At 44.6% G+C, this 288,358-nt stretch overlaps 2 protein-coding genes across 5 annotated transcripts; both read right to left on the reverse strand.

Moving 5' to 3' along the window:
• Positions 1 to 10,188: 10,188 nt before the first annotated feature.
• Positions 10,189 to 166,495, reverse strand: HIVEP3 (HIVEP zinc finger 3). 4 transcript variants are annotated; one of them, XM_040424314.1, is made up of 8 exons: positions 165,911 to 166,495; positions 137,122 to 137,166; positions 73,189 to 78,319; positions 67,548 to 67,681; positions 44,369 to 44,544; positions 44,158 to 44,256; positions 30,959 to 31,773; positions 10,189 to 11,855 (listed from the first exon to the last, which is right to left on the reverse strand). In XM_040424314.1, the coding sequence occupies exons 3-8, from the start codon at positions 77,935 to 77,937 to the stop codon at positions 11,403 to 11,405; spliced, it is 6,426 nt and encodes a 2,141-aa protein (XP_040280248.1). In that variant the 5' UTR covers positions 77,938 to 78,319; positions 137,122 to 137,166; positions 165,911 to 166,495; the 3' UTR covers positions 10,189 to 11,402. The 4 variants fall into 4 exon arrangements, with proteins under 4 accessions (XP_040280248.1, XP_040280245.1, XP_040280246.1 ...); XM_040424311.1 differs by having other exon boundaries at positions 67,548 to 67,684; XM_040424312.1 differs by lacking the exon at positions 137,122 to 137,166 and having other exon boundaries at positions 67,548 to 67,684.
• A 6,035-nt stretch (positions 166,496 to 172,530) lies between these two features.
• On the reverse strand, positions 172,531 to 223,999 carry SERINC2 (serine incorporator 2). The gene is made up of 10 exons (XM_040424315.1): positions 223,871 to 223,999; positions 208,011 to 208,172; positions 191,519 to 191,697; positions 189,328 to 189,407; positions 187,919 to 188,056; positions 186,942 to 187,111; positions 185,311 to 185,401; positions 183,278 to 183,413; positions 182,558 to 182,764; positions 172,531 to 173,965 (listed from the first exon to the last, which is right to left on the reverse strand). The coding sequence occupies exons 1-10, from the start codon at positions 223,907 to 223,909 to the stop codon at positions 173,827 to 173,829; spliced, it is 1,341 nt and encodes a 446-aa protein (XP_040280249.1). The 5' UTR covers positions 223,910 to 223,999; the 3' UTR covers positions 172,531 to 173,826.
• Between the last annotated feature and the right edge of the window lie 64,359 nt (positions 224,000 to 288,358).

Below are 288,358 nucleotides of genomic sequence, written 5' to 3' on the forward strand. Positions count from 1 at the left end.
AGTCACTGTCAGGCGTTTTGGCCGGACATAATACCGCAGCATGCTGCGGTATTATGTCCGTCCAAAATGCCTGATCGGTCGCCGGATCCGGCATTAATTCCCATTGACTTGCATTAGTGCAAAACAACTGAAGGACGGATCAGCCCGGGAAAACTGTGAAAAAGACTGCAAAACGGATCCGTCATCCGCATGACAAGCGGAGAGACGGATCCGTTCTTGCAATGCATTTGTAGACAGATCCGCCTACAAATGCTGTCAGTTGTCACACTGATCGGCGGATCCGGCAGGCAGCTCCGACGACGGAACTGCCTGCCGGATTACACTAACGCTAGTGTGAAAGTACCCTTAGGCTACTTTCACACTTGCGGCAGAGTGATCCGGCAATCTGCATGCAAACGGACAGCATTATAGACGGATCCATCTTACAAATGCATTGCAAGAACGGATTCGTCTCTTCGCATGTCACCTGGAGAAACAGATCTGTTATATATTTTTTCACATTTTTACTGGCATTCCGGCAACTGATCCGGAATTTTGGACGGAGATAGTACCAATTTTCTCCGTCCAAAACTCTGTTCAGTGACTGAACTGAAGACATCCTGAACGGATTTCTCTCCATTCAGAATGCATTGGGATGAAACTGATCAGTTCTTTTCCGGTATTGAGCCCCTATGACGGAACTCAGTGCCGGAAAAGAAAGACGCTAGTGAGAAAGTACCCTAAGGAAGCTGGCCGCTCAGAGTCCTGTATCTAAGCATATAAATGGAAAGTTGGTGGAAGGAAAAAGAGTGGTAGAAACAAATTCAACAGGGATAACGGCAGTCTTGAAAGGATTTAGAGAATTTAGGGGAGATTCACAAGGAGTGGACTGCGGCTGGAGTCAGTACTTCAAGAGCCTTCACACACAGACATATGCAGGACATGGGCTACAACTGTCGCATTTCTTGTGTCAAGCCACTCATGACCCAGAGAAGTCATAAGCATCTTACCTAGGCTAAGGAGAAAAAGGAATGGACTTGCTAAGCGGTCCAAAGTCAAAGTAAATTTTACATTTTATTTGGAAATCAAGGTCCCAGAGTCTGGAGGAAGAGTGGAGAGGCACACAATCCAAGTTGCTTAAGGTCCAGTGTGAAGTCTCCAAAGTCAGTGATGGTTTGGGGAGCCATTTCAACTGCTGGTGTTGGTCCACTGTGTTACATCATGTCTAAAGTCGGCACAGCCATCTACCAGGAAATTTTAGAGCACTTCATGCTTCCCTCTGCTGACAAGCTTTATGGAGATGCTGATTTTATTTTTCAGCAGGACTTGGCACCTGCCCACACTGCCAAAAGTACCGATACTCGGTCTAATAACCAGTGAATACCATGCAGGCAAGCTAAAGGCTGCTATCAAAGCAACTTGGGCTTCCATAACACCTCAGCACTGCCACAGGATGATTGTCTCTATGCCATACTGCATTGATGCAGTAATTCATGCAAAAGGAGCCCCGACCGCATTGCATATACTGTACATACTTTTCAGTAGGCCAAGATTTCTGTATTAAAATCAATTTTTTTTAATTGGTGTTATATAATATTCTAATTTTCTCAGATACTGACTTTGGGGATTTAATTAGCTGTAAGCCATATTCATCAACATTAAAAGAAATAAACGCCCGAAATAGATCAGTCTGTGTGTAATCAATCTATATATGAGTTTCACAGTTTCAATGATATTCTAATTTATTGAGATGTACCTGTACATTATTTTAGCAATGTGTGGATATGAATCGACCGTGCCATGAGTAAGGACACAAAGTAGATGGCCGAAATACATAGAAATTTGTGTGACCCATCTGCATGCAATCTTTTTTTTTTATCTGATGGATTGAGAAATTGTTTTTCCTGGAGAAAAGTACAATTTGTTTGAATATTCCTGACTAGTGATAAGACAATGGATTCTTACTAATCGATTTGTCTCAGCAATCAGAAGTCTACACCTTCAGGGAGCTGTTCCTGCAGTTGAAGATGCTCCCCCTGCCACTTGATTGGCAGGACTGGATATCTCTGCCAGCCATAACAATCTTGCGCTTGAACCACTGTTTTGAGTATTACTGGAATCGCAGAGACTCTGCTTCCACTTACAGTGCAGCGACTGTTAATGCACCGCGACCCAGAACTGTAGCAACATAGTTATTGCTCCATTAGAAGCAGAGCCTCTGCACTTGTACCACTACTCGGAACAACGGCAAAGAAGCAATGGTGTAGATGTCCATACCTGTCAATCAAGCAACAGAGCGAGAGTCTTCAGCTGCGGCAACAGCCACCTGCAAGGGTAGAACTCTGGCTGATAAGATGAACAAATTCACTCATATCTACTCCTGACACATATATCTGATGGAAGGCCAAGATGTCATGTAAAGAGAGGCAATTCTAGTGAGTCAGTGACATTGTATTTTTTTACATTAACAATCAACCATTCATTTTACCCAATGTGTACGCTACTACTGTATGCATACAATATGTCATAAGTATACCTACTGTCCTTGATTTCTTCCAGCACAGTAGTATTGTTATGTGTAGACACAAACACACATACGCACACATACATTATATACAATAGACAGACTGCATTATTTGGGAATGTAAAAATTTATTTCCACATGCTCAGTTTTTTTTCTTAGTATTTTTTCTTTTCTCTTTAATATTAAAAATGTTCCCATGCCAGTTTCCCTGGCTGGGTTAATATATGTATATATAAAGAGGAATATTGTACAGAGAGAAAGATCTTTACTCATGGAGCAGGTCATTTACAGAAATGGTGGTTTTCTTGCATTAAAATACTGCAATAAACACGATACTATTGTCCATCGTATCATCGTTTACAACTAGCTGACATTCTGTGCTTCACATCTCTCCCACCATTTTATATCCTGCAAAAACCCCTGATGCATTTCCCTCCCAATCCATTAAACCCACCCTCAACCCTCTGCATGTATATACAACTTTACAGCACCTTAGCTCGTGCACATAGGAATGTATTGCCATTTCATATTAGGAAAAAGGTAAAAATACCCCTTTCCCCAAATAGGGAAAGGGGAGGAACTTGGCTTGTTACCCTATGTGTCACAGATGGGCAAAGTATGGCCAAGTAAGTGCAGAAATATTAATGAGAACAAAAAGGAGTGGGCGTAAAAAGTGAAAATAAGGAATGAACACATCTGAATAGGAAATAAGTATCTGAAATTAAAGGAATTATTAACATTACGACAATACAGATATACCAAAAAGTTCTGACTTCTTAACAAATCGGCTTGAAATTCTTTACACTTAAGTGAAAAACCTTCTTCAGTGTGTTTACTTTCCTCGCTTATTAATTTGTTTCTGGATAAACCATTATAGATTGTTGGAGGTACTAAATTGAGGAAGAACATTCATTCATACGTGTTTATATTATGTCATGCAAATAAAAGGCAAAATGTTTCCCTCATCTGTAAAATGGTTGAAATTCATGTTAAGACCAACATGCATGTTCAATTTTGGAGATCTGTAGAGGAAGAAATCATTTTCAAGGTTAAGGTGCAGAACATGACTTCCTCATATTGTACAAGAGTTGGATGAGCCTTCTGACATGTAACAGCTGGAGTATAATAAATATACAAGGGTAGGAGCTTCATCAGTCCTCATCAGCTCAGGAAGCAACATGGGACCCAGTATAAGAATTAACAAGATGGGCAAAAAATTATTTTGTCTGCCAAATACGGTAAGTCTGAGGAAAACACAGTTGGTACTAATAACCTTGAGAATGAGGCTAGTTATAATTTCACTTTTTTACATATACATCTGGTTGTAGAAAGAGAAAAGTAAAAAATTATATAGAAATTTTTTATAAAATTATACATAACACTGTGCTTACACCTGAAGTCTCATCATCAATGAAAGTGATGATGTTTTCTTTCCATCTAGGTTTTTCTGAAGAACACTTTCATCCCCTCCCAGTAGATGTGGTTTAACTGGAAGGCACCTGAATTCAGTGGTTCTCATCAAGTACCGCTTATATTTACTACTGTTCCAATAAACTACAGTATATGGGTTCACCCAATGCCCAGTTATCTCTATAAACCAAACAAGCACCCCTGTTTATGTTTCCTAGAGACCTAAAAAATAAAGGGATTCAGGATTTCCTGAGTCACAGGATACTACAAGGCTTTAGCAAATTAAAGGATATGGACACCTTTGATATGGGAAACAATTATCCTCCTAGTGATATTTGCTGGATTTGTCTATACAGGAAGCTGTCTACCCTCCACAAACTGCCTTGTGTGTGCTTTCCCCCCTGTCTACAGCCTATGTGAGCTGCCCTCCTTGGACACTTCTCCTTTCTTCACACTCTGATCTGTCATGTACAACCTCCTCCCCATCCCTTCTGCTATCTCTAACACTGAGATAAGAGAGAACAGAGAGAGCCAACTGAAGCAGAGTTTTTATGAATTTATGTTAGATTCTGCAGCATCACCAATTAAAAAAGCTTACAGAACCAAAAAATAGGACATTTTTAATGAAGACTATTTATAAAGTTGCTTCATTTTGCATTTAGGAAGTAAATGAACAATAAGAAAACAATGCAAAGGTGTCCAGAACCTTTAAGTTGTTTTCCTATCACGTAACATCTTGAGCTAAAAAACAAATTACAAATTAGGTAGTATAATATAGATGATGACATTCATATTTTAAAGTTCATAAACATAAAAAATAAAAAGTTTGGCTGCGGAAACAATGCAGCTAAAAATCATAAGGCTTCATGTTTATCTCCCTGTGCCTCCATATGGCACTGTATTATAGAGGTATTCTTCCTTAGAAGCAGTAATCTAGGGAAAAATACTTCAATAACATAGCATTAAGTGTAACAATGGCACAACTGTACTTACGTCGCACTCTTACAGAAGTCTCCTTATGCTTCTGTATGAAATGAGAAGACCCCAGAGACTTTCATAGGTGACATATTACGGTTCAGTAAGTACTACCATAAGTAAGTCCAAACACTCAGGATATGATTTATTCCTTTGCATGGTTTGTATCTTTCATTAATTTGTCAGACTATCAGATTTGAAACTTTTTAGAAACATGGTATACCAAACTCCATAATATTTCTGTTAAGGATTAAAATCCCAAGTATGAAACCTGTTTCCTCACATATCAGTCTGTGAGAAGATAATCAGCAAGGTGTTGCTATATTGCGTTCAATCATACGCGACTAAGACTGCACAATAATGGGACTGTTTCATTGTCATATCTAATACTAAGGCCTCCTGCACACGAACATGTGCTTCCCGTTGCCGTATTGCGGACCACATTACACGGGCGCCGTTCCGTGGCCATTCTGCATCACGGATGCGGACCCATTCACTTCAATGGGTACGCAAATGCAGAGATGCGGAACGGAACCCTACGGGAGCAATACGGAGTGCTTCTGTGGGGTTTCGTCCCGTACTTCCGTTCCGCAAAAAGATAAAACATGTTCTATCTTTTTGCGGAACGGCCGGATCGCGGACCCATTAAAGTGAATGGGTCCGCGACCCGCTGCCCCACGGACGGTGTTCGTGCATTGCTGCCCGCAGCACGACCACAGGGCGCACATGTTCGTGTGCAGGAGGCCTAAAGTGTATCATTTACATAGTTGCAACCATAGCTCATTTATCTTGAAATTACCTGAACCAGGTAGCAGTGCCACTAGAAGGATCAAACATTTATTTCTCCTTCCAACTTGTCACAAAATTCTGTGCCTATCCTGTAAATCTGGACACATTGTGCCAACTGCAATTGAGCTGTCAGGACATATTTTACCAGCTTTATAAATAAACTTTCATCAAAGTCACAAACTATAAACTGTAGTTGGTAGGAAGTCTGTCTGATAAGAGCAAAATAAGACCAAGACATTGCAGTACATCTAAATACTGGATTATCTGTCAACTACCCAAGAGACCACTAACCCAAACATACCTTGTCTTCTACAAGAAAGGATCTATAAATATAATATGTATTCCACACACACCAAAAGTATCCATTGAAGGATTACAATTGTTTGCATATATTTTTGTATTGGAATAATTTGTATTTTAGGTTTAATCATTTTACTGATTTAACTGAATTCATTGCTTTGCTACATGAAAAGGTGCATCTCATGTGATTATTAGTTCAGTTTGACAGTAAAACCCATTCCTGTGACTGCTATAAGTTGAGGATTTCCATATTTATGTGCTGATTGATTAAAGGGAATGTGTTGGCATTTTTTTTTCTGCCAGTTAAAACAAAAGAGCAAAACATATCTTTTTTTTATTTTTTGATTTTATCAATTCTATTTCCTGAACATGATTTTGGGGGGCTGCCATCTCCCCTGAGCTGTTCTTAATAGATGTGCTTCACAAGAATCACCATAAGCCATAGACACCATGGACAGGAGGGGACCTCATTGACTTCTATGGGAGAACTTTCTTGGCATGCTCTGTGATCTGTGCAGAGGTCAGGAGGGAGTAGATAAGCCGTGATATCACCTATTGTGAATGGTGGATCCTGTGTTATCTATGTATATAGGTGATATCTTTTTAAGAAGTGGTGTCTATTATTAGGCTTAGTGGCCAGTGCAAAAAACACAGAATTATATGTTTTTTTTTATATATTGACAAGGAAAAAAATAAATCACTAATATTCTTTAAAAGTATATGTAACATAAAATACCACTCAGGCAATAAGTAATTTTCTGATGACACATTCCCTTTAAGTGACTTTTCAAAGATCGATACATGGAAGATTCAGAATGAGTGCAGTAAACAGCAGAATAAGTACAGTGAACAGCACAAGGCTTCTTTCTGAATGACACATCAGTCATCTGTACATAATTGTTTTACAATGTATCCATTTAGAATCGTGTGACATGTGCTAATCTTCTTGGCAAATGTAGGAACCCAACAGTTACAACATTTAGGGTTTTTTATGCTAAAAAAAAAAGCCTTGCATTCTCAATTGACTCAATTTCTAAAAGTTACCATTTTGCCTTAAAAGAGAACACAAAAAAAAACAGCCCCCCGTCATCATCATTGATATAAATACTACTTCAGTTGAGGTAGCATGTAGAAATAACCTACTTTCTTTTAAACAGGTAATTCCTCATATATTCCTAACAAAATGGATCACTTTAAGTGAGACTAAAAAAGAAAAATCACAAAAACAATGTTACGGATAATGTTGCTTTAAACGTATGTCTTACAAATGCTTGTGTGTTTCATTACTATATATACACAAGTTACATACTATTAGCCTAAGGGCACTAAAACATTTCACTTAGGTATTATTATAGGTAAAGAAATATGGTAGCTACCATATGCCACTAATCAAGAAAAGAAATGCCATAGAAATCCCCTAAATCCTGATGTCTCCATAGTGCAAGCTCCTGTCAAACAGCAGTAAGTGTGACTTTTCTAAGCACCAGTTAAACAAGCAGTCATGCAAGAAAGAGTCCTCTTGGCTCAGAGTTGTGGCAGTCAGCGTCAGTTGTCAGGTCATACAATTCTAAGCATGTATACACATACTGAAAGCGACTAAATTGAGGAAGATATATGGTGCATATGAGGAATGCGGTCCTGGGACAACCAATGTTAGTAAGATGATCGTAAAAAAAAAGCAGGAGAATAATTAGAAAATAAGGTACTTGTTGATTTTCTTACTAAATAAAAGTGCTTAAACTATCATTCTTAAGAATAATCTGGTTTGGGTTAGGGACCATAAGTTTCTATTCTAAATATGGCTCAGTTAATAAGACTGACCAAAAAGTGTACCTAAGCCTTCAAAACAGAAGCTTCAAAAGTGCAAAAATCACTGTCGCAACAGAAAAAGTACCGTCAATTTCATGTACTTAAGAATGGTAGGCAAAGGAATTGGAACAAAGGAATGTCAAGGGAAATAAGGTGCTAGGTGAGGACATTTTCCATAAGTGCTTAGTCAGAGATTGAACTCAAACTTGAATAAGTGATTGGAATAAACCCTACTGTACATGGAACATGTAGATTCACGGGCAGTTCCCATGCAGATGACAATGCAGATAAGTTATCTAAAAATCACTACCATAATACAAGTGTCAAATTAAATACTACCGCTTCCCTAACCGACCTTCAAGGAGTCCCGTGAAGGCACCCCTGTGTAATGCATTCTACACCATGCATGGTGGCGCAGTGCAGTTTAGTGCTCTCATTAAGAGAAACAAAATAAGATTATTGCAGGTTTGATACCTTTTAATGGCTAACAAAAATAGAAGTAATGATGTTACATAGTGAGCTTTCGAGACATCACCAGTCCCTTCATCAGGCGTACTACAAGAATATATGAAGAAACAGCAATATATACACTCACCTAAAGAATTATTAGGAACACCTGTTCTATTTCTCATTAATGCAATTATTTAGTCAACCAATCACATGGCAGTTGCTTCAATGCATTTAGTGGTGTGGTCCTGGTCAAGACAATCTCCTGAACTCCAAACTGAATGTCAGAATGGGAAAGAAAGGTGATTTAAGCAATTTTGAGCGTGGCATGGTTGTTGGTGCCAGACAGGCCGGTCTGAGTATTTCACAATCTGATCAGTCAGGATTTTCACGCACAACCATTTCTAGGGTTTACCAAGAATGGTGTGAAAAGGGAAAAACATCCAGTATGCGGCAGTCCTGTGGGCAAAAATGCCTTGTGGATGCTAGAGGTCAGAGGAGAATGGGCTAACTGATTCAAGCTGATAGAAGAGCAACGTTGACTGAAATAACCACTCATTATTTCAGGTATGCAGCAAAGCATTTGTGAAGCCACAACACGCACAACCTTGAGGCGGATGGGCTACAACAGCAGAAGACCCCACCGGGTACCACTCATCTCCACTACAAATAGGAAAAAGAGGCTACAATTTGCACGAGCTCACCAAAATTGGACTGTTGAAGACTGGAAAAATGTTGCCTGGTCTGATGAGTCTCGATTTCTGTTGAGACATTCAAATGGTAGAGTCCGAATTTGGCATAAACAGAATGAGAACATGTATCCATCCTCTGATGGCTACTTCCAGCAGGATAATGCACCATGTCACAAAGCTCTAATCATTTCAAATTGGTTTCTTGAACATGACAATGAGTTCACTGTACTAAAATGGCCCCCACAGTCACCAGATCTCAACCCAATAGAGCATCTTTGGGATGTGGTGGAACGGGAGCTTCGTGCCCTGGATGTGCATCCCTCAAATCTCCATCAACTGCAAGATGCTATCGTATTAATATGGGCCAACATTTCTAAAGAATGCTATCAGCACCTTGTTGAATCAATGCCACGTCGAATTAAGGCAGTTCTGAAGGCAAAAGGGGGTCCAACACCGTATTAGTATGGTGTTCCTAATAATTCTTTAGGTGAGTGTATATACAAAAAGAACAGAGACATGGGGGAATGAATAGACATTTGTAAATTAATAGAACAACATATCAAAGATCTTGAGAATGAGTCCTTAATTATCTTACAGATAAGGGGTGTGAAAGTTTTATGGTCTCTAAATTGATGTTATCTCAGAGACCTGGTTCCCCAACTATGTCTATAGAAGACTTTCTAGATCTTGTAGTGTGTCATAAATCCCGGGGACAAATTCAGTTCAGTATTCAAAGTGTCAAGCAGTGTTATAAATTAGCATTCCCAAATTCTTCTAGCTCTTTACCTTTTAATATGAGAACTTTCATGTGTTCTTCATTGTTTCCTGGGCTACAGATATGCTTAGCCACAGGAAAGTGTAGCTTCTTCTCTTTAATTGTGTGGTGGTGGGACCTCATCCTTGCATTGAGTTTCTGTCCTGTTTTTCCAACGTAGAGGCCTTCAACAGGACATTTAGTGCAGAGAATCAGAAAAACAACATTAGATGTAGAACATGTGAATGTCCCAGGGATCTTATAGTCCTGCTGTGTGTAGAGACCATAAAACTTTCACACCCCTTATCTGTAAGATAATTAAGGACTCATTATCAAGATCTTTGATATTTTGTTCTGTTAGTTTTCAAATGTCCATTCATCCCCCCATGTCTCTGTTCTTATTGTATATGCTGTTTCTTCATATATTCTTGTAGTACGCCTGATGAAGGGACTAGTGATGTCTCAAAACCTCGCTATGTAACATCATTACTTTTATTTTTGTTAGCCATTAAAAGTTATCAAACCTGAAATACTCTTATTTTGTTTCTCTTATTGATAGAACTAAACTAGTTTTCTATTGGCTAACACGGTACCAGACTTTTCCTTTTTCTTTTGAGCAGTGCAGTTTAGCACGGTAACTGACAATACACAGTTCTCAGTTCTCTCACATCCAGAATGAGTGCTCCCCAACATTATACAGTGCAGTTACTGCAGTTCCACATCATTCAGCATTGCTCCACAGCACATCAAGTGCTGTACCACTTTCATCACATTGGAGAAGTGCTGGGTTTAGTGACAACATAAAATAAAGCTTTCATTTCTTTTGTACCCAAAACCCTTAAAGCAAAAACAGAAAAAGACAATACAATTCTAATTAAATAAATTTGTATAAATATATCTGTACACCACTGTAGACACCTATCCCATTTCAATATATATAGATAGATATTCAGATATATATAGACTAAAAAAACAACAAAAACAACTTTTTCAGTGCATTTCCTTCCAACATCTCAGGATCACATTATAAGGGGGAGCACAGCCAAAACAGATTCTTAGAAATCTGGCTTTCCCCAATAAAATATTTATAGAAGCAGGTGCACATTGGAAAAGATTCACATTTTTCACAGCGTAGAAAGTTCCTTTTTTATATATTTTTTGTTTTTCATCTTAAAAGAAAATTGTGTATAAAAAGGCACAGATAAACTGCATATGGGATGACATTGATGGGACAAAATGGAATGAAATGAAGTTGTTCCCTTTAGCCCTGAACTGGAGGGAAAGGATGTCTATTGTGTATCTTAAAATATATATATGTATGTATCATTCTATATTATAGATGTGGATGCAACTGATCCTAACGTTTACGGTAATTGTAAGTGTCTTTCAGTACCAGAGCAGAAAAGAACGTGAACGCTTAAAGGGTTAGTCATACCCTGGATGCTTAACTCTAACTGAAGATTACCAATTCTTAAACTTTGTAAAGATTCCACGATTATTCTCAATCGTACAAAGGTTTCTTTCTTCAACTCCACGCAATTCTAACCCTGTACCCTTAAGGGATCCAAACAAATCTCACATTGCTATATTTGGATTTTCAACACCTTGGACTGTTATCCTTAAAAGGATTCCTTTTCACAGTTAGCCTCATGCTGTCACCTATATGGAGAGATCATAGAAAGAAGGAACTGAAAATGGGAGCACCCTTTTTGGTAGAGCCAAGTCACCCTTCCCCTTCCACATGCTCTTCTTTAAGACAGTCAACGCTGGAGTGAGGTGTTCCAGGTGGTGGAGATGGAGTGCAAGCGGTTTGGCAGTAAGTGCTTGGAGTTGGTGAATGCTGTGGGGCTGTGCTGGGGGTTGACATTGCCCTGTCTTCCTCTCTCCTGTTAGTCCTGAGTGGCTGCTCATTTCTTTCTTGTGGTGCCTCCTTATCAGGGCCTTCTACATGTAGTTCAGAAAGTATGGGTCCTACTAGAGAGGGTTGAGGGCTGGGTCGGGCCTGTACCATTTGAATGCCCCCAATAGGGATCATTGGATAGGGTGTCCGCTGAAGATGCTGCGAATGCAGAGGCAGATGGGTATATAAGTTTTCTCCACTCCTTGGCAATGTATGAGGTGTAAGAGGTGAGCAAAAGGTTCTTGGTACAGCAGGGAAAACGGATGGTCGTGGTTTCTGCAATATAATAGAATTCTGCATTAATAATGTAATCTGGATAAAGCTTTGCATTTACTGCATTTCATATTCCATTCACAGTTTATATAACACACCTAAAAAAAAAGTTAAAAATTTCTCCCCACTATTATATCCCAAGGTCCTGCCCTCCGCTTCCTACAGGTTCATTTAGAAAAATGTCCCATAACCAGAAAAGCTGTGTATGCAGAGAATCAAGACGTTTGGATGACAAAAATGAATTAATATAAGTAAATAAAGCAGACCAGCCACAATTTCTAAGTGCTGTTCACATGCATTAAAGAATTCTGTCATATATATACATTGATAGTACTGACCACAACATAGACATTCAGTGGCATATAATGTCACCCACAAAAAAATGTCTACCGCACTACAAAAAATTTTTTGGGGGAAAATACCTCTGCACAGAAAAGCATAGTCAACTAGAATTTCTATACAGTTAAAAAAGGTACACTGACGTACAATGGCCTTGCAGAATTTTCCCTGGCCTATATGCCAAAGGTAGGACTCCAGCATGATGGGAAAAAAAAGAGTCTAAAAAGGGTTGAGTTAGGACTACGCTACAATGATTGGATACATCTGTACCTGTAAACCAAAGACAAAATAATCTTTTTATATCAGAGTTGTAAGATGTGCTTTAAAAAATGGTGTTCATACTGTTTCTAAGCTATCAAACAAAGAAGCCATGATAAACTGTAGGGCACCAAGTCATTCCCAAGCATTGCTGAGAACCATCAGTGACACTGAGCCATGAGAGACTCCATTCGGTAAGACACTATGGTGGCAGCCATTTGTGGTCAATAGTTTACAATATATTGGTGTCAGCCTTTTTAATAAGCAGTGACTGAGGTGACCAATACCCCCTAATTAGCCACCAAAATTTGAAATTACAGCACTCAGCAATGTAATGTGAAGACAACAGAAGTGAAATTTCAGCCATGATTCCAACAGTAAACATTACAGTCTTTATCAAAGCATCTATTTAAATGCATAGAAGCGTGCTTGGAAAGGAATGATACTATGTATCATACTGGATGTGAGGTCTGAGTGCCTAGGATGCTGCGGTCTTTATTAGCTGTCATGTATTAGTATTGCTTCATTACTGTACTGATGTCATCACTTTCTACAGCTCATAAGGGATCTCCACTGAACTGTCCCAACATAGGCACCGATGATACCAGTCTGTATGCATGTGTATGATTCTTACCCCTGAAAAGATTCTGCATGGGTTCTCTCCTCTCTCTACAAGAATCCTGCCTGTGCGATCTTCTCTTTCCCTGCAGACTTTCTAATACCGTGTGGCTTCATATGCTGTATACAACCTCCTCCCCTCCCAACTTGTATCTCTAACACTTTACTAGTGTCAACAGAGGGAGAGCAGACAGCGCACAGTTGACAACGACCCTGACTGACAGCAGTCAGCAGCAAATAGTACTATACCTCAAAAATTCCCCTGTAAACTTAAAGGGGTCGTCCCACAAAAAATATTCAGCTGTTTTCAAACCAGTACCTGGCTCTGCATACTTTTGCAACTTCATGTAACCTGAGTGTAATTGAAAACTTAGTATAGCCACTGAATTATTCAATAAAATGTACCTGTATAGCGCCACCTGCTGTTTGTATCTTTTCATATTTCTCTGTCCACCTCACTGAGGTGGACACATATGTTTAGTTCATGGATCTTCACTAGTGTTGATCGAGCACCAAAGTGCTCGTGTAGAACACTTTGCGATGCTTGGGTGTTCTACCGAGCACCCGAGCACAATGGAAGTCAATGGGAGAACCCCAGGCACCCCATGCTCTAAAGAGGGGAGGGTGTCGGGACTCTAGTTTGGCTTAGGAGTCCCTGCTCTGACTCCATATATAGCTATATCCATATATTAAGGCGAGTGCCTGGGGCAACCAGGTGCTATAAATTGAACCACTTACACTCTTCAGAGCCTGCTCTTTCTGAGGCTGCTCTACTAAGTGGCTTCTTATTAAGTGGAGTTAAAAAACCAGGAGTTCTAGAGCTGTGTGTGGTTTTGTGGGAGTGATTGCAGGTGGCTGAGTGTGGATTGCAGCAGAGATCATTGAAAGTTAAGTGTTTGTATTCTCGTACTTGCATTTAAACTTGATTTTTTTTTATTTTATTTTTTTCTCTCTGCTTAATTAAGGCGAGTGCCTGGGGCAACCAGGTGCTATAAATTGAACCACTTACACTCTTCAGAGCCTGCTCTTTCTGAGGCTGCTCTACTAAGTGGCTTCTTATTAAGTGGAGTTAAAAAACCAGGAGTTTAAGAAAAGGAGTTTGGGAACTAAGGTTGGATATAATTTCCTTGTGTGTTGTTGGCTTAATTTTACGTGGTCCTTCGACTACAGCAGACAGGATCTAAATAATTTATACTGTTTTACTTTTTTACTGTTGTAATCCCCATTTAGTATGTGTTGCACAATTTACAACGCAGTCCAGTGCACATCTTGCATGATGTATGCAGTCCTGGAACAGGAGTTCAAGGGTGTATATCTTTGTTCTAGATGTGAGCAAATTACCCGTTTGGAATCGCAGATCGAGTCTCTAAATGGGCAAGTTGCAACACTGAGAGGCATTGATAATTTGCAAAAGAGTTTGCTTCTCACCGAGCAAGCACTCTTTGGGGTAGATGAGGGGGAGGATGACAGAGAGGAGGCTGAGGAAAGTGAGGTAGCTAGCTGGGTAAAAGTTAGAAAGCGTGGTAGAGGGAAGAGTTCCAGGGAGGCTAGCCCTGATCTGACACACCCCAACAAGTTTGCACGTTTGGCAGATGAGGGGGATGTCAGTCCGGGGACGGCACTGCTGCAGCCAGACACTTCCTCTGCCAGTCAGGGGAATGTCAGCTCCAGTAAGCAGGGAACCAGGAGAGCAGGGCAGGCCAGACAGGTGCTGGTAGTGGGAGACTCCATTATTAGGGGAACAGATAGGGAAATCTGTCACAAAGACCGTGATCGCCGAACAGTGTGCTGTCTTCCTGGCGCTAGAGTTCGACACATCGCGGATCGGGTTGACAGATTACTGGGAGGGGCTGGAGATGATCCAGCGGTCATGGTCCATATCGGAACCAATGACAAAGTTAGAGGTAGGTGGAGAGTCCTTAAAAATGATTTCAGGGATTTAGGTCAAAAGCTGAGGGCAAGGACCTCAAAGGTAGTATTTTTCGAAATACTGCCTGTACCACGAGCCACACAAGAAAGGCAATGGGAGATTAGGGAGATTAACAAGTGGCTCAAAAACTGGTGTAGGAAGGAGGGGTTTGGGTTCCTGGAGAACTGGGCCGATTTTTCTATCGGCTACAGGCTCTATCGTAGGGACGGGCTGCACCTCAATGGGGAAGGGGCAGCTGTGCTGGGGAGAAAGATGGCTAGAAGGTTGGAGGAGTGTTTAAACTAGGGACTGGGGGGGAGGGTAATTACGTTATAGGAGGGGAAGATAGTGCAGATAGAGACCGGGGGCAAGGTAATAAGAATGGGGGAGGAATGGAAGGAGGGACTAGAACAGTACAGAAGGAAAGGTGTAGGGTAAAAAATATACATAAACCTCTCAAATGTATGTATACTAATGCCAGAAGCCTGACTAATAAAACTAGTGAACTGGAATTAGTGATGTGTGAGGAGGACTATGACATAGTGGGAATAACTGAGACATGGCTGGATGAAAGCTATGACTGGGCAGTTAATGTACAAGGTTACAGTCTGTTTAGAAAGGATCGTCAAAACCGGAGAGGGGGAGGGGTCTGCCTTTATATAAAGTCCTGTCTAAAGCCCACAGTCCGAGAAAATATAAGTGAGGGACATGAACATGTGGAGTCACTGTGGGTAGAGATACATGGAGCTAAAAACAACAATAAATTACTAATAGGAGTTTACTATAAACCACCGAATATACCAGAGTCCACAGAAAATCTACTACTAAACGAGATAGACGAGGCGGCAAATCATAATGAGGTGGTTATTATGGGGGACTTCAACTACCCAGATATAGACTGGGAAACTGAAACTTGTATATCTCATAAGGGAAACAGGTTCGTGGCAATAACCAAAGACAATTACCTCTCCCAACTGGTTCAGGACCCGACTAGAGGGACGGCCATACTGGACTTAGTATTAACCAATAGACCTGACAGAACAACAGACGTGCAGGTTGGGGGACACCTGGGAAATAGTGACCATAAAGTAATAACCTTCCAATTATCATTCAAAAGAGCGTTTCTACAGGGAGGAACAAAAATACCAAACTTCAAAAAAGCTAAATTTAGCCAACTAAGAGAGGCCATAGGCCAAACTAACTGGGACAAAGTCCTCACAAATACAGACACAAAATGGGATATCTTTAAAAACATCCTAAAAACTCATTGTGAGAGGTACATACCGTATGGTAATAAAAGGTTAAGGAACAAAAAGAAACCAATGTGGATAAATAGAACTGTAAAGAAAGCAATAAATGACAAAAAGAAAGCATATAAAACACTAAAACAGGAGGGTAGCACGGAAGCACTGAAAAACTATAAGGAAAAAAATAGAACATGTAAAAAACAAATAAAAGCGGCCAAACTAGAGACCGAGAGATTAATTGCCAAAGAGAGTAAAACTAACCCTAAAATGTTCTTCAATTATATAAATGTTAAAAAGTATAAATCTGAAGGTGTTGGCCCTTTAAAGAGTAATGAGGGGGGAGTCGCAGAGAGCGACGAGGAGAAAGCAAAGCTGTTAAATATTTTTTTCTCCAATATATTCACTGAGGAAAATAAACTGTCAGATGACATGCAGAATGTAAAAATAAATTCCCCATTAAAAGTGTCCTGTCTGACCCAGGAAGAAGTACATCAGCGACTTAAAAAGATTAAAATAGACAAATCGCCAGGACCGGATGACATACACCCCCGTATCCTAAAGGAATTAAGTAATGTCATAGCCAGACCCTTATTTCTGATATTTGCAGACTCTATACTGACAGGGAATGTCCCACAGGATTGGCGCGTGGCATATGTGGTGCCAATATTCAAAAAGGGGCCAAAAACAGAGCCTGGAAACTATAGGCCGGTAAGTTTAACATCTGTTGTGGGTAAACTGTTTGAAGGTTTTCTGAGAGATGCTATATTAGAGCATCTCAACGGAAATAAGCAAATAACGCCATATCAGCATGGCTTCGTGAGGGATCGGTCATGTCAGACTAATTTAATCAGTTTCTATGAGGAGGTAAGTTCTAGACTTGACAGCGGCGAATCAATGGATGTCGTATATCTGGACTTCTCCAAAGCATTTGACACTGTACCACATAAAAGGTTAGTATATAAAATGAGAATGCTCGGACTGGGAGAAAACATCTGTATGTGGGTAAGTAACTGGCTGAGTGATAGAAAACAGAGGGTGGTTATTAACGGTACACACTCAGATTGGGTCACTGTCACTAGTGGAGTACCTCAGGGGTCAGTCTTGGGCCCTATTCTCTTCAATATATTTATTAATGATCTTGTAGAAGGCTTGCATAGTAAAGTATCAATTTTCGCAGATGACACTAAACTGTGTAAAGTAATTTACACTGATGAGGACAGTATACTACTACAGAGGGATCTGGATAGATTGGAGGCTTGGGCAGATAAGTGGCAGATGAGGTTTAACACTGATAAATGTAAGGTTATGCACATGGGAAGGAAAAATGCAAGTCACCCGTACATACTAAATGGTAAAACACTCGGTAACACTGACATGGAAAAGGATCTAGGAATTTTAATAAACAGCAAACTAAGCAGCAAAAACCAGTGTCAGGCAGCTGCTGCCAAGGCCAACAAGATAATGGGTTGCATCAGAAGGGGCATAGATTCCCGTGATAGGAACATAGTCCTACGACTTTACAAATCGCTAGTCAGACCACACATGGAGTACTGTGTACAGTTCTGGGCTCCTGTAAACAAGGCAGACATAGCAGAGCTGGAGAGGGTTCAGAGGAGGGCAACTAAAGTAATAACTGGAATGGGGCAACTACAGTACCCTGAAAGATTATCAAAATTAGGGTTATTCACTTTAGAAAAAAGACGACTGAGGGGAGATCTAATTAATATGTATAAATATATCAGGGGTCAGTACAGAGATCTATCCCATTAGCTATTTATCCCCAGGACTGTGACTGTGACGAGGGGACATCCTCTGCGTCTGGAGGAAAGAAGGTTTGTACACAAACATAGAAGAGGATTCTTTACGGTAAGAGCAGTGAGACTATGGAACTCTCTGCCTGAGGAGGTGGTGATGGTGAGTACAATAAAGGAATTCAAGAGGGGCCTGGACGTATTTCTGGAGCTTAATAATATTACAGGCTATAGCTACTAGAGAGGGGTCGTTGATCCAGGGAGTTATTCTGATTGCCTGATTGGAGTCGGGAAGGAATTTTTTATTCCCCTAAAGTGGAGAAAATTGGCTTCTACCTCACAGGGTTTTTGGCCTTCCTCTGGATCAACTTGCAGGATAACAGGCCGAACTGGATGGACAAATGTCTTTTTTCGGCCTTATGTACTATGTTACTATGTTACTAATGCTTGGGGACACCCCAGTGTATTTAAATCTAATTTCTGAAAAGTTTCTGCTGGGATTTGAACTCCCAACGATGTACATTAGAGGCAAGGACCTTATCCACTCAGCTATAAAGCTGAATGCTAAACTGTGTCAGAAAAACCTCATAGTGGTTTCTGATGTAGTAAGTATTCCTATTCAGCAGAAGACTTATTTTATATGTCTGTGCAGGTTAACATGTAGTGTAGTGGTTAACGTCCTTGCTTCTAATGTACAAGGCTGGAAGTTCGAATCCCGGCAGAACATTTTTATATAAGTTTTTAGCCATAATATAGTTACATATATTTAAATATATTATGGTTAAAAACATCAGTAGTAGTTTCCCACATATTATGCATTCATATACAGTACAGACCAAAAGTCTGGACACACCTTCTCATTCAAAGAGTTTTCTTTATTTTCATGACTATGAAAATTGTAGATTCACACTGAAGGCATCAAAACTATGAATTAACACATGTGGAATTACAGGGAGTGCAGAATTATTAGGCAAATGAGTATTTTGACCACATCATCCTCTTTATGCATGTTGTCTTACTCCAAGCTGTATAGGCTCGAAAGCCTACTACCAATTAAGCATATTAGGTGATGTGCATCTCTGTAATGAGAAGGGGTGTGGTCTAATGACATCAACACCCTATATTAGGTGTGCATAATTATTAGGCAACTTCCTTTCCTTTGGCAAAATGGGTCAAAAGAAGGACTTGACAGGCTCAGAAAAGTCAAAAATAGTGAGATATCTTGCAGAGGGATGCAGCACTCTTAAAATTGCAAAGCTTCTGAAGCGTGATCATCGAACAATCAAGCGTTTCATTCAAAATAGTCAACAGGGTCGCAAGAAGCGTGTGGAAAAACCAAGGCGCAAAATAACTGCCCATGAACTGAGAAAAGTCAAGCGTGCAGCTGCCAAGATGCCACTTGTCACCAGTTTGGCCATATTTCAGAGCTGCAACATCACTGAAGTGCCCAAAAGCACAAGGTGTGCAATACTCAGAGACATGGCCAAGGTAAGAAAGGCTGAAAGACGACCACCACTGAACAAGACACACAAGCTGAAACGTCAAGACTGGGCCAAGAAATATCTCAAGACTGATTTTTCTAAGGTTTTATGGACTGATGAAATGAGAGTGAGTCTTGATGGGCCAGACGGATGGGCCCGTGGCTGGATTGGTAAAGGGCAGAGAGCTCCAGTCCGACTCAGACGCCAGCAAGGTGGAGGTGGAGTACTGGTTTGGGCTGGTATCATCAAAGATGAGCTTGTGGGGCCTTTTCGGGTTGAGGATGGAGTCAAGCTCAACTCCCAGTCCTACTGCCAGTTTCTGGAAGACACCTTCTTCAAGAAGTGGTACAGGAAGAAGTCTGCATCCTTCAAGAAAAACATGATTTTCATGCAGGACAATGCTCCATCACACGCGTCCAAGTACTCCACAGCGTGGCTGGCAAGAAAGGGTATAAAAGAAGAAAATCTAATGACATGGCCTCCTTGTTCACCTGATCTGAACCCCATTGAGAACCTGTGGTCCATCATCAAATGTGAGATTTACAAGGAGGGAAAACAGTACACCTCTCTGAACAGTGTCTGGGAGGCTGTGGTTGCTGCTGCACGCAATGTTGATGGTGAACAGATCAAAACACTGACAGAATCCATGGATGGCAGGCTTTTGAGTGTCCTTGCAAAGAAAGGTGGCTATATTGGTCACTGATTTGTTTTTGTTTTGTTTTTGAATGTCAGAAATGTATATTTGTGAATGTTGAGATGTTATATTGGTTTCACTGGTAAAAATAAATAATTGAAATGGGTATATATTTGTTTTTTGTTAAGTTGCCTAATAATTATGCACAGTAATAGTCACCTGCACACACAGATATCCCCCTAAAATAGCTAAAACTAAAAACAAACTAAAAACTACTTCCAAAAATATTCAGCTTTGATATTAATGAGTTTTTTGGGTTCATTGAGAACATGGTTGATGTTCAATAATAAATGTAATCCTCAAAAGTACAACTTGCCTAATAATTCTGCACTCCCTGTATATACATAACAAACAAGTGTGAAACAACTGAAAATATGTGATATTCTAGGTTCTTCAAAGTAGCCACCTTTTGCTTTGATTACTGCTTTGCATACTCTTGGCATTCTCTTGATGAGCTTCAAGAGGTAGTCCCCTGAAATGGTTTTCACTTCATAGGTGTGCCCTGTCAGGTTTAATAAGTGGGATTTCTTGCCTTATAAATGGGGTTGGGACCATCAGTTTCGTTGAGGAGAAGTCAGGTGGATACACAGCTGATAGTCCTACTGAATAGACTGTAAGAATTTGTATTATGGCAAGAAAAAAGCAGCTAAGTAAAGAAAAACGAGTGGCCATCATTACTTTAAGAAATAAAGGTCAGTCAGTCAGCCGAAAAATTGGGAAAACTTTGAAAGTAAGGGCTATTTGACCATGAAGGAGAGTGATGGGGTGCTGCGCCAGAGGACCTGGTGTCACGGAACCATGAACCAGACGTACAACAAGAGATAAGTGAAAATAAGAAGGCTTTATTGAAAATAAAGCTGTAAAGCAAAAGTCCAAACGAATGGTGAAACCGAAGCAGAGTCTTTGAGAGGCCAGAGATCAGGAACCAGCAGGGTAGTCAGACGAAGCCAGGATCAGGAACCAGCAGGGTAGTCAGACGAAGCCAGGATCAGGAACCAGCAGGGTAGTCAGACGAAGCCAGGATCAGGAACCAGAAGCAGCAGCAGTCTTAGAAGCATGTGAACACAGGAGGACCAAGCAAGGAACTGAAGCCACAGACCTCCTATATATATGAGCTAGGCATCCAGCTCCTCCCAGTGAGAAGGAGGAGCCGCAGGGTGGAAGGCTACAAGAAACCCAGAAACCAAGATGGCCGCCAGCACATGTCAAACGAAGGAGAACAGCAAGAAGGTAAGACCATGACAGTACCTCCCCCTCAAGGGCCCCTCCTCCGCGGAGCAAAAAACGGTTTCTGAGGGAAGCGTGCGTGGAAGGCTCGGAGCAAGGCAGGAGCATGGACATCTGCGGAGGGAACCCAGGAACGCTCCTCTGGACCATAACCACGCCAATGGACCAAAAACTGCACCCGACCGCGGACCAGGCGTGAGTCCAGGATATTGCTCACCTCATACTCCTCATGATTGCCCACTCGGACCGGACGAGGCCGAGGAACCGAGGAAGTGAAACGATTACACACCAGTGGCTTCAACAGGGAGACATGAAACACGTTAGAGATCTGCATGCCAGGAGGAAGCGCAAGGGCATAGGCTACCGGGTTTACCCTGCGAAGCACTCGGAAGGGACCAACAAAGCGAGGCGCCAGCTTGGGAGTGGGCACTCGAAGGTTGAGGTTGCGGGTGGACAACCATACACGGTCTCCGACCTGGTAGGAAGGAGCAGGCGCTCGTCTGCAATCAGCCTGGAGTCTCTGGCGCTGCGCAGAGGCCTCAAGGGACTTCTGGATCTGTACCCAAGAAGCACGTAGGACGGAAAGGTGATCCTCCACAGCCGGAATATCCTGGGGAGAGAATACCTCCGGTAACACGGCAGGTTGGAACCCATAATTGGCCATGAAGGGAGACGTCCCAGAGGAAGAGTTCACCGCCGTGTTCCTGGCAAACTCAGCCCAAGGCAGAAGGTCAACCCAATTGTCTTGGTGATCGGAGACATAGCAACGAAGGAATTGCTCCAAGGCCTGATTGGATCGTTCTGCGGCCCCATTGGACTGAGGGTGGTAGGCCGAGGAGAAGGAGAGATGAATCCCCAACTGGGAGCAAAAGGCGCACCAGAACCTGGACACAAACTGACTCCCCCGATCCGACACAATCTCCTTGGGCAAACCGTGCAACCGGAAGACCTCCCTGGCAAAAATCGTGGCTAACTCTTGTGCAGAGGGTAACTTCTTGAGAGGAACACAGTGGCACATTTTGGAAAACCGATCCACAATCATGAGAATGACCGTATGGCCTCGGGATGCAGGGAGGTCCACAATGAAATCCATCCCCAGGTGTGACCATGGGTGCTCCCCGGTGGCTATGGGTTGCAGAAGGCCCAACGGAAGGTGCCGAGGGGACTTACTCTGGGCACAAACGGAGCATGCCGCTACATATGCGGCGATGTCGGAACGTAGGGAAGGCCACCAGAACAGACGTGAAACAGCCCAGGACAGCTGATTCTTTCCAGGATGCCCCGCGGTCTTGGAGTTATGGTAGGTTCGCAACAACCGAGTGCGCAACTCCTCAGGCACAAAACATCTGCCGTTGGGTCTCCCAGAGGGAGCACCAGATTGAGCCGCCAAAATCTGCTCACCCAGGGGAGAGGTCAGGCTGGTGCGAATGGCGGCCAGGATCTGATTCGGAGGTATGACCGAAGTCGGAATCGACTCCTCCCTGGACAGCTCGGAGTACTGCCGTGATAGGGCATCCGCCCTGATGTTCTTGGAACCGGGTAGGTAGGAGACCACGTAATTAAAACGTGACAAGAACAGAGCCCATCTGGCCTGACGTGGTGTCAATCTCTTGGCCTCAGAAAGGTAGGTCAGATTCTTATGGTCCGTCAGGATGAGAACCGGAACCACCGAACCCTCGAGCAAGTGCCTCCATTCTTTAAGGGCCTGCACGATGGCCAATAACTCCCTGTCACCAATCTGATAGTTGCACTCCGCGGAAGACAGTTTCCGGGAGTAAAACCCACAAGGAAGCAGAGGACCCTCTGGTGTTCTACGCTGAGACAGAAGGGCGCCTACTCCCGTCTCAGACGCGTCCACCTCGAGGACAAAGGGCAACCCAGGGTTGGGATGCGACAGAATCGGAGCCGACACAAAAGCGGACTTTAGGGCCTCAAAAGCTCGGATGGCCTCGAGCGGCCAGACCTGGGAATTACTGCCCTTCCTGGTCAGATCCGTGAGAGGCTTGGCCAGCATGGAAAAGTCCCTGATGAACTTCCGATAATAATTGGCGAAGCCCAAAAAGCGCTGCAGGGAACGAAGACCACTGGGCTGGGGCCACTGTAAGACAGCCGAAACCTTCTCAGGATCCATGGAGAACCCCTCAGCGGAAATGATGTAACCTAAGAAGGTTACCTGGGATCGGTGAAATTCGCATTTCTCAAGCTTACCGAACAGCTTGTTCTCTCGTAACCGTTGCAACACTCGTCTGACATCCAGAATGTGGGCCTCCATGGATTCAGAATATACCAAGATGTCATCCAAATAGACCACCACACACTGCTGCAACAGGTCACGGAAAACATCGTTGATGAATTCCTGAAAGACTGCGGGCGCATTGCACAACCCAAAGGGCATAACCAAGGATTCATAATGACCGGTCCTGGTGTTAAACGCGGTCTTCCACTCATCGCCCGCCTTGATCCTTACCAGGTTATATGCCGCCCTCAGGTCGAGTTTGGTAAAGACCGTGGCCCCTTTAAGGCGATCGAACAGCTCGGAAATCAAGGGTATCGGGTAAGCGTTCTTGATCGTGATGCGATTGAGACCCCTGTAATCGATGCAAGGCCTCAACTCACCGCCCTTCTTTTTCACAAAGAAAAATCCAGCCCCTGCCGGGGACGAGGATTTGCGAATGTGTCCGCGTGAAAGCGCCTCCCTCACGTACTCCTCCATGGCCTCATTCTCCGCTACCGACAGTGGATAGACTTTGCCACGAGGAGGAACGGCACCAGGTTGTAACTCTATGGCACAATCGTATGGGCGGTGCGGAGGTAGGGCAACCGCGCGCACCTTATCGAATACATCCCGGTACTCCTCGTATTCAGGAGGCAACAGAGAGTCCGAGGAAGTACACAGCAACTTGACAGACCCATGGATGCAAATAGCCCCACACTGCGGTGACCACGAGAGGATCTCGGCCGATCTCCAATCGAAAGTCGGATTATGCTTCTGGAGCCAGGGGTACCCCAAGACCACCGAGTAGTGTGGAGACGAAATAACCTGGAGGCAGACCGACTCTCTGTGAACGGCACCAATGGCTATCCCCACTGGAAGGGTCTCATGAGTCACGTGTGACGACAGAAGGGGTCTGCCGTCTATCGCCTCAAGAGCCAGTGGGGAACCTCGAGCCTGCAGAGGAATGGAATTGGCGGCAGCGAACACACTATCAATGAACAAACCACCAGCACCAGAGTCCACCAACGCCTGGGTCGTCACCGAGCCCCCGACCCAGGAGAGGACAACAGTGATCAGTGGTTTGTCAACACGGGAAACCGGGGACGAGGAGACTCCACCCAAGATCTGCCCCCGACAGGATCTCAGGTACGAGCGTTTCCCGGACGGTTCGGACATGCCAACCGAAAATGCCCACCGAGACCACAGTACATGCATCGACCCTCGCGTCTCCGGAGTACCCTCTCCCCCTCGGACAGGCGAGTAAACCCCAGCTGCATGGGTTCACCCCCAGACAAGTCATCCCCAGGAGGCGTGGGAGGAGAGGGAGGCACGGGTGGGACAGCAAACGTAGGCGCCAATCTGTTAGAAGACCTCCGCAGGCTCTCCTTAAAGGAAGGTCTCTCCCTGAGTCTGGTGTCAATCAAAATCAGGAAAGAAATAAGAGACTCGAGCTCCACTGGTAGGTCCTTAGCTGCAACCTCATCCTTCAAGGCATCCGAGAGACCATGAGAGAAAGCAGCGACCAGAGCCTCATTATTCCAGCCCACCTCTGCTGCCAGGGTACGAAACTCAATGGCGTATTCAGCTACGGATCGTGAACCCTGTCTGATGGACATAAGGAGCTTCGCAGCAGAGGCAGCACGAGCCGGCACATCGAATACCTTCCGAAGAGAAGCAACAAAACCGGAAAACTCGGCAACCACCGGATTGTTGTTCTCCCATAAAGGGCTGGCCCAGGCCAAGGCCTTGTCCGAGAGCAGCGAGATCAAGAAGCCCACCTTTGATCTCTCAGTAGGAAAGGCATGTGGCAGCAACTCGAAATAAATGCCCACCTGGTTAAGGAAACCTCGGCACTGAGTTGGCTCTCCCCCAAAGCGCTGTGGAAGAGGGGCAGAACCGGTCATACCCCGAAACACCGCAGGCGCAACAACAGGTGTCGGGGTAGACTCTGGCGCAACAACCGGAGCGGCAGTAGGAGCGACAACCGACCCATCGGCAACGGGAGCGAAATGAGCCGTGCGTTCAAGCAGGGTTTGCAACGCCACAGCGAACCGACCCAACAGGTGATCCTGCTGATCAAGTCTGGCAACCAGCATGGGTAGCGAGGATGGCCCTGTACCGTCAGAACTCATGGCTTGGTCCTAATGTCACGGAACCATGAACCAGACGTACAACAAGAGATAAGTGAAAATAAGAAGGCTTTATTGAAAATAAAGCTGTAAAGCAAAAGTCCAAACGAATGGTGAAACCGAAGCAGAGTCTTTGAGAGGCCAGAGATCAGGAACCAGAAGGGTAGTCAGACGAAGCCAGGATCAGGAACCAGCAGGGTAGTCAGACGAAGCCAGGATCAGGAACCAGCAGGGTAGTCAGACGAAGCCAGGATCAGGAACCAGAAGCAGCAGCAGTCTTAGAAGCATGTGAACACAGGAGGACCAAGCAAGGAACTGAAGCCACAGACCTCCTATATATATGAGCTAGGCATCCAGCTCCTCCCAGTGAGAAGGAGGAGCCGCAGGGTGGAAGGCTACAAGAAACCCAGAAACCAAGATGGCCGCCAGCACATGTCAAACGAAGGAGAACAGCAAGAAGGTAAGACCATGACACCTGGCCTCCACAGTCACCGGACCTGAACCCAATCGAGATGGTTTGGGGTGAGCTGGACCACAGAGTGAAGGCAAAAGGGCCAACAAGTGCTAAGCATCTCTGGGAACTCCTTCAAGACTGTTGGAAGACCATTTCAGGGGACTACCTCTTAAAGCTCATCAAGAGAATGCCAAGAGTGTGCAAAGCAGTAATCAAAGCAAAAGGTGGCTACTTTGAAGAACCTAGAATATGACATATTTTCAGTTGTTTCACACTTGTTTGTTATGTATATAATTCCACATGTGTTAATTCATAGTTTTGATGCCTTCATAGTCATGAAAAAAAAAGAAAACTCTTTGAATGAGGTGTGTCCAAACTTTTGGTCTGTACTGTATATCAGAAGTTGATATATATACACTCACCTAAAGAATTATTAGGAACACCTGTTCTATTTCTCATTAATGCAATTATCTAGTCAACCAATCACATGGCAGTTGCTTCAATGCATTTAGGGGTGTGGTCCTGGTCAAGACCATCTCCTGAACTCCAACTGAATGTCAGAATGGGAAAGAAAGGTGATTTAAGCAATTTTGAGCGTGGCATGGTTGTTGGTGCCAGAGGGGCCGGTCTGAGTATTTCACAATCTGCTCAGTTACTTGGATTTTCACGCACAACCATTTCTAGGGTTTACAAAGAATGGTGTGAAAAGGGAAAAACATCCAGTATGCGGCAGTCCTGTGGGCAAAAATGCCTTGTGGATGCTAGAGGTCAGAGGAGAATGGGCCAACTGATTCAAGCTGATAGAAGAGCAACGTTGACTGAAATAACCACTCGTTACAACCGAGGTATGCAGCAAAGCATTTGTGAAGCCACAACACGCACCACCTTGAAGCGGATGGGCTACAATAGCAGAAGACCCCACCGGGTACCACTCATCTCCACTACAAATAGGAAAAAGAGGCTACAATTTGCACGAGCTCACCAAAACTGGACTGGAAAAATGTTGCCTGGTCTGATGAGTCTCGATTTCTGTTGAGACATTCAAATGGTAGAGTCCGAATTTGGCGTAAACAGAATGAGAACATGTATCCATCCTCTGATGGCTACTTCCAGCAGGATAATGCACCATGTCACAAAGCTCGAATCATTTCAAATTGGTTTCTTGAACATGACAATGAGTTCACTGTACTAAAATGGCCCCCACAGTCACCAGATCTCAACCCAATAGAGCATCTTTGGGATGTGGTGGAACGGGAGCTTCGTGACCTGGATGTGCATCCCTCAAATCTCCATCAACTGCAAGATGCTATCCTATCGATATGGGCCAACATTTCTAAAGAATGCTATCAGCACCTTGTTGAATCAATGCCACGTAGAATTAAGGCAGTACTAAAGGCAAAAGGGGTCCAACACCGTATTAGTATGGTGTTCCTAATAATTCTTTAGGTGAGTGTATATATATATATATATTTTTTTTTGTAATTACACATTTATTTTGTGCCATACATTTTTTACAATTACTAAAAAAATATAAAATATATAAATTTAATCTCTATTTCTGAAATGTTTCTGCCAGGCTTTGATCTCCCAACCTTGTACATTAGAGGCAAGGACCTTATCTACTCTATAAAGCTGAATGCTAAACTGTGTCAGAAAAACCTCATACTAGTTTCTGATGTAGTGAGTATTCCTATTCAGCAGAAGACTTATTTTATATTTCTGGGCAGGTTAACATGTAGTTCTATAGTGTAGTGTTTAACATCCTTGCCTCTAATGTACAAGGTTGGGAGTCAGAAACTACTATGATGTTTTTCTGACACAGTTTAGCATTCAGCTTTATAGCTGAGTGGATAAGGTCCTTGCCTCTAATGTACAAGGGGTTGGGAGTTCAAATCCCAGCAGAAATTTTTCAGAAATAGATGCTAAATTACATTTAAATACACTGACTCGAGCACAAGTGGTCGTTCGGCGAGCATAGCGATGCTCGAGCCAAACTGGTCTTCAACCGAGCATGCACAATCAACACTAATCTTCACTAAGGTGTTTGTCATGGATCTTCACTATAATGTGTGTGCCTCATGGATCTTTCCTATGGTGTGGGTATATGTGTCACGGATCTGCACTACGGTGCATTGTGGCCACACATCTGTGGCACAGGAGCCAGGGGAAAGTGCAGGAGCTGAGAAAGCTGCATGTGTGAGAGCTGGGGGAGACTGCAGCGATCAAGGTGGCTACAGGGGTGGTATCGTTTTTGTATCATGATAATGCACCTGGTATCAGTATTGAAGTCCAAATTCTGGTACTGTGACAACCCTACCCTGGATCCATGTAGTTTAAAAAAAAAAGAGAGATTGCCATGTACTATATGTCCGATTTTAATTTTTTACATTAAAGGGCATCTGTCAGCAGATTGTACCTATGAAACTGGATGACCTGTTGCATGTGCACTTGGTAGCTGAAGGCATCTGTGTTGGTCCCATGTTCTTATGTGCCCACATTGCTGAGAAAAACTGAAGTTGCTGTTACACCTAGAGGCTCTGCTCTTTCTGTAACTGCTGCGTCCTCTGCACTTTGACAGGGCCAGGCAGTGTAAATGTGGCCCTGACCTCTCCTAAAGTCAATCAAAGTGCAGAGGACGCAGCAATGTCAGAGAGAGAGCAGAGCCTCTAGGTGTAATGACAACGCCCCCGTTGCTCCTAGAGGCTCACTTGCATGTATTAAAACATCATTTTTCTCAGCAATGTGGGCACATATGAACATGGAACCAACACAGATGCCTTCAGCTGCCAAGTGCACATGTAACAGGTCAGTCAGTGTCATAGGTACAAATCTGCTAACAGATGTCCTTTAATCATGGGGTAACCTCTTTAATTCTACTTCTGTTTGGAAATATACATGCTGGAAAAAAGGAAACTCATCTAGCCTGCTGTAATTTCCAGACCACTGCTGTTTTCATTTTTTAACTAAAATATAACTTGCTTACTTTGCAAATTATTTGTTGGTAAGCCAAAAGTGTTTATTATACTGGATGCAAACTGCTTCAAGGGAAATTCGGTATTCAGCAAATATATATATACTGTATGTATATATATATATATATATATATATATATATATATAGTGCAATATACTATATAGGTTTTCAAGATCTCTGCTTGCTGCCAATAGAAACCTTTACAGTTTCCTTATAAATGTGTCCACAGTCATGTGATGATCACAAAGGTGCAGGACAGATCACAGTTACAGTACAGCTATCAGATGTGTCTTGTAATGAGTTGTGCACAATGTGATCATCACATGACCAGAACTGGTTTTTATTCCCTGGGTGGAGAGATCTTGAGATTCTTCATGAATTGGTACGAAAAGTGCTGTATATTGGAAAATTCTATACCTCTTCATTATACATTTATTAGCTGAAACCCCTTTGCTGACATCATCCACTATCATCATTGGGTCTATTTTACTGTTTGGAGGTATGCTGCAGGCTGGAGCTTTCCTACATAGAACTCCTTTGGATCTATAACACAGAACAACTGCTACATGTATAAGCAAGTGCAAGGGAATGGGAAGAACACACCGCTCATCAGAACCGCATAGCAATATCATTCACTAAATATATCAGACAGCTGTGGAATTCAGGTTAGCATCTAACCCTCCATGCTCCCCTTAAGGCAGGGGTGCACAACGTTTCCTGGTTGGGGGCCACATTGCCAGACTGAACCAATGACGAGGGCCGAAATAAAAATTTAAAGGTGTATTAACAACTGAAATATTGTACTTATGGCATATTGAACACACATTATATACCATTAATGTCTAGTTACACTTCCAGGACTCCCATCTAATGGGAGAAATACATGAAAAATACATCTGAGCAGCCACAAGACATAGGCATACATGTCTGTTACTAGATGGTTGGGGGCCACACAGAATGGTATCAAGGGCCGCATGTTGCCCCCGGGCCGCAGGTTGTGCACCCCTGCCTTAAGGGCTCATTCAAACGGCCATATGAATGGGTCCACAACTCTGCATCCATTCCACAATTGTGCGGAACGGGTGCTAACCTATTCATTTCAATGGGGCCGCAAAAGATGAGGACAGCACATTGTGTGCTGTCCGCATCGGTAGTTCCATTCCACTGCCCCGCAAAAAAGATAGAACATGTCCTATTCTTGTCTGCAATCCAGCATAGTGCCGTCCATTTGCGGTCTATGAAATGCGGAATGCACACGGCCGGTGACCATGTTTTGCGCAATTTGTGGACTGCAAAACACTACGGCCGTCTGCATGAGCCCTAAGATTCACTTCCCTCAATATATGTATGCAAATTATCTGATAATCTCATTCTCACTGATGATTTAGTGATCTGTACTTTATAATTATTCTGCCCTTATTAGAAATACCCTCTTCATGCACTGACCTCCTAGTGAGCCTGTGATAAACTTATGCTTTTACACAACAGCCAATCAGAGGGGGGCAGAGCAGCAGGGGGAGGGAGGGAACAGGAGCCTGAACCAATGATGAGACAGGAGGTGCGTCTCAGACTACCTCAGACTCCTTGGAAAACACTTTAGCCAAACTGTAGTCAAAGATCTGCCTTAATGGAGATGAGCTAAAATACAGCTAAGCAGCAAGATCTGAGGAAAAAAAGATAATCTTCCCTGTCACTAGTAAATCTCTTGTGTATACTGATGTTGGTGACTTTATGCAATTTTAGTCTTTGTGTTTCACATTATACAAATAATACAACTAACTGTTCTAAATTTCCTATCTTCTTTTCCTTACCTTGATCCCTGAAGACTCCAGAGGTTCAGAAGTCCCATGAGGTTGAGCTCTAGATGGAAGTACTCCATGCTGAGCTTTTAAGTGGATCTGAGCATCTGACCTTGTATGATGGGGCTCTTCTCTCCCAAGAGATGGATACCTGGGTGGTGAAGCTAGTCCACCTCTAAAAGCTGCATAACGCAGACTTGTGACTTCACTGCTGGGGGATAAATGTCGGACTGGTGGTGAAGAACCCCTCTCTGGTGACATATATGCCCTTGGTGAAAGATTACGATGAGGAGACAGTTGCTGAGGAGAAACACATCGTAAAGGAGACACTTCCCTAGCTGATGGCAAGCGCTGGCATGGTGACATTCCCCTACGGGGTGAGGTACAGCCTGTCGGTGAAAAACATTTTGGGGAGCTTTCTCTCTTCTGGAGAACATGTCTCCTGGATGGACCTGCCCGACTACTGCCTATATCTTTGCCTGGAGACCACGGTCTACTGGGGATTAGCTCTTGAGACACTGACTGATCAGATAGCAGCAGTGTTTGGGAATCTTTTCCAGAAGACTCTGAAGTCTGTAATTGCCGAGAAGAGAATTGGCAAGCAGAAGTGTTATCTGCACTGTCTGGGTTTTGTCTTGGCTCATTAGGTGAATAAGAAGTGACAGTACTTGGTGAGATATCTGGATTTTTTTCTTCCTGACTTTCATCTTCATCATCATCGTCCTCCTCTTCTCCATCAGAATCTTCATCGTCATCTGTATCTTCTAAGTCAGAGAACTGATGCTCTTCCACCACATCACTCTCTGGCCATCGCTCTTCACTTGTCCCTGTAAAATAAATATATAATAATACATAAATTTGAAATAATTATAATTTCTTTATACAGAAAACTTCAGTCCATTATATATTCAGCGATATAAAGATCAAATTAGATGTTATAGTAGTAATTATATCACAGTCTGAATTTACTGGGACTCCAAAACATGTTAAATGCAGGAATTTTGTCTGTCCATCCTGTTCTTGATTTTTAGAGTCAGCACACTTAACCCCTTATGGACCAGGCTCATTTTCAACTTAAGGACCAGGCCATTTTTTGCAAATCTGACCAGTGTCACTTTATGTGTGAATAACTTTAAAACGCTTTTACTTGTCCAGGCCATTCTGAGATTGTTTTTTCATCACATATTTCTTCATGACACTGGTAAAATGGAGTAAAAAAAAATTCATTTTTATTTATAAAAAAATACCAAAATTTACCAAAAATTTGGAACAATTTGCAAATTTCCAAGTTTCAATTTCTCTACTTCTATAATACATAGTAATACCTCCAAAAATAGTTATTACTTTACATTCCCCATATGTCTATTTCATGTTTGGATCATTTTGGGAATGCCATTTTATTTTTTGGGGATGTTACAAGGCTTTGAATTTTAAAAGCAAATCTTTCAAAAACCCATATTTTAAGGACCAGTTCAGGTCTGAAGTCACTTTGTGAGGCTTACATAATAGAAACCACCCAAAAATTACCCCATTCTAGAAATTACACCCCTCGTTTACCCTTTAGGTGTTGCACAAGAGTTATTGGCAAATGGAGATGAAATTTAAGAATTTCAATTTTTGGGCAAATTTTCCATTTGAATCCATTTTTTCCAGTAACAAAGCAAAGGTTAACAGCCAAACAAAACTCAAAATTTATTGCCCTGATTCTGTAGTTTCCAGAAACACCCCATATGTGGTCGCAAACTACTGTACAGGCACACGGTAGGGCGTAGAGGGAAAGGAGCGCCGTGTGGTTTTTGGAAGGCAGATTTCCCCCCTGATGCACCCCTAGAGTAGAAACTCCATAAAAGTGACCATTTTGGAAACTACGGGATAAGGTGGCAGTTTTATTGGGACTATTTTTAGGGTACATATGATTTTTGGTTGCTCTATATTTTTGTGAGGCAAGGTTACCAAAAATAGAAATTCTGAAATTTCATCTCCATTTGCCATTAACTGTTGAGGAACACCTAAAGGGTTAATAAAGTTAGTAAAATCTGTTTTGAATACCTTGAGGGGTGTAGTTTCTTAGATGTGGTCACTTTTATGGAGTTTCTACTCTAGGGGTGCATCAGGGGTTCTTCAAATGGGACATGGTGCCAAAAAAAAAGGCCATCAAAATCTGCCTTCCAGAAACAATATGGCGTTCCTTTCCTTCTGCGCCCTGCTGTTTGGTCATACAGCAGTTTACGACCACATATGGGGTGTTTCTGTAAACTGCAGAATCAGGGTAATAAATATTAAGTTTTGTTTGGCTGTTAACCCTTGCTTTGTTACTGTAAAAAACTGATTAAAATGGAAAATTTGCCAAAAAATAGCTGTTTTGGCACGGTTTTTATTTTAGTTTTTTGACCGTGTTCATCTGAGGGGTTAGGTCATGGGGTATTTTTATAGAGCAGATTCTTACGGACGCGGCGATACCTAATATGTCTACTTTTTAAATTTATACTATATTATCCTTTTTTAAACAAAAAAAAACATTTTAGTATCTCCATAGTCTAAGAGTCAGTTTTTTTTTGTTTAGTTTTTTTGTTTTAGTGTCTCAAGTCTGAGAACCATAGTTTTTTTTTCGATTGTCAGTGGCTAAATGGAATTAAAATTGGGGAAGGGGATTCTAAATTTAGTACTCCATGGAAGTGTGGTACTTCCTGAAGCAACCAATAATGCAGAGGCCCGGATGATCGGGGCACGTGTCACACTGAGTGGTGGTGTCCTTCCGTATCCCCCTCCTGTGACACACTCTGCACCTTTTTTGGGTCCGTCCCTTCTTTCCTGTATGGGGGACCACACCTGGAAAGTGTTGGCCAGGGACGATCCGGGCGCCTCCAGTTCCCGAGGTACTTCAGCCTGCTCTTTCCCAGTCAGAAAAGATCAGGGCCTTGAGGACTGCCTCCTAGAACTGGAGGAATTTCCCTGTGTTGCCAGCGCTCTGGGACAGTACAAAAGAGTTGTTAAAGGCAACCTGTACCAAGTAGACCGCAACTTTTTTGTACCATGCCCGGGTTTTGCGCATGGCGTTATATGGCTTGAGGACTTGATCAGAGAGATCAACTCCTCCTATATACCGATTGTAGTCGACGATACAATCGGGCTTGAGGACCGTTGCCGCGGTACCTTGCACAGGGACAGGGGTGATGCCGTTACCGTGAATTGTGGACAGTACAAGGACATCCCTCTTGTCCTTATATCTGACCAGAAACAGGTTTCCACTGGTAAGGGCACGGATCTCACCCCTGGGGATAGGTACCTGGAGGGGGTGGGTAGGGAGGTCGTGCTGATTTTTCCGCACGGTCCCACAAGCGGACGTGGATCTGGCGGCGAGGGACTGGAACAAGGGGATACTAGTATAAAAGTTATCCACGTACAGGTGGTAACCCTTATCTAGCAGTGGGTGCATAAGGTCCCACACAAGTTTCCCGCTAACACCCAGAGTGGCGGGACATTCTGGGGGTTCAATACGGGAATCTCGCCCCTTGTACACACGAAACTTGTAAGTGTACCCTAAGGTACTCTCACAAAGTTTGTACAGCTTCACGCCATACCTCGCCCGCTTAGAGGGAATATACTGGCGGAAAATGAGTCTCCCCTTGAAAACAATGAGAGACTCATCAACCGCGACCTCCCTTCCAGGTACATAGGCCTCCAAAAATTTGGTCCCAAAGTGATTGATGACCGGCCTGATTTTGTACAGGCGGTCATAGGCAGGATCACCTTGGGGGGGGACATGCTGCATTATCTGCCTAATGCAGGCATTTCCGAATGGCCTCAAAACGGGAACGTGTCATGGCTGTACTGTAAAGTGGGGTCTGGTAGAGGACGTCCCCACTCTAGTAATGCCTGACACTGAGTTTCTTGACTAGGCCCATGTGCAGCACGAGGCCCCAAAACGTCCTCATCTCGGCTGCACTGACCGGAGTCCAGCCACCGGCCCTAGCCAAAAAGGAGCCCAGGTGTTGAGCAATGGACTGTTGGGCGTACAAGTTTGTTTGCTCCACCATCAGATTCACAAAGTGGTCACTGAAAAAAAAGACTAAAATAGTCATATTCAGTGAAGCCCACTGTGGGAATCTGGATTCCTGGTTGGCCAACAAAATTAGGAAACACAGGCTCAAAATCCTCTGGGGTACACCATGCAATTTCACCGGTAGGGGGCTCAGGTGGAATTATCTGGTGGGCCGGAAAACTAGTACGAGCCCCAGAGCTGCTCGTACTAGTGTGGGCCACAGGGTCCCTGGCATGGCGATCCTCTTGCTCCTCCTGGCGGCCTTGGGGGCTCATCATCGCTGGATGATGAGGAGGACGCAGATGACATCGTCCTCACTGGGGCTCTCGGAGTCGGAGGCAAGCTGGGCGTAGGCCTCCTCGGCCGAGAACATCCGGCGGGACCATAGGGGAGTGTGTGTGTGTGCGTGGAAAACTTTATTTAGTGTGCGTGTGTTTGGGGGCACGGGTGTTCGTGGACTTTGCCCTAAACCTAACAGAAAAAAAAAAAGAGAAAACCCCAAAAAAGGCAAAAAAAAAAAAAAAGATTCAAACTCGCTGATCAGCCGCCCGAAGCTGATCAGTTGTGGGATGGGCGATGCGCTAAGAGTGCCGGCCACAGTCAGCGTACGCAAAAAAAAATAAACCGCTTGCGCCCCAAAAAATTTGTGTAGGGGTGAGGGGTGGGCAGGGTGGCAAGCTGCAGCACCCCTGGGGGGTTTAGGGTCACACAGCTGTGCTGTGGACCACAGACACCCGATCAGGGTGATGCAACAGTTAAAACTTTTTTTTTTTTTACCTAAACTTTCCCTGAATATCCTTGCCTAACCTAACCTTTCCCTAACCTGTCCCTATGTACCTTTTAGTACCAGATGGCACTGTGGAAGGTAAGAAGGGGGGTGCTGGGCACAGATCCGACGCTGGAGTAGGCATGACAGAAATACCAAGTGTCTAAAATTTGCAGCTCTCGAACACATTCCAATTCCAGCCCTAGGTGGAGATAGACACCGCCTCCTCCTTCAGAAGGAGGCGGAGTGGATCATCCGTACTGCCGCTATGGGCCCTTTAGGATTAAATGATCAAAACGATTTAAGTGTCTTTCTATAATAGCTAGAGGTCTATGCCATAGATGAGGTGCATTGCTAGTGTCAGGGAATAGTTTGTTCTTACCCCTCTCGTCCTGGTTGGGATGAGGATATCTTTAGCGTCCTGAGTTGCCTAGGCAACATGGACGCATTAAAAGGAGCACAGAGCAAGCGCGATGAGGTCAGAGGCCAGAAGAAGCACAAGTGCGCAAAATGGCCGTCGCCAGCTGATCACTCAGTAGCTCAACGATGTATGTCCGCCCTAGTCCGTGTAACTTACTTCGATTGTGCGAATAAAGAAGTTTACCACTACTGCAATTGGTGAGTGCCGCTGTTGTTTCTTATCTTTGGATCACATCACACTAAGGCTAATGGATGATGGGGAGGGTCTGATGGGGGGGGGGGGGTGATCTGAGCCTGGGGGGCCTATTGGGGGTCTGATCTGAAGTTGGGGGTTCTGATGGGGGCTGATCTGAGGTTTGGGAGGGTCTGATGGGGGTCTGATCTGAAGCTGGGGGGGGGGTGATCTGAGGCTGGGGGTCAGGGGCTAGGGAGGGTTTGATGGGGGTGTGATCTGAGGTTGGGGGTCTGATCTAAGGCTTGGGAGAGTCTGGTCTGAGGCTGGGGGTCTGATCTGAGACTGGGGGGTCTGATGGGAGTCTGATCTGAAGGTCATCTGTAGGTCATCAGTATCTGATCGGTGGGGGTCCGACACCCTGCAACCCTGCTGATCAGCTGTTTGAGAAGGCACCAGCGCTCACAGTAGTGCTGTAGCGTTCTCGCAGCTTTGCCTAGTCCATGTTACGTCACGTCCATCTATCACATGACCTACACAAAGCTCAGCCACATTGAAGTGAATGGGGCTGAGCTACGATACCAAGCATGGTCGCTATACTATGTACTGTGCTGTGCTTGGTGAACTGAGAGAAAGCTGGGGCGCCACTGCAAGAGCAAGTGTCTTCTAAAACAGACCCCCACCTAGGGTTGTCTCAGGTATCAAATTATCGATACCCAATCGATACTTTTGTCCTGGTATCGGTTCTATACCGGGATTTGCCATTTACCGATACTAGGTAGCGCAGCCTAGTATCAGAGAAAATGGAGCACGCTGCTATCAGCGCACGCCATGTTCCCTCAGCAGCACAGGGGAGAAGGAAGCAGTCTCTCCCTCCCCCTGTGCCGCCAGTGAGAGGAGAGAGGGTAAGAGTAGAGGAGGGGCTGAGGCCACTGAGCCACCAATGAAGTTAACTCACTCATTAAAGGGAACCTGTCACCTCTACTATGCTACCCTCACTGAGCGTTTCTAAATGTTCATTGTGTTACCCTAAACATATAAATTACACTTTTAATTTCATTTGCAGACGAATTCAATAAGTATTATGCATTTTTGTACTTCCCGCCTTTTATGCAAATTAACATAAAAGAGTGATATCTTACTTGTGTGACCAGAGAAGAGTCATATTTTCAAGCTGTGACTAGTCTCAGGTTAATTTGCATATGTATAAAATCGTTATTTTTACACAATAAAAGCACACAGAGCTATGGGGACTGGGTATTGCGGATGTGCTAGCGGCCATCTAGCAACCCATGTCCTCAGCTCTATACCCAAAATCCAGGTGACAGGTTCCCTTTAATTCAAATACAGGAGACGGGTACTGGCTGCAGAATCATATAGCCGGCACCTGACCTCTATGGGAGGTAGCTGCAATCCACGGCAGTAAACCCCTCAGGTGCCCCAACCCCAGTATTAAAAACATTGGTGGCGCAGTGTGCCCTCCCCCCCAACCCCAGTATTTTTTTGTTTCAATCGTTTTTATTGGCATTTCAAAGTAATATAAATCACAATAAAGGTGCATTACAATCTTATTTTTGTCAGTCGAGTTATTTATAACAACTAACAATACAATAACATAACCATTGTCACATAATAATTTCACTGAATCCTATGGACATCATCCATGTCTGGTGCATATTTACTAATGCTTCCAAGAATAAAGCCTTATCTCTCTGAAAAGCATGTCAATTAATTAACCACCCCCTCCCACTTAACAATGATAGACCTATTCCCGCATATTTGTTTATTGGTAATCCAACGCGCACATATGTATGTACCTATTTAAAGGACAAATCAAATCACATAAGTTCTTCCCACTTTCCTTTTACCCCATTTTACAATGTGGAGATGCTATCCAAGCTTGCCACTGTTTTGTAAATTTTTGGTAGGAACCATTCCCTAGTGCTATTATTCTTTCATAAGCATAGGTGGTATTGATAGCTGATACCAGATCTCTCAATTGCGGTACATCTCGAGACTTCCACCTCTGCAATAACAGCAATTTGGCCAGGACACAGAGAACGTATACCAGTTTTCTGTTTTCCACAGGGAAATCCGTCACTCCAATCAAAAGTAGGGCAAGTTGCGGTGTCCACCCAAACCTCTGCGGGAGCAATAGGGTCAACAATTCCTCACATCCTTTCCAGTACCTTGTAATCAATGGGCACTGCCAAAGGATGTGAAGAAGTGTACCCCCACCTCCACAGCCCCTCCAACATTCCCCCGACACTCCCACGTACATATGTTGCAACCTTTCGGGAGTATAATACCAGTGTAGAATAGTTTTTAAAGCCGATTCCACGTGAGTAGAACAGTGTAAGTGAGAGTGGATCATTTTGATTGTTTTCTGCCACTCTCTTTCGGTTATCTTACCTATTTGAGTGAGCTACCTATTTGAGTGTAGCTCAAATTTGAAGGGCTTAGTGTTAGTAACAAGTGCCGAATTTGTAGATATTTTAAAAAATCTGACTTGGGTAGCAGCAGTTGCTCCTGCAAGGATTGGAAGGATTTCAGCGTCCCATTTTCATATAACCATTCTATAGTACTTTTATTCTCTAGGTTCCATTTACAGAGATCTGCGTGCGGGAGGCTCTAATAAGAGAAAATGGCAATGAGACCAAAGTTGGCTTGCACCCCTCATTATTTATGCTATTAAATAGTTTCCATGCCATGACAGATGTCAATATTATTGGATTCAAGTTTTTAGGGGTCTGAATATTCCAGAAAGGTAGAAGTATTAAGTTTGGCAAGGTAAAAGGCGCTGCCTGCGCTTGTTCCACTTGAACCCAGGGAATCCCCAATTTTTCTTTCTTCCAATTTCTGAGCATAGATACTAACGTGGCGAGATAGTACAGTTTCATGTCTGGAACTGCCAGACCTCCCATTGCTCGGGGTCTTTGAATGATTTTACTAGCCACCCTCGGCTTCTTATTTCGCAAAATATATTTGGACAGTATAAGTTGCACCTTACTAAAAAACCTTTTTGGCAACAGGATTGGGACCGTGCGGTATAGAAATAAGAAACAAGGGAGAATAAACATTTTAAAGGCTGCAATCCTGCCTAACCATGAAGTTTCATGTTTATGGAAGTCTTCCAGATCTTTACCCACCTCTGTTATCAGGGATTCGTAGTTAAGACTATATAATTTTGACATTGAAGGGGTCATGTTAGTACCCAGGTATTTGATGCTGTCAGTGCACCAGTCAAAGTCCCATTGTTCCTTAAAAGACTTTATCAGAATTTCCGGGACGTGAATCGGCAATGCTTGTGTTTTGGAGGAATTAAGGTGATAATATGAAATGCTGCCATATAGTTCTATTTGGTTCCGGGTTTGATAGTGACAGTAAAACGTCATCTGCGTAAAGCGAAATTACATGATCCTGCCCTCCAATCTTAACCCCCGAGATTAAGGGATCTAATCTGATAGCTTGAGCTAATGGTTCCATGGCTATAATGAAGATCAGAGGGGACAGCGGACAGCCTTGTCTGGTGCCATTGGTTAAACCAAATGTCCTTGACAAGGCCCCATTGACATAAACATTAGCCGTGGGGTTGCTATATAGGGCCTCAATTGCAGACATGATGGGGCCACTGAATCCCATAACCGAGAGCACCGAGAAGGCAAATGACCATCTAATTCGGTCAAATGCCTTCTCGGCATCCAAGGTCAGAACCAATAGGTGGCTTTTCTGTTGCCTGACTTGATGGAATATGCCCAGCATTCTCCTTGTGTTGAAATAGGACTGGCGAGTCGAGACAAAACCTGTCTGGTCATTATGAATTAAGGAAGGGAGTATTGTAGTTAACCTAAGAGCTAAAAGTTTGGCATAAATTTTTATATCCTGATTCAATAAAGATATGGGCCTGAAGTTCTGAGGTCTATCAGATGTCTTACCTGGTTTAGGTAAAGTAATAATAATAGCTTGTAAGTTTTCTTTAGGGAAACTTCCAGATGATAGGGCAGATTGACAGAAGTCCCGTAGGAAGGGGCTTAAGATATGTGGGAACTTTTTTATAATAATGGCTTGCAAAACCGTCCGGGCCGGGAGCCTTATCCTGGGGCAAGGATGATATTACTTTCTCAACCTCTTCAGATGTTATTGGGGTATTAAAGGGCTTCTGTCAGCCCACTAAACCGTTTTTCTTTTTTTGTTTACTAATAATCCCTATACTGCGAGCTCTGCATACATAAGTTAAATAATCATTTTGGTTCCGTAGAATTTGATAAAAAGCTATTTTTAAAATATGCAAATTACCCTTTAAGGGTTTGGAGTTGTGTGTTTGTTAGAGTAGGTAGATTTAGGGAACTGAGATAAGTACTCATCGTGTTCGCTAAGTTTGGGGAAGAAGGTATTGAATCCCTTAAATTATATAATTCATGATAATATGTCTGGAAGCCCTCTGCTATATCCAGTGGGGAATACAGTTTAGCTTGTGTTTTAGGATGTAGGAGGTAATGTATTTACCTTTTGTTCGTTCCGCCAAAAGTTTCCCCGCTTTATTCCCTTGGGAATAGTATCGTGCTTTGGTTTTCCGAAGCCCCTTCCCAACCCCAGTATTAAACTCATTGGTGGCAGTGGCCACAGGGTCCCCTCTCCTCCTTCTCATTGTGCTACCTGCCTCCTGTATTTGAATTAATGGGCGATATATCTTCATTGGTGGTGCAGTGCGCCCCCCCCCCCCCCCAGTATTCAAAACATTGGTGATTGGTGGCGCAGTGCACCCTCTGCCCCCCCAACCCCAGTATTAAAGTCATTGGTGGCAGTGGCCACAGGGTCCCCTCCCCTCCTCCTCATTGGTGGTGCAGTGGCAGCTTCTGATCGGAGCCCCAGCAGTGTAACCCTGGGACTCCGATCGGTTACCATGAAGCCCTGGCTGCCATGGTAAGTTCCCTACTGCCATGTGCACTATGCACAGGGCAGTAGGGAGAGTGTGGGATCCTATTCACCCTAATAGAGCTCTATTAGGTGGAATAGGACAAGGGTTCTAGCCTTCTAGCCCCTAAGGGGGCTAATACTTAGTAAATAAAAAGTTAAAAAAAAAAAAGTAAAAAAAACATTAGGTATAAATCACCTCCTTTCCCAATTTTACATATAAAATATTTAAACAATAAATAAATAAACATATTACAAATCGCAATGTCCAAAAAGTCCAAACTATTAAAAAATATCTCCTATGTGGTGAACGTCGTAAAAAAAAAAGAAAAGAAAGAAAAAACGCGCGATTCGCCATTTTTAGCCACCTTGTTCCCCCAAAAAAATGGTATAGGATTGTTCTCTTATGGGCCGGACGTTCCATAAAATGCAGAATACACGCAGCTTTTTTTTTTGCATGGTATCGAGTATTGCAATACTTTTTTATAGTATCGAAACCGAATCAAAATTTTGGTATTGATACAACCCTACCCCCACCAATCACATATTACGTTAAAATATTTCGGAAAACACCTTTAAAGGGGTTGTCCGAGTTAAATAAAAACTGTAAACCTAAAAAAGCATCTAAATATATTGGCTGCACTGTAACCTGTGTGCATGGAACCTGGCGCTGCAGACAGGAAGATAATGCTGGCGGTGGGACTGGAGTACTGGAGGCAGCAGGAGAAAAAAAATATTAAATATGGTAAATATTAAAATATGGTAAATATTGCTTCTGTTGTTATTTTTGACTACATACAACGGCTACCACAGTTTTTATTTAACTTGGACAACCACTTTATCCCACTGCAGACAAGGCACGACAGCAAGGCTGTTGCTCAAGCCAGATGCGTGTTCATACAGACTCATATATTTCTCCATTGGAAAAATCATCTGTGACTGTCCCTCGGATTTCTGCCCTGGAATTGCAATGGATCCACAAACAGATTTAGCCCCATTCAGTGGTTCACATGTCCGTTCTATGGCACAGATTCCCAATGGGAATCAATAGGGGGCAGAATACACATAGACGTTAGACGAAACGGAGCCAAACGGATCCGTTCTGACACACAATGTAAGTCAAAGGGGACGCATCCGTTTTCTATGACATAATCTGGCACAATAGAAAACGGATCCGTCCTCCATTGACTTTCAATGGTGTTCAAGACTGATCCGCCTTGGCTATGTTAAAGATAATACAAACGGATCCGTTCTGAACGGATGCAGACGGTTGTATCATCTGAATGGATCCGTCTGTGCAGATCCATGACGGATCCGCACCAAACGCGAGTGTGAAAGTAGCCTTAATGAGTTTCACTCGATTTATTGTTAACATTTTTTTAATAAGGCACAAAAAAAAAAAAGTAGCAATCTCACTCTAGTAAGAGGATGGAGTAGGAAAACTGGAGTAGATTTTCTAGACAAAAGTGTTAAGTCTAAGGATAAGACAAATTCATCAAACATGTGACATAAAGTACACCAACGCAGACTCAAGCAAAACTGACTTCAAATAATCCCCTAAAGATAAATTCCCCTCCCCCCTAGTTTTTCTGCAGATTTTTCTGCAGAAAAATACACAGACTCTAGATGAAAACTGTGCCATGTGAACACAACTTTACAGCCAAACACAGGACAGTGAGGAGGAAGAACATAACTGAGCTGAGCTGAGTGAGAGGATTTCTCAAAAATGTTTTACTTTTAAGTGTGAGACGAAATAGGACCAAGAGAAAGAGTGGAAGGAATGCTGGGGAATTTTGATTTATTTTTGTGCAGTTTTTATGTTTTTTTTTTATTTTTTACACTTTTTTATAGTTCCCATACTATGCAGCAGCCTCCTGTCACACAGGAGGACAGGGGCTGCTGCTAACAAGCTCCGGCTATTCCGATCTCCACAGGGAGGAGCCGGTGCACACCTGGAAGCGCACGCTTCTGGGTTTTCATGCGCTCAGATGCCGTGATCAGGTTTTTTTTTTTTGGCTTTACTACTTCTGCACAATAAAACCACCTTTTTTAAGTAAGAAAATGTTCTTGCATTGTCGCATCCCAAGACCCATAACCTTTTTATTTTTCTTTCTATGGTATCATTTTGGGGTACATAAAACTTTTTTAACACTTTTTATTCAGTTTTTTTGTGGCGAATAAGCAAAAAGAAGCGATTCTGGCATCGCCTTTTTTGGTGTTGTTTTTACGGCGCTCACCATGTGGGATAAGTTTCATGATAAATGTGTAATGTGGTTATTACTGATGCAGCGCTACAAAATATGTGGAGGGAATTCGATTTTTGCAATATTTTCATTGAAAAGCATTTTTTTTTCCAATGGAAAAAAGGTGTATTTTTAACTTGGAAATTTGATTTAATAAAACTTTTTTTTACTTTGTTTTGTAACCATTTAACAATCCCTCAAGAGGACTTTAATAAGCAATATGTAGTACAAGAGAATTATACTGTCAGAGCTATACAGTCACCACCAGGCTGCGCCAGAGAGGCATGCTTGCTAGGATACACTGCAGACAGTGCTGGAGCCTTCACAAGGCTTCAGACTGCCACGCAGAGACAACGGCTTCCCACAATCTTATTTGCGGGATGCTGATGGGAGACAGTGTGAGCCTATTCCCTCTGTATACCGCTCAGATGCTGCAGGCGCTATTGATCACGGCATCTAAGTGGTTAAAAGGCTCTGACGGATGCAGACCCATTCAACTTGAATGGGTCCGCGATCCATCTGCACCGTAAAAAAATAGAGCATGCTCTATTTTTTTGCGGGGCGGAGGCACGGACCGAGATGCCACGGAAGCACTCTGGTGCCTGTATATTGCTTTTGTGTGCATGAGCCCTTAAGTTAAATAAAATACATTACCTTCCTCTGCATCCAGGTCAGCAAAAGACGGTGGCACTAAACCTAGTTCCTGGCACTTTTTGCTGTGTGCTTTGGATTTCATGTGTTTAGTTAAATTCCCTGAAAAATAGAAAAAAATTCTTGATGTTGTGCAGTTCTGAGGCTGGTGAAAGCAGCTGATAATGGCTATAAGGACAGATTCCTTAGCAATTTTAGCAGGAAAGAAAGTCACCTTTGGTTTTGAAGGCAAAATTGCAGTGCTTGCACACATATGGCCGGTGATCTGTGTGTGTGCGAATATGCTTCTTTAACATGCTTGGTTTCTTGCAACGAATCCCACACTCCTCACACACATACTTTCCCCGGCCGCGGCCTCGCACATAAACATACTCCTCATTTGATTTGTACCTAGAGAAATGGAAATTGAGTTGAAAAAAATAGAATATGAACTGTCAACTCTGACACTTAAAAAACATTACACAAAATACACCTGAGTACTGGATTTAATAAAGTGAAGTCCTCTGTCCACTTTCATATGCCATTTTAGCTTACATATATCTAGAAGTCATCTACATAAAAAGTTGAATAAAGGCTTTGCAGTATCTCAAACTGGTCCTGAGTTACAGATTGTATTAAAGTCTACAGAAGAATTCACAATTCCAGAGGCTCCAGAGAAGAAATCTCACAGCAATCCCTGCTAGTTTAAGGCCTCATGCACACGACTGTTGTTTTATTCCGTGTCCGTTTTTCGTGATTTTCTGCGGACCCATTGACTTTCAAGGCACACAAGATTGTCATCCGTGTCCGCGCGTCCTCGTCGGTTTTTTTCCTATCATTTGCATGGCAAACTTGACTTAGACTTTTTTTTAACTTTCCTTCATGTCTGGTGATCCTCCAAAATAAAGGAAGACACACGAAAACAAAAACGGAAACGGATCACGGAACAATGGAACCCATTTTGCGGAACAGAACACAACAACGGTCGTGTGCATGAGGCCTCAATGGGATGTTCAGCATAAGAAGAGTATGGCTGTTTTCTTCCCAGAACAGCACCATACCTTTCCATGGGTTGTCTCGTATTGTATATCAGCTATACTGAAGTGAAAGGGGCTGAGCAGCAATGACACATCCAGCTGGAGATGTGTAGAGCTGGTTTGGGGAGAAAGCAGCCAGAATATTTGTAATCCTGGACAACCCATTTTGGATACGGCCACACAGGGTGGACATTTCCACAGCAAAATTTCCAATAAAAATTTCTGAAAACCTCATCCACACTGCTGGTACTGTAAAACACAAGAAAAGGACAATCTCAGTGTCTGCACAGCCGTGGCATACCTACAAGGGAGCCACCACAAGACTGCTATGTGGCCCAGGGGGAGGGGGGCTACAGCTAAACTGCTTCTCATGTTCCTGACATAAATTCACTGGAATTTCCAACAGCCACCACTAGGGGAGCTCAGTGCAAAGAGATTATTTACAGTTTCCATTTATATAAATCGTAACTGTGCTCCCCCTAGTGGTGGTTTTGAGCAGTTTTATAATATACTGTATGAAGGGAAGTGGGAGATTTATCCGTGTATTGATGGCAGTTGTCTGGTTTACAAGAAACATGTGATATATCATGTGATATATGATTCTTGGCTAGAATTTACTCAGAAACTCTAAAATGGTGAATTCTACAGGGCTGTGAAGAAGTATCACCTCCAGTTCTTCAGCTGGATTAAACGTATGGCTGGATTAAGCGTATAAGCATGTGCATCCTACAGACTGGTGGGCATGATAGAACATGTCACTTTAGGAAAATCTGACCTTGCTTAACTGATAACCAGGTAAAGATAGGTCGAAACTGACACCTCCAGTGTGTTTCTATGTTGTAGCATATTCCAAATGACACCGAAGACACAAATAATGCAGCCTCCATCCCAATTTATACTTTCACACATTACAAATTACACACGTTTAAAGGGTGTGTCCAGACTTTTGTCTCACCCTGTATAGAAGTTACATCTAAACTGCAAACTTTTAGGTTACAGATCTTATTCATCTTATAAGAGCAATTTTCTGAAAGATACAAGCAATGGATTTCTAGAATACAATGGTAAACTACAGCAAGTGGGAAAACACTGACTCATTTACAACTACATTAATGCATGTCAAGTGTTAATGTTTTTAGTGAGTTAAGAAACAGCAAGTGGGTAGGAACATGCAAGAGAGATGGATCAGTAAGAATAAAGGAGAGGTCAAGAACAGATAAGGGACAAGAGAGGAGGGATGTAATAAGAGACACATGATATATGGAGAGAGTAGAGGACATGGAGAGAATCTAAGAGACATAGAGGAGGGCACAACAAAAGCAAGGCCAAAATGTTCAGGAAAAATAAAGGGTATTGAAGAAAGAAAGCAAGCATGTACAAATGTAACAATGTAATATTAGTGAAAGCAACAACGAGAGGGGTCAGTAAAGAAAGGGGTAGGATTAGAGAGATGCCCAAAAATACTGCCATGCTGATATACACGTAGTTACTGCCTGAAAGTGGTAATATATTACCGAGCAAAAATACCAATAAAATGCACAAAGTAAGGCCTCTTGCACACGACCGTATGGCTTTTTCAGTATTTTGTGGTCCGTTTTTCACGGATCCGTTTTTTTGTTTCAGTAGTGTTTCCGCTTCCGTTCCGCCGTTCCGTTTGTGATCTGTTTTTTGCGGATTGTAAACGGAAATGGAAGCATACAATAATGTTTAAACAGTAAGTACAGAAAAAAATTGGGCTGGGCATAAAATTTTCAATAGATGGTTCTGCAAAAATGGAACGGATACGGAAGACATACGGATGCATTCCGTATGCATTACGTTTTTTTTTTTGCGGACCCACTGACCTGAATGGAGCCACGGATCGTTATTTGCGGGCAATAATAGGACATGTTCTATGTTTGAACGGAACGGAAATGGAAGGCATACGGAGTACCTTCCGTTTTTTTTTGCGGATCCATTGAAATGAATGGTTCCGTATACGGTGCGCAAAAATCAGAACGTAAACGGAAAAAAAAAACGTTTGTGTGCAGGAGGCCTAATCATAATACCAAGTCACATCTTTATTATATAGTCAGTCTGAATAAAACATACAATACAAAAATAGATAAAAGCAGATGCACACCAAGGACACTGGGGTCTAGTAGGGGGGACCACCCTCTATGACAAATATTAGGCAATGTCTAACAGTGGACAATAGCATACAGCATGTGTAACATGAACCTGGTTAGCTATTCATTTGTAGTACCACATTTCTCTAGTAGCTACTGCTACCAGGGAAATATATGGCCGCCCGCCGAACAACCTGCGGTGTTATCAACTATCACAACAATTTGCTTTAGGAGCCTGTAAGAAGACGATGCTCTACAATTCCACAGCTGGACACTCGTGACAAAAGACAGAGGCAGTTATCAATCATTTTTGACTTCTCAAATGTAACAATGGTGAGAGAGTATACAATACGGAAACCATATGTCCAGTCTATATGACCTATTCTTTTTTTTTTTTTTTTTACATTAGATAACTTTATTGCAATTTTCATAATATAAAAGCAGACAGAAATTCAAAGTCAATGCAATACCCATCCCCTGCCCATACAAGCAGACATAGCAAGAAAATACCATATATACTTAAAGGCAAAAATACAGAATCAGAATAGCAAATTTGTCACCAAAAATCTCCCCCTCGTGTGACCACCCCACACCCACTATCCCCTTCTCCCACAGGTGGACACAAATTAGATTCCAAAAACCTCTCCATTCAAAAGACTCCTGATATCCCTTAGTTCTGCAGAAGGATTCCTGTTACCAATCCCAAGCACCCCAGACACTTCCCCCACTGTTTATCAAATTTAGTTGGGACCTTCAGTTAAAGCTCTGAACCCGGACATATCTCGTTTTCACCTCTCCGGCCTCTCTGATATGAGCATCGGACCATTTCATACTCCAATGCTCTCCCTTGCCTTGGGCTGTATCGTGCAGGGCAAGGGCTTTTTTGTTTACATCTTCACACTGCTAGGTGGAGGCTTCCACCTAGCAGTGTTCCCGGTGACGTCACCAGCACTGATGGGTGGGCTTTAGGGCTAGGGCAGAGCTTTAGCCGTCCATTAGTGTCGGTGACGTCACCAGGCTCACTGCTAGGCGGAATCCTCCACCTACCGGTAGCAGTGTGAAGATGTAAACAAAAAAGCCTTTGCCCTGAGGGGCTGAGTAGGAAAAGATGGGGATATGTCCGAGTTCAACTCTGAACCGGACAACCCCTTTAAAGTAAAGCTTCTTTTCCATCACTTTTTTTTTCCATTTTCAATTAAATCCCATTTAAAACTTCAATGAGTTCCACTCCTGTTGGGGCAAGCAGTATCCAATCCACTACTTGGCTATTAATTTTCTGGTCGCATATAATATTTTTTCCCCGAATCTTTTATCTCTGCTTCTACTAATCCAACAGACACACCCCATACACCATGTATACTAAATCCTGTACCTCAACCAAATATGGACAAATATGGACGAACGCCACACAGTCCCAAAACATATGTTTAAGATCCGCCCTATCCTCATAACATCTTGGGCACTTAGCTTCAGTCCTCAATCCTATCTGCCATAGCTAATTTGGAGTCCGATATACTCAATGTATGAAAAACAACTGTGACCTACGTTGAGTCATATTCAGAGATAATGCCCTGGCAAAGTGCAGAGGGTGTGGCAGTTGCAGAGAGAGCTGAGCCTCTAGGTGTAAGGGCAACACCCCTGTTTCTCCTAGAGGCTCATTTGCATGTATTAAAAGTTAATTTCTCTCAGCAATGCAGGCACATATGAACAGAGGACCAACACAGATGCCTTCAGCTGCCAAGTGCACATGTAACAGGTCAGCCAGTGTCATAGGTGCAAATCTGCTGACAGATACTCTTTAAAGGACTCTAACATCTCCAATAATGCAGTGCCATGCCCCAAATAATATACCAATTTCTCAAAATCCATAACCTTCCATCCACATAAATGCTAAATTTGGGAAGCCAAAAAAAAAAAAACAACATGCTTTCGGAAGGGCCAATCCCCCTCCTGCTCAAAAAGCTTCAGTTTCCCCAATTTAATAAGCGGAATACCAAATCTGTAAAAATGTTATGTATCCTCAGAAACCCCATTATGTATCCCCATAAACCATTTTGGAATCCAAAATGGCACACTGTGTATTATATATAGCACCTGGGGCATAAGTGCCATTTTATTCAAGTTTGTCTTCCCTAATGCAGAGAAAGGCAACTTAGTTCATCCCTCCACCCGTTCAAGTACAACAAGAACATTCAAAGCAATATAGTCCCTGATCTGACTGATAACCCGAACCCCCCGAAATATTTAAATTCCTGCACGCGTGGGATCCCTATGTCACCTACTACCACAAGCATATCCACTGGTGGCACTGTTAAGAGTGCTGACTATGACCAGTTTATGGTCAACACAGAGAACTGACCAAACCATTTAATAACTGAAATGGCCAGAGACAACGAAATCTCCACCTTCCCTAAAAGTCCATATGATCTATTCAGGTATATAGATTTTATAGGGGAGGGAATCCTCTATGAACTTGATCAAGCTAGTACGGCACTGTACCTAAGCTTTACACTGACCTATGAAAGGCTACGTTACATTATATTTTTTTCACATCCGATACGCATTTTTTTTGCAGATTGGATGAAGACTCATTATGGGCCCTGTGGGGTTTCACTCTGGAAGACAGGATTAGCGGACGCAGTATAGAGGCAACAAGTTCTTTGGATCAAACAGTTCACTGTTTTAGTCACGCTTTAGGCAAGTGATAAAATAAGCAGTCATAATAAAAACAAAAAGTCACCTTGCGGTGTTGGTGTTAATTCACACAATGCGTCAATTCTGCCGCAAAGAGTCATTGACCATAGCAGCACCAACCTGTTTTCATGCCTAACAGGTAGCAAGCCTTCATCCAGACAAAAGGCTCCCAGATACCAACACAGAGACCTCGCTTCTGAGCCCAGCTGCCTATTTAAAGACAGCCAGGTGCTGCCAAAACCCGGATCGGCACATGCTTGGAGGAAAATACCTGTTTTCCCAGACAAAACCTCTCACTGTGTCACATCCCCTCCTCCTCTTTGTTCAATCCTGAGGGGGTGAACACACGCCAGACAGTGTACCCGGGACAGGGCATCCGCGTTTCCCTGTAACCGGCCTGCCCTGTGTTCCACCGAAAACGTAAAAGTTTTGTAGGAAGAGAAACCATCGGGTGACCCGGGCATTTCTGTCCTTGGCCTGACTCATCCACTTGAGAGGGGAGTGGTCAGTCACCAGGCGGAATTTTATCGCCAATAAATAATAGTGGAGAGATTCTAGTGCCCACTATACTATACTATACCGGGTCTCGGCTGGGGTGAGCTTACAGCTGAGGAAGACAACGGGATGCTCCTCCCCGTTGACTTCCTGAGACAGTACAGCACCGAGGCCTACTTCGGAGGCATCGGTCTGTACTATAAACTCCCTTTTGAAGTCGGGTGTCACCAAAACCGGGGACCCGCACAGGGCCGACTTCAAAGCAGAGAAAGCCTCTTCCGCCGATCATCCCAGCGAACCATCATTGACTTGTGTCCCTTCAAGAGTCCTGTCAAGGGCGCGGCTAAAGTAGCAAAGTGGGGAACAAACCTCATGTAATAGCCCACCATTCCCAGGAATGACTTTATTTGCCCAGTGGTGACAGGTCGGGGCCAATTCTGTATTGCCTCTATTTTGTTCACTTGGGGTTTAATGACTCCGCACCCAATGACATACCCCAGGTACTTAGTCTCTTCTAACACTATCGCACATTTTTTGGGCTTAGCGGTTAGGCCAGCTTTCCGAAGGGAGTCCACTACAGCCTGCACTTTGTATAAGTGACTTTCTCAGTCGGTACTGTGGATAACAATATCGTTCAAGTAAGCAGAAGCGTACCGACGATGTGGACGAAGCACAATGTCCTTTAGTCGCTGAAAAGTGGAGGGGGCGCCATGCAGACAAAAGGGTAAGACCTTATATTGATACAGCACCTCAGGCATGATGAAGGCAGTTTTCTCTTTGGCAGCCTCCGTTAAGGGCACCTACCAGTACCCTTTCGTGAGGTCCAAAACAGAAAAATACCAGGCTTGTATTAACCTCTCGATGAGCTCATCCACCCGGGGCATGGGATACGCATCGAATTTGGAAAACCTAAGTTTTCGAAAGTCGTTACGAAACCGCAACGTCCCGTCCTGCTTGGGTATCAATACTATAGGACTGGCCCACTCACTTTTTGACTCCTCAATGACGTTTAGCTGCAACATTAGCGCCACCTCCTCCGATATAGCTTGTCACCGAGCCTCGGGTACCCGGTATGGTTTTAATCGGACTTTTGCCTGAGGCTCAGTGACAATGTCATGCTAGATTTTGGAAGTGCGTCCAGGGAGGTCCGAGAACACATCCGTGTTCCAACTAACAAACTCCCTGGCCTCCTGAGTCTGTTTAGGAGAGGCTGTCAGCAATTTTTACTGTGGCAGCCGCCTCTCTTGCATGAGACAGAGTACCTCTTCTCCTAGAAAACTCGGCCGCGGGCTGTCTTCTGTACAGGTTTCCCTATCTTTCCACGGTCAGAGTAAATTCACATGGTAAACCTGCTCTGGCTTTTGCCGCCCTTGCTGGTGTACCTTCTAGTTTACATCTCCAATTTTCTCGAGTACCTCGTAGGGCCCCTGCCACCTAGCCAGGAACTTACTGTCCACGGTCGGCACCACAACCAAAACCCGATCACCTGGGTTAAAGATCCGGACCCGAACCTGCTGATTATATACCCAACTATGGGCTCGCTGAGCTGCCTCCATATGCTCCCTAACAAGAGGCAACACTGTCTCTATCCAATCTTGCATCTGGGTAACGCACTCAATGACACTTTTATGTGGAGTGGGTTGCTGTTCCAACGCCTCTTTGGCCACGTCCAAGAGACCGCGAAGGTGTCTGCCATATAGCAGTTCGAAGGGCGAGAACCCAGTAGAGGCCTGGGGTACCTCTCGTACAGTGAACATGAGATAGGGCAGAAGGAGGTCCCAGTCCTTCCCATCTTTCTCCTTTTCAAAATATTTTTTAATGTTTGGTTAAACCTTTCTACCAGGCCGTCCGTTTGCAGATGGTAAACGGATGTCCGTAGCTGTTTTATGTGCAGCAACTTACAGAGTTCCCTCATCACCTTGGACATAAAAGGGGTCCCCTGGTCGGTCAGAACCTCTTTAGGTAGTCCTACTCGGGAAAACATCTCCATTAATTCCTTAGCTATGAGTTTGGCCGAGGTATGTCGCAGTGGAACTGCCTCCGGGTACTGAGTGGCAAAGTCTAGAATGACTAAGATGTGTTGATGCCCTCTGGCGGACTTCGGTACTGGGCCTATGAGGTCCATAGCTATTCGGTCAAACGGTACTTCGATAATTGGGAGAGGTACTAGGGGACTACGGAAATGTGACTGTAGGCTAGTTATCTAGCAGGTTGGGCAAGACTTACAAAACTCTTCCACTTCTTTGAATATGCTGGGCCAGTACAACCGCTGTAGAATACGATCCAGAGTTTTCTGCAGCCCCAGGTGACCGCCGAGAATGTTTTGGTTGGCTAGATCTAACAAGCTTGTGATAAGCCTTGGGGACCACCAACTGTTCAATAGGCTGACAATTCAGGACCCGGCAGCAAGTCCTCCATGTGGGGTAGTCTTTTAAGTCCCCGTGGATGAACATCACCCCGACTTTCCGGCCAGTATACTCAGGGGACCGCACCAGGGTAGCCCTTTCTAGGGTCACCAGACTCCCTGAGTCTAGCAGAGCCTCCGCCGGAGTGTCTCCCACTTCCACCTGGCACAAATGTTCTAGAGACTCTGGGGTACCTGTTGCACACAGCCTCCTGGCATATAGCGATTGACGGTAGTCATAGCTAGTGTCCATGGGCTCAACCCGATGGGGACAGTCAGACTTTACATGGCCAGGCTCCTGACACCGCCAGAAGACTATCGGAGCCAGGTCTGCCATGGGTACATCCCGGGCGGGTTTTATCGGCTCAAATCTCCGGGCCTGGGGTGGAGATTTCCAGGGTTTGCCGACCCCCCTCCCGACAGAACCCTCCTTTAGATTCCTGGTAGCTTCATAGCGTTCCACCAGGTCCACCATCTCAAGGGCATTGCCAGGAGACACCTGACCGATCCAGTGCTGGAGAGGGTATGGCAAAGCCCTCCAGAACATATCGGCTAACATACGATTCAGCATAGCAGTCGGACTCAGCATGTCAGGCTGTAGCCATTTTTGCAAGAGGTGAAGTAAGTTATAATACTGGGTTCTTGCAGGCTCAGCCGGGTTGAACCCCCACTGATGCACCCGCTGGGCCCAGACCAACACATTCACCCCCAGTCTTGCCAGAATCTCACCCTTTACTTTCTGGTAGTCGGCCGCTTGATCGTCCGGCAAGTCGAAATACACCCGCTGGGAATCGGATGCCAGCAACAGAGCGACGACCTCAGCCTACTGGTCACGGGGTAGCTTTTCCCTAATGGCCACTTTCTCGTACATCGCCAGGTATGTTTCAATGTCGCCAGGTATGTTTCGAGGAATCGCGGCACGGACTGCTTTCCGGGCATCATGGACGCTCGGGGTTGCTCCTGCTGTCTGCAAAGCCATCACGTGTTGTAGCAGAAACTGGTTAGTCTTCTGCTGCTGCTTATTAGCCTCGCATTGCTGCAGGTTTGTCTCCATGAGGGCCTTCACAACAGCCTCCAGTTTGTCGTGGGGCACTGGTTGTAATACAGCTGGTTTAATGTACGACATACAAACATGCCTGAAAAATGCAGAAACCCAAAAAATTGGCGTTCACGCCAGCCTCACTGCTTTTGCACGCATCCTCCACCAATTGTGGGGTTTCGCTCTGGTAGTCAGGATTAGCAGACGCAGTATAGAGGCAACAACAAGTTCTTTGGATCAAACAGTTCAGTGTTTTATTCACACTTTAGGCAAGTGACAAAACAAGCAGTCATAATCAAACAAAAAGTCACCTTGTGGTGTTGGTGTTAATTCACACCATGCGGCAATACTGCCTCAAAGAGTCCCTTGACCATAGCAGCACCAACCTGTTTTCATAGCAGGCCCTTTTTTACAAATCGGCACTCCACAACTTTAGCGGTTTATTGCTCGGTCATGCAACTTACCACCCAAATGAATTTTACCTCCTTTTCTTCTCACTAATAGAGCTTTCATTTGGTGGTATTTCATTGCTGCTGACATTTTTACTTTTTTTGTTATTAATCGAAATTCAATGATTTTTTTGCAAAAAAATGACATTTTTCACTTTCAGCTCCAAAATTTTGCAAAAAAAACAACATCCATATATAAATTTTTCTCTAAATTTATTGTTCTACATGTCTTTGATAAAAAAAAAATGTTTGGGTAAAAAAAAAAATGGTTTGGGTAAAAGTTATAGCGTTTACAAACTATGGTACAAAAATGTGAATTTCCGCTTTTCGAAGCAGCTCTGACTTTCTGAGCACCTGTCATGTTTCCTGAGGTTCTGCAATGCCCAGACAGTACAAACACCCCACAAATGACCCCATTTCGGAAAGTAGACACCCTAAGGTATTCGCTGATGGGCATAGTGAGTTCATAGAACTTTTTATTTTTTGTCACAAGTTAGTGGAAAATGATGATTTTTTTTTTTTCTTACAAAGTCTCATATTCCACTAACTTGTGACAAAAAATAAAAACTTCTATGAACTCACTATGCCCATCAGCGAATACCTTGGGGTGTCTTCTTTCCAAAATGGGGTCACTTGTGGGGTAGTTATACTGCCCTGGCATTCTAGGGGCCCAAATGTGTGGTAAGTAGTTTGAAATCAAAATGTGTAAAAAATGACCGGTGAAATCCGAAAGGTGCTCTTTGGAATGTGGGCCCCTTTGCCCACCTAGGCTGCAAAAAAGTGCCACACATGTGGTATCGCCGTACTCAGGAGAAGTTGGGGAATATGTTTTGGGGTGTCATTTTACATATACCCATGCTGGGTGAGAGAAATATCTTGGTCAAATGCCAACTTTGTATAAAAAAATGGGAAAAGTTGTCTTTTGCCAAGATATTTCTCTCACCCAGCATGGGTATATGTAAAATGACACCCCAAAACACATTCCCCAACTTCTCCTGAATACGGAGATACCAGATGTGTGACACTTTTTTGCAGCCTAGGTGGGCAAAGGGGCCCATATTCCAAAGAGCACCTTTCGGATTTCACTGGTCATTTTTTACAGAATTTGATTTCAAACTTCTTACCACACATTTGGGCCCCTAGAATGCCAGGGCAGTATAACTACCCCACAAGTGACCCCATTTTGGAAAGAAGACACCCCCAGGTATTTCGTGATGGGCATAGTGAGTTCATGGAAGTTTTTTTTTTTTGTCACAAGTTAGTGGAATATGAGACTTTGTAAGGAAAAAATAAATAAATAAAAAATCATCATTTTCCGCTAACTTGTGACAAAAAATATAAAATTCTAGGAACTCGCCATGCCCCTCACGGAATACCTTGGGGTGTCTTCTTTCCAAAATGGGGTCACTTGTGGGGTAGTTATACTGCCCTGGCATTTTCCAGGGGCCCTAATGTGTGGTAAGTAGGTAAATGACCTGTGAAATCCTAAAGGTGCTCTTTGGAATGTGGGCCCCTTTGCCCACCTAGGCTGCAAAAAAGTGCCATACATGTGGTATCGCCGTACTCAGGAGAAGTTGGGGAATATGTTTTGGGGTGTCATTTTACATATACCCATGCTGGGTGAGAGAAATATCTTGGTCAAATGCCAACTTTGTATAAAAAAATGGGAAAAGTTGTCTTTTGCCAAGATATTTCTCTCACCCAGCATGGGTATATGTAAAATGACACCCCAAAACACATTCCCCAACTTCTCCTGAATACGGAGATACCAGATGTGTGACACTTTTTTGCAGCCTAGGTGGGCAAAGGGGCCCATATTCCAAAGAGCACCTTTCGGATTTCACTGGTCATTTTTTACAGAATTTGATTTCAAACTTCTTACCACACATTTGGGCCCCTAGAATGCCAGGGCAGTATAACTACCCCACAAGTGACCCCATTTTGGAAAGAAGACACCCCCAGGTATTTCGTGATGGGCATAGTGAGTTCATGGAAGTTTTTATTTTTTGTCACAAGTTAGTGGAATATGAGACTTTGTATGGGAAAAAAAAAAAATCAAAAAAAAAAAAATCATCATTTTCCGCTAACTTGTGACAAAAAATATAAAATTCTAGGAACTCGCCATGCCCCTCACGGAATACCTTGGGGTGTCTTCTTTCCAAAATGGGGTCACTTGTGGGGTAGTTATACTGCCCTGGCATTTTCCAGGGGCCCTAATGTGTGGTAAGTAGGTAAATGACCTGTGAAATCCTAAAGGTGCTCTTTGGAATGTGGGCCCCTTTGCCCACCTAGGCTGCAAAAAAGTGCCATACATGTGGTATCGCCGTACTCAGGAGAAGTTGGGGAATATGTTTTGGGGTGTCATTTTACATATACCCATGCTGGGTGAGAGAAATATCTTGGTTAAATGCCAACTTTGTATAAAAAAATGGGAAAAGTTGTCGTTGCCAAGATATTTCTCTCACCCAGCATGGGTATATGTAAAATGACACCCCAAAACACATTCCCCAACTTCTCCTGAATACGGAGATACCAGATGTGTGACACTTTTTTGCAGCCTAGGTGGGCAAAGGGGCCCATATTCCAAAGAGCACCTTTCGGATTTCACTGGTCATTTTTTACAGAATTTGATTTCAAACTTCTTACCACACATTTGGGCCCCTAGAATGCCAGGGCAGTATAACTACCCCACAAGTGACCCCATTTTGGAAAGAAGACACCCCCAGGTATTTCGTGATGGGCAAAGTGAGTTCATGGAAGTTTTTATTTTTTGTCACAAGTTAGTGGAATATGAGACTTTGTAAGGAAAAAATAAATAAATAAAAAATCATCATTTTCCGCTAACTTGTGACAAAAAATATAAAATTCTAGGAACTCGCCATGCCCCTCACGGAATACCTTGGGGAGTCTTCTTTCCAAAATGGGGTCACTTGTGGGGTAGTTATACCAAAACTCTTCCACTTCTTTGAATATGCTGGGCCAGTACAACCGCTGTAGAATACGATCCAGAGTTTTCTGCAGCCCCAGGTGACCGCCGAGAATGTTTTGGTTGGCTAGATCTAACAAGCTTGTGATAAGCCTTGGGGACCACCAACTGTTCAATAGGCTGACAATTCAGGACCCGGCAGCAAGTCCTCCATGTGGGGTAGTCTTTTAAGTCCCCGTGGATGAACATCACCCCGACTTTCCGGCCAGTATACTCAGGGGACCGCACCAGGGTAGCCCTTTCTAGGGTCACCAGACTCCCTGAGTCTAGCAGAGCCTCCGCCGGAGTGTCTCCCACTTCCACCTGGCACAAATGTTCTAGAGACTCTGGGGTACCTGTTGCACACAGCCTCCTGGCATATAGCGATTGACGGTAGTCATAGCTAGTGTCCATGGGCTCAACCCGATAGGGACAGTCAGACTTTACATGGCCAGGCTCCTGACACCGCCAGAAGACTATCGGAGCCAGGTCTGCCATGGGTACATCCCGGGCGGGTTTTATCGGCTCAAATCTCCGGGCCTGGGGTGGAGATTTCCAGGGTTTGCCGACCCCCCTCCCGACAGAACCCTCCTTTAGATTCCTGGTAGCTTCATAGCGTTCCACCAGGTCCACCATCTCAAGGGCATTGCCAGGAGACACCTGACCGATCCAGTGCTGGAGAGGGTATGGCAAAGCCCTCCAGAACATATCGGCTAACATACGATTCAGCATAGCAGTCGGACTCAGCATGTCAGGCTGTAGCCATTTTTGCAAGAGGTGAAGTAAGTTATAATACTGGGTTCTTGCAGGCTCAGCCGGGTTGAACCCCCACTGATGCACCCGCTGGGCCCAGACCAACACATTCACCCCCAGTCTTGCCAGAATCTCACCCTTTACTTTCTGGTAGTCGGCCGCTTGATCGTCCGGCAAGTCGAAATACACCCGCTGGGAATCGGATGCCAGCAACAGAGCGACGACCTCAGCCTACTGGTCACGGGGTAGCTTTTCCCTAATGGCCACTTTCTCGTACATCGCCAGGTATGTTTCAATGTCGCCAGGTATGTTTCGAGGAATCGCGGCACGGACTGCTTTCCGGGCATCATGGACGCTCGGGGTTGCTCCTGCTGTCTGCAAAGCCATCACGTGTTGTAGCAGAAACTGGTTAGTCTTCTGCTGCTGCTTATTAGCCTCGCATTGCTGCAGGTTTGTCTCCATGAGGGCCTTCACAACAGCCTCCAGTTTGTCGTGGGGCACTGGTTGTAATACAGCTGGTTTAATGTACGACATACAAACATGCCTGAAAAATGCAGAAACCCAAAAAATTGGCGTTCACGCCAGCCTCACTGCTTTTGCACGCATCCTCCACCAATTGTGGGGTTTCGCTCTGGTAGTCAGGATTAGCAGACGCAGTATAGAGGCAACAACAAGTTCTTTGGATCAAACAGTTCAGTGTTTTATTCACACTTTAGGCAAGTGACAAAACAAGCAGTCATAATCAAACAAAAAGTCACCTTGTGGTGTTGGTGTTAATTCACACCATGCGGCAATACTGCCTCAAAGAGTCCCTTGACCATAGCAGCACCAACCTGTTTTCATAGCAGGCCCTTTTTTACAAATCGGCACTCCACAACTTTAGCGGTTTATTGCTCGGTCATGCAACTTACCACCCAAATGAATTTTACCTCCTTTTCTTCTCACTAATAGAGCTTTCATTTGGTGGTATTTCATTGCTGCTGACATTTTTACTTTTTTTGTTATTAATCGAAATTCAATGATTTTTTTGCAAAAAAATGACATTTTTCACTTTCAGCTCCAAAATTTTGCAAAAAAAAACGACATCCATATATAAATTTTTCTCTAAATTTATTGTTCTACATGTCTTTGATAAAAAAAAAATGTTTGGGTAAAAAAAAAATGGTTTGGGTAAAAGTTATAGCGTTTACAAACTATGGTACAAAAATGTGAATTTCCGCTTTTTGAAGCAGCTCTGACTTTCTGAGCACCTGTCATGTTTCCTGAGGTTCTGCAATGCCCAGACAGTACAAACACCCCACAAATGACCCCATTTCGGAAAGTAGACACCCTAAGGTATTCGCTGATGGGCATAGTGAGTTCATAGAACTTTTTATTTTTTGTCACAAGTTAGTGGAAAATGATGATTTTTTTTTTTTCTTACAAAGTCTCATATTCCACTAACTTGTGACAAAAAATAAAAACTTCTATGAACTCACTATGCCCATCAGCGAATACCTTGGGGTGTCTTCTTTCCAAAATGGGGTCACTTGTGGGGTAGTTATACTGCCCTGGCATTCTAGGGGCCCAAATGTGTGGTAAGTAGTTTGAAATCAAAATGTGTAAAAAATGACCGGTGAAATCCGAAAGGTGCTCTTTGGAATGTGGGCCCCTTTGCCCACCTAGGCTGCGAAAAAGTGCCACACATGTGGTATCACCGTACTCAGGAGAAGTTGGGGAATGTGTTTTGGGGTGTCATTTTACATATACCCATGCTGGGTGAGAGAAATATCTTGGTCAAATGCCAACTTTGTATAAAAAAATGGGAAAAGTTGTCTTTTGCCAAGATATTTCTCTCACCCAGCATGGGTATATGTAAAATGACACCCCAAAACACATTCCCCAACTTCTCCTGAATACGGAGATACCAGATGTGTGACACTTTTTTGCAGCCTAGGTGGGCAAAGGGGCCCATATTCCAAAGAGCACCTTTCGGATTTCACTGGTCATTTTTTACAGAATTTGATTTCAAACTTCTTACCACACATTTGGGCCCCTAGAATGCCAGGGCAGTATAACTACCCCACAAGTGACCCCATTTTGGAAAGAAGACACCCCCAGGTATTTCGTGATGGGCATAGTGAGTTCATGGAAGTTTTTATTTTTTGTCACAAGTTAGTGGAATATGAGACTTTGTATGGGAAAAAAAAAAAATCAAAAAAAAAATCATCATTTTCCGCTAACTTGTGACAAAAAATATAAAATTCTAGGAACTCGCCATGCCCCTCACGGAATACCTTGGGGTGTCTTCTTTCCAAAATGGGGTCACTTGTGGGGTAGTTATACTGCCCTGGCATTTTCCAGGGGCCCTAATGTGTGGTAAGTAGGTAAATGACCTGTGAAATCCTAAAGGTGCTCTTTGGAATGTGGGCCCCTTTGCCCACCTAGGCTGCAAAAAAGTGCCACACATGTGGTATCGCCGTACTCAGGAGAAGTTGGGGAATATGTTTTGGGGTGTCATTTTACATATACCCATGCTGGGTGAGAGAAATATCTTGGTCAAATGCCAACTTTGTATAAAAAAATGGGAAAAGTTGTCTTTTGCCAAGATATTTCTCTCACCCAGCATGGGTATATGTAAAATGACACCCCAAAACACATTCCCCAACTTCTCCTGAATACGGAGATACCAGATGTGTGACACTTTTTTGCAGCCTAGGTGGGCAAAGGGGCCCATATTCCAAAGAGCACCTTTCGGATTTCACTGGTCATTTTTTACAGAATTTGATTTCAAACTTCTTACCACACATTTGGGCCCCTAGAATGCCAGGGCAGTATAACTACCCCACAAGTGACCCCATTTTGGAAAGAAGACATCCCCAGGTATTTCGTGATGGGCATAGTGAGTTCATGGAAGTTTTTATTTTTTGTCACAAGTTAGTGGAATATGAGACTTTGTAAGGAAAAAATAAATAAATAAAAAATCATCATTTTCCGCTAACTTGTGACAAAATATATAAAATTCTAGGAACTCGCCATGCCCCTCACGGAATACCTTGGGGTGTCTTCTTTCCAAAATGGGGTCACTTGTGGGGTAGTTATACTGCCCTGGCATTTTCCAGGGGCCCTAATGTGTGGTAAGTAGGTAAATGACCTGTGAAATCCTAAAGGTGCTCTTTGGAATGTGGGCCCCTTTGCCCACCTAGGCTGCAAAAAAGTGTCACACATGTGGTATCGCCGTATTCAGGAGAAGTTGGGCAATGTGTTTTGGGGTGTCTTTTTACATATACTCATGCTGGGTGAGAGAAATATCTCGGCAAAAGACAACTTTTCCCATTTTTTTATACAAAGTTGGCATTTGACCAAGATATTTATCTCACCCAGCATGGGTATATGTAAAATGACACCCCAAAACACATTGCCCAACTTCTCCTGAGTACGGCGATACCAGATGTGTGACACTTTTTTGCAGCCTAGATGCGCAAAGGGGCCCACATTCCTTTTATGAGGGCATTTTTAGACATTTGGATCCCAGACTTCTTCTCACGCTTTAGGGCCCCTAAAATGCCAGGGCAGTATAAATACCCCACATGTGACCCCATTTTGGAAAGAAGACACCCCAAGGTATTCAATGAGGGGCATGGTGAGTTCATAGAAATTTTTTTTTTTTGGCACAAGTTAGCGGAAATTGATTTTATTTTTTTTTTTCTCACAAAGTCTCCCTTTCCGCTAACTTGGGACAAAAATTTCAATCTTTCATGGACTCAATATGCCCCTCACAGAATACCTGGGGGTGTCTTCTTTCCGAAATGGGGTCACATGTGGGGTATTTATACTGCCCTGGCATTCTAGGGGCCCTAAAGCGTGAGAAGAAGTCTGGAATATAAATGTCTAAAAAATTTTCCGCATTTGGATTCCGTGAGGGGTATGGTGAGTTCATGTGAAATTTCATTTTTTGACACAAGTTAGTGGAATATGAGACTTTGTAAGAAAAAAATAATAATTTCCGCTAACTTGGGCCAAAAAAATGTCTGAATGGACAGAGGGGTGAAAATGTAAGGACAGAGTGGTGATCAATGACAGGGGGGTGATCAATGACAGGGGGGTGATCAGGGAGTCTATATGGGGTGATCACCCCCCTGTCATTGATCACCCCCCCTATAAGGCTCCATTCAGATGTCCGTATGTGTTTTGCGGATCCGATCCATGTATCCGTGGATCCGTAAAAATCATACGGACATCTGAATGCAGCCTGACAGGGGGGGTGATCAATGACGGGGGGGGTGATCAATGACAGGGGGGTGATCAGGGAGTCTATATGGGGTGATCACCCCCCCTGGAAGGCTCCAGGGAGACGCCTGTATGTGTTTTGCGGATCCGATCCGTCTATCAGTGGATCCGTAAAAATCATGCGGACGTCTGAATGGAGCTTTACAGGGGGGTGATCAATGACAGGGGGGTAATCAATGACAGGGGGGTGATCAGGGAGTCTATATGGGGTGATCACCACAGTCATTGATCACGCCCCTGTAAGGCTCCATTCAGACGTCCGTATGCGTTTTGCGGATCCGATCCATCTATCAGTGGATCCGTAAAAATCATGCGGACGTCTGAATGGAGCTTTACAGGGGGGTGATCAATGACAGGGGGGTAATCAATGACAGGGGGGTGATCAGGGAGTCTATATGGGGTGATCACCACAGTCATTGATCACGCCCCTGTAAGGCTCCATTCAGACGTCCGTATGCGTTTTGCGGATCCGATCCATCTATCAGTGGATCCGTAAAAATCATGCGGACGTCTGAATGGAGCTTTACAGGGGGGTGATCAATGACAGGGGGGTAATCAATGACAGGGGGGTGATCAGGGAGTCTATATGGGGTGATCACCACAGTCATTGATCACGCCCCTGTAAGGCTCCATTCAGACGTCCGTATGCGTTTTGCGGATCCGATCCATCTATCAGTGGATCCGTAAAAATCATGCGGACGTCTGAATGGAGCTTTACAGGGGGGTAATCAATGACAGGGGGGTAATCAGGGAGTCTATATGGGGTGATCACCACAGTCATTGATCACGCCCCTGTAAGGCTCCATTCAGACGTCCGTATGCGTTTGGGGATCCGATCCATCTATCAGTGGATCCGTAAAAATCATGCGGACATCTGAATGGAGCTTTACAGGGGGGTGATCAATGACAGGGGGGTAATCAATGACAGGGGGGTGATCAGGGAGTCTATATGGGGTGATCAGGGGTGATCAAGGGTGAATAAGGGGTTAATAAGTGACAGGGGGGGGGGGTGTAGTGTAGTGGTGCTTGGTGCAACATATTACTGAGCTACCTGTGTCCTCTGGTGGTCGATCCAAACAAAGGGGACCACCAGAGGACCAGGTAGCAGGTATATTAGACGCTGTTATCAAAACAGCGTCTAATATACCTGTTAGGTGTTAAAAAAAACACATCTCCAGCCTGCCAGCGAACGATCGCCGCTGGCAGGCTGGAGATCCACTCTCTTACCTTCCGTTCTTGTGAGCGCGCGTGCCTGTGTGCGCGCGTTCACAGGAAATCTCGGCTCACGCGAGATGACGCCAATCGGCGTTAGCGTAGCCTGGGGGAGCCGCCGCGATGACGCCTTTCGGCGTTACAGTTGCGGCAAGAGGTTAATGGAGGAGTTAATTTTGCTTCCCTAGTAGTCTAGAGTAATAGAATTTCTGCTTCCATGATGGTCTTGGATGATGAAGAGGTTAAAGAGGACCTCACAGTGCTTGTAACGGGTCCTCTTTAATGCCTGCTTTCCAGCTGGTTTAAGGTAGGGGAGGGGTTAAAACATGCATTATTAAAAGTCCAAGGTCAGGAAGATGTTAATGCTTGCTATCCTGATGATCTAGGATAATGTATGTACAATACATACTGGTTTATTCACAAAAAGCCACCTGTTTTAAAAGCAGACATATCTGTTCTCTTTTGGTCCCAAATTCCTTTTGAAAACTAAGAGGTCAGTTTAGATACAGATTTCTCTCTGACTTCTTGTAGGAAGAGGCAGACGAACCCACTGTAATATTGAATAGGTATGAACTAGCCCCAAGGGTTCAGGGGATCTGTCACCACTTCTGACATGTCAGCTTTAGTAACTTCTTGTATTCCACATCTATTCTTATGACTCTGTGTTATGCCATTCCTGTATTATTCCTGCTAGATGCTTACAAATAAATTGCCTGCTGTCTGCAGTAAAGGTACTGCTGGATGTTACCAGTAGCAGGTGTGTCTGACTTTGTCCAATCAGTGATGCTGGTGTCACCCATCTGTACCTTTACGGCAAGCTGCTAGCAATTCATTCATAATCCTCTAGTTGAAATAACAGAGGAATAGCACCTCATAGAGCCATAAGAATTGATGCTCCAAAATTGGTGTTACATGGGGAATGCAAGTAGTTACTAAAACAGGCATGTCAGGAGAGGTGAAAGGTCTCTTTAAGCACACCAGTGTATTTGGGATCTGTGCTGTAGGGATCCCATATAAGCAATACCCTGTTATATGAGAACATATATCAGGTCATTTTCCTCATACAGCATTTCTCAGCATACAGAAAAGATAGGGGACTCTTGCACGATCCTCATAAAATGGTGATATGTACAGTAATCTCCCAGGTTTGGGAATCACCTGTCCCACTGCTGTCACTACTGTAATACCAGCTGCCTGCATGCATACTGTAGACAGGAAAGAGACGGTGGAAGGACTGTTAAGTGGAACTGGTTTAACACTTTAATGGGTGGGAACCACTTGTACAGTAGATCGCAGTTTACATTCAAGCTATAGAACCTTATACAAACACCATGAGTTAAATATTAACCTTTGTAGGTGATTAATTTATAATGTTAAAAACCTTCATTTTTGTTACTTATCTCCATGCCCTATGAGTCGCATGTGCGCTGAAAAAGACAATCTGGAAAGTCAGAGAAAACACTTGTATAGACAGCACCAGGTATGTAAAATACTCCGAAAAGAGAGCGTATGGATGTTTAGAGGAGAAGGTGTTGACAGGCAAAGGGGTTAGGAAAGTAAGGGTGGGTACCTGGGAAGTAGGGTAGTAGAATGGCAGATCTAGGAAAGGTCAGGAAGACAGCAGATGACATCTGGGGGATGTGGTCAGGGAATCATGGATGAGTCCTGGGGAAAAGGTCAGAAAATTGGAAATCAGTCCTGGGGAAGAGCTTGAACAAAGTGAACATTGGTTGTGACACGGCCATCATAACTGACACCAATGGACAGTTTTCAGATATCATTTTGAGAAAAAGGCGTACAAATATGTAGCACATAGGGGGGTATTTTTGAGGTTTCAAAGCATAACATCAAATGATGGACAAGTGACTTGGGGCAACTGCATTTAGAATAATGAAGAACATTCACATACAACCACAGATCGTGCCCTATCACAATGTCTGGCTCCCATCCGAAAAGATAGAACTGCAGGAATAGGAGCCTGTGTTCATGCTGTCAGCCTTGTTAATACGAAACAATCACCTTGAGGACACAGAACAGACTCTGGTGGGTAAGTGGATGTGGGGGAGGGTTGGCGGTGAGATCATCGCAAAGAGATCCAGTCTGAGTTAATATTTGTCTGCGGTCGTATGATGTAAGATTTGAGAATGCAGCTTCCTCTACCTCTCACAGAAACAGAAAAAGGAGGGAGCAGAAAAGGAAAGGAAAAGGGAAACAAGGAGCGTGGTAGAGGTAGGAGGGAGAGAGACAGAAAGAATGGGAGAGGTGGGGGAGTTACAAGAATCGACTGTGTAAGGCCAGTAGGTGGTAAAAAGTGCAGAAAAGGAGTACATAAAGAGGCTGAAGGTTTCCAAGTAATTCGTTTAACATTCAGGCTTGGGCATTTTATTACAAGATCTTTAAATGAGACACATATACTAAAGCAAAAGAAAAGCAGCATACATTACAGACACTGTACAAAGGCATGGCAGACCGTAATGCACTGAAATTAAAACAGGCAAAAATACTATAATAAAATAGGGAAGAGTTGTCAATCTATTAATGCCGCTACTGTGGCGTTAAACGTGGCAAATTATGGTGCATGCCATATCTAAAGTGGGGAGAAAAGGGGTGGGGCTTAGCCTATCGCGGCCCACCAGATTTACTATAGAAATGGCACCAAAAACTGGTGGAAGTCATAGCTCAAGATTTGAGTTTCTGGAGCACAGAGGGCCAGAGATGCACCTAGTTTATTAAAGGGGTTCTCCAGTTATGATTTAAAATGGTTGCCATCAACCTGTTCGAGAATGCGAGCAGGACTGGCTGCCGCCACTTGCAGAGCTACCTAGTTGGGGGAGGGGACGGAGCCTCACTATACATTATGCTCTGGCACTAAATATACAACTTATTGGTGAATTCTCCTGGCAGGCTGCTCAGCCATGATGGCATATCACAATGATGGCCCCTCACCCTCCTAGACAGCTCTGCAAATGGAGGCAACCAGTCCCCCTCACATTCTAGGACAGGTTGCTGGCGACCATTTTAAGTCATTCTTGGAGAACCAAAGAGCCACCTGTCTCTTAATAAATTGGGAGCATCTTACTTCATCACACAGGAGATCAAGACTGGTATATTGGCATGACCCTCCTGCTGAGCTGCAGGCTGAACCAATGATGAGATGGGGAGTGTCTCTGACTACCTCAGACTCCCAGTAGACACTGTAGCTCAAATGTAGTCACAGATCACAGCTCTGACCAAATAGAGTAGAGCTAAAAAGCCAAGCAGCAAGACCTGAGGGAAAACAAATACCAACTAAATAGCACCTATAGATACTGACTAAACATCATTTTTGAACTCACAACTGGACATTTCCTTCAAACCCCAAAATGGTTCAGGAGGTAGAGCAAGACTCTATAGAGTAACACTGTTATTATAGTCTGGGATAGGGCAGTAGGCAAACATAAATGCCTACTCAGGTTGTGAGAGGATTCAAAGTGACACCACACAGTACAAGTACACATCATGATTTATAATTCTCAGACCAGCAAACATTTTTTGGTCAAAGGGGTTATCCGATTTCAGAAACAACCCCCCATGTCCGGGCCCCTTACAGGTAATATACTTACCCTGGTCCTTCATCCCTGCGCCGCACCACCGCTGCTGCTTCTCCCTGCACACCGATGAAAACATCCGGTGTCTAAGAGGAGTAGCCAATGGCAGGCGGGGATGGGGACAAGCCTCCCTACCATCACGGGTGACGCTAGGGAGGCTCATGCGAGGACAATGAGCAGCGCAGGGAGCGGGGAGCCGGGTAAGTATATTACCTGTGAGGGGCCCGGCACATGGGGGGGGGGGGGGGCTGTTTTCTGAAATCGGATAACCCCTTTAATAGTATTGCATGGATGATATATTGATATGCAGATGAGGACAACCTTTAGATGTAAAGTAACTAAATGTAAGCAATCTGGAAAAAGCATATTATTTTTCAACACTTGCACTGAAACTGTACTCACCCTCCCTCAAAGATCCGCACACGTGAAGGCTCTCCTCGCTTAGGAGTCGGCCCAGAGTCTTCTGATTTGACCCTTTTCTCTTCTTCTTTATTAGCTCTAGGTGTCTCCTTGTGCGCTTGAGTGGGAATATGAGCCTGCTTTTCATCCCATTGCAGAAAGAAAACATACAATGAGTTTTCATTATTCATGATACTTAAAATTTTGTGGTAACATGCAAAAGTTCACATATAGGTATATGGAGTACTTAAAAGGGTTTTCCGGGATTTTTTAAGGGATGACCTTTCATCTGGATAGTTCAGGAGTATCTGATCAGTTGGGGTCTGACACCCGGGACCCCCAGTGATTAGCTGTTTGAGAAGGCAGTAGTGCTCGCAGTAGCGCAAAGGCCTTCTTCTCTGCATTTCCCAGGCCAGTGAGGACACGTTCATCTGTTACATGGCCTAGAAGCAGCTCAGCTCCATTGAAGTGAATGGGGCTGATCTGCGATACCAAGCACAGCCGCTACAAAACGTACAGCACTGTGCTTGGTGAGCTGGGAGAAGGTCACGGTGCTACTGTGAACGTTGGTGTCTTCTTAAACAGCTGATCGGCGGGGGTCTGGAATGTTGGACAATAACCTATTCTGAGGATAGGTCATTAGTTAAAATATCCCGTAAAACCCCTTTAAATGTTTTCATGCACAGTCCCTGAAAGCACCCACTGATTTTGCAATGCAGCTTTTGGTTGCACAGTTTGAATGGGTGGCGCCTTAGATTTCTTTCTTGTTTTAGGGTGTAAAAATAGTGGATCAGAGTGGATTTAAAGAGGACCTGTAACCTCTTCTGACATGTCTGTTTTAGTAAGTACTAGCATTCCCCATGTGATAATTCTGGAGCATCTATTCCCTGAGGGTTTCAGTGCCCCAACCAGCTGCGATCAAGCTGATCCCTGTGCCAACTTCAATCAGAAATTGTCTTTACAATGCCCTTAATATTGTCTTCTGTCTTTACAATTCCCTTAATAAACAAATCTCTGAAATCCTTTTTTATTACAAATATAACCCATGAACAATGTCAATGTAGATGAATACTCATTAAAGGCACACCTCATGGATGAAAGTAACAACAGCAATAACATGGCAGTCATATGTTGGCTGTAAGGTTGTATTTTTCCTGTAAATGACATTAGCATGGCCACCAACTAAGTAGATGTCACGGTCTTTGTATTGCACACATTAGCCATACATACTGGTTGCCAGAGGCAACGCGTTTTTGACGCAGCATGTATAAGCTTTGCTCCTCTTCTCCTGGTTCCTCCCCTGCTGGTGCTGGCGGGGTTAACTTCCTGGCTCGGTGTGGCTACTTGGGTTTTATCACCTGTGGCTTTCAGGCTGGAGTCAGTTGTCCTCCAGTCTTTGTTGGTGCTGGAGTTTTGCTCCTGTCCTGGGTGTTTTATCTGCCCAGTCCTTGAGGGCCACCTAGTGGGGCATCGATAGTCTACCCATAGTCTACCTTCCCTTCACTACCCTGGCATATGTTTGGTGATATTTATGTATGGGTGGTTGTTGTCTTGTCTAGTAATTGTTACATGTCAGGTCTTTTGGTGTCTGTAGTCCAGCATGTTTGCTAGACATGTTCCCTGTGTGTTGTGCCTCTGGAAGGGGGTCTCAGGGTTCCCCGGAGGGGGAACCACAAGTCAGTGTGCAACTCTGCCAGGGGCCGCCATGCATCCTGTCCGCATGGGGCTCCGGTTGTCGTTGCATCGGCAGGTAAGTGCATGTTGTTTCTGGGCTCTTACCTGCCGATTCAGTAGCTAGGCCAGTGAGACTCCTGTTCATCCGTGTCTTTGAAGAACACGTCGTTTTACCCCTGCTCCTATTCCAGGGATTATCAGGGCGACTCAGGGTCCAAGGTTCCTGGGTATGAGCTGTCCTACCTTCTGAGTCCGCTCATTTGGTTAGGAGTCAGGGCGAGGATTAGGGAAGCTCTAGGTGACCTGCTCCCTTATCCCAGTTGCTATCCCGTCTGCTCCTCATTGTACAGTGGGGAATTTCCCCCACTCCTCACCGTGACAGTAGGACTTTTCATCACAGTTCCCAGAAACAAGGAGTATCTGTTTCTCTAGTGTCTTCCCACAAGTGGTGACCACTAGAGCTTCACAACTCACAGAAGAGCTGTCTGCGGGAACCTTTAATATGGTGAACACTAAGGAATGATAGATACATAAGCATTTTTCAATGCACAAGCTGTTACTACACATCATCTGTGGTTGTTCATGTAATCATGTGGTGTTATCTTCTTTGTGCCCCACAGAAAGCTATATGATTGTTATCAGCCTGCTGCATTATGTAAAGAATAGAGGCCAGGACTGCCAAACCACATTGGCTTAAAGCAGCTCCTAATGTGGAACATCATTGTCTTTATAATATAAGCACTATCATTATCAGAATCATAACAGGCATGCTTAAAAAATACGGAGTGTAATTATTATAGGGGGTATTAGGGACTTAGGGCCCCTTTACATGGACGTACTGTATTTAAGCCTGTAACAAGTGAAGATTGCCCCACACAGCAAGTCAATCAGCGCTCATTTAAAGGGGTTGCATGGGTTCTAGATATTGATCACTATCAGATCGGTGGTGGTCTGACACCCCACCAATCAGCTCGGAGGCGAATCACTCCGTCCATGCTTTCGAGATTCTCAGGTCACTTCTTCAGGCCAGGCTTGAAAGCATCAAGACTTCTTACTACTGGCTAACACGGTTTTCTCTTGTTTGTTGGCTAATTGGGGAGATGTTTACACGCAGCAATAATTGGACGAATTAACGTTGCCATTAACATTCATTCCCATTTATCGGCCCGTGGAAAAAAATCTTTGAAATAAAACTTTTTTTTCTGCAGGAATTACCCACATGAAATCTGTGAATGGCGCTGCTCTTAAAAGATTAAGTCCTTGGTCAACAATACAGCCACGTTTCGTTCTTACAGCATTATGTCCTTGTGGTCATATGAAAATAACATAGCTGCACAGCCCCAGGCCTATATAGTCAATGCACAAGCACAATACATGCATGTGACAGCATGGCCCAGACATTATGAAGGTGACATGGTAAGGTGGCCGCACTCTTTACATAAACCATACTGTTAGTATATTTTACTTCCCAATTCATTTTTCAGTCCTCGAGAACCCAGTAAACTAATTTGATAATTATAACTACTGTATATGAATAGTAGGTACTATTGTAATATAATGAATAGTAAATACAGTCAAACTGTGCACCACTACATGGTTACAATCAGAGGTGCCAATAATACCTCTACAAGTCAATAACACATGTAATAGCTCCTGCAAGCTTTGAATTCAGTCTCATATAAAGTTTGGGCTACATTTTTCCAGAAGCGTAAAAATATTCCAAATACCATTTTTAAGGAGTATTATTACCCGAGGAGTATGAAAGCCGCAGTAATTCAAATACATAATACGTAGACTTAAAGGGGTTCTGCACTTTGTTTTAACTGATGATCTATCCTCTAGATAGATCATCAGCTTCTGATCGGCGGAGGTCCGACACCCGGGACTCCCGCCGATCAGCTGTTTGAGAAGGCAGCGGGGCTCCAGGAGCGCCGTGGCCTTCTCACTGTTTACAGTGGGCCCAGTGACGTCACGATTAGTATCAATTAGCTTGGGCGGGGCTAAGCTTGAATGGAGCTTAGCCCCGTCCACGCTAGTTGATACTAGTCGTGGCGTCAGTGGGCCGGCGGTAAACAGTGAGAAGGCCGCGGCGCTGCTGGAGCCCCGCTGCCTTCTCAAACAGCTGATCGGCCCTCCGCCAGAGGATAGAGCATCAGTTAAAACAAAGTGCAGAACACCTTTAAATAATGTTAAGGGGTTGTTCACATCTGAGTTGGAGGCTCCGTTTGGGGCCTCTGTTGCAGATTCCATACGGACAAAAAAGTCTCACATGCGGGACTTTTATGTCTGGTAAAAAGACAGGATCCTGAACGGAAACTGAATGGACTCTATGATAGTCAATGGGGTCTGTTCAGCTCTGTTCAGATCAGTTAAGTGCCCGATCCAGAACTTGTATTATTTTCATAAATAGCGGTGGTGTGAATGTGCCCTCCCGTCAGCTTACAGTCCCATGTAAATAATCTCTCTCTCCTCCTGTCAGCTTCTCCAAAATACAATCCCATGTAAATAACATTGCTCCACTCCCTCCAGCATAGGGTTAATAAGCCCCTGGGTGGGGTCTGGAGTGAATGCACATCAGGCTATTATAGCCAAGTGATAAAGTCCAGTCCAAAATAGTGCATCTTCCCTGTACTTTATAACTTTGCTATAATAGCCTGCCTGCATTCACTCCAGACCCCCTCCCAGGGGCTTAGAAACCCCAAGCAAGCCCACTGTCCAACATTAAAAAGTAACTAATCTTTTTTGAGACTTTTGATGTGTCATAGGGACATATCAAAAGTGTTGATCAGCAGGGGTCCCAGCTCTGAGACCCCCACTGATCTCTAGAATGCAGAGTCAGAAGTGCTCAGCTGATTCTTCTCGCTGCTGAGCGCAATACTGAAGATGGTCTCAATAGAAAGTCTATGAGAGCGTCTTCACTACTGCGCTCAGCAATGAGAAGTAGTGCTCAGCTGAGAGATTCTGACTCCTGGTTCTAGAGATCAGCGGGGGTCTCATCACTGAGACCCCTGCCGATCAACCCTTTTGATACGTCCCTATGACACATCAAAAGTTTCAAAAACTAAAGCCAACCGCCTACCAAGAGGCTGTTTACCCCGTTAGGCGCTACTCTGTAAAGAGCACAAGCCCCCCTCCACAGTTTCAGATCGGTGTGCCGAATGGTCAGACAGCCCACCCAAAAACAAAGCTCCTTGCTGTACAGAGCTTTGTTATTGGTTATTTCAGCCACTAGCAGCATCACTGCCCCACCTGTGTCGTTCACAGCACACCTTGCGCTTATGAATGGCAGGGGAATGTCTAAAGCATTAGACTTTTTTAGGGAGTAAAATTGTCTGAACAGACATCTATGACGCTTGTACAGGTGTTACTGCGATGCTTGCAGATCAATACGAACTTCTGTACATTTTTTTATGTTAATACTGAGCCATAAATGTGGGGCTGTTTAAAATATCATCAGCCAGGTACACAATAAACTACAAGCAGTAGCTCCAATGTGCGTCTAACTAAGGTGCACTGAAGCTGCTTAAAAGCCACATGCCTGCAGCTTAGGGTCCATTCACACGTCCAAAAATGAGTCTGCATCCGTTCCGCAATTTTGCGGAACAGGTGCGGACCCATTCATTTTCAATGGGGCCGTAATGTGCTGTCCGCATCCGCGGATCCGCACTTCCATTCTGCAAAAAAAATAGAACCTGTCCTATTCTTGTCCACAATTGCGGACAAGAAAAGGCATTTTCTATAAGAGTGCCCGCGATGTGGGGTCTGCAAAATGCGGAACGCACATTTCCGGTGTCCGTGTTTTGCAGATCCGCAAAACACATACGGTCGTGTGAACGGACCCTTAGTTTGAACATGAAGGAAGTCTCCCGTCTGTTTCATTTTGTATTATTAAATACAACTTTACATTATGTTCTGCTAAACATTTTGGATTACTGAATGGAATAACAGTTATAACTAATGCATTTCTTACCTCTGTCATTTTGGGTTTCCGGGTTTGGGAGTGTGCCATGTTTGAATCCAGTTGTGGAGCATTGGCAATTGTATAAATTTCTGAACTCATTTTTTGCTTGGACCTCAACAGCGATAATGCCACCCTGGTTGAAACTCCAGGAAGATTTGGGTTATATAAACTAATACACCAGCTAGAATATACAGAAGCCCTTCGGTCACTTTGCTGCATGTGATTTGGCTTTACATAGTTTAGGTAGCACCAACTGACATTAGTGGTTGTATGAAGAGTTGGAAAAGTTGAGGCATTTTTAGCCTCTGCTTCCTGAAGGGAGACTGTTACATGGCTTGGTGGCTTACTGGATGAAGTAGGAACATGCAAAACTTTATCATCTTTTTCTTCTTTCACTTTTATACTATCTTCTTTTATTTGTTCTTCTTGTAACAATAATTGACACAAAGTAGTTGGTACTAGCTGGATTTTATGTCTTTCTAGTGCTGTTAATGGGTCAAAAAGAGATGGTAGCGGTGGTGTTAACAGCTCTGATCTGTTTTGGGGTGAGGAAGTAAGAACAGCTATATTTGTTGATCTGCTTTGCTCCAACACTGACTGCGCCTTCAGCAATGGCTTCTGAAGTCTCTCTTCTGGATCATCTTCTTCTTTCACTCTTTTTTGTTGCTGGGTCTCCATTGTGAGCTCCAAGCTGCCAGCAGGGGATAACATCCGCTTACTGCCCCCAACAGATGATGAGCTTCCATCAAATCCTAGGACACCCTCAACAGAAGAAGTAAGTGGAATGTAGTTGCTTGGGTCAGTTTTTGGAAATGGCACACTTAAGTAAGGCAATTCACTTACTATACGCTGATCTTTTGGTAAAACATGAGGCAAGTCAATGCCATGATAACCCTTAGATTGCCCATCACTGATTCTATGCATAACAAGGGAAGATGGACAACAAGGTGGTTGTGTAACAAGCATTTGAGACAGTGTAGTGTACATAGCGTTACCATAAGAAGGCATATGTGTCTGAATTCTTACTGGAACAACTAATGATACAACAGATTCTGAATGTGAAAGGGTCACTTGCGCAGAAGATTCTGAAGCAAGTGGGCTATGAGGAGAGGTATGGATACTCCCAGAAAAATAATCTTTGGAAGGTGAAATGTTGGAAATTGATAAGGGAGGGGAAACCTCTGGTTTTATTTGTGGATAATGGCAACCAACTTGTGCAGACACTGGAAGAGCAAATTGTGGTTGTATAGGCATAAAGAATGTGTGGGGCAATGATGGGGATGCTGAGTAAGGCAAGCTTAGAAATGGAGAGTGTGGTCTAACAGGAATGTCCAGGGGTATTTGAACATGGTCTGGATGCAAAAGAGCTGGCTGTAAAGGAATTTGTGGAGTATGAAATATAGAATGTGTAATTGGTTGTACAGAAAACGGTGCAGACATACTGCTCATAACTTGAGAAGGTAATAGTTCTGAAGGATGTTGAGGCAAATGCAATAATGGTTGTATAGGAAATATTGATAATTGCTGTGATAAATAGCTATTTTCTGTTTCACTAGTTACAGAATGAATAGTTCTTTGCTTTGATTGGGAAGGAGAACTTTGCTGCTCTTTAGGGGAAATTCTGGAAGATTGTTCATGAAATTCCATGCCTAGTACTTGGCTTGAAGTAGATGGTTTATCTGATTCTTTCCAGTCACGTGGCAATAGTTCAGGTTCAATTTCAACATGTCTGCTTAGAGAGGTTTGTCGAAGTGAGAAGCACTTCCTTCGCTCCTGAGCTGTTGGCATTGATGTTGAAGTTGAAGATGTTAAATTACCATAATCAAAAGATTTGCTTCGATTCTCTGAATCCTGTGGTGTGTGAGATATATTTGGTGTCTGTTCAGATGCAGATCTTCTCATTTCTCTCATATGATGATGGTGGGAAGGGACAGTGAGCATGTGATGTCCAAGTGCCTTAGTAGTACCCTCTGATGACAGACCTAAAACTTCAGATTTAGAACCCTCTTCTCTATCAATTGAGAGAGAATGACTGGAGGCATGTGAAATGCTGCTGTCCTGACTGGGGCTGCGGGTGAGGGACATTGATTCAAAGCTGGAATCTCCAGAAGACTGTGCCATTTCTGCCAAGCGTAACCTCTTCTTTTTTGGTGGGAGTTTTTCAGCAGGTAGCTGTGCAAGTGTTTGACTCCTCTGTGGCCACTGGAACTCTTCTACTTTCTCTTGTTCTTTGGGTGGATCTTCAATGTCAGCCTCTGGTTTATCTGGTTCTTCAGTGACTAAGATTTCTGGTACCTGAATGTTGTGCTGACGGACTAACTTAGGCTGTAAAGGATGAGATGACTGGGTATGAGGTCTCACAGACACTTGTGCTACAGTCATATCTTCCTCATCAAAACTACTCTTCTTTTCAATAGACTCAGATTTTTCAAATGAACTAGTATGCTGGATGACAGAAATTTCCTTAGAAATCATAGTCTTTTCTTTACTCTCTACATCTGACAAAGATGTAGATTCACTTCGACCACTAAACTGCTTAGGGGTATCACTGCACAAAGTCAAGGATGTAGTGGAAGCAGCAAAGTGCGATTCTAGTGCTGTGGTAGACGGATACTCAGACCAATCAGCCATTTGGGGTTCTTCATCATCTCCGAGACTCTTTTCTTTCCGTCGTTTACGCAAGGTAGATGACTCTACATTTGGCGCTAACTTGTAACTCATCACCTGAGGCCACGCTTCCTGTTCTGAAAGTTCTTTTCCGATTTCTACAGAACTTTGAGAGCTCAAAGATGGAGGTTTCATAATCTGTAGCTCTGAGCAGTAGTATTTCTTGTGAGTTTCATAATTACCCCTTTTCTTGTATCGAGCACCACAAATATTACATTCATAGGTCAAACCCTTTACCCTACCCCCTTTTTTGGACTTTTTAGGAACTTCACTTTCTTTCCCTTCCACGTCTTCAGATGTTTTCACAGCAGTGTCTTTTACTGTTAAACTACCTTCATCTAAAGAGTAGTCCATTCCTAAAGGTAGTTCTATTGCTGGTTGTCTTTTTAGCAGGCGTGGGTGTGAAGAAAACATATGACTGTGGCCCAAAGCTTCTGAATCTACAATTCGGTCATCAAAAGAATAACTAGCTCTAAATGGATGTGGAGAACTTGAAGTGGATGCTGAGGAAGGCATAGAGTGGCTTCGAAGAAGAGGCACTGTGTCTGTGGCACCGTGGGAATGCTGAAGGGAAGGGAATGGATGTTCAGCTTTTGTCTTTTCAGACTTAGGATCTAGTTGGGACCCTGGTGATTTAACATCAAACTGGAAAGATTCTCGATATAGAGTTCCTTTGGGAGACTCAATACTGCTTCTCCTAGACAATGAGCTTCTTCTTGGTTTAACACTGTCAATCTCACTAGTATCCACTACAGCCTCATTAATTGTAATGAGTTTGGTAATATGCTCAATTACCTGTGTCCTAGGTACAGACATTGATGCCATAGCTGTTTTTTCCTCTGCAGCAACTAAAGCAGAAGGGCTGGCTAACATGGTGGATCTTTGTCCAATTCTTCCACATTTACCCAGAATAATTTCAGCATATGACTTAGCATTGGTATTGGGAGGACTAATTTGCTGCTCTGCACTTTCTGAGCGTGAAAAATAACCAGACTCTGTACTTCCTTTACTTCCTGGGCTAAGAAAAGTCTGCTCCTCACTGGCTTTTTTTCTTTCACTTAACCTAAGTGCCAGCTTCTGCTTTATACTGTGAGTATCTTCTGATTTCTGGACAAGTTCAGATGAAGGTTCAGTGAATGTTACACTCTCCTCGGAGGTTTGGGATATGTTTTGTTGGGACAAAGAAAAGAGATCATGGGCTGTAACTTGGTGTCTAGACACAACTTTGGTATCACATGTCAAGTGATGCTTTTGTTGTGGAGACAATTCCACTAGGTTTGACATTGTGCTTGTCTCATCCTCAGAGTCTGTGCTTTCTCCTTCTGATGGATCATCAATTTCTTCCCCTCCAAGCCTTTCCATCTCTAGGCTGGATGGATATGTCTCTACACTTATTTCTGATGCCAGCCCAGCTTTGATCCTGTGAGCATGAGACTTCCTATGTTTATACAGATTGCTTTTTGTTTTAAAAGAAAACCCACAAGGGACGCAGGGATATGGCCGCTCCCCGGTATGAGATCTGATATGCTTTTGAAGAACACTTGGTTTAGCGCATGGTCGGCTGCAATATTGGCAAATATATTTGCCTGGCTTTTGGGACTTCTTCTCCTTTTTAGGAGGCTCATCTGCTTGTTTTACAGAAACCTGAGTTGGCCGCTGGACATAAACCTTCTGAGTAGGGTCCTCTGCTGGACGGCTAAGCCTTGCATGTGGTGCAGAAGAAGAGAACGACCTGGACGGACCTGACTGTATTGGATCTAAAACTTGCCATACTTGGCCCTCATGACTATGCTCTGTATCCAGACGGGGAGCCATAAATGCTGGTGAAGCAGGCTGTGATTTTGAAACGTGAAGTTGCCCAAGCAATGGAACTTTTGGTTTACAAGGTCTTCCCACTCTCCTAGGTGGACCCTCTCTTGCTATCTTCAGGGAGCCCGGGAAATGTGTGTGTGGTGAAAGCTCTTCCTGACCACTAACTGTAATGTCTTCTGCTGAAGATACTGGGCCCTGCACCTCCTCTCCTTTATTCGGCCTTTTCCTTACACCTTCCTCCAACTTCCTTGTGCTCTTCTGGCCTTTCTCTGGCTCCATCACCTACACCAGAGGCTCCAAGTGCTATTTTTGCAAAGTCCTGTAATGTAATATTTACTAACCATGATAAAATAAGAAAACAATCTGCATTGCACCTCTGAGAGAAAAGCCGTGTCAACAAAACATTGGCTTAAGGTATTTGGTCATAAAGTTCCTACATGTACCACAATGTTTAGCCTCCAAAATCAATATATGTTATCCATGGCCAGTCGCTTAAATGAAAGTACAATCAGCAAAAACAGTACAAATACTGTTCCAGTAATTTCCATAGGTTAGGATCTTGTCCTTGTCAGTCATGTCTTGTATTCCACTAGGAGAGATTTATTTTTTTAAATTGCTTTTTAAATTCAGTTACAAGGAAGGTGATGGATGGACTGCGGATCTGTAGAAGAAAAAATATATAAATGTAAGATAGCATTTAATATGATGGAATCAAATTAATACTAAATCTTAAAGGGGTATTCCCATTTTGGACACTGGCGGCATATCCCATCGGTCCGCGGCCACCCTCCATTCATTTCTAAGAGAGCGGTGAAAAAGTGAATGGGAAACGTACCACGCAAGCGCTGCCACCGTTTTTTACTTGCTAGCATCCGGCTATTTCCGTAAGCTCCATAGAAGTAAACTGAGCAGTGGCCGCACTTGAGCGGTGCACTTCCTTTCCATTATAATGGGACCTCTGAAAATAGCCAAGTACGCCGCTCTGCTATTTTGAGCGCCCTCATAAGAATGAATGGAGGGCGGCTGCGCATGCGACGTGCACACTCGGGCACTTTGTGGGCTCAGTTCTAAGTATAGGTACCAGAGGTGGGACCCACACCTATCAGACATTGGGGGCATATCCTAGCGATATGCCCCCAATGTCCAAGATGGGAATACCCTGTTAAGATAATCAAAGGCCAACCATTTTCCAATGAAGCCAATGGATAATTCATACTAAAACGATATTACAGCAGAAAACTGTGTTATTCCTAAAGCAACTATTAAAATAAGATTGTTTCTTGTTTGGTTTCTTACATTATAGCTGTTGAGAAGATAACAAGGAATTAAAAATGTTAAAGGGATTGTATCACTTCAGCAAATGGCATTTATCGTGTAGAGAAAGTTAATACAAGGCACTTACTAATATATTGTGATTGTCCATATTGCCTTCTTTGCTGGCTGGACTCATTTTTCCATCACATTATACACTTCTTGTTTCCATGGTTACGACCACCTGGCAATCTAGTAGAGGTGGCCGTGCTGGGACACTACAGGAAAAAGCACCATCCTATGCGCACTCTAACAGCTCCAGCTGCTAGAAAGGCCAGCACTTTTTCCTACAGTGTGAAAGCATGGCCACTGCGGCTGGATTGCTGTGGTGGCCATTACCCCTTGAAACGAGCAGTGTATAATGTGAAGGATGAATGAATCAAGCCAGCAAAGGAAGCAATATGGACAATCACATACATAGTAAGTGTCTTGTATTAACTTCCTCTACATGATAAATGCTATTTGCTGAAGTGAGACACAGTAATATCAATTATACAGGTTAGGATACACTTGCATTGAGGAACTACAGTATACCAAAAATGAAAGATGTAAAATTAAGGGCTCATTCACATGATGGTATGTCCGTATTTCCGTTCCGCCAAAAAATAGAACATGTCCTTTTATTGTCCGCATTACAGACAAGGATAGTACTGTTCTATGAAGGGCCAGCTGTTCCATTCCGCAAAATACGGAATGCACACGGATGTCATCCGTATTTTTTGCAGATCCGTTTTTTTGCGGACCGCAAAATACATGCGGTCGTGTGAATGAGCCCTAAAGTGAAGCTCTAGGTTTTAAACTGTTATTCTGTGTTTTGCCTTCTGGTGACACAATTTAAAGGAGCTGTACATCATGCAGCAATCACTGCTGCTAAGGACCGCGATCTGTTGCAGTGGTTACGTGCTATATATCTGCACCTCACTGCTGCAGTCTGTAAATGAAAAGCAGCAAGAGGGCCAGACTAGACGAGAGTATACAACCTTTTTTTCTTTTTATACCGCATTCAGGCGCATGGCTACAATTTTATCTAAACCACCCCTTTATCTAAAGTGCAAGGAAAGAGCCTTATTAGCAATCCCCTAACATACAGTGATGACGTGTCCCCTTCCAACTGTCCTCTATCACCGAACATTTCTCACATTGTATGGAATATTTCATCAGAAATCTAAAGTGGTATTCCAACCAAAGACACTTATGGCATTTCATAAATATCTGGCACAACTCTGGCACTCCCACTTATGGAAACAACAGGAGTCATCAATGAGGAGATAAGGAGAAAGGAGAGGCTATATCACTTGCAGCCCCTGTTCTACTATCTGCAGGTTAGCAAAAAGAGGGGGAAGGTTGAAGGAGGTAACACATGACTGCAAAATCAAGGCTCGTTTGTAGTCTGTAACCCATGGAGATGCACAGGTCTGTGGAGATGCTGTAGACACAAAATGGAAGGACTTTCTTTTAACTCTAGCCATGCACAAATTTCTTTTTTTTCCTTCCTTCCTTTTGAGAGCCTTAAAGGGGTTGTCTCACTTCAGTAAATAGCATTTATTATGTAGAGAAAGTTAATACAAGCCACTTACTAATGTATTGTGATTGTCCATATTGCTTCCTTTGCTGGCTGGATTCATTTTTCCATCACATTATACACTGCTCGTTTCCATGGTTACAGACCACCCTGCAATCCATTAGTGGTGGTCGTGCTTGCACAATATAGGAAAAAGCGTCAGCCTCTCTGGTGGCGAGGACCATGGGAGCGCACATAGACTCATGTTTTTTCCTATATTGTGCAAGCACGGCCACCGCTGATGGATTGCAGGATGGTCTGTAACCATGGAAACGAGCAGTGTATAATGTGATGGAAAAAAGAATCAAGCCAGCAAGGGAGGCAATATGTGCAATAACAATACATTAGTCAGTGTCTTGTATTAACTTTCTCTACGTGATAAATGCCACTTACTGAAGCGAGACAAACCCTTTAAAGGGGCTGTCTCACCAGCAAATGAGATTTATCATGTAAACAAAGTTAATACAAGACACTGACTAATGTATTGTGATTGCACATATTGCCTCCCTTGCTGGCTTGATTCCTTTTTCCATCACATTATACACTGCTTGTTTCCAGGGGTCATGACAACCCTGCAATCCAGCAGCAGTGGCCGTGCTTGAACACTATAGGAAAAGGCACCGGCCTCTCTGGGGGCTGAGACCCTGGGAGTGAGCATAGGCACTCATGTGCAGCAGCTCCTGTCCCAGTCACCTTGTGCCTGTGCTGCACCAGTGGCCGGAACCCCTGGAAACAAGCAGTGTATAATGTGATGGAAAAATGTATCAATCCAGGAGGAGACAATAAGGACAATCACAATACATTAGTAAGTGTCTCGTATTAACTTTGTCTACATGATAAACGCAATTATTTGCTGAAGTGAGACAACCCCTTTCACTTTTTAGTTGTCTGTTCACATAGACGTATGAGACATATTGCAGGACAAGTTGTACTTTCTAATGGTGCCATTTAATATTCTATATAGTGAACTGCAAAGCTTAAAAATTATTAATGGGGTGGAAATGGAAAAAAAATGCAACTCCACAATTATCTTACAGGTTTTATATTTATAGATGGTGTGTGAGTACAGTCACATTGTTACCACATTTATATGATTTATCAGATATGGTTTAATACTTAAAAAAACAAAAACATTTATATTTCCACCTATGGAACTGTGTGAAGGCTCTCTTTTTACAGGACAAGCTGTAGTTTTTATGGATTCCATTTAGGGTTAATGTATGACTTTTTGATCACTTTCTATACAATTTTTCTGGGAAGTAAAGTGACCAAACAACCGCAATTTGAGCATTTAAATTTATAATAAATACCCATGATGTTTATTTTTATAATATTAGTGCCCCTAGTGGACATAAACATGCAGTCATTAGAAAACCTAAACCACAGACGGCATTCAAATATTACTGCAGTCTACGGAAACATTGGTGCCTAACTCAGGGCTTAATAGGACCTTTACTATTACAGGAATGGGAATTTTCAGAAGACCCCATAGCAACAAAATGGCTCCTGCTATGTCAGGGGCAACTGTCTCCAAACAACCACTCAGATGCCACGGTCACAAATAACTAAAGGGTTAAATGTTTATGATCGGAGTTGGCTCTGATTACTGACTCTGCTGGCGGTGGTCTGCTGTGTAGAACAGCAGGCATCTGGCAATCCTGACACCTGCTCAGGATCTGAGTACGGTAAGTGCCATGCTTAAAGGCTATGCACACCTTTGCATTGTACTTATTTTGAGCTAAAAATAATTTTTTCAATTGGTCTTTATTAATAATATAGAATCCTTTTTTGTGTACAGAGCTGAGATGCTCTACTAGCTGCCTGTGGATTTTTTGTCTTTTCCGTCATCTGAGGAGCAGATGGACTTCTTATCTCTGTTCTCTGACATTATAAACAATCATTAAAGCTGAATCCTTATCTTACTGATAAGAATGTGGCTTAAATAAGTATTTATAACATCTTAGTAGTTAAGGTACTTTCACACTTGCGGCAGAGTGATCCGGCAAGCAGTTCAGTCGCCGGAACTGCCTGCCGAATCCGGCAATCTGCATGCAAACGGACAGCATTTGTAGACGGATCCGGATGCGGATCCGTCTCACAAATGCATTGCAAGAACGGATCCTTCTCTTCGTTTCTATTTTTTCTCTCCACATTTTTAAAGGTCTGCGCATGCACAGACCGGAAGGACGGATCCGGCATTGCAGTATTTTTAATGCCGGATCTGGAACTCATACATTCCTATGGAAAAAAAATGCCGGATCCGACATTCAGGCAAGTGTTTTTGGCCGGAGATAAAACCGTAGCATGCTGCGGTATTATCTCCGTCCTGAACAGTCAAAAAGACTGAACTGAAGACATCCTGAACGGATTACTCTCCATTCAGAATGCATGGGGATAAAACTAATCAGTTATTTTCCAGTATAGAGCCCCTAGGAAAGAACTCTATGCCGGAAAAGAAAAACGCTAGTGTAAAAGTACACTTAGAGATGAGGTTTATTAGATGACCAGCACAAAGTGAAAGTGAAAGTGCCAGTCACATAGCTAGACAGTTAACCCTTTGTGACTGAACAGCTCAATATTTTTAATAAAGGACAATTGAAAATATGGTTTTTAGCCAAAAATAAGTTAAATGCAATCATTAAAAAAATTACTCCAAAAGGTGTACATAGCCTTTAAAGCCCCCAACATCCACTGTATATTTAAGGTGAATGTTGCCAAGGGGTTAAACAAACTATTGCAATGACTACTTGCAAATTGCTTCCATTTTTAAAATATGCATCAGAGCAATAAAAAATTATTGTAAAAGTGAACATACACTGTGTTTGCAGATTTCAGTACTGTCTTCAATCGTACAAAATTAGACATTATCTAATCAAAGGCTGTTGACTGAGTCACATCATTGATAAAAAGTCAAGCATAGAGTGCAAGGAAAAGTTTAGGACATCATCCTTCCAACAAGTTATTTAATCAAATTTGCCACTACTAATTGTGTGTTGCTACTTATAAAGGGGAAATCCATTGGAAAGATGTGATACATCAAAGAAACACATGAATACACAGAGGAGGATTCTGCGAGCTCAGAGCTCCACTGGTTTCTAACCAACACCCCAAACCACTTTGGCTTCTGTTACCGGAATTCTTTGATGCAACGTTCAAGCAAATGGCCATTCAAAACAATGACAAATGTTTAGACTGTTGAGCCAGAGATTATGACAAAAATCTACTGTAAAGTAGAGCCAAAGGTTAAAAGGGTTGTCTCACTTCAGCAAATGGCATTTATTATGTAGAGAAAGTTAATAAAAGGCACTTATTAATGTATTGAGTCCATATTGCCTCCCTTGCTGGCTTGATTCCTTTTTTCATCACATTATACACTGCTCGTTTCCATTGTTACAACCATCCTGCAATCCAGCAGCAGTGGTCGTGCTAGTACACTATAGGAAAAGGTGCTTATTGCCTATAATGCGCATAGGTCAGCGCCTTTATGTATAGTGTGCGGCCACTGATGCTGGATTGCAGGGTGGTCGTAGCCATGGAAACGAGCAGTATATAGTGTGATGGAAAAATGAATCTCGAAAGCAAAGGAAGCAATATGGACAATCACAATACATTAGTAAGTGCCTTGTATTCACTTTTTGTACATGCTATTTGCTGAAGTGAGACAACCCCTTTAAGGGTCTCTGTAGAAGGTGGTAGATCCTACCAAAGTGATATTTTGATTTGTATCTATGATGTTAAAAGGTCATTTAGAGCAAATATCATGCCACAGAAGTTCACAGAATGGGACTTACAAGTACTGAATTACATAAATCTTCTGTCCTTTTGCATCACTAACATCCAAGTTCAGCAAAAGAACTGTTCGATCAGCCTTATCAATTGGGTTTCTATTGCTCGGCTACTGAACATCAGCTAGAGGAATACATGCATACTACTATAGGAACTTGGAGCAAAGGAAACACTTTCTCTAGTCTAGAGCGATGAATCACACATCACCATCTAGTAATTTAATGAATGGATCTGGCTATGGAATTTGCCAATAGAATACTTCTTGGCCAAATACATTCTGCCAGCAGTAAAATTTGATGGAGGAGAAAAAACAACCTATGCCTTTTTCTCCTGGTAAGGGCCCATTCAGACGGCCGTATGAAGTGGTCTGCCCCCATTCCGCATTCATTTCAATGGGGCTGCAAAAGATCTGTGGAAAGGATAGAGCATCGGTGAGCAGGTTTAACTACAAGAAGCTATCCCATTCACTTCTATGGGACGGCTTGTTCCTATACACTTGAATAGGAACGAGCAGTCACATTGAAATGAATGGGATAGCTGCTTGTAATTACACCTGCTGACCGCTGCTGTTGCGGCGGCGAGCAGGTAAAAAATGAAGGGAAGGCTGCGCTAACATGGGCACGCCTTCTCTTCAATCAGCTGATTGGCGGGAGTGCCGGGTGTCAGACCCCCGCCCATCTGATATTGATAGGTCATAAATAATAATAACTTGGACAACTCCCTCAACTTTGGTTATATTAAACCATGGAGAGTATGTGCATAGGCTTCATAGGGATGCACAAATGTACTGCAGACTTTAGGAACTAGAAAGACCATTTCAGAAGCCAGTCTGATTTCTAAGTAGCCCTGCAAGAAGAAATTCCAGAAACATCAATAGAACACAGCCCATGCTTGATAGAGTGAGCTGTATGGACAAGCACAGGTAGATAAGTATAGGCTGTCCATACACAGTCCCTGGGCCCAGGGTCAGAACTGATTGTACGCTCGGTAACACGTTAAGTGCTGAGATACATAGCGTGCATTTGTAATGTTCTAAGAAACAGGAAGTAAACCTTGTTATTGCACCAGTCAGGGTCTTGAGGGTCATGGTTTTACTTTTCGTCTATGGAATTGATAACTTCGGGAAGTTTATCACATGGAACAAGATTCCACATCCAGCCAGGAAGTTTCATGTGCACATGTAAACTGTGTCAAAGAAACAATGACATGTGTCACCACCATACTATAAATGGTATAAAACGTATTTACATGGACTATAAGGGCGCCCTCACACACCGCGGAATTTCCCGCAATGAAATCCATCACATAAAGTCATCTCCTATGGCAAGGGTGCCCAACTTGCGGCCCTCCAGCTGTTGCAAAACTACAATTCATATTGGGCAGACTAGATGGGCCAAATGGTTCTTATCTGCCGACACCTTCTATGTTTCTATGTAACTCCCAGCATTCTCTGACAGCCTACAGCTATCAGCCTACGACAGGGAATGGTGGGAATTGTAGTTTTGCAACAGCTGGAGGGCCGCAGGTTGGGCCTCACTGTCCTATGGGGATGCAAAGTGTCAATACCGCGTTCTGTTGCGGAATTCTAATTCAGCAGCGGAACAGAGCGCAAATAATGTTTTGTTGCAGATTTCCTGTAGCTAAATGTCTCCATTCATTTCAATGGAGATGTAATCTGCACAGAAATCAGTAACATAATTAAAAAAGTACCCATATTCTGCTAAGGAAAAATCTGCAACAAATTCCACAACAAAAACAGCAATTTTGTCAATTCTGCACCTGCAGATTTTGTGGTGGAAAATTCCGCAACGTGTGAGGGCACCCTGGAGAGCATCTTTAAACTGACAGTCCACATAGCTACCCCTTCTTCTTGGGTAAGGTGGTCCACTTGTAGCAACAATATAAACACAGCTGCTTGAAAACCAGGCACCTTTCACTTGAGTAGTGTGTATATAACATGGGTGGGGGTGGCAGGAGCTTTCCCTACATCCTGACTCAAACTACTGGTCCCAAACCAGCTGTAAATTGGTCAAATAACAAGAGAGCTTCTCATCCCTGGACAGAGCCCTACAGAGGGTCCCTCCCAAGCACACCTCCCTCTTTTTGAAGCACACAGGGTTTCTCTGTTCTCAAGAGCTCACAATCACATACTTCTACTCTAACTTACTACATGTGGACTGCAACACATGAAATGGCAGAATGGACTGAACAATATAAACCTGGATCAGATACTCCGTTTGGCCTGGAAGTCAAGCATATTAGATATTAGATGACAAGGTTTCGGTTGGGAACAAGAACTTACAAAAATGAGACGGCTGGGCATGGTAAACACAATGTATACAAATCCAGCAAATGTTATCATTATAGGTATAAAGGACGTATGTAGAGGTAACGCTTATATAATGAATATAAAAAAAACAACGCATCATATAGATTCATTAGGTCATGTAAAAAAAATAAAGTACAATCAAACCTAAAGTGTATAGCGCCACAATTACTGAAAAAACTAAAACCTTTACATGCCCCCAAACCAAAAACACTAAATCCACTTTGACATTGGAACAGTGGAATCTGATCAAAAAAGGCAAAAAGGACGTACGAAAACAAAGGGAAATCATAAACAAAAGGCACGATGAAGGCGAATATAAGAAACGAAAGACAGAGCCTTGTCACATGCTGCCACTACACTCACGACTGAGTGACTAATATATAGTAGAGTCACTGGACCACAAGAAACTCTATTCCCTGCCAGCCCAGTCTCCCTTATTGTGCAGCAGATGGGGGAACCTCGGCTGCCTCCTCTCCCCTCTTAACTCACGCAGCGCCTTCATTTAAAGATGCTGTCTGCTGGGATCCTGCTGGGTTAACCCTTCTTAAAGCGGCAAATGAAATTTCTAATCCGAAACGTAAAAATGTTAGCAGTAGCATGTCTCACCTGCTCCCTGCCTGTGCCTGCAGTGAATCTTCAGTGTCGGGAGGAAAGCATGAAAGAAAATAACACACGTTTATTTCAAAGCTCCTTATTTGGGCCGTGATGTCAGGGGGGAAATTGCTAATCTGAGGTCCGCCCACAGCTCCCCCTCCATCTCTGCCACCTCTTCCTCTCATCATGTCTATGTCTCCAGCATCTATTTTTTTATTTTTTTTTATTCAGTCTGTACAATTTCCTGCTCTACGAGGCCGATGCCCACTGGATAGAGCACACAGTCAAGGCTATGTGTGAAATAGACTATAAAGGGTGCGTGAGGTGGCACACCGGAGGGAGGGGGAAGAGAGACAAAGGTTGTCGGCAGATGAAATGTCACTCCTGGGTCATCATCACCTCCACTGTTATGCCAGCTAGAACACTGTAATAATGTGCGTTATCCCCAAGGGACAACGGATCAGCACTGAACATCAACTACATTCGATGGTAGTAATATATCTCACCTAAAAGGTTTCCAACAACAACAAACTGACACAGCAAAATGACGTCATTGAAGGATGGAGGACTAAAAAAATAGTACAGAAAGGCTAACCACTTAATGGAAACTGATCAGTGTCCGCTGAAAGGCATCTCATTTCCCTTGTGTACAGAGCATAGAGCTGCAGAAGACCTGCAAGGAGGTGGCTTCTGGGGACTGGACATAGGAAAGTTCTGCCTTTGGTGGAATGGTGGTGGAGGCACAGGTAGATTTAATAACCAAAATGAACCAGAATACTTAGCTTTGCAGACACTTTTCTTAAGACTCGTCTGACAAGGTTGTGAGGTTAAGCTGGAAAGGCGCATGGTCTACTGAATCAGGGAGTGGCCTAAGATGTGACAAAGGGCACCAGAAATGAGGTAACATTTTGGCACAAATTTTTCCGTATAAAGTAAACCAACAATTAGGTGGCATATACTTAGACTACACAGTCTAAAGATGCACCAAATTTATCAACCAGCATCAGGCAAGCTAAAAAATCTGACTGCCTGACAGGACTAGAAAATCTGCTCCAATATGTTCAAGGCAAATATAGTAATATATCTACTCAAAGGTCCACTCTAATGTCCATACTACAGTACCTGCCCTGACCTACAGTTATCATATGCTTGCCCCAGAGGTGAACACAAATTATGGGTGAAGTTTCTACATATAGGGGGCAGATTTAGCAAAACTGGTAGCTACCAATCACATTCCACCTTTCATTTTCCAGAGGAGCTATGAAAAATTGATTGCTTGATTGATTGCTATGGGCAACCAAGTCAGTTTTCCTTTACACCTGTTTGACAAATCTGCCATGTTTTATTTTTTTTAACCAAAACTTAGGCCCTGATTTATCAAGACGGCGTGTGCTACGTTGGTCTTGTTGGCCCTGAACTGCCGGAGCAGACATTTAAGGGTTTTCAAAGACTTTTTAGGCCCCTTTCAGATGAGCAAGTGCCACGCTACAGACTCGCAGCGCAGCTCCCATCCTGAACTTCCAGCACTGCCGGGGTCGCATAGCATTATATTGATTTATGATGCTTTGTAGCCCTTACAGTTCTGGAATGTACTGGATAATGCTGACATAATGCTGTCAGTTATATACAATACATTTCAGAACTGTAAGGGCCTTGCACACGAGCGAGTATTACGCGCGGGTGCAATGCGTGATGCGAGCGCATTGCGCCCGCACGGAATCCGGACCCATTAATTTTAATGGGGCTATATACATGTGCGTTGGTTTTCAAGCATCACTTGTGCGTTGCGTGAAAATCGCAGCATGTTCTATATTCTGCGATTTTCACGCAACGCTGGCCCCATAGAAGTGAATGGAGCTGCGTAAAAATCGCATTGCATCCGCAAGCAAGTGCAGATGCGATTTTCACAGATGTTTGCTAAGAGATATTGTTTGTAAACATTCAGTTTCTTATCATGCGCCTGCAAAACGCATTAAATTGCATTGCAACCGCACAATAAAAACTGAACGCAATCGCAAACAAAACTGAATGGACTTGCTTGCGAAATCGCGCATTTTCCACTGTACGCATCCGCAACGCATCCGGACCTAATCCGCACATGCTCGTCTGCAAGGGGCCTAAGGGTTACATAGCATCATAAATCAATATAATGCTATGCGACCCCGGCAGTGCTGGAAGTTCAGGATGGGTGCTGCGCTGCGAGTCTGGAGCGTGACACTCGCTCGTCTGAAACCACCCTTAGGGCTCATTCACACGACCATATGCCACCTGTGCCCGTATTGCGGACTGCAAACAGCACTCACTGACTTGAATGGGTCCGCAATCCGCAAGATATGGCACGGTGTGGAACACAGGCACAGATCGGAAGCCCACGGAAGCACTACAAAGTGCTTTCTGGAGCTTTTGGGTTCATGGCTCCGCACTGCAAAAGATAAGACATGTCCTATATTTTGCCATATATTGCTGATCGCAGACCCATTCAAGACAAATATACGGTTGTGTGAATGGGCCCTTAGGGCTCAATCAGACGACCGTAACTATTTTGCTGTCTGCAAATTGCGGATCCGCAAAGCACGGATACCGGCCATTTGATTTCCACATTTTGCAGAACGGAATGGTCAGCCCAATGATAGAAATACCTATGCTTATCCACAAAATGGACAAGAATAGGACATGTTCTATCTTTTTTTGCGGGGCCACGGAACGGTAGTACAGATGCAAACAACACTCTGTGTGCTGTCCGCATCTTTTGCAGCCCCATTGAAATGAATAGGTCCCATTGCAGAACAGAGGCGGACACAAATATACAGTCTTGGGAATGGGCCCTAAGGCAGAGTTCACACAAATGTGTGTGACCCGTGGCCGTATTGCGGCCCGCAAACTGGGTGCCGCAATACACGCCCACAGTTCCGTGTGCATTCCGCATCACGGATGCGGACCCATTCACTTCAATGGGTCCGCAAATCCAGAATAGCGGAACGGCCGCACGGAACGGGACTATGGAGTGCTTCTGTGGGGTTGCGTCCCGTACTTCCATTCCGCAAAAAGATAGAACATGTCCTATCTTTTTGCGGAACGGGCGGATCGCGGACCCATTAAAGTGAATGGGTCCGCGATCCGATGCGGCTGACCTACGGCCGGCGATCGTGCATTGCAGCCCGCAATTTGCGGACCGCAGCACGGCCTCTTTCACACTACAGTATGTCCATTTCAGTGTTTTGCGTTCCGTTTTTAACGGATCCGTTGTTCTGTTTTTTTGGTTCCGTTGTGTTTCCGTTTCCGTTCCGTCGTTCCGTTTTTCCGTATGGCATATACAGTATACAGTAATTACATTGGAAAAATTGGGCTGGCCATAACATTTTCAATAGATGGTTCAGAAAAAACGGAACGGAAACGGAAGACATACGGATGCATTTCCGTATGTGTTCCGTTTTTTTTTGCGGACCCATTGACTTGAATGGAGCCACGGACCGTGATTTGCGGGCAATAATAGGACATGTTCTATCTTTCAACGGAACGGAAAAACGGAAACGGAATGCATACGGAACACATTCCGTTTTTTTTGCGGAACCATTGAAATGAATGGTTCCGTATACGAACCGTATACGGAACGCAAAAAACGGACCGCAAAACGGAAAAAAAAAAACGGTAGTGTGAAAGAGGCCTAATACTGATGATCTATCCTCTGGATAAGTCAGCGGTATCTGATCAGTGGGGATCCTACACTAGGGACCCCTGCCGATCAGCTGTATAAGGCACTGGTGTTACTGTGAGTGTCCCGGCCTTCTCCGTGCTTATCAAGCACAGCGCCATACATAGTATAGAAGCTGTGCTTGGTATCGCACTCAGCCCCATACACTAGGCTGAGCTACGCCTGGGCCAAGTGACCGTTGAATGTGTCGTCACTGGCCTAGGGAAAGCTATGAGCGCCGCGGACTTCTCAAACAGCTGATCAGAGGGGGTCTCGGGTGTCGAACCCACCAATCAGATACTAATGATAAACCATAAGGATATGTCATTAGTATTAAAGTCTCAGAAAACCCCTTTAAGGTGGGCCTCATCATAAATTAAATGCCTCCTCTGCCATCTGTGTGCCAAACGGAAATCTACTCCAGCTCGTAGCTGGCGTAGTTCTCAGTAATAATTTGTGTCAATTTCTGGTGTAAATCATTATGAATGTGCTGGGGCCCAGTTTTTGGAAACTGGCAAGGGCGGTGTAAAAATGCCTGCAGCAACTAAGTTAGTTACAATGGCATTTAAAAAGTTTTTTTGCGACGGTTTTGCGACTTTTTATTGTCAAATCCATAGCATAGGAGAATGTTAAAGGGGCTGTCACACTCAGCAAATAGCATTTATCATGTAGAGAAAGTAAATACAAGGCACTTACCAATGTGTTGTTATTATCCATATTGCCTGCTTTGCTGGCTAGACTGGTTTTTCCATCACATTATACACTTCTTGTTTCCATGGTTACGACCACCCTTCAATCCAGGATTGGTGGCCGTGCTTGCAAAGTGCCAGCCTATATTTGTTCCTATGGTCCCGGCCACCAGAGAGGCCAGTGCTTTTTCCTATAGTGTGCAAGCAAGGCCACCGATGCTGCATTGCAGGGTGGCCGTAACCATGGAAATGAGCAGTGTAAAATGTGATGGAAAAATGAATCCAGCCAGCAAAGGAAGCAATATGGACAATCACAATACATTAGTAAGTGCCTTGTATTAACTTTATCTACATGATAAATGCTGCTTGCTGAAGTGAGACAACCCCTTTAAGTTTCCCCCTTAGTAGACATGGTTCACACATTGCTGCTTTGGTCCAGCTGCTGCATGTGAAATTTTCTGCCAAAATCCTACATGAGTTTTAAAGAGAGAAAAATGTATGACATCAGCCATACACAGGCAATGTACTGCATGTTGCTACAGATTTTATGAAATGTATACTGAAAATCTACAAAAAACCTGCCACATGTGAACGGCACCTTAAACATGGCCATCAGGTGAGCTAGAAGGACAGAGTTTTGCTTCTGGCAGTTCACTGCATTTAGATGGCCCATACTTCCCAGTGCTACTGTAGGTACATGGCGTTAAATGTGGTCACTGACAACATCCAGCTCTGACATTCCCAGGAGAAGCAGCCATACTCCTGCCTGCTAGCTGTCATACAATGATAGAAGGCTGTGTGCTTCCTGACAGCAGAAGGGACATTGTGGGCATGTGTGGGAGCAAAGTACATAGTGTGGAAGGGAGCATTTGCTGTGACTACTAGGAGAGGGGGCTGGAAGTACTGAGACCTAACTACTGGAGAAAGAATGGGTTGCTGTGAGTAATGAGAGGATGTGCTGTGACTACTGGGACATAGGGGGCTGATGTGACTATCAGAGAATTAAAGGGCTACTGGGGTGTGAATAGATAGGGGGCTGCTGTGACTATAGGTAGAGAGGTATGCTTTGATTAATAGGAAGGGAAGCATGCCGTTTGTAATACTGGGGTAGTGTTGCTATGTCTACTGCAAAAGTGGGTCGAGTGGTACACAGAGTAGAAGAAAGCGGGAGAACTTCTGTGAATGTCATGAAACGGAGCTCTATTGTGACACAAGGCTAGGCTCCACATAACTGGTTGTAGTACATATTCTTCACTTTTAATATCATTGTTATTTCAGAATCTGAAACAATCACTCTTCACACAGTGAAGTTACAGTACAGCTTTTTCATATTCTTTTTTAGCACAGACCAAAAGTGGAGGTAAACTATAAACTGAAGGGAGGGAAACTGTGAAATAATTGAAAAGATTGTCCCACAAGAATTATTATTATTTTCTTTAATATATGACTCACAGGGGATTATAAAGAAAGAAAAAAAAGAATCCATACTGTGTTCCCCACTGCTCTCCACTTCCTGTTCCGAATCGACACACAGGAAAGGCCTAGAGATGTCTGCTCAACCAATCACTGGTCACAGCTGTGACCCTCCTCAGCCACTGATTGGCTGGGCAGGTCTTCCTGTGTGTCGAGTCAGGCAGGTGTGTATATGTGAGCATGGCTGCGTTTTTTATTTTTAGCCCACTGTGAGCCATATATAAATACTTTAATACTGCTGGCCACACCCTTAAATTGTTCCACAGTCTATCTTCCTCTACATTATAGCTCACCCCCACTTCTGGTTTGTGCTAAAACAAAACAGATGCAAACATTGTATTTAACATGGTGATTTTCCGTCTACGTTAATTCCCTGCCTTCCCAGAGCCATAACCTTTTTATTTTTTTGTTCACATAGCCGTATGAGGGCTAGTGTGATGTTAGGCCCCGTCCCTCATCCCCTAGCTCTACAAGTGAAGGCAACTAGTTCTTCTCACATTATAGGAATGGTTGCTAGTGGCCATTTTAAATAATTTCCAGGAACCCCTTTAACCGCTTCATTACCGGAGTGTTTATCCCCTTTCTTACGAGGCTAATTTTTCAGGTGTAGCAATGGGCCTATTTAATTGCAAATAACTGATTAATTTTTGAGCCAACCTACATGTATTTGATATTATTTTTCTCGGGACACCTTAGACCTTTATTTTGTGCCATTAGATAATGGCTATAATAGTTTAAAAAAAATATTTTTATGAAAAACTGTTAAAATTATGAAAAATATATATTTTAGTTGACCATAAAACCTAAGTCCTTTTCCATATCAGTGTTACCTAGTGTTTTACCATTTAGTATGTACGGGTTAGGCCTCATGCACACGACCGTTGTGTGCACCCGTGGCCGTTGTGCCGTTTTCCGTTTTTTTTCGCGGACCCATTGACTTTCAATGGGTCCGTGGAAAAATCGGAAAATGCACCGTTTTGCAGCCGCATCCGTGATCCGTGTTTCCTGGCCGTGAAAAAAATATGACCTGTCCTATTTTTTTCACGGCCAACGGTTCACGGACCCATTCAAGTCAATGGGTCCGTGAAAGAACACGGATGCACACAAGATTGGCATCCGTGTCCGTGATCCGTGGCCGTAGTTTAGTTTTTATACAGACGGATCCGAAGATCCGTCTGCATAAAGCTTTTTCAAAGCTGAGTTTTCACTTCGTGAAAACTCAGAACCGACAGTATATTCTAACACAGAAGCGTTCCCATGGTGATGGGGACGCTTCTAGTTAGAATACACTACAAACTGTGTACAAGACTGCCCCCTGCTGCCTGGCAGCACCCGATCTCTTACAGGGGGCCGTGATCAGCACAATTAACCCCTTCAGGTGCGGCACCTGAAAGGGTTAATTGTACTATCATATCCCCCTGTAAGAGATCAGGGCTGCCAGGCAGCAGGGGGCAGACCCTCCCCTCCCCTCCCCAGTTTGAATATCATTGGTGGCCAGTGCGGCCCCCCCTCCCTCTATTGTAATAATTCGTTGGTGGCACAGTGTGCGCCCCCCCCTCTCCCTCCCTCCATTGTAATAATTCGTTGGTGGCACAGTGTGCGCCCCCCATTGCCCCCCCCCTCCCTCTATAGCATTAACAACGTTGGTGGCCAGTGTGCGGCCTCCCATTATTGGTGGCAGCGGAGTTCCGATCGGAGTCCCAGTTTAATCGCTGGGGCTCCGATCGGTAACCATGGCAACCAGGACGCTACTACAGTCCTCGTTGCCATGGTTACTTAGCAATAGTACAATAGTTGAAGATTCATACTTACCTGCTGCTGCGATGTTCGTGTCCGGCCGGGAGCTCCACCTACTGGTAAGTGACAGTGACAGGTCTGTGCGGCGCATTGCTAAATGAACCGTCACTTACCAGTAGGAGGAGCTCCCGGCCGGACACGAACATCACAGCTCCCAGGTAAGTATGAATCTTGTACTATTGCTAGTAACCCGCTGCCACCAATGATCGGGGGGGGGGCGCAAGATGGGAGGCCGCACACTGGCCACCAATGTTGTTAATGCTATAGAGGGAGGGGGGCCAATAATTGCCACCAACGATTTATTACAATAGAGGGAGGAAGGGGGGGGGGGGGGCGCACACTGTGCCACCAACGAATTATTACAATAGAGGGAGGAAGGGGGGGGCGGGCACACTGTGCCACCAACGAAATATTACAATAGAGGGAGGAAGGGGGGGGGGCGCACACTGTGCCACCAACGATTTATTACAATGGAGGGAGGAAGGGGGGGGGGGCCGCACTGGCCACCAATGATATTCAAACTGGGGAGGGGGGGGGGTCTGCCCTGATCTCTTACAGGGGGATATGATAGTACAATTAACCCCTTCAGGTGCGGCACCTGAGGGGTTAATTGTGCTGATCACGGCCCCCTGTAAGAGATCGGATGCTGCTAGGCAGCAGGGGGCAGTCATGTACACAGTTTGTAGTATATTCTAACTAGAAGCGTCCCCATCACCATGGGAACGCCTCTGTGTTAGAATATACTGTCGGAAATGAGGTTTCACGATCTAACTCATATCCGACAGTATATTCTAACATAGAGGCGTTCCCATGGTGATGGGGACGCTTCAAGTTAAAATATACCATCGGATTGGAGAAAACTCCGATCTGATGGTATAAAAGGGACTCCGGACTTTACATTGAAAGTCAATGGGGACGGATCCGTTTGAAATGGCACCATATTGTGTCAACGTCAAACGGATCCGTCCCTATTGACTTGCATTGTAATTCAGGACGGATCCGTTTGGCTCCGCACGGCCAGGCGGACACCAAAATGACTTTTTTTTTCATGTCCGTGGATCCGCCAAAAATCAAGGAAGACCCACGGACGAAAAAACGGTCACGGATCACGGACCTACGGACCCTGTTTTTGCGGACAGTGAAAAAAAACGTTCGTGTGCATGAGGCCTAACTTGTACATTATTTTCCATTCCCTTGTGCATAGCCTTACATTGATCAGTGTTAAAAGGTGTTGTCTGAGATAATTTAAAATCTCAGAAATGGCCTACGGTGTATTAAAATAAAAAAAAGCACCATATACTCACCTCTTACTCAGGAGTCGTTCTCTGACGAGTTCCTCTGATACTCCTGCTGTTTGCTTTCAAATGTGCCTGAATACAGCCAATCACTATACTCAGTGGTCTACAGATGAGGACAGCGATTGGAGACAATGGTGAGGTGCCAAATCCAGGCAAGTCGTAGGCAAGTATCCAGGCACATTACCACTGCTGTTTGAAAGCAAACAGTAGTGGGAGCATTGGAGGAGCTCCTCAGAGAATGGTGATGGAGTAATGGGTGAGTATATCATGTTTTTTTTAAAGATATTGTAAGAGTTATGATTTTAACCACTTTCTGTTCTCCGCTATACATGTACGGTGGAAGTCGGGTCTTTCAAGTGTACCTCACATTTGAACAAACGTTGCATTAATCAATAGTACAGTGTGTATATATGAGGAAGGAATAAAACTATATTTAGCCACTATATAATTTGTATATGGCATTATTTTTAAAGATTTCCACTGTGCATGCTGAATGTCTAGTGTGCAGCTCTCCCAGAGATGGTGGGTGGATACTAGTTGCCATCAACTTCACACAGGAAGTAGAGGAGAATCAGCTTGATAATTTTCTCTAACTCAGAATCAGACCCAGGATCATGGAGGACATTACAGAGAAGTACTGACCTGTATGGTTGTGAATAAAGCACTTGTACTGAGAAATAACCTTATTATTTAGCTGCAGCAGTCTCTTTAGTGTCCTTCTGGGAGTCCTGTCTCACTCAGTTTCTACTTAACCCCCCCTTCCCCAATTAAAAAAGGCGCACGCTCAGAAGCTGGCATCGCCACGTCCCAAAACGCCTGGACTATTTAAATTAATCCCGTACAGTGTATGTAGAAACAGGGGAAAAAAAGGACAGTGGCTGATTTGTTGTTATTTCATTGCTTCACCTCCCCCCCAAAAAATGTAACAAAACGTGATCAAAAAGTAACACACTCCAAGTACACACTCCAAAATGGCATCAATAAAAACTGCAGATTGCCCCACAAAATATGAAATGTGCCCCTGAACATATCTGTAGACATAAACATAAAAGTGCTTGGGGTCAAAATATGGCAATGCAAATTTACATTGTTTTTATTACACAAGAAAAAATATAAAAATAACATTACATGTTAAAACACAGGAAAAAATATAAAAATATGGTATCGTTGTAAATCTTACTTAGGGCTCTTTCACACTTGCGTTGTCCGGATCCGTCGTGCACTCCATTTGCCGGAGGTTCCCGCCGGATCCGGAAAAACGCAAGTGAACTGAAAGCCTTTGAAGACGCGTTCAAAATGCGTTCAGTGTTACTATGGCAGCCAGGACGCTATTAAAGTCCTGGTTGCCATAGTAGTAGTGGGGAGCGGGGGAGCAGTATACTTACAGTCCGTGCGGCTCCCGGGGCGCTCCAGAATGACGTCAGAGCGCCCCATGCGCCCGGGGAGCCGCACGGACGGTAAGTATACTGCTCCCCCGCTCCCCACTACACTTTACCATGGCTGCCAGGACTTTAGCGTCCTTGCAGCCATGGTAACCATTCAGAAAAAGCTAAACGTCGGATCCGGCAATGCGCCGAAAACGACGTTTAGCTTAAGGCCGGATCCGGATTAATGCCTTTCAATGGGCATTAATTCCGGATCCGGCCTTGCGGCAAGTGTTCAGGATTTTTGGCCGGAGCAAAAAGCGCAGCATGCTACGGTATTTTCTCCGGTCAAAAAACTTTCCGGTCCGGAACTGAAGACATGCTGATGCATCCTGAACGGATTTCTCTCCATTCAGAATGCATTAGGATAAAACTGATCAGGATTCTTCCAGCATAGAGCCCCGACGACGGAACTCTATGCCGGAAGAAAAGAACGCAAGTGTGAAAGAGCCCTAACCAAGAGAATCTAAAACTATGATAAAATGGGGGGAAAAAAACAATTCTATGATGTGTAACTTGTTCCACAAAGAAGAAGCCCTCATAAGTTGAAGCGAAAAGTAAAATAAGTTATGACTCCAGGAAAGCAGTGTGTAAAAAAAAAAAATCACAGTCAGGTTAATAGCCAAGATGGATCAGTCATGAACTCCATTTAAAGTCAATGGGGGATGGATCCGTTTTCTATTGTGTCAGAGTTAGGCCTCATGAACACGACCGTATTTTTTCACAGTCCGCAAAACGGGGTTCTGTTTTTCCGTGATCCGTGACCGTTTTTTCGTCCGTGGGTCTTCCTTGATTTTTGGAGGATCCACGGACATGAAAAAAAAGTTGTTTTGGTGTCTGCCTGGCCGTGCGGAGCCAAACGGATCCGTCCTGAATTACAATGCAGGTCAATGGGGACGGATCCGCTTGACGTTAACACAATATGGTGCAATTGCAAACGGATCCGTCCCCATTGACTTTCAATGTAAAGTCTGGAGTCTCTTTTACACCACAGTTTTCTTCAATCCGATGGTATATTTTAACTTGAAGCGTCCCCATCACCATGGGAACGCCTCTATGTTAGAATATACTGTCGGATATGAGTTACATAGTAAAATCTCATATCCCACAGTATATTCTAACACAGAGGCGTTCCCATGGTGATGGGGACGCTTCTACAGGGAGTGCAGAATTATTAGGCAAGTTGTATTTTTGAGGATTAATTTTATTATTGAACAACAACCATGTTCTCAATGAACCCAAAAAACTCATTAATATCAAAGCTGAATATTTTTGGAAGTAGTTTTTAGTTTGTTTTTAGTTTTAGCTATTTTAGGGGGATATCTGTGTGTGCAGGTGACTATTACTGTGCATAATTATTAGGCAACTTAACAAAAAACAAATATATACCCATTTCAATTATTTATTTTTACCAGTGAAACCAATATAACATCCACGCTGTGGAGTACTTAGACGCGTGTGATGGAGCATTGTCCTGCATGAAAATCATGTTTTTCTTGAAGGATGCAGACTTCTTCCTGTACCACTGCTTGAAGAAGGTGTCTTCCAGAAACTGGCAGTAGGACTGGGAGTTGAGCTTGACTCCATCCTCAACCCGAAAAGGCCCCACAAGCTCATCTTTGATGATACCAGCCCAAACCAGTACTCCACCTCCACCTTGCTGGCGTCTGAGTCGGACTGGAGCTCTCTGCCCTTTACCAATCCAGCCACGGGCACATCCATCTGGCCCATCAAGACTCACTCTCATTTCATCAGTCCATAAAACCTTAGAAAAATCAGTCTTGACGTTTCAGCTTGTGTGTCTTGTTCAGTGGTGGTCGTCTTTCAGCCTTTCTTACCTTGGCCATGTCTCTGAGTATTGCACACCTTGTGCTTTTGGGCACTCCAGTGATGTTGCAGCTCTGAAATATGGCCAAACTGGTGGCAAGTGGCATCTTGGCAGCTGCACGCTTGACTTTTCTCAGTTCATGGGCAGTTATTTTGCGCCTTGGTTTTTCCACACGCTTCTTGCGACCCTGTTGACTATTTTGAATGAAACGCTTGATTGTTCGATGATCACGCTTCAGAAGCTTTGCAATTTTAAGAGTGCTGCATCCCTCTGCAAGATATCTCACTATTTTTGACTTTTCTGAGCCTGTCAAGTCCTTCTTTTGACCCATTTTGCCAAAGGAAAGGAAGTTGCCTAACAATTATGCACACCTGATATAGGGTGTTGATGTCATTAGACCACACCCCTTCTCATTACAGAGATGCACATCACCTAATATGCTTAATTGGTAGTAGGCTTTCGAGCCTATACAGCTTGGAGTAAGACAACATGCATAAAGAGGATGATGTGGTCAAAATACTCATTTGCCTAATAATTCTGCACTCCCTGTAGTTAGAATATACTACAAACTGTGTACATGACTGCCCCCTGCTGCCTGGCAGCACCCGATCTCTTACAGGGGGCCGTGATCAGCACAATTAACCTCCTCAGGTGCCGCACCTGAAGGGGTTAATTGTGCGTATCATAGCCCCCAGTAAGAGATCCGGGGCTGCCAGGCAGCAGGGGGCAGACCCCCCTCCCTCCCCAGTTTAAATTTCATTGGTGGCCAGTGCGCCCCCCCCCCCCCACCCTCCCTCTATTGCATTAATAACATTGGTGGCAGTGTGCGGCCTCCCTTCTCCCCCCCATCATTGGTGGCAGCAGAGTTCCGATCGGAGCCCCAGCGATTAAACTGGGACTCCGATCGGAAGTCTATGCCAGCCTCAGTGCCTCATCACATCTCCTGCCACAGTGCGCCGTGATTTGCCAGCCACACTGCCTCAACACATTAGAAGCCATAATGCCCCCTGACTATACCAGCCATGATTCCTCATCAAATTTACAGCAACAGTGCCCCCTGACTTTGCTAGCCAGATTGCCTCATCACATTAGCAGCCATAATTCCCTCTCACTATGCCAGTCTCAATGCCACCTGGCAACCACAGTGTCTCATCACATTGCAAGCCACCCAGTTTAATCGCTGGGGCTCCGATCGGAACTCTGCTGCCACCAATGATCGGGGGGGGAAGGGGGGAGAAGGGAGGCCGCATACTGCCACCAATGTTATTAATGCAATAGAGGGAGGGGGGGCCGGGGGAGGCCGCACACTGTGCCACCAATGATATTCAAACTGGGGAGGGGGGGGTCTGCCCCCTGCTGCCTGGCAGCCCCGGATCTCTTACAGGGGGCTATGATACGCACAATTAACCCCTTCAGGTGCAGCACCTGAGGGGTTAATTGTACGGATCACAGCCCCCTGTAAGAGATCGGGTGCTGCCAGGCAGCAGGGGGCAGTCATGTACACAGTTCTTTTTGTATATTCTAACTAGAAGCGTCCCCATCACTATGGGAACGCCTCTGTGTTAGAATATACTGTCGGATCTGAGTTTTCACGAAGTGAAAACTCAGCTCTGAAAAAGCTTTTATGCAGACGGATCTTCGGATCTGTCTATATGAAAGTAACCTACGGCCACGGATCACGGACACCAATCTTGTGTGCATCCGTGTTCTTTCACGGACCCATTGACTTGAATGGGTCCGTGAACCGTTGTCCGCCAAAAAAATAGGACAGGTCCTATTTTTTTGACGGACAGGATACACGGATCACAGTCTCGGCTGCAAAACGGTGTATTTTCCGATTTTTCCACGGACCCATTGAAAGTCAATGGGTCCGCGAAAAAAAAACGGAAAACGGCACAATGGCCACGGATGCACACAACGGTTGTGTGCATGAGGCCTTAAACAGATCCCTCCCCATTGACTTGCATTGTGGGTCATGACTGATCCGTCTTACTCCGCATCCCATGACGGAAAGAAAATCGCAGCGTTTTGCTCTCCGGTACGAGAACGCAACCAAACGAAACAGAATGCATTTTGGAGCATTCCGTTCTGTTCAGTTACATTTTGTCCCAATTGACAATGAATGAGACCCTATGACGGATCTCAATACCGGAAAATAGAAACGCTAGTGAGAAAGTAGCCTAAGACATATTGATGGGATATATCATAAATGTCTGATAGGTGAGGGTCCCACTTCTGTGACCCGCTCCCATCTCAAGAATAGGACCCTGTTGTGAATAATGAACAAACAAGCAACATTTTCTATATTCAGAAGTCCTATAGCACTTTAGGGAGAAGACACCATGCATGCACAGCCAACCCTCTATTTACTTCTGTGGAACTTCCAAAAATAGCCAAGCCAGTGCCAATCTGCACATGTCTAGCTTGCTTTCTATTCACGCGTGCCCCATCCCCCAATTGATATGCCATAGATGTCCAAATGAAAATACTCCTTTAATTACTTTACACAATTTAGCATAATCTACAAAAATGAAAATTCACTGGCCAATCCCACTATAAGATGACTATGAAAAATAGATTAAATAGGGCCCAATACTGGCTCCTGTGGTACCACACTAGTAATGGTGACCCATTCTCAGTATGTACCGGCAAAGTGAACTTGTCCACTTCTGCATGCTAACTTTACTGTGTAGAGACAAACCTGCTGATCTCATTACTCTGTCACTGCTGTGACAACATTCAAGGCTATGTACACCTTCGGAGGCAATATTTTTTCATGATTGCATGTCACTCATTCTTGGCTAAAAATCTTTTTTTCAATTGGCTTTTATTAAAAATATTGAGCTGTCCTGTCATAAAGGGTTAACTGTTTTTCTAGCTGTGTGACAGTACATTCACTGTGTACCAATCATCTACTAAACCTTATCTCTAAACTACTACAGATTATAAACACTTATTTAAGCCACATTTTTATCAGTAAGATAAGAACTGAGCTATAATGAGTGTTTAAAATGTCAGAGAGTAGAGATAAGGAGTCCGTCTGTTCCTGGTCTGACTGAAAAGAAATCCAAAGGGTGCTATTACATACCTCCCAACTTTGGAAAAGCCCAAGGAGGGATAAAATAAGCCACGCCTCTAACTCATGCCCAAATCCTGCCTAGTCCTCTTCATCTCTGAAGATGCAATGAGAGCCCCGGCAGTTGAATGGTGGAGCAAGGAGCGGATGGCTCCTGCTTCACCATTGCACTCAACTGTCCATGCATCCTAAGTAGGGATGAGTGAACTTCATATATTTGTGTTTGGGTTGGGGTATATGCTGAATTACCACGGACCATAACGCAATTCCATGCCTCTAAAGGCACCCCGTTATGCATTCCGTCATAAAAATTGCGTTATGCTCCGTGGTAACGGAATCCATAATGCAATTCAGCATATACCCCAACCCGAACTTCAAAATATGAAGTTCGCTCATCCCTAATCCTGAGGACACAGAGACAGTTGAGAGCAGGACATTACGCAGCTGCCCCAGGATGGCAGGACAGCGACAGAAACCTGGAACTGTCATGCTGGGTCTGGGACAGTTGGGAGGTATGTAGAGCCCATCATTATACACACACTTTTCTTGTGTACAGTCTCACTGATTGTGAAGTCAATACAAATAATGAATACATGAATAAGTCAGCGCCATTTCTCTATTACTATCATTAGATTTAAATTCCAACACTGACTCTGCACTAATATAACTAATTAATGCTAATTAATTAATTGCTAATGAATATAACAGAGGGATGATGCAGATCTATGGTTAACAGATAGGTGGTGATTTTACAGGGTGTGTTATATAGGGAGGAGAGGTCGGGACACTCTTATCACTCCTGACCAGTGACCACTGTATGTTCAGTGACTGCTGCTTTGTCATCTCTCTGCCCCTGCACCGCACACGGGTCACTGTGCCTGAGCTCAGCGAGGTGCTGTCTCCAGACGCACATAGTGGCCACCCCTGCCCTGTTGCTGTGGAAGAGAGCAGGAGCGTATTATCTAGTGAAGAAAACATTAGTTCACTTGCTCAGCGTGACGTGCTGACGCGGGCTGCAATGCACCGTGAAGAGGGGGAGTGGCCAATGGGAGAACAGGGCTCAGCACATAGCAGGACATTCAGCAGACTGCCCGGGACAGCGGGACACAGCCTGAAAGTCGAGACTGTCTCGTTGGATCCGGGACAGTTGGGAGCTATGCTATTAGAGCATGTCAGGTCTGTATAGAAAAAAGGACACCATATTTTTAACAAAGACCAATGAAATTTTTTTTTTTAGCTCAAATCGAGTACAAAGCAATAATAATGATAATAAAAAAATTGCCCCCAAAGATGTACATAGCCTTTAACCCCTTAGGGACCGGGCTCACTTTCACCTTAAGGACCAGGCCATTTTTTTGCAAATCTGACCAGTGTCACTTTATGTGGTGATAAAAACGCTTTTGACTTATCCAGGCCATTCTGAGATTGTTTTTTCGTCACATATTGTACTTCACGACACTGGTAAAATGGAGTAAAAAAAAATACCAAAAATTTTTGAGTTTCAATTTCTCTACTTTTATAATACATAGTAATACCTACAAAAATTTACATTCCCCATATGTCTACTTCATGTTTGGATCATTTTGGGAATGATATTTTATTTTTTGGGGATGTTACAAGGCTTAGAAGCTTAGAAGCAAATCTTGACATTTTTCAGAAGTTTTGTAAAACCCACTTTTTAAGGACCAGTTCAGGTCTGAAGTCACTTTGTAAGGCTTACATAATAGAAACCACCCAAAAATGACCCCATTCTAGAAACTACACCCCTCAAGGTATTCAAAACTGATTTTACAAACTTTGTTAACCCTTTAGGTGTTCCACAAGAATTAATGGAAAATAGAGATACAATTTCAAAATTTCACTTTTTTGGCAGATTTTCCATTTTAATTATTTTTTTCCAGTTACAAAGCAAGAGTTAACAGCCAAACAAAACTCAATATTTATGGCCCTGATTCAGTAGTTTACAAAAACACCCCATATGTGGTCGTAAACTGATGTACGGGCACATGGCAGGGCGCAGAAGGAAAGTAATGGAATACCGTTTTTGGAAGGCAGATTTTGCTGGACTGATTTTTTGTTATTTCCAACAGTCATCTGACAGGTTAGATCATGTGGTATTTTTATAGAGCAGGTTGTCACGGACGCGGCGATACCTAATATGTATACTATTTTTTCATTTATGTAAGTTTTACACAATAATATCATTTTTGAAACAAAAAAAATCATGTTTTAGTGTCTCCATAGTCTGAGAGCCATAGTTTTTTCAGTTTTTGGGCGATTATCTTGGGTAGGGTATTATTTTTGCGGGATGAGATAACGGTTTGATTGGCACTATTTTGGGGTGCGTATGACTTTTTGATTGCTTGGTATTACACTTTTTGTGATGTAAGGTGACAAAAAATTTCATTTTTTACACCGTTTTTTTTTTTTTTTACGGTGTTCATCTGAGGGGTTCGGACATGGGATATTTTTATAGAGCAGGTTATTATGAACGCAGCGATACCTATTATGTATACTTTTTTTAATTTACTTAAGTTTTACATAATAACAGCTTTTTTAAAACAATGATGTTTTAGTGTCTCCATATTCTGAGCCACAGTTGTTTAGGTTTTTTTTGGGCGATTGTTTTAGGTAGAGGCTTATTTTTTGCGGGATGAGGTGATGGTTAGATTGGTACTATTTTGGTGGGCATATGCCTTTTTGATCGCTTGCTATTACACTTTTTGTGATTTAAGGTGGCAAAAAATTGTTTATTTAGCACAGTTTTTATTTTTTACGGTGTTCATCTGAGGGGTTAGGTCATGTGATATGTTTATAGAGCCGGTCGATACGGACGCGGTGATACCTAATATGTCTACTTCCCCCCCCCCCCCCCCCTATTTTTTACCAATTTTTTACCAATTTTTTTTTACTTTATTTGGGGGAAATTACGTTTTAGTTTTTTTTTTACTTGAAACTTTAAATTTTTGGGGGGGAAAACTTTATTTTTTCAACTTTTTTTTCACTTTATTTTTTGTCCCACTTTGGTACTTCAACTTTTGGGGGTCTAATCCCCTTTACAATGCATTTCAATACTTCTGTATTGGAATGCATTGGATGTATGAGTAATACAGTGTGTATTACTCATACAGCTTCCTACCTGTGAGATCCAGGGGGCTGGATCTCACAGGCTCTTCACCGGAAGGCAGCGCCGATGCCTTCCATGCCATCGGGTCCCCATTACAGCCGCACGGTGACCCGATGGCACAGCCGACCGCCCTCCGCAGCAACCTGTAAACGCCGCAAACCGCAGGTCTGAATCGATCGCCGATGGGGGGGGGGGGGGGTCACGGGACCCCCACGTGCATTGTCCAAGGGTGCAGCGCGGTGGTGATAAGAACTACACATGACGTACCGGTACGTCATGTGTCCTTAAGTACCAGGACATCATGACGTACCGATGCGTCATATGTCCCCAACAGGTTAAGCAGGTTTAGAGTTCTGACCTGCCAAACTCTGCAATGCACCCTAGTGATGAGAGTGAGAGGAGTCAGATGAAGTTGCCCCAATGCACAACGAGAAAGAAAACTGTCAGCCATCTATAACATTGTATGTGGTTGTCAGGCTACCGTAGGAATTGTTTTTTTATTAATGAGTTATCAACCTAACTGGCTTCAAAACAGCTGCAGAAATAATACCTGTCTCTCAGATGACACCTTTGCCCTGGTTTTTTTATTCTTCATTAGCTTCCAGTTATCTGGATAGGTCATCAATATCAGACTGGCGTGGTTCTCACACCCGGGACTCCCGTCGATCAGCTGTTAGAAGAGGCCGGCGCTCTGTGAGTGCAAAGGCCTCTTCCTAAGGCCTCATGCACACGACCGTATGTATTTTGCGATCCGCAAAAAATACGGATGACGTCCGTGTGCAGCTGGCACACAGCTGGCCCCTAATAGAATAGTACTATCCTTGTCTATAATGCGGACAATAATAGGACATGTTCTATTTTTTTGCAGAATGGAAATACGGACATACGGAAACTGAATTTTTTTTTTGCGGACCCATTGAAATAAATTGTTCCGTATACGGTCGGCAAAAAAAAACGGAACAGAGAAGGAAAGAAAATAGGTTTGTGTGCATGAGGCCTAAGCCATATGATGTCACCATACTTCGGTCATGTGGCCTAGTTGCAGCTCAGCCCCATTCAAGTGAATGAGGCTGAGCTGCAATACCAAGCACTGCCACTATACATATGTACAGTCGTGGCCAAAAGTTTTGAGAATTAGATAAATATTGGAAATTGGAAAAGTTGCTGCTTAAGTTTTTATAATAGCAATTTGCATATACTCCAGAATGTTATAATGAGTGATCAGATGAATTGCATAGTCCTTCTTTGCCATGAAAATTAACTTAAAGGGTTTCTATCACTTCGTTTCACATATTTAGCTGTCAGACACTAGCGATCCGCTAGTGTCTGCTCTGCCCAACCATCCTAATATAATAGCTTTTGGGGCAGCCGTTTTGCTAAAAAAAGAACTTTTATTAATATGCTAATGAGCCTCCGTCTACCTTCAGAAACTGCCGCCGCCCAGCGCGTCCCTCTAGCCCGCCCATCTCCTCCTGAATGCGATCCTCCCCGTGCGCGTCTGTATTCGGCGCATGCGCAGTGAATGTCTGACCGCTTCCCTGCTCAGACATCTCCACTGCGCCTGTTCCTCGGAGCACTATGACGTCATCGCGCAGGCGCAGTGGAGATGTCTGAGCAGGGAAGCGGTCAGACATTCACTGCGCATGCGCCGAATACAGGCGCTCGCAGGGAGGATCGCATTCAGGAGGAGATGGAGGGACGCGCTGGGCAGCGGCAGTTTCTGAAGGTAGACGGAGCCTCTAGGTGCTAATGACGCCCCCATAGCAGCTAGAAGCTCATTAGCATATTAATAAAAGTTCTTTTTTTATCAAAACGGCTGCCCCAAAAGCAATTATATTAGGATGGTTGGGCAGAGCAGACACTAGCGGATCGCTAATGTCTGACAGCTAAATATGTGAAATGAAGTGATAGAAACCCTTTAATCCCCAAAAAAACTTTCCACTGCATTTCATTGCTGTCATTAAAGGACCTGCTGAGATCATTTCAGTAATCATCTTGTTAACTCAGGTGAGAATGTTGACGAGCACAAGGCTGGAGATCATTATGTCAGGCTGATTGGGTTAAAATGGCAGACTTGACATGTTAAAAGGAGGGTGATGCTTGAAATCATTGTTCTTCCATTGTTAACCATGGTGACCTGCAAAGAAACGCGTGCAGCCATCATTGCGTTGCATAAAAATGGCTTCACAGGCAAGGATATTGTGGCTACTAAGATTGCACCTCAATCAACAATTTATAGGATCATCAAGAACTTCAAGGAAAGAGGTTCAATTCTTGTTAAGAAGGCTTCAGGGCGTCCAAGAAAGTCCAGCAAACGCCAGGATCGTCTCCTAAAGAGGATTCAGCTGTGGGATCGGAGTGCCACCAGTGCAGAGCTTGCTCAGGAATGGCAGCAGGCAGGTGTGAGCGCATCTGCACGCACAGTGAGGCGAAGACTTTTGGAAGATGGCCTGGTGTCAAGAAGGGCAGCAAAGAAGCCACTTCTCTCTAAAAAAAACATCAGGGACAGATTGATCTTCTGCAGAAAGTATGGTGAATGGACTGCTGAGGAATGGGGCAAAGTCATATTCTCCGATGAAGCCTCTTTCCGATTGTTTGGAGCATCTGGAAAAAGGCTTGTCCGGAGAAGAAAAAGTGAGCGCTACCATCAGTCCTGTGTCATGCCAACAGTAAAGCATCCTGAGACCATTCATGTGTGGGGTTTCTTCTCATCCAAGGGAGTGGGCTCACTCACAATTTTGCCCAAAAACACAGCCATGAATAAAGAATGGTACCAAAATACCCTCTAACAGCAACTTCTTCCAACAATCCAACAACAGTTTGGTGAAGAACAATGCATTTTCCGGCACGATGGAGCACCGTGCCATAAGGCAAAAGTGATAACTAAGTGGCTCGGGGACCAAAACGTTGACATTTTGGGTTCATGGCCTGGAAACTCCCCAGATCTTAATCCCATTGAGAACTTGTGGTCAATCCTCAAGAGGCGGGTGGACAAACAAAAACCCACTAATTCTGACAAACTCCAAGAAGTGATTATGAAAGAATGGGTTGCTATCAGTCAGGAATTGGCCCAGAAGTTGATTGAGAGCATGCCCAGTCGAATTGCAGAGGTCCTGAAAAAGAAGGGCCAACACTGCAAATACTGACTATTTGCATAAATGTCATGTAATTGTCGATAAAAGCCTTTGAAACGTATGAAGTGCGTGTAATTATATTTCACTACATCACAGAAACAACTGAAACAAAGATCTAAAAGCAGTTTAGCAGCAAACTTTGTGAAAACTAATATTTGTGTCATTCTCAAAACTTTTGGCCACGACTGTACAGCACAGTGCTTGGAAAGCTGCCGGGAGTCTGCATCACTAACCAGAGCTCCAGTGAGCGCAGCAGCTACCTGAAACAGCAAATCAGCGGGGAGCCGGGACTCGGACCCTGGAAATGTGATAATGGTGACCTGTCCTAAGGATAGGCCATTATTATCAATTCCTGGATAACCCTTTCAGATGACTTTCTAAATAATCTTCATTGAATATTTCCTACGATCATACTTCTACAGTGTGTGTGAGTCCTTTCCCTAGGTGGTGGCGTGGCTGGATCGGACATGAATCTCACCCTATCGTCTCCTAGAATTCTAGAAACATGAAAACATACATGGCAAAGGTGTGTGTAAAAGAGGCAGTAGATAAGGAGGATAGCACACATAAGGCAGTTTTCTGTCAGCAGATTTGCACCTATGACACTGACTGACCTGTTGCACATGTACTTGGCAGCTGAAGACATCTGTGTTGGTCCCATGTCCATATGTGCTCGCAGTACTGAGAAAGATTATGTTTTATTATATGCAAATGAGCCTCTAGGAGCAATGGGGGTGTTGTCGTTACACCTAGAGGCTCTGCACTCTCTGTAGCTACCGCGCTCTCTCCACTTTGATTGACAGGGCCAGGCAGTGAAAACATCTTCACACCTGCCTGGCCTTGTCAATCAAGTGCAGAGAGAGCAGAGCAGGGGCGTAACTATAGGGGAAGCAGGGGAAGCGGCTGCTTTGGGGCCCTGAACCCAAAGGGGCCCATCCAGGAGGACTAAAAGATTTTGTCAGGGCCCCCTCAACAGTATTACACAATGAAATGATATACAGCGACAGTATAGACAGTGTAAGAACAGCTGCCGGGCCTGGTCTGAGAGAGCGATCTTTACTAGCCACAGGAATGGGGGCGGCATGAAAGGAAGGGGTTGCGAAAAAATTACTGGGGGAGGGGGGCCCCATTTAAAAATATGCTGTGGGGCCCAGTCATTTCTAGCTACGCCACTGGAGCAGAGCCTCAGCAATACCCCCCAGTTACTCCTAGAGGATCATGCATCAGGTCAGCCAGTTTCATAGGAACAAATCTGCTGACATGTCCTGGACACACAGATCCATCATATATTATTGGGAGGGGCACACACACCAGAAAAGCCTGAAACTCTGAGCAGATTGCAAACCGAATATTATGAGGCATAAGGCCTAAGGATAGGCATAAGGCCATCCTTCATATAAGATAGGGCCGGGGGCTATCCATAGTATTCAGTATATTGGGCAGACTAGATGGGCCAAATGGTTCTTATCTGCCGACACATTCTATGTTTCTATGTTTCTATGAGGTCTAAAAATTAATGAACAATGAAGATTTCAGACTAAGGCCACATTCACATAAACGTATTTTGTTTCTGTGTCTGTTCAGTTTTTTTTTGCGGATTGGATGAGGAGGACCCATTCATTTCAATGGGTCCGGGGGAAAAAATGTGGACAGAACACTGTGTGCTGTCTGCATCTGTATGTCTGTTCCAAAGCCCTGCAAAAAAGATAGAACATGTCCTATTCTTGTCTGTTTTGCGGACAAGGATAGGCATTGTTACTAAGGATCCGCAAAAAAAACGGATGCAACACGATTGTCACATGGACGTCATCCTTATTTTTTGCGGATCCGCATCTTGCCGACCGCAAAATACATACGGTTGTGTGAATGTAGTCTAAAACTGAGTTCCCCTTTTTTTTTTTTTTTTTTTAAGGTAGCCACTTATATATGTACCGTACAAATCATTTTTCCAGGTCTAATGTATTCACAGCCATTAAATTATTCTATCATAAGTGGCCCTGCAAAGTTCAGAGGCTGTCCGTGAGTCACAGCAAACCATGAGAAGCACTTGATACTTACGCACAGATCTAGCTTTCTCTAGCCATTGGGTTAGTGATACTTCAGGATAATCATTTCGACGGTTATTACAATTTATTGATATTATTGCGGTCATAACCCCATCAATCTGCCTGCAATATAGCCAGTAAATACAATACGTTCATTTCTGATGATTTGCCACCATTAATAATGTGCTGAGAGTTTAATGATCAACATTTGTATATAGAAAGTAATAATGAAACCCAGTGAAAACATCCATTTTGCTGGGAGAATAAAGATTCATGCACAGAGGCGTACAAAGATATTATAGGGCTCCATAGCAAAACTTAGTAAATCTGTCCCATACAGCTCTAAATCCTCTGCTTCCCCTCACACAGTATATTATAAAACTGGAAGCCTGAAGCCACCATTAGGGGGAGCCTAGGGGTTACTCGGTGCACAGAAAATGCATACAGTTACCATTAAACTCAATGCATACTGTAAAATCTCTATGCCCTGAGCTCACCTTATTGGCTGTTTTATGTCTGGAAGCAGAAGTACAGCGCAGGGCTCCATAGTAAGTACCACTGTTCATGGGATTGTTTTGCACGAGCTCATTGGAAACACATCAAGTCACCCTCAGGCAATACTTTAGGCTACCTATTTAGGCATTCTTTTACCTTGAAAACGCCCAGTAACAGGAATATTTCCTTCTACTTCCAGGATGAGAACTGCTGCTATTTCTGGACCTCGGATGGCCATTTCCTGACCTGTGCTGGTTCACCTGTTGGCAGCATGGCGTCCGCCACTCCTTAGTGGGTGCTGTGGGTGTTGCCCTTCTGCGTGCAATTCAGCAGTAGCTCCTCTCAGCCACCTTCGTTTTTTAGCCAAAGTGCACTGAGTGGCTGACTGTTTCTTAGTAAAGTGATTTAAGGACAAGCAGAAACCACCAGTAGAAATATCCAGAAACCTGTTATTAGTGACCGCACTGGCTTCAGCTGTGAATGGGACCACTTCACTGTACTGTGAACATGTCGGAGGTTTGCTAAGTATTTTTAGAAAGTTCCGCTTAAAAAAAAAAAGTAATGTTTGGGATATTTAAGGAATCCGAATGTTAAATGTTCCCTGTAAAGACAAGTGAATCACTCTCATTGGTACAAGAGCATCTGTAATGTATTGAGAAAACTACCGTAATTACGGACATATTAGTTAAAGGGGTTCCCCGAGCTCAAAAAAACAATCCTAAGATTAAGCAAATATTTAAATCTAGCACCCGGTTCTCTACCATTTCCTGTTGACACAGCATGTCAACAACAACAGGAAGTGTTTGCGCAGCCATTCATAGGCGCGGAGTGACTAATTAAAAATCTAAAAACACTTATAGGTTCTTTTACATGGACTGGTGTGTCAGGCAATTACTGGGAACAAATTAAAAGGAACCTGTAACCGGGATTTTGTGTATAGAGCTGAGGACATGGGTTGCTAGATGGCCGCTAGCACATCCGCAATATCCAGTCCCCATAGCTCTGTGTGCTTTTATTGTGTAAAAAAACTATTTGATACAGATCCAAATTAACCTGAGATGTGTCCTGTTCCTGACTCATCTCAAGTTAACTTGCATATGTATCAAATCGTTCTTTTTTACACAATAAAAGCACACAGAGCTATGGGGACTGGATATTGCGGATGTGCTAGCGGCCATCTAGCAACCCATGTCCTCAGCTCTATACACAAAATCCCGGTGACAGGTTCCCTTTAAACCTTCCTGACAATGGTTTTTGGTGCCGGTAGAACGACAGGATCACCTGGTGAAGGAGCCTTTGTTCATTCATCACGTGATCGCCATCACCTTTTAGAGTACTTTCACACTAGCGGCTGTTCACCCTGTCGGATCCGTCCTGCCGCTATTTCACCATATAGCCGCTCCGTCCCCATTGACTATAATGGGGACGGGGGCGGCGCTCCAGCGCAGCACGGCAGTGCACGGCGAAAGGCCGCCGAACTAAAACTACGACATGTCAGACTTTTTAGTCCGACGGCCTCTCGCCGTGCACTGCCGTGCTGTGCTGGAGCTCCGCCCCCATCCCCATTATAGTCAATGGGGACGGAGCGGCGGTCCAGCGGCACGGCAAAATAGCGGTAGGACGGATCCGACAGATTGAACAGCCTGTCGGATCCGTCCTGCCGCTCGTGTGAAAGTACTCTTACACAGACCAATAATCAGGAACGAGTGTTTATACAAACTCTAATCCCTGATAATTAGCCTCATTTTATCGGTGTGTGCAAAAGGACATTTAAAGGTTTTGTCTGACTCTTTATTGGCTGATCATTTCCTGTTTGTCTAGAGAAAACAGGAAGTAGAGACTGGCGTAGAGACTGGCGTAGAAACAGAACGTGTCAGAACCAAAGCAGCAGGAGACCAGTAAGGGTACTTTCACACTTGCGATTTTCTTTTCCGGCATAGAGTTCCGTCACAGGGGCTCTGAATGGAGAGTAATCCATTCAGGATGCATCAGGATGTCTTCAGTTCAGTCATTTTGACTGATCAGGCAAAAGAGAAAACCGCAGCATGCTACGGTTTTATCTCCGGCGAAAAAAACTGAAGACTTGCCTGAATGCTGGATCCGGCATTTTTTCCCATAGGAATGTATTAGTGCCGGATCCGGCATTCAGAATACCGGAATGCCGGACCCGTTCTTCCGGTCTGTGCATGCGCAGACTGAAAAAAAGGTGAAAAAAATAAATGCCGGATCCGTTTTTGCCGGATGACACCGGAAAGACGGATCCGGCATTTCAATGCATTTTTTTCGACTGATCAGGCATTTTTAAGACTGATCAGGATCCTGATCAGTCTTACTAATGCCATCAGTTGGCATACGTTTTGCCTGATCCGGCAGGCAGTTCCGGCGACGGAACTGCTTGCCGGATCTCTCTGCCGCAAGTGTGAAAGTACCCTAAGGTAACTATAACTTATTTTATTATTCTACACACTTTTAACCAGAAAAATTAAAAGACCAGACAACCCCTTTAATTTTTAACATTTGAAGCAATTGTTTTTTTAAGTAAACAGGTGACAGTAGAGGGGAAAGGGATGTGTCACTAGGAAACAATAGTGCAGCCACTGCATGTATACGCATAGTTTTAAATCATAAATTTACTTTTGGTAAGCCAAGGGTCAGTATGCTCTCGGATGTTACAGAGCTATTTATGGAGCAATAACCAAGTATTACTTCTAATATTGGAATTACTCTTATATTAGAGCACTTATGTGCAGTGGCAAGAGAATCTAACTCCCAGTGCCTTGCTCACACCCTGCTAAAGGGCACCTGTCAGCAGATTTGTACCTATGACACTGGCTGACCTGTTACATGTGCACTTGGCAGCTGAAGTCATCTGTGTTGGTCCTATGTTCATATGTGCCTGCATTGCTGAGAAAAATTATGTTTTAATAAATGCAAATAAGTCGCTAGGAGCAATGTCTTGAGTGTCAATCAAAATGCAGAGGGTGCAGCAGTTGGAGAGAACGAAGCCTCTAGGTGTAATGGTAATGCCCCCATTGCTCCTAGAGGTTTATAGGTACAAATCTGCTGACAGATGTCCTTTGAAAGCTACAGGTTGTTTTACAACTGTAAGGCCTCTTTCACACGGGCGTTGCGGGAAAATGTGCGGGTGCATTGCGGGAAAACCCGCGATTTTTCCGCGCGAGTGCAAAACATTGTAATGCGTTTTGCACTCGCGCGAGAAAAATCACGCATGTTTGGTACCCAAACCCGAACTTCTTCACAGAAGTTCGGGCTTGGGATCGGTGTTCTGTAGATTGTATTATTTTCCCTTATAACATGGTTGCTAGGAGACGATCGGGATGGAGACCCGATCATTATTATTTTCCCTTATAACATGGTTTTAAGGGAAAATAATAGCATTCTGAATACAGAATGCAAAGTAAAATAGCGCTGGAGGGGTTAAAATAAATAAATAATTTAACTCACCTTAGTCCACTTGATAGCGCAGCCCGGCATCTCCTTCTGTATTCTTTCTTCAGGACCTGGGTAAAGGACCTGTGGTGATGTCACTCCGGTCATCACATGATCCATCACATGATCTTTTACCATGGTGATGAATCATGTGATGGACCATGTGACGACCGGAGTGACGTCACCACAGGTCCTTTACCCAGGTCCTGAAGAAAGAATACAGAAGGAGATGCTGGGCTGCGCTATCAAGTAGACTAAGGTGAGTTAAATCTTTTTTTTTTTTCTTTTAACCCCTCCAGCGCTATTTTACTTTGAATTCTGTATTCAGAATGCTATTATTTTCCCGTATAACCATGTTATAAGGGGAAATAATAATGATCGGGTCTCCATCCCGATCGTCTCCTAACAACCGTGAGTGAAAATCGCACCGCATCCGCACTTGCTTGCGGATGCTTGCAATTTTCACGCAACCCCATTCCCTTCTATGAGGCCTGCGTTGCGTGAAAAACGCAGAATATAGAGCATGCTGCGATTTTCACGCAACGCACAAGTGATGCGTGAAAATCACCGCTCATGTGAACAGCCCCATAGAAATGAATGGGTCGGTATTCAGTGCTGGTGCAATGCGTTCACCTCATGCATCGCATCCGCGCGGAATACTCGCCCGTGTGAAAGGGGCCTAAGGGCTCATGCCCACAAACATAAGGGCTCTGTGCCCGTGCTGCGTACCGCAAATTGCGGTAAGCAATGCACGAGCACCGACCGTGGGGCAGCCGCATGCTGATCGCGGACCAATTCACTTTTATGGGGTCCGCGATCCGCATCCGACGGTTGCACTACTTTTTTGCTGTGCGGAGGCACGGCCAGAAACACCATGGAGGCACTCCGTAGTGCTTCCGTGGGGTTCCGATCCGTGCTTCCGCACTGCATCTCCGGGTTTGTGAACCCATTGAATGGGTCGACATCCGTGATGCGGGATGCAGACGGCAGGTGCCCCGTGTGTATGAGCCCTTAGCTGTGCCTGTTGTGCTACAGGCAGAATACAGGCAGCTACAAACAGTACCTTGTTATCACGTAGCTTACTAGAGAAGATGGGGATCCACTGGGTTGTATGGATTTGACTTCCAGAAATGAAACTGGAATCTAAGTCTAAGGGTCCATTCACACGTCTGCAAAATGGGTCCGCATCCGCTCTGCAATTTTGCGGAACAGGTGTGGACCCATTAATTTTCAATGGGGCATGGGGACCCATTTTCAATGGGGCATATGCGGATCCGCACTTCTGTTCCGCAAAAAAATAGAACATGTCCTATTCTTGTCCGCAATTGCAGACAAGAAAAGGCATTTTCTATGAGAGTGCCGGCGATGTGCGGTCCGCAAAATGCGGAACGCACATTGCCAATGTCCATGTTTTGCAGATCCGCAAAACACATACGGATGTGTAAATGGGCCCTAAGGGATTCCCCTGTGTCTACCCTTTAGCCCCCTATGTATATACAGAGAACTGGACTTCGCTACAGGGAATCCCCAGGTCACTAACCAGGAGTAGTCTCCATTTTTAACAGCTGATGAAGAAACTGAGCAGATGACACCAGGACGCGGCACAAAATCAGCAAGCAGAACACACAGATGAGGCCGGGTACACCTCACCGTTTAGTCAGAAGCACAGAAAACTAAACAAAAAAACGGATCCTGTATTTTAAGCATCCGTTACGCTCAGTTATGCACATTTTGCATTCATTTTAGCCATTTTCCGTCTAAGATCTGTTGTTTTAGAGGGAATTACACTGCTCATCACACTGCAATGTCAACTGCAAGCAGGTAAACAGTGAAGAGAATGCAGAGTTTGCACTGTATTCCCTTCATACAGCTGATCGGCCGGGGTTCCAGAGTCAGACCCCCGCTGATCTGATATTGATGACCTTTCATAAGGATAGGTCATTAATATAGGAAACCGGCCAATCCCTTTAACACCTAAGTAAGCAAGACTTTCGTCTCCGCTCAAAAATCATGTTCTGAGCGGACACCGAATGGACCCCATTATAGTCTATGGGGTCTTTAGGCTCTGTTACGCTCAGTTAGGTCTCAGTTATCTGCAGAATCCGTCCTTTCCGTTCTCCTGCTCCACAACGGAGCCGGAGAACGGAAAGGAGAAACGATGATGTGGAAGGAGCCTTAGTGTACTATCTGCTATCTATCTGTTGATGATCAGATTTTCATGTTGCAGTACTTTAGGCTTAAATAAATTATTTTATGTCTGGTACAGCAGCTTAGCTACAATGATGTCAATGTTGCTGAGCCGCAATACCGCACACAACCTGTAGACAGGTGTGGCACTATATTTAGAAGAAAGCAGCTGTGGTTTCCTAATCTCGGAAGCCCCTTTTAAAATAAAGGCTTGTTTTGTAGGCAGCTACTGAAGACAGAAATGCTGTGCGTGCCTTGTAAACACCTCAGTAGTGCTAAAAATGAGCGCAGATGTGTATATTCTAGGCTTGTATTGTGCAGCCCTGCGGTAAAGCCAGCCTGTGCCCACAGGGAATGGTTAATGGCAGCACGAGAAGGCTGTTTACTAACAGAAAGCGCTCTCTGCATCATAGCCAAGTATGTCGGACTTGGAACAACTCCAACAGTCGTATAGGTGGGGGATAAAATGCATTATCCAGAGGGAGAGCGGCTTCTTATTGCTAGAGGTCATGGATATCATAAGCCATAAGCCTGTCTGAGCAGGGGCAAGGAGTCTTATAATATGTTGGCAGTGAGGGGAAGAAGGACTTTCAGGACACTGCTGCTTTATATACACCCTATAAACAAGGTGTAAAATACATAAACATATAATACATATTTTTATATATATAGTATTATTATGTTATTAGTTGCAGCAGGATCATTGCTAATCACCAACATAATAAAATAATGGGATTTCAGATTGGCGTCTAACAACAAAGACCCAATTCTTCACTGAACGTTACCAGACAATGTATGTGTATATACATGCATACATAGAAGGGAACCTCGAATGCCAACCAATCATATCGCCATCCCATGTGTCACATCATGGAGTGCACAACATACGGCTATATTAATACTGACACATGTATGAGGAGGCAAAAAACACCATTTTTTCCCATGTGGGTCCCTTTAACCCTGCGCTCGCTGAAAGGTTGTCTGAGGACAACCCTGGGTATGAGTGGCTGCTGCCTCCTTAATGAGATGCAGTTCTCCCTGAGAGGTAGAGAAGATGCTAAATTGGAGAATCATTGTCATGTCTCCATAGCAACAGTGTCATGGAACTGATACTGCATCCACGTTGTCATGGCAACAGAATCCCATTTAACCCTTTGCTCTAAAAAAAAAAATATAAAGATTCTCACAAAGCATATTTGTAGACCATGATTAATAATAAACTGGGACTATATAAACCGTCAATGAGGAGTACAATGGGGATCAATCCAAGTCTCTCATCTTTCACGATTTAATATGAAACAGTTTAAGTAAAACCTCCCGTGGCCAAAGGTGAATCACAGGATGGCGTGCAAGGCGGCATCAAGGAATTTGACATACACAAATAGCACCGGCTTAGAAGTAAAAAAAACGGAGAAAGCTGTAAACATCCTAGTAACTGGGGGCAGCTTGAGGCAAGCACAGATGTGAAGGGGCTACATTTATATACAGGGAGGGAAAGCTATATATAGGCAACGAAAACCAGAACATCCTTAAAATAGATATGATTCATGTGTTTTCAGCCTTGGTTCACCTCTTACCAGGGTTTGGGGTTTAAAGGTAGCTATAGGAAATGAGGGCTTTTTTTAGACTTGAGAGAAATGAGTAATGTGACAGTTTACAGAGGCCGCTGGCACCATCCACACCTGTACGTGGCATGTAAACCTCCCAAATTGCACTTCAAAAATGTCCACCGCTCCGCCTCACTGGAGGAGACACTAAAAGGAAGATCCCACTGAGTACAATGGCTCAGTGTCCTCTACAGTCTGGCATTTATATGTAGTCATTGTCATTAGTCATGCTAGTAGTGCCAGGGGTTTCCATAATGGGCAGTTTACCCACACCCAGATATCTGCGGTCAAAAAAGCATGCTGCGGTTTTATCTCCGGCCAAAAAAAAACTGAACACTTGCCGGAATTTTCTTTCCATAGGAATGTATTAGTGCCGGATCCGGCATTCAAACTGCCGGCATTGACTGATCCAGTATTCCGGTCTGCGCATGCGCAGACCTTTAAAAATTTGAAAAAATAAATACTGGATCCGTTTTGCCAGATGACACCGGAAAAACGGATCCGGTATTGCAAAGCATTTTTCTGACTGATCAGGATCCTGATAAAGGAGTATGATCAGTTGCAACAAGAATTTAAAATATCCAAGACCCTTTTTTATGTCTACCTGCAGATAATGCCATACGGACTCATGAGCAACAGGGGGCGATAGCACCTGCTGCGAAGTATCCCGTTATAGATCTTACCGCATCGCATGGAGACACTAATGGAGTAATTTCACTTCACTACTGGAGTCTCATGGAGGCACAATGTAAAAAATGCCCACTGCAACTATATGACAAGTGGCATCGAGACGTTACTGACTTGACAGTGAAACTATGGGAGAACGTGTTAGGCTGGTTTCACACGGGCGTTGCGTGAAAAGGTACGGGTGCGTTGCGGAAACATGCACGATTTTTCCGTGCAAGTGCAAAACATTGTAATGCGTTTTGCACGCGCGTGAGAAAAATCGGCATGTTTGGTACCCAAACCCGAACTTCTTCACAGAAGTTCGGGTTTGGGTTAGGTATTCTGTAGATTGTATTATTTTCCCTTATAACATGGGTATAAGGGAAAATAATAGCATTCTGAATACAGAATGCATAGTACAATAGGGCTGGAGGGGTTAAAAAAAAAATGTTTTTCAAATTATTTAGCTCACCTTAATCCACTTCTTCGCGTAGCTCGGCATTTCTTCTGTCTTCTTCTTTGCTGTGTGCAGGAAAAGGACCTGTGGTGACGTCACTCCGGTCATCACATGGTCCGTCACATGATCTTTTACCATGGTGATGGATCATGTGATGACCGAAGCGACGTCACCACAGGTCCTTTTCCTGCACACAGCAAAGAAGAAGACAGAAGAAATGCCGAGCTACGCGAAGAAGTGGATTAAGGTGAGCTAAATAATTTGAAAAACATTTTTTAACCCCTCCAGCCCTATTGTACTATGCATTCTGTATTCAGAATGCTATTATTTTCTCTTATAACCATGTTATAAGGGAAAATAATAATGATCGGGTCTCCATCCCGATCGTCACCTAGCAACCGTGCATGAAAATCGCACCGCATCTGCACTTGCTTGCGGATGCTTGCATTTTTTACACAGCCCCATTCACTTCTATGGGGCCTGCGTTGCGTGGAAAACGCACAATATAGAGCATGCTGCGATTTTCACGCAACGCACAAGTGATGCGTGAAAATCACCGCTCGTGTGCACAGCCCCATAGAAATGAATGGGTCAGGATTCAGTGCGGGTGAAATGCGTTCACATCACGCATTGCACCCGCGTGGAAAACTCGCCCGTGTGAAAGGGGCCTTAGACTTCCCTGAGGTGGCAATAAGCGAGGCCCATAGAGTATCTCAATTATATTTACTCCATAGAGTATATAGAACTCCAGTAGCAATAAAAAAAAAAAAGGGGTATAGGGAGGATGACAAATGCCCAAGATGTGGGACGCCTAATGCAGACCTCATCTTATGTGGAACTGTCCACGATTGAGACGATACTGGATAGACGGTACTGAACTCATAAACAATGTGTCTTGTATAAAAATAAATGTCAGCTTTGATATGTATATTAGGATATGTCAAGGTATTGCCATTATGCGCATATTATATCATACAAGGAAGCTAACTGCATATTATTGGATTGCTCCAATCCTCCAAAAGCACAAGAATTGGTAGAGAAGGTTCATACCTTAGACTTAGAGCAACTGGAGAGATTTGTATATCAGAAAGGAATTAAGAAGTTTCAGAAGATATGGACCTCATGGTTGCAACATTACAATGTCACATTATAGTCTTTTCTCTGTACAATAGACTAGGTGGAAACAGGGAATAGATTATGTACGGTATATACAGTCAGGTCCATAAATATTGGGACATTGACACAATTCTAACATTTTTGGCTCTATACACCACCACAATGGATTTGAAATGAAACTAACAAGATTTGCTTTAACTGCAGACTGTCAGCTTTAATTTGAGGGTATTTACATCCAAATCAGGTGAATGGTGTAGGAATTGCAACAGTTTTCATACTTGGTATGAATGTCTGAGATACCGTACAGCAGACCTACGAAAGAATTAGAAGATGAATCGCACAGTCATGTGATAAGCTACGACATCGAACAGTGATTCCAATATGGACCTTCTCTGGGCTGCAGTCCTGTAGGGGGGGGCTTATGTTTTTGTACTGTTTTCTCATAAAATTGTCAATAAAAATTATCTGATTTAAAAAAAAAAAAAGGGGTTTCCGAGTCATCAATCAGTATCTGATCAGTGGGGGGTCCGACACCCAGGACCTCCGCTGATCACCTGTTTGAGAAGGCACCCGAGCTCCTGTGAGTGCTGCGGCCTACTCTCTGCTCACCAAGCACAGCGTCGTATATTGTATAGTGGCTTTGCTTGGTATCGCAGCTCTGGCCCATTCACTTGAAGCTGCTTCTAGGCCATGTGATAGATCAACGTGACGTCACTGGCCTAGGGAAAGCTGAGAGAAGGCCACGGCGCTCACAGGAGCACCGGTGCCTATTCAAATAGCTGATCGGCAGGGCTCCCGGGTGTCAAACCCCCACAATCACATACAGAGGATGGGTCATCAGTATTTAAATCTTGGAAAACCGCTTTAAGGCTAGTTTCATACTAGCATTTAAGAGCTCCGTCAGGGAACAGCCTGCCGAAGCTCAGTATCTGGCATTGCTGGCAGCTAGCTGAATGCCCGCCAACCCCATTAACTATAATGGGAACCTATGGAGATCTGGCTGCAACCTGGCAAAAATGCAGAGAGTCAGCTGGACTATAACCGCTGCTGGAACAGCCTGTCGGATCTCTCCAACGCCAGTGTGAAAGTAGCCTTAGTGCTTCATGTATCCAATGAATTAAGTATTTCAGAACCAGGAAAGCCTTTGCGATGACAGCCATAAAAGTTAAACCACAGCATTATCTCATGACCATGGCACCTGTCAATGAGTGGTATGTATTAGGCAGCACATGAACAGTCAGTTCTTGAAGCTGATGTGTCGAAAGTGGGAAAAATGGGAAATAATAAGGACCTAAGGGACCTTGACAAACTGTGATGGCTAGACGACTGGGTGAGATCAACTCCAAAGCGGCAGGTCTTGTGTTCCGGGTATGTAGCAGTTAGTATCTAGCAAAGTACTCCATGGATAACTGGTGAACTAGTGATAGGGCACCCAGGGCTCACTGCATGTGTAGAGCGTAGTCTAGCCTGCCTGGTCTGATCCCAGATAAGAGCTCCTGCAGTACAAATTGCTGAAAAAAAATGAATGTTGGCTATGATAGAAAAGGGTCAGAAGAAACTGAGCACCACAGCTTGCTGCACACAGGGCTACGCAACTTCAGACTGGCCACTGTGACCAATGCTGACCCCTATACATTTCCAGAAGCACCTACAATGAGTTCTCAAACCTAATAACTGGATCATGGAGCAATGAAAGAAGGTGGCCTGGTCTGAAGAATCAAGTTTTATTTGACATCATGTGGATGGAAGACATGACTCCAGGATGTGCTATTGGAAGAAGGCAGGCTGTTAGATGTGTGAAGCTCTGGCCAATGATCTGCTGGGAAATCTTGGGTCATGACATTCACGTGGATTTACTTCGACCTAACCATTGATGCATACCAAATATACCCCTTCATGGCACCAGTATTCCCTAAAGGCAGTGGCCTCTTTCAAGATAATTCTCTCTGCCACACTGCAAAATTGTTCAGCAATGGTTTGAGAAACATGAATAAAAGTTCAAGATGTTGACTTCGCCTCCAAATTCCTAAGGCAACTTTCACATCTACTGGCAGAAAACAGCCTGCTGGAATTCTTCGGATCTGGCACTGCCGGATGCAAATGGAATGCCTGCAGACCCCATTAAGTATAATGGGGTCTGGCTGCATTCTGGCAAAAATGTTGAGAATTGGGCCGACACAAACCGCTGCATGCTGAGGCTTGTGTCTGGCAGATTCCCGGCATTCTCTGCCGGATCAGGCGGCCAGATCGCAATGCTGCAGATATGAAAGCAGCTCAAGATCACAATTCAGTTGAGGGTGTGCTTTAAAAACAAGTCCAATACATAAAGGCCCCACCTCGAAACCTACAAGATTGGAAGGATCTGCTTGTAACATCCTGATGTTCACAGGACACCTTCAGAGGTCTTATTAAGGTCATGCCTCAATGGATCAGAGCTGTTGCAGCAACAAAAGGGGGACCTACAGAATATTAGGCAGGTGGTCTTAAGATGACATGGCTGATTGGTGTATATAGGGCCTATATATACTTACAGATACAAGTGATGATTTTTTTCTACATGACTTCCCCATTAGGGGCTCATGCAGGGCAGTAATGTTCCACGTCAATACAATGACTCACACAATGTGTGCAATGTACAAGTCTGCAATGTATCAGTCGCCAAGATTTGCAATTAACCCTTTGTGCAACCTGGAAAAATCCTGTAAAAGAAGTCAATGAAAACTGCCTCTGGCTCACAAGGTAGACTGGTAGACTTTCAAACCCCACATGCCGATTCTGCATGGTGATGTCCCAAATGAATGAGGGACGAGGGGTGACAGTCACAGAACAAGCTGCTTGCAGAACTGACAAGGGGATGTGACTGTAACAAAATGGCATGACCGATTCCCCTTAAACACCCTGTGTCAAAGACAATGCTTACCCTTTGTATGCCTATACCCCTCCCTTCTAACCATGGGGACACTAGCGGAGAATACCTAAGTAACAGAACAATCATGGTTATTGTTTGCGTGTACTGACACTAAACATTGGTTATACATTATGTGGGTCTATAGCTATAAGGTTGAGCCTGGGTTAAGATCAGGTTTGAAGACATCTACTTTTCTGTAGGCATGTATAAACACACAGATCCAAAGCCGAAGTAGTCCTTGGGATCTCCATTACGGGACCAAAGTTGTAGAGATTTCAGTGATCAATCAAATGAGAGCTACCGTACTTCGTAATTGTGGAAAAAAAAGTTTAAAGGCTATGGACACCATGGGGACATTTCTTTTTATTCTTGCATTCTATTCATTTTGGGCTATTTCATTTGGCTTTTATTAAAAATGTTGAACAGTTTTCTCCTCTATAGCTTTGACTGTCAGCATTGCTTGCTCAGAAGGCTCGTTCTGTAGCCCTTATCTGTGCTTTCCTAATAGCACATGAATATTCATTGTAGCTAAATTCTAACCCGTCTGGTCCTGAGCTGTCAGGAGTTCAGAGAGAAGGGCAACAGAACGAGCCATCAGAGCTTCCCTCAGATGGATTCACTAAGGGGGAAGCAATAGTCTACAGATACATAAAAGGTGAATTGCGTTATGGATTCCGTTACCACGGACCATAACGCAATTCTTTGACAGAATGCATAACAGAATGCCTTTAGAGGTATTCCGTTATTCATTCCATCATAATATAAGTCTATGGGCTGCAAAACAGATCTGTCCCGTTTCTGTTATGCAGGGGAGGACTCCAGTGAGAGATATATGCATTTCTGAGCAGGGTCAGACACCTGTCTGCAACGGATATATCCGTAACTGGTGATTAAGGGGTTAAAAGAAGAAAAGCACTCAAGATGATTTACTGGGACCTTTGCTTACAATGTTTTGTCATATTTCCAGTGACAAAAAAGGGTCTTAGGCTACTTTCACACTAGCGCTATTCTTTTCCGGTATTGAAATCCAGTAAAGGGTCTCAATACCGGAGAAAAAAACGCATCAGTTTTGTCCTAATGCATTCTGAATGAAAAGCAATCCGTTCAGTATGCATCAGGATGTCTTCCTTTCCATCCCTTGTACGGTATTTGACCGGACAAAATACCGCAGCATGCTGCGATATTTTTTCCGCACAAAATCCCAGAACACTACCGCACTTGCCGGTTATTTCTATAGAGATGTATTAATGCCGGATCCGGTACCAAGTGTTCCAGAAATTGCTGCATCGCCAGATCCGGTTTTCCGGTCTGCGCATGCGCGGGGGCTTTTGAAAAATATTAAATACCGGATCCGTTATTCCGGATGATACCGGAGGAGACGGATCTGGTATATCAATGGATCAGTCTAATGGATCCGGAAAAAAAGGCTATCCATTTGTACACGGCTTGCCGGAACTGCATGCCGGATTCTAACAACGCTAGTGTGAAAGTACCCTTAAATAAGTTTTACACATCTGGAAAAAGAATTGGCTGCTTTCTTTCAGGTACAGCACCACGCCAGTCCATAGGTCATATCTGGTACTGTGAAGAGGTATTTAGGAAAACGACAGCCAACATCTAGACAACTCCTTTAAACGGCAGCAGCTTTAGGCAACTCTTGACATGTGACTTATACTGTTATATATATATATATATAAACAACCTAAATAAAGAAATCCACTCACCTGCTTCACGCAACTTGGTTCTAGTGCAGGGCCTCCTCTCATCGATGCTTCTGGTCCCCGCCTTGAATACATCCAGATGGGAGTCATGTGAACCACTGCAGCCAATCACTAGCCTCAGTGATGACGTGTCCCCAAGTGGCACGTGACCCACCAGTGACATACCATATGCACGTCCAGATGTGTACAGGCCTTGGACCTGAAGCATCACTGACAGGAGCATCTGCGCTGAGACTGAGCTGTGGGAAGGCGGTAAGCGCAGTACAGTGTAAAAGGCTAAAGCTGGAATACCACTTTAAGTGCTATATAAAGCCCTCTCATTTTGGAAATAAACTGGTCCTGTCACCTTTTTTTTGTGCCTATAACAGCATTTTAAAAAATGTTGTGATTCATTAGTTTAGATTTCAAGGATACCATTTTTATTTTTGTATGAAACAGTGTCTCTCTCTCTCAGTCTCATGGGACCTGGTCACCTGGTGAAATGAGATGGTAGCTATTTTGAGCTATTCCCGTGACTACACTGCCTTGGAAATATAGTGGAAAAGAAGCCTGGTAAACCAAGTGCTTTTCTGAAGAGCCTGTCCTGTGCTAAGGAGGTGTCAATAGAGAAACCTAAATGTTGGAAGAATAAAACCTAACATATATAGCATTAAAGAGGTTATCCAGTGGTAGACAATGATGACCTATCCTCAGGATCAGATTGGCGGGGGTCCGAGTTCTGGCACCCCGCAGATCAGCTGTTTCAGTGCTCCAGACAAAAAATAATATCAAGGAAGCCATTGGCTCCTAACCTGAAAAATTTAGGAGCCAAATGAAATTTTTAGTCGCCAAATTTAAAATACATATAATATAGCTGGGATGCTTAGGAGCATGGTTTTTCTAAGCTACAGCCCATGTAGTTAAAGGGGTTGTACACTCATTTCTATGACCTGTCAGACTAGCCAGATTTGCGTTGGTAATCCCTAGGTGCTGGGTCCTGGCTCATTCGCTTCCCGGCCTCCGCTGCTTGTCTTGGGTTTCTCCATGAAAACGTTTGGCTGCAGTGGCATCAAGACAATCACTGGCCACAGTGGAGATCTGCTTCCCTTGCATCACATGACCAATTAACATAATGCAAGGGAAGCAGACAGGAGTCCATGGGTGCAGCCACTGGCATCTAATGTGTATGAGGACCTTAGTCCTAAGAGGGGTGTCACCCAATACAGCGACTGTGACCGGACTATCAGACAGGGCAGAGGGCGGCTCCGGCTGTGACCGAACTATCAAACATGGCAGAGGGCGGCTTCGGCTGTGACCGGACTATCAGACAGGGCAGAGGGCGGCTTCGGCTGTGACCGGACTATCAAACATGGCAGAGGGCGGCTTCAGCTGTGACCGGACTATCAGACAGGGCAGAGGGCGGCTCCGGCTGTTACCGGACTATCAAACATGGCAGAGGGCGGCTTCGGCTGGGACCGGACTATCAGACAGGGCAGAGGGCGGCTCCGGCTGTGACCGAACTATCAAACATGGCAGAGGGCGGCTTCGGCTGTGACCGGACTATCAGACAGGGCAGAGGGCGGCTCCGGCTGTGACCGGACTATCAAACATGGCAGAGGGCGGCTATGGCTGTGACCGGGCTATCAGATACGGCAGAGGGTGGCTATGGCTGTTACCGGGCTATCGGGGGGGCTGACTGTAGGGACTGTCACCAGGTCTCCAAACACAGCGAACACTCCTAACGGAACGTCATCTCTGCCCCACTGCCCGTATCCTGCACATTAGGGGTTGTCAGAGGCACCGATCAGAGAAAACTCCGGTGGGACACTTGACCTAGCACTGTGGCCCCTTGGGTCTATTGACTGGTGGAGCCCTAGTGTGAGAAAACTCCTTCTTTACTGTAACACATGGCAGTTATGATGCAGGCACCCTGGAACATAAAACTAGAAGACGCCATAAAAGTCAGACAGCGGCGGGTTCTGGAATCTCCAAAACAGGGGCTGCCGAAGGAAAAGCAGCTATCCCCCCCCCCCTCTTTCATTCACTGCTATGGAGCCCCGAAAATACAGTGCTGGCTATTCCCAGCGATAACATAGACCTGAACGGAGACGCTGCCAAGTATGTCTGGCGTTATCCAACCCCATAGGAGTATCCTAGAGGCACTCTTAGAGCATCAGTGTCTTAATGACGTCATGGGGGACACTATGTGATATATATATATAAAATAAAAATACACTTTATAAGATATAGTAAAATACAAATAAAAAAAAAAGTTAAATCTCCAGGAGAGCAGAATTACATACATAAAAAAGTGTGGTTATCATTAACAACCCCATTGAAGTCTGGTATTGCAGCTCAGCCCCATTCACTTCAATGGGGCTGAGCTGCAACTAAGCCATGTGACCGATGTACGGTGATGTCACATGACCCAGGAATAGGCTGCGGCTCTAACTGAGCGCCCAGCCTTTTCTAACAGCTAATCGGCAGGAGTCCCAAGTGTCGGACCCCCGCCGATCTGATACTATAATATATATTACTGGATAACCACTTTAGGCTACTTTCACATCTGCGCTTTCCTTTTCCGCTACTGAGATCCGTCATGGGATCTCAGTAGCGGGTGAAAACGCTTCAGTTTTGTCCCTATTCATTGTCAATAGGGACAAAACTGAACTGAATAAAACGGAATGCACCAGAATGCATTCCGTTCCTTTTGGTTGCGTCCCCATTGCGAACAGAATAACGCAGCAAGCATCATTTTTCTGTCCGCAATGTGGTGCGGAGCAAGACGGATCCGTCCTGACACACAATGTAAGTCAATGGTGGAGGATCCGTTTTCGCTGACACAATAGAAAACGGATCCATCCCCCATTGACTTTAAATGGTGTTCATGACGGATCCGTCTTGGCTATTTTAAAGATAATACAACTGGATCCGTTCATAACGGATGCAGACGGTTGTATTATCATGACGGAAGCGTTTTTGTGTGCGTTTTTGTCCATAGTCAACGCGCGTATTACGCGCGTTTGTGTGATTGACAGCAGTGTCCTATGGCCGCAAACGCGCGACAAAACGCCCCAAAGAAGCTCAAGAACTTGTTTATGCGTCGGGCGTTTTTCAGCGCGTTCGAACGCGCTGTAAAACGCGAAAATGTGAACCAGTCCCATAGGGAAGCATTGGTTTGCATCGGTTATGCGTTTTACAGCGCGTTCGAACGCGCTGTAAAACGCGCAAGTGTGAACTTAGGGTAAGTTCACACTTGCGCGTTTTACAGCGTGTTCGAACGCGCTGTAAAACGCATAACCGATGCAAACCAATGCTTCCCTATGGGACTGGTTCACATTTTCGCGTTTTACAGCACGTTCGAACACGCTGAAAAACGCCCGACGCATAAACAAGTTCTTGAGCTTCTTTGGGGCGTTTTGTCGCGCGTTTGCGGCCATAGGACACTGCTGTCAATTACACAAACGCGCGTAATACGCTCGTTGACTATGGACAAAAACGCACACAAAAACGCGCGACAAAAACGAGCGTTAAACGCGCATATCAAATACGCTCAGGTCTGAACCCAGTGTAAAGGCTGCTAAAGGGAGTCTATCAGCAGTTTTGACCATACTGAACTGCTGACATCAAAAGGCAGGAGCTGGGGAGAGCAGGACAAACATACCTTTTGTGGAGCTTTTATTAATAGTTGTGTGAATATGAACTTTGATACTGCCAGGTTCTGCTCCTGCATGTGCCATGGAGGCGGAGCTTCATTGTAAAGTGCTCTTTGCACTGGCCACAGTCTCTGGGTTGGATGCTACAGCTGTCACTCAGCAGAGAGGGGGGCTGTCAAGCAGCAGAATGCACATTGCTACCAGGGCTTCACAGTGAAGCTCCACCTCCTGGACTTTTTCAGCCTGGCAGAATAAAAACTCATATTCATACTACTCTTGATGATAACAGCTTCACAGAGGGTATGTTTGCCCAGCTCTCCCCGGCTCCTACTTAGTGCAGTAGTTACTACTGCATGGTAAAAACAGCTGACAGTCTCCCTTTAACAGCACATCAGACAATATGGACGCCCCTTAAAATCATGTATAGAAAACTGAATAAAAAAAAACTAACCGTATAAAAATAAAAACACAACAAATTAAAAAAAGATCAGTATCTGGTTTTAATTATTGATAAAAATATAGGTGATATAGCCCTTTAAAGCCCTTTCAGACTGGAAATCAATACCAGTCAGACATTATATACCAATGTAATATTCTCATGAAGTATCAGAAGATCATTTTCACTGGATTTTCTCCTTTCCGACATTTTAATAATGATGACCTATCCTCTGGATAGGTCATCAGTTTCTGACTGTGGGGGTCCAACGCCCGGGACCCCCGCCGATTAGCTGCTTGATAAACCACCACTGCTCTTGTGAGCGCCTTCTCTCAGCTCACCAAGCACATCACCGTACAGTATAGTGGCTGTGCTTGTTATCATGCTCAGCCCCATTCACTTCTTCGGGGCTGAGCTGCTCCTAGGCCACATGACCGAAAATGTGTCGTCACTGGCCTAGGAAAAGCTGTGAGCCGTCTCAAACAGCTCATCCACCAGAATTAAAGTCTCGGAAAACCCCTTTAAGTAATTTCACATCTAAATACCTTGCAATACAATACAATAAAGTGACAGCAGAATGACTCTTCTTGTATAACCTTCCACTGACAGATACAGTGACACAATCGAGTAAAAAACTGTAGAATCTGTAGTTGTACAAGGTCTAGACCCAACTACTATATTCGCAGAATTTAATATCTACAAAATCTAATTATCCGCTATATGACTCCGACTGTAATATCAGCAGCCAGTGAGAGAAAACCAACCCCATATTGTACGGGTCAGGGAGGCCTGATGACGTCAGCCTCATGGCCCGCATAGTCTGACGGTAATGATAAAATCTCTCAAGATTGCATTGTTCCAGTTTTAGTGTCAGAGGAGAGGAAGTACCTATATATAGCGGGTTTTCCTCCCCCGCAATTCTCTCCTGCGCCCACGCACCCTCCTATGGCTGTCTATTTATAGCTGCCTGAGAAATATCTCCACCTCACACTGGAGCTGGGTGGATGTGGTCAGAGGACAGGGGAAGTTCTGGGTGCTGTAATATTACCGTGACTCAATGCCATGAGACCAGGAAGTACCGTATGTAAATCGTGCTTCTTTTTCTGCCGATATCACTCAGCATTTACATTTTGCATTCTTGTGCAACTCAGAAATCCAAAAGGCAATTCTAATAAATCGAGCTCTTTCAATATAAGCAACTGTATGAAAATGTCAAAAATTCATCGAGACATTTATTATTTCTATCCATTTCTGGGAAAGCTGGGTAACAGCTAATCTGAACCCATCAGGCCATCTAGTGCCTAGGATAGAGCCCAATACTTCAGTTTTACCTGAAAACCATGCTGCATGAATATGATGGTTAAAAGGGCTGACCCATGACGAACAGTTATCCAAGGGGGTCATTTAAGAAGCTGAAATACGCCTATATAAGGCTACTTTCACACTCGCGTTTGGTGCAGATCTGTCATGGATCTGCACAGACGGATCCGTTCAGATAATACAACCGTCTGCATCCGTCATGAACGTATATCCGTTTGTATTATCTGTAACATAGCCAAGACGGATCCGTTTGTATTATCTGTAACATAGCCAAGACGGATCCGTCTTGAACACCATTGAAAGTCAATGGGGGACGGATCCGTTTTCTATTGTGTCTTATTGTGTCAGAGAAAACGGATCCGTCCCCATTGATTACATTGTGTGTCAGGACGGATCCGTCTGGCTCACTTACATCAGACGGACACAAAAACGCTGCAAGCAGCGTTTTGGTGTCCGCCTTCAAAGCGGAATGGAGACGGAACGGGGGCAAACTGATGAATTCTGAACGGATCCTTTTCCATTCAGAATGCATTAGGGCAAAACTGATCCGTTTTGGACCGCTTGTGAGAGCCCTGAACAGATCACACAAACGGAAAGCCAAAACGCCAGTGTGAAAGTAACCTTAGGTGTATTTCAGGAGCAGATTGCAGCGCAACAGCTAGTTGCGCCGCAATCTGCCACTTCTCCCCACTCATGCCAGGTCTAAAAATGTAGGCATGGCATGGGCGGGGAAGGGGGCAGGCCGACAGGCTCATCTCATTTACCATTTTCTACACCTGTTTTAGACATAAAAATTGGTCTAAATGTAAGACAGCAAGGAAGCTCTCTTACATTTAGAACTGGCGCTGGATGCACCGAAGTTATGAAGAGGCCGTCCGCTGACAGCTTAGGGGTTTATTAAGACCGTCATCTAAAACGTCAGTCTTAATAAATGTGCCCCTAAGTGTCTGATTGGCAAGGGTCCAACAGCTGGCACCCCCACAGATCAAGAGCAGGGATCCTATGTTTTCCCATTTGAATAGAGTAGTGGTCGCATGTGCACATTGCTGCTTCACTCAACTGTACGTGACTGGCGGAAATAGCTAAGTACAGTGCAGACATTAAAGGGGTTGACCTGACTAGGAGCCAATAATGGTCGGAAGGTGTGCCCCATTAAAAAAAAAAAACACTCACTTGTGTGCAGTCCCGCTGTTTCGCCGGCGCAGCCACATTCCCGGCAGGACATTCCCGGCAGCCAATGACTAGTCTCAGTGCCCACATATGCATGGATGGCACCTCACTAGCAGTGACATGCCACTCAAGCACATGTCACCGAGCCTAGAAACTGGCAGCAGCAGTCATGGGACCAAGCCACTTCCGGTTCATCTGGGACTAGAAGCAGCTGGGAATGGGGCAGCAGCACTAGAACGTTGGCACTGCGGACAGGTGCGTCGGTTTTTCTTTAATGGGTCACACATTTTGACCACTGGGGTTGTCGGCTCCTAGACTCCAGCTGCCGATGCACATGTTGGCTGAACAAACTGAGTGTATTGTAAGGGTATTTTTAAGTGACTGATTGGTTTTCCCCTTTTATTCTGTTTAATACTCTGTGTAACAGTTTATAAGTTTCCCTTGTAATGAAGTGGGTTAGAGATAGTACTCATCCTCCATTGTGCTGATAAGACCACCTTCCTGAGTGATTTTAGAGACATGCGTGATGCACACTGGAGGAGGGGCTAACAGGTTTATACTCTGTGACTCACCTTGTCTCAGCAGACTCCACCAGACCTCCATTCTAGGTAGGATGGGAGTATGATTGCCCACCCTGGGATGTCGGACATGTGTTATAACGGGCTAGACAGCCATGGGTTATAGCATGATTGACGGAGTCTCCACCCCATTTAGGCTAGTGATGTTTATTTACTTTTTATTATTCTGTATGTGATTTATTGGTGTTATCGTTTATCACACTTAGTAAATATATTTATTCACGTAGCCTGCATAAGCTTGTTCATTCTCAAATCTTTCTAATTCACTTTACGTTACACTGAGCTATCCCTGCAGTCTTTCTCCTGGCCTCCCTATACACATTCGGATCAGCAACGTGTATGTGTATGCAATGAGAGAGTGGAGAAAGCTGCTGCCAGACACTTCTGCTGGCTGCTTATCTCACTGGAGAACAATAGGATCGGGTGAAAATCCAGATGACCTCAGGAACTCCCTGTGTCGCCCGAGCCTGCTGTTCTCAGTGGTTTTGTCTGCCAAAAGTAAAATGTGTATGGCCAGCTTTAGTGAAGTTTAGGAAAGCAACACATTGTTAAAAAAAATCATGCACAAAGAAAAGAGGCAAAACCATTTTTGCTCACTGAACCGCAAACCACCTCCACTTATGAAGGAAGTAAAAGAGAACAATTTTCATGAAAATTTCCCATTTAAAAATAACAAGCCACGCGGCAAACAGGTGCAATAACCACTGCCTACAGGATCCTGAGCGCAAACTAACATCTTAAGTGTCTAGAACCCAGGTCCAATATGAACTGCTCACAATGACAGGGAGTGAAACCTCTGAGACAACCAAAAAATGGTCTTTCATGACCTTTAGGGCTCCAATGCAAAGAGTAACATTTTATGTGTTTTGGTAAAGATTCTTATTTTGTACCATTTAAAACAGGCATTCTGTAATTTTTCAAATTCTATAGAAAAACTTATGGAAACAACGTCAGATGCTGCCCCTGAAAAAAAAAAGCCTCAAACGCCAAAAACACCACAAACCAAAACATCTGGCTTGTATGTATGCATGTCTTATATATCACTACACACTTTAACATAAAATAGGCCCCCAAAACATGCAGCGTGTGAGTCCAGCCCTCTAGGGGTTGTGTCACAAAATCAACTCTATCCACAGAATAGAGAATAAGCATCTGATCAGTAGGAATCTGACCACCAGGACCCCACAGATCACGAGAATGCTGGTTTGTATAAATGAAGCGGTGGTCAAGCATGCACACTGCTACTCCATTCACCATCTAAGGGCTTATACACATGAATGTATTTTCTCTCTGTGTCCATTTAGGTTTTTTTGCTTTCATTTCAATGGGTCCGCAAAAAAAACTGAAGTTACTCCGTGTGCATTTCGTTTCCGTATGTCCGTTTTTCCGTTCCGCAAAAAAAAAAACAGAACACGTCCTATTATTGTCCGCATTACGGACAAGTATAGTACTGTTCTATTAGGGGTCAGCTGTTCCGTTCCACAAAATACGGAATGCACACAGACGCCATCCATATTTTTTGCGGATCCGTTTTTTGCAGACCGCAAAATACATGCGGTCGTGTGCATGACCCCTAAGAGAGATAGCTGAGCCGACAGAATCACATTATGTTTTTCATTAAAGAAGTACACCGGAATTTTTTCATTTTATTCAGTCCCCCGTTTGTAACATCAGTAAGAGAGAGTGTAGTACACTGAAAGACCTTACTGGCCTCTTTATTCTGCATGAAGTAGCACGGTTACCGGTGCTTCTTGATCATGTAACCTGCAGTGATTAGCTGCAGTGGGGTCAAACCAGAAGTTTACATGGAGGGACCCAAGACAAGCACCGTAGGCCGGGGAGTGAACGAGCCAGGACCCAGCGCTGGGGATTAGGTAAATATGATCACCAATGCGGGTCCCGCCAGTCTTAGAGGTCTGGAAATCAGTACAGCAGTACAGTAATGTATCCTTCTCATTGACCAGTATGGCTCCCACTGCTTTCTGTTCACCAGCATGGCTTTCCTTTCCTCAGTTCCTTCCATAGCTTTCCCTTTCCTCAGTTAGCGCCAGGTCATGCTGCAGGTTATCTCACAGGCTGAGCTCAGGTCATATACGGCATGAGGTCAGCTGCACACACAGCTTGGTAACTCCCTTCCTCCGGCTCCCTCCTGTCTTCCAATAAGTGGAACCTTGCTCCCCTGCACCGAATTTAATCAGGGTACCCTTACCAGACATTCAGGTAAATGTGGGGTGGGTACACTTACACAACATCAGAGGGGTCATATGCCTTCTTTAATTTCATACACTGGAACCACAAGGTAACCCTGAAATGTCCACAGGTATTACCATTTCAATACACTGGGTGAAAGTCAATTCAATTTCTGCTATGCAAGGAGCATGTCACAGATTTTGGTTTCTACAGCATACCCTATATGGATGTACGTCCTTAGTGGAGAAAAAAAAAAAGAATGAAACCCAGAACCCAAAAGACTCACTAGTTTAATAAAAGCTCTTCTGCCAGTGATCTAAGGCTTCATAATCTGAGCCTCCCACCTTAAAAATGTTCTCCGGAAATTAAGAAAATAAAATTATTGAAAATACTTAAATGTTAGTTTCTTATAAATATATTCCCAAATACATTTCATTAGCTATAAATTCCTATAATGGCCTATTTTGTCTAGGGAGCAATCATCAGAGAAAATAAAATGCCCGCCATCCTATTGGGACACATAAAACCCGTCCTAATCACACAGCAGTTACTTCACAGCACTGAGCTAAAGAGCTGCCTCATCCTCCTTTCTGCTCTACTTGTCAGAGATTATTATCCTGATAAGATCTTCAGCTGAATCTCTGTAGGAATGGAGTTCATGAGCAGACATGAAGTACTAAGAGGACAGACAGGACAGACTGTAGTAATGGAAACTGCATACAAGTGCTGCTGCTCATCAGCCACATCCCCACCCTCCTCTCTGTGCTTCATGTCTCCTAATGAACTCCATTCCCACAGAGATTCAGCTGAATATCATATTAAACTGTATTCATGATCATAATCTCTGACAAGAAGAACGGAGAGGAGGATGAGGCAGCTCTTTACCTCAGGGTTGTCAAGTAACTTATCCTGATGTGTGATTAGTACAGGTTTTGTGTGTACTAATACAACAGTGGCCATTTTATTTTCCCTTTTGATTGAGGTATTTAAGAATTTCTTTATAATAAAATACCGTATTTTTTTGCCCTATAAGAAGCACTTTTTCCCCCCAAAGTAGGGGGAAAATGTCAGTGTGTCTTATGGGGCAAATACTAATGAGCTCATTAGTGTAGGAGGACCAGAAAGTGGTGAATGCAGCGATCCCCAGGCTCTGTACTCACTGCTTCCTGGGCCTCGGCCGCTCGCTGAGCTGTGACTGCGCACAGAATGAGGACATCGGTGCTCTGTGACCTCACGCTGTGCACGTCGGGTCACAGCACAGCGCATGGCAGGAAGAAGAAGAGAGCTCGATCCTAGAAGCGGCAGCGTCTGGGGCAGGAGAGGTAAGTTGATTTTTTTTTTTTATTAGCTCTGAACATGGGGGCCTGATCTGAGGTCTGGGGGCTCATTCACATTGGAGGTCTGATCTGAGGTCTGAATGGGGGGGGGGGTCTTTTTCATATTGGGGATCTTATCTGAGGTCTGGGGGTCATTCAAATTGGGAGTCTGATCTGAGGTTTGAATGGTGGGGGTCTTTTTTCATATTGGGGCTCTGATCTGAGGTCTGATTGGGGGTCATTCAGATTGGGGTCTGAGCTGAGGTCTGTTTGGGCTCTGATCTGACGTCTTACTAACATTGGGGGTCTGATTGGAGGTCTTATTAACACTGGGGTCTGAGCTGAAGTCTAAATAACATTGGGATCTGGGCTGAGGTCTGATTAAGGGTCTTATTAACATTGGAGTGTGATTGAGGCTCTGAGCTGAGGTCTGATTAACATTGGGGGGTCTAAATAGCGGTCTGATCTGAGGTCTAATGAAAAATATTTTTTTCTCCTCCTCTGTCTTATGGGCAGGTGGGTCTTACAGAGCGAAAAATACAGTAATTTCAGTAATTTTATTTTATTAATTCCCAGAGAACCCCTTTAACGACTTTTCCTCTGCTGCAGCAGTTCTCTGGAATGCGATTCCCCGGACATATGCCTGGCATGCAAAGTTATGGACACTGTAGATTTTTTATGTTATTTCCAGTCCTCCTGGTCATACACTGTGGCTCAGTGGTGTGCATTTTATAGGGCACAGTATAGTATTTAACAACGACAACTGCTCTCAGAGCAGACCCAGCACTTCAGATCTGACAAACCTTATTCCTACCCTACCAATGCAGCAGAGGTTGAGGCACTCCCAGTAGGCTGAGAAGTTTCCCTAAGACAAGGTAAGGCCTCTGTTAAACCACAAGTGGGAAACCCACTGTAATCCATCCTTAGGGAATGTTTCTCCCTAAAGAATGTATCTCCTATACGTAATGTAAAAGGGGTCTTCCCTAAACAGTGTAAACAAAGAGGACAAAGTATGGACTTCCCAACTAGAAGCAAAGAGAAATCTCACCTGTCAGGCTGTCAGATGCACTTCTCCCTCAGCACAGTGCAGCACCTGGAAAATGTAAGACTCTTAGTACGGATGCAACTTTTCTATCATGCTTATCAATATTCTATATAAAGAAGGAATGCCCAACCTGTGGCCCTCCAGCTGTTGCAAAACTACAATTCCTAGCATGCCTGCACGGCCTACAGCTATTAGGGCATGCTGGGAGTTGTACTTTTGCAACAGCTGGAGGGCCGCAGGTTGAGCATCCCTGATATAAAGGGTTTTCACCTTGAGTTTTGCCAAGGGTAAAACCACAGTGGAAATCACCAGCACAGTACAGTGTGTACCCTAAAGACTGCTGCAATGCTCGCTAAAGTTATTACAGTACATATGTCAGCAGATCAAAGGTCCCCTTTACAAGGTTGGATATCTAAACTTCAGTTTTACATGAAGCAGGACACACGTGGTTTGCAATAAGAGTGCGCTCACATCGGCACTACGAAATCTGGCAGGGTGTTCCGGCAGAGATCCCATTAGAGTCAATGGAAATTTGGCAGTGAATGGCAGTATACGCCAATGCCAGATACGGTGAACAGATCTGAACGTACCCTTAATAAAGCAAAACATTATTCATTAGTCAGATAAATACTAATGATTTCTCTCCTTTCTTACACCAGTTCTTTTTAAAACTGCAGTTCTCTTATCCTTTACGTATAGCACTAATATATAATGCAGCACTAATTATGGAAAAGCCGTGCTGCCAAAACCTTAAACTGACCCATGAGCTTTTCCCTTCTAAAAATTGCAAGCAACACCACATATTTTTCCTATTAAACTGAATATGGAAACCACAGAAAATATGATGAGTAGTGCACACTGTGGTTTATATTATAAAAACACACAGCGCACGTCCATTTCTAAATCCCCATTCACTGACATATAACACCACCCCAGATACACGCCCCGCAGATGCCCAGCCTGAGCGTGGCCTTCACCCAGCGTGCTCAGTGGTTCAGTTTTGCATGGCTATTGTTGGCAGCCTGCTGAGGAGTAACATGCTGTACTCGTCTCAGCCAGTAACACGGATCCATCTCCTGTCACCCCATATATCCTGCCTGCCGTAGATCATACTCTTCTTCGTCCCGCACACTCACAGAGCAGCTCATAATGAGATGGCCCTTGGCTGTCAACCTACTGATCAGAGGCTCATCCAGCTTCCCTGGAAGATGCTTGGAGCTGCTGCTAATCTCAGACAACTGACTCAGGAGATTTCCATTTTTGGAAGGAAAAAAAAAAGTTGGAGAAGCAGAAAAGTATTACAGAAAATGGTGAATATTGGAAATAAGCACAAATAAAAGCAAAGTCGTCATCAATAGTGGAAGCAGTGACTTTTCCTGTTTAGAAAAGGAGCAGAGACACAAAACATTCAAGCCTCGTTCACATCTCCGTTAGGAGATCCGGCACGCTGCTCTGTGCCGAAACTGCCTGCCGTATCCTTTACTTCACCGCCGGATTCCCATTGATTGATCCAGCCGCTTTCCTGCATAAATGCCAGGTTTCGAGCAGACAAAAACTGTCGCATGCAATGATTTTTTTGTCCGGCCGACAGCCGGATCAGGCAACTGGATTTCCATAACGGAGATGTGAGCGAAGCCTCAGTGTTATATTTGGGAGATTCTTTAACAAATTTAAAGGGGTTGTCCAGGTTTTTCATACTGAGCCTCTGGATACACCATCGATATATCTGAATGGCGGAGTTGTGACAACCCACATCCCTGCCGATCAGCTGATTCATAGTAAGGCCTCATGCACACGGCCGTCGGGCGGCCGTTCCGTACATTGGGGACTGCAATTGCTGTCCCCAATGCATGGGAAACATCCGTGCAGTGGGCCGGACCCATTCAATGGGTCCGTGGTATGACGTCATATTTTTTTGCGGTGCGGAACCACGAAAAGAAACACTACGGAAGCACTCCGTAGTGCTTCCGGTGTTCCGTGAGTCCATTCCGCATCTCCGGAATTGCGGACCCAATCAAGTGAATGGGTCCGCATCCGTGATGTGGGGTGCACACGGCCGGCGGCCGTGGATTGCTGATCCGCCGTTTGTGGGCCGCAATACGGCCACGGCGGCCCAACGGCCGTGTGCATGAGGCCTAACTCCAGAACTATACAGACCCGTGTAGTGCAAGGAAACTGTAACTGCAGCACTGCTCCTATTCACTTATATGTGAGCAACGCTGCTGTCACCCGCTCCGTTCACTACACAATAGATGTAGCAGTCTAGTTCTGGCGCCGCAGTTAGGCCCCTTTCACACGAGCGAGTTTTCCGCACGGGTGCAATGCGTGACGTGAACGCATTGTACCTGCACTGAATCCTGACCTATTCATTTCAATGGGGCTGTGTACATGAGCGTTGTTTTTCACGCATCACTTTTGCGTTGTGTGAAAATCGTAGCATGTTCTATATTCTGCGTTTTTCACGCAACGCAGGCCCCATAGAGATGAATGGGGCTGCGTGAAAAACGCAGTGCATCCGTATGCACTGCGTTGCGTTTTAAACGCAAGTAACTTAGCAACAGTGAAGAGATTTAAGACAGGAAGTTCAGCTCTCAGCGTCTGGCTGCAGGCACTGCATGGGAAAGAGTCTTGTTCTTGTTATCTTGCCCTTGCGGAGCGAATTAAAACATGCAAAAGGCCAAAAAGTCCATTGATGTTGAAAGGATGATCTTCCTGGTCGAGGAGAGGCCATGTCTTTGGGACAGCAGGTCGGGGGAGTACCACGACCGGTACAAGAAGGATGCGGCATGGCTCGAAATCGCCCAGGACCTCTTCAGTACCATCTGGGAGAATAGTCAAGGCCAGAGTCGGCAGAGGTTGGGTAAGTATAGTGGACAATCTATACATGTTTGATCCTAGCTGTCCTCCCTAGCATAGCACATGTCAAACGCTGTCCTCTCTAGCATAGCACATAGCATAAGATGTCCTCCCTAGTATAGCACATGTCAAACGCTGTCCTCCCTAGCATAGCACATGACATAAGATGTAATCCATAGCATAGAACATGTCATACGTTGTCCTCTCTAGTATAGCACATGGTATAAGATGTCCTCCCTAGCATAGCACATGTCAAACGCTGTCCTCCCTAGCATAGCACATGTCAAACGCTGTCCTCCCTAGCATAGCACATGTCAAACGCTGTCCTCCCTAGCATAGCACATGTCAAACGCTGTCCTCCCTAGCATAGTACATGTCAAACGCTGTCCTCCCTAGCATAGCACATGTCATACACTGTCCTCCCTAGCATAGCACATGTCAAACGCTGTCCTCCCTAGCATAGAGCATGGCATAAGATGTCCTCCCTAGCATAGCAGATTTCAAACTCTGTCCTCCCTAGCATAGCACATGGCATAAGATGTCCTCCCTAGCATAGCACATGTCAAACGCTGTCCTCCCTAGCATAGCACATGTCATACGTTGTCCTCCCTAGCATAGCACATGGCATAAGATGTCCTCCCTAGCATAGCACATGTCATAAGTTGTCCTCCCTAGCATAGCACATGTCAAACGCTGTCCTCCCTAGCATAGCACATGTCAAACGCTGTGCTCCCTAGCATAGAACATGTCATACACTGTCCTCCCTAGCATAGCACATGTCATACACTGTCCTCCCTAGCATAGCACATGTCAAACGCTGTCCTCCCTAGCATAGAGTATGGCATAAGATGTCCTCCCTAGTATAGCACATGTCATACACTGTCTTCCCTAGCATAGCACATGTCAAACGCTGTCTTCCCTAGCATAGCACATGTCAAACGCTGTTCTCCCTAGCATAGAGTATGGCATAAGATGTCCTCCCTAGTATAGCACATGTCATACACTGTCCTCCCTAGCATAGCACATGTCAAACGCTGTCCTCCCTAGCATAGCACATGTCAAACGCTGTCCTCCCTAGCATAGCACATGTCAAACGCTGTCCTCCCCAGCATAGCACATGTCAAAAGCTGTTCTCCCTAGCATAGAGTATGGCATAAGATGTCCTCCCTAGCATAGCACATGGTATAAGATGTCCTCCCTAGCATAGCACATGTCATACGTTGTCCTCCCTAGCATAGCACATGTCAAACGCTGTTCTCCCTAGCATAGAGTATGGCATAAGATGTCCTCCATAGTATAGCACATGTCAAACGATGTCCTCCCTAGCATAGCACATGTCAAACGCTGTTCTCCCTAGCATAGAGTATGGCATAAGATGTCCTCCCTAGCATAGCACATGGTATAAGATGTCCTCCCTAGCATAGCACATGTCATACGTTGTCCTCCCTAGCATAGCACATGTCAAACGCTGTTCTTCCTAGCATAGAGTATGGCATAAGATGTCCTCCATAGTATAGCACATGTCAAACGATGTCCTCCCTAGCATAGCACATGTCAAACGCTGTCCTCCCTAGCATAGCACATGGCATAAGATGTCCTCTGTTATTAAGATTGTATTGTTTGGTTAAAGGCCCAATCTCTTCAAGGAACAACTGATGTTCCTGAGCCCATTAATGGAGTTTCGTCCGTAAGTTCATTATAAACAATGACGACTACATGTATTTCAATACACACTGTATGTTTACTATGTGGATAATGTCATTTGTACCAATGTGTAACTTAGAAATGTCATAGTTGACGATAGCAACCAATCTGATTCCTCCTTGTATTTGCCTAAGTAGGTGAAAAATATTACAAGTGGAATAGGATTATTTGCAAAGGCCAGCTATGCCACTTCTAATTTCCATAATGTAGCTACATGACCACATATGTAATATGTTGGTTAGTTCCACAGGACCTGTCACTACTCCTGACGTGGCTTTTTAAATAGCTTTATGTATTCCCCATGCAATAACAATTCAGGAGCATCTATTCTTATGACTCTTATGTAGTGGCGTTCCTTTATTATTCCTGCTTGAAGTTATCATTGAATTTCTATTAGACTTCTATAAGGGTACATAGGGGTGGTAACAAGTTTGGGGGGTGTACCTGCACAGACTCATTCTATCCAATTAGTGCAGCCATGTTTAGGTGTGCAGGTACATCCCCCCCAACTTGTTAACTACCCCTCGGTACCCTTTAAAACTGAAGGCTAATAGCAATTCATTCAGAACGTCTATTTTACTAATAATAAAGGAATGGCACAACATTGAGCCATAATAACAGATGTTCCTGAAATGTTAGTACATGGGGAATACATGAAGTAAATAAAGAATACATGTCAGGAGTGGTGATCAGTCATATTTAAACTAGTATTATGTTAAAAATTTATTTTGCTGATGATAGTAATATAATAAAATATTTTTGAGTACATATTGGTGTGTTCATATATTAATTTACATGTTTATGTTTGTTTTCATTTTGTAGAATGGAGGACAACCTTGAGGAGAAAGCTGAAGAGAGTACGCGCGATGAGGAGCCTCCTGCCTCAGAAGCTCCTTAAGACAGTGCTGAAGGGCCCAGCACCTCGACCGCCTCTCAGCCCCCAGCCTCCACTGTGCCCCCCCCCCACTTTGCCATTACCAGCACGCCGCCGCAGACCAATGCCTACTGCTGATGCTGCGATAAATACCCAAGTATTGGATTATTTGTCTCGAGCCCGGCAGGAGGATCATTGTGATCTTTATGCGCGGAGTCTGGCTCATTATTTAAAGAATCTGCCTCCAGAGCGAATACTGAGAACCAAATCAGCTCTCGGGATCATTCTGGAGGCAGCCATTCCGCCTAATGAGCCTTCCGAAAGTTTCCAAGGTCTGGAAAATTGGTGCAGCCATGGGCACATTTCTAGCCCCCGGCAAGTGCCAATTCCCCAGATGACACAGGGGCCCCCACAGTTGCCTCCCACAAGGGAATTTTATGGGCAACATAGTCGCCCATATGCCCAACCTTACTATGGCGACCAGTCATCTGTGCAGCCTGGCCCCTCCTCATCCTAACCTGCCCCATCTCACCACTCTGGCCCCCCTTCACTACCCTCCTACCCTGGGCCCCAGTTTCAGGCTCCAACTGGGTCACCTAGGCGTTTTTTTAATTTGTGATTTTTCTTTTCACATTATTGTTTATACACTGAACAAAAATATAAACGCAACACTTTCGGTTTTGCTCCCATTTTGCATGAACTGAACTCAAAGATCTGAAACATTTTCTACATACACAAAAGACCCATTACTCTCAAATACTGTTCACAAATCTGTCTAAATCTGTGTTAGTGAGCACTTCTCCTTTGCCGAGATAATTTATCCCACCTCACAGGTGTGGCATATCAAGGTGCTGATTAGACAGCATGAATATTGCACAGGTGTGCCTTAGACTTCCCACAATAAAAAGCCACTCTGAAATGTGCAGTTTGATCACACAGCACAATGCCACAGATGTCGCAATGTTTGAGGGAGCGTGCAATTGGCATGCTGACTGCAGGAATGTCTACCAGAGCTCTTGCCCGTGCAATGAATGTTCATTTCTCTACCATAAGCCATCAAAGGCGTTTCAGAGAATTTGGCAGTACATCCAAACGGCCTCACAACCACAGACCACGTGTAACCACACCAGCCCAGGACCTCCACATCCAGCATGTTCACCTCCATGATAGTCTGAGATCAGCCACCCGGACAGCTGCAGCAACAATCGGTTTGCATAACCAAATAATTTCTGCACAAACTGTCAGAAACCGTTTCAGGGAAGCTCATCTGCATGCTCGTCATCCTCATCGGGGTCTGGACCTGACTGCAGTACGTCGTCGTAACCTACTTGAGTGGGCAAATGCTCACATTTGATGGTGTCTGGCCCGTTGTGGATCGAGTGGCCCATGGTAGCGGTGGGGTTATGGTATGGGCAGGCGTATGTTATGGACAACGAACACAGATGCATTTTATTGATGGCATTTTGAATGCACAGAGATACCGTGACTAGATCCTGTGGCCCATTGTTGTGCCATTCATCCACGACCATCACCTCATGTTGCAGCATGATAAGGAACAGCCCCATATTGCAAGGATCTGTACACAATTCCTGGAAGCTGAAATCATCCCAGTTCTTGCATGGCTAGCATACTCACCGGACCTGTCACCTATTGAGCAGGTTTGGGATGCTCTGGATCGGCATATACAACAGCATGTTCCATTCCTGTCAATATTCTGCAACTTCGCACAGCTATTGAAGAGGAGTGGACCAACATTCCACAGGCCACAATCAACAACCTGATCAACTCTATGCGACGGAGATGTGTTGCACCCCAGTAAGGCAAAATTGTGCACATTTCAGAGTGGCCTTTTATTGTGGGCAGTCTAAGGCACACCTGTGCAATATTCATGCTGTGTAATCAGCACCTTGATATGCCACACCTGTGAGGTGGGATGAATTATCTCGGCAAAGGAGAAGTGCTCACTAACACAGATTTAGACAGATTTGTGAACAGTATTTGTGTAGAAAATGTCGAAAATGTTTCAGATCTTTGAGTTCAGCTCATGCAAAATGGGAGCAAAACCGAAAGTGTTGCGTTTATATTTTTGTTCAGTGTATTATTTTTGAAAAAATAAAATAAACAGAGTTTGGTTTTCACGCATTTCCTTGTTTCCTGTCTTTATTATATACATTGAATTCATATATTTATGTACCATAGCACAAAGACATAGAAAACATTAATAATTTTAAATGTGTATTATACATTTATATAACCTACATACACGGAACTAGATAAACATGATTTTGAAATCATTTGGACACATAAATATTAAAATTTAGTTATAAACAATATCAACAAATTTACACACGTAATTTGACATTTTGGTATTTATAATACACATCTCCCTAAAAAAAAATTACCAACTAGTTAATGTCCATTATGAACACAGTAGTATAGACAATACATATGGAGTTTACTGACATGACACATGTAATGATAGTTATTAGTAATGAGGCCAAATACAACTTCATTAATTATTTTATGGTGATACAGGCATACATTAAACAGTGCGTACATTTTATCTTTATAGCAATGAGGTATTACTACATATTTCACATACCTATTTTAATACACATATAATGGTACAGTTTTTTCACGCGCATTAAAAACACATGCAATCCGCATGTCACCCGCACGGAAAAAATGCAATCATGCAACGCAATTGCATATAAAAATGACAGCAAGAAAAATCGTGCAATTTTCCCTGAACGCACCCAGACCTAATCCGTCATGCTTGTGGGTCCATTCACACCCGCAACACATCCAGACCTAATCCGTCATGCTTAGGGTCCATTCACACGTCAGTAGAATGGGTCCGGATCCGTTCCGCAAAGTTGCGGAACGAATCCGGACCCTTTCATTCTTTATGGGGCCGGAAGAGATGCTGCCCGCATCCGCCTTTCCAGAGCGCGGCCCCGATCTTCCGGTCCGCGGCTCCCGAAAAAAATAGAACATGTTCTATTCTTGTCCGCAATAGGCAGTTCAATGGGGGTGCCGGGTGTATTGCGGATCCGCAATACACTACAGACGTGTGAATGGACCCCTTACTCTGAAACAGCCGATCAGGGTGCAGGGTGTCAGACTCCCACTGATATTATATTAAGGCCACCAATATTAAAATCCTGGAATATCCCTATAAGGGCTGGTTCACACGAACGTGTGAAGCCCGTGCTGTGGACCGCAAATTGCGGTCGGCAATGCACGGGCACCTTCCGTGAGGCAGGCGCAAGGGGATCGCAGACCCATTCACTTGAATGGGTCCGCGATCCCTCCGTTCTGCAAAAAGAGAGAGCATGTTCTATCTTTTTGAGGTGCGGACGCACGGAACGGAACCCCAGAAAGCACTCCGTACTGCTTCCGTAGTGTTCCGATCTGTGCTTCCGTTCCGCATCTCCGGATTTGCGGACCCATTGAAATGAATGGGTCCGCATCCGTGATGCGGAATGACAAATGCGGTCCACAATACGGGAACGGGACACCAACAGTCGTGTGAACGAGCTCTAAGGTCTCTTGCACACAAAAGTTTTTTTCCCCATTTGCGTTCCGTATACAGACCATATATGGAACCATTCATTTCAATGGATCTGCAAAAAAAACTGAAGGTACTCCGTATGCCTTCCATTTCCGTATTTCTGTTTTTACGTTCCGTTCAAAGATAGCATAACGGACAAGGATAGTACTGTTTTATCAGGGGCCAGCTGTTCCGGACCGCAAAATACTGAAAAAGAGGCCTAAAGGGAATCTGTCACCAGTGACCTCCCCATCCAGCTGGCATAGACACATAGCTGCAGCTCATCCAATTAAAACGCTGTTTTTCTTCTGTTGAACTGAGGCTATTGTATGTTTAAGAGCACACGCTATTTAGGTATTATTTGTACATGTCAAAACTAAGAAAATTGTTAAAGGGTTAATATTGAATAACATTGGGCATCAACAGATTAGCTCCAGCACCTGTTCAAAGCACCACAAAAATGCACAATTTTCCCACCATGGATAGAAGCAGGTAAGAGCCTCCATTAGGCCCCTTTCACACGGGCGAGATTTCCACGCGGGTGCAATGCGTGAGGTGAACGCATTGCACCCGCACTGAATCCGGACCCATTCATTTCTATGGGGCTGTGCACACGAGTGGTGATTTTCACGCATCACCTGTGCGTTGCGTGAAAATCGCAGCATGCTCCTCTTTGTGCGTTTTTCACGTAACGCAAGCCCCATAGAAATGAATGGGGTTGCGTGAAAATCGCAAGCATCCACAAGCAGGTGCGGATGCAGTGCGATTTTCACGCAAGGTTACTAGGTGACGATCGGGATGGGGACCCGATCATTATTATTTTCCCTTATAACATGGTTATAAGGGAAAATAATAGCATTCTGAATACAGAATGCATAGTATAATAGAGCTGGAGGGGTTAAAAAAATAATAATAATTTAACTCACCTTAATCCACTTGTTCGCGCAGCTGGCATCTCTTCTGTCTTCTTTTGTGAAGAATAGGACCTTTGATGACGTCACTACGTTCATCACATGGTCCGTCACCATGCGTTCCTGCTCGCGCGCGTTTGCCGCAATGCACCGGGACGCATCCGGACCTAATCCGGACATGCTCGTCTGCAAGGGGCCTTACTGTTTGAAGGTGAGACTATGTGCATGCGGCTGCATAAAATAAGCATACAAAAGGTGGGGATCAGCTCACATAGCTGTCCTTAGGACAAACAGGGATGGCTCCCAGGTACAAAGTCAGTTGCAAAAGTGGAAGGCATCTAGCACTTGGGAATAAAACCCAAAAACTTTATTTAGGACACATAAAAAAATGTTTTTAACCCAATTCGCCTACATGTTTCGTGAGACCAAACCGTTCTTACTCAAGGCATCGCTCAGTCATACCATGATTAAGGTTGCACACTCGAAACAAGTGGGCGACTTGGATTTTAAATTTTTTGTGTGTCCTAAATACAGTTTTTGGACTTGATTCCCAAGTGTTGGATTCTTTCCACTTTTCAACTCACATACCGTTAGTAACACAGCTTGTGCACAGTATAAAAAGAAACAGAAAAAACTTGCACGACATGCCTGTGGTCAACAAGCCCTGATTGATCAATGAGGCCAGCAAGACTGGGAGAGATGATTCAAGGATTCCCTAGGGAGTGCCATCTGGGTGACTATTTGAGCGGGCAAGCGTTGCAGTGTCTCACCCACAGATAGGAAGAGCCTGGACAGGTCACCTGTGCCTGGGTGGGGGAAAAGGTCCAACAGGAGAGCTGACTCCTGGGCAAGGAGGAGAGACAATTCTTGCAGATAGGCTCAGAGAGACCGCATGGTATGTAAAATACATGGCAAACCCTGGGAGCGCTAGTTTCCTGTGGAGACATGGAGGCCAGCAGGATGACGGGAACCTTGAGACAAAAAGGGGGAAAACCCAAAAGGATAGCCTTCTGGGCCCAAGGTTTCGAGTCTCACTAAATAAATGTTGCCACTGCTGCTTCTGAACACAGGTGTAAAGAGATGATGGGAGATGTTCTAGAGGTCCGGAAGAAAGCTGCTACCAGAGCATGTAATAACCAGCAATGGAGTGAGAGATGAATAAAAACTCTTGCTCCAAAGAAAAAAACCTGCCCTTTCCAAGGACTAAAATAGAGATATGGACCTCTCGACAGCCAATAGCAGGAGAGAACACATCAGAGAAAGCGTAGAAAGCCAGGAAAGAGGTAGAGTTAGTTGCAGCCTAGTTGCAGCAGGGTCTGGGACCGTGGCACCCTTGGCACCGGAAAAAAGGAGGGTGGCCAGTGAAGGGGAGGCATGAAGGCATATGTGCTGGGGAGAACTAGGCTTTGGGGCACCCCAAAGAGAGGAGCAAAACAGGTAGGGGGAGGCCTCAGGGGGGCTCCAGGACAGCACTGTGGGCAGCAGAGAAGTTAGACACATAGGACACAAAAGGGCAAGGGGGGCCTTAAGAGGAGAATTCACTCTGCTAGGGAGCCCTAATAGAGGTAACCTTGTACAGTGTGGGGCTACAGCACTCCGTCTGCTTCAATGGGGGACTGAGTGACTGTAAAGGTATTCACCCATAGAGAGACACAGCTAAAATGACGGCCCATGAACAGGCCCCCCGGGCCCCTAAAAGCAAGGAGGTTATTCCTGCAGTGAAACTCAAAAAATACAATAAAAAATACAAAGAGATCAAAACCGCAGACCTGAGAAAAACAGATTGTGGGTCAGATTGCCCGTTTTTGGAGTAAAACAAGTTGCAAAGATTCGAGTTGCAATTTTAACACCCCTGCATCAAAATTTTGTCACACAGGCATGTAACATTTACTGTGCTTTGTAAAAGTATTCACCCCCTTGACTTTTTTCATGTTTTGGTGCCTCACAACCTGGAATTAACATGGATTGTTTGAGGATTTGCATAATTTAATTTACAGAACATGTCCACAACTTAGGCTACTTTCACACTTGTGTTTGGTGCAGATCAGTCACGGATCTGCACAAACGCATCCGTTCAGATAATACAACAGTCTGCATCCGTTCAGAACGGATCCGTTTGTATAATCTTTAACATAGCCAAAACGGATCCGTCTTGAACACCACTGAAAGTCAATAGGGGACGGATCCGTTTTCTATTGTGCCAGATTGTGTCAGTGAAAACGGATCCGTCCCCATCGACTTACATTGTGTGTCAGGACGGATCCGTTTGGCTCATTTTCGTCAGACGGACACCAAAAGGCTGGTGCCCGCTCCAAAGCGGAATGGAGGCGGAACGGAGCCAAACTGATGCATTCTGAGCGGATCCTTATCCATTCAGAATGCATTAAGGGCAAAACTGATCCGTTTTGGACCGCTTGTGAGATCCCTGAATGGATCTCACAAACGGAAACCAAAACGAAGGTGTGAAAGTAGACTTTAAAAAAAAAAAAAAGTCAATGTGCATAACTATTCACCCCCCTAAAGTGAATACTTTATAGAGCCACCTTTTGCGGCAATCACAGCTCCAAGTCGCTTTGGATAAGTCTCTTTGAGCTTGCCACATCTTCCCATTGGGATTTTTGCCCATTCCTACTTGCAAAACTGCCCCAGCTCCTTCAAGTTGGATGGTTTGTGCTTGTGAACAGCAATCTTAAGTCTGACCACAGATTTTCTATTGGATTGAGATCTGGGCTTTGACTAGGCCATTCCAACACATGTACATGTTTCCCCTTAAACCTCTCAAGTGTTGCTTTAGCAGTGTGTTTGGGGTCATTGTCCTGCTGGAAGGTGAACCTCCGTCCTAGCCTCAAATCTCACACAGAGTAGGACAGGTTTTGCTCAAGAATATCCCTGTATTTAGCACCATCCATCTTTCCCTCAACTCTGACCAGTTTCCCAGTCCCCCCAGCATGATGCTGCCACCACCATGTTTCACTGTGGGGATGGTGTTCTTTGGGTGATTTGATGTGTTGGGTTTGTACCAGACATAGCGTTTTCTTTGATGGCCGAAAAGTTCAATTTTAGTCTCGTCAGACCAGAGCACCTTCCTCCATACATTTTGAGAGTCTCCCACATGCCTTTTCACAAACTTACAACGTGCCTTTTTGTTTTTAGCTGAAAGTAATGTCTTTCTTATGACCACTCTGCCATAAAGCCCAACTCTATGGACCATACGGTTTATTGTCGTCCTATGTACAGATACTCCAGTCTCTGCTGTGGAACTCTGCAGCTCCTCCAGGGTTACCCTAGGTCTCTGTGCTGCCTCTCTGATTAATGCCCTCCTTGCCCGGTCCGTGAGTTTTGGAGAGCGGCCGTCTCTTGGCAGGTTTGCTGTTGTGCCATGTTCTTTCCATTTGGTTATGATAGATTTGATTGTGCTCCTGGTGATCATCAAAGATTTGGATATTTCTTTATAACCTAACCCTGACTTATACTTCTCAACAACATTGTCCCTTACTTGTTTAGAGAGTTCCTTGGTCTTCATGGCAGTGTTTTGTTAGTGATGCCTCTTGCTTAGGTGTTGCAGCCTTTGGGGCCTTTCAAAAAAGGTGTGTATATGTAATGACAGATCATGTGACACTTAGATTGCACACAGGTGGTCATCATTTCACTAATTTTACCAATACTTACAATTGAGACATGCCATGCAGACTCAGGAACGGAAGACTCCTCCTTTGACTGTGCACTCCATGCCGGTGATTGATTCAGTGGTGCAGGCCAGATTATCGCACACGATTATCTCCATGGCTTATGCCAGTCTACTAGATAAAGTAGTACATGATCCATTAACCAGTCTTAAGACTAAATGGGAGAGGGATGTTGGAGAATTGTCGGAGGAAAAATGGAGGGATGTTTTGGGGGCAGTACCCGCGATATCTATGAGTGTGGCACATAGGCGATCGCAATACAAGACGCCACGACTCCTGTTTAAGATGGGTCTACGTGCGGACTCTAACTGTCCTAGGTGTGTTGCCCCGGATGCAGACTTGGCTCATATGTTTTGGTCCTGCACAGAGCTGGAGCGTTTCTGGTGTGGAATGTATAGACAAATAGAAAACAGCTATGGAGTTCTTTTACCAAAGACTCCACTGGTGGGGTATCTTGGGTATGTAGAGGACCTAACAACTAGGGATCGACCGATATTGATTTTTTTAGGGCCGATACCGATAATTTGTGAACTTTCAGGCTGATAGCCGATAATTTATACCGATATTCTGGGAATTTTCATTTTTGAGGAAAAAAAAAATTCCTACACAAATCTGCTGAAAATTAATATGTTTATTGTTAACGTGTATTTTTTTTTTTGTAAATCTTTTTCATTTATACTTAATATTTTTTTTTACTAACTTTTAGCCCCCTTAGGGACTAGAACCCTTGTCCTATTCACCCTGATAGATCTCTATTAGGGTGAATAGGAGCTCACACTGTCCCTGCTGCTCTGTGCTTTGTGCACACAGCAGCATGGAGCTGAACATGGCAGCCAGGGCTTCAATAGCGTCCTGGCTGCCATGGTAACCGATCGGAGCCCCAGGATTACACTGCTGGGGCTCCGATCGGAGGAGGAGGGGAGATAGGATCCTGTGGCCACTGCCACCAATGATTAATACTGGGTGGGGGGGCGCACTGCGCCACCAATGAAGATAAGTCTCTCAATCATTCATATACAGGAGGCGGGAGCTGGCTGCAGAATCACATAGCCGGCTCCCGACCTCTATGAGCGGTAGCTGCGATCCGCGGCACCTGAGGGGTTAACTACCGCGGACCGCAGCTACCGCTCATAGAGGTCGGGAGCCAGCTATGTGATTCTGCAGCCAGCTCCCGCCTCCTGTATATGAATTAATGAGACTTATCTTCATTGGTGGCGCAGCGGCCACAGCCCCTCCCCTCCTCTTGTCCCCCCTCCTCTCATTGGTGGCAGCAGCAGCACAGGGGGAGGGAGACACTGCTTCCTTCTCCCCTGTGCTGCTGAGGGAACACGGAGAGCGCTGAGAGCAGCGCGTTCTGTGTTCCCAATATGTTATCGGTATATCGGCAAAATAGATGCCGATACCGATAACTGTCAAAATACTGAATATCGGCCGATAATATCGGTAAAACCGATAATCGGTCGATCCCTACTAACAACCACCAATGATTATAAATTAGCAATTGCTAAATTATTGCACATTGCACGTAAATCCATTGCAAAACACTGGATACAGCCGATCTCTCCCACTAAATTAGAGTGGATAAATATGGTCAATCATATGATATCCATGGAGAGTGGCATCTATATGAAAAGAGGCACTGTACAGAAATTTAAGAAGCAATGGCAGGTGTGGCTGGCTGGACCTGGGGGGAAGTCTCAGAGATTGATGCATATTTGGAATAGAATGGTCCTAAGGGGATTTGGAAGTTAAGATGTAAGAGAATTGGAGCATTTTTGTCCATGTCGAGGGAGATGACCACACGGAGAGGGGGAGGTGGAGAGGGAGTTGGGGGGGACTGGGAGATTTAATAAAGGTTTATTTGATGCAGTGTTATGGACGTGCTGATTTGGATAAAGTAGGATTGATTTCACTGTGTTGATATCCTATTGTCATATAATGTACGGTTAATCTGAATAATTGGCTGTATGTAAAACCTTTAATATAAATGATCTGATTCAAAAAATAAATAAAAATTATGTGACTTCTGAAGGTAATTGGTTGCACCAGAGCTTTTTATGGTCTCCTAACAAAGTGGGTGAATACATACGCATATGCCAATTTTCTGTTTTCTATTTCTGAACAATAGTCTTATTTATATATTTTCTCATTTCACTTCACCAACTTAGACTATTGTGTTCTGATCCATCACATAGAATTCAGATTAACAAAACACTGAACTTAAGGCTGTAATTAGGGATGAGCGAATCGACTTCGGATGAAACATCCGAAGTCGATTTGCATAAAACTTTGTTCTAATACTGTACGGAGAAGGAGCTCAGTACAGTATTAGAATGTATTGGCTCCGATGAGCTGAACTTATTGCTTTGCGAAGTCTCACAAGACTTCGCGCAATAACTTCATAAATGAATCTGTACTGTAAAAAAAAACATTTCCCGAACTCGGGTTCGCTTCCAAGTGGACTTTAGGCGCATGGACTGCAAGAGGTGCACCTAATTTATGATGAGGTCTGTGCCTCGTCATAAATTAGGCAATTCCTCCGGCAGAGCAGGGGCTATCAAAGCGTAAAAAGCCAGTCTTTGATAAATTACCTCCACTGTATCTACCTCCTACAGATATTAGGTTAGAGCTGATCAGTCTAGTGTCTGTGGAGAGGGTATAGCCCACCTGGACGGAGCCAACACTTTTTACATTCTTGGTGTCAGTGTCCTAGTGGCAATGCCTATTCTCATAGTGCTGTGTCCCTCCCCTCAAGAATATTAACTGGGCATTTAAAAATGACGGGCACCCTGCAATACGGCTGGCATGGCTGCAAAATGGCTGGCACCCTGGACTAATGTATGCAATGTATGTACTAAAAAAAAAATTATATATTTAAAAATAATAATAAAAAAAATATAAAAATTCAAATCACCACTCTTTCCCCAAAATGAAGATAAAAATACATAATTAACAAAATAAACTTTATGGGCATTGCCACGTGCGAAAAAACGCCCGTACTATTAAAATATAAAAATATTTCTCCCATATGGCAACCGCTAAAACAGAAAAAAAGGAACTTCACTTTTTATTCAATTATTTGTGGGAGGTGATCAAAAAGTCATGCGCACCCCAGAATGGTATTAAAACGCAAGTATTGCGGTATTGTTGTAATCATACTGACCCGGAGAATAAAAGTAACAGGTCAGTTTTATCACCCATGAAACTGTGTAAAAAAAAAACATTAAACTGTGTCGGAATGGTGTTTTTTTTTTTTGGTTTTTTTTTATAATTCCACCCCATTTGGAATTGTTTTCCCACTTACCACAACTGTAAATGGTGCCATTAGAAATGCATCTTGTCCTGCAAAAAACAAGCCCTCATACAGCTATGTGAATGAAAAACTAAAAAAGGTATGGCTTTGGGAGGGCTGGGAAAATCACCCGGTCTTGAAAGGTTAAAGGGCATCTGTCAGCAGATTTGTACCTGTGAAACTAGCTGACTGCATCTGTGTTGGGCCCCCTGCACACAAACGTTTTTACGTTTCTGTTTCCATTCCATTTTGTGTTCCGTTTGCGCTCCGTATGCCGAACCATTTACTTCAACAGGTCCGCAAAAACAACGGAAGGTACTCCGTATGTATTCCGTTTCCGTATTTCCGTTCAAAGATAGAACATGTCCTATTATTGCCCGCAAATCACGTTCCGTGGCTCCATTCAAGGTAATGGTTCCGCAAAAAAAAACAGAATGCATACGGAATGCATCTGTATGACTTCCGTATCCGTTTCGTTTTTGCGGAACCATCTATTGAAAATGTTTTAACATTATTGTATGCTTCCGTTTCCAATCCGCTAAAAACGGATCACAAACGGAACGGAAGTGGAAACACTACTGAAACGGAAAAACAGATCTGTTTAAAATGGACCGCAAAATACTGAATAAGCCATACGTGGTCGTGTGCAAGAGGCCTTGGTCCCATGTTCATATGTGGCCTCATTGCTGAGAAAAATGATGGTTTATTATATGCAAATGAGCGCCTAGGAGCAACGGGGGCGTTGCCGTTACTACTAGAGGCTCAGCTCTCTCTGCAACTGCCGCGTCCTCTCCACTTTGACAGAGCCAGGCAGTGTAAACGTGATCGCATCTAGCCCTGTCAATCAAAGTGCAGAAGGTGCCGCAGTTGCAGAAAGAGCTGTGCCTCTAGGAGTAATCGCAACGCCCCTGTTGCTCATAGAGGCTGATTTGCATGTACTAAACCTTCATTTTTCTCAGCAATGTGGGCACATATGAACATGTGAACAACATAAATGCCTTTAAGCTGCCAAGCCCACACGCAAAAGGCCAGTTTCATAGGTACAAATCTGCTGATAGATGCCCTTTAAAGAGAAATAGTATTGCCACAATGTTACACAATTACATGTGTGTGAAAGCAACTTCTAATATTAGAAGGTCAGATGTCTGGTTTGGAAAACCCCTCTATAGATTGCATTTCCCCAAAAACATTGCAGGGAGTCCCAAAATCAGCTGACATCTACCACCAATCTGATATTATTAGATCACTGACATGGTCAAATAAGAAACTATAACATTGTAAAGAAAAGAAAAAGAAAAAGGTCAACAATTTAAAGGGAACCTGTCATCAACTTTATGCTGACCGTACTGAGGGCAGTATAAAATAGTGACAAAAATGCTGATTTCAGCGGTGAGTCACTCATGAGCTAAAAGTAAGTGGTTGCCAAGAACCAGCATCATAATCATTGGAGCCCAGGTCTTGAAAAGAGTCATGGCCACCTGAGAAGAGTCCTGGTTATTCATGACTTCCTGCTCTCCTGCCCACCTGCTGATGATTCACAGTCTTCTACCTCGTTTTTCTCTCTAGGAGAGAATTGCCAATCATCAGCAGGTGGGCCGGAGAGCAGGAGATTATGAATAACCATGACTCTTCTCAGGTAGATTTGACTCTTTTCAAGACCTGGGCTCCAATGATTATGATGTTGGTTCTTGGCAACCACTTACTTTTAGCTGATGAGTGACACACCGCTGAAATCTGCATTTCTGTCACTATTTTATGCTGCCCTCAGTGAGGTTAGCATGAAGTTGATGACAGGGTGCCTTTAATAGCTGCAGTAAATATACCGTATTTATAAAAAATAAATAAATTTAAAAAATCTCTGCCAAGAGGCGCCGAACAGGAGCGTCAGATGCTAGGGTGCTCTGCACAACGCCATTACAAATCTGGAGGTAATCATAATTCTTCCGCACGATTGGGGGTTGTCTATTTTAAATTCTGTAACACACTAGGACGATGACGCCCCCAAACGAAGTTGTTGCCGAAACGCTCGTTAGGGGTGCAGGGTCCCCGAAGTAATCCACACATTGTGGATGAGTATGTGCCTTTGATTTATGACTGTGTATTTCCCTGTCGTTCTGTCACTTTAAAATGTTGTTATACCATACTTCATGGGTTATTATAACACATTGTGGATGCTGTTATTACAGTATATGGCTAAGTACCTGTCATGGTCCCTCAGGTGACTGATTTCAAGAAATCAAGGAGATTGGCTGAGCGTGGAGGAATCTAACAGCCTCCTTGATTTCTCTTGATTCAGTGTTGATAGGGTTAATGACCACTTCCCTTTTCTCAGCTGTTGCTCAGTGGTCATCACTTCTACCCTTTATAGTCTGACCCCACCCTTCTATGTGGTTGATAGCTTCATTTGGGTTTTGCTGAGCTGGTGTGAGATCCTCTCTAGTGTTCCTGTTCTTCCATCTCTACAGAAGTTAAGTGTCGTGTTTGTTTGTATTTGTTATATTCCCTGTTGTTTGTATCTGGGCCTGAGACAGAGACTTCCATTCGTCCATCTGGGGAGGAATGGGTTGTCTCTGGTCCTAACCTTTTACAGGGCCTTATAGGGATATAAAGGCCTAGGTATCCTGCTTATGAATACTCCTACCTTCAAGGTCTATTCATATTGATAGATAGTTAGGGCCCGGATTAATGTTGTCTAGGAGGTGACCTGTTTCTTCCCTAGTTTCCAGGCCCAGTTACTGTTCCCCTTCCCTCCTGTGTTCAGTGTGGAGTTTCCCCCCCCACACTGATCGTGACAGTGCCTCTTTGTAGGTCTGTTACTTTTTTACTGTTACTCCATATTTTATGGGTTATTATTGTTGATGGCATCACATTATAATTGTACAAGGCACTCAACCCTCCTTTTTTGACAGTACATTATTGTTAATTCTGCATTCCTAACATTCCTTTTATGTTGATGGCCTATCCTGTGTGTACGCCTTGTGCCCATGCTGCGGTCCGCAATGCACGGGTACCAACCGAGTGCACGCCCTTTGCGGACCCATAGACTTGAATGGGTTCGCGATCCTCAAGATGCTTTCCACAAAAAGAACATGTTTGATTTTTTTTGAGGTGCGGAGGCACAGACCGAAATCCCACAGAAGTGCTTTGTAGTGCTTCTGTTGGCTTCCGAGCCGTGCCTCCGCTCTGTAGCTTGCGAATGCCCGTATATTGCAGACCTGGTGTTTGCGGTCCGCAATATGGGCACAGGGCACACAGGCTTGTGTGCATGAGCCCTAAGCCATTAACGCTGATCAGCGGGGTCAGCTACCCGCACCCTGCCAATTAGCTGTTCTGCAGTGAATGGCAGCAGCACTGCAGTAACCTGCTCCGTTCACTACACAAATGCAGAACAGATGATAGACAGGGATTCGGGGCGTCAGACCCTTGTTGATCATATATGTGATGACATGTAATGGCTCTGGCACACTACTTTTTTTTTGTAAAAATACAAATTCAAAGACACCAGCCTTGTGCTGCATTTTTCCTTGCCATTTTTAATTGTGTTTTAGTGGAATTTTGCTGTTTTTCACACAACTAGTGTGTTTAAGTACAAATGCGTATTCCTGCAGTTTTTTTTGCAAAACATATGTTTTTCTACAGGAAAGTGTGTACCCCCCTTGGATGTCACTTCCTCTGTAGATCAGTATGATAAATCCTTAAGAAAAAAAAAAAGCTATGTAAAAACGCCATGAAAAAAATGCAACACACATTGCTACTTGGCCAAAAAGTAATGAATGTCTAAGGGACAAAAGTGAAGAAAAACACCACTGAAAACAAAATGTTTATACTGCATTTAATAATTCTCAGTCATGTAACATACTGCAGGCATTTTATGCAGAAAAAAGGCACAAAAAAAAATGTAAAACACCACAAAGACTTTGGGTACATTCACACGACAGCGGAAAACAGCCATTACATAGGCGTTTTCAGAACCATCGCAGTCTGTGGCTATTCACATGGCTTTTTTTTTTTTAACGGACAGTGAATAGTGGCAATCAAAAAAAAAAAAAAAAACAGGACATGTCCTATTTTTGGTCATTTTGACAGCCAGAAGGACCCCAGGGAAATCAATGGGCCTGTTTTTATTGGCCGTTTAGACAGAAGTGCACTCGTCTAATGGCCGTTAGAAATGGGTACATGAGCAAGTTGAAAGGCAGGGAGTTAAAAAAAAAAAAAAAAAAAACACCTATAGCAAGTGTGAGAACACTTGTTCGGCCCCCAGCGTAGTGGCATCTAGTGAGCATCAGGTCCTGCTGCCTCCAGTGCGGTACAACTAGTGTTCCCACATGTGCCATAGGGGCTATTATTTATAGTGGGGGTAACACAGAAGGGCATTATTTATACTGGGGGCACTGTGGGGGAGGGCATTATATATACAGAGAACACTATGGGGGGGCCTAATATATACTGAGGGGTTGAGGTTTTAAACAAAAGTCAATCAAATTCATCAGTTTTTAACAGAAATAGATGACCAGAAAATGGATGCACACTCTGATGTAAAATGCTCATTCGGTTCCGCATCCGAGACGCATTTTTTGTGGCTCGGGTGTGGACCTATTCACTTCAATGGGGCCAAAAAAGATGCGGACAGCATCCGTTGCCACGAAAAATTATAGATCATGTCCTATTCTTGTCCGTTTTGCAGACAAGAATAGGCATTTCTATAATGGGCCGTCCGTTACGCAAATTGCGGAAGGCACACTGGCGGCATGCGTGTTTTGCGGATCCGCAATTTGCGGACCGCAAAACACAGCACGGTTGTGTGAATAAGCCCTAAGGCCAAGTTCACACTTCAGTGATTTGGTCAGTGATTCTTGTCCGCAAATTGCGGACAAGAATAGGACATGTTATATTTTTTTTGCGGGGCCACGGAACGGAGCAACGGATGCGGACAGCACGCGGACTGCTGTCCGCATCTTTTGCAGCTCTATACACAGAACAGGTGCAGATCTTTCCCTTATACCTCATGTCTGTGGAGGCTCCAGTCCTGGTTTTGGCTCACAATCACTGATGGAAATCACTGACCAAAACGCTGACGTGTGAATGAGGCTTTATGTTGAGATAAAACTAGGAGTGTAGGCTACACAGAGATAAGGTATACGGGAGAAACCCGCACATGGTTTGGGCTCACAATCATAATCACTGACTGAACACTGAGGCCGAATGGAGCGCACGGCGTCATTGGTTGCTATGACGCCGTGCGCTTCATGCCGCCGCTGCACTACAGTAATACACTTGTATGATCTATACGAGTGTACTACTGTAGAGCAGCGGCGGCATGAAGCTCACGGCGTCATAGCAACCAATGACGCCGTGCGCTACTCCGCTCAGCAAGAATCCAGGCCGTGTTACCACGGACCGCTCAAGGGTAGGTTTGCATTTCAGTTTTTTCTACCATTTTCTTGCACTTTTGTGTTGTATTGGAGTTTTTTGCAGTAAAAACACCAGTTCCAGATGTTTGCTGATGGTGAACATAAAATGCAGGACACACAAGCATTTAATTTTGCTACTGCCGTTTTTGTTCATTAGGTGGCAATTTTTGATGTTGCCTTCTTTTAAAAATGCAGCACTTTCTCAATAGAGAAAAAAGGCATGAAGAGAACCATAGTGAGCAAACACACTGAAGAAAAAAAAAAAAAAAACGCTGAAAAACCACACGGTAAAAGGAAAAAAACTAAAGGCATTCAGCTAGGCCTCTTTCATACAAACTATACGGATTGGCTCCGAATGAGTTCAGTGAAACTCGCAACATTTCGCTAGCAAGTTCAGTCAGTTTTGTCTGCGATTGCGTTCAGTTTTTTACGCCCAGGTGCAATGCGTTTTGATGCGTTTTTCACGCAAGTGATAAAAAAAAAATGAAGGTTTAGGCCCCTTTCACACGAGCGAGTTTTCCGCGTGGATGCAATACGTGACATGAACGCATAGCACCCGCACTGAATCCTGACCCGTTCATTTCAATGGTTCTGTGTACATGAGCGTTTTTTTTTTTTCACGCATCAGTTGTGTGAAAAACGCATCATGTTCTATATTCACTATATTCTATATTTCGCGCAGCCCTGGCCCCATAGTAGTGAATGGGCCTTCAGTGAAAAACGCATTGCGTCCGCAAGCAAGTGCTAGGAGATGTTGTTTGTAAACCTTCTGTTTTTTTATCACACGCGTGAAAAACACATCAAAACTGATTGCACTCACGCGGAAAAAAACTGACCAACTGAACGCAATCGCAGAGAAAACTGACTGAACTTGCTCGCAAAATGGTGCGAGTTTCACTGAACGCACCCTGAACATATCCGGACCTAATCCGTCCTTACACGCATGAATTTGCACTGGTATTTTTGGGGGTCTGTAAAAATGCTGGAATAACTGCATCCTTTTGTGGGGCACCTGCGTCTTTTGCTGCGTTTTCTTCATGGTGTTTTTCTCCTACAGAGACGGTCAGTAAAGGTCTAATTCATAAAAAGGACTCGGTAGGACTCTGCAGGTACCGTACCAGTCCTGTGCGTTTTACATAATGATCCGGTACTGTATGACTTCCATGTATTTTCTCTTTCAAACCCATTTCAGGTAGTTTAGGAAATAAAATTAGTAATCGGACCCTGTATGGACTGACACCATGTACACGAGGCACAGAGAGAACCATAGTAGCCATCTCATCTCAGTCATAGACACTGCTCAAAGAATAAAGTTCTGTCTTATGGAATTAAACTAAAGGGAAAATTCCACACGTACAAAATTGCCGAGGCTAAAATAAAATAAAAAAAGATATTGCAGCATAGATCTCCAAGAAAACAGCACAAAGTAACAGCTTCCATTAAATCCCATGGAAAGGGTTGGCTTAAGTTCCTCAGAAAGGTTCCTCAGGAGATCTGCTCTACTTACATCTTTCATAATCAAAAGTAGGATCAGATTATAACACACAGATAGAGGAAGCATTAGGGGGTGTGCCCCCCACTGACATCCGATTTCTAACAAAAAGAGGTGGTGAACCTCTCAAACATGATGTGAAAGTGGCTGCACAAAGAGCGGGGCACCAGACATACACCACACTGAAGGGGAGTCTTGAAGCAGACCTGTCACCTCACCTGTTGTGTCTGGGTTTTTTCGTTCCTTTTTTTTGCGTCCCGTATACGGAACCATTCATTTCAATGGATCCGCAAAAAAACAACGGAAGGTACTCCGTATGCCTTCCGTTTTCTTATTTCCGTTCCGTCAAAGATAGAACATGTCCTATTATTGTCTGCATAACGGACCAGGATAGTACTGTTCTATTAGGGGTCAGATGCTCCGTTCCGCAAAAAATGGAATGCACGCGGATGTCATCCGTATTTTTTGCAGATCCGTTTTTTGTCAACCGCAAAATACTGAAAAAGCCATACGGCCGTGTGAAGGAGGCCTTAGTAAGGGATTGCAGTCCCCATGTACTAACAACTCTGTGAGTGACATTCCTTTATTATCGCTACTGGAAGGTACAACTGGGTGTTACAGGTGGGGGGGGGGGGTGTCCCTGCACAGTTTGATATTGGAGGACAGCATTACACTTTGCAGGGACACACGCCGATTGGTGACACCTATTCATGAACTTCTAGTAGGAAGAAGGCCTCATGCACACAACCGTTTCCGTTTCAATTTTTTTTGCAGGGCCCCGGAACGGACGTACGGATGCGGTCAGCGGTCTTTTGCGGCCCTGTTGAAGTGAATAGGTCCGTATCTGACCTACAAAAAATGCAGAGTGGATGTGAACCAAAACCACGGCTGTGTGCATGAGCCCTAACAAAGGGATGATTTAACATAGAGTCATAAGAACAGATGGTCCAGAACTGTCATTTCATGAGAAATACAAAGATTTAGTAAAACAGACTTGCCATGAGTGGTGACATGTCCTCCTTAAAGGGGCTGTCCAGGCATTTACTATTGATGACCTCAGGATAGGTCATCAATATCAGATCGGGGGTGGGGGGTCTGACAGCTGTATGAGGAGACGGCACATGCGGTGCTCACGTGCCGCCTCCCTTCTCTCTTCCTGTTCACCGCTGCTGTCTATGGCAAAGACCATAGACAGTAACAAATGGCAGGAAGAGAGAAGGGAGACGGCACGTGATCACCACGTGTGCCGTCTCTTCATACAGCTGTCAGACCCCCCACCCCCGATCTGATATTGATGACCTATCCTGAGGTCATCAATAGTAAAAGCCTGGACAACCCCTTTAACAAGAAGTACAGTAGAATGAAGATGTGGAGCCCCTTGATAATTTTGGCGCACCATTTTGGCAGTGCTCATCGCTGGTGTGGATTAATGCTTTGTGTCAGTTTCTGGGTGTAAATTACAATAAATCTGTTGGGCAGTGAGAGGCTCCTCCCTCTACCACTAAGCCCCTCCCGCTTTTTGAAAAGTTGTAAAAGCAGTGGAAAAATCTCAAAAAGTTGCCAATTCTAGGCAAAAATGTGCAATTTTCATAATCTAGTGATAAATTCCTGTGCAATACTGAAACTGTACGTGGCAACAAATAACATGACTACAGTGGCCAGAGGATGCCCGGTGTGAGAGCTTCATTTCTGTATCCGCTCGGGATCTGGTGTGAACTACATGCCAGCGTTGTGCCAACTGCTTGGCCTAGTGATCAAGCAAATTTTTTTTTTTTCCCATTTTTGGAGCGTCGCCTCCATCAGCTATAACTTTTTTTCATCAATTTAGCCATATGAGGGCTTGTTTTTTTGCAGGACAAGTTGTAGTTTTTAATGGTGCCATTTTGGGGGACAAATAACTTACTGATTAACTTTTATTAACTCTTTAAGGGGGTAATGGGAAAAACAGCAATATTGCCACTGAGTTTTTATGTTTAGCGGCGTTCATTTTTCTGAATATTTATTATCACAATTTTATTTTCTAGGTCAGTACGATTACAGCGATACTAAATACATATCGTTTTACAACTTTTGCAGTTTTTTTGAAAGAAATTTTTTTGCTTCGTGGCATCCCAAGACCCAAAAAATGTTTCATTTTTCCTTCTACTGAGCTGTGTGAGAGCTTGATTTTTGAAGGATGACTTGTAGTTTTCATTTGTATCATTTTGGGGTGCATAATACTTTTTGATCTTTTTTTTTTTCCATTTCTGTGGCGAATAAGCAAAAAAACAGCAATTCCCGCCCCCACACGCATTCACAGTAAGATAAATGACATGGTAGTTGTATAGTGCAGTTCGTTACAGATGCAGCGATACCAAATATGTGGAGGGGATTTTAGGGTACTTTCACACTAGCGTTATTCTTTTCCGGCATAGAGTTCCGTCCTAGGGGCTCAATACCGGAAAAGAACTGATCAGTTTTATCCTAATGCATTCTGAATGGAGAGCAATCCGTTCAGGATGTCTTCAGTTCAGTCACTGAACGGCGTTTTGGACGGAGAAAATACCACAGCATGCTGCGATACTATCTCCGTCCAAAATTCCGGATCAGTTGCCGGAATGCCATATCCGGCATTAATTTACATTGAAATGTATAAGTGCTGGATGCGGCATTAAAAATACCGCAATGCCTGATCCGTCGTTCCCGGTAAAAAATGTGAAAAAAATATATAACTGATCTGTTTCTCCGGATGACATCTAGAGAGACGGATCCGTTCTTGCAATGCGTTTGTGAGACTGATCCGGATCCGTCTACAAAGGCTGTCCGTTTGCATGCAGATTGCCAGTTCCGGCCACGGAACTGCTTGCCGTATCACTCTGCTGCAAGTGTGAAAGTAGCCTTATTCTTTCATTTTTTTTCCACTGAAAAGCGTTTTTTTTACGATGGAAAAAATGTATTTTATTTAACACTTTTTTTTAACCATTTAGTAGTCCCACAAGGAGACTTTAATAGGTGATCTTTTGATCGCTTCTATAATTCTCTGGACTGCTTACACACTGCCGAGAATTATACTGTCAGTGCTATACTGACAGTCACCAGCAGGCTGCGCCAGAGAGGTGCACCTTGTTAGGAGACACTGCAGGTATGGCTGGGGCCTCCATTAGGCATCCCACAATGTCATTCATGGGGTGCCAATGGGAGACACAGGGAGTTAGCTCTACAGTCACTATTGACTGCAGCACCTAAGGGGTTAAACAGTCTGGATCGAAGCAGGAGCCCAGCTGAGACCCATGCAGTGCTTATTCTAGGCCACCGCAGAAAGCCGTCAGTCTAGGAATAAAGCCCCTTAATGATCGCCATAGAAAACTGTAAGGGTGGTCATTAAAGGGGTTAAAGGAAATCTGTCCCTTGATCAGTGGCCACTGTCAAATTCACTATGAGAAAATAGAGCCATATAACAATGCCCTTGGGTAAACCCTCTATTTCAGTATTATGTAGAGAATGAAATTATAATCTAGTGCATGCTGCATGCTAATTGCGGCAGAAAAGTCATGGGGGCGGCACCACTATGCTGAAGAGTCCTCCTGCAGGTGTCAGGGATGCACCACTGCGGGTGTGCAGCGAGGTGCTCCATGGCTGAGTCATGCATGTCTGTAAGGAGGAAGACACACTGTGACTGTGCGGGATAGTGTCGCCACCCCCAAGACTGATCAGCGTGCGCTACCTTACAAATTCATTTTACTGTTAATGTTCATTTTTAATGTTGAAAAGGATCATTTAAAGGGATTATCTCATGATTGATGTAAAAAATTAAAATCAGACATCATATAGTACATCTCTTTCTAACAAAGCTAGAACCAGCCCCGACCCTCACCTCTGCCCATTCATTGCATGCTGGCAGGTCTGAAGGCATGTCTTTCTGAGGGAGTGTGTCCTTTCCGCTGCAGTTCTCCCCATCACTGCTCTTGGAGCATGTCCTTTCTCTGCACCTCTCCCCCTGTAGCCGTCACAGCTTCTACCATTAGAAACAGCTAGTGGCAATTGAACTGAGCATGGGTGACCAGGGCCACATCTGCCATGAGGTGAGATTAGCACCTGCCTAACGGGGAGGAACGGGAGATTATGGCTTATCCGCACCATTCATCAGGCCTGAGGCAGTATAAGGGGGAGGAGGTCTCGATGACATCAGTGACCTCCTGAGCCAGGTCTCAAGCGGCACGATAATGTGGTCATGAACGTAGGCACTATGGGGTGCCTTACATATAGTAGGGGCCCTATGGGGGTATTAATAATAGTGGGGGCAGTATTATTATTGTGCACAATATGGAGGGCACTACTACTAATAAGGGTACTCTCTGGGGTACTGTAGGGGGCACTATTACTATTAAGAGTAGTCTGTGAGCACTCTTACTATGAGGGGGGCTATGTGTATAGCACTATATTGACGCCATTTCAACTTTCGCCTCATGCAGCAGAAAGGTTAGGTGCACCCCTGTGTACGACCACCTCATCCAGGTGGACAGAGAAATAAGGAAAAGGCAGGTGGCACTATACAGGTAGATTTAATTGACCTCAGTGGCTATAATAAGTTTTTAATTACATGCAATTACAAAAGTATTCAGACCCAGGCGCCAGTCTGATAAAAATAAGAATATGAGAAGCAGAGGCATCAAAGCTATTCCTGAATGGTATAAGGCAATGGAGGTGGTTTAGGGGCCTCAGGTCAAGTGACAGCTTTCACCATGGGTCACCGGACCACTATGCCCAGCAGCATGTGGAGGAACAGAAGCTTATGAGATGCCATCATGCTAGCTGGCACTGGGTACAAGCACCCTACACCTCTAGTGGCTCCTAACAATTACAAGCATGTGCCAAGTGTGGCAGCTGGAGTGTCACAATACTCGACTAATCCCACTAGTAAACAGCGGCGACCCTCAGGAAAATGCTTAGGCTGTGGAAGCTATCCATTATAAGGCAAGCAGAGGGAACACATGACAGCTTCAGGTGTCACAGGCCCTGTCAGGCTGCACTCACCGCAAATGATGTCATTATCTCCAGCCCTGCGACTCGGTGACGTCACGGCTCTGCAGACGTCGTTTCCCAGGCAGCCCCGGGCAGTGAAGCTGTGTGAGCCGGGGCTGGCATTGTCGTCTTCTCACATAACCACACAGCCTGGAGCCGGCCGCTATAACCAACACCAAAAAACCCCTATAGGGGGGACGTGGTACAGCCAGCCTTCAATGCTGTCAGCCAGTGCCTAGCCGCGCCCACCGTATAGGCGGGGAGGCTCCGAGCAGGCCTCTGTGTGAAAACGTACAGTAGTTGGCCTCTCACTGCACACAGTCATGGCTTGGACGCGCCCACTGGAAGGAAGGGAGAGACGACACCTCCTCATAGCAGAAATGGTAGTGCTCAGTTACAGTCTTTGGTAGTGGGCGCCGGGTCGCGCCCATTTGTCAGGAAGGGGAGGCTTGACAATTCAGCACCTTGTTATTGTAAGGTCAATGCTCTATGCAATGTAGAGTCGTGTTCCGCTTCTGTGCTTGGAAGTGAACCGTGCGGGTCGGGGGTATGTCCTCAATGTCTGGCGGCAAACACGCTAGGAATTTGTAAAGACCATAAATGTAAGTTCTTCGCCGCCTGCATTTCAGTGTGAATGACTTTTTTTTTTTTTTTTTAACCCCAATCCCCTCCCCTTACAACCTGAATGGCATTGAGGCGATGGAGAAAGACAGAGGATAGATAAGGGCTCTTTCACACCTGCGTTCTTTTCTTCCGGCATAGAGTTCCGTCGTCGGGGCTCTATGCCGGAAGAATCCTGATCAGGATTATCCTAATGCATTCTGAATGGAGAGAAATCCGTTCAGGATGCATCACGATGTCTTCAGTTCCGGAACGGAACGTTTTTTGGCCGGAGAAAATACCGCAGCATGCTGCGCTTTTTGCTCCGGCCAAAAATCCGGAACACTTGCCGCAAGGCCGGATCCGGAATTAATGCCCATTGGAAGGCATTGATCCGGATCCGGCCTTAAGCTAAACGTCGTTTCGGCGCATTGCCGGAGCCGACATTTAGCTTTTTCTGAATGGTTACCATCGCTGCCGGGACGCTAAAGTCCTGGCAGCCATGGTAAAGTGCAGCGGGGAGCAGTATACTTACCGTCCGTGCGGCTCCCCGGGCGCTCCAGAGTGACGTCAGGGCGCCCCAAACGCATGGATCATGTGATCGCATGGACCACGTCATCCATGCGCATGGGGCGCTCTGACGTCATTCTGGAGCGCCCGGGGAGCCGCACGGACGGTAAGTATACCGCTCCCCCGATCCTACTATGGCAGCCAGGACTTTAATAGCGTCCTGGGTGCCATAGTAACACTGAAAGCATTTGGAAGACTGTTCCGTCTTCAAATGCTTTCAGTACACTTGCGTTTTTCCGGATCCGGTGGGCACCTCCGGCAACGGAAGTGCATGCCGGATCCCAACAACGCAAGTGTGAAAGAGGCCTAAGATTTTCATGGAGTCACATAGTATATATGGAACAGTATTCCTGCCACAAACACAGGGCACCTCGCTTATTCGTATGCAGAAAATCCACGTAAAAACGCACATAAAGTCACACTATTGCCGTTTTCATTGCAGATTTTCTGCGTTTTTTACCCCTTGAAGGCGCGGGTCTTAAAATTTGCATGCCAGGTCAGTTTGTGTGCATGAGATCTGGCAAATCTCGTACGCTTTGCTGGTACTGCACTAGGCCTCTTGCACACGAACATTTATTGTGGCGGGTCCGCAATACACAGGCACCGGCCCGTGTGCACTTCACGGATGTGGACCCATTCACTTTAACGTGTCCGCAATCACGGAGATGAGGACGGATCACAGACCTATTCAAGTTGAATGGGTCTCGATCCATCCCGGCCGCCGCACGGACGTTTCCGGTGCATTGTGGACCGCAAATTGCGGTCCCCAATGCATGGAACAGATGCACAACGTTCGTGTGCAAGAGGCCTTATGCTGTGGTTTATCCACATGGAAAAAACACACATGATCTGCAATGTGTGCAGGAAGCCTAAGGCCTAGTTCACACAAACGTATGGCTTTTATCGTTTTTTGCAGTCCGTTTTTCACGGATCCGTTGTGTTTCCGATCTGTTTTTCCGTTCCGTTTTTTCAGTATGTCATATACAGTAATTACATAGAAAAAATTGGGCTGCGCATAACATTTTCAATAGATGATTCCGCAAGAACAGATACGGAAGACATACAGATGCATTTCCGTATGTGTTCCGTTTTTTTGCGGACCCATTGACTTGAATGGAGCCACGGAACGTGATTTGCGGGCAATAATAGGACATGTTCTATCTTTCAACGGAATGCTTACAGAACACATTCTGTTTTTAATGCGGAACCATTGAAATGAATAGTTCCGTATACGGAACACAAAAAAACTGCTCGTACACTCGCAAAAAAACAAAAAACGATCGTGTGAACTAGGCCTAAGGGTGCCTTCACACGCGGCAGATTTTGTTGCAGACTGATCATTTCCATGAGTAATGCTTGCAGAAAACCATGTGCTTTCCACCAAAAAAAAACATTCAGACGACTGAACTGATTTTTCAGTCACAGAAAAATCTGCTAAAAAAATCTGTCGCATAAGAAGGCACCCTAAAACAGTCATTTTTATGCCTGCAGTGAGAATTAATTTGTGCAACAATGACTGTCATTTACAGAATTTTACCTTAAAGGGGTTATTTAATACTGATGGCCTGTTATCAGGAAAGGTCATAAATATCAGATGGGCGGGGGGCCGACTTCCTGCACCCCCAGTGATCAGCTGTTTGAGGAGTATTGGTGAACTGTAGCCTCCTTGCAGAAGTTTACCACGCACAGCGCCATCCATTGTACAGTGGCTGTGCTTGGTACTGCAGCTCAGGCCCATTCACTTACACACAGGCCCTGTGACCAACAAACATGTCACTGGCCCAAGAGGAGGCCACAGCTGATCTGCGCTTTGTTGTCACTTAAGAAATTTGGGTAGAGTCCGAAATTTATTGTAAGCAGTCATTTGTACTTAAATAAAAAGAACAAAAGTTTACAACAAAAAACTGTGTAAGCTGCTTTGTAAATGTGGGCCCAAGTGCGCTTCTGGAAGCAATGTTTTGTAAATATTCTTGATAAAAAAATTACCATCTTGTATATACGGCTCCGAGGCTGAACAGATTCTGCGTGCCGTGAGATTATGGGTTATTATAAAGTACATTAATTCCAGGGCACTAAACATATATAAAAAGGAATTATATAATACAAAGATCAGTACAATTTAGGCTACTTTCACACCTGCGTTAGGTGCGGATCCGTCTGGTATCTGCACAGACGGATCCGCACCTATAATGCAAACGCTTAGATCCGTTCAGAACGGATCCGTTTGCATTACCATGAACAAAAAAAATAAATATGTTTTTTTTTTGTTCATGATAATGCAAACGGATCCGTTTTGACTTTACATTGAAAGTCAATGGGGGATGGATCCGTTTGAAGTTGATACAATATGGCGCAATTTTCAAACGGATCCGTCCCCATTGACTTACATTGTAAGTCTGGACGGATCCGTTTGCATCCGCACGGCCAGGCGGACACCCGAACGCTGCAAGCAGCGTTCAGGTGTCCGCCTGCTGAGCGGAGCGGAGGACAAACGGTGCCAAACTGATGCATTCTGAGCGGATCCGCATCCACTCAGAATACATTAGGGCTGGACGGATCCGTTCGGGGCCGCTTGTGACAGCCTTCAAACGGAACTCACAAGTGTAAAAGTAGCCTAACGTGACCTGATTGATAAACCTGCCCAGAGGGGGGCTTACAATCTACACTGACTTCTTGGTAACCTACAGTTTTCTGTCTATTTTAGGGCTCATGCACATGAACGTATTTTCTTTTGGGACTGTATGTGGAACCATTCATTGCAATGAGTCCGTAAAAAAAAACAAAGTTACTCCATGTGCATTCAGTTTCCGTATTCCTGCGTGTCCGTTCCACAAGGAGAGTACTGTTCTGTTAGGGGCCAGCAGTTCCTTTCCGCAAGATACGGAATACACACGGATGTCATCCGTATTTTGCGTACCGCAAATTACATACGGCTGTGTGCATGAGCCCTTACTTATGCCTATCTGGATTGGCATGTACATCCTAGTAAATGGGGCATACTCTCGCTTTGCTACCGGCATATTTTTTTTATGCATAAAAATATCTCAAAGAAAGACCTTGTAGGTATGAATCATTTATGAATCAGTCCTTCGTAATTGTAGTTGTTTCCGACTGCAGGAAACAGAGCATTGTGCAACAATTAAGGGGGCGGATGATTCACTAAACCTTGTACACCGTGGAGCGTATACAGGATGACTGCCGCACTCAGGACCATCATGAAGCAGCCACATTTACCTTGAAAAACCAATTGCTAATAATGCCACGGACCACACACTCGACGTCTGCTTAATGTGAGCCGCAAAGCCAGCAATTCAGTCCTCCGCTGTCTCTCTGCTGCACCAGGGACAGCTCTCTCGTTCCCCAAAAATATATTCTTAAAAGAGGGATTTTTCTTTACAATCTATGTATTTAGAAAAGTCTGCCACTGCGCCTTTGTCTCCTCACACCTCAGCGGACTGACCTGGAATGACTGCCACTCTCTGCCTACTCCATGGTGTTATCACTGCTGCCATCTGTTTGTCACATTTCATACAGCCCATCCGTGACTACATCATCAATGCCATTCGCTGCAATTTGTCGCACCCTAGTGATACTGAGAAAGATGAACTCGTTTCTGCATTTACATTATAAAGGCCTTTTCAATGGAGTCAAAAATCAAGGCAGATACACAATAATACACTTTTGGGAAGATTAGAGATCATAAAAAAAAAAAAACTGAGAAGTAAATCTACACAGGTTTGAACATCTACCACAGAAAATGGGGAGAAAGTAACGACGTTCCATGGAATAGCGTTACACATTTTATTTATAGTCTAACGGACATCAATCTGAATATTTATCATATAAAATTTTTTACAAAATAAAATACAAACTATGAGAACTCAGTCCTAAGGATCAGTATACTGGCTGCGGTATGTAAGAGCTAGTAATAACATTCACAAACATATATGTGTCCAGAGCGGTCAGGAAGAGACAACAGAGATCTGGTCAAAGAAGTCTCACCTTAAAGGGGTTGTCCGGGTTCACACCTAAACCCAGACATATCCCCATCTTCACCCCTCTGACATGAGCATCGATGCATTTCATGCTCCGGCGCTCTGCCTTGCGCTGGATCGCGCAGGACAAGGACTTTTTTGTTTATATTATTATACTGTTAGGCCTATTGCACACGGACGTTTTTTTTTCCCCGTTTACTGGACGTTTTTTGGAACCATTCATTTCAATGGGTCCACAAAAAAAACGGAATGTACTCCGTATGCATTCCGTTTCCGTTTTTCCGTTCCGTTTTAACATAGAACATGTCCTATTATTGCCCGCAAATCACAGTCCGTGGCTCCATTCAAGTCAATGGGTCCGCAAAAAAACGGAACACATACGGAAATGCATCCGTATGTCTTCCGTTTCCGTTCCGTTTTTTGCTGAACCATCTATTGAAAATGTTATGCCCAGCCCAATTTTATCTATGTAATTACTGTATACTGTATATGCCATACGGAAAAACGGAACAGAAACGGAAACACAACGGAAACAAAAAACGGAACAACGGATCCGTGAAAAACAGACCGCAAAACACTGAAAAAGCCATACGGTCGTGTGCAATAGGCCTTAGGCAGAGGCTTCCATCCAGCAGTGTGTTCGGTGACGTCACCACCTGATGGGCGGGCTTTAGCACTGCCCTAACCGTTTTACAGGCCAGGGCAGCGCTAAAGCTCACCAATCAGAGCCGGTGACGTCACCAGGCTCACTTCTGGGTGGAAGCCTCTGACTAGCAGTCCCTATGGAGAGCCCAATACGTCACTGGATCTCCATAAAAAGCCTTTGGCCTGTGCGATTTAGCATGGGGCAAAGGAGAGCGCTCCGATGCTCATATCAGGGGAGCTGCTGGGGGGAAAATGGGGATACAGTATGTCCAGGTTCAGCTCTGAACTGGACAACCCCTTTAACCTATAATGATACCGCAGTGTTTCAGAGTAAGGCCTTATTCACACCTCAGTGAAGCACAAAAAATACACGTACCCATTGATTTTAATGTCTTTATTCACACATCAGTGGAAAAACCACAGACTCAGGGCTCATGCACACAAACTTATTTTCTCTCCGCTTCCGTTCTTTTTTGCGGACCGTATGCAGAACCATTCACTTCAATGGGGCTGTAGAAAATACAGAAGTTACTCCGTGCGCAATCAGTTTCCGTTTGTCCGCATGGCCGTTCCGCAAAAATGTAGTGCATGTCCTATTATTGTCCGCAAATCACGGTCCGAGGCCCCATTCAAGTCAATGGGTCCGCAAAAAATACGAAACACATCCGTATTTTGCAAATCCATACTGTAGAAATGCTATGCCCAGCCCATATTGCTCATGTGTTTGGTGATTAATAAGTTACTGTTTCTGTATACTATCTGCAAAAAACGGATCAAATACGGAAACCATACGGATATGTTTTGTGCAATAACTGAAGAGGACTTAAATCAGAGGGGAAAAAAACCTCAGATGCGGAACAACGGATCAGTGAAAAACGGACCGCAAAACAACGGTTGTGTGCATGAGCCATCATGCACTACTTTAGTCCGTGATGTGGACCAAACACGCCCATTGAGGTCTTTGCGTGAAAATCATAAACCAGACATGGATGCCATCCGGATTTGGTACATGGTTTTCACGGATGACTGGTAGAAGATGGTCTAGTTTTCAGCTAAGCAGTGTCCTTGGAATCTGGATAACACATGGAGGTCAAAGGCAGACACACGGACCTAATACAGGTTCTTCACGGACGTGTGAATAAGGCCTAAAAGGTTGTACTTTCTAATGAGAGCCCATCAGCATTTCATGCTCCTTGTGACTCCGATGACTGGTTCCCTTTAAAATGGTTCTTCCACAATCAAAGCCTATCCACAGGACAGTCCTATTCAATCCAAAGGATGCGTCCATCGTGTGCTCTCACCAACCTTGACTGTAGTATAGGCGAGTGACCTGCACCAAACCAGGATATTAGACCTTGCTACTCAAACACTGTTTTGCTTTGTCCACAGAACAGTGCCTGGTAAGAGGGGGTCTAACTGCTGGGACCCCTAACAATCACAAGAACAGGGTTCCTTGTCCCCACTGCCACTCCATCCCACAGAAAGTGAACAGAGCATTATTGTGCACGCTTAACTGCAAAACTGTCAGCTCCAGCACCCCCCCCCCCAGCCCCCCTTCCAAAACTAGAGTAAGCAGTGTATAGTGTAAGTGATGCCGAGTTCAAACCAGCAGAGGGGACTCCGAAGTATTGGGGGTGGGGGGGGGGGGCTGTTTTGGAGCCGACAGATTCTCTTGGGGAACACCTGACCTCTATTAGTGGGGGAGGGGTGGCAGTCAAATCCCCAGCATACAGACACTTATGACCTATACTGTGGGTATTGAACAACAGTACGCAGGGTATATTCTATAGAGCTCCTCACATACATATTTTGGTGAATATCTAAGGCACCATTTTAGAAAATTACTAGTGAAAATCACTTACCAACAAGTAAGGCAAGGCGGTATAATTATAAAATAGTGCAAGTGGCTGCAGGAATTGGTTCACATAAAGTTATTAATCATAATTGCTGTGTTAATACATAGCCTTGTGTTCTGGCCTGCCATGTAAAACACTGCACCGGGTCAGTATGGCTGCTCAGTCCGACACATATTCCTTACTCTTAATATATACGAAGTGCTGTGCCAGGCCAACGGCAATCACAAAATATCATACAACATATCAAAAAGGACTGTGCGGATTAGTGAAAGTCTCTGTCAGGAAGAATCAAGGGAGCAATCAGTGTCCAGAGGTAAAGGAGGAGACCAACCCAGCTAGAGGAAATCTTCACCCACACAGCTGACCAAGGACTGGTGAGGGACTGATCCGATGAGCCTGGCCTGGAAATGAAAAGAAAACACTTGGCATTAGACCACAGGTTCAGTGTTCTGTTAATAAGTGGTCCACGTATTAGAAGTGAGGACTGGTTAACCCTTTCAAGGACAAGCCATTTTTCACCTTCGTGACGTCTAATTTTGCAAATCTGACATGCGTCACTTTATGTGGTAATGACTTTGGAACGCTTTTACTTATCCAAGCCATTCTGAGACAGTTTTCTCGTGACACATTGTACTTCACGATAGTCATAAATTTGAGCCAACATATTTTACTTTTATTTATGAAAAAATCCCAAATTTACAAAAAAAAAATGGGAAAATTCGCAATTTTCAAAAGTTACATTTCTCTGCTTTTAAAACAGAAAGTGATAGCTCATAAAATATTTATTACTTAACATTCCCCATATGTCTACTTTATGTTGGCATCATTTTGTAAATGTCATTTTAATTTTTTTAGGACGTTAGAGGGCTTAAAAATTTTAAGAATTGCTTCTAAAATTGTAAGAAAAAATTTCCAAAACTCACTTTTTAAAAGGACCAGTTCAGGTCTGAAGTCACTTTGTGGGGCTTACATAGTGGAAACCCCCCATAAATGACCCCATTGCAGAAACTAAACCCCTCAAGGTATTCAAAACTGATTTTACAAACTTTGTTAACCCTTTAGGTGTTCCACAAGAATTAAAGGAAAATGGAGATGAAATTTCTAAACTTCACTTTTTTGGCCGATTTTCCATTTTAATCCATTTTTTTCTTTAACACATCAAGGGTTAACAGCCAAACAAAACTCAATATTTATTACTCTGATTCTGCGGTTTCCAGAAACACCCACATGTGGTGGTAAACTGCTGTAAGGGCACACGGCAGGGAGCAGAAGAAAAGGAGCGACATATGGTTTTTGGAAGGCAGATTATTGCCAGACTGGTTTTTAGATGCCATGTCCCATTTGAAGCCCCCCTGATGCACCCTTACAGTAGAAAATCCCAAAAAGTGACCCAATTTTGGAAACTAGGGGATAATGTGCCAATTTTATTGGTACTATTTTGGGGTACATATGAGTTTTAATTGCTCTATATTACGTTTTTTGTGAGGCAAGGTAAACAAAAAATGGCTGTTTTGGCACAGTTTTTAATTTTTTTAATTTTTTACAAGTTTCATCTGACAGGGTAGATTATGTGCTATTTTTATAGAGCAGGTTGTTACGGACGCAATGATATCAAATATGTCTACTTTCTTTGTTTGAGTTTTACATAAAGCATTTTTGGAAAAAAAAAATTATGTTTTTGTGTCTCCATTTTCTGAACGCCTTAATTTTTTTATTTTTCTGCCGATAGTCTTGTGCAGGGGCTCGTTTTTTTGCAGAAAGAGTTGATGTTTTTATTGGTGCCATTTTTGGGTACATATGACTTTTTGATCATTCATTCTTACACTTTATGGGGCAAGGTGACCAAAAAATTGGTTATTTTGGAACAGTTATTTATTTTTACAGCATTCACCTGAGGTGTTAGGTCATGTGACATTTTTACAAAGCAGATCGTTACGGACGCGGCAATACCTAATATGTATACCTCTTATTTATTTAAGTTTTACACAATAATAGCACATTTGAAACAAAAAAAATTATGTTTTAGTGTCTCCATGTTCTAAGAGCTATAGTTTTTATTATTTTTAAGCGATTTTCTTACGTAGAGGGATCATTTTTTGCGGGACGAGGTGATGGTTTTATTGGTACCATTTTGTGGGACATACGCCTTTTTGATCGCTTGGTGTTGCACTTTTTGTGATGCAAGATGACAAAAATGGTTTTTTTTGACAGTTTTTAATTTTTTTTGGTTTATCGGACGGGGTAGATCATGTGATATATTTATAGACCGGTCGTTACGGATGCGGTGATACCCAATATGTGTATTTTTTTCATTTTTTTAATCATTTTTTAATCTCTTATAAATGAGTGGATATAGTAAAAAGGCAATTTATTTTATTTTTAATTTACATTTTTATTTATTCATTATTTTAACTTTATTTTCACACTTTTTTTTATCAAGTCCCACTTGGATCTTAAAGATCCAGTGGGGCTGATTGCTGTACTATACTTTTGCAATGATCTTGCATTGCAAAGTATAGTACTATCAGGTTTCCTGATAGATGGCAACACAGGACGCCTTTGCAAGGCAACCATCGGGTCGCTGCCAACGCAGCGCGGCAGCCCGATGGTTGAGAGAGGGAGCCCCCTCCTTCTGTTAATCCCGGCATCGGAGTTACAGCAGTGTCAGCATACAGCTGACACTAGCTGCTGATGGCGGCGGCTCAGGAACGGAGCAGGGGGACCCACCAGGGGCGGGGGTTGAAATGGGGGCAGGGCCAGCATGGAAAAAAACAGTCACAACGTATGGAACATGGCCGGCACAGATAGGGCACCTAGACAGCAGGGAGCAGCAGGCAAGACATCAAGGGGCAGACAGGCCACATCAGGGGGCAGAAAGCGAGAGCACAAAACAGGGCATGGAGCAGCAAGTGCCCGATTTCAGGCTCCGGTCTGCAGAGTGCAGATCAGAGCCTGAAACCGGCATTTTTACACTGCCGCGATCCAATTGGTTAGTCTGCACAGACTAACAAATCAGAGCGATCGCCGGCAAGGGGCCACTCTGATTAGTCCCTTGACGGCATTACTGGACTGTAAACTGTCCCTCGGGGCAGAAGCTTTAATCCAAGCATTTTGCAGCGCTTGGATTAAAAAGCTGCCCAAACGTTTATATACGTGCTAGCTGCAAGGGGGCATTGGCAGATAGCATGTATATAACCGTATGGCAGTCGGGAAGGGGTTAAAGAGCACCCTTGCCAGGGTGATGTGTGTACTATGTAATTACACATTATCAGTGTACGCCTGGAAAGAAACTGTTCAGAGTCTGCTGACACGAAGGTGAGCAGGCCCATCAGAAGACTGAAAAACAGAATGGATAAAAATCAATGATTTAAAAAAATTAAAAATAAATCAGATTTTTTTTTATATAAAATGCTTTTTGAGGAAAATATATTACCATCCAAAGGTTATTCCATCATGAAATAAAGATTAGTTTTTTAATTGATATTAATAAATATGTATAATAAGGCTGTATATGTTTAATTGTTTTGGTAAATAAATTCCATTAATCCATTCACAATAGGAGGGAAGAAATGCAAATGAGCTCTTAACAAGCTTTGCCTCTAATGCCACCAGATGTAAGGCAGCTATCCTATAAGTCAATGTTCAGCTCTTAAAATAAGCCTTGAGACATGACTTGGATATTAAATAAGCCAGCACCTCATCTGCAGACAAGTGTAGAAAATGATGAATGAAACGAGCCTGCCAGCCCCTCCCCTTCCTATGCCACGCCCAATTTCTTTAGACCTGGCGTGAGCGGTGAAAACTAATCGTGGCGCTGCAATCTGCGCCATGAATACGCCTAATATAGGCGTATTTCTGGATAATAAATGACCCCCTTTGTTTTTTCCAAAGTAAAAAAAAAATTCAGTATTAAAAATACAAGAAAAACTATACATGTGGGGTATCGTTGTAATCGTAGTGACACAGAGAATGAAATTAACAGGCCAGGTGTACCCATAGGAAACGTTTTAAAAACAAAACGCATAAAACTGTGGCGGAAGTGTGGTTTTATTTCATAATTCCACCTCATTTCTTTCCCGCTCCCTACTACATTGTATGCAACTGTAAACGGTACCATTAGAAAGTACAACTTTTCCCGCAAAAAACAAGCCCTCATATGGCTGTGAATGAAAAAAAGAAAAAAAAATATATAGGGTTTTGGGAATGCTGGGAGTAAAAACGAAAATGGGGTTAAAGAAAGTGCCCCAGCATTTTACTAAGGGGATCTGTCACTTGTTTATGTTGCCCTTAGTTAAGACTGGTGACAGATTCCCTTTAACCACTTTAGGCTACTTTCACACTAGCGTTCGGAGCGGATCCGTCTGATGTTCGCATCCGTTCAGAAATTTTCTAAGTATGAAAGTAGCATGAGCGGATCCGTTCAGACTTTACATTGTAAGTCAATGGGGAACAGATCCGCTTGAAGATTGAGCCATATGGTGTCATCTTCAAGCGGATCCGTCCCCATTGACTTACATTGTAAGTCTGGACGGATCCGCACGGCCAGCCCCTTCAAACGGAGCGCACGAGCGGACACCCGAACGCTAGTGTGAAAGTAGCCTTAAGTGGTGATAACTTTAAAACGCTTTGACTTATCCAGGCCATTCTGAGATTGTTTTTTCCTCACATATTGTACTTCATGACACTTGTAAAATGAAGTAAAAAAAATATGTATTTTTATTTATAAAAAAAATACCAAATTTACCAAAAATTTGTAAAAAAATTGCAAAATTTCCAAGTTTCAATTTCTCTACTTCTACAATACATAGTAATACCTCCAAAAATAGTTATTACTTTACATTCCCCATATGTCTACTTCATGTTTGGATCATTTTGGGAATGATATTTTATTTTTTGGGGATGTTACAAGGCTTAGAAGTTTAGAAGCAAATCTTGAAATTCTTCAGAAATTTTCAAAAACCCAATTTTTTAGGGACCAGTTCAGGTCTGAAGTCACTTTGCGAGGCTTACATAATAGAAACCACCCAAAATGACCCCATTCTATAAACTACACCCCTCAAGGTATTCAAAACTGATTTTACAAACTTTGTTAGCCCTTTAGGTGTTCCACAAGAATTAATGGAAAATAGAGATACAATTTCAAAATTTCACTTTTTTGGCAGATTTCCATTTTAATAATTTTTTTCCAGTTACAAAGCAAGGGTTAACAGCCAAACCAAACTCAATATTTATGGCCCTGATTCTGTAGTTTACAGAAACACCCCATATGTGGTCGTAAACTACTGTACGGGCATACGGCAGGGCGCAGAAGGAAAGAAATGCCATACGGTTTTTGGAAGGCAGATTTTGCTGAACTGACACCATGTCCCATTTGAAGCCCCCTTGATGCACCCCTAGAGTGGAAACTCCAAAAAAGTGGCCCCATTTTAGAAACTACGGGATAGGGTGGCAGTTTTGTTGGTACTAGTTTAGGGTACATATGATTTTTGGTTGCTCTATATTACACTTTTTGTGAGGCACGATAACAAGAAATAGCTGTTTTGGCACAGTTTTTTGTTATTTACAACATTCATCTGACAGGTTAGATCATGTGATATTTTTATAGACCAGGTTGTCACGGATGCGGCGATACCTAATATGTATACTTTTTTTTTATTTATGTAAGTTTTACACAATGATTTCATTTTTGAAGCAAAAAAAAAAAATCATGTTTTAGTGTTTCCATAGTCAGAGCCATAATTTTTTCAGTTTTTGGGCGATTACCTTGGGTAGGGTCTCATTTTTTGCGGGATGAGATGACGGTTTAATTGGCACTATTTTGGGGTGCATATGACTTTTTAATTGCTTGCTACTACACTTTTTGTGATGTAAGGTGACAAAAAATGGTTTATTTAGCACAGTTTATATTTTTTACGGTGTTCATCTGAGGGGTTAGGTCATATATATGTTTTTATAGAGCCGGTCGATACGAACGCGGCGAAACCAAATATGTGTACTTTTCTTTTATGTAAGTTTTACACAATAACAGCTTTTTTTTAAAAATAAATAAATGATGTTTTAGTGTCTCCATATTCTGAGCCATAGTTTTTTTTTGTTTTTGGGCAATTGTCTCAGGTAGGGGCTCATTTTTTGCAGGATGAGGTGACGGTTAGATTGGTACTATTTTGGTGGGCAAACGCCTTTTTGATCGCTTGCTATTACACTTTTTGTGATGTAAGGTGACAAAAAAATGGTTTATTTAGCACAGTTTTTATTTTTTATTCTTTACAGTGTTTTTTACGGTGTTCATCTGAGGGGTTAGGTCATGTGATATGTTTATAGAGCCGGTCGATACGGACGCGGCGATTCCCAATATGTATACTTTTTATTTATTTTTTTTCCCTGTTTTTTACCAATTTTTTTTATTTCGGGAAAATGACGTTTTTGTTTATTTTTACTTGAAACTTAATTGTTTGGGGGGGAAAACTTTATTTTTTTTAACTTTTTTTTTTCACTTTATTTTTTGTCCCACTTTGGGACTTGAACTTTTGGGGGTCTAATCCTTTACAATGCATTCCAATACTTCTGTATTGGAATGCATTGGCTGTATGAGTAATACAGTGTGTATTACTCATACAGCTTCCGGCCTGTGAGATCCAGGGAGCTGGATCTCACAGGCTCGTCACCAGAAGGCAGCGCAGATGCCTCAGGAAGGCATCGTGCTGCCTTCCATGCCATCGGGTCCCCACCACAGCCCCATGGGGACCCGATGGCACCACCGCCGCTGCACCAGGTAAAAGCCGCAAACCGCAGGTCTGAATTGACCTGCGGTTTGCGGCGATCGCCGACACGGGGGGGGGCACGGGACCCCCCCGCGCATTTAGTCGAGGTGCCTGCTCAATGATGGGTACTTAAGGACTCGGGAACCATGCCGTACCGATACGTCATGGGTCCCTAAGGGGTTAAGGCAGCTATACACAATTAATAGCTGTTGGCTGAACGATATCTCTCGGCTCCACCATGCGCATTCAGTATGTGTTATCAATGGGAAGAGGGGCGTAAGGCCTTGCCAAACACCTCTGGCAGCTTATCTCCAGGGAAATCAATGGGATAGGGTGACAATATTCACTTTGCCCTATCGTCTCTCCCGATATCATCTGTAGGAAGGAGAGTCATGAGCTGCCCACACACATTAGACTGTCATCCAACCCACCGCTCTTAGTGGGTTCAGCCAACTATACACTATTGTGTATGGGTGCCTTTATGATAGGTCATCACTATTAGATCAGTGACAGTTGTCAAGTGTTGGACCCCAACCAATCTAATATTGATAACCTATCCTATGGACAGGTCACCGGTATCTAGAGCCCAGACAACCCCTTCCATGTGTATAGCCACCTTTAGGCCACTTGCCCGGACGTGGCCGTATTGCGGCCCGCAAACAGCGGGTCCCCAATATGAGGGCACTGGCCGTGTGCTCCTCGCATCACGGATGCGGACCTATTCACTTGAATGTGCTTCTGTGGTGTTTCTGTCCGTGTCTCCGCACCGCAAAAATATAGAACATGTTCTATTTTTTTGCGGTGCGGACGGATCACGGACCCATTCAAATTGCAGTCCCCAATGCACTGAACAGCCGCACTACGGCCGTGTGCAGGAGGTCTTAGTGTTTAGCCACGGGCACAAGAAATAACAGAGTGGACGGGGTCAGAAGCAGACGGCTCTGTCCACCGTGTAGTGGTCGTGCATAGCTCCTGCAGCTCAGCTCCATAAGGTGGTCGTCAATATCTAGAGGCCAGACAACCCCTTTATTGTCACCTGGACTCGCGGACTATCTGATGTCATGGGAAAGAAGGATGGTTTTGTTGGATTTCAACATGTCAATCCCTTTGTTCTGGGATAAAATAATCCACCAGAAGTATACAAAACAATGGCCAGCTCACAAGAAGTCAATTAAATCTACTTTCATCTCAACCTATAAAATCATGCCAAATATTGGCCAATCATATATACAGAAATAAACTCTTATGTACTGGTATAAATAGATTGATACATACATAGATTTAATTGACTTCTTGTGAGCTGGCCATTGTTTTGTATATTTATTGTTTAGCTATTGGATGGTAGCGGCAGTGCTCTATTTTGGTGAGCTTCCCATAATAGTTTTTGTGAATCCACCAGAAGTGTCTGGCCGCAGCTTACTCTAAACTTTGTGTTTTGGGGTGGTTGTCGGGGGAGATAGCAATCGGCCAAATGAGCTCTTCAGCCAACACCGATCTGAAGTGCATAGCCAGCTTTATAATGCTATCATTGTCAGCATGCTCAATAGATAGAGTAACATTTCACAGAAACAGTCACTGTATTCATCACACTGGCGGTAAACCATTTACTATCAGTGTGAGATTAGTTACCTTATCAGTCAATGCAGACATGAAAGAGAGCTGCAGAAGGGCTGCCACAGTCCATGTCGGAGAGTTATGTGCTGCTTTTGTGGTTCATTTCTCGGGTGACACCCCAGCCTTGTATGACCTACCGCTGACATCATATACTGTAAGTAATAGTCTGGTAACTCCCGCAGGACTATGCCAAGATTCCCCAACTCAAATCTTCCTGAATGTACACAGAAGTCTAGGTTTGCTCTCATTGAGATCAGAAAAGCAGGACCCCCTGCTCATGACCCCCTCTAGGAGCTAAGCGGCTCCCATTCTGGCAGCCTCGAGCCATCCTTGTGTTACAAGTGGCCACCATGACACACTGCAGGGAAAACGCCTGACTGGCCGCAGCTTTCCCAAGCAAAATAAGATGTTTCCCAGGAGCAGAACCTGAGGCGATCAGCTGAAAGTGCTGCCTGTGTATCCATATCACAATTTCTGCAGCTACAAATTCATCCCATACGTAACTAGATTTCTGCAAACCCCTTCAGAAGAATGGAAGTCACAGAAATCTGCAGAGTGTGATCAGACCCCAAGACATATTTGCACATCATGATGAGATGAGTGAATGTCTGTACTTACAGATACCAGTTTGTGAGAGTCATCATGATGTAGAGAGAGGCAAGGAGGAGGCAGAAATGGAAGAAACTGTAGCTGTAGCACACGGTATCCTCCTCATTGTCATATGCTTTATGGACCCCATCTTCAGTGCTGTGGACGGCGCCATCGCCGCTGCTCTCTTCAGTTTGCATTAGCATATTCACTTGCTGGTTGTTGGAGTTGCGGATGCTGTAAGCAGAAGAGAGGAGTACAGGTGGAACAATGCAGAGTGACATGAGGCCTTCTAGCAGCGATTCTCAAGATACCGTGAAGTAACTGGTCCATTTAAGGCTCCATTCACACCTCCGCAATTCTGTTCCACATTTTGCGGAACGGAATTGCTGACCCATTCGATTCTATGGGGCCGCACGATGTGCTGCCCGGATCCAGAAATGCGGATCTGCACTTCCGGCTCCGCAATCCCTTTCCCGAAAAAAATAGAACATGTCCTATTCTTGTCCGTAATAGCAGACAAGATTAGGCATTTTCTATTATAGTGCCGGCGATGTGCGGTCCGCAAAATGCGGAGCGCACATTGCCGATGTCAGTGTTTTGTGGATCCGCAAAACACATACGGATGTGTGAATGGACCCTAACCCAACCCAAGTAGGCAAAAAGGGATGAGAACCGACTAGTAGAAAACGTAAGTCAAAACCTGGATAAGAGCGAGGCTAAACCCCACACTGCTGCTGTGTCACTCACCTGATAAACAGAGTGGACAAGATGAAGACCACAAGTGCAACAATGCTTGGAGCATCCCACCACTGAGCCACTGTAGATGATGATAGAGCAGTCCCATTGTTCACAATAGCCAGCAAGGTGGGATTACAATATTTATCTGAGGTAGAAATAGTAAGCATTTAATATCCCAAACATGCAGCACACTAATCCCAACCAAATCATACAGCACACTAATCCCAACCAAATCATACAGCACACTAATCCCAACCAAATCATACAGCACACTAATCCCAACCAAATCATACAGCACACTAATCCCAACCAAATCATACAGCACACTAATCCCAACCAAATCATACAGCAGACTAATCCCAACCATACAGCACACTAATCCCAACCACACAGCACACTAATCCCAACCACACAGCACACTAATCCCAACCACACAGCACACTAATCCCAACCACACAGCACACTAATCTCAACCACACAGCACACTAATCCCAACCAATCATACAGCACACTAATCCCAACCACACAGCACACTAATCCCAACCACACTAATCCCAACCACACAGCACACTAATCCCAACCACACAGCACACTAATCCCAACCACACAGCACACTAATCCCAACCACACAGCACACTAATCTCAACCACACAGCACACTAATCCCAACCAATCATACAGCACACTAATCTCAACCACACAGCACACTAATCCCAACCAATCATACAGCACACTAATCCCAACCAATCATACAGCACACTAATCCCAACCACACAGCACACTAATCCCAACCACACAGCACACTAATCCCAACCACACAGCACACTAATCCCAACCAATCATACAGCACACTAATCCCAACCACACAGCACACTAATCCCAACCATACAGCACACTAATCCCAACCAATCATACAGCACACTAATCCCAACCAATCATACAGCACACTAATCCCAACCAATCATACAGCACACTAATCCCAACCAATCATACAGCACACTAATCCCAACCAATCATACAGCACACTAATCCCAACCATACAGCACACTAATCCCAGAAATTTAACAAACGAATTCAAAACAGTTCAGTTTTACACCATAATTTGTGACTTTTTATACAACCCTTGCTACTTTTGAAAAGTGGTTTAAATAAAAATCAGCAAACTGACTACAGTAGGGAGAGTGGCATAGGAACAATAAAGAATAGTTTGTAGACAATTTTAAAAATGCACCAAATTTAACAAACATTGGGAGCGATTTATCAAAACTGGTGGAAACTGGCTTAGTTGTCCATAGCAACCAATTAGATTTCACCTTGCATTTTTCAGAGCCCCTTAGGAAAATGAAAGGTGGAATCTAACTGGTTGCTATGGACAACCAAGTCAATTTTAAATCTCCCCCATAGTGCGGAGTTGTGATAAATTTGGTGCACCTTTCGCCAACTCAAAATTAAAGGTTTTTAAAACCTGAGAGAAATATGACTTGCAGCTACCTGAACATACTAAGGGTGGCGCAATTCAATTATGTGGCAGTTGGTGCTAGTTCCCTAAAATGTATTTTAACCATATAGCAGAAAAATATATTAAGAAAATTACAGTTTTATTTCTCCATATACAACACTATCTTACAATGGGGAAGATATATCAAGACTAGCAGAAGCCTCTTAACAAATTAGGCGCATCTCTGCCCTGCTGTGCGCCAGAAACTAAAGTCTACGCCAGCTACAGGCTGGCGTAGACTTCCGCTATAACTTCCGCCACTTTGTGGCAAATGTCATAGTATGGTTAATTAGCACCCCTGTGCTTTTTTGTAATTATGTAAATGCAGCGGCGGCGCAAAGCCACACTTCCTTCCGCTAAGCCACACCCCTTTTTCTCATAACTTCAGAAAAGTGCAAAGAAGCTCAAAAAGACACAAATTATGGTGCACAGATGCCGTGAACCATAATGTGCAACTTTTTTACGCCACAATTGTGACGTAAAAGCATTGATAAATGTCCCCCGTGTCTTATACCCATCTTATTCAACACTAGCTGGTTACTTACCAGGAACATTTGCCATAGCCAGCCAGGTCACAAATATGGTGTACAGGGTGATAACGGATGCCTGTAATAGTCCAGAGTGTGGCTGAACCTCCTGCAAAAAGACAACCGGAATAATGTACAGACAAAAACGGTGGACTTTTTTATTTAAAGGGGTTAAATGTTATTTTTATTTAAATGTAATTCAACATGAAAAACTAGTTACTTTTGTAATTTACTTTGTTCCAAAAATGCTCCTGTTGTTATTCCCTACTTTATTATAATTGCCCCCCCCCCCCATATTTAATCTATATAGTAATGTGCACATCCAGTTACTGATGCGGTCGCACATGCTCAGTTCCATCCTTCAACTGCCACCAGCTGTAACTAGTGTCACTGAAGCAGTGATAGTTTTAGAGAGAGAACTACAGCATAAAGGACACATCACCTGAGCTGTCAGGCTGAAGGGAATCTAGCAGAGCATCTGGAACAATAAATGGGGAGATCTCTGGATCCATGTGAGGTATGGAGATGGTTCTAGCTTGGCTCCCCTTTCCTGTTTTCTGGAGCTCACTTGTCAGCTTTACTATGTAGACAGGATCAGCAGAGCATTTTAAAGGGGTTCCAGCCTTGGAGCCGACCACTCCTATGCTATAGACCTGTACCCCTGAACATAAAAAACACCTGTCCACTGTCCTTCCACTTCTGCATTCCGGGGACCACCATGAGCATTAACGGGCATCAACTGTCACAGAGGCTTGAACAGTACACCACTGCTATGATGTAGCATTCAAGTCACTGTGACCCCTGAGGCATGTGCTTGGCCGCAGCGGTGGGGCACTCAGCAACTCCTCAATCCCAGAGGACCAGAAGCAGAAGAAAATGGGTCAGTGGTGGGACCATGGACAGGTGAGTCTTCTTTTTTATGTCTGAAGTCACAGGTCAGTAGCTCCCAGGCCAAACAGCCCCTTTATGACAGCTCTACTAAACTGCCTAGATAAGGCAAGACAGCAGTAATATACACACATACTGTATGGGATCACTTTATATCCTACAGCACTATCCCACATAATGAAAATGGGAACCTAGGAGCCAGAAAAGACTTTTCTATTGAACTTTCTACACAACTGGGACAATTCTGAACTATTTTCATACACACGGAAGGATTTGCGCTTGCTGTCTGTGACTGACCATGTGTCTGCCAGGAAAAAACGTAAACAGAACTGGCAGGAGATGAAGTGGCACAACGTTTCCTAATGCCAAGGTTACTCTGTTCTAGCGGTCCCAGTGGTGGGCCCCTAATGATGGGACATTGCAGACATATACTAGAAATATCCTGTATACACTACACTATGAATTAAAAGGTATCTCCCCTGCCGCTCCCATTCCTGTGTTCCCCATACACCTGCTGCTCTCTACTTCATGGTCCATCTCGACACACATGCATGCTCGGTAAATCACTGAGGCACCAGGAAGCAGAGACCAGCTAGAACAAGAGTGGCGATGGATTGGTGGAGGTATCACTTACACGGATTTACAATTCCAGTTATTTTATAAATTGCATTTTTATGTTCTGATAGATATTTTTGGTTCAATTCCCAAATCAACACCTCTAAAATGCCACCCCGAGTCATACATTACCATTCGCTTCTTACCTGGACTTTTGGAAGGATTGATACAATAGAAACTATTACACAGAATATCAGGTTCAAACTGATGAACACTTTGTTGAGGACACATCCATCCGGTTTGGTGTAGTATACGTATAGGACCACGATGGCAGCAATTGCAGCAGCATAAAGCAGCACAGTACAAATGAGAAGAGCTAAAAACACAAAAAAGTCAATTAATCCGTGCCAAAAAAACTAAGTTTAAGGGGAATGTGTCATCAGAAAATGATCTATTGTTTAAGTTATGTTTTTACATTAAGCATATTTTCTTAGGCTTTTTATTTTTTTCTTCCCATGTCACAAATTTTTTTTTTAAATGGACATAATGCTGCGATTTTTTTACACTGTCCACTGAATAAAATAATAATTCATGATTTTCTGTATAGGTAACTTTTCAGTAGCCATTATTATAATCACCACAGACAGCTCCTGTCCCAGCCACCGCTGCAGTGCAGATACAAGGTGGCCGATACAGGAGCTGCTGCGCATGTGTTCCTACGCTTGCTCCCACGGTCCCGGACACCATAGAGCCCGGCGCTTTTTCCTAAAGTGTACAAGCACGGGCACTGCTTCTGGATTGCATGGAGGTCGTAATTATGGAAACGAGCAGTGTATAATGTGATGGTAAAATGAATCAAGCCAGCAAAGGAGCCAATATGGATAATCACAATACATTAGTAAGTGCCCTGTAATAACTTTCTCTACATGATGTGTCATTTGCTGAAATAAGACAACTCCTTTAACATATTTTATGCCTAGTGGCCAGTGTGAAAATTGCAGTATTATATATTTTTAATATTGTGACATGGACAAAAATAAAAAAAAATTAAAAAAAATCACCAAAAATGGTAAAAATAAATTTTAAATGTTATAAAGATGCAATTTAAACAATAGGTCATTTTCTGATGACACATTCCTTTTAAGAATACAAAGATCCTACACTTCACTGTTTTCAGACTTACCAGCATACCAGCACTTGGTATTCCCATCTTCAGCTCTCAGAAGCCAGGACTGACTCCAAGAATGAGCAAGGTCAATAATGAGGATTAGCTGGACCAAGAAGAACAGGAAACCACCAACCATGCCAAAATAATACCATACTGTTAGAGAGAAAAGAAGTACATCAGCCTGAAGAACAGAATATACAGGCAGGCAAACACTAAGGCTGGGTTCACACGGGCGTTGCGGGAAAATGTGCGGGTGCGTTACGGGAACACCCGCGATTTTTCCGTGCGAGTGCAAAACATCGCGCATGTTTGGTACCCAAACCCGAACTTCTTCACAGAAGTTCGGGCTTGGGATCGGTGTTCTGTAGATTGTATTATTTTCCCTTATAACATGGCTATAAGGGAAAATAATAGCATTCTGAATACAGAATGCATAGTAAACTAGCGCTGGAGGGGTTAAAAAAATAATAATAATAATTTAACTCACCTTATTCCACTTGATCGCGTAGCCCGGCATCTCCTTCTGTCTCCTTTGCTGAACAGGACCTGTGGTGAGCATTAATTACAGGTAAAGGACCTTTGGTGACGTCACTCCGGTAATCACATGATCCATCACCATGGTAAAAGATCATGTGATGACCGGAGTGACGTCACCAAAGGTCCTTTACCTGTAATTAATGCTCACCACAGGTCCTGTTGAGCAAAGGAGACAGAAGGAGATGCCGGGCTACGCGATCAAGTGGAATAAGGTGAGCTAAATATTTTTTATTTATTTTTTTAACCCCTCCAGCGTTGTTTTACTATGCATTCTGTATTCCGAATGCTATTATTTTCCCTTATAACCATGTTTATAAGGGAAAATAATAATGATCGGGTCCCCGACGTCACAAAGCTAGAACACCGTAATCTCGCGACTAGCACATGCACAGTGTTGGCATAGTGTTCCTTCCCTGTGCTGGCATCAGCCTCAGGGAATGAACTGCACATGCGCTAGCTAGTGCATCATGAGATTATGGCGCTCTAGCTTTGTGACGTCGGGGAGCAAGGAGGAGATTCGGAGGATGCGGGGCAGGGCTGGGCTCCTTCACAGTGGGCGTGGCTGGGCTCCGGGAACGTTAGTAGCTAGATTATATATATATATATATATATATATATATATAAAATAGTTTTTTTGACACAATAAAAGCACACAGAGCTATGGAGACTGGGTATTGCGGATGTGCTAGCGGCCATCTAGCAACCCATGTCCTCAGCTCTATACACAAAATCCCGGTGACAGGTTCCCTTTAAATGGTTACACAAAGACATGTAGCTGGCAAGGCAGGTGGAGAGCTATAGACATGTACACTACATAGAAAGCTGCCGGAGGCAGGGAAGGAAGAAAGAGCAAGGACAGGGAGAAGACTAACGTCACAAGTCGTTACCTGTAGTAAATACTCCGTTTGGTATAAAGAAAGCACCAACTGTAATTCCCACTAAAATCAGGAACTTAAAAAACCAAAACCTGAACAAAAGCAACAAGACAGATCAGCATCAAAAAGCAGTGAGTGTCACATTAAAATACATTGAGGTTCTGGTTTTATTGTGGCCAGTTTTACATGGAAATGAACATTATATACTGGGATTAGAACAAATTGGCTGCTTTCTTCTCTTCCAAGAATAGTGCCAGACCTGCCTACAGGTTAAGTGTGGTATTGCAGCTCTACCCCATTAACGTCTATAGATCAGCCATGTTTTTCTAATCCTTTAAATTAGATCTATCATAAGAAAAGTGTTCACAGACACTGTGTCATCTGCTATGTCACTCCTTGCAATCGCTTCCATTAGTCGACTGCTATATGGCTCACCCGCCTCCTGCACTGTGCATTTATGCAGGATGTAGAGCACAAAACTGGTACAGACTCAGAAGCTCTGCCCATGCCACCAGTAGTGGGTGTCAGCTGACCCTGTTACAACATTTAGGATCAGAGATCTCTGATTCTGGCTATTTAACCTCTTAGATGCTATGATCAACAGCGACCATAGGTCTGTCATGTATGTGGCTGTATGTCAGGCATAACACACTGCAATACAGAATCATTACACCATATTATGTAGGTAGTCACATTCCCAAAATGGGCCTACAAATATTATAAAAAAGAAGTTTAAAGGGATTGTCTCACTTCAGCAAATGGCATTTATCATGTACATATATTTAAATACAAGGCACTTACTAATGTACTGGGATTGTCCATATTGCCTTTGCTGGGTGTTATGGCCACCACTGCAGGGTTAGGAACGAGGTGGCCAGGTCGGGGGTTGCTGCGCATGCGTGCTTTCTTGGTCCCGGCGACCAGAAAGACCGTCACTTTTTCCTATAGTGTGCAAGCACGACCACCACTCATGGATTGCAGGGTGGTCGTCACCATTGAAACAAGCAGTGTATGATGCAGTAAAATATAATGGAAAAATGAATAAAGCCAGTAAAGGAGGCAATATAGAGAGTCATAATACATTACTAAGCGCCTTGTATTATGTTTGTCTATGTGATAAATGCTATTTGCTGAAGAAGACAACCCCTTTAATAAAGTTTGAAGAAAAAAAAGCCAATAAAAAAAAAAAGCTTCAGTACGGAAAGTTTACTAAGCCAGCCCTTCCTAGCCGTTTGATCAGGTGGACTGGCATACTGACCTGTCTCTTCACACAGCATCTGCTGTATGGACCAGAAGTCTACTTTTCTATGCATGTCTGTGAGATGCTCTCATGGTTTACCCCACTGAGACCTAAAGGACAGAGGCCCCTGGGACTATTTTAACTTTCTGAACTAATTGTCTATTTACTTTACTTTGCAGGCACATCAATCATGGTTCCTGGGTAGGAGTTCGTGCTGTCTGAACAGCGATCTGCTGCCCAGAAACAGTGCAGCTCTATAAGGAAGAGCAATAGCAGTAGCGATCCTTCATCCTCATACTGTGGGGGAGATCGCTGCATGTAATTGCAGCAGTCCCCTTCACTGAGCGAGCACCAGACTGTCGGGAAGGATAGCTTCCTTCCAGACATTCGGCCGTTACATTGTGCGGTGTCAAGACCAGTATTGCTTTTCTTCATGTCATTTATCTTGCATATTAAAAAAACACAGAAACAAATCCAAAAAACAATGGCGGATTAACTTTTTTCTCCCCCATTTACAACCAGAACATTGCATTATTTTATACATTATTAGTACCCCAAACTGTTTCTATCAAAAATAAAACATCCCACCTTAAATAAGGAATATCAACAGAAATATTCAATGGATAGGCAACTGATATAAAAGGAGTGGCCAATCTGGAGGACAGGTCATCGGTGGGGGTAGACGCCTCACACCCCAGCCGATGAGCTGTTGAGAACTCTTTCCATTGTGTAGTGGATGGAGATTGTTACTGCAGCACTATGCCCATTCACTTCAGTGGGAGCAGTGCTGAAGTAACCAGCCCCACTCACTACACAATGAAGGGAGCTGCAGAAGAGTGAATAGGAGGGGGCGCCGGGTGTCAGACCCCCAACAGATAGGCCATCAATATAAAACACGTGGACAATCCCTTTATCTGTGCATATGAAAATAACCATGCTTTCTTCTCTGACGTTCAGACTTACCCATTCTGTATGTATGCTCGTGGGTCCCGACTACTTCGTACGCAGATCATTATTATGACAAACAGGAAGAAAAACGCAGCCATGGCAAAACACATGCGGTACACTGCTTGGTGTCCTACAATGATGTCACAGTTCACAGAGCCAGAAATGGTGCTGGATGAGGAGCAAAACCATGGGAGCTGAGAATGGAAGACAAAGCATGACAGACATGAGAGCAGCACAAACCATGATGTCCGATTTTCGACCGAATGTAATCCCGATTCCAGCATCGCCCCTTTAGGAGGCGTATCAGAAGAGGCCTGACAGCCAAGAATGCCTTTAAGAAGCAGTTACAAGAAGAAGCAAGTGGGATGGCGGCGTTGAAGCCGGAGGGAGGGTCCCATTTGGGCCTCCCCTTAGGCTTCAACGTCGTGAATCTCAGTGATCGAAATTTAGATAATGATTGTTTATCAGTTCTGTCGAAGGGACTCAATTACAGTTTAGTTAATGATTTTGATGTATCACAGTTTGAAGTGGATTTATTTAAAGGGGTCAGGAAGTTGAATCTCTATAGGCACTTCAAGAACATACCTGTTTCCATTGAGAAATCTATAGTGGCAGAGAATCCTAGTAGAATAGGCCCTTTGGGCTTTCACTTTAATAAAGATATTGAACCCCTTGATCAGGAAATAGTTACGACACGTCTTGAGTTGCAAGGTTGCGATATGGATACAGTATCGGTTAATACTTCTGAACAAGATAACTTCACTCGAGGTATAAAATCTACTTACACTCCACCCTTGTCAGCTGGAAGTAGCTTAGATCTTTTTCAAAAGGCAAGTCATTAAAGCTTTGCAATATCCTAAAACGCCATTGAACATAACTAAGGGCGAAAAATTGGCCCTTCAGCGCCTATCTAGGATGTCTGATGTCATAGTGAAACCAGCTGACAAGGGTGGAAAAGTAGTAGTATTGAACAAAGATCAATATATGAGGGAAGCTGATAGACAGCTCAGTGATAGAACCATTTAATCTCCCCTTAAGATAGATCCAACATTCAAACTCCAGCAGTCTCTGCGTTCACTGTTGTGGAAATATGTTGCATGCCAAGTGTTGTCTGAAAAAACGGCAGAAAAATAGTTTCCTTTACATCCAGTAAAACCAGTTTGGTATTACAGGCCTAAAATCCACAAATCATTGGTAGATCCGCCTGGGCGACCGATAGTTGCAGGTAGGGCTGCACGATATGGGAATTTTGTGCGATTGCGATTAGGGCCCTAAAAATTGCGATAACGGTGTGCGATGAGATATTTTAAGGGAATTGTGCTAGAGGTCTAATTTGCTTGGATTTTCCCATATGAGCCGCTGACGCGGCTGGGTATGACATAGTTTTGGGGGATCTGTGGATGACGCTGTGTTGTGGGGGATCTGTGGATGACGCTGTGTTGTGGGGGATCTGTGGATGACGCTGTTATGTGGGGGATCTGTGGATGACGCTGTTATGTGGGGGATCTGTGGATGACGCTGTTATGGGGGGGGATCTGTGGATGACGCTGTTATGTGGGGGATCTGTGGATGACGCTGTGTTGTGGGGGATCTGTGGATGACGCTGTGTTGTGGGGGATCTGTGGATGACGCTGTGTTGTGGGGGATCTGTGGATGACGCTGTGTTGTGGGGGATCTGTGGATGACGCTGTGTTGTGGGGGATCTGTGGATGACGCTGTTATGTGGGGGATCTGTGTAGGACGCTGTTATGGGGTGGATCTGTGGAGGACAGTGTTATGGGGGGGATCTGCGGAGGACACTTATGGGGACCTGTGGATGGCACTTATGGGGACCTGTGGATGGCACTGTTATGGGGGATCTGTGGAGGACGTGTGCTATGACACATAGGGCCATGAGGGGGGGCAGCATAAGACATATAGCATCTTATGCGGGTCCCCCTCATGTGTCCTAAACTGCGCACATAACTGGCTTTGTGTTAAGTATTTTACTAGTGTGTGAAACAATCTCTCTCCTATTGATAACATGGCCGCCTCTGTTACTCACTGTCACTATGAATGCACTGCAGCGAGCGGCGCGTGACTGACGTCACTTAGTACCGCTCCTCCCACTTCAGGAAGCAGGAGCGTTACTAAGTGACGTCAGTCACGCGCCGGCCAGCCCGCTCGCTGCTGTTAGCTGCAGTGCATTGCATTCATCGTGACAGTGAGTACAGAGGCTGGACCTGTTATCAAAAGGAGAGAGATTGTTTCACACACACTAGTAAAATACTTTACACGCAAAGCCAGTTATGTGCGCGGGGCCCCTTCATATATAATCGCGGCTTTTTCGGGTCGGCCAAATCGCCATATCGCATTTGCCGATTATCGCGATTCGATTATTTTAGTTGCAGGTATCGGGTCTCTTACCGAACCTCTATCCCAGTACTTAGACTGGTTACTGCGCCCTTTATTGTTAGGCGTCCCTTTTTTTTTTTTTTTAGAGGATACCAATGATTTCCTGGAAGCACTCAGAGAGACTACATGGCAAAAAGGTTATTTGCTTGCAACAATCGACGTTGAGAGTCTATACACTAAAATTCCCCAAGATCTAGGTGTAGCAATTATTGGTGATTTATTGACTAAAATAGGAAGAGATAGATCTTACACTGAGTTTGTCACTGAAGCACTGTCCTTTGTGTTGAAAAATAACACGTTCATGTTTAACAAGCAGTGGTATAGTCAGACATCTGGAACTGCCATGGGGACACCAGTCTCCTGCACTTTTGCCAACCTGTTCTTAGCCCAATTTGAAGAGAGGTACATATTCACCATCAACAACCCTTTTGTACAACACATCAAAAGTTTTTTTTAGATACATCGACTATGTATTTATCATTTGGGAAGGAGATCGAGATCAATTTAGTCTGTTTGTTCAGTATTTAAATGATAACAATATGAACATGAGTTTTACTAGCAAGATAGAAGAACAGGCTATTGAATTCCTGGATGTCCAAGTTAGGATCATCAATGAGGAAAATCGATACCACCATATATAAAAAACCCAGTTCGACGAATTCTCTTTTGCATTATGACAGCTTTCACCCGCCACATGTAGCTGCAGCTGTCCCGTATGGTCAATTTGTCAGGTTTGCAAGGATCATTAAAAATGACATAGATATATGGAAAAAAGAAAAAGAAAAAAACACATCACAGTGAAATACCGCAAGAGACTAAAGCAGTGTTCACATTTGAATATTCTCCCATGGCCCAAACCATCAAAAATGCCATTTTAAACAATTGGCATATGCTTCAAAGAGATGAGCAATTAATCGATAAAGTGATAAACAAACCGATTGTTAGCTTCAAACGAGCGAAAACCATAGGAGATATTGTGACCAGCAGAAACCTCCCAGACACAAGCCATACCTGGTTGGATAGATGGAGCCCCATGGGAAACTTCAAACGTGGACACTGCGCAATGTGTAACGTAATGCGCATGGTGACACAGGTTTATAACACACACTATTAAGCAATTTATTAATTGCAAGTCAGCTTATGTAGTGTATGCGATTTTTTGCCCATGCGAAAGATTTTATATTGGCAAGACCCACAGACCCCTGTATGTGCGATTTAGAGAGCATAAAAGATCGATCGTCACAGGTATTGGAGCTACGCGCCTTTATAGAACACATTAAAGATGAACATCAGGACAATAAAGAAGTGTTAAAGTGTGCAGGCATTGAGAGAGTTAATCTACCAGCTAGAGGTGGGGACAGAAAGCGCATTTTATTGCAACGAGAAGCACAATGGATTATCAAAACTAATGCCATGGGAGGTTTAGGCTTCAATGACAAAATTTATCTTGCTGTCTTTGTAGGATTTTAACGTTTATTTGTATACGAAGGTGATCCGAAGATTTGATTGATTGATGCACATGTTTAGCAGTGACGCGCAGGGAGGAGACAGGTATATATCGCGCTCCGCTTTCACGTCACAGTAGGCTTGACAAAGCGCGATTGTAGCGCGAAACGGCTGTTGCCTTTCTTTCTGCTATATGTGACCCGCACCCGCTATGTTTCAAACCGAATAAAGCTACGATTTAACGAAGATTCGGTGAGTGCCGCCTTTTTTCTCTTTTTTTCTTCTACCGTTGATGACATTCAGCTATTTACCTAGGCAGAGCACCACTCAATTTTTTGCATGGACGCTGAGAGTTAGCCATCTGCACCATACCGCGCAGTAGTGCCGACTGTGTTCTCTCTTTTTTCTTTTATTGACTTTTTTAGCTATTTGATGATGGTGATGCATCAAGAAAAAGTCCTCAAATACTCACTTTATTTTTTCAGAATTGTGACACTTGTTCATGTTTTAATCATGATTTAAAGCAAAGCTTTTAATCTGAAAATGTTGTGCAATTAGAATGTTCTAGAGCAGGACGAGCTGGGCAGATTTATATTGACCGGTAGTAATATGGAAGAGGATTCAATAGAACTTGTACGTTATTATTTTACGTCCCTGCACATTGTGAACTGAAGAATCCAGAGGGAGGTCTCGCCCGATGAATGACAGCCTTTAACCACTGGTCAGGACCGCCACCACTAGGCTCCTAGCATGAAGAGGTTCTCACAGATTCCATACAAATCCTTATGCTTCCATATGAAAAAGAAAACTGCCATGTTTCACTATCTACAGTATTATGGTACCCATAGGGCATAGTTCACACTTCAGTGATTTCCAAACCAAAACCCGGAATGGAGCCTCCACAGATACGGTAGAATGGAAAGATCTACACTAGTTCTGTGTTTTTGACCCACACCTGGTTTGGGCTGAAAATCACTGACCAAACACTGAAGTGTGAACTAGGCCTAATAGGGGACATGATGATTATATATCCAGATTAGCAGATAGGATATGTCCACACAGTTAAAACTGCACCACAACTGCATCAGCAAAACCGTAATCCGCATTGAAAAGCATATCACAGTTTTTCTGGTGCCTTTTTAACTACAACTCAAGCTAAGCCTGCTCTTTACACAACAGGGGCCAACTGTGATATACAGATGAAAACCACAGAGACAGGGATCTGAGATAACACTGATCCTGGACATTTAACCCCTCACATGCCATAACAGTGAGTACGGCATCTGAACAGTTAGGCTACTTTCACACTAGCGTTCGGAGCGGATCCGTCTGATGTTTCATCAGACGGATCCGCTCCGATAATGCAGACGTTCGCATCCGTTCAGAACGGATCCGTCTGCATTAAAACTTAGAAAATTTTCTAAGTGTGAAAGTAGCCTGAGCGGATCCGTTCAGACTTTACATTGAAAGTCAATGGGGAACGGATCCGCTTGAAGATTGAGCCACATTGTGTCATCTTCAAGCGGATCCGTCCCCATTGACTTACATTGTAAGTGTGGACGGATCCGCTCGCCTCCGCACGGCCAGGCGGACACCCGAACGCTGCAAGCAGCGTTCAGCTGTCCGCCTGGCCGTGCGGAGGCGAGCGGAGCGGAGGCTGAACGCCGCCAGACTGATGCAGTCTGAGCGGATCCGCATCCATTCAGACTGCATCAGGGCTGGACGGAAGCGTTCTGCTCCGCTCGTGAGCCCCTTCAAACGGATCACGAGCGGACAGCAGAACGCTAGTGTGAAAGTAGCCTTAGACAGTTCTCACAGCAGCCTGGGGCCTTGTGAAGGCTCCCAAACCTGCTATTGGAATCTTCTTATAAGGGCTCTTTCACACGAGCGCGTCTCTTGCAGGAATCACACTGTGTGCGAGAGAGAAATTGTGCGGTCTGGACTAGGGATCGACCGATTATCGGTTTTCGATATTATCGGCTGATATTCAGGATTTTGAAAGTTATCGGTATCTATTTTGCCGATATTCCGATAACGAATCGGGAACAAGGATCGCGCTGCTGTCAGCCGGATCCTTGCTCCCTCAGCAGCACAGGGGAGAAGGAAGCAGTGTCTCCCTCCCCCTTGTGCCGCTGCTGCCACCAATGAGAGGAGAGATGACAAGAGGAGGGGAAGGGCTCCCGACCTCTGCGACAAGTAGTTGCGATCTGGACTAGTTAACCCCTCAGGTGCCCCAGCAGTGTAAGCCTGGGGCTCCGATCGGTTACCATGGCAGCCAGGACGCTACTGAAGCCCTGGCTGCCATAGTTGGCTCCCTGCTGCTGTGTGCACAAAGCACAGAGTAGCAGGGTCAGTGTGAAGTCCTATTCACCCTGATATTCACAAGGGTTCTAGTCCCTAAGGGGGCTAAAAGTTTTTTGTTTTGTTTTTTATTATACTAACACCAAAATATTAAGTATAAATGAAAAAGAAATATTTACAAAAATAAAAAATAAATAAAAAAACTTTAACAACATTCATTTTCAGCAGATTTGTGTAGGATTTTTAATTTTTTTTTCCCAGATTATCGGTATCGGTTCTAAAAAATCAATATCGGTCGATCCCTAGTCTGGACTACAGAAGCGCATCGGCATTATAATGATTGATAATAGTGTGTGCCTCTGCCTGACCTTTCTGTAACGAAATAATACTGACATAATCCCTCTCTCACACAGAGCGCGATTCCCGCAAGGAACACACCCATTTGAAAGAGGCCTAAAGCCCAGCCTGTGGCAGGGTTTAAAGGGAACCTGTCACCGGGATTTTGTGTATAGAGCTGAGGACATGGGTTGCTAGATGGCCGCTAGCACATCCGCAATATCCAGTCCCCATAGCTCTGTGTGCTTTTATTGTGTAAAAAAAAACGATTTTATACATATGCAAAATTAACTCGAGATGAGTCCCGTCCCTGACTCATCTCAGGTTAATTTGCATATGTATCAAATCGTTTTTTTTACACAATAAAAGCACACAGAGCTATGGGGACTGGGTATTGCAGATGTGCTAGCGGCCATCTAGCAACCCATGTCCTCAGCTCTATCTACAAAATCCCGGTGACAGGTTCCCTTTAAAGGCTACGTAAAGCTTTGGGGGCAATTTTTTTTATTATTGCATTGTCCTCATTTTGAGCCAAAATAATTTTTTGAAAAAAATAAGGGGTTGGGTCAGCACAACCTGCCTGTAGGTGAACATCACTATGGCGAAATACATATACAAACGGAAAATGCAAATGTGATCGCACACTACATCCAGCACTCTGCCCTCCATGCTGGATGAGACATTGGTTTATATTTTGGCCAAAGCATAGTAAGCCACTCACCGCGTCAAGGCTGTCTCATGAGTGGTCCCTAACTCTTGTTCCTACCTGTCATGGCCCATGAACAGGTAGGAACAAGAGTTAGGGACCACTCATGAGACAGCCTTGACGCGGTGAGTGGCTTACTATGCTTTGGCCAAAATATAAACCAATGTCTCATCCAGCATGGAGGGCAGAGTGCTGGATGTAGTGTGCGATCACATTTGCATTTTCCGTTAAAATAATTTTTAGAATTGTTCTTTATTAAAAATGTGGTGTTCTCTTTACATAGCTGACATGCTCTAGAAGCAGCCTGTGGATTTTCTGTTTTTCCGTCAGACCAGGAGCCAACGGACTCCTTATCTTTGCTCTCTTAGGCTACTTTCACACTTGCGCTTGATCGGATCCGTTCTGAACGGATCCGATCATATTAATGCAGACGGAGGCTCCGTTCAGTACGGATCCGTCTGCATTAATAACTTAGAAAAATTTCTAAGTGCGAAAGTAGCCTGAGCGGATCCGTTCAGACTTTCAATGTAAAGTCAATGGGGGACGGATCCGCTTGAAGATTGAGCCATATGGTGTCATCTTCAAGCGGATCCGTTCCCATTGACTTACATTGTAAGTCTGGACGGATCCGCACGCCTCCGCACGGCCAGGCGGACACCCGAACGCTGCAAGCAGCGTTCAGCTGTCCGCCTGGCCGTGCGGAGGCGAGCGGAGCGGAGGCTGAACGCCGCCAGACTGATGCAGTTTGAGCGGATCCGCATCCATTCAGACTGCATCAGGGCTGGACGGAAGCGTTCTGCTCCGCTCGTGAGCCCCTTCAAACGGAGCTCACGAGCGGACAGCAGAACGCTAGTGTGAAAGTAGCCTTACATTATAAACACTCATAATAGCTCAGTTCTTATCGTACGGATAAGAATATGGCCTAAATAAGTAGTTTAGTGATAAGGTTTATTAGATGACTGGCACAAAGTAAAAGTACCAGTCGCACAGTTAAAAAAAAAATGTTAACCCTTTGTGACAGAACAGCTCAATATTTTTAATTAAGTCCAATTGAAAAAGTGATTTTTAGCCAAAAATGAGTAACATGCAATCACTAAAAAAATTGCCTCGGAAGGTGTACATAGCCTTTAAAGGGCATCTGTCAGCAGGTTTGGACCTATGAAATTGGCTGACCTGTTACATTTCCATTTGGCAGCTGAAGACATCTGTGCTGGTCCCATGTTCATATGTGCCTGCATTGCTAAGAAAAATTATGTTTACATGCCAATGAGCCTCTAGGAGCAATGGGGGTGTTTCAGTTACCCCTAGAGACTCCACTCTCTATGCAACTGCCGCACCCCTGCACTTTGATTGAAAGGGCCAGGTGTGATCATGTTTACACGGTCTCTACCTGTCAAACATGTAACAGGTCAGCCAGTTTCATAGATACAAATGTGCTGACAGATGCCCTTTAAAAGGAAAATGTCACAATTACCATAGACTGCAATACTAAAACTACAATATTGCAGCCTATGGTATAAGCAAATGATAGTTTTAGTCCTAAGTAGTGTTGAGCGAACTTCTGTTTTAAGTTCGGCTTCCGGTTAGCGGAGGATCCCGATATGGATTCCGAATTCCGTTGTGGTCCGTGGTAGCGGAATCAATAATCGGCCATTATTGATTCCGCTACCACGGACCACAACGGAATTCGGAATCCATATCGGGATTCTCCGCTAACCGGAAGCCGAACTTTAGACGCCGAACTTAAAACAGAAGTTCGCTCAACACTAGTCCTAAGGGGATTTAAAAAAAGTAAAACTAAAAAAAATATATATTTTTTAAATATTTAAAGTATTAAAAATTTAAATCACCCAGCATTGCTAATTTTACATCTAAAAATATACAATAAAAACAACATTGTGTATGCAGTCAGGTCACAGTGCAGCACGGGCCCAGAGAAGATCAGGGAGTGTGACTGCAGGAGAGACCGCCAGATCTGGAGAGTAGCGGCGGAGCAGGAGAGGTAAGAGATTTTATTTATTTTATTTCTAATGGGAATCTGATCTGAGGTCTGACATGGAGGGACTGATGTGAGCTCTGATAGTGGTCTAATCTAATACGGGGGTCTAACCTGAAGTCTGATGAAAAAAATGTTTTCTTATTTTCCTCCTCTAAAACCAGGGTGCATCTTATACAGAAAAAAATACGGTATCTTTGTAATTGTACTAACCCACATTTTAGTGAATGACGTAAAAAAAAAAAAATTGGTATTTTTTTTTTCAATTCACGATAAAGGTTTTTTTTCAATAATGATCTGGGAAATCAAATTATGCCATTAAAATTGTCCCTCATAGAGCTTTGTCATTGGAAAAATTAAAAAGTTATGGCTCCAGAGTTATTCCTACAGTGGGTCTGTGATATATTTTTACTTATTTTCCCCCAGAATCCAATTAGAAAACAAAATGAAAGCTAAGACTGTATCCACATGAATGTCTGTAGGTCAGGTTCAGCTGGAATATTCTTCATAAAAGGAAAAAAAAATTCTGCCAGTAAGAAATATTTTAGTGATTCACTATTCATACTTCACTTGTGCCATCCAAGCAGTTTTGTCTTTCAGATTTATACAGAGATGAACTTGTGACCAGTTTGATGAAAGCAATAGTTCAAGCCGGATGAGCTGGAAAATGCTGGCTTAATGCTTTTAAGCCTCTGTGCACACTTGCGTTACTATTTCAGTTGCTTTTTGACAGAATATCATAGTTGTGAGGAATATGGATTATTATTTACTGTCCACCTCTAGCAGTCCACCAGTGTTTACAACTTTTTACACTTCCATTCAGCCAGCCGGGAACCCAGATAATGGAACAGGAAAGACCTCTCTGCAGGAGGTCTAGTCCATTCCCCAGTTCAATGGAATTTAAATCAGACTTTCTGGGGCCGGCAGTTCAGGAATTATGAATCGCCCGGCCATCACAGGCACAAACCGGATACATATTTGTTTCCCTGTGGACACAATGAACAGGCCTGTGGTCATGGTTTGGTGGTGGGATGCCAGGGAAGGGAGATATACATATCTCCCCACAAAAACTAAATAACGGTACCATACTTGGACTCTACTTGTAGCCGGAACCCAGGTGGGTCTGTTGGTCCCAGAATCATCTCCCTGTGTCCTTCTGGTCTAGAGCTATGAACCCTAAAGGGTTTTGTGGGTCATTGAGCTGCCAGGATCATCAGGGAGGGAGGAGGACCCTTCCCAGAGGCGGGAAAAGAAGGGCCAGCTACAGTTTAAAAGGCTTGTGCCAGCAAGCAGGCATGTCTTTTCTGTGAAGGAGGGTCACAGTGTGTCATGTGTTTAGAAGGACCTGCAACCTGCTGAAATCACTGCCCTCCATGTGAATACAACAAAGAACTCATCACAACCCAAAAGGACTCATCCATCTGGTAAACTGACTTTTGTTCTGCTTAACCCTGTTTGTACCATACCACCTGTATTTGTAACCTCAGACCACTGTATATATTCCTTGTGTGTACAGTGTTATTTCTAGTGAGCCCTTAAGGTGATTAAATATATAATTTAATCTTGTTCTGTCTTGTATATCGATCACCAATCCCCACGTCTGTGTTTCGACCTAGTTATACGCTACCGCGGGTTGGTTTCTTACCCTATATAATCCCAATAGTGGACCGGGGCTTATATCAAACAAGAAACTGGTGGCAGTCTACCCAGGCTGAGAATGCGCTGTTTCACTAGGGCAGTGAAAAGGCTCTCTCAGCTTGTTGCCTCTCTGTGCCCGTGTGGACAGGAGGAGTCTGTGAAAACTGTACCAAGACTGACCTTACCCGCTCCTCCAGGAGGGCGTAACGTCACGCCTAGGTAACCAGTGACCATACCGTATCTCATGAGCTCGACGTAGTTTACGTCCAGCATCATTCGGTGCACGAGGGGTACGGTATTCGTCACATATTGGTGGCAGCAAAGTGGGATTGAGATACTAGTGTGTGTGAGTGTGGGACCTATACTCTCAGACACTAAAGATTACCAGCAGTAGCTTTTGCCGCTGGAGTCTTAAGATCAGCTCAACACTAGACAGTCTGAGTGCAAATACAATAAGGTGTGTGTGTGCATCAGGTTGCAGTCTGTGTCAGTGATCATCAGTTGCAATGACGACCAGTATTGCAAGGAGCAAAGCTAAGGAGATGGCCAATGCTATGAATGGTGGCGGGGAGGACGCAGTCCAGATAGGGGGCCGAGAGGAGGTGGAAGGCAACTTTATTCAAGGTGAGGGGGAGCACAGCCAAAGCTCCCCAAGGAGCCAGTTGCCGGAGGTGAGGTCCGCGGTGGGCCTCACTCCACCTGCCCATCCCTACAGCCAGGCAGGCTCGACTGCTCTCCTACAGGCTGCCCTAGACCGTCTCCAGGCCAGAGACCAGGCCTCCTACGAGATCCTCATGGCAGCTGCAGAGCATCTGGAACAAGCAAAGGCTGCAGAACATCGCGAGCAAGCTGCAGAACGACGCGAGCAGGCCGAGCATCAGGCCTGAGCATCAGCTGCGAGTGCTCCAGCTCCAACTCCAGCAGCCCTCCTCAGCCCGATGAGAGTATCCAGAGATCCAGATTCCAAAACTGTGGGCCGAGGACTTCCCCCTGCTGGACAAAGATGGGGACTTGGACACTTTCTTGTTGGCGTTTGAGACGGCCTGCCATCAGTACCAGCTCCCGGAGGACCAGTGGGTCAGATTCCTAACACCACGTCTCAGGGGAAAAGCCCTTGAAATCTTCGGGTACCTGCCCAGCGAGACCATCCAGACCTATGAGGACATCAAGCAGGCTCTGGTCGGGCAGTACAACTTAACCCCTGAGTCATACCGGAAAAAGCTCCGAAGTTTGCAACGGGGTCCTACCCAGAGCTGGGCCGATCACATGCGGGCCTTGCTGAGAGCGGTCAACCAATGGACCACGGGATTGGAGCTCACCACCGTCCAGCAGCTGAAGGAGCTCATTGCTACAGAGCAGTTCTTGTGGAATTACCCGGAGGACCTCCAGCAGTACCTCCGTGACCGGAAGCCAAAGGGGGCCTCGGCAACAGTAGCCCTGGCTGACGAGTACACCAACAACCGGACTTCAGAGGCCCGGAAACCTGTTGGCCGGAGAGGGGGTAAGACAGACTTCGCGCCTGCTGCCCCTAGGCCCAAGTGGGCACCGGCCCCTGCTTCACTTTCCACTTCGGTGGGGAAACCCTGACTTTGCCACCTGTGTAAGCAGCCAGGACACTTTAAGACCATGTGTCCACAGCGCCCGATGGACCCATCTCAGTCTTCGACCCTAAAACCGTCCACTGTGTTGTGTGTGGGTGGGGGGTGGTGGGAGGTCCCTTAACAATTTTCAACCGGTCATAGTGGGCCAGGCCGTGGCCATAGGATTTAGAGACACCGGCGCTGAGATGACTCTGATCGATCGAGGAGTAAGGGAGGTGGGAGTATCCTCAAATATCCCTGCCAATGTTTTACTGGGGACGGACCTGGGGCGGCTTGTGTCTAAGTACGTGGCCGCTGACACCCCGAGGTCCAATCCCCCAGAATGTGATGTCATGTCCACCCCTATTGATACTGTGAATGTACCTAACATGCCTGTTGATGGGGATGTGGGGGTAGGGGATGTAATGTGTGCCTCTCCCCTCAGTCGGGAGGGGGTCATTCACGCCAGCTGTGCTGAGGCCCCAAGGTGTGGCCAGCAATCATGCTGGAACCTGTTGTCCTCAGGTGTGGCTACTGAAGGGACAAGCAGGGGGCAGACAGCTGCGGGGGAGGAGGATGCAAATAAGGTCAGGGCTGTCCCAGGAGAAGTAGGGCTCCCAGGTAAAGCCTCAGTGCAGTGTATTTTTTGTTTGGGGGTCTGATCCCATTTACAATCCATTCCAATTCTGTATTGGAATGCATTGGCTGAATGAGTAATACAGTGTGTATTACTCATACAGCTTCCTGCCTGTGAGATCCAGGGGGCTGGATCTCACAGGCTCTTCACTGGAAGGCATCGCGCTGCCTTCCATGCCATCGGGTCCCCATTACAGCAGCACGGGGACCTGATGGCACCGCCGACCACCCGCCGCAACGACCTGTAAACGCCGCAAACCGCAGGTCTGAATTGACACAGGATCCCCCCCCCCCCCGCGCATTGTCCCAGGGTGCCTGCTGTTTGATTTTAGCAGGCACCCAGTTCCGATCACCGCTGCCATGCGGCGGTGATCGGAACTACACATGACGTACCGGACTTCTGCACCGCCTCCTAATCCTCTGTGCCGCCTCTCGCTCTCCCTCCCCCTCCTCCTCCTCCTGCTGTAAGATCTCGCGCGTGCGCACAGGGCTCTGCCTGATGCGCCCGTGCGGACTTCTCGATTTGGCTTCTTAAAGCGAAGTGCGCATGCGCCGGCACTTCGCTGAACCCAGGTATGACCTGCACTCTGGCGCCAGCCTCTCAGAGCCCTGTGCGCACGCGTGAAATCTTACAGCAGGAGGAGGGGGGAGGGAGGGAGAGCGAGAGGCGGCACAGAGGATTAGGAGGCGGTGCAGAAGTCTGGAAAGGCAGCGCTGGGCACAAACAGCGGTGGGTGCGGCCGACACCTTGCATCCCTTGACATCCCCTTGGGCACCTTATTTCTTTGAGTGACAGGTTAGTAAAACCTGTTTTTAGCAAAATAAGGCTACGGATCACATTTAGAAGCCCACATTAGGAATCCTGATGAGGCCCTGAACATCAGCATATGTTTAGCTGACAGGGGTGAAACCTGGTGACAGAATCCCTTTAAGTACCAGTACGTCATGTGTCCCCAAGAGGTTAAATGATCCCAAGAAAAAAATTAAAATAAATTTCCATTGGAAAAAAATGCAAAAAAAAAAACTCCTCCGCATATTTGGCATCTCCGCATCCATAACTACTCACAATGCACAATTACTATGTAGTTTCTCATATGGAGAATGCAGTAAAAAAAAAAAAAAAAAAATGGATGCAATACTGATGCCAGAAGGACGTCATCCCTTTTTTTTTTTGCGGGTCAGTGTTTTGCGGAGCGCAAAACACATACGGTCGTGTGAATGTAGCCTTAGGGCTCATGCACACGAACGTATTTTCTTTCCTTGTCGTTCAGTTTTTTTGGGGGGGTTTTTGCGGACCGTATGCGGAACCATTCATTTCAGTGGGTCCGCAAAAAAAAATAAAAAATAAAGGTACTCTGTGTGCATTCCGTATTTCCGTTCTGCAAAAAAATAGAACATGTCCTATTATTGTCCGCATTATGGACAAGGATAGTACTGTTCTATTAGAGGCCAGCTGTTCCGTTCCGCAAAATACGGAATGCACACGGACGTCATCCGTATTTTTTGCGGACCGCAAAATACATACGGTCGTGTGCATGAGCCCTTATTCTGATTTGTAGGTGGTGAATAATATATAGTGATATGTACCCCAAAATGATACCAATAAAAACTAAAAGTTATCCTGCAAAAATCAAGCCCCCACACAGCACTGTAGAAAGTAAAATAAAAAAGTTATGGGTCTTGGGATGCGGCAATGCAAAAACATTTTCTTATTTTTAAAAATACGTTTTTTTATTGTGCAAAATTATTAAAACGTAAAAGAAAAACTATGTAAAACTATGTATTTGGTATATCTCTAATCATACTGAATAAGGTTATCATGTTTTTTTTTTATGTCGAAAAATGAACGCAGCAAATTTTACAAATGTAACTCTGTGGCAATATTGCTGCTTTTTCCCATCCCCCTCCCAGAAAAAATTAAAGGGTTTCGGTCACCAGAATTAACCCTATTAAACTAGCTGACATGAGCGATGTGCTAATGTCAGCTGAACCTAACTAGCCTATTCCTACTTTTATCTATGCCCCCGTTACTCCAGAAATATAACTTTTATAATATGCTAATTAGCCTCTAGAACACCTGCTCCTAAAGGCTCCATTCTCCCACCTCTGGCCACGCCCTGCTACACTAGATTGACAGAGGCAGGCAGCGTTGGTCTACTACTGCCGGCCCTGTCTGCCGTGTAAATCTCGCGCCTGTGCCGTCCAGTATTTGGCGCAGGCGCCGTGAGTGAAGGGCGCTCGCCGACTGCTGGCTTCCTCACTGTGCCTGCACTGAATACTGAACGGCGTGAGATTTCCCCAGCGCCTGCAGTTGGAGGTGAACGATGCCTGGCCCTGTCAATCTAGTGTAGCAGGGCGTGGCCAGAGGTGGGAGAACGGAGCCTCTAGGAGCAGAGGTAACGCCCCCTGCACCTAGAGGCTAATTAGCATATTATAAAAGTTATATTTCTGGAGTAACGGGGGCATAGATAAAAGTAGGAATAGGCTAGTTAGGTTCAGCTGACATTAGCACATCGCTCATGTCAGCTAGTTTAATAGGGTTAATTCTGGTGGCAGAAACCCTTTAATAAAAGTTAATCAGTAATTTATGTGTACCCAAAAATAGCACCATTAAAAACTACAACTTGACGAGCAAAAAACAAACCCTCATATGGCTACATAAATAGAAAAATAAAAAAGTTATAGCTCTTTGAAGGTGACAATAAAAAAATTAATCAGTTGGTCATTAAGGCCCAAAAAAGGCTGGTCACTAAGGGGTTCATTCTTCAATCTAATCAAGTGAACTACTGTCATGGTGGTGTACAAATACACTGTAGCTGAATCACATTTATAGCAGAGCAAGGTGTGACAATTCATTTACATAGCAGACAATAAACCACGTCCTTCACACTACTGCCTGAGTACTTCACAGCATCCAATATGTAGCTCTGGAGCTGGCAATAACCTTATAAAACATGATCTGGAGGAGAGCGGAACAACGTCTGATTTCATGAAGTGCAAGAGAAGGGTGACTTTCATTTCCGCACCATCACATATTGTATCTGCTCTAAAGATCCTATGTAACTGCAGATACAAGACCTTACTGCAATATCATGCACCTCCACATTCTGAGGTTTGACCGATTACTGCATTACCACCAGCCACCAAGAGGGGGAGTATGCAGCTAGGAGAACCACCACGTATGGTTCTACCAGGATGCACCAAGTTTGATATACCAAATACAGAAAAAAATTACCCAACAATTAAAGGATTAGAAAAACATGGCTACTTTCTTCCAACAGCACCATACCTGTCTACAGGTTATGTGTGGTACTGCAGCTCAGCCTAATTCACGTCAATGGAGCTGAGCTACAATACCAGATACAACCCATGGACAGGTGGAGTGTTGTTTGAGAAAGAAAGTAGTCATGCTTTTCTAATCCTGGACAGCCCCTTTAAGTGGCACTTAATTCCATGGGAATTCTTCTGATTTACCTTTTTAAGTCCATCTTCCACTCCAGGTATGATCATAATACAGGCCACTAAGGTCCCAAGAAGAAGGAATAACGAGAACGTCAGCCGGGTTATAGTTGAATTCTTTGTAGAAGGGCAACATCCACAGAGGAGGCATGGTGCTGTACCACATAGACAAGAAGCCTATGGACAGAAAGAGAAATAGTAAAGACTATAGGCATTTTCAGCAAAAAAAATGTAAGTACTACGTTTTTATTAAAAACATTGTATTGTCTGCAGATTCTGTGTTACACAGAACGCAGCAAGCTGCAGAATGCTGCGATAAATTCGTCAGCGAACTCTCTGTCCCTTCTTTGATCTCTCAAATCTAAAAATAATAGATTTAAATCAAATAGGATTTAGGCTGAGTTTTAAGAGAAGTCAGGGAAGAGCTGCAGACTTGGCCATCAGAGAGGCTGATGAATTTATCACAGAGCAGTAGAATAGGTGCCGGCTACTAAAGCCAAACAGAGCAAAGTTTATAAATGAAAAGGACTGGCCAATTCTTAGAATTTTTGCTAAATGCTAAAAGAAAAAAAAAAGAAAAAAAGTGCAGAATGTGGCACTAGCAAATGTGCAAAGGTATTTCTCTCACCTCATCACTGGTCAGAAGGCCCCCCAACTGCCCATCCACTGTCTATTTACCAGTGCAGAGCCACTGCTGCCCTGTCCATGGCAAGCAAAATGGCGCCAGTCAAGTGATTTACTCCCGTGATCACTTTCCTGGTTGTCCCTGGCTTCATCCTTTTCTGCAAAGGTGTCAGTGCAGCTAAGTATGCAGTGATCAGCTGTTTTGTGGTACCTCTAGTGCCAGAAACACACACCAGAACTACTTACCTCCATCCACGGTATAGTGGCCGCAGCATGTTACTGCAGCACTTCTCCCTTTCATCATTATCTCGGTCCCAGAGAAACTCTCTAAAACCACATTTTTTACCACACAATAGGGGACATTCACTAAGATGGCATTTTACGCGGGGCTTAGTTGTTGTCCCCCCTGCGATACTATAATGGCAAATTTATGACAAGGCGTGTGCGCCTCATCATAAATCAGACGCATATAATGCAGTCCGTGCAGCAGTCTCAAAACTATGTTGTAGTTTTTCATCTACTAAAAAAGTTGCAAATTTGGCATTGAAGCCCCCGACACCCTCATCCAAACCTATATGTAGTACATATGTAAACATTGAAAATCCTGTGCAACAAAATATAGTCGCACGGGGTAAAAATAGTCACAAAAATGCCCTTTGCGACTATTTCTATGCTAGATAAGCTTTAAAGGGGTTGTGTCAGTTCAGCAGGTCGTATTGATCATGTAGAGAAAGTTAATACAAGGCACTTACTAATGTATTGTTATTATCCATATTGCTTCCTTTGCTGGCTGGACTCATTTTTCCATCACATTATACACTGCTCGTTTCCATGGTTACAGACCACCCTGCAATCTATCAGTGGTGGCCGTTCTTGCACACTATAGGAAAAAGTGCCAGCCTCTCTGGTGGCCAGGACTGTGGGACCGCAAATACTGTAGGCTAGTGGTTTTTCCTACAGTGTGCAAGCACAGTCACCACTGCTGGATTACAGGGTGGTCATAACCTTGTTAGCGAGCAGTGTATGATGTGATGGAAAAATGAATCCAGACAGCAAAGGAAGCAATATGGACAATTACAATACATTAGTCAGTGCCTTGTATTACGGTAACTTTCTCTACATGATAAATGCCATTTGCTGGAGTTTCGACAACCCCTTTAATAAATGACCGCCAATATGTGCAATTCAATAAAAAAATATTATTGGTGCAAAGGTTTCCACAGCAATGAACACAAATTTAAGAAATACTAAAGTATTGTAATGTAATGAGGTGGGTTAAAGAGAATGACACAAACAAAACACGTGAATAAACATGCCCCTTAGGGCTCATTCAGACGACCTTATCTGTTTTGCGGTCCACAAATTGCAGATCCGCAAAACACGGATACCGGCTGTGTGCGTTCTGCATTTTGCCCATTGATAGAAATGCCTATTCTTGAGAGCAGACAAGAAAAGGACATTCTGTCCAGTGTTCTGTCTGCATCTTTTGCAGACCTATTGAAATGAATTTTGCGGAACAGATGCGGATACAAATATACAGTCTGAATGAGCCCTTAGTGTAGCAGAAATCTGAAACGTTGAGAGGGTGAATAAGTAATCGAGAGTGTGCAAATTGCTGAGCGGTTCAGCAGACATAGGAGGCCTGAGGAAGGGGGAAAAGCGGCTCTCAGACAAAAGGAGGGTTAGATGTGAAGCCAAGAGGCTGAGGGCACAATGAAGACTCCAGCACACATCCAGTGTTCTGCACTACATGGAGGAAACAATACACATGCCTAGCAATATAGGCACATTCTGAGCAAACCTTTGCTGGCACAGGCATTGGCGTTTCAGCAATTCTTCATACCTACAAGCACGGCTGAAGACAGCTGGGGTAAAACGACAGAGATGAAGCATAAAACGTGGCAGCACAGGGACAATCTCTAGGGTAGACCCTTCAGGCCTTGAATGTGACACTTTGGAGGAAGAGCTGGGTAAAAGCTTGATGGCTTTATAAAGTCCTGAGGGAATACCTCAGGCAAGGATCTGTCTGTGTGCGGCAACTTTAGGCCAATATCCCATCAATGTGGACGTAAGACGCACATCAAAATCCTAGCACTGCTTCTACCTTTCATGCCCAGCCTCATCCACAAGGAACAGGTTGGGTTTGTTCTTGGCCATGAGGAGAGGGACAGTACTATTAAAAAGAGAACCTATCACCACAATCTGCAGTGCCCCAGACCAGGGTACTTCCAAACTGCTCTTGTTCTTTAATGCTATTTAATATTATCTCACCTGTTAATGCCTTGTAATATACCCAGTATAGCTTTTGCATGGTTTGGTCAGGGTAAAGCACCCTGACTCGGCCTGGAAGTGTGGACCTAGAGCCACCCCTAGCTCAGTCAAGTCTAGAGTTAGTGCCAGCTGTGACACGTGCTCTACTCCTCATAAGACCAGGCCAAAGTTCCAGAGAATCACCATCTCGACCGCCTCACTACGTTTACAGTACTCCAGAAGGAGAAAACACCTAGAAGGTCCAGAATCCGCATGGCAGAGCGCTGCAGTCAGTCAGACCAACTGTATCTTAATCTTGTACCCCTCAGCTGGGAATTACAGCGACCATTGCAAGAGTAATATTGCCAAGAACTGATTCTTCAGCGGGGAAAAAGAGGGAAAGAGTTCTTCAATTCCCATCCTTCCATCAGTTTCATACATTGCTATCTGGGAAGATTTGCACTGTGAATTATTTGGAACTGTGTTTTGATACCTTTGGATGTACTACAACTCCCATTCAGCACTTCAGTAAAGAGAGGTTGTTTTCTACAACTGACTCCAGCATCATGCGCCAGCCACTGCACCTACACGCCCTTGCACTCATACAAAACGTTAACCCCAAGGGCACCCTGACTACCATCAGGCAGGATCCCCAACATCAGAGTGTGCCCCAAGGGAAGAAAGGGTGCATCGGTATGGATTGCTACTGTGAATTATCATTACATCCAGAGTTACTACCCCTCCTATCCTCCGGGGCTTGCAGCAAATGGTATTGAGCAAGAGAAGGATGTGCTTCTTATATTTTGCCCCAACATGTGGACCATGGACCCACTGAAGTCAAATGGGTCAGCACAGTGATGTGGGGAGCACACAGTGGATTAAGGTCTCTTTCACACGAGCAAGTTTTCGTCTGACTGCGACGCGTGTAGCAAATGCACAGACATTTTTCGCGCATCATCTCTGCGTTCAGGAAAGACCGCAGCATGTTCTATATTGTGCGGTTTAACAGCTCTGGCTCCACAGAAATGAATGGGGCTTGTGTGAAAAACGGATGGCATCCGGAGGCAATGCATTTTTCAATGATGGTTGCTAGGAGATGTTGAGTGTTATTCTTTAGGTGAAAAACGGATTTTATCCACATGAATAAAACTGAAACACTGAATCGCAGACAAAACCATCAGTTTCTTGCTGAACAGACCCAGACACATTCCATATCGCTTGTGTGAAAGAGGTCTAAACCATTTGTGTTATCTCACTAATTGTCGAGCTTAACGACGTAATCCTCTCCCAATGGTAGAAAACATCAGTCAAATTACATAAACTGTTCCTTTTTGTGTCTTGCTGGCTCCTGGAGCCATTTGGTGGAGTTGATCCCTGATCTGCCCAGTTTGGAAGGATGTCATCTCTCTCTTCAACTCTCTAAATCAATCATCCCTTGTATTTGACTCCCAACGTGCTTTTGTCTAGGTTTCCGGAAGGCACACCTAAAATTATTAAAGGCCTTCTCAGACTCTTTTCGGGAGCTGCCACACGTTATGGCTGTGCTACATTTTTAGTGCAGCGAAAAAACGCATGTGGCTTTTGCAACAACATACCTGCTTTTATGGTGGATTTTCTTCCACCAAACGGAAAACACACAGCAATCCCATTGCGTTAAAGGGGTTGTCCCACAAAAAAAATATTCTACTGTTTTCAAACCAGCACCTGAACACTTTTGTAATTGCATGTCATTAAAAATGTTGTATAGCTACCGAGGTATTCAATAAAAATTTATCTGTATCGTGCCACTTAATTTCTTATTTCTTTGATCGGCTAACTGAGATGGCCGCACATGCTCAGTTTCATCCATCAACTGCCTCCTGAGCTGTGATAGGGAGCTGAGACACGCCCCCTGAGCTGTGATAGGGAGCTGAGACACGCCCCCTGAGCTGTGATAGGGAGCTGAGACACGCCCCCTGAGCTGTGATAGGGAGCTGAGACACGCCTCCTGAGCTATGATAGGGAGCTCTGAGACACGCCCCCTGAGCTGCAGCAGAAAAGACACCCCTCAAAGCGAACCTTTCACCTGGATTTCACTAAATAAACTATCAAAAGTACCTTATAGATCATCCTCATTGTGTTATCATACAGTCTTGTCCCGCTTTTCTGTCATGTATATGCATGAAAAAATCGCTTTATAAAGTACTCTTCTCCAGCTCCACAAGTCACGGTAGAAGTCAAGGGGGTAGCCCTTCCCTCACTCCAGGCTGTAACTCCCCTGCCCTAACCCCGCCTCTATGCAGTGTAATTGACACCCGGCTCAGTCGCCGGGACCGCGCTTGTACAGGCAGAGCATGCGCCGTCGGACTCGAGCGCGATCCTGTAACTGAATCGCGCGTGAGGAAGAGAAGACAGGCAGGCATCGGGGACGGCGCATGCGAGATTCAGTTACAGGATCGCGCTCGAGTCCGACGGCGCATGCGCTGCCTGTACAAGCGCGGTCCCGGCGACTGAGCCGGGTGTCAGTTACACTGCATAGAGGCGGGGTTAGGGCAGGGGAGTTACAGCCTGGAGTGAGGGAAGGGCTACCCCCTTGACTTCTACCGTGACTTGTGGAGCTGGAGAAGAGTACTTTATAAAGCGATTTTTCCATGCATATACATGACAGAAAAGCGGGACAAGACCGTGTGCTAACACAATGAGGATGATCTATAAGGTACTTTTGATAGTTTATTAAGTGAAATCCAGGTGAAAGGTTCGCTTTAAGCTGTCAGCTTGATATAAATCTAGCAGAGCAATGAATGGGGAGATCTCTGGATCCATGTGAGGTACAGGGCTGGTTCTGGAATTGTTAGAAAGAGGTTGTCGTGTACTATATGATGTCTGATTTGCATGTTTTACATTAATCATGGGATAACCCTTTAATGAAACTATTTTGCAATTAATGTAATTCAGTTTTGCTGGTATGTTATTGCAAAAAACGAATGCATGTTTGTTTTTTTTTGCAGCACAATCGTGCCTTGTGGTCGCACCCCGATAGCCACCAGACAGATGATCCCCAGACTGCAGAGATCCGTTCTTCCTCTCTCCCGAGTCCAATAGATGTAGACATTGAATCAGCTGATGAGAATGGAGGAATTCAAAACCACAGAAGACAACCAATATCTTGCCTTTTAGGCAATATGGCTGCCGGGGACTCAATATGGCTCCTCTCCTGGAACTCTGTGCTGTTCCTATATTATGAAAACCGACCAGAAGGAGTGGGTCAATAAAGTGCAAAAACACTTATTAGGCCCCTTTAACACGGGCGAGTATTCCGCACGGATGCGATGCGTGGGGTGAACGCATTGCACCCGCACTGAATACCGACCCATTCATTTCTATGGGGCTGTTCACATGAGCGGTGATTTTCACGCATCACTTGTGCGTTGCGTGAAAATCGCAGCATGCTCTATATTCTGCGTTTTTCACGCAACGCAGGCCCCATAGAAGTGAATGGGGTTGCGTGAAAATCGCAAGCATCTGCAAGCAAGTGCGGATGCTGTGCGATTTTCACGCATGGTTGCTGGGAGACAGTCTATTCACTGTATTATTTTCCCTTATAACATGGTTATAAGGGAAAATAATAGCATTCTGAATACAGAATGCATAGTACAATAGCGCTGGAGGGGTTAAAGGGAACCTGTCACCTCTACTATGCTACCCTCACTGAGCGTTTCTAAATGTTCATTGTGTTACCCTAAACATATAAATTACACTTTTAATTTCATTTGCAGACAAATTCAATAAGTATTATGCATTTTTGTACTTCCCGCCTTTTATGCAAATTAACATAAAAGAGTCATATCTTACTTGTGTGACCAGAGAAGAGTCATATTTTCAAGCTCTGACTCATCTCAGGTTAATTTGCATATGTATCAAATCTGTTTTTTTTTTACACAATAAAAGCACACAGAGCTATGGGGACTGGATATTGCGTATGTGCTAGCGGCCATCTAGCAACCCATGTCCTCAGCTCTATACCCAAAATCGAGGTGACAGGTTCCCTTTAAAAAAAATTAACTCACCTTCTCCTCTTGTTCGCGTAGTTCCCGGTCTCTTCTTTACTTCTTTAATGATGAACTACCGGCTAGGACCTGTGGTGACGTCAGATCACATGCTCCAATCACATGGTCCATCACCACGGTGATGTACCATGTGATTGGAGCATGTGATCTGACGTCACCAAAGGTCCTTTAGCCCATAGGTCATCATTAAAGAAGTAAAGAAGAGACCGGAAACTACGCGAAGAGGAGAAGGCGAGTTAATTTTTTTTATTTTTTTTTAACCCTCAATTGATCATCTACTAAGCATTCTGTATTCAGAATGCTATTATTTTCCCTTATAACCATGTTATAAGGGAAAGTAATACAATCTACAGAACACCGATCCCAAGCCCGAACTTCTGTGAAGAAGTTCGGGTACCAAACATGCGTGATTTTTCTCACGTGAGTGCAAAACGCATTACAATGTTTTGCACTCGCGCGGAAAAATCGCGGGTGTTCCCGCAACGCACCCACACATTTTCCCGCAACGCCCGTGTGAAAGAGGCCTAATACTGAGGTAGTCAAAAAGTAACATAATTTTATTAGAAAATCACAACAGGACATGATTGACACAAATCACAAGAAGACATTTAACACAGGTCACAATACATGAACGTATTAAAAACGAAGAGGACCGATGGTGGACTGCTGGTATATATTAATAAAGTGCACGTGCAATAATCCTGATTGGTCATCAGTAAGAAGGTGTATTACACCTAACCACTATGGCTCCAAGCTACATAATATGACCCATATGCATATGTTATACAACAGATACCAAAGTTTGGGGGTGGAAATACACACCACAAGGCTAGCTGAGGCAATATGGTGACTGAAAATATAATAGGCACATAGAAAATACTGACCAACCAACTTTAGTATACCACACAGGAACACCACCGGTCCGCTCCCCAACGCACGTTTCGCGTCTAGCTTTTCTCACGCTGTTCCTGACTCATCTCGGGGAAAGGACTCATCTCAGGGTAATTTGCATATGGATCAAATCGTTTTTTTTACACAATAAAAGCACACAGAGCTATGGGGACTAGGTATTGCGGATGTGCTAGCGGCCATCTAGCAACCCATGTCCTCAGCTCTATTCCCAAAATCCCAGTGACAGGTTCCCTTTAAAGAGGACCTTTCACCGATTATTACACTATGAACTAAGTATACAGACATGTAGAGCGGAGCCCGGGGATCTCACTGCACTTACTATTATCCCTGGGCGCTGCTCCGTTCTCCTGCTATGTCCTCCGGTATCTCCGTTCACTAAGTTATGGTAGGCGGAGTCTCCCCTTGTTCTTCTGTAGCGCTGGCCAATCGCATTGCAGAGCTCACAGCCTGGGAGAAAATAACCTCCCAGGCTGCGAGTTCTGCGCTGCGATTGGCCAGCGCTAGAGCAGAACAAGGGCAGACTCCGCCTACCATAACTTAGTGACTGGAATCTCCGCCTACTATAACTTAGTGAGCGGAGATACCGGAGGACATAGCAGGAGAACAAGCGGCGCCCAGGGATAATAGTAAGTGCAGTGAGATCCCCGGGCGCCGCTCTACATGTCTGTATAGTTAGTTCATAGTTGAAAGGTCCTCTTTAAGTAGTCAGAGCTTTCATTTTTATTTTTTCATGGAGATGACTGTATAAGGTCTAGTTTTATGCAGGAGAAACTGCATTTTTGGTGCTGTTTGAGAGTATATATATATTGGTTACTCTATAATATAAGTACTTCTGCTGCTTGTTTTACATTATTATTTACACTGTACATAATTCACACTGAATAACCTGTTGAATGAGTTGTTCAGGTTATTTCTGTTGTGTGGATACCCACATAAGTGTAGTTATTTTTTTGTTTGTTGCTGTTACGTCATGTATGCACAATAAAACATATTATACGTAAAATTATTGTTTATTTAGGACCCATTCACACAACATGGTGCTGCCATGCCCAGGTTGCGGATCGCAAACCGCGGATCCACAAAACACATGCACCAGCGGTGGAGGGGACCCATTGGCTTCAATGGGTTCACGATCCGCAAGACATAGCGAAAGATAGAACATGTTCTCTCTTTTGTGGTGCGGAGACATGGGCCCAGAAGCCCGTGTAAATGGGGCAAAAAAAATTTTTTTAACCTTTTTTTCATTTTAATTATTTTTTATTACATTTCTTTTCTTTTAAATCCCATTAAGAAATTACTGTTTTGCAAAATGATTTTATGCGTATAATGTATTAGCATAATTCTGTATGCCAATACATTACGTTCTGTGTTGCTATGGCACCGGCTGCGGTTAGGGCAACCCTAGTGTAGGATTACTGAACTTGCAGTCCTGGGGTCCTTTCAAAGTCTTACCTAGCCACCAATCAGATCACTGCAACTCATTCATTGGGAGAAATCCCCTTTGATCATGCTGTGGTCACAGACTATGGCAATCAAGGGTTAACAGGTGGAATTTGAGGTACCTCCAATTCTCGCTGTAGAGCAAAAGGCTGCTCGAAGAACCAGAGCTGTTACAGTTCATTCGTAAAGCAAGAATGCTCACAGAAGCCCTCTGCCCCCTGTAAAATAGCAACGACAAAGGCTGGGTGGTCATTAAGGGGTTAAACCAACCTCGCTAATTGGGTTGTCTTAAGTACTGGGAATATTTCCAAAATCTTAATCTGTGGACAGATCATTAGGAACATCTTTCGCAGCCCCATCGAAATTAATAGGTCTGCATCCGATGGGATGATACATTCTTTGCCAAAAAAAAAAAAACTCTCCAATTTTGATGCCTATTTTATGCTTAAAGTGGGAATGGATCCAAAAATGTGGAAGCAGTGGGAAACCAATGTGTTAAATACAAGGGAGGGGGGGGGGCGGCCGCATTGGCCACCAATGTGTTAAATACAAGGGAGGGAGGGGGGGCTGGCCACCAATGAGTTAAATACAGGGGGGAGGTCTGCCCCCTGCTGCCTGGCAGCACCTGCCAGGCAGCAGTCATGTACACAGTTCTTTTAGTATATTCTAACTTGAAGCGTCCCCATCACCATGGGAACGCCTCTGTGTTAGAATATACTGTCCGATCTGAGTTTTCACAAAGTGAAAAATCAGATCTAAAAAGCTTTTATGCAGACGGATCAGCGGATCCGTCTGTGTGAAAGTAGCCTACGGACAAGGATGACGGACGCGGATGGCAATCTTGTGTGCATCCGTGTTTTTTCACGGACCCATTGACTTGAATGGATCCGTGAACCGTTGTCCGTCAAAAAAATAAGACAGGTCATTTTTTTTGGACGGACAGGAAACACGAATCACGGATGCGGCAGCAAAACGGTGCATTTTCCGATTTTTCCACGGACCCATTGAAAGTCAATGGGTCCACAAAAAAAAAAAAAGGAAAACGGAACAACGGCCGCGGATGCACACAACGGTCGTGTGCATGAGGCCTAACGCAGACAAAAATAGGACATTTTCTATATTTTTGCGGATGCCACTGAATAGACAAATAGATACACAGTGTGCTGTCTGCCTCTTTTAGGGCCCCATTGAAGTGAATAGGTCTGCATTCGACCCAGCGGACGAAAACGAAGGTCGTGTGTACAAGAACACCGGAATACTTGGTCACTTACCTGCCGTGGCTGCTGGATGGCACACGAGCAGTCCACACCACAACGAACTGGAACCCATGCATATGTACTGGTACCGGAACACCGTACCGGACTCAGTACAAAACAACAAACACAGGAATCAACTCACCAGTAAAGCCTCATTCACACTTCAGTGTTTCACGCACGTGTTCTCTGCGAACAGCACACGTCCCCATTTATTTGAATGTGTGTATTCACAAATTCACAAGTGTTTTAGCACGGTCCGTGTTTTCAGCACGGATGCATGTCCTATGTTGGCCCGTGTTCCGGATCCCTCACGCCCATTATAGTCTATGGGTCCGTGAAAAACACGGATGCCATCCGTGTTGCATCCGTATTTCATAGATCATTAAGAGATGCTTTGAAAATTATTTTTTCAGCTGTTCAGTGTCAGTGAAACACGGACAGCAAAAAACTGACCCACGGACCCAACACAGATCCTTTACGGACAGCTTAACGGATGCACCACTGACCACCTTCTCACGGATTTGAGCACGGACACGGATGTGTGAATGAGGCTTAACTGCCTGGTCCCCCATGCGAACATGGTGCATGGCGGCCACAGGCAGAGCTGCTCACTGACTCGTTGTTCCCCCTCAGGGGGACCCAGGATCCCTCTCACCGAAGGCACAGACAGACAGGGGAGTGTCTAGCATCCATGCAGGACTGTACACACCAAAACAGACCAGACATGGAACAACAACTAGACATACAACACAAATCCTGAACATAAACCACACCATACATAGAAACAGGTAAGGTAGGAAGACATGGTAACAACAGGATGACATTGATGTCTCACTGGGTGGCCCTCAATAACTGGGCAGATGGAACACCCAGGACAGGAGCACAGCTCCAGCACCAACAGAGGCTGGAGGACAACAAAACTCCAGGCTACCAGCCACAGGCAAGATAAGCACCTAGTGACCACACCCAGCCAGGTAGTTAACCCCACAAGCACCAGACAGGGAAGGGGAACAAAAAGTGTACACACATGCTGCATAAACTACACGTTGCCCCAGGCAACCAGCATGCACAGCAAACGTGTCACGGCAAACACAGAGAATGAGACACAGCCGTGACACAGACACAAGACTCTGAAGAGGTAGGAAACATAGGCCTCATGCACACGACCGTGGTGTGTTTGGCGGTCCGCAAATCACGGATCCGCAAAACACGGATGGCGTCCGTGCACGTTCCGCAATTTGCAGAACGGCACGGACAGCCTTTAATATAAATGCCTATTCTTGTCCGCAAATCATGGACAAGAATAGGACAGGTTATATTTTTTTAGCGGGGCCACAGAACAGCAGCTCGGATGCGGACCAAAACAACGGCCATGTGCATGAGGCCATAGCTGTGATAGATAGAGAAGATTTCTTTAAACACTTCTCAGTTTTAGGGCTCATGCGGTCCGTGATCGGACCATATGTCCCGGAGCGGCATACATCGTGCGTACGGGAGCGCACAGCATCATAGGTTACTATGATAGTGTGCGCATCGGGCCGCTCGCGGTACTATTGCCCCACACTTATAAGATCATATGAGTGCAGGACAATAGTCCGGCGGGCGGCCCGATGTGCACAGCATCACTAATCTATGATGTGGTGTAGGGGTGCACCGAAATTTCGGCAGCCGAAAATATCGGCCGAAAATGCACCTAATCCACTTCGGCCGATATTGTTACATATCGGCCGAAAATATGGGGTGTGGGATTTGTCACCCACCATCTGCGGGCGGGCGCCGGGCGGGCGGTTTACTTTGTCACTGCATCTTAATTTTACCTTACAATCGTGAGGCTCCAGTAACTAACAACTCTGCAGGCAGAGCGGAGGCCGGCGTAACGTCACTTACTCACGTGACGCGCCTGCTCCGCCTCCTTCATTCATAAAGTGGGCGGAGCAGGTGCGTCACGTGAGTAAGTGACGTTACGCCGCCCTCCGCTCTGCCTGCAGAGTTGTTACTGGAGCCTCACGATTGTAAGGTAAAATTAAGATGTAGTGAGTGATTAGTCTGCTGTGAGCAGCAGGGCCGGGGCTGTTATGGGTAGGGGGATCGGTCTATGGCACTGCTATGGGGAGGGGGGATCTGTGCACTGTTATGGGGAAAGGGATCTGTGCACTGTTATGGGGAAAGGGATCTGTGCACTGTTATGGGGAAAGGGATCTGTGCACTGTTATGCCCATAACAGTGCACATATCCCCCCCTCCATAACAGAGCCACCCACAGATCCCCCTCTCCATAACAGCGCCACCCACAGATCCCCCTCTCCATAACAGTGCACAGATCCCCCTCTCCATAACAGCGCCACCCACAGATCCCCCTTTCCATAACAGCGCCACCCACAGATCCCCCTTTCCATAACAGCGCCACCCACAGATCCCCCTCTCCATAACAGCGCCACCCACAGATCCCCCTCTCCATAACAGCGCCACCCACAGATCCCCCTCTCCATAACAGCGCCACCCACAGATCCCCCTCTCCATAACAGCGCCACCCACAGATCCCCCTCTCCATAACAGCGCCACCCACAGATCCCCCTTTCCATAGCGCCACCCACAGATCCCCCTCTCCATAACAGCGCCACCCACAGATCCCCCTCTCCATAACAGCGCCACCCACAGATCCCCCTCTCCATAACAGCGCCACCCACAGATCCCCCTCTCCATAACAGCGCCACCCACAGATCCCCCTCTCCATAACAGCGCCACCCACAGATCCCCCTCTCCATAACAGCGCCACCCACAGATCCCCCTCTCCATAGCGCCACCCACAGATCCCCCTTTCCATAGCGCCACCCACAGATCCCCCTCTCCATAACAGCGCCACCCACAGATCCCCCTCTCCATAACAGCGCCACCCACAGATCCCCCTCTCCATAACAGCGCCACCCACAGATGAATTTCATTCATGAAAAAGAATTATTAATAAAATCATTAAAAAAAAAGTATTTTAAAAGTATTTGGGCAAAAAGGCAGTTTCGGTTTCGGTTTCGGTTTTCGGTCAAGGGCATCCTGAATTTTCGGTTTCGGTTTCGGACCAGAATTTTCATTTCGGTGCACCCCTAATGTGGTGCGCTACAGTGCGCACGATGTATGCTGCTCCGGGACATATGACCCGCTCACAGACCGTATGTCTTCGAGGGCATACGGTCGTGTGCATGAGCTTAATTGTACAAAGACAAAATAGGACCAAAGGAAATGAGAAGAACTAGGGTGGCTCCACACGGTGCGGATTTCATGCAGAAAAACCTCAGTGTAAATACAGTACTAGGGATGAGCGAACCAAACTTTACAGGTTCGGCGTTCGGGCAGTGGAGCAATCCCGTTATAAGTTTAGATTTTTTCCTTAGGTACAGAAATTGACCCGTGTTGTGGATTTTAAAATCTGCAGCATGTCAATTATTTGTGCGATTCCGCACCTTCTGAAGAGTGGTTTTCCCCATAGACTTCAATGGAGTTAATATAAACAGAAAATCTGCACCAAAACCGCAACATAATTGACATGGATTTGGAAAATCTATCTTTTTGTGGAACGGACGGATCACGGACCCATTCAAGTTGAATGGGTCTGGATCCGTCCCGGCCGCTGCACGGACATTGCCCAATGCACGGAACCACAACGGCTGTGTGCATGAGGCCTTAGGTGCAGAAGTTGACCTGCCGTGCGGATTTTGAAATCTGCAGCATGTCAATTGTTGCATTTTTCTTGTGCGGATTTCACCTTTTTAACGGAAAATCTGCATCAAAAACAACACATTAAATGCAACAAAACTAGATAAATAGTGCGGATTTATATGTGTTTTTTGTGCAGTTTTGGCGCTGATTTCATGCACACAAATCTGCACCCTGGCACCCTCAAGGAGGAAGTGGAAATGACAACTACAGAAGGCTACCCAGCAAAACTCATGGACAGGGACAAGGAGGACACTAACTAGAGATTCAACAAAGACGCCATCGATAACTCTGAAGGAGCTCCAAACATCCACAGCGGAGATGGAAGTATCGGTTCAGAGGACCGCTAGAAGTACTGCTCCTCTGAGCCTGCAGCACCATAATGATCTACGATGCTGTGGGTCCTGCCCGACCGCGGGTACAGTGGATGGTCAGACTACCGTACACAGGCTGCTGCCTATTGCCAAACACAGTTTACGAAAAGAAGTTTCCCAACATCCTTTAAGTGCGTTACCTCATGCTATACTAACAAACCTCCTACACTCCCACGTTATATAAAAAAAATATCATAGTGATCAGTGAACAAAAACGGATATCGTACAATTGTTAAAAAAGAGCCATATACTAATGTGATGGACCCCTAAGATGTTTCTTTGTGGGGGCCCCTGGGTATTAAAAAATGTGGTGTACTATGCTTTCAATACTGAAGCATACCACCCAAATGGCAAATTGACACTGTTAAAGGGGTACTCCAGTTAGTAAACGTTATCCACTGGATCTCCCCTGTATGGGACTCCTGGAAATAGAGCGGAGCTTTCTCTAGTGGTCCCGTAGAGAATGAATGGAGCAGCAGGGCATATAATCAACCTGCAACTCCATCAGGATCCCTGTCCTCGTGGGGGTCCCCCCACTGATCAGTTCCTTATCCCCCATCCGGTGGATAGGGGATAACTTTTTCACACTGGAATACCCCTTTAAATCCTAGGGATGCTTTCAGCATAGTGTATTTCAGCACAATGTGAACATTGTCTTTTTTAGGGCTTTGTTTTTCTCACTGGTGGAAAACAAAACACACAATTAAATGTGTCACACCGTGACTACCTCTTTTTTAATGAAACCGCCAAGCAATCAGGTGATCACCAAGTTTCCCAATCCCCAGCAATTTGCAGTTGTTATCTCCAGGTGGGCTCTGGTCTGACCATCCCGTTCCTACTACTCCAGCCCTCCTCTCATGATCAGTGTGGGCCCCCATGGTGGTCTCCCCTCAATCACACACTTGTCATTCTAGGATCATATAAACCCATCGGTTCAATGGCTGCCTTGACAAGTATCACCTATAGCTCCAGCCTTCCTCCATAGGAGCAGCCATTCAAACAAGGCTCATCCTGCCAAATACTGCAAAGGAAAATAAAACCGACCTGTGTGAACAAAACCCAGTCAAGCACCTCAACCCCATCCGCATTCACAAGTATTCACACTGAGTGTATGACAGAGCTAGGTAAGAACCGCAATAACAAGCCCTTCATGGGGCGCCACTGCCTAGAAGTGCAACATGAGCCCGCAGAAGATGACGGGGGGAGGGGAGCCATCCGTATCCCATATAGAAGTTGTAGAGGAAGATAAAGGTGGCGGCTACTTACACAGCTGAGGAGGGAGCACACTCCCAGGCACGCACCCATGGTCAGCGATGGTGCACACTCCCTGCCTGAGCCCAGCGGACCCGACACCCGGAGAGCCTAGCCCCGCCCACTGATACTGCTTCTCACCTTACAGTCGGCTCTTCGGCACTTTCCGGAAACTTTCGACTGTTGCTTTCCTCCTGCCGAGTGACGTGCGCTTTCCTGGTTTCAGTTAACAGGAGAGCAGTCATTTATCAAACTGTATGAGGTAGAACTGGCTTTTGCCCATAGCAACCAATCAGATTCCACCTTTCATTTTGGACAGCTGCTTTGGAAAATGAAAGGTGGAATCTGATTGGTTGCTATGGACAACTAAGCCAGTTCTACTTTACACCAGTTTGATAAATGAGGCCATATACTCTTTACAAAGGACACACACCCTGGGGTGGTAACTAATCTACTTCACAACCTATTGCGGAGCGCAGCCAGTAGTGAACAGGGCCAATACTTATAGTATATGACCTGCTCCATCTATTAATGCATATTCACACATAGCGGTTGAGGTGCGGTTAAAGTCGCATGGGAAAAACCTGCCATGCATTCTTTTTGCCGCGGTTTCCATTGCGTATCTCAACTGCTCAGTGTGAATCCGGCCAGGAGGTGGTGTATATTTCAGGTATGATTTACACCAGGATTTTACGTAAACAATAACGAAAGTGCCGGGCCACATGGGTCCCATCGCCCACTTTTTGAAGGGGGTTTGATAAATGTGCCCCACTTCTAATAGAGAAGTTTCATTATTAGCAAGCCACAGCTATTTCCCACTGCTGCAGCACCTCTTTTAACCCCTTAAGGACTCGGCCCTATTTCACCTTAAGGACTTGGCCATTTTTTGCAAATCTGACCAGTGTCACTTTAAGTGGTGATAACTTTAAAACGCTTTAACTTATCCAGGCCATTCTGAGATAGTTTTTTCGTCACATATTGTACTTCATGACACTGGTAAAATGAAGTCAAAAAAATTCATTTTTATTTATAAAAAAAATACCAAATTTACCCCAAAAAAAATTAAAATTGAAAATTTCCAAGTTTCAATTTCTCTACTTCTATAATACATAGTAATACCTCCAAAAATAGTTATTACTTTACATTCCCCATATGTCTGCTTCATTTTGGGAATGATATTTTATTTTTTGGGGATGTTACAAGGCTTAGAAGTTTAGAAGCAAATCTTGAAATTTTTCAGAAATTTTCAAAAACTTACTTTTTAGGGACCAGTTCAGGTCTGAAGTCACTTTGTGAGGCTTACATAATAGAAACCACCCAAAAATGACCCCATTCTAGAAACTACACCCCTCAAGGTATTCTAAACTGATTTTACAAACTTTGTTAACCCTTTAGGTCAGGGGTACTCAACTGGCGGACCGCAATCCAAATACGGACCACGGCCGCCAGTTGTCCGGACCCCGGCCATCCTTCAGAGCGCTCCTCCTCTCCTGCACACTGTACCGTGCAGGAGGAGGAGCTTAACGGCGCACTTCCGCCTGTCCCAGAGCGCAGCGAGACAGGGCTTCCTCCACATGTAGCACTCCTCCTCTCCTGCACACTCTGGTACATTCAGGAGGAGGAGCTTCCCGGCGCACTTCTTCCTGCCCCAGGGGCGCAGTGAGAGACGGCTCCCTCCACATGCAGGCACCGGCGCTTTCATCCGGCACCTGCAGGCACCAGCGCTTTCTCCCTCAGTGCGCTCACAGGTCCCTCCTCCCCTGCAGCAGCGGCAGCACATAAGGGAGCTTCAAGTTCCAAAGGACACTTATGTGCTGCTGGAGAGGGAAGGGACATCACCACTGCCACCAATGGAATAAATGTCACATTTGGGAAGCAAGGGGGGCGTGGAGAGGGCTACAGAGAGGCAGGAACACGTCACTGACTGCAGGAAAGGACTCCAGTCAGTGTCGTGTTCCCATCTCTCCTGGGCCATCTTCTTTAAAATTAAAGGTAACCTGGGGCATTGGATGCGGACCCCTTAGTTTCAATGGAGCGGAAAAAGATGCAGACAGCACACAGTGTGCTGTCTGCATCTCTTGTGGCCCCATTGTAATTAAGGGGTCCGCATCCAATCCCCCAATAATGGGAATTGGATGCAGAACAAAACTATCATATGTCTGTTCTGTGGCTTGGGTTGCCACCCGGCCAGTAGTTCACCAGCAAGGCTGGTATTTTAGTTCCCTTGCCGGTGCCAGAATTTTCCTGTAAGGACTGTTAGGCTCCTTTCACACTTGCGGCAGGACGGATCCGACAGGCTGTTAACCCTGTTAGATCCGTCCTGTTGCTATTTCGCCGGACTGCCACTCCCCATTGACTATAGCGGGAGTGGAGCTACGGCGCAGCATGGCAGTGCACGGCGTGAGGCTGCCAGACGAAAAAGTCGGACATGTAGTACTTTTAGTCTGGCGGCCTCTCACCGTGCTGCGCCTTAGCTCTGCCCCCATCCCCATTATAGTCGATGGGCACAGAGCAGCGGCACGGCGAAGTAGTGGCAAGATGGATCTGACAGGGTGAGCAGCCTGTCGGATCCGTCCTGCTGCAAGTGTGAAAGTACCCTTACTAATGAGCGCTTCCATCATGGAACGCCCATTAGTACAGCCGTTACCTCCACCGCAACTTGTGCTAGTAAAAAAAAAAAAAAATATTACGTTACCTCCACCTCCATTTGCTCACGCTGTGGAGAACACTCCCTGCTGACTAGAAGCTCAAGACAGGACCTACAAGAAGTCATCACGTTGGAACACCGGTCCTGAGCTTGCAGTCAGTAGCGAATATTCACCGCAGCCAGGTGAATGCTAATTATTTTTTATTTTTTTTTGCAAAAGCAGAGAAGGGGGGCACTAATGGGGGCATTACTCTTACTGGGGGCACTAATGGGGACATTATTCTTACTGGGGCACTAATGTGGCCATTACTAATTCTGGGACTTACCCGGGGCGCTCCACTATAACGTCAGAGCGCCCCACGCGCATGGATCACATGATCGCATGGCATCTTTACTGTTGGCGTTCAGCTCGGACCTTCACCTGACTGCAGACCCAGGTATGTGGACCTTTAATAAAACTAGTTGAGTACCCCTGCTTTAGGTGTTCCACGAGAATTAATGGAAAATAGAGATACAATTTCAAAATGTCACTTTTTTGGCAGATTTTCCATTTTAATAATTTTCTTCCAGTTACAAAGCAAGGGTTAACAGCCAAACCAAACTCAATATTTATGGCCCTGATTCTGTAGTTTACAGAAACACCCCATATGTGGTCGTAAACAGCTGTACCGGCACACGGCAGGGCGCAGAAGGAAAGGAATGCCATACGGTTTTTGGAAGGCAGATTTTGCTGGACTGGTTTTTTTGACACCATGTCCCATTTGAAGCCCCCCTGATGCACCCCTAGAGTAGAAACTCCTAAAAAGTGGCCCCATTTTAGCCGCAAACCGCAGGTCTGAATTGACCTGCGGTTTGCGGCGATCGCCGACACGGGGGGGTCACGCGACCCCCCCGCGCATTTAGCCGTGGTGCCTGCTCATTGATTTGAGCAAGCACCGGGTTCCGATCACTGCCCGCCGGGCGGCGGTGATCGGAACTATAGATGACGTACCGGTACGTCATGGGTCCTTAAGGACTCGGGAACCATGCCGTACCGGTACATCATGGGTCCCTAAGGGGTTAAAAGGCAGGCACGTTTATTAGTATTGGCATGCCTGTTAACGGCATGCAAGAACATTTTATTATGCGCCATATTCTCCAAGGTGGCACATGTCTAATGAGAGGTGCACATTACACCATTTTCCAATAACTACAAAAATGTATTCCACTACTAAATGATACTTTCACACTGGCGTTTCTGGGCAACAAAGGCGCCCATATGCCCAACAGTATCATGGCGACACGTCATATGGCCAGCCTGGCCCCTCCACATCCCAAGCTGCCCCATCTCACCACTTTGGCCCCCCTTCACAACCCTCCTACCCTGGGCCTCAGTTTCAGGGTCCAACTGGGTCACCTGGGTGTTTTTGTAATTTGTAAATTTTTTATTCACATTATTGTTTATATTATTTTTTTACAAAAAATTATGTAAATTTTAGTACTCTGTACAGAAATAAACTGTTTTATTTTCACGCATTTCATTGTTTCCTGTCTTTATTATATACATTGGATTATTATATTTATGTAGTACAAACACATAGAACACATTAATAATTGTAAACATTTATTATGCATTTATATAACCTACATACACGTAACTAGATAAACATGATTTGTACATCATTTACACACATAAATATTAATTTAATTATAAACAATATCAACCAGTTTATAAACTTTATTCTACATTTTGGTATTTATAATACATATCTCCCTAAAAATATTACCAACTAGTTAATGTCCATTATGAACACAGTAGTATAGACAATACATATGGAGTTTACTGACATGACACATGCAATGATAGCTATTAGTAATGGATAATGAGGCCAAATACAACTTCACTTCAATTATTATGGTGATACAGGCATACATTTAATATTGCGTACATTTTATCTTTATAGTAATGAGGCATTACGACATATTTCACATACCTATTTTATACACATCACTTATGCGTTGCGTGAAAATCGCAGCATGCTATATATTTTGCGTTTTTCACGCAACGCAGGCCCCATAGAAGAGAATGGGGCTGCGTGAAAATCGCAAGCATCCGCAAGCAAGTGCGGATGCGGCGCGATTTTCACTCACGGTTGCTAGGAGACGATCGGGATGGAGACCCGATCATTATTATTTTCCCTTATAACATGGTTATAAGGGAAAATAATAGCATTCTGAATACAGAATGCTTAATAGGTGATCAATTGAGGGTTAAAAAAAATTAACTCACCTTCTCCTCTTGTTCGCGTAGTTCCCGGTCTCTTCTTTACTTCTCAAAAGATGGTCCATGTGATTGGAGCATGTGATCTGGCGTCACCAAAGGTCCTTTAGCCCACAGCTCATCATTAAATAAGTAAAGTAGAGACCGGGAACTACGCGAACAAGAGGAGAAGGTTAGTTAATTTTTTTTTTTTTTTTTAACCCTCAATTGATCACCTACTAAGCATTCTGTATTCAGAATGCTATTATTTTCCCTTATAACCATGTTATAAGGGAAAATAATAAAATCTACAGAACACCTAACCCAAGCTCGAACTTCTGTGAAGAAGTTCGGGTTTGGGTACCAAACATGCGTGATTTTTCTCACGCGAGTGCAAAACGCATTACAATGTTTTGCACTCGCGCAGAAAAATCGCGGGTGTTCCCGCAACGCACCCGCACATTTTCCCGCAACGCCCGTGTGAAAGAGGCCAAAAGCAAAATCACGAGATTATCACTGAACGCATCCGGACCTAATCCGTCACACTCGTGTGAAAGAGGCCTAAGGGCTCATGCACACGACCGTTGGCTGTTAGGCCCCTTTCACACGAGCGAGTTTTCCGCGCGGGTGCAATGTGTGAGGTGAACGCATTGCACCCGCCCTGAATCCGCACCCATTCATTTATAAGGGGCTGTGCACATGTGCAGTGATTTTCACGCATCACTTGTGCATTGCGTGAAAATCGCGGCATTCTCTATATTATGCGTTTTCCACGCAATGCAGGCCCCATAGAAGTAAATGGGGCTGCGTGAAAAAGATTTTCTCGCATGGTTGCTAAGATGACAGTCTATTCACTGTATTATTTTCCCTTATAACATGGTTATAAGGGAAAATAATAGCATTCTTTAATACAGAATGCTTAGTAGAAGGTCAATTGAGGGTTAAAAAATAAAAAAAAATTAACTCACCTCCTCCTCTTGATCGCGTAGTTGCCGATCACTTCTTACTTCTTTAATCATGAGCTGCCGGCTAAAGGACCTGTGGTGACGGCACATCACATGGTCCATCACTGTGGTGATGGACCATGTGATTGGACCATGTGATGAGCTCAGTGATGTCACCACAGGTCTTTTGACAGGTCCTGAAGAAAGAACAGGAGAGCGGCAGCGATCAATTGGAGGAGGTGAGTTAATTTTTTATTTTTTATTTTTAACCCTCAATTGACCTTGTATTAAGCATTCTGTATATGAAAATAATTACATCTACACAACACCGAACCCAAACCTGAACTTTAGTGAAGAAGTTCGGGTCTGGGTACCACATTCAGTTTTTTATCACGCGCGTGCAAAATGCATTGCACCCGCGCGATAAAAACTGAACAACGGAACGCAATCGCAGTCAAAACTCACTGAAATTGCGTACCTACTCGCGCGGGTTTGCCGCAATGCACCCGGGACGCATCCGGACCTAATCCAAACACGCTCGTCTGCAAGGGGCCTTATGCGGTCTGCAAATTGCGGATCTGCAAAACACAATGTGCATTCCAGAACGGCCGGCCCCTAATAGAACAGTCCCGTGCTTGTCCGTAATGCGGACAATAATAGGACATGTTCTATCCATTGAAGTGAATGGATCTGCTTCCGACCCGCAAAAAATGCGGATCGGATGCAGATCAAAAATACATTCATGTGCATGAGCCCTAAGTTAATTTACGCTGCAGATTTTTTATGCACAATGTGGATTCTGAAAAATCACATCCACTTTGCTAGTACTGTGCAATGACGTAGATTTGCCACAGAAAAATTCACAGTTTATCTGCTACAGGTTTGCATTAATGAGCTGTTAACTTCAAACTGCTATAAGGACTGTAGATGGGAATAGGCAGCCACTTGGCATTGGGATTCCTGCAGCATTCTGGCTACTGCACACTCAACACTGTCCCAGATTTACTAATGAGTCTGTGCCACAAATCTGTCAGAAAAAGTGGCTCAATTTGGTGCATTGAGTGTTTCTACACTTTTTACTGACATGCTCAACAAGGGGTGGGCCTTATTGGAAACTGGACAGAGCTTTGTGGGAAAGGGGGGACTCCAAGATGCGCTAAAATTATACTGCAATTCAGGCATAAAAATCTACGTAGTTTAGAATCATAGGAAAGTGTAAATCCCTCCACCAGATTCATCATCCAGCCTGAGCCCCTATGATAAATCTGGTGCAGGTCTGTCCAAGCTTACAACAACTTTAGGGCTCATTCACGTGACTATATGGCCGTGATGTCCGTATTGTGGACCGCAAAACACAGGCACCGACCGCTTGAACTCCGTATTGCGGTGTGGACCTGTTTACTTGCATGGGTCTGCAATCAGCTTAATATGGCAAAAGATAGGACATGTCCTATCATTTGCAATGTGAAAGCACGGACTTGAAAGCCCAGGGAATCGCTTCCGATGTCCTATCTTTGGGTGTTTTTTGCGGATCACGCTCCCATTCAAGTCAATGGGTCTACATGGGTGATACAGAGTTCACATGGCCGGTGCCATTAGTAAATATGGGCCTGTGTTCCTTGAAGTGGACCTATCTGGTCCAACGTACTCTACCCATGGGCAGCATATTAAACTTTAGGGTTACACAGACCCTGTATATTAGCACATGGAATCATGAGTCCATATTATGCACCTGTAGGCACTCCGTTTGTTATTGTACTGTGTCCCTGTGAGGCATTGTACACTACCCTAATATGGCATTTATAGAGACCTGCAACACCTGAGCGCACATGAGGGCTAATAATGTTAAAGGACATCTGTTAGCAGATTTGTACTTATGACACTGGCTGACCTGTTACATGTGCACTTGGCAGCTGAAGACATCTGTGTTGGTCCCATGTTCATAGGCGTCCGCATTGCTGAGAGAAATGACGTTTTAATATATGCAAATGAGCCTCTAGGAACAACGGGGGCATTGTCGTTACACCTAGAGGCTCTGCTTTCTCTGCAATTGCTGCATCCTCTGCAGTTTGATTGACAGGGCCAGGTTTGATCACATTTACACTGTGTCATGGTCTTACCTTCTTGCTGTTCTCCTTCGTTTGACATGTGCTGGCGGCCATCTTGGTTTCTGGGTTTCTTGTAGCCTTCCACCCTGCGGCTCCTCCTTCCCACTGGGAGGAGCTGGATGCCTAGCTCATATATATAGGAGGTCTGTGGCTTCAGTTCCTTGCTTGGTCCTCCTGTGTTCACATGCTTCTAAGACTGCTGCTGCTTCTGGTTCCTGATCCTGGCTTCGTCTGACTACCCTGCTGGTTCCTGATCCTGGCTTCGTCTGACTACCCTGCTGGTTCCTGATCCTGGCTTCGTCTGACTACCCTTCTGGTTCCTGATCTCTGGCCTCTCAAAGACTCTGCTTCGGTTTCACCATTCGTTTGGACTTTTGCTTTACAGCTTTATTTTCAATAAAGCCTTCTTATTTTCACTTATCTCTTGTTGTACGTCTGGTTCATGGTTCCGTGACATTAGGACCAAGCCATGAGTTCTGACGGTACAGGGCCATCCTCGCTACCCATGCTGGTTGCCAGACTTGATCAGCAGGATCACCTGTTGGGTCGGTTCGCTGTGGCGTTGCAAACCCTGCTTGAACGCACGGCTCATTTCGCTCCCGTTGCCGATGGGTCGGTTGTCGCTCCTACTGCCGCTCCGGTTGTTGCGCCAGAGTCTACCCCGACACCTGTTGTTGCGCCTGCGGTGTTTCGGGGTATGACCGGTTCTGCCCCTCTTCCACAGCGCTTTGGGGGAGAGCCAACTCAGTGCCGAGGTTTCCTTAACCAGGTGGGCATTTATTTCGAGTTGCTGCCACATGCCTTTCCTACTGAGAGATCAAAGGTGGGCTTCTTGATCTCGCTGCTCTCGGACAAGGCCTTGGCCTGGGCCAGCCCTTTATGGGAGAACAACAATCCGGTGGTTGCCGAGTTTTCCGGTTTTGTTGCTTCTCTTCGGAAGGTATTCGATGTGCCGGCTCGTGCTGCCTCTGCTGCGAAGCTCCTTATGTCCATCAGACAGGGTTCACGATCCGTAGCTGAATACGCCATTGAGTTTCGTACCCTGGCAGCAGAGGTGGGCTGGAATAATGAGGCTCTGGTCGCTGCTTTCTCTCATGGTCTCTCGGATGCCTTGAAGGATGAGGTTGCAGCTAAGGACCTACCAGTGGAGCTCGAGTCTCTTATTTCTTTCCTGATTTTGATTGACACCAGACTCAGGGAGAGACCTTCCTTTAAGGAGAGCCTGCGGAGGTCTTCTAACAGATTGGCGCCTACGTTTGCTGTCCCACCCGTGCCTCCCTCTCCTCCCACGCCTCCTGGGGATGACTTGTCTGGGGGTGAACCCATGCAGCTGGGGTTTGCTCGCCTGTCCGAGGGGGAGAGGGTACTCCGGAGACGCGAGGGTCGATGCATGTACTGTGGTCTCGGTGGGCATTTTCGGTTGGCATGTCCGAACCGTCCGGGAAACGCTCGTACCTGAGATCCTGTCGGGGGCAGATCTTGGGTGGAGTCTCCTCGTCCCCGGTTTCCCGTGTTGACAAACCACTGATCACTGTTGTCCTCTCCTGGGTCGGGGGCTCGGTGACGACCCAGGCGTTGGTGGACTCTGGTGCTGGTGGTTTGTTCATTAATAGTGTGTTCGCTGCCGCCAATTCCATTCCTCTGCAGGCTCGAGGTTCCCCACTGGCTCTTGAGGCGATAGACGGCAGACCCCTTCTGTCGTCACACGTGACTCATGAGACCCTTCCAGTGGGGATAGCCATTGGTGCCGTTCACAGAGAGTCGGTCTGCCTCCAGGTTATTTCGTCTCCACACTACTCGGTGGTCTTGGGGTACCCCTGGCTCCAGAAGCATAATCCGACTTTCGATTGGAGATCGGCCGAGATCCTCTCGTGGTCACCGCAGTGTGGGGCTAGTTGCATCCATGGGTCTGTAAAGTTGCTGTGTACTTCCTCGGACTCTCTGTTGCCTCCTGAATACGAGGAGTACCGGGATGTATTCGATAAGGTGCGCGCGGTTGCCCTACCTCCGCACCGCCCATACGATTGTGCCATAGAGTTACAACCTGGTGCCGTTCCTCCTCGTGGCAAAGTCTATCCACTGTCGGTAACGGAGAATGAGGCCATGGAGGAGTACGTGAGGGAGGCGCTTTCACGCGGACACATTCGCAAATCCTCGTCCCCGGCAGGGGCTGGATTTTTCTTTGTGGAAAAAGAAGGGCGGTGAGTTGAGGCCTTGCATCGATTACAGGGGTCTCAATCGCATCACGATCAAGAACGCTTACCCGATACCCTTGATTTCCGAGCTGTTCGATCGCCTTAAAGGGGCCACGGTCTTTACCAAACTCGACCTGAGGGCGGCATATAACCTGGTAAGGATCAAGGCGGGCGATGAGTGGAAGACCGCGCTTAACACCAGGACCGGTCATTATGAATCCTTGGTTATGCCCTTTGGGTTGTGCAATGCGCCCGCAGTCTTTCAGGAATTCATCAACGATGTTTTCCGTGACCTGTTGCAGCAGTGTGTGGTGGTCTATTTGGATGACATCTTGGTATATTCTGAATCCATGGAGGCCCACATTCTGGATGTCAGACGAGTGTTGCAACGGTTACGAGAGAACAAGCTGTTCGGTAAGCTTGAGAAATGCGAATTTCACCGATCCCAGGTAACCTTCTTAGGTTACATCATTTCCGCTGAGGGGTTCTCCATGGATCCTGAGAAGGTTTCGGCTGTCTTACAGTGGCCCCAGCCCAGTGGTCTTCGTTCCCTGCAGCGCTTTTTGGGCTTCGCCAATTATTATCGGAAGTTCATCAGGGACTTTTCCATGCTGGCCAAGCCTCTCACGGATCTGACCAGGAAGGGCAGTAATTCCCAGGTCTGGCCGCTCGAGGCCATCCGAGCTTTTGAGGCCCTAAAGTCCGCTTTTGTGTCGGCTCCGATTCTGTCGCATCCCAACCCTGGGTTGCCCTTTGTCCTCGAGGTGGACGCGTCTGAGACGGGAGTAGGCGCCCTTCTGTCTCAGCGTAGAACACCAGAGGGTCCTCTGCTTCCTTGTGGGTTTTACTCCCGGAAACTGTCTTCCGCGGAGTGCAACTATCAGATTGGTGACAGGGAGTTATTGGCCATCGTGCAGGCCCTTAAAGAATGGAGGCACTTGCTCGAGGGTTCGGTGGTTCCGGTTCTCATCCTGACGGACCATAAGAATCTGACCTACCTTTCTGAGGCCAAGAGATTGACACCACGTCAGGCCAGATGGGCTCTGTTCTTGTCACGTTTTAATTACGTGGTCTCCTATCTACCCGGTTCCAAGAACATCAGGGCGGATGCCCTATCACGGCAGTACTCCGAGCTGTCCAGGGAGGAGTCGATTCCGACTTCGGTCATACCTCCGAATCAGATCCTGGCCGCCATTCGCACCAGCCTGACCTCTCCCCTGGGTGAGCAGATTTTGGCGGCTCAATCTGGTGCTCCCTCTGGGAGACCCAACGGCAGATGTTTTGTGCCTGAGGAGTTGCGCACTCGGTTGTTGCGAACCTACCATAACTCCAAGACCGCGGGGCATCCTGGAAAGAATCAGCTGTCCTGGGCTGTTTCACGTCTGTTCTGGTGGCCTTCCCTACGTTCCGACATCGCCGCATATGTAGCGGCATGCTCCGTTTGTGCTCCCCTTGGCACCTTCCGTTGGGCCTTCTGCAACCCATAGCCACCGGGGAGCGCCCATGGTCACACCTGGGGATGGATTTCATTGTGGACCTCCCTGCATCCCGAGGCCATACGGTCATTCTCATGATTGTGGATCGGTTTTCCAAAATGTGCCACTGTGTTCCTCTCAAGAAGTTACCCTCTGCACAAGAGTTGGCCACGATTTTTGCCAGGGAGGTCTTCCGGTTGCACGGTTTGCCCAAGGAGATTGTGTCGGATCGGGGGAGTCAGTTTGTGTCCAGGTTCTGGCGCGCCTTTTGCTCCCAGTTGGGGATTCATCTCTCCTTCTCCTCGGCCTACCACCCTCAGTCCAATGGGGCCGCAGAACGATCCAATCAGGCCTTGGAGCAATTCCTTCGTTGCTATGTCTCCGATCACCAAGACAATTGGGTTGACCTTCTGCCTTGGGCTGAGTTTGCCAGGAACACGGCGGTGAACTCTTCCTCTGGGACGTCTCCCTTCATGGCCAATTATGGGTTCCAACCTGCCGTGTTACCGGAGGTATTCTCTCCCCAGGATATTCCGGCTGTGGAGGATCACCTTTCCGTCCTACGTGCTTCTTGGGTACAGATCCAGAAGTCCCTTGAGGCCTCTGCGCAGCGCCAGAGACTCCAGGCTGATCACAGACGAGCGCCTGCTCCTTCCTACCAGGTCGAAGACCGTGTATGGTTGTCCACCCGCAACCTCAACCTTCGAGTGCCCACTCCCAAGCTGGCGCCTCGCTTTGTTGGTCCCTTCCGAGTGCTTCGCAGGGTAAACCCGGTAGCCTATGCCCTTGCGCTTCCTCCTGGCATGCGGATCTCTAACGTGTTTCATGTCTCCCTGTTGAAGCCACTGGTGTGTAATCGTTTCACTTCCTCGGTTCCTCGGCCTCGTCCGGTCCGAGTGGGCAATCATGAGGAGTATGAGGTGAGCAATATCCTGGACTCACGCCTGGTCCGCGGTCGGGTGCAGTTTTTGGTCCATTGGCGTGGTTATGGTCCAGAGGAGCGTTCCTGGGTTCCCTCCGCAGATGTCCATGCTCCTGCCTTGCTCCGAGCCTTCCACGCACGCTTCCCTCAGAAACCGTTTTTTGCTCCGCGGAGGAGGGGCCCTTGAGGGGGAGGTACTGTCATGGTCTTACCTTCTTGCTGTTCTCCTTCGTTTGACATGTGCTGGCGGCCATCTTGGTTTCTGGGTTTCTTGTAGCCTTCCACCCTGCGGCTCCTCCTTCCCACTGGGAGGAGCTGGATGCCTAGCTCATATATATAGGAGGTCTGTGGCTTCAGTTCCTTGCTTGGTCCTCCTGTGTTCACATGCTTCTAAGACTGCTGCTGCTTCTGGTTCCTGATCCTGGCTTCGTCTGACTACCCTGCTGGTTCCTGATCCTGGCTTCGTCTGACTACCCTGCTGGTTCCTGATCCTGGCTTCGTCTGACTACCCTTCTGGTTCCTGATCTCTGGCCTCTCAAAGACTCTGCTTCAGTTTCACCATTCGTTTGGACTTTTGCTTTACAGCTTTATTTTCAATAAAGCCTTCTTATTTTCACTTATCTCTTGTTGTACGTCTGGTTCATGGTTCCGTGACACACTGCCTGGCCCTGTTAATCAAAGTGAGGAGGGCGCTGCATTTGCAGAGAAAGCGTCGCCATATAGAAAAACCCACTACAGCCAGTGATTAGCTGCTGCATCACATCTTTGTGTCGAGAGGAACCAGGAAGTACCGAGACTGGCGGAAGATCCAGGAAGCATGGTAACAGGAGGGTTGGTGAGATTCTGTACTTATCATGAGGGTAAGGCCTCATGCACACGACCGTTTTTTTTTGCGGTCCGCAAAAACGGGTTCCGTAGTTCCGTGATCCATGTCCGTTTTTTCTTCCGTGTGTCTTTCTTGATTTTTGGAGGATCCACGGACATGAAGGAAAAAGTCGTTTTGGTGTCCGCCTGGCCGTGCGTAGCCAAACGGATCCGTCCTGACTTACAATGCAAGTCAATGGGGACGGATCCGTTTGACGTTGACACAATATGGTGCAATTGCAAACGGATCCGTCCCCTATTGACTTTCAATGTAAAGTCAGGAGTCCCTATTAATATACCATCTGATCGGAGTTTTCTCCAATCCGATGGTATATTTTAACTTGAAGTGTCCCCATCACCATGGGAACGCCTCTATGTTAGAATATACCATCGGATTTGAGTTAGATCGTGAAACTCAGATCCGACAGTATATTCTAACACAGAGGCGTTCCCATAGTAATGGGGACGCTTCAAGTTAGAATATACTGAGAACTGTGTAATAACTGCCCCCTGCTGCCTGGCAGCACCCGATCTCTTACAGGGGGCTGTGATCCGCACAATTAACCCCTCAGGTGCCGCACCTGAGGGGTTAATTGTGCGAATCATAGCCCCCTGTAAGAGATTAGGTGCTGCCAGGCAGCAGGGGCCAGATCCCCCTCCCTCCCCAGTTTTAAATTCATTGGTGGCCAGTGCGGCCCCCCCTCCCTCCCCAGTATTATATTCATTGGTGGCCAGTGCGGCCCCCCTCCCTCCCTCCCCTGTATTATATTCATTGGTGGCCAGTGCGGCCCCCCCCTCTCCCCCCCTAATTAAAATCCCCCCCCCCCCCCCGCCATCATTGGTGGCAGCGGAGAGTTCCGATCGGAGTTCCAGTTTAATCGCTGGGGCTCCGATCGGTTACCATGCCAGCCAAGACGCTACTGCAGTCCTTGGCTGCCATGGTTACTTAGCAATAGAAGCATTATACTTACCTGCGATGTCTGTGACCGGCCGGGCGCTCCTCCTACTGGTAAGTGAAAGGTCTGTGCGGCGCATTGCTTATAGCACAGACCTTTCACTTACCAATAGGAGGAGCGCCCGGCCGGTCACAGACATCGCAGGTAAGTATAATGCTTCTACTGCTAAGTAACCATGGCAGCCAGGACTGCAGTAGCGTCTTGGCTGCCATGGTAATCGATCGGAGCCCCAGCGATTAAACTGGGACTCCGATCGGAACTCTCCGCTGCCACCAATGATGAGGGGGATGATTATAATTAGGGGGGGGAGAGAGGGGAGGCCGCACTGGCCACCAATGAATATAATACTGGGGAGGGAGGGAGGGGGGCCGCACTGACCACCAATGAATATAATACTGGGGAGGGAGGGAGGGGGGGCCGCACTGGCCACCAATGAATGTAATACAGGGGAGGGAGGGGGGCTGCACTGGCCACCAATAAATATAATACAGGGGAGGGAGGGGGGGGCCGCACTGGCCACCAATGAATATAATACAGGGGAGGGAGGGGGGCTGCACTGGCCACCAATGAATGTAATACAGGGGAGGGAGGGGGGGTCTGCCCCCTCCTGCCTGGCAGCACCTGATCTCTTACAGGGGGCTATGATACGCACAATTAACCCCTCAGGTGTGGCACCTGAGGGGTTAATTGTGCGGATCACAGCCCCCTGTAAGAGATCGGGTGCTGCCAGGCAGCAGGGGGCAGTCATGTACACAGTTCGTAGTATATTCTAACTTGAAGCGTCCCCATCACTATGGGAACGCTTCTGTGTTAGAATATACTGTCGGATCTGAGTTTTCACGAAGTGAAAACTCAGATCTGAAAAAGCTTTTATGCAGACGGATCTGCGGATCCGTCTGTGTGAAAGTAGCCTACGGACACGGATCACAAACGCGGATGACAATCTTGTGTGCATCAGTGTTTTTTCACTGACCCATTGACTTGAATGGGTCCGTGAACCGTTGTCCGTCATAAAAATAGGACAGGTTATATTTTTTTGACGGACAGGAAACACGGATCACTGACACGGATGAACAACGGTGCATTTTCCGAGTTTTCAACGGACCCATTGAAAGTCAATGGGTCCGCAGAAAATCACGGAAAACGGAACAACGGACATGGATGCACACAACGGTCGTGTGCATGAGGCCTAATACTTGAAGTCAGTTTTCTTCAGTTTGCGTTGGCGTACTTAGCGCCAAATTAATCAATCGGCACATGTTGTTTGTTAAATTTGGCCTATCTCTAAACCTATGGCTGCATTTACATGACAGTTTAAGACGGCTGTGTGATGGACGTTTTTTTAACGGCCGTCACACGACTGTTTTAAGAACAATGGTAGTCTATGGGAGTTTTCACACGGCCATTTTTTTTATTTATTTTTTTACAGCCAGGGAATTTGGGGTGTCAAAAAATAAGTAATGTCCTATTTTTCTGTTTTCACGGCCAAACAGCTCCCATGCATTTGAAAGGTACTATTTTAAACAGCTTTTTTTTTTTTACTGATGCCTTCCTGAGAAATGCCAGTTAAAACCAGTTTTGCCATATTTAACAGCTTTTCCACCTACTTTTCGTAACTGGAGTGGTATAAAAATGCAAAAAATGTTGAGCAATTTACCTGTCCTAATTTTGGGACTTTTTGTAGGCGGAATTCTAGAGTACAGAGAGTGATGAATTCCATCCATAGTGATTTGTGACAATAATTGTAATGTGTGTGATACTTAAACAAAGAAAACCCTGACACAATGATATGACACATCTGAAATCCTTTCAAACTTGTATTGGAAATGCAATTATCATTAAACATAACTATGCAATCGTGATGTGCTTTCTGTGTTCTATTTGCGATAATGAGTTTTCAAGTCTCTTTCCTACCATAAGTAGCACATTTAGGATGATGTCACACACAGTGTTTTTTTGTATTGTGACATTTGTTTTGCAAAATATTCCACAAAAAAAACCACCACGAATCTACACACAATATAGGAAAAAAATACAAGGGTTTCTATGATAGTTTTAGGCCCATTTCACACGGGCGAGTTTTCCGCGCGGGTGCAATGCGTGAGTTGAACGCATTGCACCCGCACTAAATCCGGACCCATTCATTTCTATGGGGCTGTGCACATGAGCGGTGATTTTCGCGCATCACTTGTGCATTGCGTGAAAATCGCAGCAAGCTCTATTTTGTGTGTTTTTCACGCAATGCAGGCCCCATAGAAGTGAATGGGGCTGTGTGAAAATCGCAAGCATCCGCAAGCAAGTGCAGATGCGGAGCGATTTTCACGCACGGTTGCTAGGTGACGATCGGGATGGAGACCCGATCATTATTATTTTCCCTTATAACATGGTTATTAGGGAAAATAATAGCATTCTGAATACAGAATGCATAGTAAAATAGCGCTGGAGGGGGTTAAAAAAATAATAATAATAATTTAACTCACCTTAATCCACTTGCTCGCGCAGCCCGGCATCTCTTCTGTCTTCATCTTAGCTGTGTGCAGGAAAAGGACCTTTGATGACGTCACTCCGGTCATCACATGATCTTTTACCATGGTGATGGATCATGTGACGGACCATGTGATGACCGGAGTGACGTCACCACAGGTCCTTTTCCTGCAATCAGCAAAGAAGGAGACAGAAGAGAAGCCGGGCTGCGCGATCAAGTGGACTAAGGTGAGATTAATTTAATTTTATTTTTTTAACCCCTCAGAATGCTATTATTTTCCCTTATAACCATGCTATAAGGGAAAATAATACAATCTACAGAACACCGATCCCAAGCCCGAACTTCTGTGAAGAAGTTCGGGTTTGGGTACCAAACATGCGCGATTTTTCTCACGCGAGTGCAAAACGCATTACAATGTTTTGCACTCGCGTGGAAAAATCACGCATGTTCCCGCAACGCACCCGAACCTTTTCCCGCATCGCCCGTGTGAAAGAGGCCTTAGTGGTGCAGGGGCGCCACACATAGTTCATAGAACTTTTTATTTTTTGTCACAAGTTAGCGGAAAATGATGACAAAAAATAAAAAGTTCTATGAACTCACTATGCCCATCAGCGAATACCTTTGGGTGTCTTCTTTCCAAAATGGGGTCACTTGTGGGGTAGTTATACTGCCCTGGCATTCTAGGGGCCCAAATGTGTGGTAAGGAGTTTGAAATCAAATTCTGTAAAAAATGGCCGGTGAAATCCGAAAGGTGCTCTTTGGAATGTGGGCCCCTTTGCCCACCTAGGCTGCAAAAAAGTGTCACACATGTGGTATCTCCGTATTCAGGAGAAGTTGGGGAATGTGTTTTGGGGTGTCATTTTACATATACCCATGCTGGGTGAGAGAAATATCTTGGTCAAATGCCAACTTTGTATAAAAAAATGGGAAAAGTTGTCTTTTGCCAAGATATTTCTCTCACCCAGCATGGGTATATGTAAAATGACACCCCAAAACACATTCCCCAACTTTTTTGTCACAAGTTAGTGGAATATGAGACTTTGTAAGAAAAAAAAAAAAATCATAATTTTCCACTAACTTGTGACAAAAAATAAAAAATTCTAGGAACTTGCCATGCCCCTCACGGAATACCTTGGGGTGTCTTCTTTCCAAAATGGGGTCACTTGTGGGGTAGTTATACTGCCCTGGCATTCTAGGGGCCCAAATGTGTGGTAAGGAGTTTGAAATCAAATTCTGTAAAAAATGGCCGGTGAAATCCGAAAGGGGCTCTTTGGAATGTGGGCCCCTTTGCCCACCTAGGCTGCAAAAAAGTGTCACACATGTGGTATCTCCGTATTCAGGAGAAGTTGGGGAATGTGTTTTGGGGTGTCATTTTACATATACCCATGCTGGGTGAGAGAAATATCTTGGCAAAAGACAACTTTTCCCATTTTTTTATACAAAGTTGGCATTTGACCAAGATATTTATCTCACCCAGCATGGGTATATGTAAAATGACACCCCAAAACACATTCCCCAACTTCTCCGGAATACGGAGATACCACATGTGTGACACTTTTTTGCAGCCTAGGTGGGCAAAGGGGCCCAAATTCCTTTTAGGAGGGCATTTTTAGACATTTGGATACCAGACTTCTTCTCACGCTTTGGGGCCCCTAAAATGCCAGGGCAGTATAAATACCCCACATGTGACCCCATTTTGGAAAGAAGACACCCCAAGGTATTCAATGAGGGGCATGGCGAGTTCATAGAAAAAAAAAAATTTGGCACAAGTTAGCGGTAATTGATTTTTTTGATTTTTTTCTCACAAAGTCTCCCTTTCTGCTAACTTGGGACAAAAATTTCAATCTTTCATGGACTCAATATGCCCCTCAGCGAATACCTTGGGGTGTCTTCTTTCCAAAATGGTGTTATTTGTGGGGTGTTTGTACTGCCCTGGCATTTGAGGGTCTCCGCAATCATTACATGTATGCCCAGCATTAGGAGTTTCTTCTATTCTCCTTATATTGAGCATAACCGTAATGAGATTTTTTTTTTTCGTTCAGCCTCTGGGCTGAAAGAAAAAAATGAACGGCACAGATTTTTTCATTCGCATCGATCAATGTGGATGAAAAAATCTCTGCCAAAAAAAGAAAAAGGAGGGGAAAGGCGTCTGCCAGGACATAGGAGCTCCGCCCAACATCCATACCCACTTAGCTCGTATGCCCTGGCAAACCAGATTTCTCCATTCACATCAATCGATGTGGATGAATAAATCCTTGCCGGGATTTTTTTTTTTATATATACAAAGTGTTTGCCAAAGTATATGAACACCGCCACCTCCTCAGCTCATATGCCTCGGCAAACGTATCTTTTACTGCAGAGAAGAAATCTCGTCTTGCAGCGCCGCATACACCGACTTGCGTGTAATCTGACAGCAGCGCAATGCTTCTGTCAGAATGCACATCAGTGCTGCAGCTAGTCGATCGGTTGGTCCACCTGGAAGGTAAAAAAAAACAAAACAAAAAAGAAAAAACCAGGCCGCAACGCAATAAATTTATTAACTTTTGAACAGAACATATAAACTTTTTTTAACTTTTTTAACTGAATGTTAACTTTTTTACTTACCGGTAATTTTTTTTTTGTTTAGTTTTTTTTTACCTTTATAGAACAAACCTCTCCTTCCCCATGGGACAATGTGCAAAGCGCAAATCGCCCAAAGATGTGGCGAAGTACGTTATGCACTTTATCCCAGGTGAAAGGAGAGGTTTGCAGCAGCTGTGAGTAAAAGGGCCCTAATAGCCCTGTGTGCCTGTCCTGTGAGATGCAATCCCTATGCTAAGTGTACCTGTGTGTGGTACTTCCGGAAACACTCTCCAAAGCAAAGGGCAGGGTGGTCAGGACAGTCAGGACAGAAATAGCGGGTGTCACGCCTTATTCCACTCCTGCTACAGACACGACATCTTTTTCGGGGTGACGGTTGGGTTGAGGTACCAGGAACGACACTGGGGAAATGTCGCTCGTGTAGACGGCTAACTACACTGGTGGATGGGGCCACGGAACCTTCTGGATACAGGAGGTTCTCGATGATCTCTTCCTGGAATTTGAGGAAGGATCCTGTTCTCCCAGCCTTACTGTAGAGAACAAAACTATTGTACAAAGCCAATTGAATTAAATATACAGACACCTTCTTATACCTGCGTCGGGAAACTAAATACGGAGACAACATCTGGTCATTGAAGTCCACCCCTCCCATGAGCAAATTATAGTCGTGGACTGAGAGGGGCTTTTCAATGACACGGGTTGCTCGCTCAATTTGTATTGTCGTGTCTGCGTGAATTGAGGAGAGCATGTAAACGTCACGCTTGTCTCTCCATTTCACCGCGAGCAGTTCTTCGTTACACAAGGCAGCCCTCTCCCCCCTTGCAAGACGGGTGGTAACGAGCCGTTGGGGGAAGCCCACGCGACTATTTCGCGCGGTGCCACAGGCGCAAATCTGTTCTAGAAACAAATGCCTAAAGAGGGCCACACTTGTGTAGAAATTGTCCACATAAAGATGGTACCCCTTGCCAAATAAGGGTGACACCAAGTCCCAGACTGTCTTCCCACTGCTCCACAGGTAGTCAGGGCAACCGACCGGCTCCAAGGTCTGATCTTTTCCCTCATAGATCCGAAATTTGTGGGTATAGCCTGTGGCCCTTTCACAGAGCTTATACAATTTGACCCCATACCGGGCACGCTTGCTTGGGATGTATTGTTTGAAGCCAAGGCGCCCGGTAAAATGTATTAGGGACTCTTCTACGCAGATGTTTTGCTCGGGGGTATACAAATCTGCAAATTTCTGGTTGAAGTGGTCTATGAGGGGCTGAATTTTGTGGAGCCGGTCAAAAGCTGGGTGGCCTCTGGGACGGGAGGTGGTGGTGTTGTCACTAAAAAATGCAGGAAACGGAGGATGGCCTCAAATCGTGCCCTGGACATAGCAGCAGAGAACATGGGCATGTGATGAATCGGGTTCGTGGACCAATATGACTGCAATTCATGCTTTTTAGTTAGACCCATGTTGAGGAGAAGGCCCAGAAAAATTTTAATTTCGGAAACTTGGACTGGTTTCCACCGGAAAGGCTGGGCATAATAGCTTCCCGGGTTGGCGGATATAAATTGTGAAGGCATACCGGTTTGTCTCTGCCACGACTAAGTCCAAGAGCTCCGCAGTCAAGAACAGCTCAAAAAATCCCAGGGCCGAACCGATATGAGCCGTCTCAACCCGAACTCCAGACTGGGCGGTGAAAGGGGGAACTACAGGTGCGGCTGAAGTTGGTGACTGCCAATCAGGGTTTGCCAGCACCTCAGGGATTCTAGGGGCTCTACGGGCCTGTCTGTGCGGTGGCTGCGACGGGGTAACTATTGCACGTGCCACCGTACCAGCTTCAACTGCCCTTCTGGTGCTCGCCACGTCACCATGTTGTACGGCAGTGCTGGTACTAGGTCCAGGGAGGGCTGCGCTGCTGGTGTATGCCTCACCACGTGATCCGGCAGCGCCAGCCCCACTCTGCTGCTCTTGAAGCGGATCCTGCATAACCTGTGGTCTAGCGACACGGGGCCGGGTACGCCTGGTGCTATCAGGGACCTCCACCTCCTCGTCCGAACTTTGGGTCAGAGAGCCACTGCTTTCTACAGGTTCATATTCTGACCCGCTAGATTCGTCAGATGAGGGTTCCCATTCCTCATCCGACTGGGTCAAAATCCTGTAGGCCTCTTCAGAAGAATACCCCCTGTTTGACATTTTGGACTACTAAATTTAGGGGTATTCCCTGAGACTACCCAAGAAAAAAAGCAAGCCTGTCTTACAAAGGGGAGGCTAGCGAAGTACCGGAGGCCGCTGCGGTTGATAAAAAATATCAAAACTGATTTTTTTTATCGCCGCAGTGCTTGTAAAGTGAATGTGCAGTGATCAAAAAATATATATTTTTTGTCACTGCGGTGGGGCGGGCGTGGGTGAACGCACGTGTGGGCGACCGATCAGGCCTGATCGGGCAAACACTGCGTTTTGGGTGGAGGGCGAACTAAAGTGACACTAATACTATTATAGATCTGACCGTGATCAGTTTTGATCACTTACAGATACTATAAAAGTACAAATGTTGATTAGCGATACGCTAATCAGCGAATCAGTGACTGCGGTGCGGTGGGCTGGGCGCTAACCGATCGCTAACTACCTAACCAAGAGGCCTAAACTATCCTAAAACCTAACAGCCAATACTAGTGAAAAAAAAAAGTGACAGTTTACACTGATCACTTTTTGTCTTTCACTAAGTGATTGACAGGGGCGATCAAAGGGGTGATCAAAGGGTTAAATGGGGTGCAGGGGGTGATCTGGGGCTAAAGTGTGGTGTTGGTGCTACTCACTGTGAAGTCTTCTCCTCTGCTGGATCCAACCGACGAAAAGGACCAGCAGAGGAGCAGACAAGCCATATAACAGATCATATTTACTAATATGATCTGTTATATGGCTTGTGATTCGTTTTTTTGAAAATCGCCAGCCAATGATCGTTGCTGGCAGGCTGGTGACGAAATTGTTCTTTAACTTTTGCCGGCCCGCGATGCGCATGCGCGGGCCGGCTTTGAGCGAAATCTTGCGTCTCGCGAGATGACGCGTATATGCGTGACTCTGCGCAGCGCTGCCGCCTCCGGAACGCGATCCTGCGTTAGGCGGTCCGGAGGCGGTTAATAAAAGAAATGCAGAGTTAAATTCAGGTGACATTTTCACATCTAATTATTGATGTGAAAATGTCACCTGAATTTAACTCTGCATTTCTCATTAGTCAGCCTGTTTAATAGCGAAAATTGGGGTGACAGAAACCCTTTAAAGGGTTTGTCCACCCATAAGAGCTTATCACCACTTCAAAGCCTAACGGTGCCTATATATGCTCCTCTGACCAACAGCCGTTCCTCTAAGGCCCTTTTCGCACGGGCTAGAATTCCGCACGGGTGCAATGCATGAGGTGAACGCACTGCACCCGTACTGAATCCGGACCCATTCACTCCAACGGGGCTGTGCACATAAGCGGTGATTTTCACACATCACTTGTGCGTTGCGTGAAAATCGCAGCAAGCTCTATATTGTGCTTGCTGCGAATTTATAGTGAATGGGGCTGCGTGAAAATCGCAAGCATCCGCAAGCAAGTGCGGATGCGGTGCGATTTTCACGCATGGTTGCTAGAAGGCAATCGGGATGGGGACCCGATCTTTATTATTTTCCCTTATAACATGATTATAAGGACAAATAATAGCATTCTTAATACAGAATGCTAAATAAATTAGGGATGGAGGGGTTAAAAATAAAAATTTAACTCACCTTATCCACTTGTTCGCGAAGCCCGGCTCGTCTTCATTCTTCTTCTTTGAGGACCTGGGAGAAAAGGACCTTTGGTGACGTCACTGCGCTCATCACATGGTCCATCACCACGATGATGGAGCATGTGATGGACCATTTGATGAGCACAGTGACGTCACCAAAGGTCCTTTTCTCCCAGGTCCTCAAAAAAGAAGAATGAAGACGAGCTGGGCTACGCGAACAAGTGGATGAGGTGAGTTTAATTTTATTTATTTTTTAACCCCTCTGTAACAGACCGTTCAGCACACAGCTCCGTTCAGAAGATATTCCCCTTTCCAATGCACAGGCAGCTACTGCAAGCACCCGTCTGCCGAACTGCAAACTAGACGAATCCTTCAACTCCGGAACAGGAAACACACGAACACTGGAAACAGCTAAACAGGAAAAGCATACAATCGGCTTACACTCCTGGCAATCAGCATACAATCCAATTCCTCCAATAACGAGACGACACTTTGTTTTGAGGTCAAGCAGAGCTCTTTAATGGGTTATTTTTCAGCCTTTTATGCAGGTCTCCTAGCAAGGGACACTCCCCCTGGGGCCCTTGTAAAAGACTGTGACAGTTTATATTTTAGCCAATCACATGCATTTACAGTATTGAAACCTTCCCAGCAATTGTACACAAAATCCCCTTCCCTCTGTCTGTAACGCAATCCACAAAATACAATGAGCATTGTCTGTGACGCAATTAACTAACACACTGGCATTGTCTGAGACGCAATCAACAAAATACAATTACCAAACGTAATGGGCTAACTTAATCACTCACAGACAGAAAACACACATTTTCCCCCCAAACACAGAAAACACCCCAAAACCTCACATATCCCCATAATGTATAGCTCTGATCTGGGTGAACAACATATCCAAAAATCACCCAGATCCGAGCAGGGGTTCCCGAATTCCATGGAAGTCACATTTGGCCGGCCGCAAGCATGGCTTTCCTGCCCAAAACAGTTCCACAGATTTAAGCTGTGCGGCCAGTCTGTCTTCTCCTTCAAAGTTAGTATGGGCAATAATCCTGGGGCAGGAGGCGGGCAAACAGCCCCCTCCAAAACACAGTGGCGAAGTGGCTTTCGCCACACCCTCTATCCCTAATTTACTTATCATTCTGTATTAAGAATGCTATTATTTTCCCTTATAACCATGGTATAAGGGAAAATATTAAAATCTACAGAATACCTAACCCAAACCCGAACTTCAGTGAAGAAGTCCGGGTTTGGGTCTGGGTACCACATTCAGTTTTTTCTCACGCGCGTGCAAAATGCATTGCACTTGCGCAGAAAAAACTGAAGAATGCAACGCAATCGCATACAAAACTCCCCCCACTCGCAGGCAAAATCGCACGTTTTCCCGCGACGCACCCGCATCTTATCCGGCCTTCACACGCGACGCCCGTGTGAAAGAGGCCTAACTCCCCCATACTCGTCTCATTTTTAATGGGGAAAGGGAAATAGTTCCTGGATTTGTATTGCACAAATCAATGAGAATAGATGCATTTAATATATGCCTTTCATTCACTAGTGAAATATCTACTTGAAACTATAATTTTCATGTAAGAGAAGACCTATTTAAGTGGTTTCACCCATGCTGATGTCACCAGGGTGTGTTATGATGCTGGCTCGTTCATATGACCAGCGTGAGTCACTAAAAACCAGTCAGACCTGTTGGTGCACAATTAAAATTTTATCGTGGATAATTACCATAGTGGGCATGTCTTGGCGTATCCATGAACATACGTGCTCTGTTTCCAAGAGACATATACATCAGGTGACGGAAATAGCAATGTCTGTATTCTAAGGAAACAAGATGACTTCAGTTAGTGCTTGACTGTGAGTCACACATGACCTCGCTGGGACACATTAAAGAGATTCTGTCCGCCAGTTTTAGCATATAGAGCCCTTTACATGTGCCGCTAGATCTCCATTACTGTAATATCCATGTGCCATAGATAGGGTGCTTTTGTTTAGTTAGAAAAACAATTTGATAAATATGCTAATTAGGTCATTAAGGAGCCCAAGGGGCTGTTACTAGGGTTTCAGGAGCCCAGTGCTGCCCATTGTGGAGGAGCCCAGCACTGCCCCGCATCCTCCAACTCCCCTCCTTGGTCCCCCGACATCACAGTGTTGAAGCACCGTAATCTCGAGCAGGACAGCTAGCGTACGTGCAGTTTGTAACCTGAGGCTGCGCATGCGCTGGCTGATGCATCAGCCTCAGGTTCCAAATTGCGCATGCACTAGCTGTCCTGCATGAGATTACGGCACTTCAACTGTGTAATATTGGAGGAGCAGGGAGGGGAGTAGGATGATACATGGCGGTGCTAGGTTTCTTCACAATGAGCGATGCTGGGCTCCTGAAACTCTGGTAACAGCCCCTTGGGCTCCTTACTAACCTAATTGGCATATTTATCAATTAGTTTTTCTAGCTAAACAAAAGCACCCTAGCTATGGCACATGGATATTACAGTGGTGGAGATCTAGCGGCATATGTAAAGGGCTCTAAATGCTAAAACTAGCTGACAGAATCCCTTTAACAGGACAATATTTTAATAAGTACAGTACAGTTGCAAAATGTTCTTAATATTACATATAGAACATATCTAATGGTAGTGTCCCAATGGGATATCAGGCATGGACATGGTTCTACAATGTATATCACGTCTCTATATATAGCCAGGATCAGGGGCGGACTGGAACTTAAAGTGGCCTTGGAAAAAAAAAAAAAGTGGCCCCATGTTGTAGGGGGGCAACAAATGTACACTGGGTCAGCAATACCATAGAGCAGCACAATAAATTGCCCGAAAATCTGTGGTGGCCACCATTAGCTGCCATTTTCAGTCCTTCTTCTTCAGTTGTCTCTGATTAAGGTACAGTGCAGGGAGCTTAGGAGGTGAGATGCGGGTCACAGTAGTTGAATTCAGTAGGGCAAGTACAGTCGCTGGCTGGGTACCTGATTCTCACAGCATTAATTACCACTGATAGATCATTATGTACCTGACCAGTGGCAGAGAGGAGGGCTTGGGCGGCTCCCTGAGGCATGGGCCCACCGGGAAATTTCCCTGTAAGGTCTATAGCCAATCTGCCACTGGCCAGGATGGGCTTTGTCAGGCTTTGACACCTGGGAGATAACTTGTTTCACTTATGGTTGTACCTTTTGTTTTATGAAAATAACATTTTATATTAGTTTATTTTAATCCAGGGTTGTCCAACATCATCATGTGGATATAATGTACAAATACAGGAGGCAGCAGGAAATGGGAGATATGTGTAGTAGAGAGATATCTGTGTAGTAGCAAGATTCACTGGATGGTATTTATGTCTGATGATCTGCTAACATAAAGGAGAGGATCAGGCATGTGGAAACCCAATATGCTTGATCTCTCTTTCCCCAACATCTGCCATCAGGGGAAAGTCTGGAGGCCCCATACGCATTAGATAATAGGTTGATCATGGGGAAATTCGTCAGTTTGACAGTTTTTTATCTAATGTGTATGGTGAGGTTAGGCAGAGTACTTGTGCAGGCTTACAAGGATTTCTAATTTTGAAATGGTAAAAATATTCATAGTACATGACAGGCAAGGAATATGAATCATATGGCGCCATGTATAGATTTATAACATTGCAATACAGTTTTTCATATGAAGCTAAATGCCTTTATGACTTTGTGCTGTTTTGGATGCTAGAGTATTACTATGTCACGAACCAAACCCTGCATTGTTACCACATCACACATGTGGAGAAACATTAGGGAAGTAATTATATCTTGTTAGCGACAATATATCCTGTATGTTCCTACATTCTAATAATCCCAGACTTCCCGGATTCCCGGTCTGTAAGAAGAGCAAGTCATAGAATACTCCATCCAGGTGAATAACCTACCGTATTTTTCGCCCCATAAGACACACTTTTTCTCCCCCCAAAATGGGGGAGAAATGCCCCTGCGTCTTATGGGGCGAATGCTTGCAGTTTTACATCGCAAGCTGCGATGTACGAGCGAGCGGGGACTCAGGGAGGGACTGGGAGGAGGAGCTGGGGGCCGGCAATAGCGGCGGGGCGGTGCAGTCAGTGTAGTATAGCCCCGCCGCTCCGGTATACTAATATAAGATGTCTTATTCAATTAATAGATATTAAACATGCCCCCTCGCTCCTAATAGTACCTTACATCCTTACCGCTTCTGTAGAATGCAGGCAGGCCGGGCGGGCATTTCTCCCCCATTTTTGGGATCTGTGGATGGCACAGTTATGGGCTGGGGGGGGTCTGTGAATGGCACTGTTATGGCATGGGGGGTCTGTGGATGGCACTGTTATGGGCTGGGGGGGGTCTGTGGATGGCACTGTTATGGGCTGGGGGGTCTGTGGATGGCACTGTTATGGGCTGGGGGGTCTGTGGGTGGCACATATATAGCAGTGCCACCCACAGATCCCCCCTCTAACAGTGCTATCCACAGATCCCCCCTCTAACAGTGCCAGCCACAGATCCCCCTGTAACAGTGCAAGCCACAGAACCCCCTGTAACAGTGCAAGCCACAGATCCCCCCCATAACAGTGTCTGTCACAGATCCCCCCCATAACAGTGTCCGTCATCCACAGATCCCCCCCATAACAGTGTCCGTCATCCACAGATCCCCCCCATAACAGTGTCCGTCATCCACAGATCCCCCATAACAGTGTCCGTCATCCACAGATCCCCCCATAACAGTGTCCGTCATCCACAGATCCCCCCATAACAGTGTCCGTCATCCACAGATCCCCCCATAACAGTGTCCGTCATCCACAGATCCCCCCCATAACAGTGTCCGTCATCCACAGATCCCCCCATAACAGTGTCCGTCATCCACAGATCCCCCCATAAAAGTGTCCGTCATCCACAGATCCCCAGTAATAGTGCCATCCACAGACCACCATTAGCTCCAAACCCACCAAACACACAGCACACCTTTTGGTTAAAAATATTTTTTTTCTTATTTTACTCCCCAAAAACCTAGATGCGTTTTATGGGCCGGTGCGTCTTATAGGGCGAAAAATACGGGTAACTAAATTCTGAATACATTTAGTTTTTTTAGTTTGTAGTAAAATAACTGATTAACAATATAATGTGTAACAACTGAGAAAAAAAAATAAAAAATTCCAGTAGGGAGGGCCATGTGGCCCCAAAGAACAGTAATGGCAGGTTAAGGGAAACATGGCACTGGTCTGATGGCCAGTTTAGAGGGGGTATTGTTTCAGGAATAATAGGACATAGATGGGTAAAAAATTTGGCATTGCGATTAGCAAGTTGAGAGGACATGGGTGGAGCCCTTGAGATTTAAATATGCAGCATAGGGTATAAAGATGCCTTACACATTAGAGGAATGTCAGCTGGCCCTGCTGATTTTAGAGGGAATTGGTGGGGGCATGCGAAATGTCAGGGGAAAGAAGGATGGGGCATTTTGGCTATTAATATGCCAATCTTTTATAACCTCAAGAGATAAGAGTCTGGGAGTGGCTTATTCCCTTCCTCCCAATGAAAATACATGCGCTCAACCAAGCGAAATATGCATGTGTATGAGGGAGTCATGAAGAATAGCTGTGGGCCAAAAGGTCAAGAGTTTAATACATTTCTTGAAATTCGTTGTGTCCGATTCGATTAATTAAAAAAAATTTTTTATTTGTCTCCAAATTGATTCTACACAAATTAAGTGTGCTATAATTGGCCTGAAAATAGGCATATGACACTATAAGGTCTCCTTAGGCATATTTCTGGCACAGAATGCTGCGAAAAGGTCCTTTGTGTCACTCACAATCTGCGACTTCTACCCGCTCACGCCAGGTATAATAAAGTGGGCGTGGCATGGGCAGAGAAGGCATTTACCATTTTCTGCGCCTGTTTTAGTAAATGGTCTAAATGTAAGACATCTAGGAAGCTGTCTTCCATTTAGAAACGGTGGTGGATCCGCCAAAGTTATAGTCACTGCCCCGTTTATATACGCCCACACATTATTGTCATGTCATAAGAAACAGTGACTTTTTCTGCACAGGCATCTAAAAATGATGCGTTAACGGGGGCAGAATGCCTGCCTGTATTTATACACTCAATTGTCAGAAGAACCAGTGTCTTGTTCTGAACAAGCCTGTAAGTGTAGCAGTAAAGGTAGATGCCATAGGGCTATTAGAAGTGTCAGTACAGGTATTAGCAGCAGGGTGTAGCCATTGAGTCTGCAACAGCAGCAGCCATACGGAATGGAACATGATGGTAGGCAGGCAGAGGTGGCAGCAGAGGCAAGTTATGGTACGGAACATGATGGTAGGCAGGCAGACAGTGGCAGTGGCATTATGATGGCATTAGCAGCAACCTTATAGTAGAAAACATGATGGTTGGCAGGCAGATAGTGGCATGATGGCAGCAGCCATACAGTATGAAGCATGACAAGTAGGCGGGCACAGAGCAGCAGTGGCATGATGGGGCACCGTCAGCAAGGGCAGATCTTTTCATCAACCTCAGCCAAAGATGTGTGAAAATCCTTACAGATCCATGCCTCGTTCATTTTGACAAAAGTGATATTTTGTACACTGGTGGAGGAAAACTTTGTCCATTTGGGTGTCATGATGCCACAAGCCATGCTGAAAACCCTCTCTGAGATGAGGCAAGACAATACAGAGTGAGCATACTGGGCCAGTTCCGGACACTGTTCAAATCTGCCTGCCCAGAAGTCCATGGTGTCAGGGAACATGGTATGCGTTGGAGAAAGGCCAAAGTCCAGGTAGGACTGAACCTGGGTGTTTAAGTGGTACGTCTCCGTTTGCTGATTTGTGTCAGCCTTGTGCAGCACATGGAAATCATTATGTTGATAATACTGACCTGGCTTCTGAGGCTTCTGCTGCTTATGGTAACAGAGATAGGTGACTTTGGGGCGGAGAGGGGCCTCCTGGTCAGACAGGTTAGCGGCAGTCAAAGCTGTGGCAAGCTGCATACACAGTGTATCCTGGTAATAAAGTATTTTGGCTTCCATTTTGACACTAAAAATCATTCTCCCGTTTTGCTTTCATAACGAGGGTCTAAAAACATGGCTATAGTAATTATCAGATTGCTTCATGGTAAGGATATGCCTGTAATTACATAAGCAAATAAGCATACAGCTTGTCATTTTCGCCAGCATGCACAATGACCCAGTTCTTTCTGGCTCCACCCCCCCAGTGAGATGATTAACCACCTCAGCCCCTATAGCTTAAACACCCTTAAAGACCAGGCCACTTTTTACACTTCTGACCTACCCTACTTTCACCGTTTATTGCTCGGTCATGCAACTTACCACCCAAATGAATTTTACCTTCTTTTCTTCTCACTAATAGAGCTTTCATTTGGTGGTATTTCATTGCTGCTGACATTTTTACTTTTTTTGTTATTAATCGAAATTTAACGATTTTTTTGCAAAAAAATGACATTTTTCACTTTCAGTTGTAAAATTTTGCAAAAAAAACGACATCCATATATACATTTTTCTCTAAATTTATTGTTCTACATGTCTTTGATAAAAAAAAAAAATGTTTGGGTAAAAAAAATGGTTTGGGTAAAAGTTATAGCGTTTACAAACTATGGTACAAAAATGTGAATTTCCGCTTTTTGAAGCAGCTCTGACTTTCTGAGCACCTGTCATTTTCCTGAGGTTCTACAATGCCCAGACAGTACAAAAACCCCACAAATGACCCCATTTAGGAAAGTAGACACCCTAAGGTATTCGCTGATGGGCATAGTGAGTTCATAGAACTTTTTATTTTTTGTCACAAGTTAGTGGAAAATGATGAGTTTTTTTTTTTTCTTACAAAGTCTCATATTCCACTAACTTGTGACAAAAAATAAAAACTTCTATGAACTCACTATGCCCATCAGCGAATACCTTGGGGTGTCTTCTTTCCAAAATGGGGTCACTTGTGGGGTAGTTATACTGCCCTGGGATTCTAGGGGCCCAAATGTGTGGTAAGTAGTTTGAAATCAAAATGTGTAAAAAATGACCGGTGAAATCCGAAAGGTGCTCTTTGGAATGTGGGCCCCTTTGCCCACCTAGGCTGCAAAAAAGTGCCACACATGTGGTATCGCGTACTCAGGAGAAGTTGGGGAATGTGTTTTGGGGTGACATTTTACATATACCCATGCTGGGTGAGATAAATATCTTGGTCAAATGCCAACTTTGTATAAAAAAATGGGAAAAGTTGTCTTTTGCCAAGATATTTCTCTCACCCAGCATGGGTATATGTAAAATGACACCCCAAAACACATTCCCCAACTTCTCCTGAGTATGGAGATACCACATGTGTGACACTTTTTTGCAGCCTAGGTGGGCAAAGGGGCCCATATTCCAAAGAGCACCTTTTGGATTTCACCGGTCATTTTTTACACATTTCGATTTCAAACTTCTTACCACACATTTGGGCCCCTAGAATGCCAGGGCAGTATAACTACCCCACAAGTGACCCCATTTTGGAAAGAAGACACCCTAAGGTATTTCGTGATGGGCATAGTGAGTTCATGGAAGTTTTTATTTTTTGTCACAAGTTAGTGGAATATGAGACTTTGTAAGGGAAAAAAAAAAATCATCATTTTCCGCTAACTTGTGACAAAAAATATAAAATTCTAGGAACTCGCCATGCCCCTCACGGAATACCTTGGGGTGTCTTCTTTCAAAAATGGGGTCACTTGTGGGGTATTTATACTGCCCTGGCATTTTGCAGGGGCCCTAATGTGTGGTAAGTAGGTAAATGACCTGTGAAATCCGAAAGGTGCTCTTTGGAATGTGGGCCCCTTTGCCCACCTAGGCTGCAAAAAAGTGTCACACATGTGGTATCTCCGTACTCAGGAGAAGTTGGGCAATGTGTTTTGGGGTGTCATTTTACATATACCCATGCTGGGTGAGATAAATATCTTGGTCAAATGCCAACTTTGTATAAAAAAAGGGAAAAGTTGTCTTTTGCCAAGATATTTCTCTCACCCAGCATGGGTATATGTAAAATGACACCCCAAAACACATTGCCCAACTTCTCCTGAGTACAGCGATACCACATGTGTGACACTTTTTTGCAGCCTAGGTGGGCAAAGGGGCCCACATTCCAAAGAGCACCTTTCGGATTTCACCGGCCATTTTTTACAGATTTTGATTTCAAACCACTTCTCACGCATTCGGCCCCTAAAATGCCAGGGCAGTATAACTACCCCACAAGTGACCCCATTTTGGAAGGAAGACACCCCAAGGTATTTTGTGATGGGCATAGTGAGTTCATGGAAGTTTTTATTTTTTGTCACAAGTTAGTGGAATATGAGACTTTGTAAGAAAAAAAAAAATAAAATCATCATTTTCCGCTAACTTGTGACAAAAAATATAAAATTCCAGGAACTCGCCATGCCCCTCGCGGAATACCTTGGGGTGTCTTCTTTCCAAAATGGGGTCACTTGTGGGGTAGTTATACTGCCCTGGCATTTTCCAGGGGCCCTAATGTGTGGTAAGTAGGTAAATGACCTGTGAAATCCTAAAGGTGCTCTTTGGAATGTGGGCCCCTTTGCCCACCTAGGCTGCAAAAAAGTGTCACACATGTGGTATCGCCGTATTCAGGAGAAGTTGGGCAATGTGTTTTGGGGTGTCTTTTTACATATACTCATGCTGGGTGAGAGAAATATCTCGGCAAAAGACAACTTTTCCCATTTTTTATACAAAGTTAGCATTTGACCAAGATATTTATCTCACCCAGCATGGGTATATTTAAAATGACACCCCAAAACACATTGCCCAACTTCTCCTGAGTACGGCGATACCACATGTGTGACACTTTTTTGCAGCCTAGATGCGCAAAGGGGCCCACATTCATTTTATGAGGGCATTTTTAGACATTTGGATCCCAGACTTCTTCTCACGCTTTAGGGCCCCTAGAATGCCAGGGCAGTATAAATACCCCACATGTGACCCCATTTTGGAAAGAAGACACCCCAAGGTATTCAATGAGGGGCATGGCGAGTTCATAGAAATTATTTTTTTTTGGCACAAGTTAGCGGTAATTGATATATATTTTTTTTTTCTCACAAAGTCTCCCTTTCCGCTAACTTGGGACAAAAAATTCAATCTTTCATGGACTCAATATGCCCCTCACGGAATACCTTGGGATGTCTTCTTTCCGAAATGGGGTCACATGTGGGGTATTTATACTGCCCTGGCATTCTAGGGGCCCTAAAGCGTGAGAAGAAGTCTGGAATATAAATGTCTAAAAAATTTTACGCATTTGGATTCCGTCAGGGGTATGGTGAGTTCATGTGAGATTTTATTTTTTGACACAAGTTAGTGGAATATGAGACTTTGTAAGAAAAAAAAAAATAATTTCCGCTAACTTGGGCCAAAAAAAATTCTGAATGGAGCCTTACAGGGGGGTGATCAATGACAGGGGGGTGATCAGGGAGTCTATATGGGGTGATCACCCCCCTGTCATTGATCACCCCCCTATAAGGCTCCATTCAGATGTCCGTATGTGTTTTGCGGATCCGATCCATGTATCAGTGGATCCGTAAAAATCATACGGACATCTGAATGCAGCCTTACAGGGGGGTGATCAATGACAGGGGGGTGATCAGGGAGTCTATATGGGGTGATCACCCCCCTGTAAGGCTCCATTCAGATGTCCGTATGTGTTTTGCGGATCCGATCCATGTATCAGTGGATCCGTAAAAATCATACGGACATCTGAATGCAGCCTTACAGGGGGGTGATCAATGACAGGGGGGTGAACAATGACAGGGGGGTGATCAGGAAGTCTATATGGGGTGATCACCTCCGTCATTGATCGCTCCCCTGTAAGGCTCCATTCAGACGTCCGTATGCGTTTTGCGGATCCGATCCATCTATCAGTGGATCCGTAAAAATCATACGGACATCTGAATAGAGCCTTACAGGGGGTTGATCAATGACAGGGGGTGATCAATGACAGGGGGGTGATCAGGGAGTCTATATGGGGTGATCAGGGGTTCATAAGGGGTTAATAAGTGACAGGGGGGGGTGTAGTGTAGTGTAGTGGTGTTTGGTGCTACTTTACTGAGCTACCTGTGTCCTCTGGTGGTCGATCCAAGCAAAGGGGACCACCAGAGGACCAGGTAGCAGGTATATTAGACGCTGTTATCAAAACAGAGTCTAATATACCTGTTAGGGGTTAAAAAAAGTCACATCTCCAGCCTGCCAGCGAACGATCGCCGCTGGCAGGCTGGAGATCCACTCGCTTACCTTCCGATCCTGTGAGCGCGCGCGCCTGTGTGCGCGCGTTCACAGGAAATCTCGCGTCTCGCGAGATGACGCGTATATGCGTGACTGTGCGCAGGGCTGCCGCCTCCGGAACGCGATCCTGCATTAGGCGGTCCGGAGGCGGTTAATCATCATGGCCGATGTCGTCATCATCAGCCTCGTCCTCCTAAACTTGTTGCATCAGCGGGGATCGCTGCTCTACGATAAATATCAGGGGGATGACCTTATAATGCCACAGTTGTCTCTACTGACAAATCTGGTGGCCTGTTCAAAGGGCCTGAGTACACAACAGGCATTTCTGATGAGCTGCCACTGCCTGACCTCAAAATAACTTGCTCCCTGCTAAGGAGGTCTAGTGCATGACAAAATCATTCACCGCTTTATGCTGCTCCTACAGACGCTCTTGCATATGCAAGGTGGAATTCCAGTGAGTTGGAATGTCATGGATTAAGCAGTGCAATGGCACACTGTTCCGTGTTGGTGGGGAGGCAGCCAGCAGGATGTTTGCTGCTTGATGCACTTGAAAAACCTCCCTGACTGTGACGCTCTCTGATGTGATTGGATCGCGGCACAGCCAGGGAGAAGGAGACGCCCATGGAGAAACCCTGGCGTCTCCTCCTCCCTGTATCAATGCTCAGTATTACTGAGCGTGAGAACTTCAGGAGGGTGCAGCGGGGTGTAGGGGCGATGTTTAAAAAAAAAACTGTGTGGCAGCATCAACGGGGAGTACCACGCAAGTACAGGTATTTAGCGCCTATAAGTAAAACAGAAGATATGTCCTCTTTAAAGGCGTTGTTTCACTAAAGTAAGTGGCATTTATCATGTAGAGAAAGAAGACACTTACCGTATTTTTCGCTTTATAAGACGCACCTGATGATAAGACGCACATAGTTTTCAGAGGAGGAAAATGGGGAAAAAACTATTTGAACTAAAACATGGGCTAAAACATTTTAATAAAATAACATGTAATGTGTAGACATTACCAAACAGCCAACAGCAGCATTAGGAACTTAGGAAACATTATTACTGTAATTAAATGTAATAGATGAGGAAAGATTTAGAACAATACACCTCTAGTCATCTGGAAACCCCAAAAACTCCTCACTACTGTCCGAACTCAAGCTCAGTGGCTCACTATCAGTGGTATCACTGTCACTGGTGTCTTCATACAGGACACCATCCTCAGAACCGTCCAGGGCATTACTGATCCCACATTTTTTAAAGGATTTTAGAACAGTTTCATCCTTCACTGACTGCCATGAAGACTTCACCCACTCGCAGACTTGGGTGATAGTGGGCCTTTTCATCCGTCCACTGGGTGTAAGATCGTGATTCCCAGCAGCCATCTATTTATTCCACTCCTCTCTCATAAAAACCTTAAATGGCTTGTTGATTGAAACATCCAAAGGCTGCAGCTGGCTGGTAAGCCCCCCAGGAATGACCGCTAGATGAGTGTTCAACCTCTTTTTTGTAGGTTCACTGATATTTGCCCTAAACTGGTCAAGCACAAGTAGGGCCAGTTTCTTCAGAAGCCCTCCAGGGCGTTTGGACCACACTTTGTCGACCCATATTCTCATGCCATTCTCGTCCATCCACCCTTTATCGTGTACATGCGCAATTACGCTTCTTGAAATCGCCTCTTTTGGCATGTTCTTCCCCTTCAAAATGAGCATTGGTGGCAGTTTGGTCCCGTCTGCACAGCAGGACAACACAACTGTGTAATGGGTTTTCTCGTGTCCTGAGGTTTTCACCATTACGGTTTTTGCGCCTCTCACATCAACGGTCCTGTTCGATGGAACATTAAAGGTTAATGGGACTTCATCCATATTCCCAATCTGACCTATTTCATAGCCATTTTTCTTTCTTGCATCCAGCACATATTTGTGAAAAGAAAGAATCTTGGACTCATATTCTTTGGAACTTTTTGCGCAATTCTAGTTTTGGTGGGCATAGCAAGGCCACATCTCCTCATGAATCTGTAGCACCATGATGGGGGTGCAGTGAACTCATCAATGCCTTTCTCTGCAGCTAGACGCTTGGCTTCATATATGATCATTTTTGTAGATACTGAGAAGCCATTGTTTCTGTGACGTGTGATCCACTCTTTCATTTCCATGTCAATCTGTGGCCATTTTGCAGTATGCCCACAAAAAGTGCGTTTGCTTTTATCTGCTTTTTGCAGCTGATCCTCCTGTTTCCTCCACTCCTGTATCATTTTTTCTGTTGGAGGCGGCCCAAAATGTCTCTCAGCAGCCCTGTTTCCATGTTCTTTGGCGTATTTTATCACCTCCAGTTTAAAAGGGATCTTATTTGAAAGCCTTTTCTGCTTTGACATCTTTCTAAATTTGCATGCAACAGGAGACTACAATACGGTAGTTTTCTACAACAAAATACAGTAATAAAAGAACCGTCAATATTGTGTCCTTCATAGTCATGGGGACACTAGCTGAGAAAATCAGTGGATGACACTGTTATGGGGATCTGTGGATGACACTTATGGGGGATCTGTGGATGGCACCGTTATGGGGAATCTGTGGATGATACTGTTATGGGGGAATCTGTGGATGACACTGTTATGTGATTATAACCCCCCATCATCCTAAAGAATACACTGATGTACTGTAGGTACTGTACATTGGTGTATTCTTAAGGATGAGGGGCGTTATAGTCACATTAAATATGAACACTGTCCAGGGACTGTACCAGTATTAACTAACGGTAACTGCTATGACTACTGTATAACCCCTCTCATCCATAGGGATCCACCCATATACTGCAGTATGTGGGTGGATTTCTATGGATGAGGGGGGTTATAGTCATATTTAATATAGACACATGCCAATTACAGAACAGTCCGTGGACAGTGTTTATATTACGGTAAATATGACTATAACTCCCCTCATCCATAGGAATGTACTGCAGTATATGGGTGGATTCCTATAGATGAGGGGGGTTATAGTCATATTTAATATAGACACATGCCAATTACAGAACAGTGTTTATTTTAAATATGACTATAACCCCCCACATCCATAGGAATCCACCCATATACTGCAGTACATGGGTGGATTCCTATGGATGCGGGGGGTTATAGTCAGCTTGGCCAGGCAGCACAGAGACAGGAATCCTCCTGCTGTGGTGAGTGAAGGACGTGCGGGCTGGCGGCAGTACAGCGCATACAGAGAAGCCGCCAGCCCGCTCAATAGCATGAATGGAAGGGCAGGCTGCCGGCATACAGAAAAGCCGCCAGCCCGCACGATGGCATGAATGGAAGCGCTGGCTGCCGGCATACAGAGAAGCTGCCAGCCCGCACAATGGCATGAATGGAAGTGCGGGCTGTGGGCAACATTTAGCATTTAGTGAAGCCACACAAGGTGCTGCTTAGTGCTGCGACGTATGCGCGGGCTGGAGGCTTCACTGAAAGCTAACTTCTGCTGCCAGCCTGCGCTAACTCCCAGCCGCCCGCCCACTCTCCCACCCTCCCACAGTTTCATGGCAGCTCAGGAGCTGTTAGTGAGAGCTTCTGAGCTGCCACAGCATGCACATTTAGGGTCACCTTTCGTATATAAGATGCACTGACTTTTTCCCTCTACTTTGGAGGGGAAAAAAGTGCGTCTTATAAAGTGAAAAATACTGTACTAATGTATTGTCATTATCCATATTGCTTCCTTTGCTGGCTGGACAATATAGAAAAAATAACTAGCCTATGTGCGCTCCCATGGTCCCAGCCGCCAGAGAGGCTGACGGTTTCTCCTATAGTGTGCAAACATGACCACCACTGATGGATTGCAGGGTGGTCTGTAACCATGAAAACGAGCAGTGTATAATGTGATGGAAAAATGAATCCAGCCAGCAAAGGAAGCAATATGGACAATCACAATACATTAGTAAGTAGCTTGTATTAACTTTCTCTACATGATAAATGCCACTTACTGAAGTGAGACAACCCCTTTAAGCAGGCACACCAGTAGATTGCTGAACGTGTAGAATTGTTTCCTGGCCACACATTCCGTTATCGATGGCTGATGATAGAGAGGAGGAGTAGTCTGAGCGGGAGAAGCAGTAACTGATAATGATGATTACAAGGGCACTGTACTGCACGTGGATGCGTCCTGGCTGCTGCAGAGGAGACTGGGAAAAGGAGAACACTCTTGTTACATTAACTGGCGACCACTTGTATTTTCCCACTGGTTTTGGAGATACCACTTCATGGTGCCTATGTTTGTGTTTGAATGCCTACGGCTTATTTTAATCCTGCAGATCTTGCACAAGGAAATGCTTTTGTCTGTTGAGAAAAACTGCCAAACGAGAGACACTAGGCACAGAGCTAGTGGCAGCTGAGTTGCCCTTTCTTGCTGCCGCTGCCTCCACACTTCTCCTCTGATATTACTTCTTCCTCAGCACCACGATCTGGCTGACATGTACCTTCCAACAAACAATCATCATCATCATCCTCACACTCCATGCCACTTTTATAAGACTGTGATTTGTCCCCCTCACAAATTCCTTGTTTGTATTTACCCTGAGTGCTACTGTCGCTACCACTCCACTTACTGCCACCACCATGGCTACACAAGCCAGAACCACCCCCAACACAGCTATGCATGGGGTCCCCCACCTCCTCCTGTACCTCCTTCTCATAGCTGTCCAAACGTTGCCTGTTCTCCCACAAGTCATCAACAGGGAGACTATCTTGAGTATCTTCCATAGCACATGAGGTTTTGTTGCCTCTTCTTTTTTTTTTGTTCTTTAAAAACAGGGACGCAATTAAATGTTCCTGCCCTTCTACAAACACGTTGCACACTGGTATTGACAATTTACTCTGGTAATAATGCAGTTTTTGCAATAAAATGTTTTTGAACTACACTGGCTGATGCAGTAATGTGTTCACTAACACAGTTATAACAATACCATTTTTTGTAGTGAAATGTCTATGTGTTCAATAACACAAGAATAAAAATGGCGTGATTGCAGCATTGCATTTGCTGTAACTACCCCTTATCTTGCAGTAATAAGCAAAGTGTTTAATAACATGGCTAATAGTGTTAATGCCGTAAAATGCTTTTGTTAATCCTGAATGTTATCTTGCAATAATATATGAGTAGGTATAATAATGGCATTATTGCTGTAAAATGTTTTTGCTATATCTAAATGTTATCTTACAGTAATATGCAACAAGTTTAATAACATGAGTATAATGGCATTATTGCTGTAGAATTTTATTGCTATAACTGAACTTTATCTCGCAATAATATACCATGTGTTTAATAACACCGGGTGTAACAATGGCATTATTGTCGTAGAATGCTTTTGCTTAAACTGAATGTATATTGCAGCAATATGCAACACGTTTAGTAACATGGGTATAATAATGATATTATTGCCTCAAATTGCCATAAAATGCTACTGCTGAAACTGAACATTATGGTGCAGTAATATTCAAGGCATTTAATAACACGGATATAATAATGGTGTTGTCATAAAATGCTTTTGTTATTACTGAACGTTATCCTGCAGTAATATGTAATATGTTTAACAACATGGATATAATAACGGCATTATTGCCATAAAATACTTTCGCTATAGCTGAATGTTAACTTGCAATAATATGCAATGTGTTTAATAATACCGGGTATAACAATGGCATTATTGCTGTAAAATGCTTTTGCTACAACTGAATGTTATCGTGCAATAAAATGCAACACGTTTAATAACACAGGAATAATAATGGCGTTATTGCCTCAAAATACGTCTACCGTAATTAAATGTTATCAAACCATAATATGCTGCGTGCTTAATAACACAGATATAATAATGGCGTCATTGCCATAAAATGTTTTTGCTTTAACTAAACTTTATCTTGCAGTAATATGCAACACATTTAATAACAGGTATAATAATGTCGCCATTGCCTTAGGCTACTTTCACATCTGCGTTTTCAATTCCGCTATTGAGATCCATCATAGGATCTCAATAGCGGGAGAAAACGCTTCAGTTTTGTCCCCATTCATTGTCAATAGGGAAAAAACTGAACGAAACTGAATACACCAAAATGCGGAGCAAGACAGATCCGTCCTGACACACAATGTAAGTCAATGGGGACAGATCCGTTTTCTCTGACACAATAGAAAACGGATCCGTCCCCGTTGACTTTAAATAGTGTTCATGACGGATCCGTATGTCCGTAAGACATAATACAACCGGATCCGTTCATGACGGATGTATGTGGTTGTATTATTGTAACGAAGGCGTTTTTGCAGATTCATGATGGATCTGCAAAAAAACGCTAATGTGAAAGTAGCCTTAAAATGCTTTTTCTATAACTAAACATTATCTTACAGTAATGTGCAATGCGTTTAATAACTTGGATATAAGAATGGCATTATTGCTAGAGATGAGCAAATTTCTAAAAAATTTGATTCGGCCAGTATGCCGAATTTCCCCCAAAAAATTTGGTTCGGATATATTAGAAGCAGTCCCCAAGGTGTCTCTAAGTGAACAGGGCAAACTGTCCCAACTATTTATTATACATAGAGTGTACAAAACACCGGTGTTCCTGAAAAAGATAGGAGTAAGAGGTGATGACAAGTGCCCAAAGTGTATGGAAGATGGTGCAGACTTGATACATATGCTCTGGTCTTGTCCAGCAGTTGGTAATTATTGGGTGGAAGTTGTAGAGATGATTAATAGTAAATTGACATTGAAAATTCAAAAAGATCCTAAGGTGTGTATTCTGGGGTATGTGTCTGAAATTGGAGGGAATGAACCGGTTAGGGTAGCTGTGGGGAGATTGCTATATGTGGCCAGGAAACTGATCGCTATGAGGTGGATGCAGGGGAGTCCGCCCACACTGAGTGAGTTTGAACGGAAGGTGCATGACATGCTGGTACTCGAAAAAGGGGTGTTTGTGAAGAGAGGGTGCCCTCAGAAGTTTGATAAAATGTGGACTGAATGGTTATCTCATACCCATGTGGTTATATAGTCACGTGATGGTCAAGACCAATGTTAGGGTTGGGGGGTTAGGGTAGGGTAAGGGGGGGAGGGAGTTTGGAAAGGTCAAGTATCCGGTAATTTTTTGTCCATAATATTTGTTTTAGCAAGGGTACATGTATTGTACGGATTCATGATAATATTGAGTGGTGATATACTTATGAGTAATGTTGTTCACTAAATCCGCATTGTGGATAATGTAAAGAAAGAAAAATTCAACGTATTGTATTATGTTATATTATGTATTTATTGTTTAATAAAAACGATTTGATTTAAAAAAAAAAAAATTTGGTTCGATACGAATTTATTTGTGGCGAATCACGTAAAAAGAAAAGACTATTTCCTGGCTGCAGAAAGCCTTTATAGTGGTGTATAACACTGTGCCTTGCAGTAACACACATAGGGAGTCTGCTGTGCTAGTGAAACAATACTGTGAGTCAGTATGACACGCAGATGACAGGCGTCGCTCTTAGAATCACTGCACAGTTCACTTATTTGGGCAGTTACGGGGCCAAAACTCACCAAACAACTCAAGTGTGACCTCAGCCTTAAAGATCAATCTTAGCGCCAGGTATAAAAAAACGGGAAGAGGCCCAAGATCCTACTATAGCGCGAAAGAGCACACTCCTTTTACACCAATTCACTGATTCCACATACAGTCAGGTCCATAAATATTGGGACATCGACACAATTCTAACATTTTTGGCTCTATACACCACCACAATGGATTTGAAATGAAACAAACAAGATGTGCTTTAACTGCAGACTGTCAGCTTTAATTTGAGGGTATTTACATACAAATCAGGTGAACGGTGTAGGAATTACAACAGTTTGCATATGTGCCTCCCACTTGTTAAGGGGCCAAAAGTAATGGGATAGAATAATAATCATAAATCAAACTTTCACTTTTTAATACTTGGATGCAAATCCTTTGCAGTCAATTACAGCCTAAAGTCTGGAACGCATAGACATCACCAGACACTGGGTTTCATCCCTGGTGATGCTCTGCCAGGCCTCTACTGCAACTGTCTTTAGTTCCTGTTTGTTCTTGGGGCATTTTCCCTTCAGTTTTGTCTTCAGCAAGTGAAATGCATGCTCAATCGGATTCAGGTCCGGTGATTGACTTGGCCATTGCATAACATTCCACTTCTTTCCCTTAAAAAACTCTTTGGTTGCTTTTGCAGTATGCTTTGGGTCATTGTCCATCTGCACTGTGAAGCGCCGTCCAATGAGTTTTGAAGCATTTGGCTGAATATGAGCAGATAATATTGCCGGAAACACTTCAGAATTCATCCTGCTGCTTTTGTCAGCAGTCACATCATCAATAAATACAAGAGAACCAGTTCCATTGGCAGCCATACAAGCCCACGCCATGACACTACCACCACCATGCTTCACTGATGAGGTGGTATGCTTAGGATCATGAGCAGTTCCTTTCCTTCTCCATACTCTGCTCTTCCCATCACTCTGGTACAAGTTGATCTTGATCTCATCTGTCCATAGGATGTTGTTCCAGAACTGTGAAGGCTTTTTTAGATGTCGTTTGGCAAACTCTAATCTGGCCTTCCTGTTTTTGAGGCTCACCAATGGTTTACATCTTGTGGTGAACCCTCTGTATTCACTCTGGTGATGTCAGCTCTTGATTGTTGACTTTGACACACATACACCTACCTCCTGGAGAGTGTTTTTGATATGGCCAACTGTTGTGAAGGGTGTTTTTTCACCAGGGAAAAAATTCTTCGGTCATCCACCAGAGTTGTTTTCCGTGGTCTTTCGGGTCTTTTGGTGTTGCTGAGCTCACCGGTGCATTCCTTCTTTTTAAGAATGTTCAAAACAGTTGTTTTGGCCACGCCTAATGTTTTTGCTATCTCTCTGATGGGTTTGTTACGTCTTTTCAGCCTAATGATGGCTTGCTTCACTGATAGTGACAGCTCTTTGGATCTTATCTTGAGAGTTGACAGCAACAGATTCCAAATGCAAATAGCACACTTGAAATTAACTCTGGGCCTTTTATCTGCTCATTTTAATTGGGATAATGAGGGAATAACACACACCTGGCCATGGAAGAGCTGAGAAGCCAATAGTCCCATTACTTTTGGCCCCTTAACAAGTGGGAGGCACATATGCAAACTGTTGTAATTCATACACCATTCATCTGATTTGGATGTAAATACCCTCAAATTAAAGCTGACAGTCTACAGTTAAAGCACATCTTGTTTGTTTCATTTCAAATCTATTGTGGTGGTGTATAGAGCCAAAAATGTTAGAATTGTGTCGATGTCCCAATATTTATGGACCTGACTGTAGATTTTTACAGAACCTGTTCTATTAAACGCATATACAAGTAGAGCCCCCCCGACAGAGTGGAGAGGGTGTCAGCAGTAAGTTTGTGTTGATGTCGCTGATTATTTTGCCCTTCTTCTGATCCTTCAGAACAATAACCCACAAAAATCCATCAGGATGTTAAGCATCCCTCTTCACTCGGTCTGCACTTGGTCAGTAATTCATTAGTATTGCTAAAGCCAAAAAAACAAAAAAACTGGAGTGGATCCAAAACAGAGATGACACGTGAATGGAATATTTGCATGTCTTCTGTGTTTTGTACCCACTCCTGCTTTTGGCTACCAAATCATAAGCCAATTCTGATGCAAAATAGGGACCATGTCATGCAGGCCTTACAGCTGTTACATAGACAGGATCCGTTGTGTGTCTCATTTTTCCTTCCTTATGACAGATCAGAAGAAGGGTCAAATAAATGATGATGTCAGCCAGGCCGAAAGACAAAATAGTGGCCCAGTCATGAAGTGGGGTGGGTGGGAACAGCATGAGAAGTCCCCAGAGTGGCCCTTTGACATAGTGGTGAGGTGGAAGCAGCATGAGGAGACCACATAGTCACCCAATGACAGAGTCTGAAGGTGGCAGCAGAATCAGGAGGAGGCCACAGAGTGCACAATGACAGTGTGGAGGTGGCGGCAGCAGCAGCATCAGTAGCAGGCCACAAGGTCGCACAATGACAGTGTGGAGGTGGTAGCAGCACCATCCGGAGACCTGAGTGGCGAGGTAGCAGCAGCATCAAGAGACCGGACAGTGACCAGTTGACAGAGTAGGGAGGTGGGTGGCAATACCAGTACCAGCTGAAGATGGGTAAAAGAAGAAGCACTTGGCATAAGATGTGTGGCATCAGGTGGGTGGCAGCATCAGAATAGTAGCTGATGCAGGTAGCCAGAAGAAACCGGTCTCTTTTGTCAAAGTGTTGGTGTGGCACCATGGATGATCTAGTCTGATGCATCAGGCATTAGTGGGTGGAAATCCTAGCTGATCCATGCCTGATTCATCTTGACAAAAGGTCAGTCTCTCCACATTTTGGAGCCACCCGCTCTAATGCCACACTACTGGCCGGGCAGGACAGCTTTTCCAGGGCAAACTCTGCCAGTTGTGGCCACAAATCCAGTTTGGCTGCCTAGTAGTCCAGCAGATCTTCAATGTGGGGTGGCAGGGTCCTGTCCAAGTATGCCACCACCTGCTGCTTCAGGCCCTGCTCCAGGTCTAGCTGCTGCTGGTGAGTAGTTTCTTCACTAGGCGACGCTAGAATCAAGTTGCTGCTGATGGAGCTGGAACTGCTCCTACCCCGCCCTGTAGCTCCTCTGGCTGCTCCTGCTCCTCCTCTCCTGTCACCTGTGTATAAAAACCACCCATTTGGCTACACATTGCTTGTGCTCCAATGTCCTCCTCCTCCTCCAGTTCAGCCCCCACAGGGCTCATGTGGCCATGAAATCTAGGCCCCACGTCTACAGTCCCTTGACCAGACAGATTTACCAGCATCTGTTACAGGACATGAAGCAGTGGAATGATATTGTTCATCCCGTAGTCCTGGCGACTGACAAATAACGTGGCCTCCTCAAAGGGCCTGAGCAAACGGCAGGTGTCACGCATTTGCTGCCACTGGCTGACATCAAAGTTACACAGGGGAGTACTCCTGTCCGCTTGGATCATCAAGAAATCGTTTATGGCCTTTCTCTGTTCTTATAGTCGGTCCAACATATGGATGGTGGAATTCCAACGGGTGGAAACATCGCATATCGGCGGTGTAAGAGTGGCTGAAGTGCATGCAAAGTTTCCTGGCCTTTTTTAGGATGTCTTGCAGATGGGTGGTAGACTTCAGGAACCGCTTGACAACCAGATTGAACACATCTGCCATGCAGGGCTCATAGCTCAGCCCTCCTTGACGCAGTGCCAACACCATGTTTTTCCCATTGTCGGTCAACATGGTTCCGATTTTGAGTTGTCGCAGAGAAAGCCAGGATTCGATTTGTTGATGAAGGACACGGAGCAGTTCCTCCCCTGTGTGACTCCATTTGCCCAGGCAAATGAGGTGCAGAACAGCATGACACTGCCGTGCCCTGCACATGTGGTAAGCTGGAGGGGCACTGTGAATTGTCCCTGCAGTGGAGGCTGAGGACACGGTGGAGGAAGAGGAGGCAGAGGCGGACATTGTCGCAGGACCAACGGCGTGAGAACGTGGAGGCAGAAGCAGCGTCACCTGGCCAAGTTGCCGGTGTGGCTGTGCAGGAACCACATTCACCCAGTGGGCTGTAAAAGACATGTATTGTCCCTGACCGTAGTTACAGCTGCATACGTCGGCACTGTCATGCACTTTGGCAGACACCGACAGGCTCAAGGACTGGCCTACCTTCTGTTCTACATGTGTGTGCAGGGCTGATACTGCCTTTTTGGCAAATAAATGACGGCTTGGGCAGAGGCGGCTCTAGACTTTATGAGGCCTTAGGCGAAACTCGAACATGAGGCCCCCACAAAGATCGTTGGGATGCTCGCGATCTCCCGTACGGCGCCCCCGGCTCAGTCCTCAAGAAATGAGATGTGTCAACCACTGCACGGAGCGGTGGTGTGGTCAACACTCCCCCTCCATGTATCTCTATGGAAGGTTTGGCGATACACAAGTGCTGTATCTGCGGCTCTCCCATAGATACATGGAGGGGGAGTGTTGACCACCGCTCCGGGCACAAGGAGTTCCGGAGTACCATATAGGAGATCGTGGGGGATCCCATCGAGCGATCGCCACCCCCCCCTCCCCCCGATCACACACTTATCTCCTATCTCGTTTGGATAGGGGATTTATTTTCCTATACCAGAGTACCCCTTTAATATGCAGTGACATCACAGTAAAGGGTTAATATGCACAGTGACAACACAGCACAGGGCTTATATTTGCAGCGCATATTAACACTTAGCATTAACCCTGGCTATACTGAGATGTCACAGTGCATATTAACCCTGCACTGTAATGTCACATTGCATATTAACCCTGGCTGTACTGTATGTGACATCACTGTGCCTACTAACCCTGTACTGTGACTAACAGTACAGGGTTAACATGCATGCACAGTGGGTGACATCACAGTGATGTCACATAAAGTACAGCCAGGGTTAATATGCAATGTGACATCACAGTACAGGGTTAATATGCACTGTGACATCTCAGTATGGCCAGGGTTAATATGCGCTGCAAATATAAGCCCTGTACTGTGTTGTCACTGTGCCTATTAACCCTGTACTGTGATGTCACCCACTGTGCAAGTTAACCCTGTACTGTTAGTCACAGTACAGGGTTAATAGGCACAGTGATGTCACATACAGTACAGCCAGGGTTAATATGCAATGTGACATCACAGTACAGGGTTAACATGCACAGTGAGTGACATCACAGTACAGGGTATACACAGTGATGTCACAGTCAGGGTTAAGCAGCTGCATGCTTGCAGCACATAGTACAGGGCAGGGGCTTAAGTAAAAAAATGGCACAATACTGGCACCAGTAACACCAGTAAGTTATTATCATCAGACCCTAAGGTAAGAGGTTCCCAGTATAGCTAGCCGGGGGGGGGGCACAGCAGCAAGCAGGACACACACCTTGGTCTTCGGGCACCGGCAGCAGTCAGACAGGGACACTGAGGTGAGGCAGGGCCCTGGCTCCTTCTCCCCTGTGGCTGCGCAGCGCTCTGAGGGCGGGTCTGGCGTTGCGTTCAGTCAGAAGACGTGCCTGTGCGGCGGCACGCTCCGAGCCCTCATCCCCAGCAGCCACTGCTCTCTTAAAGAGGCAGAGTGCAGAGGGGCTCAGAGCGGCCGGGTCGTGGCGGCTCAGTCTTATTTAGTCCACTTAGCACTGCGCAGGGCCCAGGCCACCCAGAAGCCAATAAAATTGTGGTTGCAGCGTTGTCTGGTGCAGGTGGGAGCCAGAGCGAGGCCCCTACCAGCGCGAGGCCTTAGGCGGCGACCTAAGTGGCCTAATGGAAGAGCCGCCTCTGGGCTTGGGACTCTCCACCTCGGCTTGGCACAAGCCATCAGTTCTCTGAAAAGTGCAGAGTCCACCACTTGGAAAGGGAGGGACTGCAGCACCAGCAACTTTGCCAGGAGCACATTCAGCTTCTGCGCCATTGGATGAGTACACGCATACTGTTGTCTCTTGGCAATCGCTTCCGTGATCAATTGCTGACAGAATGACTGATGAGGAGTAGGAGGAGGAGCAGGAGCATCAGGACCAGCAGATGATGGGAAGGACAGACAGCTTCCTTCTGCTGAGGTGGTGGAGCCTTGACTGCCTTAAATCGGGTGTGTGCCACTGGCTGATGCAGCAGGCTGGACCACCACATCGGAGCCACGGTTCTCCCAGGCCACTTTATGGTGATGCTGCATATGTTGATGCAGGGCCGTGGTGCCAACATTGGCACCCTGGCCATGCTATAACTTCTGCCCATAAATTCTACAAATGGCCATGTTCACCTCCTCTGGCGGCTTAACAAAAAACTACTTTCCGGACAGGTAGGCTCCTGCGAAGTGGTCTCTGGGTCAGGAGCCTGACCACTCGCAACACTAGCTTCAACACCACTCTCCTCATCACTACTTGCTCGCCTACCGGAGGAAGCGGCAGATGTCTCCTACACATCTTGGCTGGCCAGTAGCTGCTGACTGTCCTCTAGTAGCTCGTCCTCGCTGTATAGTGGAGCTGAGCCCACTGCATATAATACTTGTCTGGCTGAGGGAACAGAAAAGGACAGAGGCAGGTTGAGGACAGGTGAGGGTAGAAGGCCTGTTCCCGGGCCATGCCAACTAAGGGTTGTGTCTGACAAACCCACCGACTCTTGGCTGGGGGTCTCCAATGTCACTTGGGACGAAGTGGATGACCGAGTCAACCATTCAAGAACAGCTGGGTTGCTAGTCAAGACACGACCGCTAGATGACACTGGGAGCTCAGGCCTCTCGCTGCGACTCCTGCTGCCACTTCCCCTTACTCTTCTGCAACCTGTACCTGCGCCAGAAACATTTTGGCCTCTGCCACTCCCCTGTGCAGGGCCTGGCACTTCCCCATCTGATATACTGTTAGATCAAATAAATTAAAAAGGAAGTTAAAACTCTCTAAAAAAGTCAGTAATTTTCTAACTTCACCACACAACGGCTAATAAGCCCTTTTTTCCCCTCTAATACACGCCAAAGAAGGCTTTAGAAGATATAACTGCACCACTGAACGGCAAATAGGCCCTTACCTTTTTCCACGTATACACACCACAAAAGGCTTTAGAACATATAACTGCACCGCTGAAAGGCAAATAGGCCCTTACTTTTTCCACTTATACACGCCACAAAAGGCTTCAGAACACATAACTGCACAGCAGAACAGCAAATAATATATATTTTTTTGCCACTAATACACGCCAAAAAGGGCTTTAGAACATATAACTGCACCGCTGAACGGCAAATAATATATATTTTTTGCCACTAATACATGCCAAAAAGGGCTTTAGAACATATAACTGCACCGCTGAACGGCAAATAATATATATTTTTTGCCACTAATACACGCCAAAAAGGGCTTTAGAACATATACGGTAACTGCACCGCTGAACGGCAAATAGGCCCTTATTTTTTTACACTTATACACACCACAAAAGGCTTTAGAACATATAACTGCACCGCTGAACAGCAAATAATATATATTTTTTGCCACTAATACACGCCAAAAAGGGCTTTAGAACATATAACTGCACTGCTGAACGGCAAATAATATATTTTTTTTTCTACTAATACATGCCAAAAAGGGTTGCAATTTTCTCACTTCACCACACAACGGCCAATACTTTTTTTTGTGCCACTAATACATGCCAAAAAGGGCTTTAGAACATATAACTGCACTGCTGAATGGCAAATAGGCCCTTATTTTCTTCCACTTATACACGCCACAAAAGGCTTTAGAACATATAACTGCACCACTAAACTGCAAATAACATATATTTTTTGTCACTAATACATGCCAAAAAGGGCTTTAGAACATATAACTGCACTGCTGAATGGCAAATAAATTTTTTTTTTGTGCCACTAATACACACCAAAAAGGGCTTTAGAGCATATAACTGCATCGCTAAACGGCAAATAATAATTTTTTTTGCCACTATTGCACACCAAAAAGGGCTGTAATTTTCTCATTTCATCATACAACGGCTAATAAGCCCTTTTTTCTCACTAATACAAACAAAAAAATGGTTTAGAACATGTAACTGCACCCTGTTAATGGCTGTATCAAACAGCACTTGCACCCCAATAACAAGAACGGTTTGCTGGAATTACAGATCAGTATAATAGCAATTTGGATCCGCAGTCAGTGCAGCAAGGTGTAATAGGATTGTTCCTATTACCCAGGCTGTAAACTCCCCTACTGAACCCTGTTTTGCTTCAACACTGTGGAATGATTCCTCCCTCTCCTTTCCCAGAACTTCTATAAAGCAAAATAAAAGTTTTAAAGTCTTTTCTACCACTGTCCCTAGCGCCTGCTGACGTCTCTCCCTGCACTAAGTACACTGGAAAATGGCTGAATCCAAGATGGCTGAGGCTATTTATAGGGCTGTGACTCACAGGGCTGGCTGCTGATCCGTGTGGGTGATCCCTAATTCCCAGAGTTCCTTGCTCTATGTCCTAGCACGTTCAGCAGCCATTTTAGGAAAAAATGCGATTCATTACCACGAAGCGTGAGGAAATTCGGATTCGGTGCGAATCAAATTTTTACTGAAATTCGGATCAAATTCCACTTTGTCAACTTCAATTCGCACATCTCTAATTATTGCCATAAAATGCTTTTGCTGTAACTAAACATTATCTTGCAGTAATATGCAACTAGTTTAATAACATTGATATGATAATAGCGTTATTGCACTAAAATTCTTTTGCTGTAACTGAACATGATCTTGCAATAATATGCATGCAACGCATTTAATAACACAGGGTATAATAATAGCGTTATTGCCATAAAATTCTTTTGGTATAACTGAATGTTATCTAACACATTTAATAAGGTATAAGGCACTGAAACTGTCACGGATGTAATAAGGGGGAACACCAAAAGACAACAAGAAGGAAGGGTAAAGAGACTAGGCCTCACTGCTAGAAGGAAGGAAAAGGGTCACCACCTATAAAACCCTGCTCCTGGCCCTAACTCATATCCGTATGGGCACTTCTCAATGGTAGAGATGCCCATACACCGGAACCTAGAAAACCCTGGTGACCTTCGGATTCCCTAAAGGTAATGACAGGGCAGAGACAACCCGTTCCTTCCCTGGTGAAGGAACTAGCGTCTTGCTGAGGCCTAGTAAACAACCAGAGGGGGGGAATACAAAACACAACAAGCGGGACACTTAACTTCTGAGGATGATGGATGAACAGGACTTCAACACGAACCACACTCCAGCTCTTCCAAAACCAAATTAAGCTATCCAGAGCAAGGAGTGATGGGTAAAGTCAGACTAAATAGGGATGGGTAAAGGTCACATGATCCACACCTGAACAGGAGGTGTGGACATACCAGCAACTCACAAAGTGAAACCAAAAGAGGCTGTCAGATCACTAATGTGCAGATAATCTTTCAGACCTTCTAAAACTTGTCACAGAAGTGACAGTACCCCCCTTCTACGGGTGACCTCCGGGCACCCAGGACTGACCTTATCAGGATGAGCTCTGTGGAATGCTCTCACCAGACGACTAGCATTAACATCAGTCGCTGGAACCCACATTCTCTCCTCTGGTCCGTACCCTCTCCAATGTACGAGATACTGGAGGGATCTCTGGAGAACTCGGGAATCCACAATACTGCTGATTTGAAATTCTAAATTGCCGTCCACCATGACAGGAGCGGGAGGCAAGAAGGACGGCTAAACAGGTTCGACACATTTCTTTAACAATGATTTATGAAATACGTTATGGATTTTCAATGCCTGAGGAAGTTCAAGACGGAAGGCTACAGGGTTAACAATGGCAGTGATCTTATATGGACCAATAAATCTTGGGCCCAACTTCCAAGAAGGTACCTTAAGTTTAATGTTTCTTGTAGACAACCACACAGAATCACCCACTCTCAGGTCCGGGCCACTCATACGTCTCCTGTCAGCAGCACGCTTATACGTGTTGCCCATCTTTTTCAGGTTATTTTGGATTTTCCGCCAAATAGAAGACAAAGAAGAGGAAAATTGTTCCTCCTCAGGAATGCCGGAATTTTGAGCACCAGAAAATGTACCAAACTGTGGATGGAACACATATGCCCCAAAAAACGGCGACTTATCAGTGGATTCCTGTCTACGGTTATTTATAGCAAACTCAGCTAACGACAAAAATAAAGACTACTCTTCCTGATTCTCTGAAACAAAACATCTCAAGTAAGTCTCCAGATTCTGATTAGTGCGGTCCGTCTGTCCGTTCGACTGAGGATGAAAAGCCGAAGAGAAGGACAATTGTACACCCAGACGAGTACAGAACGCTTTCCAGAATCTGGAAACAAACTGAGTCCCTCTATCGGACACCACATCAGTGGGAATGCCATGTAGTTTCACGATGTTGTCGGCAAACACCTGTGCAAGAGTTTTAGCATTAGGTAGACTAGGGAATGCAATAAAGTGTGTCATTTTACTAAAACGATCAACTACCCCCAGAATCACGTTTTTTCCCGATAAAATCCATGGACAAATGGGTCCAAGGTCTGGACGGGATGGGCAATGGAAGCAGAGATCCGGAAGGCCGAGTATGTGTCACCTTAGCACGTGCACAGGTACCACAGGCTGACACATAGTCCTCAACACACTTACGCAACCCCGGCCACCAGAATCTGCGAGAGATGAGATCGACAGTCGATCTGCTCCCAGGGTGCCCAGCAAGCACCGTACAGTGCAATTCGGAGGGAACAAACAATTTCCCCGAAGGACAATAGTCCGGAGCATCCTCCTGTGCCTCCAACACCTTGGCCTCGAGATCAGGATAAAGAGCGGATATGACTACCCCTTCAGATAAAATGGGACTAGGGTCATTAGACTCACCCCCCCCAGGAAAGCTACGCGACAAAGCATCCGTCTTGATGTTCTTAACCCCAGGGCGGTAAGTGACGATGAAGATAAATTTTGTGAAAAACAATGACCATCTGGCCTGCCTTGGGTTCAGTCGCTTAGCCGACTCCAGGTAGGCCAGATTCTTGTGATCCGTAATTACCGTCATAGGATGAATTGCTCCTTCCAACCAATGCCGCCATTAATCCAACGCCAATATAATGGCCAGCAATTCCCTATTCCCCACATCATAATTCCTTTCAGCAGTCGAGAGTTTTTTAGAGAAAAATGCACATGGGCGCCATTTACTAGGTGAAGGACCCTGCGACAAGATTGCTCCTACCCCTGCCTCAGACGTGTCAACCTCAACAATAAATGGCTGAGACATGTCCGGTTGCACCAGAATAGGGGCCGAAGCAAAACATTCTTTCATAGCAGAAAAGGCCTGTAATGCTGCCTCCGACCAGATAGTAATATCAGCACCCTTCCTAGTCATGTATGTTAAAGGTTTAACCACCGATGAATAGTTCAAGATAAATTTACGGTAGTAGTTGGTAAACCCTAAAAACCGCATAAGCGCTTTCAGATTTTCGGGTCGATCCCAGTCCAACACGGCACGGACCTTCTCGGGATCCATACGAAAACCTGAGGATGAGAGCAGGACTTCAACACGAACCACACTCCAGCTCTTCCAAAACCAAATGAAGCTATCCAGAGCAAGGAGTGATGGGTAAAGTCAGACTAAATAGGGATGGGTAAAGGTCACAGGAGGTGTGGACATACCAGCAACACACAGACAAAGTTAAACCAAATGAGGCAGATCACTAATGTGCAGATAATCTTTAAGACCTTCTAAGACCTGTCACAGGAGTGACAGAAACTTATAGAAGAAAAATAATTTGAATTCCACAGCGTTTTCAGCAGAATGCTATTGAGGTGCTGGCAACAAGCCTATGAACTGTAGAAACTTGAGGTTTAAAAAAAAGTATGGCTGGTCTTACTGTATAAAAAATAGTTGCTTGCCGGCTGTTTTGTAATGCAGAACTAGCTGTCAGCAGCAGTATTAAACCCAAACCAGTCCCTCATTACCTCAAAGCTTTCCCAGATCAAATTACCAAACATTTGCCAAAATATCCCCATAGTCTCTCCCTATAGTGTCTTTAGCATAGCTAGATTACTGGCTTGTGTTTGCAATTGCTTTTTTGTCAGACTCTGCCACAAGACTCCCTTCCAGGTCAGAAGCTGAACAGAGAATGGCGTTCTATGAAGTTCTCAGCAAAGGACCTGCCTGCATACTGCTCCCTTTTTGACTGATTCAGGCCGTCTGTCGTCAGCCTCTGAGCCAATCAGGGCAAGCCCTCCCTGACCACTTCCTTGAAGTATCATGTGATCCTCCATATTTTTTTTTCGCTCATGGTTTTCCCTACCAATATTCACTGTAAAATGGCGCTGGGTGCGGTCTTTACGCAATTCATCGAATACGAATCACAAAAGCTTCGGATTAGTTTGGAGGACAAATACAATTAAGTTTAGAAGTGATTCACCCATCTCTAGTCAACAGCTATCTAAGATGTATGGTAGTCATAAAGCTTTTCTCCTGTGGGAACAAAGCATGAGGCATGTTGAAATCCAACATGCCCTATCCATCTTTCTCCCAATAAGTGCTATTATGGGAGAATCAGGACAGCTGGATATCCACAAATTGTAATGTTTGGCTGACCTTCTGCTAATGGATATGGCCATCTATATTTATCTGCTGACCACTGGCAGGTCTAACAAAATTTAGCTGTATCTAATACCTACACATAATTATATCAGCATTATATTGTTCATTTTATTTGATATTGCTATCGCTGCAATACTATTCAGTATCTTGGGCTGTGACTTTGTATGTACTGTTCAATCAGCTAGCACTACATAAGACATTTTCACTGTGGGCTAAAAATAACAGAAGATGAAGCGAGGACAGTCATGGAACAGCTGCTCCACAGACATGACACACTACATTCTGTACAGCCATATTCTTAATGTTTTCTTAACGTATTGGTTAATGCATGGCTCATGGTTTCTGTATATATTTGATACAGTAGCTATGATAATAGAAAGGTTGATTTACATACATTTAAACTGCAGATAATTCATTAAATAATCAAAAAAAAAATTATTGCAGAAATTTCATGTTCTTTATTCAAGGGCCTTATTAGCCTAGCCATATCAACATCACGGCCTTATCATTGGTGTTGAGCGAATCGAACCAAGCAAAGCGGAATTCAATCCAAAGTTTAGGAAAAATTTGATTTGCCACAAAGCCGTTTGAGATGCCGTGATCAGCATTGAATGCGGCATCTGAAGGGTTAAATCATGGGGGCGGCGTGATCGCCATCTGCTGTCATTGCGATCGCTCCATACAACGAAAATCAATTTGTGATGAAGTAATTCATACAAACGAAGTACAGCAAAGCTGCCAAATGAGTTTTTCACAACTTCGCTCATCCTTACTTATCATCAATGGTCGGCATCCATGACAAACCAAGGACACCACAGATTTTTTGTTCATACTAGAGAAGCTGAAGATACCACAGGGAGCAATATTAGCTTCCTTTGATATTGTGAAACATTTTCAATTAGTCATGCAGAAGAGTTAACCCCTTAAGGACATGTACCGCACAGCTGGACGTGACTTAAGGACCAGCACTGTACATGTATGGCACAAGGTCCGCCAGGTGCTGGGGCAGGATCGTGGGGGAATCGGGGCACCAAGGCTGCTCTTAACGGAAGGCTTCATGCTGGGTAAGGGCAGCATGGTGTATTTCAGCCCCCTGCAGCTTCAAGCGCTGCGATTGGCCTCTCAATGAAGACCTGTGTTCTGTCAGAAAACCTTACCACGTCAGATTCCCTTACCCCACGTGACTTCCGGGGGTGTGCGCCTCCACGCAAGCGCAGTAGCATGGCACGACGCTTCCGCGCAAGCACAGTACCAGGGCATGGTAAGGTGAAATTACAGTGAGCGTTGACTCATGGACGCGTGCACGGACACCGCGCGTGCGCTATCAGGGGTAAAGAGATCTCACGGTCTTTTGTCTTGTTAAATTTCCTTACCCTCACACTGCACAAGCGCGAATTGTAAAATCTCGTTAATCTCACTACACAGCTGTGAGATCTCCTTACCCCTGAGAGCGCACCTGTGGTGTCCATGTGCGCGTCCATGTGTCAATGCTCTGTAATTTTACCTTACCCATGCCCTGGTACTGCGCTTGTGCGGATGCGCTATGCCATGCTACTGCGCTTGCGCGGAGGCGCACACCCCCGGAAGTCACATGGGGTAAGGGAATCTGACGAGATAAGGTTTTCTGACAGAACACCGGCACATCGCAGCGCTGGAAGCAGAAGGAAGCTGTGGGGCGGGGCGGGGGGATGTCATGGAAAGGTGACCGGTGCTGAACTAGTCAGCACCGGTCTCCTCCGAGGTTAGGCAGGAGACTCCAGTGTTTGGCGTCCCCTGCCAGCGCTGCGATTAGGTGGAACAACGCTCCAGCCAATGACAGCGCTATAGCAGCACAGAAAAGGGCTGAACATCTGGAACATCTGCTGCAGTGATTTTTTTATATTTTTTTGCAGCAGCAGCAGAAGTTCCAGATCCCTAATCCACCTCCCCCCCCCCCCCCCCCCCCCCCTTCCCAAGCCCTAATCCCTGTCCCCTTTATTTTGGTGTAAAAAATATATTTACTGTTAAATAGAAATCAATTTTTACGTAGTGTTATTGTAGATTTTTGCACGCACATAATATCTGGGTGCGTGCATCCTGCACCTGCTGAGCACTGATCAGAAACATCAATTTTTCTGACCGGTCTGCTCAGTTTACTGTGAAGATTTTTTTCTTTTTTCGTGTAGTTAGTTATATATATATACATATATATATAAAATCACAAATATTGCAGCAGCACAGTCAGACGTTGTGCACTGGGTGCAATTCCTCACAGGGGCCGGCCCCTCCTCCAAGATATATACTTATCAAATGACGAGGCAGCACTTCCAGCTTTAGGTGGCAGGGTGAAGACCCCAAAGCTTTAATCCCAGCAACTCATTGAGTAGGCCGAAACGTTGCTGGGATTAAAGTTTTGGGGTCTTCACACTGCCACCTAAAGCTGGAAGTGCTGCCTCGTCATTTGATAAGTATATATATATATATATATATATATATATATACACTGACCAAAAATATAAACACAACACTTTCAGTTTTGCTCCCATTTTGCATAAGCTGGACTCAAAGATCTGAAACATTTTCTACATACACAAAAGACCCATTACTCTCAAATATTGTTCACAAATCTGTCTAAGTCTGTGTTAGTGAGCACTTTTCCTTTGCCGAGATAATCCATCCCACCTCACAGGTGTGGCATATCAAGGTGCTGATTAGACAGCATGAATATTGCACAGGTGTGCCTTAGACTTCCCACAATAAAAAGGGGGGGGGGGTCAGAAAACCAGCCAGTATCTGGTGTTCACGTCTCCTTCGCATACAGTTGATCAGGTTGCTGATTGTGGCCTGTGGAATGTTGGTCCACTCCTCTTCAATAGCTGTGCGAAGTTGCAGAATATTGGCAGGAACTGGAACATGCTGTCGTATACGCCGATCCAGAGCATCCCAAACCTGCTCAATGGGTGACAGGTCCGGTGAGTATGCTGGCCATGCAAGAACTAGGATGTTTTCAGCTTCCAGGAATTGTGTACAGATCCCTGCAATATGGGGCTGTTCATTATCATGCTGCAACATGAGGTCATGAATGGCACAACAATGGGCCTCAGGATCTCGTAACGGTATCTCTGTGCATTCAAAATGCCATCAATAAAATGCACCTGTGTTCGTTGTCCATAACATACGCCTGCCCATACCATAACCCCACCGCCACCATGGCCACTCGATCCACAACGTTGACGTCAGCAAACCGCTCAACCACACGACTCGACACACGCTATACCAGAGCCTTTCTCAAGCTTGAGCCGAAACGTCGCCATTGCCACTGGGGTGAATATAGAGTTTTTTTTTTATTTTCTTTCCTTGGAGTGCTGCCTTTTTCCTACTTATTGTTGTGGGATTGGCTTTTCCCAGCGGGCCGTGCACTAAGTGTCGGACTGGGGTACCTAGGGCCCACCAGTAAAATTTATTTTGGGGGCCAACCATACGGATAAATTCAAATATAATAAATAATCTAACAAGTTTTTATTATGAACACAGGCTGGTTGAGGTGCTGTACATTGAATATATGTATGTAGTACAGTAAGTCTACTGTGTTATGTGCCACTTGTGCAGGAGATAGTAGACTAGGGGCCCAACTTGCTCAGGTGGGCTATGGGCAGTCCGAGCCTTTGTGCACCCATCACCTATTGGAGGCTGAGCTGCATTTTTTTTCATTTTTATATATATATATATATATATACAAACCGGATTCCAAAAAAGTTGGGACACTAAACAAATTGTGAATAAAAACTGAATGCAATGATGTAGAGATGGCAAATGTCAATATTTTATTTGTAATAGAACGTAGATGACAGATCAAACGTTTAATTCGAGTAAATGTATCATTTTGAAGGAAAAATACGTTGATTCCAATTTTCACGGTGTCAACAAATCCCAAAAAAGTAGGGACAAGTAGCAATAAGAGGCTGGAAAAAGTAAATTTGAGCATAACAAAGAGCTGGAAGACCAATTAACACTAATTAGGTCAATTGGCAACATGATTGGGTATAAAAAGAGCTTCTCTGAGTGGCAGTGTCTCTCAGAAGCCAAGATGGTGAGAGGATCACCAATTCCCACAATGTTGCGCAGAAAGATAGTGGAGCAATATCAGAAAGGTGTTACCCAGCGAAAAATTGCATAGACTTTGCATCTATCATCATCAACTGTGCATAACATCATCCGAAGATTCAGAGAATCTGGAACAATCTCTGTGCGTAAGGGTCAAGGCCATAAAACCATACTGGATGCCCGTGATCTCCGGGCCCTTAAACGACACTGCACCACAAACAGGAATGCTACTGTAAAGGAAATCACAGAATGGGCTCAGGAATACTTCCAGAAACCATTGTCAGTGAACACAATCCACCGTGCCATCCGCCGTTGCCAGCTGAAACTCTACAGTGCAAAGAAGAAGCCATTTCTAAGCAAGATCCACAAGCTCAGGCGTTTTCACTGGGCCAGGGATCATTTAAAATGGAGTGTGGCAAAATGGAAGACTGTTCTGTGGTCAGACGAGTCACGATTCGAAGTTCTTTTTGGAAATCTGGGACGCCATGTCATCCGGACCAAAGAGGACAAGGACAACCCAAGTTGTTATCAACGCTCAGTTCAGAAGCCTGCATCTCTGATGGTATGGGGTTGCATGAGTGCGTGTGGCATGGGCAGCTTGCATGTCTGGAAAGGCACCATCAATGCAGAAAAATCTATTCAGGTTCTAGAACAACATATGCTCCCATCCAGACGTCATCTCTTTCAGGGAAGACCCTGCATTTTTCAACAAGATAATGCCAGACCACATTCTGCATCAATCACAACATCATGGCCGCGTAGCAGAAGGATCCGGGTACTGAAATGGCCAGTCTGCAGTCCAGATCTTTCACCTGTAGAGAACATTTGGCGCATCATAAAGAGGAAGGTGCAACAAAGAAGGCCCAAGACGATTGAACAGTTAGAGGCCTGTATTAGACAAGAATGGGAGAGCATTCCTATTTCTAAACTTGAGAAACTAGTCTCCTCGGTCCCCAGACGTCTGTTGAGTGTTGTAAGAAGAAGGGGAGATGCCACACAGTGGTGAAAATGGCCTTGTCCCAACTTTTTGGGGATTTGTTGACCCCATGAAATTCTGATTCAACATATTTTTCCCTTAAAATGGTACTTTTTCTCAGTTTAAACTTTTGTTCCGTGATTTATGTTCTATTCTGAATAAAATATTAGAAGTTGGCACCTCCACATCATTGCATTCAGTGTTTATTCACGATTTGTACAGTGTCCCAACTTTTTTGAAATCCGGTTTGTATATATATATAGAGAGAGAGAGATCGATCTCCATATACATATATATATAGATCTCCATATACATATACGGTATATAGAATTCAATTTTAGTTAGGTAGTGTTAGTGTAGATTTTTGCACGCACACAACATCTTTTTTTTTTTAACTTTTTTTCTCTACTCCTTTTCTCTATATTTCAAATTTGTTACAAGCCCCATTCACATGTGAAAACACAAAATACACACCCCTCACACTAAATAAAGGTTTACACATTTCACACGTCATACCCCAATAAAATAAAAATGGCCCATCCGTCCCAACGAGTATACTCAGATGAAGAGGCATACGCCATGCTTGCCTCCCATACTGAGTCTGCCAGTGAGGCAGAAGAGGATGCCACTTTCCTCTACTCCTCTACCCCCTCATGATTATCATCATCCGCTGATGAGGGACCCTCTAGAAGGCGCCCCAAAACAACAGCGAGGCAGCCCCCCAGAGTGAGGCCATATGGACCCCACCCCCTGACGATTATCAGCCCCAAATTCCGTATTTTGAGGGCAGCTTCGTAATACAGATAGACTGTGCGTGCTTCACTGAACTAGATTTTTTCAAAATCTTCTTCTCTGAAGATTTTGTAAATTTAATGGTGGCTCAAACCAATTTATGCGCCCAACAATTCATTGATCAGAACCCTACATCGGCATACGCTAGACCCCTAGGTGGGACCCCAGTAAGTGCAGCAGAGATGATGACGTTTTTGTAAAGAAGCCAAACGTTAGACAATATTGGAGTTCGGACATTTTCTACCGGGCTCCAATTTACAGTAGGACCATGACCCGGAGGTGATTTGAGTCAGTTCGGAAATTTCTACACTACAATGCACAGTGCCCACCCCAAAACAACCCAACATTTGACCGTCTGTTCAAGGTTAGGCCTGTCATTGACCACTTTAACATCAAGTTTGCTGAGGTGTACAACCCTGATAAAAATGTCTGTCTAGATGAGTCCCTATTACTTTTCAAAGGGAGGATTAGATTCCGCCAGTACCTTCCCAGCAAATGGGCAAGGTATGGCATAAAGATATATAGCTTATATAGCTCCGGGTACACCCACAAGTTCTGCATTTACAAAGGGAAAGATTCCTGGATAGAACCCCCAGAATGCCCCCCCATCCTAGGAGTTAGTGGGAAGATTGTGTGGGACTTACTGCACCCACGGCTCGATAAGGGTTACCACCTCTATGTGGATAACTATTATACCAGCATACCCCTATTCATGTCCCTAACTGCCAGAGATACTGTGGCTTGCGGCACAGTGCGCAAAAATCAGAGAGTCCTCCCTAGATCTCTGGTAGGTCAACCACTGAGAATGGGTGAATGTAGGGCTGTCCTCCATGAGAACATGCTCGTGGTTAAGTGCAAGGACAAGAGGGATGTCCTTGTAATGACCACCGTTCACACTAACACCAGCTCCCCTGCTCCTGTACGAGGTACCACAATCACAACCCCAAACCAGTTTGTATCCTGGACTACAACAAGCACATGGGAGGGGTGGATCTTTCAGATCAACTTCTGAAACCCTACAGTGCCACACAAATAACAAAAGTGGGGTACAAAAAGCTGGCCGTACACATTGTACAGATGGCAATATGCAATGCATACGTGCTATTTCAATCTGCAGGCAACACAGGAACATTCCTTCAGTTCCAAGAGGTGGTTATCAAGGCCCTAATTTTTCAAAGCCAGGCCAGGGAGGGTCCCAGTACTTCAGTAAGTCATGGTGCTCGTGTTGTACCAGGGCAACATATTCCAGGTCAAGTCCCCCAGACAGCAAGGAAGGGAAGGACCCAAAAAAGACCTGTGCATGCAGGAGTGTTTTAAAATCTAACACTCATCTGTGGAGTATTAATTTAATTTTATCCATGATGTACCCTGTAGTTTTACCACCTAATATCTCTGATTTAGTCCGCATAGCTTACAGATTCACTTTTCAGCAACCACTACATATTCATTTCTGTGAAACACCTGTTAGGTCAAAAGTGCCTTTTCCACCTCTTAAAATGTTCGTACAGGGGTGCTCTTTCCAAAATGGGGTCACTTCTTGGGGTTTTTTAATTCTGGGGACCTCAGGAATTTTGTTATTGTGACATGGCACCTAAAATCCATTTCTGCCAATTCAGGCCTGCCAGCAAAATCCATATTTTGCTGTTTGCCTGCTGTGCGCCCATACAGCATGCTACAAGCACATATGGGGTGTTTCCTTAATGGCAAGAAAATGGGGAACACATACTGGGATGAATTTCCTCCTTTAACCCTGTCACACACACAGGGGGTGGGGAAGTGACCACTGAGCTCAACCCGCGCACCTGTCCCTGCCTACTGGCCTCGCAAGTCCTAGTGACAAGAGACAACTGGTCGACAAACCCTCAGCTAGGATAAGTGCAGGGAAGACAGACAATACATGCAACAGAGTAGTCAAACAAGCAGAGTCAGAAATCAAGAGAGCAGCACGGTACCAGAGGAGCAAGCAAAGGATCGTCAGGAGAAGCCGAAGTCAGAACCAGAAGGAAACGCCAAGACCAAGGGATGAGATGGACGGGTAATCAGAAGACAAGCAGGACCAGCAAACCAGGTAAGTAATATCGCAGGAAGGACCTCAATAACAGGCAATCTGTGGCCAGCAAATTGCCTGTTTAAATAGGGCGCTAGTGGAGTCATGTGACGTGGCCAACATCACATGATTCCTGAGTTCCAATACAGCCGAGCGCCGAGTGATCAGTGTGGTTACCACGGGAGCAGGCAACGCCGGGCGCGCTGATGACGCAACGCGCCTCGGCCGTGTCCGCCTCCTGGAACCACTCACAGAGCGCATCCTGACAAACCCCTTGTGAAAGTAAAAAATTGGGGTCTGCTAGTAATTTTCACAAATGTGTGCTTTGAAATCCTCACCTGGATTTTACTTACTGAGCTAATAACATCACATCAGTCTCGACGATTTTCATTAAAATATACTAGTATTACTGCCCTGTGTCTTTTATTTTGTCCATAAAATCTGTTTTATTAATATGCAAAGTACCTCAATAAAGAGCCCAAGGGGACGTCCCTCCGGCAGTTGGAGCCCAGCTGCGCCCATTACTTCAGAGCCCAGCACCGCCCCATTGCTAATTTATTCACTCCTCTTCGCCGACGTAATGTTTGTGCAGCGTCCATAATCTCGCGCATACGCCCTGGATACACATGCCAGCGCCCATACGGTGTCCTGGCATCGGCCTCACAGAAGTCATTGCGCATGCGCCAGCTTCGCTCGACCAGGAAAGAAAGAGCGGAGCGGCGCGACTTGCTGGGCGGGCGGAGGACAGAGAAGCGCCAAACCTGGCGCATGTGCAATGACTTCTGTGAGGCCGATGCCAGGACACCGCGCGGGCGCTGACATGTTTATTCAGGGCGCATGCGCGGGATTACGGACACTGCACAAACATTCCTATTTTCCTTTAATTCTTGTGGGACACATAAAGGGTTAACAAAGTTTGGAAAATCTGTTTTGAATAGCTTGAGGGGTGTAGTTTCTAAAATGGGGTGATGTATGGGTGGTTTCTGTAAGCCTCACAAAGTGACTTCATAACTGAACAGGTCCTTTTCTTAAAAATTTTAAGATTTGCTTCTAAACTTCTAAGCCTTCTACCATGCCAAATAATAAAATGTCATTTTCAAAATGATTCAAACATGAAGTAGACATATGGGGAATGTAAAGTATAACTATTTTGGAGGTATTACTATCTATTATAAAAGTAGAGAAATAGAAATTTGTAAATTAAAAAATCAAATTCAAAAATCAAAATCAAATTTATTATTTTTTTTATAAATAAAAATGAATTATTTTGACTCAAATTTACCACTGTCATGAAGTACAATATGTGACTAGAAAACAATCTCAGAATGACCTGGATAAGTAAAAGCATTTTAACCCCTAGAGACCCAGTGTTAATATTACAACATCACATTTAAGGCTACAAAAATATACCCTCCCCCATTTTCTTATTTTTAAAAACTCATGTACATTACTGATAGGTCCTATTGTTCAGTTCTGCAACACTATTGGATGGTTGAAAGTGTAAATAGGCCTGTTTATCTGGCCATGAAGACATACAACCCGGGTGCCTGCTTTGGAGTACATCATCTTGTTGTTTTGGACGGGATAAATCAAGACTCAAGTAAGTAAAAAGCTTGAAATATTTTTTTCTGTGATAATTGATATGTGTAGATTATGCAGATTTTATGACATCATTGAATATACTGATATTGAGAGATTTAGAGCTGGTTATTTCTATGTTGTCATTTTACAACAATGGGTCAAAGGGGTAGCAAGGTTTTGTCTCCACAGTAAAGGTGATAATGTTCTGGGAGGTGTGGGTGTAAGTCTTTGCATGACTAATTGAACAATAGGTCTACCTTATAAGAGAAGTATGGAGTTATCTGTGAAGTGGACAAGGAAAATAAATTACCCAACGGCCACCTAACTTCTGATGTTCACATCACCCCAACAGAGGCAGTGCATCCTGATGCCCAGACCATGCCCCGTGACAGGTATCGATGGCTGAAAAAGAATTTCATCAGTCCCAGTACTGATTTTTCTGGTCAGGATGTCAGTAATGGTGTCCAATCCCTCTGCACACCA

The sequence above is a fragment of the Bufo bufo genome, chromosome 3, assembly GCF_905171765.1.
Source record: "Bufo bufo chromosome 3, aBufBuf1.1, whole genome shotgun sequence".
NCBI classification, from domain to species: domain Eukaryota; kingdom Metazoa; phylum Chordata; class Amphibia; order Anura; family Bufonidae; genus Bufo; species Bufo bufo.

Coding starts and splice junctions, on each gene's coding strand:
- HIVEP3 (XM_040424312.1), bottom strand. CDS start 77,937: ATGGAGCCAGAGAAAGGCCAGAAGAGCACAAGGAAGTTGGAGGAAGGT. Junction 44,257..44,368: donor TTTTGCCTTCAAAACCAAAG/GTGACTTTCTTT, acceptor TCTATTTTTCAG/GGAATTTAACTAAACACATG. Junction 31,774..44,157: donor TGACCTGGATGCAGAGGAAG/GTAATGTATTTT, acceptor TTTATTTTACAG/GGACAAGTGAAGAGCGATGG.
- SERINC2 (XM_040424315.1), bottom strand. CDS start 223,909: ATGGGTGCGTGCCTGGGAGTGTGCTCCCTCCTCAGCTGT. Junction 191,698..208,010: donor TGGAAGATGGACTTAAAAAG/GTAAATCAGAAG, acceptor TTCCATTCTCAG/CTCCCATGGTTTTGCTCCTC. Junction 185,402..186,941: donor CAATCCTTCCAAAAGTCCAG/GTAAGAAGCGAA, acceptor GTCTTTTTGCAG/GAGGTTCAGCCACACTCTGG.